Here is a 288358-nt window from a genome sequence, read left to right on the forward strand (position 1 = left end):
TATAGAGCATCACCCTCATAGGATGGATGTGATACCAAAGCAGCAGCCCCAATCTGGGCTGAGGACTCAGATCTTTAATGGGGTTTCTCCCAACCTCCATTAGAGGGAAATCAACTCCTGACCAAGTTTACTCCCTCAAAGCCTAGCTCATGAGAAAGTGTGTGTTGGGCAAGAGAGAACGCTTGAGTCTCACTGGCTTCTCTCCTTCTAAGACCCAGACGGAGAGGAGGGAGACCTCACTATTGTTGGCTTAACTATACTTCACTTAGAAAAACAAGTTCAATAAATAAGAGGATTTGTCAAATTAGGTCTTGTTGAACAGTAATAGTAAGGTATCTATTTATTCATAATTTTTAGTCAAAGCATCTGAACTCTGACCATATATTATTTATATATTTAGTTATTTATGTATTTTTTACATGATACAAATCACTTGTAGGGACATATCCCAGATGTGGGATGGAAATTATTTCACCTTTTTAGCTCAATACAAATGTTAGAGAATCATATCAGAAAATGGAAAAATATCCTCTGCTTAGCTGAATGTTGATTCTCTTTCTCTCTCATAGTATCTTGTTTTTTTCTTTCTTTGTAATTATGACAGTTGGTCATGTACATAAAAATCACACAAATATGAAGGCATACAAATGTCCGTGTGGAAAATATTCTCTTCCAACCTTCACCTGGGTTTATGAATTTATGAATGTTAACATTAACGAGTGAAAATTAGGTTGTGATTGTTCCAGGGCTTATCAGCCAGTTGGTCTGGGAGGCTACATTTGTGGCTTGAGAGGCCAGCACAGTGTTTGTTTGCTTAGGTGAGGAAGATTCGCTTTGAGCTAACACCCATGGCTAATCTTCCTCTTTTTTGGCTTGAGGAAGATTAGCCCTGAGCTAACATCTGTGCCAATCTTCCTCTATTTTTTGTATGTGGGTTGCCGCCATGGCATGCCTTGATGAGTGGTGTAGGTCTGCATCCAGGATCCAAACCTGTGAACAGCTGAAGCTGAGTGCGCAAACTTAACCATTATGCCATGGGACTGGCCCCCAGCACGTGTTTTGAAGTTTGAATTTGAAAGCTTTTGGATGAGACACGTATGCTATCTTCCTGATGCCTGAAGGCCCTGATCCTTGATAAGTGATAAGACTTGTAGACATTTGTGAGCATCTATTTGTCATATTATTGAAATTAAAATTTGACTACCTACAGCATGTGAGTTAAATATGCTGTCTCTTTTTAACTTAATGTAAGTCCATTAAAGTATTTATTATATTATGTCATGGGCACTTATTTAAAGAACTTCATCCACTGTTAGCATGAAATTAGTAATGTGTTTATAAATTTTCAGAAATATAAAAAGCTACAATTTATTTTAAAATATTGAGAGCTCATAAAAATGTTAATCAAACAGATGAAACAATACATCTGTGATGCAAAGATGGATAGAGAATATTGATGAAAGAATATTTGGAAATGAAAAGTAAAATACCAGGTTTAGATATTATAACCAGTGTAGAACACAATATTGTAAGAAATATATACAGATGGTACCTGACTTAAGATGGTTCAACTTACAATTTTTCAACTTTATGATGGTGTGAAAGTGATATTCGTACTTTGAATTTTGAATTTTGATCTTTTCCCAGGCTAGCGATATATGGTACCATTCTCTCTGGTGATGGTGGGCAGCAGCAAACTACAGCTCCCAGTCATCCTTGTAATCATGAGGGTAAACAACCAATATACTTACAACCATTCTGTACCCATATGACCATTCTGTTTTTCACTTTCAGTACAGTATTCAACAAATTACATGAGATGTTCAACACTTCATTATAAAATAGGCTTTGTGTTAGATGATTTTGCCCAACTGTAGGCTAATGTAAGTGTTCTGACCACATTTAAGGTAGGCTAGCTAATCTATGATGTTTGATACGTTATGTGTATTAAATGCATTTTCAACTTAGGATATTTTCAACTTATGATGCCTTTACCAGCATGTGATCCCATGTTGAGGAAGATCTGTATTTAGGCTGAATGTTTTTGTTTTTAAATTTATTGGAGACTATAGGAAGACATATTGAAAACATATAATAATACATTATTAATAACTATTTGTATATTGGTATATTAACAAACTATTAAGATACTACTGTATTAATAACTATTAAGATAAATGACACCAATCACACTCATTTATTTGTTTTTGGGTTTCCTTATTTGGTGCCTGTCTATCCCAATGTAGTACAAATTCCACGAGGGCAAGGTTATCAACTTTGTTACTAGGTCACACTCCATACTTAAATACCACTTGTCATATAGAAGGTATTCAATGAATATTGGTTACAAGAATGGCCAGGTCACGGGTTCAGTTGACTGATCTGTGGTCCTTTTGATCGTTTATTAATCATACTGAAATACTGCACAAACAATGCCTTACAGACACTGGTGGTAATTCTACTGACACAGAGGTGTTAGATGGCAGATAGTGCCATTATGCATAGACTTAAGGTCCATTAAGCTGACACACAAAATCTAAACTTGACATGTGAAAAAGTGATTTAAGATTTTTAAGTCCCAACTTGGCATATGAAAAAATAATTTTTGCATATAAAATTTTTGGGGTAAACTATAAAATCCACTTGGGACAGACTGAATTTGAGGTGTTTGTGGGGCATTCATATAGCAAAAACTATTAATTTATTTGTTTACCTTAATTTTGCTCCTCATTTGCTAAAACTTTTACTCAAACTATAGAGAAGAAGAAAAAAAAGCTTGAAAATACCTTTTGAGCATCTGTACAAAATACAGGTTGCTTAGCGCCAGTTGTTAATCCCCAATCTAAAACCTATCTCCTGGTTCTCTTCTGCAGATAATACATAATGCAACAGATTATTATTTATTTTTTTTGGAAGCAAATTGTTTTCCAGACATAACATCACCAATAACATAGGATTAAGTATTCACCCCTCTTTAGAGTATTCACCCTTGAGAGGAAATTAATTTAGTCTTCATTTGGTAGCCTGGAAGATGGTGAGCTGTTTTTAAATAAGTAGGATCAAATTCGTCAGTTTTGCTACAATACTGGAAAATCCAACTCTTGTGGGATAGGTGTTAGTCTGAAAGTAGACTACTCTGGAGATGAGAGGTCAAGTGGAACTAAGTGAACAGCCAGCCTCCATCCAAGCAAGAGCCCATACAATCCTAGACCCACAAAACAGGAAGAGTGCTGCTGTCTTTGTGGTTAAGATAAAGAAGCACTTTAGATATGTATTAACTCATATATATCAGTCCTCCTAATTGTTATGAGATTATCATGACATTTTACAGATGAGGAAACGACACAAAGAGATGAAATAATGTGCCCAAGGTCACATGGTAGTAAACGATCGAACTGGAATTTTAACCCAAGAAATCCTAGCCCAGTGTCTACGATCTTAACCACTACACTATACTGCTTCTTAAATACGTGAGGAAGGTAGAAAGTTTAAATCATTTTAAAGTTTTTGGATTAACCCTGACATCAAAGTCGGGAAATGAAATAGCATCAGTGGAAACTCTTCATCTGCCCTTATTTTCTAGGGTAGTTTCAATTTAGTGAAATTTTATATTCAATAGACATTAATTCACTAAATAAAATGATGTGGTTTGCTCCTCTGAAGGACAATTTAGTGTTGTGGTCAAGATTTCTTTGCCTCTCCCAGCTATGTGCCTTTGGGTAAATCTACTTAGCTGCCATTTGACTCAATTTGCTTACTTATTAAACAGGTGGGTAATAGTATTATCTTACAGTTTTAAGGATTAAATAAGGCAAGTAAAGCATTTAAAACAGTGCTTACTGTATAAGCAATAGTCATACCTTTCTAAGACTGTTTTGGTCAATAAATCAGAAAATTAAAATCTCAAATGTTTGGAAAATCTGGTGACAGGTGGGCTTATTCTTGAGCAGTTCTCATTTAACCCTTCTTTCCAAAGTTCCTTCTATCACTTATATTATGAAGTGTTTGGAAAAGATGAAGCATTAATTTTCTCTCTCAACAAATACTTGAGCGCACAGTAGGTGCTGGCGATATAAAGGTGAGGAAGGCAGACGTGCTTTCTTACGGAGCTTACTCTCTGGAAGACAAGAAAAACATTGAACAAATAATTAAGAGCGTTACCTATGCCTGGAAAAGGAAGTTTAAATGTTCGGACAAGAGAAAACACGGATGTAAAGACAGAAAAGGCACAAAACGTGGTGCAGAGTGGAAGGATACGTATTAGGGTTGTAAACGATAAATTCCTGCGCCCAAGTCTCTCGTTAGTAATGAAGTACGGCATGAGGAGTTGAGATTCATCCTAAGGCCTCCTAAGTGTGAGTCGGAAAGTAACCTCGGCCTCCCTGGAGAAGCTGATTGTTTACCGGCCACGTGGTTACACCTAAAGTAAGTTTCAACCTCCGTTCTGCTTAGCCACGCCCCTTTCATCTTGACCTCTTGACTTGCACTGCGTCAGCAGAGGGAATTATCGCGAGAACTCGACATCGTCTCCTATTTGACGTTTTCAGCGGTGTTAGTCGCTTTTGTTCTCGCGATATTTCTGGGCAAACGGGAGCCCGGGCGACCCGGGCTTCTGTGAAACATGGCGGTCGGCTGGGACCGTAGCACAAGGTAAAATATTGAAACCCCGCCGGGTGCTGTTCCCTTGGTTGTTCCAGGGCTGTTCAGGGCATGAACGTGGTTAAGGGGACTGAGTGCCTGTCCTGGCGTTGGTTCCCCGTGTTCATCGCTCTCCTTTGGAGAGCGGGCCGGCCCGGGAGCCGCTCCGCTTCCCCCGGGGGCGTTACTGGCAGGACCCTGGGCAGCGCTGCGCCCGGGAGCCCCGGTCTCCGCGGGCCGTGCGCTGTCTTGCAACTTGAAGGAGTTTCGGTGCTGCCCCGACGGCTGCTGACCCGGACCCGTTGCTTCTCACAGTGGCCGATGGCTCCTCCCGTCCGCAGGCGAGGGGGGTCCCGCGTGCAGAGCAGCCGGATCGTGTCCCCATCCTCCCGGGCGTCTGGCTCCCCACCCCTCTTCATACAAACACCAAATTCTTGGCAGCAAGTTGCTCTCTCTTTTTAAGAAAGACTGAGGTCTTGGCCTCGCCGGGAAGGAGAGTTTCGCACGCCGCCTGGGAAGCTGAGAAAGGGGCAGGGCTGGGCGAGATGCTTAGGAGACAGCTCCGAGTGTCGCGACTTTTCCTAATCCCTCGAGGGTTAAGAAACCCTCAGAAGGTAACGTGTCGACTCGTGGTAGCACATAGCCTTGGGTAAAGGTAGTGTGTAGAGTGGATAGGTCAGTGCTTGAGAAGACACGTTGAAGTAACTTTTGTATTTGGGATTTAGTGCCCCCGAGACTTAACGCAGGGTTACGTAATGTCTGTTAAAATGTTGCAAGACTGGCTTTCAGAAGCAATTAAACATACACTAAAAACAGGATTTATTCATTTGTTTGAAGTGGTACTTAAGTATTTCAAGTAATTGCCTAGCCTGATAGATTGAACTCTAGTACACAGTACAGCCATTATACAGAAATGAGTCAGGGTTGTTCACTGAACAATTCGGGACGTATGCTTGTCTGCTTAATTTGGTTATCGATATCTTTAAGTTATTTAAATCGTGCGATTACTCCACTTCTGTTAGAGGAAAAGCATGCGAAAAAGAAATTCCATACTTATGGGAGGGGAGCGGGGGAGGAATTTCTTTTTGATAATAAACTTTAGTACACAACTGAGTGTTGTAATGGCTTGTGGGTGCAAATCATAAAAATATATCATGCTTAAAAGATCTCTCAAAAGAATTCAGGCCTAGTCTGGAACAACAACAACAACAACAAAAGAATTAGAAAAAAGCATAAATTATTGATTTTCTTTGGGGGTTAGTGATTTAATTGGAAAAAATAGTGACACTTATTTTTAACAGAAGTTACTTTTAGGCAGTCTATGCCTGCTACAAATTCTATTTCATAGTTTTCCAATATTTATTTTGGTTCTGCCCCTTGGTGTCATGATGGGCACATTAACCTCTTTGTGTCTTAGTTTCCTTATCTGCAAAATTGGAATAAGAATAATACCTAACTCATAAGGTGGTTGGTGAGATTAAATGATTTAAAACATGCAGAGTACTTGGAACCATGCCTGGCATACAGTTAGCATTCGGTAAGTGTTAGCTCTTCTTATTTTATCATTTTTGTTTTCTAACTTCTGTTGTTACAAAATGTTGACCTGTTACGCAGTCAAAATATAGACTGAAAAAGACACTTTTTAAAGTAATTTCTTTCTGGCTCCAGATTGATTAAACACTCTTTGTTCTGTATGGTTAATAAGTCCTTAGTCTCTATCTTCCAAGTGCTTGCTTGCTTAAACGTTTTATCGTGTCTTAATTACTAAGGTACAAATTCCTCCTTTCTACTACTCCCTGTAGTGTTATCACAGTCTACGTCAGTTCTACTGCTCTAGATGCCTTGTTATCCCATTCTCCTTGCTTTGGGGGATGTTCATTCTCTTGTAAATATATTTCATTTGTCCAGGACCTTTTCCTCACATGTTCCTTATACTTGTTACTTCAATTTTGTACGCTTTTTTTTTGAAGAAGAAGAAGATTAGCCCTGAGCTAACATCTGCTGCCAATCCTCCTCTTTTTGCTGAGGAAGACTGGCCCTGAGCTAACATCGGTGCCCATTTTCCTCTATTTTATATGTGGGATGCCTACCACAGCATGGCTTGCCAAGCAGTGCCATGTCCACACCCGGGATCCCACCTGGCAAACCCCAGGCCACCAAAGCGGAACGTGCGCACTTAACCACTGTGCCACCGGGCCGGCCCCAGTAGTTACTATAGTCAAGCCATTCTTTGAGGAGGATTGTGTTTGTCCTTGCTTCACATTGCTACTAGGCGCTTCCAAATTGTTGTGTTGCCATCGCTCTGCAGTCTTTTCTCTTAACTTTTATTCTATCAATTTATATCATCCTCGGTCTATTCATGATATTATTAACTAACCTCCAATACTCTCCCACTATCCTCAAGGACCTTAACATAAATCTCAAATATCCTGCAAGTCTTTGCATTTCTTTTCAGAATTAGAAACAGACATTTATCAAATGAATCATTTTTCTCTTGATTAAAAACTATGACATAACCATTAATACCCCCCTCCTTTTATTTATTTATTTATTTATTTTTAAGATTTTATTTTTTCCTTTTGTTGTATAGTTGTATATTCTTCGTTGTGGGTCCTTCTAGTTGTGGTATGTGGGACGCTGCCTCAGCGTGGTTTGATGAGCAGTGTCATGTCTGTGCCCAGGATTCGAACCAACGAAACACTGGGCTGCCTGCAGCAGAGCGCACGAACCCAACCACTCGGCCACGGGGCCAGCCCCACCTCCTTTTACTTTTTATTTTTATTTTTTTAAAGATTTTATTTTTCCTTTTTCTCCTCAAAACCCTCTGGTACCTAGTTGTATATTTTTAGTTGTGGGTCCTTCTAGTTGTGGCATGTGGGACGCCGCATCAACATGGCCTGATGAGCGGTGCCATATTGGCGCCTGGGATCCGAACTGGTGAAACCCTGGGCCGCTGCAGTGGAGCGCACGAACTTAACCACTCAGCCATGGGGCAGGCCCCCCTCTTTTAAAATAAAATTATAAGAAAGGATTCTGAGAAGTTGAGGATCTTTCCAAATTTGTCACACAGCTGGTAAGTGCCTAGATAGTAACCCAAGTACTTCTGATCACAAAATTCACATTTATACTCTTATTTGGCTTCCAGCTAAACCTTTTTTATCACTCAGAAGGTTATTAGATTTATTTGAATTATGTTAGGATAAACAATTTTAAAAACATTTAACTGTTGTAAAAAGTAAGTTTTAAAGAAAAAAGGATTAGTGCTTCTTTTGGATATATAGTGTTTGTAAAGTGAAACTAAGTTATCTTTCATAAAATTTTTTTTATTGTATCCTAATGCAGTATAGTTAAGTAATGTAAAATTACAGCTAAGTTGTAGTTTGCTTTTCATTTCTGAAGTTCAGTGATGGCCTGGATAATATTTGTCCTGTCTCCTTTCTCATCCTTATTCATGGCTTGTATTGCTTTCATAGGGCTGCCATAACAAATCACCAGAAACTGGATGGCTTAAAAAAAGAGAGATTTCTTCTCTCACATTTCTAAAGTCTAGTAGACTGAAATCAAGGTGTTGGCAGGGCCATGCTCCCTCTGATAGCTCTAGGAAAGAATCCTTCCATGCCTCTTCTAACATCTGGGCAGTCCTTAGCGCTCCTTGGTCTATGTGGGAGCATCTTGACTTTGCATCATTTTGATCTCTGCCTCTGTCTTGACATGGCGTTCTCCCCTGTGTCTGTGTGTCTTCACATGGCCCTCTTATAAGGACACCAGTCATTGGATTTTGTGCCACCTTAATCCAGTATGATCTCATCCTAACAAATTGTATCTTCAAAGACCAAATATTTCCAAATAAGGCTCATTCACAGATACCAGGGGTTAGGACTTTAATATGTCCTTTTGGGGAACATAGGTCAATCCACAACATGGCCACATGTATTAACCAATTGAATATTTCTCATATTGCCAAATATATATTAAAAATACAAGTTAGCTCATAAAATGTGGGTAGCAGGAGATAAATTATGTCTCCATTTTTGTTTGGAGAAGTAATTAAACTTAATTGAGCAGAGTGTAAAAAGGATCATGAATTCTATATTTTAGTTTTGGCAAAGCATCTGATAGTCTCATTATATTCAAGTGGACACAGTGATGAAATATCGGCTGTATGACATGACTTAGATTGGGTGTGATAATGTGTGTCTGTGTTCCAGCATGAAAGATTATTTCTTACGTCTTATGCAGTTTTTGGAAGCTTTGTCTTAGTCTCAGCTGTTATCAAGTGACTTCCTGGAGTTTTTTGTCTTGTTTTTTAATATACACAGCAATTTAGGAGAGAAATCAAAGAAAACAGATATGGTACTGGAGATTGTCAAAGTATGAAGAGCAATACCAACCCAGTGGGCAAAGGAATCTGATGCAGTGGCTCCCAAATTTTTAGCTTTTGTGGACAAGTACAAAAAATATATAGAAAAAACGGGGAAAGGGACAGTATTTAGGGACTGATGTCGAATTTCAGTTTTTAATTTTCCTAAAGAAGGACATTCAAAAACAACACAAACAAAAATCCTCTGTTCTCTACTTTTATTATTTCATAAAAGAAAGGACATTTTGACACACAAAAAAGGGGAGAAATAATCTCAGAATAAAGGACACGTTTTTAAATTGAATAAATTTAGCTTTTAAAAAAATTCCTATATTGTCCTTGTTTTTTAATTTAGGTACAGACTAGAAAATTTTGTAATGGAATGGCAGTGACTTCTGGAAACTGCTGATCTAGGGTATTTCTAAATGCATTTTTGAAAATCACTGACCACGTTGCTTGGAGAGCCAAGTAGAGTGGGAATGGGAGCAATGGAACTGGGTAACTGAGAGGAGACCAAGGAAAAGGCAGAGCAGATTCTGTCCTCCTCAGGAAGTTAAAGTGCAGGAAGGATGATTGACTCTTCTCAGAGAGGGAAAGTAGTGTTTTGGATTTTAGTGGTGGAACACCTTTATTTTGTTTATGTTTTTGTTTTGTTGAGGAAGATCAGCCCTGAGCTAACCACCACCAATCCTCCTCTTTTTGCTGAGGAAGACCGGCCCTGCGCTAACATCCATACCCATCTTCCTCTACTTTTTTATAGGTGGGATGCCTACCACAGCATGGCTTTTTGCCAAGTGGTGTCATGTCTGCACCCGGGATCCAAACCTGTGAACCCCCAGCCGCCGAGAAGCAGAACGTGCGAACTTAACTGCTGTGCCATCAGGCCAGCCCCAAGTGGAACACCTTTAAAAGTTAAGAAAGGGAGCCGACCCAGTGGCGCAGCGGTTAAATTCACACGTTCTGCTTCGGCGGCCCAGGTTCGCCAGTTCAGATACCGGGTGTGGACATGGCACCGCTTGTCAAGCCATGCTGTGGCAGGTGTCCTACATGTAAAGTAGGGGAAGATGGGCACGGATGTGAGCTCAGGGCTAATCTTCCTCAAAAATAAAAAAAGTTAAGAGGAGCCAAAACATGGCTTTGCTTGTGTGTGGCTTTGCGTAGAATTAAGCTGGAAGTCATAGGAGTAGAAGATCTGTTACACTTGCATGGTAAAATGGTTATCATTGTGAATGAATGCCACAGGATGAGTGTCATAGGGTTGTGAGTTCCAAAGGATGCTGATGGGATGGGGAAGAAGAGAAGCATACTGAATGATCCAGGTGCTGAAGGCATTAAGGAAATTGTAAATATATCCAGATGTTAGGAGAAGATGATAAATACTGAGGTGAGAGTCAGTGTACACTGTGGTTTGGAGCATGGACTCTGGAGCCAAGCTGCCTGGGGTCGAATCCAGGTTCTACTGCCTGCTGTGTGACCCTGCGAAAATTACTTGACTGTTATGTGCCTCAGTTTCCTTATGTATAAATGAGAATAAAAATATTATCTACTTCATAGAGTCGTTTAGAGGATTAAATGAATTAATATATAAAGTGCTTCAAATAATACTTACCATATAATATGAAAGCTATAATTCTATGTACTATATGTGTTTATTATTATTATTATTATTATTAGAAGATAGACTTGAAAAGGGAAGATGATTGAAAAATCATGATAAAACATGCTACTTCTTTACCTGTGTGTCTCAGAAATGAAGTAAAGACTCGAAGAGAATTACCACCAGGAGAACGTCAGGCTTCATAAACAGAGCAGGTAAAAGGATTGCTTTTAGAAAAGCTAGAAGTTGTGGACAACTTGTTTGTATCAGAACAGTGGCAGGTAGTGGAGATAGGGTTTCTTGGATGTAGGTTAGTGCTGAGCTAACAAGAATTGGACAGGAGGAGTAGCAGAGTGGCAAGGTGCCTCATTCTAGAATAATAATTGTGGAAAATAGGGAAAGAAGAAGCTAAAGGCTGGGAGGTAGCCAAATGGGATATACTAGCTACACTTTTAAGGGAGGAATGCTGAATAGGTTGTATGAATTGTTATAGGGTTTGTAAAAGTAACTAGCTGCTTGCCATATCCTTATACTTACATATAATTTAAAAGAAAGCATTTATAGGGGCTGGCCCCATGGCCAAGTGGTTGAGTTCGTGTGCTCCGCTGCAGGCGGCCCAGTGTTTCGTTGGTTCGAATCCTGGGTGCGGACATGGTACTGCTCATCAAACCATGCTGAGGCAGCATCCCACATGCCACAACTAGAAGGACCCACACGAAGAATATACAACTATGTATCGGGGAACTTTGGGGAGAAAAAGGAAAAAATAAAATCTTTAAAAAAAAAAAGAAAGCATTTATAAAGCTTATAAAAATATAGAAAGTTTAGGAAGTAAAATTCACAATGTTATTTATTTGCTCAACAATGCTATACCTACTATGTGCCAACCACCGTTCTATGTGCTAGTGAACAAAACAGAAAAATTCTTGTCCTGGTGGATCTTATATTTTTATATATTTACCTATCTAAGTATGACAGTTTGTTTTGGTTGGAAAGCTGTGCTACCATGGGTGTTTCTGGGGAAATTTCCTTCCTTTCTTCCTTGTTTGGGAAAACTTCCTTCCTTCCTCCCTTCCTCCCTCTTTCTATCCTTCCCTTTCTTTTTTCCTTTCTTCCATAAGTATTTATCAAATACCTGCTGTGCCAGGCATTGGAGATAAAAAGATCAAGTTAGACGTGGTTCTTGCCCTAACATTAACAGTGGAGAAGATAGAAATTAAACAAGGAATTAGAAATAGTGTGATAAAGGCACGGTGTTCTAGGAGCACATATTGTAACTAATATGTTTGAGATCATAGGGTTTTTTTTCCCCTCAAAAGAGAGATGTCTAGACTGAGACTTGAAGAGTAAGTAGGACTTGGCCAAGTGTAGAGGTGGGAGGGGGGAGCAACCATATTTCTGGCTGAGAGAACAGTGTATTTAAGGAATAGGAAGTGATTTAGTTTGGCTGGAACTTAAGACTTTGGGGGATTGGGTTTGAAGAGAAATAAGCAGGACCTGTTTTTTGACAACTTTGTAAACTGTGTTGGGATAGATTCCAAACTCTTTAAATGTAAGGGGAACCTATACAAAGATTTTGAAAGAAAATTTATATGATCAGTTTTATGTACTATTAAAAAGATTATCGGTTGTAGTGTGAGGAGTGAATTGCAAGATTGAAGATTGGAGTTTGTCGAAGCAATGCAAATAGATTGTGGCAGCGGGACTAGGGGCCAAATAAGGAACTTCCCAGTGGGCCTGGAAAAGAGAAGACAGATCTAAGAGAAATGTAGGAAGAGCTCAAGTCTAAGAATGGAACCTTTGTTCCTGGTTTGTGCTTTTGAGTGCGTAGTGTCATCATTAGCTGAGGTAGGGACACAGGAGGAGAAGCAGGTTTCGTAGGGTGAGGCATTCATTTTTGGACTTGTTGAATCTGAATTGTGTTTGGAATGTCCCAATGAAAATGCGTAGAAGGCAAGAAGATAGACATGTCTGCAGAGAGCTTTGGACTAGGAGTAAAGATTTGGGAGGAATAAACATGTAGATGGAAATGGAAGGGATGGGAGATCACTTGGGGAAAGTGTGGAGGTTGGGAGGAGGGCCTAGTGAGGATCTGAGAAGTCTGCCAAGCAAGCCAAAGAAAGTCTTAGAGCTAGACTGAAAATCAGGAGTTTAGTATTACTTAAGCCGAGGTAAAGGACTGTTTCAAGAAGAAAAAGAAGTGATAAACTGTAGTTTCTCAGAGGCAAAATTAGTTAAGGACTAAAAAGTGTCCATTGGCTTTAGTACTAAGGAAGTTGCTAATGACCTTGCTGAGAGCAAATTGAGTTAAGAGGTGAGCCTGTGGTGAGGACGTGGTTACAGTGGAGGGATGAGGACAGCTCATTCTTTTAAGTTTGGCTATAGGTATGCAGCTAGAGATCTATAGTTGGACTGGAGCTTAAGTGGAGAGTTTCCTTTTAAAGAGAAGAGGCTTGAACATATTTGATATTTAACTCCAATAGGAAAGAATGAATAGAAATTGAAAGATTGAAGAAAGATCAATCTTGATGCAGTTACTACTAAGTAGGTAAAGAAAATAAATTTGATTACACTCTGAGTTGAACAAACTTAGGGAGCATGGCTTTTGCCTAACAAAAAGTTAGAAGCTTAATTTACAAATGAGAATACCAGTTTTATAACTGTCATGGGGATCAGAAGCTATCATGTGTTTTGTCTATATGTTCTTTTTTCCTTAGGGAAACCATACACGTGAGAAGCATAATTAGAATCTGAAGCCCACTTTGTGAGCACGGTGTCAGCAAGGCGAGATAGTTGGATGTTTTTAATGGCAAATGAAATTAGCCTGTTAATACATCCAACTTCACTTTAGGGCAGTGGCTCTTTCGCCGACTAATTAGTGGTGCCCTGGTTAGGGCCTGCTCTCTTGGACAGCGTTCATGTTTGCTGCCAGTTTTTACTTCTCTGACTCCTTTTTCTCCATGAATGCCCTTTCTATGGCCTATTCTTTCTGTATTAATCCTACCCGTTGGATCTCAGACAAGTCTTTCTGCCTTCTTCTGGAGACATTCTTTCTCTTTGAGTAACTTCTGCAGCCATTTGATTTATTCTGCTGTTAGGTGTTGATTTTGTTAATACAACTTTGATTTCTGGCAATGCTTTATAGTATCACCTAGAGTATTACTTATCTAAATCAGTCATAAAAAGTGTATAAATATTTGAGGATTCAGTTATTTTTATGGCTTTATAACATTTCATGTGTACTTGGCATGCGATCAAGAAAAGAACAGCAAGCAGTCAATTTTTAAATAATATTTTTATTGTAAAAATAGATAATTTGAAATGTCCAAAATTTTTTAGAGAAGACAGTTAAAATCCTAACTGTGATCTCCTTGTAATATTTTTGTGTATAGACTTTCAGTTTATCTCTTGTATATCTTTCCCCATCTTTCATAAAACTGGACCCATATGGCCTTGCAGTCTTTTCTTAATGTATCGTAAGTATTTTCTTATGTCATTAACTGTTTTCTTCTGTAAGGTTTTCAGTTCTTATATAGATTCCTAGCTTTTAATTTGTCTTTATTTGTATATTGGATACCAGGAATTTGTTTCTGTCTTCAATATTTAAAAATAACAGTTTGAGAAATATCCTCACAATCAAATTTTTGTGTGCAACCCAGATTATTGCCTTAGGATACATTCCTAAAAAAGGAATTGACTTAGTCAGAAGGGGAGTGGTGAATGTTTATGTTCTTGTTAGCAGTGTGTGAGCATGCCCGTTTTACTTCATTGTCTTCCTTCAGTAGGAATATATTATTTTTAGATATTTGTTAATTTAATAGGAGAAAAATTTTCATATTTTAATTTGTATATTTAAATATTAAGAATATGATTGAATTGCTTTTCACTCTTTTTTTTTTCAGTAGTACTTTCAGGGTGGGTGTGGAGAAAGGAGAGGTGTGGATAAGCGTTAACCTTTTTTTCTCAAGGAGGAATGAGAATGTTAAGCTGTTCCAAGGACATTTGTCAGTTATCTAAAAACAAAAGAAACCTTTTAATCTTTTTAGAGGATTCATTTATTATTTATTCCTTAGCATGACTATATGAAAGAAGAAGAAGGTTTTCCTGAAGATGAGGCGACTGAATCGGAAAAAAACCTTGAATTTGGTGAAAGAGTTGGATGCCTTTCCGAAGGTTCCTGACAGCTATGTAGAGACTTCAGCCAGTGGGGGTACAGGTGAGTTCAAATTAAAACTCCTTCACTAAGTACAGCTTCTGAGTGCTATAGTCAACAACGTACAGAAATGTAGCCATGAGGAAAAACTCATCAATGAATTGTGCAGTAACTTCGTAACTGGTCTGTCCTCCTGTCACACTGTTTCCTCTAATTGTATTCTTATATGTATTCTCTTTGGCATCTAACCCAGTGCAGTCTGTGCATTTAGCAGTGTTTATTACAACATTACTGTGCAAATTAATCCAATTTTAATGCTTTGGTGCTCTTGAGTTTTGTATAATTATATTAACAAGATTATATATAAATAGAATTAAACTTGGAAGAAGTTATTTAATGATGTTGAAACTGCCTCAGTCTTATTTTAATTAAGAATAAATCAATTTGGGCCTGGCCTGGTGGCATATCCGTTAAGTTCACACGTTCTGCTTCTTGGCGGCCCAGGGTTCACTGGTTCAGATCCCGGGTCCAGACAGGGCACAGCTTGTCAAGCCATGCTGTGGTAGGCATCCCACGTATAAAGTAGAGGAAGATGGGCATGATGTTAGCTCAGGGCCAGCCTTCCTCAGCAAAAAGAGGAGGATTGGAAGAAGTTACCTCAGGGCTAATCTTCCTCAAAAAAAAAAGAATATATCAATTTAGACATTATAATAAAAATTCTTAGGTTTCACATTATTGAAGAGAGGCAGCATGGGGTAATAGTTTAGAGGTGAGACTTTGGAAGCAGACCGTCTGGATTTAAATCCCAGCTCTGCCCCTTCCTCACTATTTGACCTTGAGAAGTACTCGCTTCATCTGTGCTTTAATTTCTTTTTCCATGAAATGAGAATGCTATCAATCAGTATTTGCCTAATAGGATTGCTGTAGCAATTAAATAAGTTAATATTTGTGAGATGCTTAGAACAGTACCTGGTACAGATAGAAGTATTTGTTAAATAAAAAAAATAGTGAAATATATAGGAAAAATAGGCAACTATAACAATATTTACTATTTCTTTCCCCATGAAGAGCTAATAAAATAATATATTTGTCACGTAAGATTGACATTTCACTTGCTAGAGTATGTAATAGGTTGCTTATTATTTATAATCATTTGTGATTGTTTTATTAATGAAAATAGTGCAAGTTCTTGTTGCACAATCCATTTTAAGTGTGTTTTGTCATAGTATATAATAGTTCTTTCCTTTTTGTCAGATCTTTCACTTGCTTTCATAAAATGAAGTGATGTATTTAGGTGATTCCAAAGGAGATGAGCATTTTATTAGGGGTTTGGAGATGTTATTTGAGTTTCTGGCACATAGATTGTTTGTGCTTTTCAGGATCTAAGAAATTAGGCTAGTCTTGTTCTTTTCAAATTGGGTTACAGGCATGGATACATTTTTAATTATGAGGATACTACTTTCAAATTTGTATTGTAAAACTTGTGCTTACTTTCATCATTTATCATATCTGTGACACTACTATATATGAGAAAGTAGAAGTTTTGTGTTTTGTAAAATTTTGGCAAATTTGTTTAGTGAGAGATGCTCTTAATATTGAAGAAATAAACTGCTTTCTCAATAGTTCAGCTGTTTGTGCCCATTAAATCTTCATTTTCAAGATGTTTTAGAAAAAATCTATAATGAACATTTTAAGAAAAATCTTTTGAGTATTCATTCACATGGCAATCATATTAGGGCATTCTTTGCTAATCTTAATCTCATTGAAAATAGTTTCTTGTTTACTTTTTAAAAATTGTTTTAATTCTGTTTTTGTTGTATTTCTCAGTTTCTCTAATAGCATTTACCACTATGGCTTTATTAACCATAATGGAATTTTCAGTATATCAAGATACGTGGATGAAGTATGAATATGAAGTGGACAAGGATTTTTCTAGGTAACTGTCTTTTTCTCTTTGAAATACATTTAGATTCAAATTATTTAAAAGATAATATATCTTTAACAAAAAAGTCTAACCTTTTATACTTGGTTTATTTTAGTTTTGAAGAGATAGTCCAGAAAAATTCTCATTAATTGCACTTATTAAGTGAAACATATTAGAATCATTTGAATACTGGGTAAATTCTAAAAGAGAGGTTTTCTGATTTAATATGCACTTGTTTACAAAGGTTAGGAGAACACAGTATATTTTCCTTAGATGTTGAAATGATGGAAATTATTTAGTGTTTTGAAACTGTTTACACTTTAGATTTTGAAATATCTTGCTGATCTGTGTGAGCTGGAAAATAAATTGTTTAAAGATACATTTTATACATTTATAACTTGACTTTTATGAATTGTATCTAAACTAAATTTTAATGTAAATAGCATCACTTTTAAACCTTTGAAAATATAGTGCCATAATTAAGAGACATAATATACTTTATTTTATTTGTATTATTTGGATTTTTTAATTGATGAAAGATAACAGGTTTGTGATGTTAAGATTGGCACTAGATAAGGGGGAGACATTCACTTCTCAATTCCAGTTGCAGCTTTGCCATCTACTAGCTGTGAGACTTTGGGGAAACTGCTAAATCTAACTCTGCGGATGCTTCGGTTTCCTTTTCTGTAAAATGGACGTAATAATTACAGTACCTTCTTCATAAGGTTAATGAGAATTAAGTCAGTCAACATTTGTAAATTGTTGTGTAATCTTGGGCAGGTCACACAACTGACTTCTTTTGGGCCTCAGTTTCTCCAGCTATAACATGAATATTATTCTTGATACCATTAGTTTTCAAAGAATTTATTGTTTCTTATTTGGTTTGTTTTTAGCACAGTGAAGTACTTTTTATGTTTTCCAAATGAAGTCTTCTGTTGTTCACCTCATAAGTGTAGTGGGGATGCCCAGAAGCTTGTCTGCTTGGCCTCCTCCTCTGCTTCCTCCAGTGTCTCCTGAGCCCAAACCCCAGGGTTATTTGGAGCACACTTTGAACTCTAGACAACTTCAGGACCCTATGAAGCTCTAATAATTTGTATTCTGAAACTAGATGAAAATTGTGAGAGTAAAAAGATTTTGATAGGAAGCACACGACAGGACTGATATTAATTGTACTCATTCTGTTATTCATGGTGCTTAATTAATTCTGATATTTGAAAATTAATTTGATTTGGACTAATCATTTGAAAATAAAGTATTGATTTAGGCTTTTAGAAAGGCTGTGGAAAACTATAAGTATCAGAGGATGTTTTTGGCACTTTGATTGCATTTCTCCTGAGTCACACAGACCTGGTCTCCAATATGCCACTTCAGTGGTTCTGTGATCCTAAGTCAGGCGTTTCCACACCCCTGAACACCACTGGCTTGTCTGTAGAACTGCGAAGCTGTCCACTTTATGGGTCTGTGGTAAAGAATAAAGAAGATAGTGTTTGTACAGCACCAGGCATAATGCCTGATGTCTGCTATTTATTTGATAAACAGAGTAGAAAGACTTGTAATTCCTGACTCTTGATTTTGAAAGTTTTACATTCTTAAAGGAATATTCTATATAAAGTTTATGTAAATAGGGTAAGACGTTTTTCTGAGTTGCTTGGAGTTGTTAATTTAGAGTTGACATTATTAAATTGAAAGATACTGTGTTAAGAACCTGTGAAATCAGAAAGGGTTTTGGAATAATTGCAAAATAGAACTTTTACTTTTAAAGTACCTTTGTTTTGGCCATAAGAAATGCTATTCAAATTCTAGTCGACATATTTTATTCTGTTTAAAATCAATTTTACATGGATCAGTTGATTTATATTCCTCATGTTGTGTTGATTAATTGGCAGGTACTGTTTCATTTTTGTCTTTTAGCAAATTGAGAATCAATATAGATATTACTGTTGCCATGAAGTGTCAATGTAAGTACACCTTTAACCTGATGAATCCATATATAGTTTATGTTTAAACAATTGCTAGTAAAACCATTGGATATGTTTTAACTTTATTTTTCCTTTATGATATCTTAAGATGCTATTGTAGTGTTATTTAATAATGTATGTTGTTTTTCTCCTCAGCTTATATTCTTTAAATTTCTTTTCCATAAAGAGAAGAGATTTAACTTTCACACTAGTACAGTTAAAATAAAAGAAAGCTGGAGGAAGTTGTTGTGAATCAGAGTTCTAGTTGAGGTATATCCTTTAGTGTGTTTTTGTTTGGAGTACCAGTTTTTACCTCCCAGGCTCCGCAGACACGCCCGGTTTCGCCGATTCGGTTTACCACCCTTTGCTTTCACTCTTGCTCATTAACATACAGATCCAAGTCTTTGAAGTTAATAGTGATGTTACCCTTTTCTGGTTTCTTCACTGGTTTCTCTTGATTATACTGGTAGAAGTGGAAAAAGGTTAAATGCCAGATAGATAATGTTTGAATTAATACTGCTCTCAAAATTGAGGACCCTTTTGCAAGAAAGAGATGTTTTAAATTACTGCTTGAAAAGTAGAGAATTCACTAGTTCAGAGAAAATTTTTTAAAGTGTGAAATAATTTTATCCAATTAAGGAGGTTAATTTCTGGGAGGTTTCATTTCAGAAGGAATAGTCTCTTCCTTTTCCATTTATTTTTCCTTATGTTGATGGTTTTAAGAGAAAAGAAATACTTTGTATCTAAATTATGAGTTAGTGTTAATACTGAATATATCATATTTTGCTTTATTTTACATGTTTGAATACCATTAAAATTTTAGTTTTTTCAAAATAAACTTTTCCTATTTGTTGATTTTTGAAAAGTTGTCAGCTTTGCCTTAAGATTTCTTTTAATCTCTAAAAATAATTCTTGTAATTAATATTTTCTTTAGCTGCTATTTAGTACTTGTGATTAGGTTCTTGCCAATTTTTTCAAAGCTCTTCAGTTCAGTAAAGTTTATGCTTTCACCATGAGATTCTTCGTCATCCTTTTTACTGAGCAAGAAGTAAAAAGACGGGCTGGCCTGGTGGCGCAGCAGTTAAGTGCGCACGTTCCACTTTGGGGGCCCAGAGTTTGCCAGTTGGGATCCCGGGTGCGGACATGGCACTCCTTGACAAGACATGCTGTGGTAGGCGTCCCACATATAGAGTAGAGGAAGATGAGCACGGATGTTAGCTCAGGGCCAATCTTCCTCAGCAAAAAGAGGAGGATTGGCAGCAGGTGTTAGCTCAGGGCTAATCTTCCTCAAGGAAAAAAAAAGTAAAAAGAGCATTATTAATTTTTCAAAAAATCTCCACCAAAACTCCAAATTCTACTCTTTTAACTTTTGAACAAATAAGCAGTATAGGAAAGTGATCCTACATATTTATGAGTTTTCTGTTTGTCATCTTAATTTATATCAGATATAGTTTAGCTCTGAACATAGAATGTAAAACTTCTAATTTTTCTTTTCAGATGTTGGAGCAGATGTATTGGATTTAGCAGAAACAATGGTTGCATCTGCAGATGGTCTAGTTTATGAACCAGTAAGTTTGATTCATGTTATTTTTTAAATAGTATGCTTTAAGGAGTTGTTCCCTTGAAGACAGTTTTGATATTTGCTTTTAGTTTTGTCAGAGCTAGATTTTTAATGTATTTTCTTAATTCAAAAGTAATCCATGTTCTTTAAAAAAATTTAGAGGAGGGAAGTTATATCTAATACCAACGCCTAGAGCTAACCATTTTTAGCATTTTGGATAAGCCTCTAAAACCTGTTTTATAACCTTATTCTTATTTTGTATCTTTTGTTAATACTTCCTAATAGTTTCCTTTTCTTTTTTCTTGTAGTTGCTGTAGTGATGATTTGGAAGTTCTGTGTCCTATTTATATTCTGCTTTTATCAAATTTTAGTCTTTAAAAATGTTTGAGCTGTATTTCTCTTATCATAATCAAGAATGAAGCAGTAGCTAAGAGGAGAAATTTCATATGCATTTACTTCTTTCTCCCTCACACCTCGATTTCCCAAAGCTAGGGAAATACATTCTCTTATTGTCTTCATAGCACAAGTTGTGTATAACTGATTTATGCAAAAACATCTTCACATTACAGGGGCAGGCATCACATCACAGGAGCATGTGATAACAAGTCATGATCAGAACTAGCTCTAGAGAAGCTATAGAGAATAAAGCATGGAAATCTCAGCTGCTTTGAGTTGCTCCTTGCTCTGTTGGCATAGTGGTACTCATGTTTACCCGTGCATTCTTGAGTTCTTTTGTTTACCATTGACAGTTGTGAACCCTTCTGTAAGCACAATTGCAGAGTGAAGACTAAAGGTGATGGAGGAGGATTAGAAGTAACTGAATGTGTGGAGGAAAAAAAGGAAGCCCTTAGGTCAGTTTTGATTCCCAAATTACTTTTAGCTTACAGAAACAAAATATATTTATACCTTTTGATGCACACTGTTTGAATAGAAATTTCTAAAGAAAAATTAACTTTGTTATTGCCACTCTGAAAGTCTGTAATTCCTAACTCCTGTATCCCTGCTCAAAAAAATTGATTTCACAGTAGTTTTTTATGAGGTTAAGAACCTTGCAAGTTCAGGTACCATGTTACTGCATATTAAACTATTATCTGGAAATTTAGATCTAGATTATTGTTATTAAACACTTTAACTTAATTTGCATTACATTCATACTATTTTAATAATAATTATTCAGCTTTAACTTTGTTTTAGTGCTTTTATTTTCTACTATTCTTAGTTTCTTTATATTTGTTTATCATTTTGTGAAGGGACTTTTTGAGACTTCTTTATCCGCAAGAATATGTGGGTTGTGCTTTATAGACTCTAGCATGACTGACTGTATCATTCTGCTTTTCATTCATTTAAGGTTCGCTAAAGATAGGATTCTTGCTTTATGGTATTTTGCACTCAAAACTTTAAGTACATTCCTTCAGTTGTCTCCTGGCACAATTATTTTTTTCTTCATAGGTAACATATTTATCTACTTCAATTTTTTTTTTCTTTTCCTTTTGAAATTCAAATATTTATCCTATATATCCAAGTGTGGGTCCCCGTTAGTTTTTTTGGTTCTTGATGGTCTGAATGATGTGAGTTCTTAAGTCTTTTTGGCTTGCTTATTTGCTATAATGATGTTCAGAACAATGCTTTTACCTCTACTTTTTAAAATTCTCATAATATGATGTTGAATTTTGTGCAGTAGTTCTCAATATCTTTATCAATTCTTACGTTAGATGCATATTTTTGGACTTTGCCTGAGTTCAAGGAGATTACCTTGATCTAGCAGGATCAATCTTCTTTTCAATGCCTTCATTATGTTTTAAAATTCAGTAATTATATTTTCCACCTCTAATATATTGCAGATCACTTCATTTTTTTTTTTTTTTCTGTCTTCAGGATGTTAAATCTCATTGAGAAATAATTAGAAAAACTTAACACTTTCTTTTTGTTTTTAGCAATGGTATCATAAATAGAGGAAAATTTGCCCTAGACCTCAGATTGACTTCTTCTTTCAAATTAATGAATCTTTTTCTGTATCAATTTGTTTATGTATTTTCTCTTTCATCTTTAGGATGGGGAAATAAGTGGCACATTAAGTGATTGGGAATTGAAATAGACTATTGAAGTGTATCAGTTCCTATTCTCTCTCCCCTCGGCCCTTTTTCTCTTCATACCTAGATGAAAGGAGAAGGGTATTTAGTTTAGATATACTGAATTTCTTCTAAGTCAAATTAGAGCTTCAGATGTTTTTGAGAAGAAAGGAGGAAGTCATGATTGGGTCCAGGATGGCAGAGTGGCTCACTGGGGCACCACAAATCTCCTTGTCTGTGTTTGGTGACAGGCTAAATTTAGCTAGAGTGACTCCTCCTTTCTTTAACTGATGTGACTGTCCTCATTAGCAGTCAACTGTGGCAGTATTCTTGCTTAATTTAGAAGACTATCTGAGCCACAGATAAGCTGGCAGTAACACTACTGTGGAATGCCCTCACTGTGTGGTCTCTGGCACTTGATTGAACTCCTGAAAGTCTTCCTGGGATGGAGCCTGCCTCTTCCTCAAGTCTTCTTATCTTTTGTCACCTGTTTCTCTGTTACTCCGAATTGGGGATTTTACTTGCTGCCTACGTGTGTTGGGCTCTTTTCTTGAATTAGTTTCCCTTATGTGCTGTCTGGCATAAGTTCTTGAAAATTTCCAGCGTGTGGATGCTAATTTAAAATGGTTTAAAATGATGATATAGGGGCCGGCCCCGTGGCATAGTGGTTGAGTTCAGTGCACTATGCTACAGTGGCCCAGTTTTGCAGGTTTGGATCCCAGGTGCGGACCTACACACCACTCATCAGCCAAGCTTTGGTGGCAGCCCACATACGAAATAGAGGAAGCTGGGCACAGGGGTTAGCTCAGAGCTAATCTTCCTCAAGGGAAAAAAAGAGGAAGATTGACAACAGATGTTAGCTCAGGGCGAATCTTCCTCCACAACAACAAAATAAAATAATATGATGATGTAGATTGTGCCCTCATTTTTATGTTTCTTTGAACATTGTGAGAATTTGGTTATGAGGAGACTTAATCATCTTGAACTTATCCTCTAAAATTTATTTATGTTGTTTCTATAGTATTCTGTCTATATTCTGAATGTCTGTCAGTCCCACTCTTTTTTCTTCACATTTATTGAGTCCCTGATATATATATTTTTCTTTCTGGAAAGCTTGCCTCTCTAGCTAGATTTTAAGCTCCTAAGAACCGTTAACTTTATTCTTTCTTCTTTATAGTTCACAAAATATAAAGCATAATGCCTTGTAGCTTTAGACACCAATGAATATGTTAGAATTACATAGTTGTGACAAGATCGTTGATTATGTCATTGTAAACAGTTTCTGCCATCTCTTCTAATCATTTGTGGAATAGGAAGGTTTTGTTTAAATTTAACTGTCATATAATATTAAAAGTCATGTCTTAGCCAGAAAGTTAGGAACTTAAAAATATTTAATTGTATACTTTTTATCAGTAATTTTGTTTAACAGTGTTTCTAGTAATATTCATTCCCTTGCCCTAATTTATATTAAATATTTAAATAAGAATTATTATTACTGTAAAATTATTTAAGAAATAACTTTTGCTTGTTTATAATTTTCATTCTTACTGTTTGAATATGCACTCTGACTATTAAAAACTTAACCCTAATAACTTTACTTCTTTCCAAACCATGGTCACACAATATGCTATGATAGTTACTATTTTGCTATTTACTATTACGTTTTATTACTATTTCTTTACTTAAAGAAGTAATTATTTTAAAAAATGTGAGAAAGTGGTGAATCTGACAGAGCTGGGTTTATATACTGACCTTTATTATGTGGGATTTTGAAAAAAGTTTTTAACTTTTGGAGCTCCTTCCTTATATGCAAAAAGGAGAGGATGACAACAGACTGACCAGGTTGTTAGGAAGGTTAAGTGAGGTAAAGAACTAAGTAGTATAGTGCCTAGCTCAAGGTAGCCTGCTCAAGGTGGTTCCGTACCACCTGTGCTAAGCACTATACCAAGCAGTTTGGGGAAGTCAAAGGAAGAATCGTGTAGTCCCTACTGTCAATAGTTTTATTCACGGCTAGCTGGGGAGCAGGTGCATGCAGCCTCATCTGTTTGCCGTGGTGTGTTTTACAGATGTTAGCATTTTCCTTGTGGGCTATGGTGTGAAAAAGGTTGGGAAACATGCTATAGACAAGTTCAGTGGGAGGAGTAATCAAAGTAATTTCATTGTAATCAGAAAGATGAGGCAGTTTATCCTGGAACATATGGTGTATAGAATTCAGATAGACATGGGGGTCGCAGTTACAGGAGAGGGAGGTTCTAGGTTGCTATAATCAAATTACCAAAGGCACAGAGGTAGAACTTTTGATAGACTGAGGGACTCTTCCACTGTGAATAAAGAACAAGGATTTGTAAGAAGAGAGGAGTAGGTTAGGGCCTGATTATGGACGGATAATTAATAATGCTGATAAATTTGAAAGTAGAATTAATATGCTTTTGTTATGAGTTGCCTTAATAAGAATCAAAAGTGGACTTTTTGTTGCAAAATTAAATTATGGATATTGTCACAAACCCTGAGAAACTTGCATATTTTCCTCTGATTCTACAAGTAACCAAGTCTGACCTTGAATTGATGAAGATGGTCCCTAGATGAAATTTCTAGATTTATTCTTTATTGATTATTGCATTTGGGAATTACAGTGCCATTGTTTAGTTCATTTCAAAAATTGTTGATTTCATCATAGTGTTTTCCCGACAAGAATATGGGCTTTGGATGCTTGAATATTACACTTAAGGTGTTTTTTTTTTTATCTTTTTAAAATATTTGTAAGTTTTATGCTGGCATCATTTAAATGATTTTAAGTCCTAAAATACTGTTTTGTCATATGATAGATTGCCAACTTGTATCCATTTATCTAAATGTAGATAACTGTAACAGGAAATTATTTTCAGTTAGAAGAATTTCTTTATACTATTTTTGAGTAAAAATATCATATTTAAATTTTTTAGTTTGACTTACAGAAGATTAAATGTAAATCATGAATACTTGTTTTTAACAACACTATAAATTTGTTTCTTGCTCAAAGAAAAATTTTAAAAATTATAATGTAAAAGCCAGGGGAAATTGGCAGTGCTAGTAATTATGTTTTCCTTTATTTCAGGTAATATTTGATCTTTCACCACAGCAAAAAGAGTGGCAGAGGTAATAAGTAAACAAAGTATTATGGTCCTTAGAAATCTAGAACACATTTTGTCTATTGTGAATTCATAGATTAACATGTTTGTCTAGGCATTTCTTTGGATGGAGTCTTAGCAGAATAGAGTATATAATATAATCTTTACAATTTCAAAAATTTTGTCAGGTCTTAGGAAGTTATGTGTAATCTTTTCTCTAGTGCACTTTGAATTGTAAATACATTTTAGTTTTCATTTAAAATTTTATTAACTATTTAAAGATTTTAAAAAGAATATATGATCATTGTTTAAAATTCAGTTTGAGTAGAAAGATATAAAGTGAAGGTAAAAGCCTCCTCATCGTTTCGTAAACCTAGTGCTGCTGACTGGCGGTAATACCCAGAGGTAAATTTCTCATGTGGCCTTCTAAAAACTTCCTGTTCGTGTGTAATTTTCTGTATTGTTATACAAATGGGATCATTCCATACATTTGTTCTATAACTTGCTTTTTTCCACCTAACCTGATATTTTGGACATCTCATTTCAGTACATACAGTAGTCCATTTTATGGATGAACTGTGGTTTATTTAATTGGATCCTTATCAATGAGCATTTAGATTGCTTCTAAGATTCTAATATTAAAAACAATGCTCATTCAAAATTCTTGAACCTAATTCCTTATGTACTTATGTGAATGTACTCATAGAGAAAGAAAGTTTCTAGAAATGGAATTTCTCCTTCAAAGGATATTTAATTAACATTTTGATAAGTTCTCATCACAAGGAAAAAAGTGTGTAACTATGCGAGGTGATGTTTGTTAACTAAACTTATTGTGGTAATCATTTCATAATATATACGTATATCAAATCATATGTTGTACAACCGAAACTTATACAATGTTACATGTCAGTTATATCTCAGTAAAACTGGAAAAAAATTTGATAGATAATGCCAAATATCTTCCCCAAATAGTTTTACTTATACTCCCAAACTATATGAGAGTACTTGTTTCTATGCAACCTCACCAACAGTGGCTATAACCAGACTTTTCTTACTTTTGCCAATTTGATGGGTGAAGAATGGTATTGAACTGTTTTAATTAGCATTTTTTTGTGAATCAATTAAAGATCTTTGTGGATTTTTTTTTCTCATTTGTATTTCTTTTTTTGTTAAACTCTTGTTCATGCCCCATGCCTATTTTGCTTGGTTGTTGGGTTTTTTTCTTAATAACTTTAAATAAATCCTTTTTATAATAAGGAAATTAGTCCTGTGTTATAAGTGGTTCCACCACCCCCACTTCCATGTATTCCCTTTTTTTGTTTTTGGTTTCCAGGCTGTCTTGTGCTTAGAAAGGCTTTACTTAAGATTATTACAGGGGCCCACCCTGAGGCTGAGTGGTTAAGATTGCTTGCTCCACTTAGGTGGCCTGGGGTTTCACCAGTTCAGATCCTGTGTATGGACATGGCACCACTCGTCAGGCCACTCTGAGGCAGCATCCCACATAACACAACCAGAAGGATCTACAACTAGAATATACAACTATTTACTGGGGGCCTTGGGGAGAAGAAGAAGAAAAAAAAGTAAAGATTATTACAAAAAAAATTTTTTTTTTTTTGAGGAAGATTAGCCCTGAGCTAACGTCTGCTGCCAATCCTCCTCTTTTTACTAAGGAAGACTGGCCCTGAGCTAACATCCGAACCCATCTTCCTCTCCTTTATATGTGGGATGCCTGCCACAGCATGGTCTTCTGAGCGGTGTTATGTCCACACCCAGGATCTGAACCGGCGAACTCCAGGCCGCTGAAGCAGAAATGTGTGTGCTTAACCACTGGGTTGCCCCCCCAAAAAATTTTTTTCGACACATCTCTTTTTTTTCTCTTTCTAGTTCCTAAGTACATTTCAGACTTTTCTCTTTTAATTTCCAGTTTCTCCATTTGGGGAGATTTTAAAATTAAAGTTGAAATCAAATATAGTTGAACAAAAGAATGAATATTAGGTGTCTCTGGGCTTCTAGTGCTTTTAGTAGAAAGCTATCCAGAGATGAAATATGTTACTTAAATCCAGAAATATTAAAGTGATGTCTCCTTTCATCTGGAATCTTATTCGTTGTTCAAGACTAGTAATAAGTGGGAGCAGAGATTGCATTTTTGCTACTAAATGACGATGTTTTCCATCATAGTAGAGTTTCTGTGTAACTTCATATATGGAATATAAACCTGGATATTTGAGGCAGAAGTTACACACACACACACACACACACACACACAATTTGGTCTCATTAACATCTTTTCCCACTGCCCCACACTAAAAGTTGAACTCTGGAAATAGAAGACACAAAAATATGAAGCTTTGAATTTCTGCTGGCATTAGATCCAAAGATTTTAACTATTTAGACATATAAATCTGAAGATGAAATCTGGCTTCATAAACTTCCTAGATTATCATGTTCTGCTTCTGAAGAAATATTCTTGAATGGACTAGAGATACCCATAGCTTAACATCCTGAAGAATATGCATACCAAAATGCTCTTTACCTTTAGAGTTCGCTAAAAGTTTTCTCTCAATTGGTGTTCTGCTTTTTTAAAATATTTAGGACCCCAATTAATCTCTCTCCTATAGTAGTAAATCTCAAACCCTGGACATAGCCTTTCTGATTTCTGCTTTTTGTTTCTAGATTTAAGATTTATTCTGAACTAAATTTACAGTATAAAAATGACTTTTTATTTTAAATAGGACTGTTTTACCAGTGTTCTTGGTGGATGGTGTTTAAGTGTTTTATCTCTCACTTGCACTTCTAGAAAATGTTTATTTTATCATTATGGTGGGATGTGAAATATTAACATTTACATTTGCTTCCTTTTTTAAGTACCCATATTTGTTTATAATTTTTTCTAAATATATATATATATTTTAAAAGACTTTATTTTTTAAGAGTAGTCTTAGGTTCACAACAAAATTGACAGAGAAGTACAGAATTCCCCAATACCCCCTGCCCCCAGACATGCTCAGCCCCCGCCATTATCCACCTCTAGCACCAGTATGTTGCATTTCTTACAATCAGTGAACCTGCGTGGCCACATCATTATCATGCCAAGTCCATAGTTTACGTTAGGGTTCACTGTTGGTGTTGTACATTCTATTAGTTTTAACAAATGTGTAATGACATTTGTCCACCATTATATTATCTATAGAATAATTTCGCTGCCCTAAAAATCCTCTGTTTTGTCTGTTCATCCCTCCTTCCCCTCTATGTATAATTTTTGTACTTGTTGAGTTTAAACTTTAATGCAGATGACTTTGGATGTTATTTAAAGATATAGGATTAAAGGAGGTAAAATAGAATTATATCTAAAGATATAAAGTTATTGCTGAAAATGGTAGGAGATAACATGGTAGAAGTGCTGGAGAGAAGAAAAGCTTTTTTTCTTGGTTTTGTTTTTCAGAAAAAATAATTTCATAAGTTATCATGAACATAAGAATTTTGTAAAAAATATCTTCTACAGCTGATTGGTTCTTTGTAGCTAGGTATATTTAAAAAGAAAATCTAAGCGTGGGTTCTCAAATGTATACTTTGGTCTTTATAATCCTATGTCTTAGGATTCTTTTTAGAAATTATAGGTAGAGTATGTTTTGTTTAGAATGGTCTTGCAGTAGAATAAGGTTAGGTTTCTTTGGAAAAGGAGACATCAGGTGATATTAAATGGCATCGTGGCTTAATTTGTAGTGAGATTTGGATGCTTGTGGTGTGGGTTTATACCCCAGTAATCTCCCACGTTAAGTCTACCACGTCTGTTGTGTGGCCCCTTATTTGTCTTATTCTTTGTATCTGTAACGCTTTATTCAACGGCCGACAAAGAGTAAGAATTTTGTAATTGCTTCATGTATACATGAAAGATAAAATTAGATACTCTCGTGAGCAGAAGCTCCTTCTTGGTGACCCTGACTGCATGTCCGTTATTGATGGAATCAGACAGGCTTATGGAGCCCAGCTCTTAGACCTCTAGCCACCCTGCCTCACGTTCCCTGCTTTCAAGGAAATGACCAAAAAAAAACTTGGTACTTTATTTTAGAATAAAGTCCTGTAATGTTATGTATGGCTTAGCTAAGTCAGCTATCCATTGTTCTTTTTAAAGTGTTGACTTTCTTTGTATACCTTACTGTATTTCTAAACTATTGTTTGTTTGTGTTGTGTTTAGGATGCTGCAGGTGATTCAGAGCAGACTGCAAGAAGAACATTCACTTCAAGATGTGATATTTAAAAGTGCATTTAAAAGTGCATCAACAGCCCTTCCGCCAAGGTGAGATGTGTTTTTTAGAGGTACAGGTATTTATTATGAATTTACTTTGACATAATTTTAGTATTGATTTAGTTGTCTGAATCTCATATTTCTTAGAGAAATGTAATCATTATGTGTGATGAGGATGTCATTTTACTCTTAAATTTGTAGCCTGTGATATTGCTCAGAATTATCACAAATAATATTATTTCATTTTCATTTAATTTTTCTCTTTTATATGTGTATGGCATACCTCCATATAAAATCGTATTAGGTTTTAAGAACAAATAAATTGCATTTACTGTAATAAGGATGTGTAGAGTTTGGTTAGGGATTTTGTGCTTTTATTTCACTTTTTTCTCTTTCATAGATTAGAATAGCAGATATTTGGAAATGTTCTAATCATGAAAATGATCGTTTAAGTTTAAAGCCATGCAGAGGTTTTCCATTTGCTCAGGAAGAGAGGTCTTTGTCTGTTTGAGCTTGGACGGCATGCCCTTCCCGTACTTCACTCCTACTCCTGCCCTCTCCTGCCCCACCAAGTGCCAGGAGCAGTTCATGAAAGTGTATCTGTGTTGGATTAATTACTTACTTTTTATCTTTCTTCTCTCATTGGACTTAGTCCTCTGGTTAGATTTGAAGAACTGTGGAATTTTGGATTTGTGTGAATATAATATATATATATATAATAATTATGTAATTTTTTTCCATTTTACAGATGTATGATTTTTTAATAAATATATAGACTTCAAAAAACTACTGTTCTACTTTTGACATTTAGAACATTACCTGAAAATTCATCTTTAGGGGTTTTCTTTTTCCGCTCTATGAAATTTTCTCACCACACAATGGTGCTGTATTGAATGCACTGTAAGCAGTTCTAACATATCTTGTCGTAACAGGGAAGATGATTCATCGCAGCCCCCTGACGCGTGCAGAATCCGTGGTCATCTATATGTCAATAAAGTAGCAGGGAATTTTCACATAACTGTGGGCAAGTATGTTCTTTTTCACTTACTGAAAATACTTTAGACAAGTTGGCAGCTTGGTTAAAAGTAAATTCTTTGCTAATCAAATAATGTATAACTAAGGACTAAAGGACTTCTTAAAATGTTGTGTTTTTATGTCTTGAGACTGTTGCTTGGAGCTTCCATCTTAGGATAGAGAAGACTACTAACTTTAAAAACTACTTCAAAACAAAAGTGAAACAGTCATGTCATATTTTGTACATATTGAAGTAAAAGAGCTGTAGGTAAATATGAATGAAAACATCCTCCTTGCCAAGTTTTAGTAACCATAAAGCTCTTCCCTAGACATTTCATTAATTTGTTCATTTTGTTGGATGGCATTATGTTTTGGTTCTGTTTTTCCTTTTGGTGATCCTTATCAAAATGTAATCCCTGACTAATTTGAGACAATTATTTTGATGTGGTTGTAAATTAGTAGTGTTTGGGATAAAGTTAAATTAGGCAAAAGTTAAGGAAAAATATCAGACCACCTTCCTTCATGAGCTGCACCCAGCACAGAAACTGTCGTACAATAAGTACTTGGTAAATTTCTGAATGAATCAGTAAAGCTTCCCTCTTCCCTCACTCCCTACCCCGCTCCCTCCCTTCCATCTAGAGTTGCAGGGCTGAACAATTCTTCATTGTGAAAGACATTTTTTGAGTACTTGTTATGTGCAAATTACCATGCTAGATACTAAGGATGAAACAGTGAAAACGAAAGGGTTTTTGCCCTTACAGTGTTGACATTCTATGAGAGAATCCAAACTTTAAACAGAGAATTACACTAATAATTACTTAATTGTAGTTGTAGTGAAGCTATGAAGGAGAAGTATGGCTGATAAGAAACTATATAACAAGGTGCCTGACCTACTCTGCAAGTCAGTGAAGGCTTTACTGAGGAAACCTTTGAACACTAGTGGATGATTAGTGGAATTTTATATATAAAGGAGAGAAGGCATCCAGGCTGAGGGAAAGGGCATAAAGCAGGAAAGAGTGTGGCTGGAGTTCTTTTTTTCATAATTAGAGAGAGAGCATTAGACTTCTATGCAAAATTATTTCACTGTTTACAGTGGTGAGATCAAACATTTGCTTTGTCTTTGTTGTCCTACTCTTCTTAACATTCGTGTTTTGTTAATGTGTTACTGTTGCCAGGACCCATTCTCTCCTTCCCCAACCTGTAGCTGGGAACCTTAGGCTTTCTTGGTATCATGCAGACAACAAATAATAGTTGGCTCAAAGAAATTTAGAAGATTTTATTGCGTCTTTGGCTCCAAACAATATCCTACTCCAAAACTAACCAAAAGAGGGAAACTTTGACAATTATTGTACAAGCGTCTGTATTGTCGCCTTTGTTCCCAGTTTCACTTCTCTGCCCATACCTCTTTCTCCATAAATAAGAAAGGCCAAATGAAATGCATTTGGTTTGTATGTTGTCCTTACCATCTCTGGGATATCCTAGAAAGCCACTCCTAATTTTTTGGTCTTAGTTTTGTCAAGTTTAATAGTGATCTTTTTGAAGATCTCCTTTTACTTCTCAGGCACAAATATCATTCTCAACTGTAATACAAAGGAGAAATAAAAAGAGCATGATTTATGACATAATAATATGTATTTCAGTATGCAGATATTTAAGCATGAATACATTAGATAAGGTAACGAAGTAAGCAGATGCTTGCCACTTGTATGTAGAATCATTAGGTATACACCAGCTGCAAATGCAGACTGAAACAGATGTGTTGGCCACTCAGATATCATGAATAGTATTTCTGTTGATGAGATGACATTCTGAAATAGTGAACAACTGTTTGTAATACTGTAAACAAAACAAAGTGTAATGTTCCCTCTGTGTCCTGGGAAATTTAGTTGTGTTGAAACTACAACAAAGTACTACAAAGATTAGTACCATATGGCCTAGATGTGTAGTAGGCTATACCATCTAGGTTTGTGTAAGTACTATAGGGGAGGAAGAAATTTTCCTCTACTCTTCTGGGTTCTTTTGGCTGGTCTAAGAATTAAATTGACATGAGACAGTTTAACAGGAAAAAAACGGAAGTCTAATAACATGTATACATGGGAGAAACCCAGGAAAATTAAGTAACTCACCAAAATGGTCAAAGCCCTTACCTTAAATACCATCCTCTGCTAAAGGCAAAAAATGTTGGGGAGAGGAAAGTCAGAGACTTCAAAGAAAAGGAAGGCAATTCACAGGTAAGTGAAAAGGAGCAAATGTTTGGAAAACCAGAGTTTGTTTGGCCAAATAGAAGAACGCAGAAGGGAGTCCAACAAACAGGCTTTTCTAGATTCCTCCCTATCTACCACCTAGTCCATGTTATGCTAAGGTGATAGCTTGCTTTCTGAGACAGGTTTTTTTAATCTGAATTCTTTTAGGCAGTTAACAGGGAGGTAACAAGAAAAACTTTGAGTCTTTTGTTTCTTAAAAATAATCAGCCTGAAATAATCCTCATGTTAAAGAGACACATTTTGGGGTGGAAAATTTTGTTCCCCTTCAGTACACTCTGACGTTTGCACAAAGAAGAAATCGCCAAGTGACGCATTTCTTGGAACATATCCAATGTATCTGCTTTGTTAAGCGATGCATGACTGTATCGTTTTTCCTATACATACATACCTATGATATCTTTAATCTATAAATTAGGCACACTAAAAAATTAACTAATAATAAAATAGAGCAATTATAACAACATACTGTAATAAAAGTTACTGTAGATCTTAGCAACCTCAGCATACAATTTATTTTCTTTCCTTACTAAGTCAAGAACTTCATCTTTTCACTTAAAGGAGAATTGCCAGCTTCACTACTCTTGTGCTTTGGGGCCATTATTAAGTAAAATAAGGGTTACTTCAACACAAGCGTTGTGATACCTCGGCAGTCTGATAACTGAGGTGGCTACTAAGTGGCTGACAGGCAAGTAACATATACATTGTGGATAAGCTGGACAAAGTAATTATTCACATCCTAGGCGTGACAGAGCAAGATTTCATCACCATACTCAGAATGGTGCACAATCTAAAACTTATGAATTGTTTACTGTGGAATTTTCCATTTAATGTTTTTGGACCATGATTGACCACAGGTAACTGAAACTGTGGAAAGCAAAACCCCGGATAAGGGGAGACTACTGTATATTTAAATATTATTACTTTAATCTTTTTTTCCTTCTTTCAGGGCAATTCCACATCCTCGAGGTCATGCACATTTGGCAGCACTTGTCAACCATGATTGTAAGCAGTTTCTGAAAATTTATTCCCTAAAGATATCCTTCAAAAAAGTGTTGTGTGTTTTTATTTTTAGCGCAGGTGCAAGGTAGTGCTTTGAAAGTGGGCTATTTCAAAAACAGATATCCAAAGGAGAAAAGAAATGATTGAATTTATTGCCTCTAATCCATTTTTCTCTTTTCTTTGAGCTACCTGTATTTCTATTTAGTCAATAGCTCAGAAGTTGCTGAGGTTAGGGAGGAGAGCCTTGGTGTCCTTTATATCAATTTGTACACCTTTCTGCTAGTTTTTATCAATAATGAAGGAAATATATTTGAAATTTATTTCAATATGTAAATCTAATATTGACATGTACATATAAAGTATTTGTTAGTTTTGTATAACAATTGTCGTAAAACTTAGTTTTTAAAGTCTGTTTTAGAGAACAAAACCAAGTAATAAATTCTATAAAAAAATCTGGTCACATTTAGGAATGGTGTGTATTAAAAATATATCATCAGTTTCCTTATTTGGCTACATGGACATCATCCCAGTTGTTATCACAACACAATCCTGTTATGATTTGGACCAGGAAAGACTTATTATTTTGGTTATCAGGATTAGATGTGATATTATTTCTTAGAAGTTAATTTATGTATAATTATAAAATGTTAGATATTACTTTTTATCAGAATTTACTTATCTTTATACATTTAATTCCCACATATTTATATGCATTTTTCTCAAAATAATGTTTTAAATATTATACTATTATATCTGCAGATTTTAGGTACTTTGAGAATAGATAAGAATGTGAACCAATCTGTAACGTAGTTTTGAATAATTTAATTTCTCTACTTAATTTAACTGGTTTTATTTTTTGCCTCTTAGCTTACAACTTTTCTCACAGAATAGATCATTTGTCTTTTGGAGAGCTTGTTCCAGGAATTATTAATCCTTTAGATGGAACTGAAAAAATTGCTGTAGATCGTAAGTGTTTAATAATTACTGTTGGAATTTGGATGTAGACAATTGTTCCTATAACTTTAATATTAATGCATTTTTAATAATGCTCTTTCTCACACCCTTGTAACAGACAAACGTATAAATCTTTAAGTGGTGTAAGTGGTTGCTAATCTTTAGGTAGAGTTGTATGTGGAGAGAATTTGTCCTAATGGTAGATAAAACTTAAATGTTAAAAAACGAGCCATAGAGCAGGATAAGAAATTAGAGGTAAAAGTAAGCAGAAGTAGAATTTAAAAGCTCTCTAAATATATGAAAGGTTAATGTGTTTATAGGGCATAACTACTTTTCCATATTCACCAAAGAAAGAATTAAGAATGAAAGTTTTAACATTATAAGAATTCTTCTTTGTATAGTTCTTTGTACAGTTCAAAGTTCTAAAATGTGTATTTACCATTTTAGAAACCTCTCTGGAGAACTTAACAAACATTAGAAACCTAGAGTTATTCTAGAAAGGTTTGGTTATTAACAGTCAGAAGCAGTACATGATAGCACAGGTACCTTTTATCACAGTTTGTTTTAACCATTTCATTTAAAATCTCAGTTTATCCAAATATGGATAGATGATTTTCTTACTTTTGTAGCAAGTACAGGCAGTCCCTGACTTAAGACGGTTTCACTTATGATTTTTTGACTTCACAATGATGCGAAAGTGGTGCTCATTCAGTAGAAACTGTACTTTGAATTTTGATCTTTTCCTGAGCTGGTGACTTGCAGTACGGTACTCTCTCGTGATGCTGGGCAGTGGCAGCAGCTGCAGCTCCCAGTCAGCCACGCGGTCACGAGGGTAAATGACTGACACCCTTACAACCATTTTGTACCCATACTACCATTGTTTTTCACTTTCAGTACATTATTTAACAAACTTCATGAGCTATTCAGCACTTTATTATAAAATAGGCTTGTGTTAGAGGATTTTGCCCAATTGTAGGTGATATAAATGTTCTGGGCACATTTAAGGTAGGCTGGGCTAAGCTGTGATGTTTGGTAGGTTAGGTGTATTAAATGCATTTTTGAATTATGATATTTTCAACTTATCATGGGTTTTTCATGACATAACCCCATCAAAAATTGAGGAAGATCTGTAATCCTTCTTCCTGGAGGTTTTTGAGTGCCTTTCCTCTACTTAAATAATCATATTGTACGATACACCCTGCCTGTAGGACCTTCTAAGGATCTCTAAAGCATCCTGTGCTACTAGGAAGTCTAGCCTTTGTAAAACTTTAATTAAGGGTTTTATTTTTTTATTAATTCAAATAGGTTTATTAATATTCTTTTCAGTATTTTACTCTTTTAGCATAGTGTTGTAATCAGATGCATTAAAGATGTTTTACTTGGAATACTGACTTACATTCATGAATATTTTATGTTTGTTTGAGGATGTTTCACTTAGGGAACCATGAGTGTACTAAATTTGGAAATGTGTGAGTAGAAACATTCTGAGAATTATAAGCTTTATTCAGTATAATCTCATCTTTAATCTAAGTATATGTTCATTTTACACCAAAATGCATTAAATATTACTTGAGATGCTCGTTTGAAAACATATTGGTTAATACTTTGTGTCAGGATGCTAAAATGAGCTATAAATTTGTACAGAAGCAATTTTAAATATAAACAGATTAATCTTTCAAAAGGTTCCCTTTAAGGCTACTTGTTCCTAAATTCGAAAGACTAAGATGTATTTAGAGTTATGTTATAAAATGCCGCCATGGGGCTGACCTGGTGGTGCAGCGGTTAAGTGCACAGGTTCTGCTTCAGTGGCCCGGGATTCACCAGTTTGGATCCCGGGTGCGGACATGGCACCACTTGGCACGCCATGCTGTGGTAGGCGTCCCACATATAAAGTAGAGGAAGATGGGCATGGATGTTAGCTCAGGGCCAGTCTTCCTCAGCAAAAAGAGGAGGATTGGCAGCAGTTAGCTCAGGGCTAATCTTCCTCAAAAAAAAAAAAAAAAAGTCACCAAATGAATGTCAATAGGTTTTTCAAAGCTTTAAAGCAGATATACTCTTCTCCTTCCTAATACACGTTCTATTAGGCCTTTTTTTCCAAAAAGAGGAAAATCACCATTATGAATCTGTTGTGTTCGGGTAACCACCCACTCCTTGATGTTCTCCAGAAGTTTTTTTTTTTTTGTGGTGAGGAAGATTAGCCCTGAGCTAACATCTGTGCCAGTCTTCCTCTATTTTGTGTGTGGGATGCCTCCAAAGCATGGCTGACAAGCCTAGCCGGTCTGCACCCGGAATCTGAACCCATGAACCTGGGTCACCAAAGTGAGATACATGGAACTTTAACCACTTGGCCATGGGGCTGAACCCTTTCTTTTTCTTTTTGGGTGAGGAAGATGGGCCCTGAGTTAACATCTGTGCCAGTCTTTCTGTATTTTGTATGTGGGATGCTGCCACAGCATGGCTTGACAAGTGGTGTGTGGTAGGTCCACACCTGGGATCTGAACCTGTGAACCCTGGGCCACTGAAGTGAAGCGTGTGAATTTAATCGCTAGGCCACTGGGCCAGCCCTTTCCAGAAGTTTTGAGGGGATTACTTAGCAGTTACATATTTAATGCTATGCAGATTTGGACAGACCTACAACCTTTGGAACAATTTGTGGCTTGCACCAAAATTTCATTCAGTAGCATTTTCCTGGGCCTGGCCATTGAGTTACTTAATGAACTTACAGCCTTTTCTTGAATTAACATTAAATAAATAAGTCTTCAGTAGTTCTCTGGCCACATTTAGAAGGTTTCCCATTTTTCCTGTTATGTTTCTTTGACCCTTGTTAGTTATTATTACATTGACACCTCAGTCGTCATATGTGGTGAGATTGCCTTTGTCCTTCGTTTTTTCCCCCAAGTGTAATTATCCCGCCCGTGTGTACAGCATTGGTTATTGTTTCACCACTCTCACTTTCATCTTTTTTTCGTAAGTACTTAATACTTGAATACTTTTTTCTCCTAGCACTTTCAGCTCTCTCTCTCTGTTTATGACAGGGAGAGTTGATTTGTAAAACACCTAAAAACTAAGCACGAATCAAGCAGTTCACCTTACATCAAAGAGCAACTCAAAGGAAAACGCTGAAGCCCGTTCTCAACCAACAAGCCGTCTGTTGGTGGTGGACAAAGTTAACACCCTTTTGCTCTAATACTATCTGTGATAATAGTTAGGATATTTAGTTGGAGTTAGTAGAAGAACTAGTCAAAAACTGTTCATGTTTTTGACAGTTATAGTTGTGCAAGTCGTAGGTGGAATAAGAAGTTGTGAAGCTGAAACAGGCTTTGCTTTATTTTGTTAGAAAGTCGTTTAATGTTGGTGTTTGAAGAGACCATGGCTCTTAGCTCTCTCCCTCCTGTTTGCAGTTTTACCTCTCCTTCCCCTGTTCTGAATTCCACTGAAATAAGAGAGAAACTGGATTGATGGAAATAAAAATTCACTCATGCTGAACAAAAGAAGCTAGATACACACAAGCGCATACTGTCTACTTCCATAAATGGAAATTCTAGGCTAGGCAGAACTAGTCTATGACAACAGGAGGTAGATAGGTGGTTGGCCTAGGGCCAGAGATAGCGGGGATTGACTGCAAAGGGGTGCGAAGGAACTTTTTGAGGTGATGAAAATGTTTTATATTTTGATTGTTGTGATCAAATGGGTGATTACATTTGTCAAAATGTGTCAAACCATACGTTTAAAGTTGATGCATTTTATTTGTTTACACAGTTTTCACAACCAGTTATTACCATGTGGTGTGAAGTCTTTCCAGGTCAAATGTAATGAGGCCCTATTATCTAGTTGAAACTATAGATAGATATATCTAATTCTCAATTTTCTAGAATATAGTTACTTCTAGAGAATTAACGTGTTTTGTATTATGTGAACTGTTACTTGTTTAAAATTAATTAATAATTGGTAATATAATGATATTTATGACTTGTGTTAAATCTAGAAAAGCCTAATGACTATATACATATGATCCTTTTGATGACACAGTAACCCCAGGCCATTCCCGAGTAGTTTCTTTAGTTATCTTCCTGCTTGGGTATCAATTCCTTATATTTATCCAAAGGCTGGCTAATTCAATTTTGGTTTATTTATATATCTTAAGATATTAGTAGAAACTGAAATTTGTCTTGTGGTGGTTATACTACTATAACTGTATTCTTATTAATATCTGTAGTATGTAGAAATGCTACTTTTCTTTTTCATATTTGATAAAAGGATGATAGTGATTAAGTGATTATAAAGGATATCTAAGTCACTAGTTCATCTTTTTAAACATCTTCTAATAGATGTCTGTGTGTGCGACTATTTTATGCTTACTAAGAACTTGTTTTACCAAGTATGAGTATATTGTTTTCATTGATTCTTATAAAATTATTATTTTTTAGATGTTATCAAAAGTACCATTAAATTTCAGGTTAATTGTACTTACTGGAAGGAGGATCTACTTGGCAGTAGTTTAATTGTTACTGGATTGAGGAAAAAAATACATTTTGTTTTTATTCTAGACAACCAGATGTTCCAATATTTTATTACAGTTGTGCCAACAAAACTACACACGTATAAAATTTCAGCAGACACCCATCAGTTTTCTGTGACAGAAAGGGTAAGTTGAGTCCAACTGGCAAAATGATTGTTTTCAGTGTTTTCTAGTCCTGCTACAGAAGAAGAATGGAGTTTCGCTTGGTGCCCTCCCCCATTTAGAATTTGTGGAAGTTTTGAAATGTATTAATGTTTTATTTTAAGACAGTAAAGTATCAGAAATGGGTATTAGTATGTTTTAGAGCAAGAAAAGTATATTTTTGAAATATTTTTTAAAATTTTAAAAAGTGTGTATTTAACATTTTAACATAGAGAATGTATCCTATTCAATTAAGACAAAATTATTAAACTATGATACTATTAATTACTTTATTTTTAGTATCTTAATTTTGTAGCATTTCCTCATATATTGGTATAAGCAGTTCTTATGTGCCAGCAGACTCTCTGATTTCTGTGTTATTTATTTTTTATTTAATGTACCCTGGGACATGCATGATTATTGTGGCTCAGCTAGCAGGTTTAGAGGGTTTGCTTTCCTAAGTTAGCGCTTCGTATTCATCTAATTGAGAGAACAAATGTTCTGCTCCATCAGAATGGAGTGGCCTTAGAAATAAATACTGACAATGAGGAGCAGAGTTTTAGAATTGGAAAGTTTGACAGATTTCTCATCTACTCTGGGGTCATATTTTCTTATTATTGCATTGAAGAATAGTGAATATTCAAATACTAGTATCCAGAAGAATTCCAAGGAAAAACTTAAGTGCTTTTAAAAACTTGCTTTCTTTCATATGGAGTTTTCTTTTGATAGTCTTATAACTTATGATTACTATGTCCTCAATAATTGTAGGATTTTTGTTATTCTTAGGAGATTAAATACTGAAGTTTTAGGAATGAAGTGTCATGTTTTTATAACTTTGCAAATGGTTCAGGGGAAAGATCGAGTATGTGTAACTGTGTGTGTATATAAACAGAGAGAGAGAAACTAGGTAATGTGTATACAAGGATATATTGTGCTTTTCAGCATTTCATATCTTAGAGTTACCATTTCTCACTAAGTTTGGCAACACCTGATCATCAGACAGTCTACAGAGTGGCAAGGCTTCGGAGAAAAGAGGAACACATACATTGCTATGGGAATGCAAAATGGCATATTCTCTGTGGAAGGGAGTTTGGCAATCTCTGCAAAAATGACATATGTATTTACCCTTTGGCCCGGCAACCCTCCTGCTATAAATTGAATCCAAAGATACAGTGGAAAAAATACAAAAATGAGGTGCATAGGAAGCTATTCTCTGTGGTGGTATTTGTTATAGTAGAAGATTAGAAGCAACCCAAATGGCACATCCACACGATGAGGAACATGCAACTTAAAAAAAAAAAAAGAGAGAGATACCTATATAGTGATATGAAATTGTCTCTAGGATGTATTTTAAATAACAAAATTAAGTCAAAAAGACAAAAAAGAATCCAAGAGCATTTCACCTTTGCAGGGTGTATTTGTGCTAGTAGAGTGACTAAAATAGTTGTGTTTCACTTAAAAAAAAAATGGAGTGTAACTAGAGTTGGTAAAATGGAGTATGAGGGGGATGGAGAGGTGGAAAGCTGACCGTCGTTGGTCCTGGAACCCGAAGTGAGTCCTTACTAGTCTTTTCTTACATAGGCACTCTTATCCCTGAAACAGCTTCCACCCATATGGATGGTGACAATGTGTTTATAATTTTGGCATGATATCAAACATACCAGAGCTGTAAAATGAAGTTGCCTTATTGGAAACTTGATCAGTGGGTTACAAGGCTCTTGGTACTAAGAAGGAAAGAGGTTTGGTAATGCCCCACATAAAATTGTTTTAATTTCCCTCGTATTTTTATTCTGAAAGCTTACAGTTTAGATGTCTTAGCAAAAATAGATAGAGCCTGGCACAAAAATCCTAACAAAGCCCTGTGGTAGCTTTGTTACATTTGTGTTTTGAGCTATAATAGAAATTTACTAGAAAGTTTACAAACTTTATTTTTGAAGTGTTAAACAGGATGGAATGAAATAGAATATTTTCTGACTCAGTGTGCACATTGGTAGGTTTATAATTTTAGCTACATTCCTTTCAGAAAAAGATTTTTTTTAAAAAATGAACCGGTAGCTCAAATATTGATATCTTTCAAATTAATGCATTGTGTTTTCTTCCTGTGTTGTATCTCATATAGTTTAAAATGGACAGAAAGTGAAATGATTTGTTTTTAAATCTGACCATTTAAATGACAAGATGCAATTATATTTTATAAATTCTTAGCAAAGAAATATTATAAAAATGATGTCAAAATATGAACTTAAGTTTTTATTGATTTGGTCAACGAAGAATGTGCCGTACGGTTGTAAGCTCTTGAGCTCAATAGAAAACTTGTATGTGAAGGGAACTTTTTAAGAAAATAGGAAAGAATGATTCTGCTCTTTTAATTGCTTCAAAAGCTAACCATTCAAAGAATACAGAATGATTTGATTTGCTCTGAAGAGCTTAGTCTAATAGGACAATTGATAAAGAGATTTGAATGTCCCTCTCGTGCGTCAGGGCTGTAGGGCGGGCTTCATATTGACTGAGTGCAAGTAACCAGATGGCGTGAATCCTGTTTCTCTCCCCTATCTCGCCCCTTCCTTTTGCCTTCCTTCTAGGAACGTGTCATTAACCATGCTGCAGGCAGCCATGGAGTCTCTGGGATATTTATGAAATATGATCTCAGTTCTCTTATGGTGACAGTCACTGAGGAGCATATGCCATTCTGGCAGTTTTTTGTAAGACTCTGTGGAATTGTTGGAGGAATCTTCTCAACAACAGGTTAAGATTCATTCCTTTTTTGTCTAATTTCTAAAAGTTTTCCTGACCCTGAAATTCAGATGCTTTTATTTAAAAGAGGCAAGAAATATACACATTCTCATGTTTTGATATTTAAAGAACTTTTACCTTGAGATTTAATTCCAGGGCCAGCCATGGTGGCATAGTGGTTAAGTTCAGCATGCACCTGTTCGGCGGCCCAGGTTCAATTCCCCAGGCACGGACCTGCTGTCTGTCAGTGGCCAGGCTGTTCAGGCGGCTCACATACAAAAAGGAAGATTGGCAACAGATGTTAGCTCAGGGTGAAAAGATTTAATTCCAAACCTCCACAATTGGATTGATTAAGCATTAAACATAATTAAGTTCCTGCCTTCAGTGATTTAAGGGAAATTACTTAGTGAACTAGAAAGATGCTAGAATTGAATCCAAATTCTGCCATTTACATGGTGGTAACCTTGATTAGCTTGTCTGCCTTTTCTGAAATTGTTTTCTCGTCTATAAAAATGGGAATAATTGGGGCCAGCCCAGTGGCGCAGCAGTTAAGTTTGAGTATTCCACTTCGTTAGCCCGGGGTTTGCCGGTTCGGATCCTGGGTGCAGACATGGCACTGCTTGGCAAGCCATGCTGTGGTAGGCGTCCCACGTATAAAATAGAGGAAGCTGGGCACGGATGTTAGCTCAGGGCCACGCTTCCTCAGCAAAAAGAGGAGGATTGGCAGCAGATGTTAGCTCAGAACTGATCTTCATAAAAAAAAAAAAGAAAAAAATGGGAATAATATCTAACTTGTAAGTGTGTTATAGGATTAGATGAGAAAATGCCTAGAAATAGTAGACACTTCAATGTAAATTTTCTTTTTCATTTGAATGTAAATTTTCTTTTTCGTTTAAGGTAATTTAACTGTGTATAGTATGATAAATCATATCTTATGGTACTTTGAACTATGCAGTACATGAAACCAAATTTTTCAGTCAATGTTGTTTTTATGATTTTTGGTCTTTTTTGCCCTGGGATCATGGGATTCTCTCAAAGATAACTTGCAGAATTGTAATCATGAAAATTTGAGAGTTAAGTACAGTAGGTAAAGAAAGGAAACAGTTTCTTCTTTATCCCCAACCCTTATTCAGTATTACATGGAGCTGGGTAGTTTATATACTTAGAATTATATATATGTTTTTATATATATATATAAATGTATATATGTTATATATATATATATGTTTTTGGTGAGGAAGATTTTCCCTGAGCTAACATCTGCTGCCAATCCTCCTCTTTTTTGCTTGAGGAAGATTAGCCCTGAGCTAACATCTGTGCCAGTCCTCTTCTGTTTTTTTTTGTATATGGGACACCTCCACAGCAAGACTGGTGAGTTGAGTAGGATCATGTGAGCCCAGGCAGAGCACATGGAACTTTAACCACTTGGCCACGGGGCTGAGCCCTAGAATTATATTCTTCAAATGAATGAATAACTTCTCTTATGAAAGTCTTCATCACTGCTTCATTTAAACTTCATTTAAATTTGTGGTGCTGATATTATTTATTTTTCAAAATTTTCTGGGTGTGAGATGTATTAAGTCTCTTTTGCTTTGTCAAGTAATAAATTATGTGGCTTTGTAATTTTGAAAAGAAATCCATTTGTTTTAAAATTCAGTGTCTTGTTATTTTGAGCTGTGGAAGTGAATAAAGCAAGCTGCCTTGTTTCCTTCCTTAATCTATTCCATTATAATTAGTTGAGTTTTTAATTCTTACATAACAATTTAGGAAATAGTTTCATTAAAAACATAAACATAAACTTATTTTTTATTACAGGCATGTTACATGGAATTGGAAAATTTATTGTTGAAATAATTTACTGTCGTTTCAGAGTTGCATCCTACAAACCCGTCAGTTCTGTAAGTGGTATAGTATAAATGGTGCTGATCTCTAAGTCATGTTATCTTTGTTAAATCTAAATAGTAGCTTTGGTGCCCAGAAAGAAATTGCCCAAAGTAATGCATTATGTTTAGAGGAAATAGTGTAAGGAATAAAATTAATGCTTTGGTCTTTTTTTTCTCCCTTAGGTCCCCTTTGAGGATGGCCACACAGACAACCACTTACCTCTTTTAGAAAATAATACACATTAGCACCTCCCAAGGGAAGGAGAAAAACTTTTTGCCTGAGACATAAAACCTTTTTTAATAAATAAAATATGTGCAATATATTCAAAGAAAAGAAAATATGAACGAGAAGCAGGAATCACACCTAGGAAAATACAGAAAAGAAACCCAAACTGAAATCTATATATGTTGTGTCTGTTACAAATGTCCTAGAAGAAATTATGCAGCTGATCAGTGAATAAGCCCAACTGGAGGACTGCTTTGAAGATGACACCTGAGGTTTTCACAGCAAATGGGCAGTATCAAAATGAGACCTTGCTTTTTGGTGACAAACATCTTGCCTGAAGAGAAGAAGTCAAACCACATCTAAAGAAAAAGTCAGTGATACAAAGTGCAAATGTTTGCGTCCTTTTGTTTTTAAAAGATATGATGTCAGAATAAAATATGTAAAACATATGGAAAACTAGTCTAGACTTTAAAAAGTTGTGATCAGGTCACATTGTTAATAAAGGAAAACAGGGATGGGTCCCTATGTTATAGCCATATTAATGTTAAGCCATTATGATAAGACCATTTATCCAATAATTTGGTCTTATGAAGGTAACTGCTTTTCTTTAAACTCTGGCTATTGACTTTTCTAACTGTTCAGGGCAGGGTCGTGGAAGACTAAGGTGAATTCCCACAGGGGCAGGTACAAAGGTGCTATACTGTGTAATAGGTATCATTCACAAATTGTATAGTGGGCTCTTATACAGGGAGAAGAAAGCACATTTTTTAAAAAGATACTAAGTTTCCTAATCTAATCCTTATTGGTATACTTTGGGAGTGGGGTGTGGGGTGAGTAATAAAAAGATCCACTACTGATGATGAAAATCATCAGTTTGTAAACTATTAAGAGGAAAAATAGAATATTTTATATGTGTTGTGGTGAGTGGGCAACAGGGTAACTTTAAGTAAAATGGAAGCGTGAGGCAAATATTTAAGTGAAACAAGATAATGTCAGATCTGAGGGATTCTTATACTAATCAATGTCCGTTAAACTGTAAAACTGGATTATGAAAGCAGTATCTGCATTCAGAGTGTGCTGAGTGTGATTGATTCTGTATTAGATTGTGTTGTTCTAACTTTCTTACTATCTAAGGGTTGATTTTAAATTTCCAGACTATAAAAGATTAAAAGTAATGAGAGAGAGATATCGCTCCGGTGCCATTAAAATCTATATTTGGAATAAGTATGCCAACATCAGTTTTCCTTTTGTAATGCTTAATGATAATGGAAGAATCATCAACCAGTCCCCATGGTTTAAATCGTTAGGGAAATGGGGAAACAAAATTCCAGGTAAGTAACATGGCCAAGACTAAAAGACTGGATTTAAAACGGTAGTTTTTAGAGAATAGAATGTCACAAGTTACAGTGTTTCAAATGGATTTTTTTAAAGGTTAAAAATTTTTCTTGAAGATGGTTGGGACAGGGACCAGCCCCATGGCTGAGTGGTTGTGTTCTTGTGCTCTGCTGCGGTGGCCTGGGGTTTTGCCGGTTCGGATCCTGGGCGTGGACATGGCACTGCTCATCAAGTCATGCTGCGGTGGCATCCCACATGCCACAACTAGAAGGACCCACAACTAAAAATATACAACTGTACCAGGGAGCTTTGGGGAGAAAAAGGAAAAATAAAAATCTTTAAAAAAAACCAAAAACAGTTGGGACACATAATGTAATGGAGAGAAAGAGACAAACTGATAAAACTACTTTGCAGTAAAGCTTATGTTGAATGGTGTTTTGCAAAAAATAACAGAAGCATCGTTTAAAATATACAGTTTATCAGTAAGAGCCATTAAGTTAACTGATTAATATAGGTAACATGCTGTGGAACATTTTTTAATCTAGAAAATTCCAATTAATGAACTAGTGTTCTCTGTGTTTTTGATTTCTTCAGATGTTATTTCCAATGAACTTAGACTAGGAACTAATAGAATATCTCTCAAAAGGAATTTTTTTTAATTTAGGTCATAATAGTTCATAACATTGTGAAATTTCAGTTGTACATTATTGTTTTTCAGTCCCCAGATAAATGTGCCCCTTTACCCCTTATACCCACCCCCAAACCTCCTTCCGTTTTGGTAAGCACTAATCTGTTTTTTTTGTCCATGTGTTAATTTATCTTCCACATATGAGTGAAATCATACAGTGATTCTTTTTCTCTGTCTGGCTTATTTTGCTTAACATAATACCCTCAAGATCCATCCATGTTGTGAATGGGATGATTTTGTCTTTTTTATGGCTGAGCAGTATTCCATTGTGTGTATATATATATATATATATATACACACACACACACACACACACACACACCACATCTTCTTTATCCAATCATCAGTCACTGGGCACTTGGGTTGCTTCCATGTCTTGGCTATTGTGAATAATATTACAATGAACATAGGGGTGCATAATTCTCTTTGAATTGTTGATTTCAAGTTCTTTGGATACACACCCAGTAGTGGGATAGCTGGGTCATGTGGTATTTCTATTTTTAATTTTTTGAGAAATCTCCATACTGTTTTCCATAGTGGCTGCACCAGGTTGCATTCCCACCAGCAGGGTATGAAGCTTCCCTTTTTTCAATATCCTCTCCAATATTTATTTTTTTGTCTTGGTGATTATATCCATTCTAATGGGTGCAGTGTAGTTTTGATTTGCATTTCCCTGATGATTAGTGATGTTGGACATCTTTTCATGTGTCTATTGGCCATCTGTATATCTTTGGAAAAATGTCTGTTCAGATCCTCTGCCCACTTTTTGATTGGGTTGTTTGCTTTTGTCTTGTTGGGTTGTGTGAGTTCTTTGGAGATTGACCCCTTGTTACCTATATGATTTGCAGATATTTTCTCCCAGTTGGTGGGTTGTCTTTTTGTTTTGTTCCTGGTTTCCTTTGCCTTGCAGAAGCTCTTTAGTCTAATGAAGTCCCATTTGTTTATTTTTTCTTCAAAAGGAATTTTAATTAGACTTTTAGTTATTTTAGACTAACTGAATGTTGGTTCTGTGAATCTGCTTGTCAGTTCAATCAAATTTCAGGGGTTTTTGTCTTTTGGGATTTTTTTTGGTGAGGAAGATTAGCCCTGAGCTAACATCTGTGCCAATCTTCTTCTATTTTCTATGTGAGACACTGCCACAGCATGACTTGAGCAGTATGTGGGTCCTTGCCCAGGATCCAAAGCCGCAAACCCCAGGTCTCCAAAGTGGTGCATACAAACCCAACTACTGCACAGCTGGGATGGCCCCCAGAGTTTTTTTTTAATGGGAGGAAAACCAATATTGATTTAGAATTACTTCCTTTCAGTTAACATTATAACAGTTAAATATCTTTAGAAAGGATGTTAAAAATTATTTTGGTACTCATATATCATTTTTAATTGATTTCATATTTTCCAAATAATCATTAAAATTTTAATGGAATTAATCTGTCCCATTAAAACTGACTATAAAAGGAATTTCTTTAAAACAAAGTCCTACTCTGCTCCATTTTAAAAATTAAGAAAAGTTTCCACCTGAAACTCCTCAAATAGTCAGGGTCAGATTTTTGACAAAGTATTGATTCTGACCAGCATTTGGATGATGGATGATGAAGTACACCTGCTTTAGGATTTGTTTGTTTTTGACCTCACCAAGTGTTTCTTTTCCATTGCAGAGAATGCTACTGACCTACCTATTATGTAGCTTTGGCTTGTGCCTGGGGGTGCCTCCAGTAGGATACCCAACTTATTACTCAATCCTCCTTTGCATTTTGTTAGGGTATTCGTAATATCTATATGTATATATTCTAGCTAAACTATTTTAAAAGTTGAATCTCAAATTATGTGAGATGGGTTTTTTAAAACTGTACACATTGGCCTATAAAAAGGGATGAAATATTTAGGTGAATAATTGCTGCAATATTTGTACAGTTCAGACTCTTGGGAAAAGCTTAACTCAGTATTCATCAGACTTACAAAATGACTCCTAGTTCTCAACTTAGGTGATTAATATCACTTTTCTCATATATATTTTATGATAGAAAACACTGAATTTTTATAAGGATTGATTTACTAATGCAAACAAAGTTTACAATGTTTAAACAACTTTGTAATTCATAAAGAAATGACTAAGATCTAATTTTTAATGGTATAAGTAGAGAGATGCATTCTGTCATGGCTTGGGTTAGTAATTGAAGTAAAAAGTAAATTTATATACAACTCCTTCAAAATTTAAAACTTTGAACTCGAACTTGAGTTCAAGATGCATATTTTTTAATGTTTAAAAATGAGCTCAACCTGAGTCTTAGGACCCTTAAGATCCCACCATGCTCTTTCACCTAGCACTGAAGTTCCCCTTCTGTTTGGAGCTCTAGCAAACCTTCAGCAAGACAAGGTGGGTCCCTCTGTCAGCACCCTCTGAATAGAGAGATTGCCATTTGTTCACTGCCTTATAGTGTGATGCCTGGATTCATATCCACGGATTTCCTTCGTGTGGTTTTTCCCCTCTTTTGAAGTATTTCTTTAGTGATGAAATCACTTTGTGTTATTTTAAGAGGAAACAAACTGCCTTGGATTTTTTGGTTTCCCTTTAGTTTTTAAATTTTATTTTAAGAGAAAAGACAACACAAAAGACTCATTTAATGTCTCAATCCTCAACATTTGGACTCTAAGTAAAATGACAAATTATGAAACAATTCTTTGTCCTTTTACCCTCAGGTACCCCCAAATAAGCCTCAGTTCCTCATATTTAAGCTTTTTTTTTCCTCATAGGAAGACCAGCAATATCACTTGGTTACATTTGCTTTTGCTCCAGATGGAGCTAAATTACTGTATGAAATTGGATTGATTTTATATTTTTCATATTAAAAAAATGAATGAGTGGTGAAAATTGAGCAGTTGACTCAAGTCTATAAACCTAGAAACAGAATTGAATATAAGATTGTAATCAGTGAAAGATTTAAATAGTTTTGCTTTAACAACTCCAAGTTGTATTGGGTATTTATCAAAAGGAATTAGGTTAACAACTCTTGCAAATATCGTAACTCATTGATACTATTTGGTGTAATAATTTTAAGGTAAAACAGAATGAGAAGGTGTGGGGAAAGTATATGTTAGTGCAAGCTGTAGACTAAAGCAGACCTCCAGCAACAACTCATGTAACTATGAGAAATGCTGTCTAAATTTTACTGTTTTCAAGCCATTATGCAAATCAATTTGGTGATTTTTTTTTTTTTTGTACTATACTCACCTTTAATTTCTTTAAGGTATTTTTCTAGAATTCATGCAACTTGGCCAACCTCACATCTCCCCACCCACTTACGGTTCAGGGTTGGAATCAGTATTTTAAATAGAGTAAGGAAACACCTAAAGTGTTTCTGTATTAGAAGAGCTGTTTCTAGCTACTAAAACTCAATTTCAACTTTGCCATAACCGTATCTACATTTCACAGGCACTAGCGTCTCTCAAGCCAGTTACATCCTAAAACTAGCAATTATTAGTTTTATTTTGTTAAAGTAAAAAAACGTATTTTCAAAAGTAATCTAGGCAGTGGGCATTTTTCCATACTTCTATGTGGGCATATGGGACAACCATTACTTTTTACTATAGGCAGTCGCTTATGTTCCCAGAACATAGATTTTCAGTTCTGGAAAAATAGCCATGTGGAAATTTGCATGTGATTCCTGTGAAGGTTGAAAATTATTGATGTTTTTGGAAACTTTAGGCTGGCATACTTTAATTGCTGTGTTCATTGTGAGATAACACACTGTCTGGATGTTAGTCCCTTCTCAGATCAATCTACCTTGAGATTCTAAATCAGTTATGAAAATGAGATGTTAACTGGAGATAATGATGTTAGGTTAGTATAAAACTGTGAGAAATGTTTTTCGGAGTTGTGTGCTCATCTGCCTCTATTTTTTCTAGTATTAATTGCCTCAGTTGGTGACTGTCTTCAACTCTGCAGGATTTGTTACTGTAGCAGGTATCTTGTGGATGCAGAATATAGGAATTACCAAAACTTCTTTTTAAACAGATACCTTCTCTTTGTACTTACTGTCCCCTGCCCCACAAAAGTAGAAAGTTCTTTCTCATTGCGTTGTATATATTAGGCACTCAAATAATTGTCAGTTGATGTTGATTAAAATAATTAGAGATTGTCTTTCATACAGATATCTACTTTTACGGCTTAATCATCACAGGAGAATTTTATTCATGTCATTTCTCTAATGCCACAGATATTGCCACAGAACACGGTTCAGCATGTAAACGTAACCCAATTAATGGTGTCAGAAAAAGTGAAGTATTTATGTACGTATGTGTTATTTTATATTTATCTGGTAGTTTCTTTGGAAGATTCTGTCCTTTTTTGTGAGGGGAAGGAGATCTGCAGTCGTCAGCAGTTAGGCAAAGATGCAACGCTAGGAGAGAGGAAAACATTTTTAAGCAAATTTTTGTTTAATCAAAAGTCAAAGTGTGAATACTTGGTCAGTGGAATTTATTGAATTGGTGAAACATACAATAATCAAAAGATAGTAAATTCTCAGAACTATTATATTTTATCTAATCATTGAATTATATCTTGATTTCATTTTTGTCATATCTATAGTTTGTATTAACGTAACTGGGAAGTATCTTATAGACATCTCAAACTAAAGATCACCAGGGGCTTCGTTTCAGAGCTGGGTGGTCTGCCCTGGAAAGTAGTTCCCAGAACTTCGATGAGACTGGGAAAGAGTTCCCCCAAAATGCTCTTTATGGATTTCAGAAAAATCTCAAGTAATCCTGGGCTAGAAGCTGCCCCCAAGGCCTTGTACACTGAAGGTGCCTCTCTGAGTATTACCGATTATTCCAGAAAATGAGCATAAATGCAACTGCTATTGTTAACAGTTTATGCTTGTGTAATTTTCTAGTAGTTGTGATTACTTTTAGTTACTTAGGCCCCAGATATTTGAATAATAATCCATGTTTTTAACATGAAACGCTGTAATCCAACATGCACTGATCTTTCAAATATGAGGAAAGTTGGGATAACAGTTATTATTAATATAGGAATTTGGGAATAAATACAGTTTTTACTGATTAATTCATTTGCATTATACATAAATTTCTTTAAACAAAACAGCACCTATTCCCTAAACTTAGAGTCACTTAATGAAGTCTGTCCTCTCCTGCTGTACATTTTACAGTTAACATTGAACAATTGGAATGATCAAGATACTAGCAAATCCTGGTGTTCACAGAAGAGTAATCTTCCCCACTTTTACAAAAAGACTAAAACTAGCATTTCAAATTTTATTTGAAATTTTGCTTTCTTCAATGGCAAAGATGGTGGGGGACTGGGACTTTATGATTCCAGTCTAGGACCTTCCTCTCCCATTAGTCACTCTAATTGAAGCCTGAGCCAAATAAGCTTAAATATAAGGGATTTGGTGACTTTAATGAATAAGAAGGAAACTCTTGAGAAGACTATCAGGAAAATTGGTGATTCAAAAGATTTAGAAATAATAATTATCAAATTATAAGAATTAATTTTCACTTAAAAGCAGAATAAACTGAGTCCCAATGCAAATATACTTGAGCCCTCATTCTATAAATAATTATTTACACCTCTTGGTTCTTTTTAGGTTTCAGAGGTGAGTATAGTTAAGGAAAATGTTAAATGTGAACCACTTTTCTTATTATCCCCCCTGCCCCCCAACCCCCACCCCCCTGGCCAACCCAGACTCCATGGGATAACACAAAGAGGAAGCAGAGACTTCAGTGGAGAACTATTTCTCTTAGAGAATTTCTGAGGATGTGGAGACCATTCTTCTTCTACTTATCTTGATTTGAAACCTTTACACTGGGCATCCCAGAATGGTTCCAAGGTTTTTCTTTCTTTTCTTTTTTTTTTTTTGAAGATTAGCCCTGAGCTAACATCTGCCAATCCTCCTCTTTTTGTTGAGGAAGACTAGCCCTGAGCTCACATCCCTGCCCATCTTCCTCCACTTTATATGTGGGATGCCTCTGACAACATGGCTTGACAAGCAGTGCATAGGTCCGCACCTGGGATCAGAACCGGCGAACCCCAGGCCACTGAAGCAGAAGGTGCGAACTTAACGACTGCAACACCGGGTTGGCCCCCTCAAGGTTTTTGAATTGCCCTTCTTTAGCATATTTCAGCTTTTACCATGGGTTCTTCCATGTTTACTGAGTCGAAATTAGTCCTCAAGGAGAAAAAGCTAAATATGAGAAGATGGGTATACTTTGGTGTTTTATATTCAAGGGTATAGAATAGAGCGTTAGGAAACAATCTGGAAATATGTTTTTCCTAAAATATGTATGATTATAGGCTAGGATATGACTTTCCTTCTCTCATTGAAATAAAAGGACTATAGTTAGGAAATAGGGATGAACACATGACAGCACATTTGACAGGTAATGAACTTGGGTGTATTCTTTGCTACTTCCGAATCTTGAGAACCGCAGTTTGCTGTTTTAGAGGTATCTGAGAGGTTCCAGATAAAAGGAGATTGCCAAATGTTCTTAGGCCTTGAGTGTGCTGGATGCCCTAAAGTAGGAGAGGAATTTATAACAGAAGCTCACGATGAAGAACCAGACGTTCCGAGCGATCTGAGATCTCGCAATGAGAAGGCGCCAGGCGATGAGGAAGAAGACAGTATTGAAGAGGTAGTAAATATTTCGGAGCCTGGGGAACAGACATATACAACCAAAGTTAAAATAGTACCAAATACCCATCTATGTTATCTGAAGCACAAACGTCTTTTTCTGGCTGTGACCAGCAAATAATTAAGATCTCATGGGGTATATGCCAAGACCTGATGGCCTTTTGATTTTTATCTTTTATTTCCACAACATGCCTTCTGAATAACCAGAAAGAATATTCATAATATTCCCCTAACTAGTTTCTCATACCTCTCTCTGCTTTAACCTATCTTACTAACATGACTAACATAATCTTTCTTAAATATACTTTGACCATATTACCATATCACAAATCTTCACTGGTTCTTGTTCACTAGAGGGTAAGTTCTAAAGTTCTTAGTCTGCTATTCAAGGTTCCTCTGTTTGCAATTTATTTTTCCATCCTTATCATCTCTGCAGTGAGAATCTTTTGCTTCTACCAGAATTGTGCCAGACTGCTATAATTCTTTGTCCCTTAGCGATCGATGACTGAAAGAAATTTAAGGCAGTTGAAGGACTTGAAGAGAGGTTAAATGATTTGCCCACATTAAATACTACGATAGATTTCCTGCCTGTTGGGTATTCTTTATATCCCATTATGACAGAATATGGTAGAAGAAACAGAGAACGTTGGGTTCAAATCTGGCCCCAGTACTTACCATGTATTACTATGGACAAGTTACTTACCTCCTTTGAGCCTGAATAGCTCTTAGATAAAAATGGGATAACAAAAATAATACCTACCTCATAGAGATGTGGTGAAGTCTAAATAAATTAGTGTAGTATGGGGCATAGTATACAGGGAAGGACCTGTAATGTAGCGAATGCTAGAAAAATGTTAATTCCTCCTCTCCCCCACTCAAATGTCATGTCTCGTATAAAATCAGATAGACATGGTAAGTGCTCAGTAAATATTAAGTAACTGATTATGCTTACCTTCTTAAGTGTTGCTTTGCTTCTGGGATCCCAGCCATATCCTCTTTCAATAAGTACTTCTTAACTCCTAAAACATAATTCTCAATGTATTCCAACCAGTTCAACTGGCGCACATCAAAGTTGAATATCTGAAAAGCAAGAAGAGATTATGGATTGCCAGAATTGCATTGCTGGACACTTTGTCCATTCAGTGAATTTTCTTTTACATAAATGAGGACGTTCAGTTTGGAAGACTTATGTTGGACCTCTCCAAAGGAGATTATTTGAATTGTCATTTCAGAGGCACTGACAATATGGATAAACATTTTCATAGGAATATTTAAACATGGGACAAGCACAAACATTTGACCTTTAGGAAGTCTTGTGAGGGAAATTTGAAGGAACTGGTATTATTCTGGTGAAATGAAGTCTTTACTTCGTTTCAAGTGAATGAGGATTATTTCTTAAAGTGATGAAATAATAAATTAGGAACCAAAACAAATTATGCATCTTTTCCTTTCCATTCTTAAATTTTGATGGGGTCCCCTTGGCCTACCATCCCTTCCTACAATATATCCACTTCATTATGCAGATTAAGGTAAGCTTTGGGAAGCAAAGCCTTAAGGAATAGCTAAGCAGAAATTTTATTCCATATTTGCATTAGAGATGTTATCCATTATGTCTTTCAGTGAGCCTTTAAATGAAGCCCTTCAAAAACATTTCTTTTAGAGTTAAGCAGTAAGAAAAGCTTTGCTTCTCTTGGAACGCTAGTACATTTTCTCCTCTTGGACAAAGAATGCCACGAAACTATATATTTCTTGTCAATTTCTCTCCAAAAAGCTCAAGAACAAATTACCTGCTTAACTGCAGTGACTTAGTAGGATCTTGTAGACTACTTATGGATATTCTGTCTTTCATTCTTATCCTTGACTTCCTATTTTAATACATATTTTCCCTGGTTTGATGTTTTATTGTATTTCTATTTTGTTCTTTTATTATATGTGTTTATTGCAAGTTATCTCAAATCTTTGTGAAGTAATTTGGAGCATTAACCCACAGGGCAGATGAGATTAATGAGTTCCAGAGAGCTTCAGAGACTTGTCCAAAAGCTGAATTGCTTTCCAAAAGTAATTCTGTATCACTTTGTTCAGATATGTTTATTTTCCACAGTATCACTAAACATTACTTATTCATCTATATAAACAGAGGCTTTCATTTTTATACGATTTCACATTTTTAAGTCAGATGTCAATGAGGCCCTGGTTTGGAATCATTGTTTCATATGGCGAATCAAGCTGAATTCTGGGCCACACCAGAGTTTAGCAATCACATCCAAGTATTCAGGACTATTACCTTTACTAAGATATTTTGAAAGTATGTGTTAAATTCACTGCATCTTTGATTTTTTTCTCACAAAATTTTTGGTTATTTTATGTTAAAATAGTAAAATGTTGAAAATGAAACTCTGAACTCATTACCTTCTGAATTATTTAGATGGGTAAATTCCACGGAGAAAATGCAATAAAGATAAGGCTACAAAAAATGTGAAGCTAATTTTTAAACTAATTTTACAATAGCTTGAAGGGTTTTTTTTTGTTTGTTTGTTTTAATAAGCTGGTTTGATCATGATCCATGCATTTCAAACACAAACGCTTAGAAGAATTTTGTCTATACAAGGTATAGAAACATTTCTGAAAATAGCTCTATTTCATGTCAATTTTAGAGGTACTCAGCAAAGATTTTAGTTAAAATATCCCTCCAAATCTCACCTGGTGTATTTGACATAACATCTGTGGGATCTGACTTTGCAAGTAACCCTTAGGTTTCATGACATGAACTAATTCTGGGGCTTGGATGTGAGTCATACTCTATATGGCTGGTATGTAGGAGAAAACCCCTAGCTGGCAGGTGAGGCTAGCCACAACGTTTACTTCTCAATATGACTTGGTTTCTTCCACATGCTGTCAAGTGCAAAATAAATCAAGAAATGCTTTTCTCTTTCTTTTAAAAAAATTTTCAGTGAAAAATGTCAATCAAGAGAGTGAAAATTCTAAAGTTTAACTGAAAATTAAGGATCTGCTCAGGGAACACATGACTCTTTGAGAAAAAAAGAAGATGTACAAAGTATAAAAGATCTCTATATTTGTGAATTTCAGAACATGCAAAGATTTCAGGACCTAATGTTTGTGACTTCCAAGAAGATAGTGTAAAGAAATAAATGGCACTGACGCTAAGCAATTAAAGTGAAGGCCTGTCTTGAGAAATAAAAGTCTGGATTGTTGAAGAAAGACCATTATAGGGAGGAAGATTGACAACGCTAGAGAGAGGGCGATACTGATGGAGGGAGGTCTTAGGACAGAACGCAGAAGCGTACGAGTTAGCTTTAAAAAGATAAGGAAGGAACTGTAGCTTTGGAGAAGCAGATTGATTTTGATTTGACAAGAACAGTGGACGGGAGAGTTTATAAGCAATAAAATTATTATTTTTCATTGAGGTCATATGCTATGGAGGGTAGCCGGAAGATAGAGGTACCGAGGGTTTGTTGAAAAGATAATAGCTACTGGGGATGAGCAGAGGGTTGAAGCAGAGCGTATGAAATGTGACTGCCGAATAGCAGTGAATATCTGTCCAAAGTCCAAGCACTTAGATTTCTTACCAACATTAAACTTTCTCCTGCAATTGTGTAGATAGCATGGACTGATTTTCTTAGCCCAAAAAAAGAAAAGAAAAAACATCTGTGTACATAACTAACACTTCCTTAGTTCATCAGCTTTCCAGGTCAAATCATTCTAAATTCCAAGAAGGGAAGATTTTCCTGTTGGTGAAATCGGTGTTGTACTTACTCTCTGGTCTTCAGGACTCAGCTCAGACATCAGCATTTCCGTATTGTATGTGCTCCATTCCCAACTCCGGTTGATGAAATACTCCAGCATGGAAATGGTTCTTAAAAGCCGATTCATGAGCTTTGTCATCCTGAGGTAAAGATCAGATAGGAGCAAATATCAGCACACCACCCATGGCTGCTTCCCTGTTACTCCATAGGGATCTATGGCAAATTACTTTTGAGAAAGTATAAAAATTACCCCTCTCCTCTTTCCCCCAATTGCTCATTACAACTCTTGTTCTTTTATTTCCTTCCACGTTAACTCTCGTCGAAGAAGGAAAGGAGATCACTCTAAAGGAACTTATTCTATCAGGCGTATTTAATCCCACCAGGCTCCTCCTCTTCCTCTTTTCTACCATATCTTTCTTGAGTAGCAAAAATTTTAAAAAACGAGCCAGATATCCACCCTTCATGACATACTTTCATTCTCTGAATTCTGAGGTAGACAATTAGAAAACTTATTTTTCTTCTTTATTGTGTGTTCTTAGATTAAAAAAAAAAGATTTATCCGAGGTTTTAGTATTTAACTTCTGAGCACAAGTGGCAACTGTATTAGCATCTGGTGAACTGAAAGCAGCTGTCAACTGTAAGGCAGATTTAAGAGGCAAAGAATTTATTTGTTGATAACCTACTGTGTTAGGCACAGAGCTGACACTTTAAAAAGATATCTCCGTTAATTCTAACATCCCTGTTAGGTAGGTATTTATCTACATTTTTACGAATGGGTAAAGTGAGCCTAAGATAGGTTAAGTCACCACAATAACATCATGTGTCAAAGCCAAGCCATTCCAACCCAGTTTTGACTGACCTCACAAAGCCTCTGCTTTTGTAATCTTACCAGCCTGTGTCCCTTTACTTAAGATGGACCACGTCTTCCAAACCCCTGGTCAGGACGTGGACCAGCTCTGCTGAGTGACCCTCCCAACTTTACAACAACTTACAAAGAACTTTCGTATGTAAACTAATTTGATCCTCACAATATGAGTCTGTGAGGTAGTCAAGATCTATCTTGTTTATCTTCATCTTGCAGAAGGATTAGTAGGTTCAAGATCACATAGCTAATGTTCTAACTAGGTCTTCTGGCTCTAAATCACCTTTGACCTATAGAACGTTTGATTTTTATCTTAGGCCAGTCTTGGTACCTGGTAGAAGTGGTTACTGTAGTTGACTCAGTAACGACTTATGACGCCATTTGGGAATTGGTCTTATTTTTGGTCAAATCCTAATGTCCGTATATCTAATGACTTCTGGAGTTCTTCTCTCATTGTATCATGGAAAACTCTTAGGCAGGAGGTAGAATCATTTTTCCCTGAGACAAACATCATGATAGGGTTCCATTTAGCAATTATTATCTAACATCTTTGCTATAAACTGAATATTTGTATCCCTCCCAATTCATTTGTGGAAATCTATTCCCCGCAATGTGACAGTATTTGGAGGGGGAGACTTTGGGAGGTGATTAGCACCCTTGTAAAAGAGACCCCAGCAATCTCCCTCAGCCTCCCCAGCACGTGAGCACATAGAGAGAAGATGGCGGCGTCGGAAGCAGGAAGCGGGCCCTCAGCAGATGCTGAGTCTACCAGCGCTTTGACCTTGGTTTTCCCAGTCTCCAGAACTGAGAAATAGATTTCTGTTGATTATAAGCCATTCAGACTATAATAGCCCATTATAAGAGCCCAATGGACTAAGACAATCTTTATCTATTCTACAACTCGGATGTAACTGATGGGATTTCAGTGTTTATTTTAAATTTTAAAAATAATCATTGTACCATGATATCATTGTATGTGCAGAACTATACCAGCATAATAGAATTTTTTCAGAATGCATTTATTACTCTCAGGTAGAGAAGGTCTGCTTACTACATAAAATGCAAAAGCCATAAGGGAAAAGAGTGGTTCATTTTCTCACATAAAAATGTAAAAGTTCTTTAGTAATAATAATGATTACTATAGTCTATACTCTCTTGTGTGGAACCCTACAAAATAGTTTTGATTACTATTCCCTTTTTACAGGTGAGGAAGTCAGGATTTAGAGAGGTTAAGGAATTTAAGGCTCATATGGCTAAACTGGTGAAGCCAGGATTTTAATCTGTAAGTCTGACCTCAAACTCCATGCTCTTATGACCTACACTATAGGTGGCTTCCCTTTTCTTACATAAAGCTTCATAATCAAAGCTACAAGATAAGAAGCTGACTGGGAGAAAATATATTAAGTATATATTTACACACACACAAGTTTCCATAAATTAATAAGAACAACTCAATAGAAAAATAGGCGAGGGGCCGGCCTGGTGGCTCAGCGATTAAGTTCGCATGTTCTGTTTGTCAGCGGCCCGGGGTGCAGACACGGCACCACTTGGCAAGCCGTGCTGTGGTAGGTGTCCCACATATAAAGTAGAGGAAGACGGGCACGGATGTTAGCTCAGGGCCAGTCTTCCTCAGCAAAAAGAGGAGGATTGGCAGTAGTTAGCTCAGGGCTAATCTTCCTTAAAAAAAAAAACAAGAAAAAAGAAAGAAAAATAGGCGAGAAGCAGAAGCAGAAAACTTACAGAGGAGAAAATGTGAATGTCACTGAACACGTGACAGCCCAGCCCCTCCAGCACTCAGGGGAGCGCCAAACAAAGGAACAGAGACACCACTCTTTGTCATTAGTCTGACAATTCAAAAGACTGATTTTTGCAAAGTATGGATGAGGGTAGAAAAGAACAGATTTGTGCTTTCACGTGCTGATGTGGAAGTGCAAACTGAAGGACCCTTCCTTTAGTGCAACCCTGTAGTAGTTTCAAATCCAGATAACTGCCAGTCTAGCAACCATGCTCCTCAGCATCCACCCCAGACCCAGCGGCACATTCTGCAAAAATGCATGTGCACTGATAACCGTTGCCCTGTTGTTTGTCATAGGGGAAAAAAAAGACAACGGTAGGCAGAATGACTTAGATTTTCATGGAACATTAGTGAAAAAAGTTGCAAAATATGTAGGATTGATTTATATACATACACACTTACCTCAAAGCAAAACTACATATGTCCCTATTTGGTTGTAAATGCATAGAAGATTACACACAAACACACTGGGGTAGGGAAGGGTCTGGAAGGATTCTAGCATTTTCTGCCATAAAGATTATTCTTAAAATTCCTATCACAAACAAACCTACCCATTTCCCACAAATATTACAACTCAATTTCTCACAAACAAAATTCATGATGATTTTGATGGGGTCCCTTCCTCCTGTGTTCTTTTTTTCTATTTACTGAACTTTGCTTTTTATCCAGGTCTTCTTCCAACTGTGATATATTCTAAAGGCTTCAGCATTTCTGCCTACAATGTTTGCTTTTTCTTCTTTTCCTGTCTCTATTTAATAAGCCTATGCAAACATCTTTCCCGGAGACACAGAGTCCCCTTTTCATCTTGCTCAAGAAGAAACTGACAGTTACTGAGTTATGAGCTTTAAATATGGTCTCAGAAAATCTGGATAAACTCTACATTGCCCAAGTTTCAGACATTTGCCGTGCCAATAAGGATGGAAATTAAACGCGCTGAGAAAGACTTCCTCTTACAAAGGGGCTAGCCAGAAGGCAATACAATGGTGCTTCTGATTCTTGATCGCAGGAATTGCCTTTGGGAATGATGATAATGATGGCTCTTCAGACACATGTAATATTATTCAAGTAAGACAGAGAGGAAGGGATACGTTCTATGTCTCACGGCTAGGTGGTGACACAACTGCCTCAGCATCAGCACACTTTTCTCTCTACCTAGTTCCCTGTAATTTCTTTACTCTTCTCTAGGTGGCAGTCAATCTAGCTCAGGTTTCTCCAAATCTGTCCTCGGTCACTTCCTTTGAGCCTTTAAATCCTTCCCCTAGCTTCTATTTCCTCACTTGTAAAATTGAAATGATGAGAATATCCTCCTTGGGTTGTTGTGAGAACAAAAATGAGATCATCACCCATCATCCCATGTGTGGATCAGGGAGGCTGTTCCCATTCTTGTACATTTTAAGATTAACAATTTAGAAAACTCCAGACAAAGAGTCTCAGTTGCTTTTCTTTTTGGGTGAATGATTACTTGCTGAATTTATCAAGTAAGTTCCTTAACACTTAACTGCTGTTATTATGATGGAGGATTTTTAAGGTAGCTGTCCTTTGGGGCTTCATCACTACCTATACCTATTGTCCCCAAATTTATGAATATATGTGTTAGATTCAGTTGTCACCTCTGATCCCCAGCTGAAGGGAAGACTAAGGACTCTGGGGCCTTAATCTTCCCTGCAGTGACACTCTTAAAGCTATGACCCAACCTCTCACCTGGGCTTCCTTCCTGTGAGCCACAGATAGATGTCATAGATCATGGCAGGGGCTCGGTGACTGACTGCATTCCAGTAATGGACTGTGATGGTGTTGGCTGTGAAGTCAGCATGTGGCCTCCTAAAAGCTTTCTCAAATGGGATTTTTTCGAAGGTTGACAAGACTTGGCATCCTGGGGAAAAAACCAACAGAATAAGTGCTAAGTCTAGGAGCATATAAACTCATTGTGGTGGATGGCATTTACAATGGGTCAAAATAATAAAGACTAAAGATCTGCAGTGTAGCATCAAGAATCAATTTCTGAGAACAATATTAAGACTTTTATGCTGGGCAAGTGGTCACCTGCAAAATCAAACAATGTGAGTGGGTTAAGAATTGGATCTTTTTCTTGAAACATTTACTCTAAGACAACTTCTTGGGGAAATAGTTTTAGTCCATACAGTGAGGTATTGTTCAGAAAAACTTAAATCCATCATTCAATTCCAAGGTTATCTAGTCTATTCTGAAACCCTCAAGTCAGAACCTAGGGGCCTTATTTCCTTGGCTGGATCATTACTTGCACAACCGTCAGGAAATTTCTTAACATTTCACCGAAACCTTAATAAAGTTTTTACCTAATAAAATTAAGTAAAAGAGAGAATATAAAGGCAGGATTTCTTTGCACTGGTTGACTTTAAATATCACAGTCTTCTACTTTTTTGGTATTCCTACTTCTCTGGGAATATGTCAGACTCGATTGTCCACTCTTGTCTCTAGAGTTTTTTCATAATCATCTTTTTCTTTTTATATTGTTACTTAGATAAAGCCTAGTTAAAAACTTTTTTTAAAGAATGTCTTTATATTTTTTTAAATTTTTTTTAACGATTGGCACCTGAGCTAACAACTGTTGCCAATCTTGGTTTTTTTTTCTGCTTTTTCTCCCCAAATCCCCCCAGTACATAGTTGTATATTCTAGTTGTGGGTCCTTCTAGTTGTGGCATGTGGGACGCCATCTCAGCATGGCCTGATGAGTGGTGCCTTGTCTGAGCCCAGGATCCGAACCGGCGAGACCGTGGGCCCTGGAAACAGAGCAAGAACTTGAACACTCGGCCATGGGACCAGCCCCTAGTTAAAAACTTCTAATGTACATTTGTAAATTCAACAATTCTTTTCAAAAGATATTCATTTGAATTCAATTTTGATTTTATTTATGTAGAATTTTCAAAGAAAATGCCTAAGTCCATTATTTGATTATGATGAAGACATCAGTGATTATGGCGATATGATTTCTGTCCTCCTTAAAAGACACTACCTGGAAATCTATATGAAAAATATACACCCTGTACAGAAAAGATTTCAAGAAACATCTGATCCATGAATCTGAACTCTTTTCTTCCCAAAGGGATTCATATTCACTTTTAAGAATCACTAGTGGAGTGGTTATTGCACATTCAAGAGAGGCAAGAGATCTGTTTTCTACTTCTGTTTCAGGCGCCAGCTCCCCACATGAATTCGAATAGATGGCACTCTCTCTGGGCCTCCTACATGAAATAAAGTGAGCGCTGTTTATTTTAGATTATTTTTAAGATCACTTTTAACTATGACATTCTGTAATTTGATAAAACAGATCATAAGCGTTTTCAGCACGGAAGACTATTTTGAGTCTCAGAAATGGAATTTACATGTAGCACCTTTTTATTTAAGAACTTAAGATATCCTGTTTGCTTCTATTAATGCCTCCTTTTCTGGGTGAAATCTTAATTCTGTTACTGAGGTAGAGGAGATTTATTTTTATTTCCAGATGTTTTTAGAACTATGTAGAGACATGCTCTAATAACTGGATATATGATCTAAAGAACTTTGACAGTAGTAGATCATTTCATTTCATTTTTACTGAAGTAAAAACTCTGCAAATAGAATAGCACAGTAGAGTGCTCTGAATTGAAAATCAGATTCTAACAAATCAAGTACATTTAATTTTTTTCTACACCTAGTACCTAAACAACAGCTAGATGATCTAAAAGTTTCAGATATTCACAAGAAAATCAACTCCTAAATTGACAAAGGAATACAGAATCGGTTAGCTAACTTTCTATGATAGGCAGGATTAACTACTTCAATTCAACAAGATACTTTCAAGGTCACACTTATGGCTAATTGCATAAATTAATGAAGAGTATCACTGACTCGATAACGAAAGTTAGTATTTTTGGGCTTTTCTAAATCTACTTGGTCATTGATCATTTCGCATTCTCAGTGATGTGGCAAGGGGGCAAGAGATGTGTGCATGGGAGCAGGTGCCTCAGTGAGAAGAGTGTTGTATCACTGACATTGCTTATAATTGCTGGCTTTTACTTGGCTTTATTTATTTTTAAATCTCTATAGCCAATGGACTCCTTATTGCTTACAATCATGCAAATGTTCCCACTGGCCCCTTTCTTTGGTATATCATAGTACCTTCTAGTTAACTCTTACGCATTTACAATTTGCAATTATTTTATCTCTTTGCTTATTTTTCTTGTCTTTTCCCCACTAGACTCTAAGCTCCATGACCCACTTTGTCTATTCTCTCCCCTGTGGCAGATACTAATAGTGTCTGGGCAGGCGCTAGCAGTTATGTAGTTGCATTGCCATAGTCACTTACCCACTTTGTCTGTTCTCTCCCCTGTGGCAGATACTAATAGTGTATGGGCAGGCGCTAGCAGTTATGTAGTTGCATTGCCATAGTCACTTACCCATTTTGCCCCAGTTACACGGATTGAAGTTACCAGATGTACAGTGGTAGATTAACGTTGACTTAGGTCTGGAAAATGAAATAAAAGTTAGATAAATACAACAAAATGAAGAACTAATGAAGGAAAGATAAGGGAAAATAACATTTAGACAAGGTTGCTTCAATAATTCCCATGACTAAGGCAACGTATGAAACACTTCCGTCTCTTGTTCCTTTTTTGGGTTAATAAACAAAAGGGAAGAAGTCTAGGAAAAGTGTGTGTGTGTGAAAGAGATGCCAACTAGGGTGACATATGTATAGAGCAAATGGAGGTACCATGACGATGAGAAAGCAGATTGTATTTCTAACTTCTGGACATGTTTATTGGGCAAAAATATAGACTATGTTTTCTCCTAAATCCAGTTAAGCCCTGCTGAATTGGAAATACCTGAATGCCTGACTTCAAATGAGAAAATTTTAATTCTGTTTACCATTTACTAGTAGAGGCAAATATAAAAATAACCTATTTTTTTTTTTGGACTAGGAAACACCCACACACATGGATCTGAACTTTGGCATTTATCAGGAACTGGGCAGTTCAATAAATTATAAAATATGTTCTTATTTCATCTATTTCTCTCTCCTTTGCCTTAAAAAAGGAATCCGTATTTCAGATTACTGAATAGAAAGAAAAGCTTTTTGGTTATCAAGAATTTTATGGTTAAATGAATTAGAGAATCTATTACTTTATGATCGACATAGAAGTAAGCAGTATTTATAAAATAACTCAATGCATATATGATGGCATATTTGGAACTATGTAAAATATTGAAACAGATGCCCTCTCACATTTAGGGTATTCCACAATAAAATGAATACTGTATTTTGAAAATAAGCCTAACATATTCACCCTCCTCCTCCTCAAATCCTTGAAAGCCAGCTTAAGCATCCACACCTGTGAACTGCCGTGTACCACCCTACAGCCAAGGTGAGGTTGATGACTGTATCAACCGGAATTAAATCTGCCACAGCCAGCGGAGAGGCTCTTATGGCCCGAAGAAACCCTTTCCCAGCCTGCACAGGAAAAAGAACATAAAATATTGAACCAGGTCTTAAGTAACAGCTGAGGCTAATGTATCTATCAGACAGATAATACTAATGCTGTTAGTAACAATAGCTAACGTTAATTCACTACATAGTAGGTTATTGTGCTGAGGCTGACTTCTCTCAGCCTATCCAACCTCCCAGCTCAGTTCATCTCAAGTGCCGTTATTTCCATGAACCACTAGTGGTCCTCAGGTTTCTTTAGGGAGTGAAATTCACCAAATTTGTGAGAGGTTAATATATTTACTTAATTAACAAACACTAAGCATAGGTTTTCACATCTTAAAATCAATTCATAAGACATTTTAAGAATTAAGGTTTCCCAAATTTCCCATTAATATTAATTTACCATTTCTTAAACAATATTTGTTTTCTGCCAGTGCTTACTAACTTAAAAGCAACAGTAGACACTAAAAGCTTAAGAAATATTTATTTTAAAACATTAAGAAAATTCCACCATTTAACAAAAATTTTCTGTTACTTGGGAAAAGGCCACCATTATTTACTTGTTTTCAGTATCTTCGTTTACCTCAAAGAGCACTCATGTTATTCAGATGCAAGAATTGGGAGTTATTCACATTAATACATGTCATGTCAATAATTAGATGTCAGTTAATAAATAAAAAGTCATGTTTATAGACTTTATGAGATAACTGATTATTTATACCCTGCATGTTTCCATCATTGATTTGCAGTGGTTAGCACTTTCTTATGTTTCTAATTTCCACTTTCTTGTAACTGATTCCCCTTCCTTTGGACACAAGAAACCACTCTTGAAAATTTTAGAAAATTTGAATAAATGTACAGCTTTGTAAACAATGTAATGAAACTCACTCTGGGATCATGTTAAAATAATTTCGTTCTAAGTTACCAAACATTTACCCCAACTAAGGCTTAAAGAAGAAAGAGTTGAAGGCAGGTAAGGAACCGAAAGAGAGTAGCTCCTAGGGGAGAAAAAAGGGAAATCAGAAAGAAGTTCACTGTCACTGTCTTTGACAAGTCATTGCATTTCCTGTCTTATATTTGTGTCTTGGTTCCTGTTGTACCTAGCTCTGAGAAGAACAGAGGCAGAGTTGGAAGCACAAGATTTCAAATAAGACTAAACTCAGTTAGAGAATTGAATTCCTATTCATTGCTCTAAAGAGTAGAGTTGTGGTCCTGGTGAGAGGGTTATTGTTGAAAAGTGTTTCTATAGCCATAAATTTTTGTATTTGAAAGATTTGCTCCTATTGGTAGTTCTCATATCTATTGAGAACTGGTTATTGATGTAATTTATGTATGTATATAATTTCTATCCAAACACATGTAAGCTCTTGTATGTGTTTTATAATCGAGAATTTAATAATCTTTGCAAATATGATTTTGATTGCATCCCCAATTCGCGAAACTAATGCAAGCTATTAATAAACAGCAAAAAGCAGGAAACACCCCCATCTTGTGGTAACTAAAGGGAAATACACACGTGGTCCTTGATGCTCAAAGACTTTCCAAAAAACGCCCTCCTAAAAAGTGATGCAATCACAGTACCTCTGTTTCCCTGATAATAAAACCCACAAGTAATAAATGCTAATTTCATCCTGCCTCTATTTTTCAACCCGCAAAATTGAGATAGGTTGCTTCAATTGTAGTTAGTATAGTAACATTTATGGTTTTGGATCAATGGAGCTAAGCCAACACTAAGTATCTTGTTATCATCCCTCCACTACATTTCAAGGAGTTATTTCCAATCACTATACGTACCGCAACAATCATCCCATTAGGTCCATTTAGGTTATCAACCCAACCCTAAAAAAAAAAAAAAAGATCTCTATTGGTTACACGTCAGAAAATTATCATACCTTTGGAATATCTGCATGTAATCTTAATAAATTTCAAACAAGAGCACTGAAACTCCAGCCCATAGAACTGTCTAATCCAGGATTTCTAAGATCAAAAATAAAGATCAGGGGCTGGCCCCGTGGCCGAGTGGTTAAGCTCGCGCGCTCCGCTGCAGGCGTCCCAGTGTTTCGTTGGTTCGAATCCTGGGCGCGGACATGGCACTGCTCATCAAACCACGCTGAGGCAGCGTCCCACATACCACAACTAGAAGAACCCACAACGAGAAATATACAACTATGTACTGGGGGGGCTTTGGGGAGAAGAAGGAAAAAATAAAATCTTTAAAAAAAAAAATAAAGATCAATGGCAAGGCATTGGCTATTTTCTACACTTTATTTGTGTAAGAATTAAAATTCTGCCAGCATTTTTTTCATAGCAGGAGGCATGGATGGTTTCAAGTTGTTTTATGATATCTTCAGGGCTAAATTGGACCTTGTGTTAATATCGTAATTTGCTAACCAATTCATTGACCATCACTTTCCTCAACTTAGGGCCTGATTTTAACTCCCAGAGGAACATTTCAAACATGATTTGCAGGAATTAACCATTTCCTGAAAATTTTAAGAGTCATAGCATCCATATTATATATATATATATGTATTTATTTCTATACAATTACACACATATTTATATATATTAGCTTACTTAGTGATGTTAGAGGACAGGTTATGTTTAGGAGCAGTTAGAGAGAAAAGTCTTTTCGAGTTTGTCTCCTAAGCCCTGAGCAAGTCAGTTGACCTTATTATGTCTGTTTCTTTATCTGTAAAAGTCAAAATGTGCGTGTAAAATGGGAGAGGAGAGAGAATAGACGAGACAATGAAGGCAGTAATATTTTTTGAGCCTTTTACTAAGGATCAGGCCACTGCACTAAGCCTTCCTCATACATTATCTCATTTGATCAACTCTCCAACGTGGGCAGTATTAGCCCAGTTTTACAGATGAGACAACTCAAAAGCCTGCATTGTCAGTAAGTAGTAGGGCTTGACTTTACCTGGTCCTAATGCTTCACAGAATTGCTTCAAAGAAGATGGAGTAATTCAAAGTACTTTCAAAAGGATACAGCAGTATACAGAGGTAAAAAGTATTACTCCTAAACCAAGAATCTTCTGTGAGCTTTGTGATTCCTATTTACTCTGGCAGTTGAAATACTACCAATATGGTCATCAAGAGCATCCTGGTCTAGTTAAACTATAATGGGAAAGCCAAGAACTGAAACTATCTCCCCTGGAAATTTTGAGGCTGGAGTTAATGAGAAGGCAATTCCAGACATCCACCCAACTGTAGGACAGTCAGCGTAACTCCCAGGGGAGCCTCGTACTGGATAAATCCTGAACTCAACGTGGAATTTTGCCCTAATACAATGAGTTTGTGTTTAATTTGCTCAGTTATACATCTTGAGAAGAAAAAAGAAAAAAAGAAAAGAAGAAAAGGACATCAGAAAGGAATTGGGCTAGAAAGATGCCGGTTGGGAAGCAAAGCATGGGATGCAGGTGAGTGGGCTTACTGGGAAAGGCTCCTGCCAGGTTGCTCCCACAATGGAGGGCCTTATGATGGCGATATTTAGGTTCCCGCTCTCCTGCTGTACCACCATCTCTCCCAGGGCCTTGGTGTAGGTGTAAGTATTGGGCCAATCCCTCATCAGCTTGGGTGCAATCTCATCAACAATGGCGTCGTCCCACCACCTGAAGGGAGTCAGAGTAAAAAAAGAATTCTAGCAACTCACGTTAAACAACAGCAACACACATTAGACAATCGACCGAAAAGAAACTGTGACACACAGACAAGCAAACAAAACTTCCACTTTCCAGCTTGAGTTCTGGAATTCAGAACACTCACAGGACACCAAGGCTGACTATGTACCTGTTCAAATCATGCGTGATGGATGAGCTCTTTGTTGTCCACTGCTAAGCCCAATCCTACCAGTTGAACCTCCCGCCTAGATAGATAAATTCAAGAGCGATACAACCTACTACTTTATTACATATAATCTCTAATTATCTTCAATCACTTTCTCTCCAACAAGTTCATAAGTATATTCTTTGAACATATTTGTGAGTGCCAATCGTGTGCCCAGAAGCACGCTAGGTGCTGTGTTTGTGGAGCGCAGAGGCTCTCTGGTTCAAAGAGCTTCAGTGGCATCACCTCCATTCAGTGTTCTCCAATTAAAACTTAGGGGATCAGTCTCGCAACCTTTAGCTTTTAATTTTTAAAGTTTCATTCAATGCTTCACCAAACAAAAGCAACTACATTTTGCAGATTTATAATCTGTTTTAGCAATTCTGTGAAATGTATTTTGAAGGTCTGTTTAGAGTCTATGCTAATAAGTTGGTAATTATTTCTAGAGAATTCCAATGAATTCTGAAGTGCTCTAATAACTATTAATAGTCTGCCAAGTGGAATGATATTACTCTGAAGCAGCTTTCCTAGAGAGATTATTGAATACCTCTACTGAAAAGAAGACATGTATCATGAATAACTGAGTTACCATGGCATCAGCCTAACCCTTTTTTTAAAGATGTCAGAACCATTTTGATAATCCCAAAATCTATTTGCACTTCTCTGGGAGCAGTAACAGTATTTGTCAGTTCAATATTTAATGTTTCCCTTAGCTGGTAGATCTATTTGGTTAAACTTTTGATATAATACAGTTTTTAAAAATTAGCCTACCTGAATATGTTCGTGTGATTTGTATAATCAATGTGTTTGGTACCTTTATGCTTATTTTTGGGGGCCAGGTACAGTCCTTCTATTTAGGTTGTAGAAAAATCTTAGCGGTTACCGTTTTTCTCCCGTTGACACACTGTTGATCGTTTAAGATGTGCTTATTGCCAAGACTTATTCGGAAACACAACTCTCACTCTTAATAACTCTTATTTGATACTGGAATGAAACAGGAGCACTGTCTATAACGTTTTGGTTTTCCTTGCTTGCTGTTACTAGTTCTGAGTATTTTCTAGATACTCAAGTATCTCTTGATTTAAACTGAATAGGGAAAGGCTGAGAAGTTTCGAGAACTAAAAACAACTCCAAACACTTAGAAAAATGGAAGACACTCCAATTATATGGCCAGCGGAGGGTTGGGAGAGTGTGTGGGAATGTGCAGGCAACCTCTCCATCTTTATAATGATGTTACCTTTACCTCATCTTATTTGTGGCTCAACAGAGGATTAACTGACCTAACACCATTTTCTTTCACCTGCAAAAACAGAAAGGTTATCCAAACCAGGTTAGAAGAAACACAGCCTAATTTCAATAAGGCTGGAAAGAAGAACATTCTAAGAAAAAATCAGAACCCAGCAATGCACTAGGATTGTATGTCACATGGCTGGGATCAGTTGCCGTCATGGATGTTGGTGTGCACGGAAAGGGTGACACTTGGAGGCTTTACCAAGTTTTATGAGTTAGCTGTCTTGGAAAATATTGGTTTCATAGGTATCGGAGAACACAAATGTGAAAGCACTTGTACTGTAGTTGACCTGCCTCCACTATTCCTAGCTCTACCTGTATTCTACTGTATCATCTTCTCATTTCCTCCATTTTTACTCATGAAAAATGGCAATAGTTACCTCTCTTCTAAATTCTCAAGTTTTCATAAAGACAAACAAGAATAATCACAACTGCAATGAAAGCTATTTGATGAAACGAAATGAGCCAATGAACCTAAAGCATTCTTATTTTCATAAAACAACCAAAGAGCATATATCTACATAGGTAATAGTTTTAAAATATCTTTTATAATACAGCCAAACAGACCATTGCCCATCTCATCCACCCACTTCCTGGGTCCAGAGAAGAGCTTAGTGTAACAAGTATGCACATCCATTGGTTATGCGGTGCCATTTTTGGGACCTATAATCAGTTCATGCTCCTCTTTACCAAAGTTTGATTTGCTGCTTTTGTTTGTGTGTTTGTTTGTTTTAAAGGTTGGCACCTGAGCTAACAACTGTTGGCAATCTTTTTTTTTTTTTCTGCTTTTTCTCCCCAAATCCCCCCAGTATATATTTGTATATTTCAGTTGAGGGTCCTTCTAGTTGAGGCATGTGGGACGCCGCCTCAGCGTGGCCTGATGAATGGTGCCATGTTGGCGCGCAGGATCCAAACCAGTGAAACCCCAGGCTGCTGAAGCGGAGGGCATGAACTTAACCACTCGGCCACGGGGCCAGCCCCTCAATTGGTTTTTAAAACAGTAAACAACTCAGCGTGGAAAGAAGACACCACACAAAGTCAAAACACATTTCTGAAATTAACCAAATGCCCTTCAGTGTACACAATTTCCTCTAAATATTACTATCAACTTTTGGTTTGAAAGTTATTGAATCAACCTCATATTATTATTAGTAATTTCATAATTTATGTGTTCACTAAATGAAATGGCAAGAGGAATGTGCATTTTTCCTCCTAGTTTTCTTATTCAATAATCAGGGCAAACCCAGTGGTATATCAGGAAAAGCTCTCTGGGGAGTAAGCACTGGACACATTGCTCCCGGTAACGTTTACTCTCTGTCTCTTGCCTGGATTATGCTCCTCCCTTGACTATTGCAATTATCATGCTGTATGTACTTGCTCACGTGCCTGTTGCCCCACTTTACAGTGAGTCCAGGAGGGTAGGGATGATGCTTTTTATCTCTGTATCCAATCACCTTTCTGTGCCCAGGAACCAGCTACCTTATTCAGTACGTAAATGGGTGACCTCCCATATGACAGTCTTGCTGGGCTGATTTGTGTTCTGTGTAAGGTTTTGGGAAGCTGAGATGGACAATGATAGGAGAGAACAGGTGAACTCAGAAGGAGGTGAGGTTGTAGGGAGACTGCGGGAAGGGAAGGAGAGAGATGTCTTTGTAGAGAATGAAGCAAAATTGGAAGTTGGAGGGTCCAGTGGCAGTGGTGAAAAGTGTTGAGAAGCTGAAGGGCTAAATGTTGACCTACTTCAATTTGTCAGAGTGGGCTTCGGAGTAAATTTAACCGGCTCCAAAGTAAATTTAAACTGACTGGGGACAGGGGAATATCTGAGCCTAGTGCTGGTGGTGAATTGGCCTCTGTATTTCCCTCCAGACTTTACTGAGCACCTCAACTGGCCTCCAATGGCTTGACAACATGAAAATTATTCCGTTTGTTTAAGAAACAATCTACCATTGTATTTAAAGTACACAGAATTTTCAATTTTTGGTCGGCTGCTTAGATGCCATCTTAAGGTTATACAATCCTGAGAATAAAAGCACAGATGCTAAAATTAGCTTTTTCCTTTCCCCTAGAATAGATCCGCTTTCTTAGTGTTCACAGTGTGTTCTCTAGCACCGAGGTAAAACCACTTGCCTAAGTCTGACCTCCTTTCATATTTCCCAAAGGGCTGTTCTGGGACTTGTCAGCTGCAGGCAGCCTTCATTGTCCCTGCTTCTCACCCTCCACCCGCAGCGCACCTGCCACAGCTGATTGCAATCAGCGTTTGATCAAGAAACACCTTTTCTTTTTCACATGACAGATTAGCTGCATCTTCTGGTGGCCAGGGAGCTTCAACAGTGTGATTTTTAGTAGGTACAAATCTATCGGGAACTTTTTAGTCAATTAAAGCATCTAGGAATTGAAAGACAACAGAAGGTGAGGGGAGTGGGGAAAGGAGGGCGCATTGGTTACTGGAATATGAATGAATCCATCTCTAATGAAAACTGTTAGATGAGTAAGCACTTTATGGCACTACTTCCCAAACTTGCCTGCTCATAAGGAAGACTGAATGGGGCCTCTGATAAAAATCCAGATTCCTGAGTACCATTTTAGAACCCCTAAATCAACCTTCAGGGGTGATAATCTGATAATCTGTATTTTAACACGTCCTGGTGATTCTTATGGTCAGGCAAACTGGGGAATCACTCATTTAAAAGAACTCTACTCCACTCCACAAATTTATGTCATTAAGACGTGACTAAATTGGGATTAGCTTTCAAAAAGGCATTGCCCCTTGGAATAAAAATTTCAGTAGAATGGAACTTTAAAAGAATGAAATCCCTGGTACTAGAAATGTAAGCTGTGACAATTATGCATATTCTAAACCGATCGCTGATGAACTAAGTGCGAGCCCATATGCAAATCGGTAGCCACGTCCTATTGGTTTTTCTCTTCCAAAATCTATGAGTGTTTTTCATTTCTGTTGCCACTCCCCAGTTCTAGTCCTCCACACCACTCTCTCTCAGGTAATGGTGCTCCCTGCCTTTGGTGACTCCCGGTGTTAATCTACCCGCCTTTGCCCTCCATGACCATATTCATGTACCTAAAGCCCATTTTCATCAAGGTCTTTCCTTGATTCAAATAAAATGAAACAAAAACCAAAAACCACACACACACACAGAGACATGGACACATACACACGTACGCCCCCTTCTTCAATGGATGCCCATTGCCTGTAGAATTAAATACGGTCCTCTGCATGGTGTTCAAAATCTCCAGTATGGCCCCAGCCTACCTCTCCAGCTTGCTCTCTAACAGCTTGCCTACACATAACATATGTGCTGCCAAAAGGGGCTTACAGCTATACCCCAAATGTGCCCCCAGTTTTCCCACTCCAGTTGCCCTGCCTGGTATGTGCCCCCCTCTCACCTCTCCACACTGTGCCTATTCCTCCAAGTCTGTCTCCTATGCCTATCTTTCTTTTTTTTTTTCCATTCTTCTCCCCAAAGCCCCCCAGTACGCAGTCATATATTCTAGTTGTGAATGCCTCTGGTTGTGCTATGTGGGACGCCACCTCAGCGGTGCCATGTCTGCACCCAGGATCCGAACCAGTGAAATCCTGGGCTGCCCAAGTGGAATGGAGCATGAGAACTTAATCACTCGGCCATGGGGCCAGCCCTCCATGCCTCTCTTTCTAGAGTCTTTCTACCTCCCCCAACTCCATCAATCTTAGTGTGTCACAGTTCCTCCAGCACACCCCGCATATAATTCTACCCTGTTCTATTCACGTTCGATTGTGAGCTCCTGGAAAGCCCAGTCTACAGCTTAGGAAAGTGCCTTTTAATCTCTGACACTGCCAATTTTGTGGGTGTACCAGAAAGACGGTAGTCATGTAGCTAGAATCACGTGGACATGGGGCAAAGCTGTCTCTGTGACTTACTAGCTGAGAGACTTCGGAAGGGTCCTTAGCCTTTCTGACCTTTTGTTCCTTTATCAGGACAGTAGTGATAAAAGTATCAACCTTACAATATTATGTTAAGGAACTAAATGTCTGTAAAAGTGTCTTTGCTCACAATAATTGCTCAATGATGATTCACAGTTATCCTTCCATTCTTAATGTGTATTTACTAGATTGATTTGAGTATATTAAACAAAACAGTAAATATTGATGGATCCATTTTTCTAGTTCCTAACTCTAGTTATTTCAAGTTTTTATACAGGTGCAAAAGCCCTTTTCTTCTACACTCGCTCTGCTAAGAGGAGTTACCTTTGCCTGAAAAATAGGGAAAGAACCAACCCCAAAGCCCTATCATTCCTGGTCAGTTATATGCATTTTTCAAAATAAGCATTCCACTTAAGCTGTTATTCTGGAAAACTGGAATTTCACTGGCAATCCCTGACCCATTTATGCACATGAGTTTCCAAGGGTAAATATCACCTACTGTGTAGAAGCTGCATATAAGATAAAAGCCTTTGTTGCAGCATGTTGAGCATCACTTGGCTTACAGGGGAAATCAGAGCGGTGGTCTTATAGTTGCTGCACTCAGCATCTCCTTTCTTGGGGACTGGGATGCATAGTGACGGTTTCCAGTCGGTCGGCCATTGTTTTGTTTTCCATATTTGTTGACAAATTCTTGTTAGGATTTTGACAGATTCAGCCTCTGTGGCTTGAAAACATTCTCTCGATATTCCGTATACCCCTGGTACTTATTTCTTCCCAGTATTTTCGGGGTAGCTTTTGCTTCACTTTCTAAAATTGCAGGTTCTTCCTCATAGGAGCATTCCTCAAAGGAATCTGTCATCCTTTTGTCTCCTCTGTGGAGATCTTCAGAGTACTGTTTCCACCTTCCCTTGCTTTTTCTTGATGAGATCGTGTGTGTCCCTGTTGGTTGTTCGGCACTCCTAATCTAGGTTGAAACTTCTCTTTGATTTCTTGAATCTTCTAGAAGAGACCTCTTGTTCCTCCTTTTTTGTTGTTTTCTTCTATCTCTTTGCATTGGCCATCCTAGTTCTCTTTATCTCTGCATGATAGTCACTGAAAAATTCCATTCAGAATTCTAACCCTGCTTTTGTGACCTCGTGCTTGTGCTTCTCAATTGTCTTTAACAATCTGTAGTGTTTCTTATGTCATTCGTCTCTATTTTTCTTTTCTTTTACTTTGGGCATTGTCTTTTCGGCTTCTTCCTTAATGTTTATGGTTTTAGTCTAGAGTTCTTCTGGTTCTCCCTCAATTAAATTTAACAATGTAAATCTGCTTTTTATGTGGCCTTTAAATTCATTGGGGAATGTTGTTTATATTATATTTTGGCACTATGGTTTTTTTTAGCGCTCTTGTTAGCTTTACTCTGATGTTTGATATGAACAGTTCGTGGTCAGTTCCATAGTCTGCACCTGGTCTTGTTTTGGTAGCGAGAATACAGCGTCTCCATCTCCTGCTTTCACTTACATAGTCTATTTGATGTCTACATTGGCCATCTGATGAGGTCCATGTACACAGTCATCTGTTTGGCTGCTTAAAGCATGTATTTGCAATAGACAGATTGTCAGTTTCACAGAAATCCATGAGCTGATCTCCTGCTGCGTTTCTGATCCCTAGTCCAAATTTTCCAACGTTTAATTCTGCTTTATTTCTACTTTTGCATCCCAGTCGCCTATAATTACAAGCCTATCTTGTTTGGTGTATGATCAATTTCTTCTTGGATACTTGCATAAAAACTTTCAACTTCATCTTCTTCAGCCTCTGTAGTTGGAGCATAGACTTGAATGACGGTTATGTTAACAGGTTTTCCCAGGAGTCTAGCTGATACTATTCAGTCAGAGCTTGCACAAGAGCCCCTCACTGCCTGTGCTATATCGTGCTTCACTATTGGAGCCACTGGGTTTCTTCTGAGTTTGTCATTTCCAGATTAGAACACTTTGTAGTTGTCTGACTGAAAGTGTCCCATTCTAGTCCATTTTAGTTCACTAACACCAAGCACGGTGATATTTAAACATTCCATTTCTTGCTTTACAATTTCCAGGTTACCTTGGCTCATGCTTCTCATGTTCCATGTTCCAATCGGATGTCTGGTACAACCTCAGACTTTCCTCTCAACTTCGTGCACTTCAGCTGCTGGATGTCCTTCAACTTTAGTCTACTTGCGTCATTAGCAACAGCGCTATTTGTACCTGTTCTTTGCTCTTCCCCAGGAGCTGTTTGAGTGCCTTCCGACCTGGGGGTGTCATCTTCCAGCACTCTTCATTTTGGACTGTCTCATCATAACGTTCTCAAGGTAAAAGAAAAGAAAGAAAAAAAGGGAAAGCATAACAGTGGTTTACCATTGCCTTCTGCTGCACAGTGCGTGGGTCCAAACCACATGTGTGTGAATCCGTGGTGTCACAATCACCAGATACCAATGAAATGTAGGTGCTCCTGTGAGCCCTAGAGAAAATTAAGCCTGAACTATGACTGGAGGCAAAAATGGTAAAACTAAGGCTGCCCTACTTTGGGCATATCACAAGAAGGCAGGATTCTTTGAAAAAGCGAGTAATGCTGGGAAAAATAGAAGGCAGCAGGAGAAGAGGAAGACCAAATATGAGATGGAATGACTTCATAAAGGAAATCACAGGCATGAGTCTGCAGAAGCTGCGTGGGGCTGTCGAGGACAGGCCATTGTGAACACTCATTGAAAGGGTCACTAGGAGTTGAAGCCAACTTGACAGCACGTAACAACGAATGTACAAGCTAAATATAAAAGCAGAGATGAGTAAGAATGGTGACACAATTACATGATAAAATGTCTGTGGTAGTTGGGACAAATGGCAGAAGACAACTGCAGGTATAAGAGCTAAAAAAATTGGTTGTTTAACACTGTTTAATGGCCATGCTTGTCATAGTAATGAAAAGCATTAACTAAGTTATTATTAAACTGTGTTTATGCTACCATGCTAAAATTTTTGTACGAACGCAATCAAATTTCATCTTTAGGGAATGGTTCAGGACCAAGGTAATTCTGGAGGTTTTCAGATATGGCTGAAAGAAGGGAGCTGAGGCCTGGCAGCCTTGGGCCATGAGATAGTCTGAAAATGGGGTGAGCTGAAGAGGGCGGGACACGGATAGGGGCTGAGCTTTAGGTTCACAGACCTGCTTCCTTTATTAACAACACTGAGCAGTGCCACTGGGGCCAACGCCACTGGGAAAATTCTGGGAAAAAACTGAAAATCCTCTTTTATTTCCTCAAACTGGAAGTCTCGTTAAACTGATTTTCTGGGGGAAAAAAGGATCATTTTACTTTTTCATGGGTGGCTTTCTTTTCTTTATTATTATTATTTTATTTTATTTTTAGCTTTACTGAGGTATAATTGACAAATACAATTGTAAGATATTCAAAGTACAGATAGTGATAATTTGGTATATGTATACATTCTGAAAGGATTCCCCTTACCTAGTTAATAACACATCTACATGTGTGATTTTCTTGAGATCACAAACCCAGAGCACAGCTTCAAAATCATCTTGTTCTCTAATTCCTGGTTCCTTTTTAAAAAATGAGGACCACTGGAACACTAAGAACAATGACAACTGGTAGGCCCCTTGGGTTTACTGTTAATAAAAATTTTCAAGGGAAATAAAAACTTTGGAAATAGAAAAATCTTGGAAAGTAATTTTATTTTAATCAAAGGCCAATGACCAAATAGAAAAGAAATCAGAGAAAAACTATCTTGCTAAACCAAGCAACTAAACTTGGATTTAGGTGAATTAATATTTACTCAGAATAACTTTAATGCTACTTGTCATTATAAAACCATAAAATTCCATCTGTTACTGGAGTTGTTGAAACAGTCATGAACAATCGTGTGGTTGGTAAAGGGTTGCTGGGCTTCATTCAATGAATTATTCTAAACTTAATACATAGATGTTTTCCCCAGATTTATCGAGAAATGATTCACATACATCACTGTATAAGTTTAAGGCATACAGCATGATGGTTTGATATGTAAATATATTGTGAAATGATTACCACAACAGGTTCAGCTAACATCCATCTTCTCATATAGATATACTAAAAAGAAAAAAAGGAAGAAAAAATTCTACTTGTAACGAGAACTCCTAGGATCTACTCTCTTAACAACTTTCCTATATACCACGCAGCAGCGTTAACTGCAGTCATCATGGTGTACATTACATCCCTAGTACTTAGTTATCTTATAACTAGCAGTTTGTATCTTCTGACCACCTTCCTCCAACTCCCCCTTCCCCTACTCTCTGCCTCTGGTAACCACAAATCTGATCTCCTTTTTCTAAAACTTTGTTTTTGTTTGCTTGTTTTTTAGATTCTACATTTAAGTGAGATCCTACAGCATTTGTCTTTTTCTCTCTGACTTATTTCACTCAGCATAATGCCTTCAGGGTTTATCCATGTTGTTGCATATGGTAGGATTGCCTTGTTTTTATGGTTGAATAATACCCCATTGTATATATATATCCCACCCCTTCTTTATCCATTCATCTGTCAATGGTCACTTAGGTTGTTTTCATATCTTGGCTATTGTATATAATGCTGCTATGAACAGGGGGTGTAGATATCTTTTTGAGTTAGTGTTTTCATTTCCTTTGGATATATTCCCAGAAGTGGGATTACTGGATCATATGGTATTCTATTTTTTAATTTTTTGAGGATCTTCCATACTGTTTTCCATAGTGGTTGTACCAATTTATAATCCCACCAATAGTACACAAGGGTCTCTTTTCTCCACATCAGTACCAGCATTTGTTATCTCTTGTCTTTTTGATGATGGCCATTCTAACAGGAGTGAGGTGATATCTCATTGTGTTTTTAATTTACATTTCTCTAATGACTAGTGATGTTGAGTATCTTTTTATGAACCTGTTGGCCTTTATATATTTTCTTTGGAGAAATGTCTACTCAGGTCCTTTGGTCATTTTTCAATCGGGTTGGTTTTTTGCTATTGAGTTGTATGAGTTCTTTATATATTTTGGATATTAACCTTTTACCAGATATATGATTTGCAAATATTTTTTCCCTTTCCATAGGTTGTCTTTTCACTTCGTTGATGGTTTCTTTTGCTGTGCAGAAGCTTTTCAGTGTGATACAGTCCCATTTGTTTACCTTTTTTTTGTTGCTTGTGCTTTAGTTGTCACATCAGCACATAGATTTCATTCGAAGTTTAAGAAGAAAAAATGGGCAATCAGAAACAGGAGTAAGATGTGGGCACATAGATATTTTATGCGTATAACTTCACATCTCCAAATATCAGTTTGTGATGGAGTTCTATCATCTATTCTTGCTTTTGTCTAAACAAACAACAACAAAAATTCCAGCCTGAATAGTATAAACAATGATCATCTAGTTCCATCAAAAACTTTTCATTCATTCAGCAAATATTTGAGTGCCTACTACGTGCTGGCCTGGAGAGCAAAGAGGAGCAAGAGACATTCTCTTCTTTGAGAAGCTTATTTTCTAATGGGGGATATAGAGAAACAATCAGGTAGTTAGAGTGACTCATGTTAAGAGCAATGATAAAGATGAGCACAGGGTGCTATGGGAGCACTGGGGAAGGCCCCCTAAGCCTGAGGGCTTCCAGGAGAAAGCTTTAACCTCTCAATAGGAATTAACCTGGGGAAGCAGAGCTGGAAGTAGTCTCAAAGCGAAACATCATAAGCAAAGGCAGAGAGGTATGAGAGAGGGGAGTAGGTACTTCAGCATGACTGTAGCACCAATGTGAGCAGGGCTGAGAGAGGTGAGGCTGGACAGGTGGCCCTGAATATAACATTTGAACTAATAAATTGTGGTTACAACTTTTTCTCTGTTTTAAAAAACACCTTAGTTCTCTAATGGCATTCAAAGTGTATCCTGAGACAAAATATAATTTCATTCCTAGTTCTGCTTGGCTACATATATATTTTTTAAATTGTTCTCCCTGGAGAGCAGGAAATGACAGACAGACATAAGCTTTGTGCAAATGTCAATTCCAGTTTGATCACAAATCATGGAGCAATTACCTGCCTTCGCCAGTTGACACAGAGTGGAGAACTTTGGGAAGTGCTGAATACCTGAGGATAAATCAACTCCTCCTCTGGGAGGTGAGTTTATTCTTCTGTGAAATCTCGGGGTTTTAAGTGGCTGGACACGGTTTAGGGGGAGGAAGTGGAGTCCCCAGAGAGGCCTCTCACTGTGGCTGAACTGAATCTTCATTTCCGACCTCTTTTCTCTGGTGATCTCTCAGAGACTCCCTTGCTGCCTCAAACTGTGCTCTAATCTGTCAGGTGTTAGAGAGGTCAACAGCAGGGGAAGTCTCTGGAATCTCAGCGGTGGGGTCTGGAATGAAAAGGGGTCACCCCTCTCCTGGGAGTAGCTAATATGTAGGCACCACGTTTACCAAGAGACAACATTGTATCAGGGCAGCTGACAAACAAATCAATTCCATCCCGGAAACGCTCCAAGGCTTTCAATGTCGACTTTCCCACACCCACTCTGGGCATCAGAGTGTCTTTTCTCCAGCTATCCTGACAAATTCTGGACTCTGAAAGGTTCCTTTGCACTGATTAAGCAAATCATCGTTTATTAGCAACTTTAAGTAACCTCCAGGTCCTTTAGATGACTTTCACTTGTCTTTGTCCTGGATATTTTTAAATGACACATAAAAGTATCTATTCTCAGAGCTGTACGAGATAAAAATGTTTGCCCTGAAGGGAATGAGCTCCCGATTTAGCTAAGGTTTCATTTTAAAGAGTATATTTTAAATAGAAATACAGTATCATATGAAATGAAAATCTGACAAATTCACTGTGAAATATTCTATTTTCCCTGCTGTAATACTTTCTACACAGAGTTTAAAAAAACAACAACGTAAACTTGGTAAATGGAGCAGAAGAACAAAGAAGCACAAAAGAGAAGCATACTTATTCCAAGACTGGGGCCATGTCCTAACAAGAAAGTGGTTCCTGTGAGTTGGCAAGAAGAGAAAAATGCTAGACACTATTTCTCCTGCACAATAGAACAGTCAGGAAAGTGTATCTTGGCCAAATACGCCCAGAGACTGATTCCTTCTGCCAGACGTGGGAGAAATTCCTCTTTTCTGTTAGTTCTTCTTTACTAATCTTTTGATTAACTACTATTAAACCCTCCCTAACACTGCAATAATTGCTTTACATAACTCAATTCATCATGGCAACTATAAGATGGACACTATTATGAACCCCATTTTACAAATGAAGGGACTGAAGCTCGGAGAGGCCAAGGAAATTGCTCAAGGTCAAACCACTAATACATTGCAGAAGCTGAAGTCAAACCTTGTCAAAACCTTTCTTCTGAACTTCCTTTATCTAGTGACAATGCTCAGTTCATTAAGAAGTGAGAAACTGGGGCCGGCCTGTGGCTGAGTGGTTAAGTTCTCGCGTTCCCCTTCAGCAGCCCAGGGTTTCGCTGGTTCGGATCCTGGATGTGGACATGGCACCGCTCATCAGGCCATGTTGAGGCGGTGTCCCACATAGCACAATCAGGGGCACTCACAACTAGAATATACAACTATGTACCAGGGGGCTTTGGGGAGAAGAAGAAGAAGAAAAAAAGAAGAAAGATTGGCAACAGATCTTAGTGCAGGTGCCAATCTTTAAAAAAAAAAAAGAAGTGAGAAACTACCTCTATGTAAAGTATTCCCAGGTACCTCATGCAGTCCTTAACTGTTTAACAAAACATTTCTGTGGGACTTTTCTATCCCTGTGCTACCCCATTACCAAGCACTGTATTCCCCACCCTGGGATGGAAGGAACAGCAGGGACAAGGTAGCTAAAGCTAGTACCTTTGCAAAGCATTTTGTTTCAAGGGGTCCCACCTTGTTACCGCATTAATGAATGGCTACAAAGAATCAAAGAGAACAACAATCTGCGCACCCTTGACCCACTCCTTTGACCCAACTTACTCCATGGAGTCGATGATTTTTTTTGGTTCCACAGAGCACGGATAGATGACTTCATCGATGTGCTTCAGGTTACAATTCGAAAAGGCAGTAGAGATATGTATGAAGGCTTCGAGCTGTGGCATCTGACTGGCCATAAACAAGAGCTGCTGGGTGGCAGTGACGTTCAGTTGCACGGCATGTCTAGAGAAGATGAAGCAGAAGGAGTTACAATGAGGCAACTCAGCATCCTGCCTTGCTGTGATTGCACCTACTCCAGCAACTGGTATAGCCATCTGATTTTTGTGGCCACATAAAGGACCAGGAAGAAAAGTATGAGTGGTGACTACACAGTTATGTGATACTTGGAATGTGTTGTATGTTGCTGATGTATTCTGTGCACATAAATCTTATTCACTGAAGCATTTGTGCATTAGAGGTCGGTTGTGAAAACAACTGGAAAGAAAAATATCACAATCCTCTGAATTTGTAAAGAGGATTAAGCCGTCATTAAAAGAATAAAAATACATAAATTAAGCATCTAATTCAAGAAGTTGGAAAATTTAAATAAACTGGAGGAGAGCAACAGCGTATATAGAACAAGAAATATAAGCTTCTATTGCAAACATCCAGGTCAGGCATGAAAATTGACATCAAAATCTTAAATTTTAGCTAATAGAATACAAAGCCATATAAACACTATGTGATGACAATGCAATAGTTCATTCCAGAAATACATGGTATATATAATATCAGGAAACCTATTAATCTAATTTAATTCAAAAAGAGAAAAACTATATATCTCTATATCTGTTGAAAAGTTTTAAAACGACATTCAATATCCATTTCCAATTTAATTTCTAAAAAATCACTAAAAGAAGAATAAAATGATTAAAAATATATATATTTCAATGTTCTAGTCTGTATCATGCTTCATAGCCAGCCCTGATGATCTAGTGGTTAAGATTCAGCGCTCTTACTGCAGCATCCCAGGTTTTTTTCTCATCAGGGACCCACACCTCCTGTCTGTTGGTTGTCATACCGTGGCAGCTGTGTGTGGCTGTGATGCTGATAGCTATGCCACCAGTATTTCAAATACTAGCAGGGTCACCCATGGTGGACAGGTTTCAGCAGAGCTTCCAAACTGAGACAGACTAGGAAGAAGGACCTGGCCACCCACTTCGAAAAAGCTTGGCCATGAAAACCCTATGAATGGCAGTGGAGCACTGCCTGACACAGCACTGGAAGGCGAGAGGATGGAGCAGAAAGATGGGGCTGGGTTCCCCTCCACTGTCCACAGGGTCGCTAGGAGTCACAGTGGACTCCTCGGCACTAACAGCAACAATTACGCTTAATGGTGAAAAGGTGAGCACTGTTTTTAAAGTTAGGGACAAGAAGGATGCCTGCCACTACTACCAGTTAGCGTTGCTCTGAAGTGCCATCCTCGTAATTAGAGAGGAAAATAAAATAACTGTCAGATCAAAGGCAGTTACAAAAATCACTATCAGATGACGTAACTGTATATCTGGAAAACAAACAGAAGCAGCTGAAAAAAATCTGGAATGGACAAGAAGATAATTCAGTAAGGTGCCCATTTATAAAAGTCACGTAAAAAAATCACCAGCTTTCCTACATACAAACAAAACTTAGAGAATGCAATGGAAGAAAGGCACACATTAAAAAAATTTTTAAAATATATCAAATCAATTATAAATGAATATGCTCTATATAAAGAACATGATAAAACTTTATTAAGGGTCATAACAGAAAAATTGAATAAATAGACAGATGTTGTTCTTGGACAGGAAGAACCAATGTTTTAAATATGTTTTTCTAAAAGAATCTACATATTCAAGGTAATCCAAAACTCCCAAAATGTTTAAAAACTTGGCAAATTATTCTAAGTTTAATCAAGAGGTATAAGTAAGTGAGAATAGCCAGGAAAATTCTATAAAAAGAGAAGGATGTGTGTATTCTTGCCTAATAAAATAAAAATTACAGTAATTAAAATACTGTGGTACTAGAAGAGAAAGCCTAATTAATGGAACAAAATAAAGAGTTCAAAAATGAGAATTTAATATATTATGAGTTTCCTTTCAAATAAAGAGCGAAACTAAATCATTTAATAAAGGTTGTTTAAGAAGTAACCATCTGTTAGAAATTTTTTTAAAAGTTACTCTACAGTAACACTTATGTTACTCTTTTTTCTGTAGAATTTTCCTGACTATTTCTCTTTATAGCTAAATAAATTTTAAATGGGTCAGAGACTTAACAAAATAATAAAATACTAGAAGAATAAATACACAATAAAATAAATAAAAATACTAGAAGAAATTATAAATGACCACATAAAAAATTAAAACAGAGTTGAGGACAAATGATAAATTGTTAAAATATTTTGAACCTTATGAAAGACAAAGAGTTAATAAGGTAAATCTTCCAAGAAGTTTTAAAATTGATGAGAAAGAAATGTTTCAAGAGAAAAATAGACAAGGAGCATCAACAGGCATTTCACAAAAGAATAAAATGCCAATCAGCATTTAAGCGTCTTCAACCTCTCTGATTATCAGAGAAATAAAAATCAAAACATGCAATGCCATTTGCATTATCTTATTGACAATGTCAAAAAGAATTGAAGAAGTGTTACATAGTATTGCGGGTGTCAGAAATGAGCATTCATGTGCAAAGGGATGGTATAAATTGACACCGCCTTTTGGGAAAGCAAGTTAGGATTACATGCAAAAATGTCAGTTGTTCATAACATGGGCACTTCTGGTATATATCTAACAATTCTACTTCTGGGAATTTACCCAACAGGGAAAGCACCCAAAGGTATATATAAAAAAAAGTATGCACAGAGATGTTCATTGCAGAGTTGTTTATAATAGTGAAAAATTAGTACAATCAAAAAAATGTCCTTCAATACGGAACTGGTTGAGTATATTATATACATGCACAATGGAATGTCATGCAGTCCATACAAATTATAATAGAGTATTTATTGACAATGAAAGATATCCAAAAAGGTAATTGAGCAGGTTGAAAAACTCATTCTCGATACGATGCCATTTTTCTGTAAAATCGAACATGAATCTATTTCATTATGCATGCATAAAGAAATGTTGGCATGGACGTTCTCCACGGCATTAAATGGTTATCTCTGGATGGTAAGATTTTGAAGATGTTTTACTCTTTTGTATTTTGTTTTCATTGAGAATATATCTTTTTTTTTTTAACAGATGCCATAAAGAAACTTACACACACACGGGTGCACACACACATATACACACAAGCCACGAGAGGGAAATGGGATTGTACCTCAGATGGTCATCAAAGCGTACGGTGGCGGCACAGTGGAAGATAATGTTGGTACAGGAGAGAAGTTCCTGCATGTCCTCCTTGCTGATGGCAAAGTCGTTCTGGTTGAGATCTGCAGAAATAGCTCTGATCTTCTCAGGCAAGTTTGGACAAACTTCTCTGACTTTTTCAAACAGCTAAAATATAAGTATAAATCAATATACAAATGATTTAATGGTCTAATATACAAAGACCATTATCACCATCACATTGTTCTTGTTTTTACTGACTTGTTTCATTATAATCCTCAAAAACTGATTTGGGTTGTAAGAATATCACTCAAAGAAGGCATCTACTCAAGAGCCATTTGCTTTATTTCATGCAATTCAAAGTCAGCTTAGTATAACTCCTGCTCCTTTTAATCTGATAAACATTTGAAAAGGTCAGTTCCAATAACCAAGAAGGAGTGTATTTTGAACTTTTCCTGCGGGGTGGAGGAGTGACAGTAAGTCATTCACATCCTGCCCCATCCGCTTGTCCCTTATAAGGCAGCCTCGTGTCTATACATGGTGCTTGTTTCCATTTCGGGCTGGGAAATATTGTTTTCAGTGCAAAATTGCCAGCCTTTACAAGGAGGTCTCGTAAACACAATATCAAAACAACTTGTTTAACTGTCCCAGATTAACAAGACAGCTCAGCAGCACAAATACAATTGGAAAATAACAAATTAAGCAAATTTATAATAAGTAAAACAAATAAAAATTTTATATAATCTCATTCCAATATAAATGGCAGTCACTGTGTAGTAAGAGAACTACATGCGCTCATGTACTTTTTATGGGGTTTTAATTGATTTTTTAATATTCTAATTTATAAAGGAAAAAAGGAAGGAGCAGTGGCAGTTTTAGCTTTTATTACCATTACGCAGATGGATCAGAGTCTCTACTTTTCCTTCTACACAGAAGTTCTTATAGATTATTGGTATTTTCCATTTTATCAGAAAATACGATTTTAATAAAATGATCTTGGTTCCAACCTATTTTGATAAAACGGAATTTTGCTATAGTATTGGTGTGGTATGTTAACAGTAAGGAAAAGGAAAGTAAGGCTAAATGTTTAGAAAGGTTAAGAGCAGAGAAAATTCCTCTGCGGTTTTAATCATCATACAGTGGCAGAGACAGCTCTCTTCTCCCCTTTAAGCCCAAGAGAGTATTTTCATTGTTTCCTTGATCCTTAATAGCAGGCTTCTTCTCTCCATTAGAAAGTTACCCCAGGCTTTTTCATTGGGCAGTAAGTTGATCTCAGATAGTCAGAGAAATCATGTCTCATTTGTAACAGGCAAGACCATGTTCAGAGGCCATCCTAGGAATTTAGTGAAGATGACTATGGAAGACAATCAAATCCACATATTTTCCTGGGAAGTTAATATACTTCTGTTTCTGAGGTACCATTTTTCTGCACTGTAGGGTCAGTGGGGTATTACTATAATTCTGAAATAATTTGGAAGTTAAGTCAATCCTCAACACTTTTTTTTTGAGGAAGATTAGCCCTGAGCTAACTGCTGCCAATCCTCTTTTGGCTGGGGAAGACTGGCCCTGAGTTAACATCTGTGCCCATCTTCCTCTACTTTATATGTGGGACAGCTACCACAGCATGGCTTGTCAAGCGGTGCCATGTCTGCACCCGGGATCCAAACCGGTGAACCCTGGGCGGAATGTGCACAATTAACCGCTGTGCCAGCGGGCTGGCCCCAATCCTCAATACTTTTTTGAGACCTGGGATTGATAAGGTTGATAAAGTGTCTGAGGGACACTCAACAAAGGTCATTCTGGCTCTTCTGGAAAGATATTTAACAGCTCTTCTAATCTTGATGGGTCATAGCATGAAAAATATGTGCTTTCACAGTCAAGTGTTTTCCCTCTTGTAGTTCATGTTAATTGCACAAAAAACACATGTTGGATATTTTGGGATATGGTTATCTAAAATTTGCACAATTTCCCTCTTTTTTAATAATTGAATTTATAGAAGGCTCCTTTTTGAGTCTGCATGATTGATTCTACTCTCAGGAAATTTATTTAGAATTCTTTGACTTTGGCCTGTGATAATTTCTGGCTACTTGAGAGCAAGAAGTGGAGGATGACTTCAATGTCCACCCTCCTAGCGGTGGCTCTCTTCACATATGATGTAAGCTGCCATACACAGATTTTCTTTCACTTTTGGTTTTTATGACTTTAAGAGGCAGAGAATACTGTTATATCATATTGTACATTCAGACAACCTGAGCAATGTTGAATAGCACCAAGATACCAATTTAGAGCCTTACTATTTTAGGAGAAAATTACTATTTAAGAAGTAATGTCCCAATCTATATTCTACTTATTGATTTATATTTTCAAATGAGAGAGTGCATCTGAATGAACATAGGGCAATTTAAAAAATTCTGAGTTTTCTGATCCACATGGTATTGATTACGGTCAGCCAAAATAAACTCAATGAATAGGCTGTATCAATTCAAACTACAGTGCTAAATAAGAGTCCTGTTTTACTGTATTACCCATTCCTAATTATATGACTTTCCATGTTTGAGTCTCACCATACTGCTATAGCTTCTAACAAAATAACATTCTTTAAATGTTGCTACATCTTTTCTATTCCATTCTATAAATTTTTCACATTCATTCTATTTATAGAATGCTAGAGACTGCAGCCAACTGACATGCAACAGGCCAGTGCTTTTTAAAGTGTTGTCCTCCAAGCAAACTGCATTGGAATCTCTAGTGTGTATATTAAAAATGTATATTCCTGGAGCCCATCCCATTCTACTAAATAAGAAATTACTGAGGCATACCCAGGAGTCTGCATTTCACATCAAGTTCCCTAGTTGATTTTAACTGATCCCAAAATGAGAACTTCTCCAGTTAGAGTGTTAACACGAATAATTGCTGATAAACAGCTGTATACAACTCATTTCCCTTTATAACTGCCCAGGGCAGTTACAGACCATGAGTGGTTTTCCAACTGTGTAGGCATAGGAAATATCTGGAAATCAGTTAAAAATGATTTCCTTACTCCACATTTAGAGATTTTGACTCGGTAGGTTTGGTATGTAACCCAGGAAGCAGTATTTCTTAACCAGCCCACAGATAGGTCTGTTGGTCTATGTACCATACTTGAAGAAACACTGACTCTGGAAATTCTCCAGTTTTAAAATCAGAGCTTAAATTTCTTCTTGATTCTTGTTTATCTTTGTGCTCGACAGGACCCAGTTCATTGAACAGATTTAAATTTTGCTTGTTGAATTGAAATTAATTACCGTAAGAATAGTAACAGAACTGTAAATGGGAGCTTGATTCCCCAAATTGTTTGGTTACCAGTTCTTTTGCATTGGTGGGATGAAAGACAGCAGATATCTACTACCAAAATAAGACACAAAGTGTTCCCTTGGGTTCTCAGTATTAACTATGAGTGGGAGCTGGAAAGCCTAAGAGCAGACTCTTCTATTCCATAATAATAACAAGACTGAAGGACAGATGAAATGATGCAAATAGTCTCAACAGACATCAGCTCTTCTGAAAGTTTCTTTTGCTAATATGAGACATTAATTAAAGGTAAGAAAAACTAGATGGAATACAAATGAGTGAAGAAAAATATAATTTCAGAAATTTCACTGAAGGTCCACCAGTAAAGAACTTCATGTAATTATTTTAGATTCTAAGCGTTCATCATATTCCTTCTCACATACTCTTTATTTAATGGCATAGGACTGAGAAGGTAGAATTGAATAACTACAACCAAATTGAAAACTCAAGCCGAGGGACTGCTGCTTTTCCATTTTATGAAGCGGTATTCTTGACAGGAGCATGACACATTTCTGTGGTCACTGAAAGATAACAGCTGGGAGGTGATCTAAGCATTTCAAACTAATAACAAAGCTGTACATTTCTCTTGGAAAGTTTAGGCGCGTTCCACTGATTTGACATTACATTGGCAAATATTTCTCTCTCTTAATTTGTCTTTAAACATGAGAGACGACTCTATTTATGGCAATAGTTACTTATAGCCCAGAAGGCCAGAGAGATACTTTGCAAATCCTGAGTAAGAAAATTCAGCAGAATGAGAAAACCAGAAAGAGAAATTTTTTGGAGTCAACAAACTCCTTGGGTATGACTTCTGCAGCCAGATGTCAAGACCTCATTTTTATTAGAAGCAGGAACTGTGTGAGAGATGTGGGCATGACATTTATATTATGCTTTTGAAACAACGTAGAGTTCTTGAACTTGAAATTCTGCAATCAACTTGTTATCCACATGACCTCACTTTGGAGGTATCCACAGGAGGTTTGGTCAGTAACTGGGGACCATTGAAGGTAATTGTGTCTTTAATAATCACGAGAGTCTTTGATCTCTATTCAATTTACTGAGTCTGTCTCTTCAAATATTACTATATTATTTAGTTCCAATAACCCACTAAAATTTGCTTAATATTTTTATTTTGCGAAAAAAAAGGTAAAGTCCCTTAAACTAAAGGGCAATCTCTGTGGAATATCTGGTGTCCTGAAGAGCCTGTAACATTCATCAGAGAAATTTTAGAGTGCTCAGCAAAAGCAAATCAATGAATTCTGTAAGTTAGGTCTCTAACAAGAATGGCTTACTGAGAAAGGATATAATCTAAGTTGAGAACAATTCAGCATAAACAAGTAACGTAAATTAAGGCAAAAAACTATCATACCCAATGTAAAGAATCACAAAAATTTACAAAATGTTAGGATTTTGCTAGTTCACCAATACCTCCTATAAGATATAAAAGATTAACCTAGCAGTTTTTATTGCCTGAGTGAAGACTATTTCTATAGGACCAGAAGGCAGTATGGTGTAGTAGTGTGGTTATCAAATGTTGGCATAACGCAGGGTTGCCTGGGAAGATGTTTAAAAAACAAAAAACAAAATCCTCAGATGTTCTAACTCAGGAAAACTCTGGAGATTCTGACTCAACAGTTCTGAGTCGAAGCTTAGGCACCTGTACTTTGTACAAGCTCTCCAGTGAGTCTGATACACACTGAAGGTGAGAACAATCGGTGTATTGGAAAGAGCTCAGGCTCTTTGGAGTCAAGGAAGGACTGCGTCTGAATCCTAGTTCTGCCATTTATTAGTTGTGTGACTAGGGCAATTCACCTCTTGCGGCCTCAGTGTTTTCATTTGCATATTTATCTGAAATGCCAATCCCTGGACTGTCTCATTCTGTGATCTCAGAAAGCTAATGATTCAGCATATTTTCTGCTATTCTTAAAAACAATTATGCATTTAAAAATGTTTAGTTCACTTTGCATAAGAATGTATAATAAATGCTAAATGTGACACAATGTTCAGGTCCTCATTTTGTTATACTTTCTTTCCCCAAGGTCATTTTCAGAGTTTTTTGGGAATAAGTATCTGGGCAAGAAAGGAGCTAGATGACTAGGAAGATGGAGACCAATCTTAAGATTATTTCTACTCTCTAGCAACTCTGCTGGAGCGGCATGTTTGCATTATCCATGGTAAAGGATGAGGAAAGCGATGACACTAATCCAGAAGTGGCCATGGTTTTACCTTCCTAATGATGTCGTCATCATTGAGAGATATACTAACTGGAGAGCAGTGCAAGATAATCAGGGCTTAGAGGAAGCAATTTCTCGGGGGAGGCAATGCAACGCAATAGGGAAACCGCGGGCTTTAGAGATAAGGCAACTGCATTTAAATTCTGCTTTGTCACTTGCTGGGCATTTCCTTGGATAGGGGACAACTTTCTTGGGCTAATTTTTCATCTGTGAGGTAGCAATAAAGCATGCCACAGAGTTTTGTGAGATTAAATAAGGTAATGAAAGTCAGATGCCTAGAATAGTGCCTGCCACTTAACAGGTTCTTCATACTAGGAACCCCCCCTTTCCGCATTGCCAACAAGACTCCATTTTTAAAAGGTGCTGATCAGACAGCTATGTGTGCATGTGTGTGTAATGGTGTCTGTTGGGTCATCCCAAGGTTTCTGATTATACTGTGTGATCCAGATACCTATGAAAACTGAATGTATTCTAGAGTCCTTTTGAATCCTGTGGCTGGTTGACTTTTGAAGTAAAATAAGTATGGGCAACTTGAAGCTAAGAAAGACTTGTGATTGGAAGAAGTTTTAAAAGAAGGAAAGAAGTTGGACATGTGAAATCATGCCAGTGATTGAACTAACTAGAGAATGGTATGATAAAAGAAAATAAGAGATTGAGAAAGTAAATTGCTTCTGTTTCTGGGATGGTTACTATAGCCCTGGGACTAAATCAATTTCCTTAATTTGTTTTTCTTAAAAGAAAGGAAATGGCCCATAGGGGAAAGGCTTAACATGCTTCAACTAATCTGAATTGAGTAACTGTCAAACTAAAGACCTGTCACACTCTTTTAAAAGTGTGCGTTTGTTAATCATGGAAATTTAACTTCCTGGCAAGCTTACATTCCCTTTAGTTGTCCCAAGTTTATAGAAGCCTCTTGCTTTTGGTGGGATAATTAATTTCTTAGAAAAAATAAAAAATAGTGATGGAACAAAACCAGCATTGGGAATTTAAAATACAAACTTCTGTTTCCAATTGCTTTTTCCTTTTATAGAGATTTAACAGAATCATTAACATCAATCAGAAAATCATTTTTGGAAGTTGGGAACAAGAAGTTTTTACACAGGGTAGCCCAGACCAAGCATGAAAATGCTTTTTTTCCTTATGAAATAGTCTTTGAAAATTAACAAGCAACTTTTACATAAAATGAAATTAATGATTTTTGTTGGATGCTTGTTAACACTCCACAATGTCAGATTGTTGGCCTTTTCTTTGCAGGTCTTATTTGGGTCACAGCTAATTTTTTTAGTTTGAAGTTAATTTGTTTGAATGCACTATTTTTCCTCTTGGGGATTTAATTTATCTAATCTAGAGACTACCAAATGGTGATAGTCTTGTGAAAGGATTCAATAAACTATTTTGTAAAATCTTATCATCTTCTATTGTCTTAAACCTAATAAATTCTGTGAACTGAGGGCCCAGTGTGTGACCCTGCATGATTCATTATCCAAAACTCTCCAGGGTATTTCAAAGTTAATTTAACACCAGGGCAAATTAGGGCTTATTGGAGTAATTCACATTTTTCCTGAGGAGTTGACTTGAAATATCCAGTGCAATCTGCCAAACTCTGCCTTTGTTTATAAATCCACTTCCTGGAGACATCATACAGGATAGTCCCTCCCTAGAAACCTTGCATTTTGCCTGCTCTTCTCAGGTGATGCATTCCAAACCCAGCACAGTCTCATTGTAACCCTTCCTTTATCTGATTACGGTAACTGAATAGGAAAAGCCCAACAATTTTTGGTATTCTTTCAATGAAACATTTTTAAAATTCTGACCTCACCATCACTGAATTAACTACTTTACTCTTAGTATAATTTCAACTACCTGGAGTTTTATTTTTCAGGTGTGGATGTTGCCTTCCTAAGGTTTTCTTAAAGACTTATTCAAAGCAGATTGTGACAATTTCAGATGCTAAATGGATATAAATAGACACAATTGTTGTACAAAGAAACACATCTCTAAGGCACTAAAGAACCTCAAAATGCTCTCAACATTTTTTTGAACTTCACAACTGAGTGATTTATTTGCAATTATCTGTTATAGTGGGGAAGAGTCATGTCTTTTGTTAAGCAAAGCCATATTCAAGATAGCAAAATAAATAAAATACCAATTTCTCTATCTAAAATTGTTTTTGCTACAACGGAAAGCTGGTTGGTTCATAATTCAATGAGTGCATTTTTCATACCTAAGAGACTAAGCAGCCAGATTGGGACCCCTGGGGACCCACAGTTGTATAGCATGGGTCTCTGGTAAGCATATTCACATTTCAACACATGAAATCTGGCTTATTTTCCTTAGAAGCTTCTCAGATTTTGTGAAAGACACTAAGAGATTTTTAAAAAAACAATGTCAAATACTAGAAATCATGTTACTAATAAAAAATAAGTCAAACTATTTGATTTTGATAAACAGTTTCAAAATTAAAAATCAACTAAACTTGTATCTAATGATATAATATTAGAAATTCATGACTGCTTTGCTGCATTATTTATTTACTGTTTTAAAAAGTGGGTGTTTTTCCCCCACTATAAAAGTAAAACACATTCATTGTAATTGCATTTGGAAAATTTTGGAAAAAGATGATTTTTCGTATTTTTCACTGTGAAAGAGGGTGCTTTTTTCCTCATGATAAAAGTAAACATGCTCAATATAATTGTAATTTGAAGATAAAATTAATTCAAGATCCCATGAGCATTTAGGGTCATTACTTGAGGTTATGATTTTATGTCTTTTTTTTTTGTTTTTGCACTGAATGTATTACAAGCGTTTTCTCATGTCATTTAATATTTTATAAAATATGCGTTTTAATGCCCGCATAGCCGCCTAACACATGTATGTATCATTTTTATTGAATCATTCTTCTACTGTGGAATATTCAGATTCCAGTTTTGCTACTATAAATAATACTACAGTGAATGTATTTGTACATTTTTTGTGTGTGTCTCTGGTTGTTTCTCAGAGTGCCACTTTAATTATCTTTATGGGAAAGTCCTCAAGAATTTGCCATTAATTCAGACAACTTTCCTTCCATGGATATGTTCCTTTAAGTGCTCTGAAAATACTTAAGAAATTAGTCATATGTGAGGAAACTGATCCTCTCCTCTGATTCTTGAGCCCCAGTTCTATGTGGCCAGTGGATTAACAATATCCTTCTTTCCAAAGCATCTCCTACTTAATTGTCTCCCTCTGAAAGCACGGAAACAGGAAGTGAGAGGTGGCGGCTGTCCGAGCCATGAAAGGAAAGGAAAGAAGCAGATGCATGGATTTTGATAGCTAGAACAGATGCTCTCTTGACCATGTTTCCTAGGGACGTAGCAGGAATCAAAGACAAACCAGCAACATTTTTTACTTATCATGTTTTAAAGAAAAACTTCCAAGCTTCACGTACTTGATATGATTGATCTACCTTTAAGAAGCACTGTATTTTTTAAGGTGGGTTAGAATTCATGCATTACTATGTGTGACTGGAGAGAAATATTGCTTAAAAGCGATAGCAGACCTACTTAGGAATAAGGTATGACTGTATTTAAATCACTCTGTCAATGTCAAAATAAAGTTAAATGGCAGAATTTAGACTGGTTCTTGATTTATAGGAGGTATTTAATAACTATTTGCAGAATCTGAGGCTCATCAGGGAAACTCTAACCCAGACAGGAAAGCTCTGAGTAAAAGCCAAGGGTGAGAGTGGCCATACAATAGAAGTAAACCTTGGCCTGGACCCAGACAAGACCACTGAAAAACTGGAATGTATTAAACTTGTTCATTCAACAGATTGGTTGATTACCCACTAACTGTCAAGCACTGTGCCCAACGTAGTGGACACAGTGGTACCACATGAGAGTAATGACAACAAAAAGGTCTTAGATTTAAAAGTTAAAGGGAAAAAATTTGGATGATAAATGTGCTAATGGTTTTGGCAAACCCAATACATTTGAGCAAATGAGGTATTATTTGCCAAACCTAAGACTTTTTTACTCTCACTGAATCTGAAATTAAGAAAGCATAAAAGCAGACAGAATTAACAGGAAATCAGAATTTTATGAGTGTATTCCTTTAAGTATAACCCTACATTGGAGAGTTGGTTGTGGTGACCCACATGTTTGGAATAACCAGCTTGTACCTTTACCCTCCAAATTCTAACCAAATAGAGGAAAATTAGACTTCATATGGAATATTTTCATTTTTTAAATAAATGTTGCAAAAATATTAGACTACATCATTCTCCTTTTAGTCAGAAACCCTGGCTCTGTTCATTTTGCATGGTTCCATCTGACCATGTAAGTAAAAAATTTATGGAAATATAATTAATGCCTTAGCTTCAGAACCAGAAATAGAAACTTAAGAAGAAATTTCCACATTTCAATTTCTTGAGTATTTTGATACTATAGTAATTGTTACCCTTTAAAACACTTACTTATATCTTCAACAGTTTTGCTATGACAGCAAAGTCTCTTTGAGGAAGAGGACAGACTTTTTTTTTGAGGAAGATTAGCCCTGAGCTAACATCTGCCACCAATCCTCCTCTTTTTTTTGCTGAGGAAGTCTGGCCCTGAGCTAACATCTGTGCCCATCTTTCTCTACTTTATATGTGGGATGTCTGCCACAGCATGGCTTGACAAGCAGTGCATAGGTCCATATCTGGGATCCAAACCAGCAAACCCCGGGCCGCCGAAGAAGAATGTGCAAGCTTAACCACTGTACCACCGGGCAGACCCCAAGAACAGACTTTTAATGACAAAAGGAAAATACTTTTTTTTTCTAAGGTTGAATTTAGGAGTTTATGTGAAGGAAGGCTTAGCAAAGGGGAGGGTAGATAAGACTGATTGCTCACAGAAAGCTAACTTTGCAAGCTGGACTTGATACAATTAGGGCTATCTTGAACATTTGGCAAAAAGATTTTAAAATTGCTATTGGAAGACATCTGCTGGACTAGAAATGGAGAGTCCTAAGCTTCAGAAATTTGGCAAATGGCTTCTGGTTGGGTTTTTTTTTTTTTTTTTGGTTTTAATCACCATCAAGCTCCAGTTTAGTTATCTCTGCATTGAAGATGACCAGTTGATGGTATGTTTTGGATTAGTCCAAGTAAAAACTGATTATTTTGTGTTTTACACTAACAAAACCAATAGAGAAATTCTACTTTGCCTTTTTAACCCATATGTCTTCTTGGATCTCCTTGAACCTTAATTAAATTATGATTGATTACACCCCTAATTCAAGATCCTCTCCAATATTATTGAGAATTCCCAATGCCTAATTTTTCATGGCACCTCTGCTCTTGCTTTTTCTCTAGCTCAGGTATGCATTAAGATTATTTTATAAAAACACATTTTGTCTGACATGTTTAGGTGTTCTGTGTCAGAAGGCATTTTTCTGATCCTCTGTTCCAGAAGTTGGTAAACTTCATCTGTAAAGGGCCAAATAGTATGGCTTCTGTTGCAATTACTCAGCTAATAAACTTATTGCTGACCCAACCACTATCTTTCCCATTTTCATCAGCGTCACTTAAGTACTGCTTTACTATTATTATTTAAGTGGTAGGAAGTCATCTAGATGTCAGAAAACAAAAAAGACCTTCAATGGAGTGCCATCCCCTAAAAAATAAAGCTCAAAATCCCATATTTGAATAATAATATTAAAAGCTAATATTTGCTCAGTCCTTATCATGGTCCATGCACTATTCTAAGTGCCCTTCTGTATTAACTCGTTAACATCTCACAACAGAGCAAAAGACAATGACCATTAGTATCCCTATTTGGAAACTGAGGCTCCGTCATATAAGGGCACACTACTTGAGGACAGTGGGGAGATGACACCAGCTCAGGTCGTCTGATTCCTGAAACCACGGTCTTCTCAGTATGCTTACCTCCTAATACCCATTCTTCTGTCTCTTGATAAGTATCTGGAATATTCAGATGTTCTTTCTTCTCCACTAGCCCCTGTGCCTCAGGAGAGGATGGATGCTGTCATCCTAGCTCCCAGGAAAGGCTTCTTGCTCTAGGTGCACGCTTACTCTCTGGCCAGTGATTGGCTTAGATCTGAAGTTTCTGAACAAATCAGTACACAGCATACCTCAGGCCACAGGGGTTGGTTCAGAAATGGACAGGTAACCTCATGCAGGCTAATGAGACGTATGGGGAAATTTGTTGAGAGTTTCGAGAAAAGAGGTTTCACCAATCTTGAGAGAGAGCTTCAGGGAGAGCCAGCTTCTCTTCACTCAAAGATCACCATATATGTATGTGAAACTTGAAACTGTAACAACGATCTTATTCATAACTGGGATAAGACTAGAACAAAATGGCAGAGCTCATAGAGTCACAGACCAATGCAGCCAGAGCTCTAGTGGAGTCATAATTACTCATCACTCTGTAGCATAGTCCTAGATTTTTTCCATGGTATAACCAATATATCATCTTTGTTTTTCAAGCCAGTTTCAATTGAGTTTTCTTTCAACTGAAAGTAGCCTAACTGATATAATTATTTGTAGTCTTTCAAGATCTGGCTTCAGCATATCTTTAGAATCCTTAATATCACTTGTTTGGGACCAAATAAGTCACCTAGAGTTTCCCAAACACACCACACCATTCGTGCATTTGCAAGTGTGGTTCTTTCTGCTTCGATTGCCCTTTGCTCTCCTCTCCCTGGAGAACTCATGCTGCATTGCAATCATGGTTTACATGACTGTCTCTACCACTGACTTGGCTGTATTGTTTTTTGTCTCTATGTTCTCTGTGCTTAGCATACACTTGATACATAGTAAGCACTTCAGTAAGTGTTTGTAGAATTAATAAAAATGATGGGTAGCTTGGAAATCTGAATCACAATATGTTCCTTTCATGCAAGATAATTATCTGGATCAACGCTGTCTAATAAAACTCTTTGTGATACTAGAAATGTGCTCTACCTGCTCTGTCCAATAAAGTAGCCATTAGCCACATGTGACTTTTGAGTACTTGAAATGTGGCTAGTGTGACTGAGGAACTGAATTTTAAATTTCATTACTAAAATTAATTTGATTTTGAATATCTACATGTGACTAATGGCTACTATATTGAACGGCACAGACCTAGAAACCAAATGAAAAAAAATCCAAAGATGGGAATGTGTCATCTAAATGATTCTCGATACCAGACTAAATGGAAACATTTGGAGACAGTCTTATTTTGATTCTAACCATTTTTTATCCGTAAGCAAAAAATTTAATATAATCTAGAGGTTTCTTTTACCATTCAAAAGTAGCCCATTCACATAATTTAAAAATATAATCTCAGTTTGTCTTTATTTTGAATATGAGCAAAATGTACTAGCCTACACAATTTGTGTTATGGGAGCTTTTCAGTCTCAGGATCCCAGAAATGAAATAAAGTAGATCATCTTTTCCATGAAAAATCTTTTTACAGGTATCAAATTCCATAGAGTGCCAAGAAAGTAGGTATTTGCATAACCAAAGGCTTATTTTTAATAGTCAGGTGATAGAATCTGTCCTTGTCATCCGCAAAATGGCCATGTAGACGTGACTACCACAGATGAGTTTTTCAGCTGTATAATACACAACAGATTTCTTTCCTTCCACAATTCTTTTAGGGAAAAATTTACGGAGGAAAAAAAATCTGTACAAATAAACTCTAATTCTCATAACAGTAAAAAACTGATGCCCTAGGGGATAGTGGGTAAAACCAGACCTTATGATATCAGACCTGGATTTGAATCCAGAAAGGCTTGAGAGAGAGAGCAAGAGAGAGGAATAGATGGATGGATAGATAGAGAGCTAGACAGACAGACAGGCATTTCTGGGTGAGTAAGGTATCATTGCCCCATTTTACAGATAAGGAAACTAAGGCTCCATAAAGTATGTATCCTGCCCACGGTCACACAGCTAACAATTGGTATTGCTGAGATTCAGTCCTAGGCCAGTCTGCCTCTGAAGCCCATGCTCTTAAGCATCATCTGATAATAACAGTTCCCAGCTGGTGTTGATGGTGCTGGTCAGGAGACCACACTTTGAGGAGCACTGTTTCTAAAAGTCAACAGCTGACAGTAAATAACCCAATAGTGGAAGCAGGAGTAGGGATTTGAAAGGCAGTTTCATAGATAAGTTATATATAGTACTACAAAGATTTCCAGAACAAAAGTAATGTTGCTGTGTTATCAAGTACAGAGCATCGAAAAGAAGAGTAGGTAAAGATTGTGCTGACCACAAATGGTCTGCCACATATTAATCTAGAAATCCATAAGCTGGCTACAAAGCTAAAGAGGCTTGTCTGCTCTGTGATGAAAACAAAGTCCATCAGGGAAATATAACTGAGCACAGCTGTCTGAAGAGAGATCTGAGAGTTTCTTCTAGATTCCGGTTTTCTGCCTCATCAGCCTTTTTGTCTCAGTCTTAAGAACCATTAGTTTCGATGCAGGCAGTGTAGGATGCGAGCAAGCGTGCTGGCAGTGGAGCCAGACTGTGGGGGTTAAAGTCTGACTCTCTCATTTGGGTGACCTTTGGTAAATTAACACTTCAGGTCTCAGTTTTCCCATTCATAAAATGAGGCCATTAATAGTTCTTACTTCACAGGGTTGTGGCAAAAGTAAATGAAGTAAGGTGTGAAAAACCCTTTCAATAGTATCTGCCATGTACTAAGAATCCAGGAACAGTCAGCTATTATTATCTGTCCCACTGCTGAGTTGGGCCATGAGATATAGGAGAGACTTCTGACTATCTTGATGATGGTTTGTATCAAAATCTCATCCTGGTGCCTGAAGATAAATGGGATCGTCAGAGTTACTGGGCATCTGTAATATGTTGTGCTATCAGATATACGTCTCCATTAGATGCGAGCATTCCTGCACACTAGAAAGGAGACTTTGTAAAAACAAACAAACAAACAAACTTTATTTAAATTTTCCTCTTGCCAACTCTCAGTGACCCTGTACATTGCAAAGGGGACTATGAACCAGACACACTTTTTTTTCATTTGATGCCTCTGGCAGTCCTGGTAGATAGTTGCTGTTGTTTCTCTTCTAAACATTGCAAACTGGAGCTTGAGTGGTAAAGCGACAACAAATTCATGTCAGAATTTGAGCCCAGATATGTTTGAGAGAAAAGCCTATACTAGCTTCAAATTTACAAATTAAAACAAGAGAGGATATGCATATATTTTCTTGGAGAAGTGAGAGGGTTTGATACTCAAATGCTCATTCACACATATAATGTTTCATTTTTCAATGTTTTCCCCTTAGAAGAACTTAAGAGATAACAGAAATAAAATGGCATAATAGCAATATCATTATCATAGATAAAATATATAAACAGCTAAACCTTGTAGAGTTTAGACAACTGAAAGTATTACTGCATGGCTACTCAGTAATCATCCTCTCTGTGTATCATAATATAATATATGATAGAACATCCAAAAATTTGGGGGAAACTACCTTAAATTTAGAAGAAAATTAGGGAAGAGTTCCAATGAACTTATGATAGATTTCAAGCCTGGACCATCCACTCTGGGAGTTTCCACATTTTGATTCTTACTCGGTAATTTCCGGAACATAGATTATCTTCTCGCCTGCCCTGGACAGAGCCCAAGCATCTTTCCCCTCTGAGGGGAACACATCACAGACTTCCATGAACAATTGGTTGCTATCTTGCTTTGTCCCCTATCTTCTATCTGCCCAGATACCCTGCCCCCATCCCCACCCCCTGACCCCCGCACCCCCTGCTGTTTGGGGTTATAAGAGAACATTCCATGTATCATCTTGCCCTCAGGCTCTTCCCATAAGGCATACCTTACTATTTATGATCTGGGAAACCCTCTGCTGCAGTGTGTGGCCAGCCTTGGGCCTCACAAGGATGTAAATGACTTTCAGGTCGGGGCTGGTGCGACACAGCTTCTCTATCAACACTTTGCCTAGGAAGCCTGTGGCCCCAGTAATGAGAATGGACTTGCCACCATAGAAAGCTGCGATCATGGACATGATTCTTCCCTTTGTCCTTTAGAGCTCCAGACAGAGGTGCCTGAAAAGGAAGAGAAATAACAAGAGATTACATTCTCAGAAGTTCTAAATGCTGTCATTTAAAATGTTCCTGGTGCTTCCAGGAGTTCAGAATGCAGAAAAAGCCCAGACAGAGCGATCGCATTGTGGTTTGTTGGCTAAATGATTCATTTCAACCAATATGTGTGGAGCTCACTCTACATGCCAGACTTTATGCCAGGAACCATGGGCAAGAAATGAGTAAGACATGGTTCCTGCTCTCAAAGAATTCCTTGTTGTCTAATGGAGGAGACAGACACATAAAGAGATCATTAAATATAATATAGTAAGTGCTAAAACAAAGGGACCGCAGAGGAAGGGCGCCTAGCAGGATCTGGAAATTTCAGGAAGTCCCCTACAGGGGTGACACGTGAAGTGAAACTTGAAGGCAGAGAAGGGTCTTCCAGTCCAAAGAAAGTGCATACTTTCATATGGTGGAAATAAAAGGAATTCAGTGTGACAAGGATGTAAATGATAAGGCTAGGAGTGGCCCCACAATCTATGAAACCAGAGCTTAGAACAGCTATTCGATTTTTAAAAATTATAACGTAAATTAGTATTTCCATTGCAGTTTTATTTAAAGAAAACCCTGGAGCAAATAACTTTTGGTTTCTCTTGAACAGACTGGCCCTGGCCTGCCCAGCCATCTCTAAATAAATATGTTTTTCTCTTCCTTGAGCTGAAAACAGGTTGAGTGCCATCTTTTCCTTCATATGCTGCTCGTTGGGTTGAAACGTTGCAAAAGATAAAGGGCAGAGAAGGTTGAACGAGGGAGGCGACGAATCATAGGCTTTGTTAAATCTTAAAATAGCACGGGTCCAATCTAGATCTCAGTTAGTCCATTCAAGGCCCTGTTTCCAGGAGTGCAGGGAAACAGTTAGCAAATCTGGTAGTGGGGAGCCAGATGCAAGACTTCAATGCTGTGACTCCGAACATAAAGCACCACCTGCTGTAGAAATGCCACAGGAAGCATTTTGTCTTTAAGCCCAGGTTAAAGTGTGCTGACTGGAGGCAGTGGCAGAGGGCTTTGACGGAAACAGCGCTGGCAGTGTGGGAGCAGTCTCTCCTCTCTGCCGGTCTGTCCACTGACTTTGCCGACTGCAGCAAGTCCTCAGCTGTCTGCTTGGGCAGGATTTGGGTGGATCCTGCAGAACTCAACTCCAGGGACTGGCCCTGACATCAGGGCTTATAAAAAAGAAGATAGAAACAAGTAAAAGAGTCAACACCCTGTCTGTTCAACTCCAGTCAAGATCCCTCAGCCTGGAACTCCTTAAGGAACAATGACTTTCTCAGTCATCATTTATAAATGTATAAATTATAAATTTGGGTCATCATTTCTACTTTGAGGATCTTGAGGCTGTGTTCTTGGGTAGAACTCTTTGCCTTTGAAGCATTCATTGATTCATGAATTTACTCAATAAATAATTTTGAACATTTGCCATGCCAGACTCTATGCTAAGTTTTTTTTTTTTCCTTGGTGAGGAAGATGGGCCCTGAGCTAAGATCCATTGCCAATCTTCCTCCTTTTGCTTGAGGAAGATTGTCCCTGAGCTAACATTTGTGCAAATCTTCCTCTACTTTAAATGTGGGATGCTGCCACAGCATGGCTGGATGAGCATGGTGTAGTTTGGGGCTGGGATCCAAACCTGCAAACCCCAGGCTGCTGAAGCAGACGTTGAACTTAACCACTATACCACCAGGCCAGCCCCTCTATGCTAAGTTTTGAAGATAAGCAGATAAATTAGGCAAACAGATCCTTGCTGTCACTCTAGCAGAGGAGACCAGTGATACAAAGATAAGTAAATACATAAACAAGATAATTGCAGACAGTTATGAAGGTAAATAAGACAGGGATCAGTGGTAGAAATCACACCCAATCGTCAATGCTATTCACTTTAGGAAATCTGGATTTCAAATCCTATTAGCTATATTCATTGAGTTACTATTTAAATCCCTTTTATTGAGGGTTAATGTGAGAAATATTATTTTGAAGAACACATTTGGACCTTGTGCTGAACAGCAATTAATCATAATTTTTGTCACGTTACATAATGTTACTCATATTACAATCTATTCAATGATTTTCTCAAGAATTTAGCACTCGGAAAAAGTACTGTATATCTTGCCTTGCCTGCCTTGGAGCTCAGAAAAGCGGTGTCACCAAGTTTCGAAGGCAGCATAGACCTTGGCTTAGCACAGAGATTCTAACAAGACCGTGAAATCAAATCCTGGTTCTACCACTTAGTAGCTGTGTGACCTCAGGCAAATTATCAATTTCTCTATGCTGCAGTTTGCTCATCAGTAAAATGGGGATAACAAAAGTATCTACTTAATAATGCTGGGGTGAGAATTATATGAGTGAATACACATAAAACTCTTAGAGATATACATTACCTATAGTGTATACTCCATAAATATCGGCTATTAGTACAGTCACTGGTTCTATGTTTTTCCTCTTAATGGTTTCTGGCTTTTCCTTTTAACATTTATTTCAGATGTTCTGTCTTATGCATTTTATATACCCTCTTTTGGAAATAGGAGGAGATACTTTATAACTCAATCATCAAGCTGAGTAAAGTGTTTCCACCAACTGTAACACTACTTGATGAGAAATCGTGTCCATTCCTTTATATATAAAGATGTTTAGGCACCATACTCCTTTAAGATAATATTAGCATAAGTGAACATAGTTTTTCACAGGAAAACATGGGAGGGAAACTGAGTTTGGATAGGGTAACTTCCTAACCTCGTTTATTCTGAAGATGTCAGATGCTTGTTTTGTATTATCATGCTTTGTGGAGTCATATTTTCTAGAAATGCAAATGTACAGTTAAGATATTTTCGGGCCAGACACAGTTTTGCAACACGTGGTGAAAACTTTGAGAGAGAAGTTAACACATCTCTAAGCAGCCTATTGCTTGTGGGACAAAGGAAGGCTTGATGTGTCCCCAAAGAATGGAATTTGCCTTCTCTGTCCAGAGTCCAAATACTTCTCAAACACAGCAAAACCCACAGCAGTGTTCACCAAGTGCTCTGGCAGGAAAAACAAAACATAAACCGGTATCTCCTGGCGCTCCTCACCCAACCGTCAAAAGCAGGTGGCAGAGGACTTGTGGCCACGACTCTAAGCCAGGCAAGTGATTCTGCAAAACGTCAAAGAGAATGCTCATCCTCTGATCAAAGCTGCATCAAGGTGTTTGTTCTACCTCTTGCTCCAGCTCTCAAGATATGGCTTGGTTCCTGGCCCCAGAAACTCCCATACAAACTTCGGCTCCCTGAAACCCAATTTCATATGGTACAGCTTTGCAAGGTCCAGGAATTGTTAACCCTTAATGCAACTCATTAAAATAATTAACTTAATTATTTTAAAAATGAAAATAATTTTACACTCAGTAACGGAGGCTATGCAAATCTAGAAGGAGGAAAATGTTTGGAATAGCTGCCCAGGGCATGGCTTGCCTTTCATGTCTTTTCGAATGACTAATGCAGACAGCAAAGGACAATTTCCTGTCCCTCATGCTCATGACTCGGTTTGTGAGAAACCTAAGTCACTTTGACAATCTGTGAATCATCCTGTATGATGCAGGCTATCTGATGCTTGAACGAAAAAAAGAAAAGAATTGACGAATATATTTTTACTGAATGTCCGCTGTATGCCGGTCCACCAGGCCCCGGAAACAGTAGTGCACAGGCCTTATGAAATTCTTCCTTTCTATTCCGGAGCATTTTTCCTCCTTAAGATCATCAGTTTTCTATGGTCATGAGTGGAAATAGATAGTTTTTACTCTTTTTTTTTGGTAGTAAAATGAAGCTGCTCTCATTTCTAGAGAATAGGTGTTAAAATATTAAATCATAATAGTTGTGCCAAGTTATACATGTTTTGCAGTATATGGGAACTTTAATTATGCTTGGGGTGGTTCTTCTGGAAAATAAAACGTTAAGATTCAAACAATTACGGGAGACAAGTCTATCCAAATTTCTTGGTAGTCCTTTAGAGAAAAATATTTTTAAAAACGAAACCTGGGGCTTTGCCTCTCAGAAATCTTACTCTTGCCCAGGGTTCTTGGTCTTGGCATTATTAACACTTTGGGACGGAGAAATCTTTGTTGTGGGGGCTGTGCAGTGCAATGTGGGGTGTTAGCAGCATCGCTGGCCTCTACTCACTAGATGGTAGTAACATCCCTCTTTCCCTCAGCCAGGTGTGACAACCCAGAATGTCTCTAGACTTTGCTAAATGTGCTCTGGGGGGAAAATTGCTCTCCCTTCAAAGAAGCATTGTTCTAGCACCTTCTTTAATTCACATTTTGTATTATTCAGCGCATCTTACTAAAAAGTCGAGATTCAAGCCTTAAATGTCTGCTTGCGAAGCTAAATACAAATATGATCCACTGCCATGCCCTATTTTACCTATATTGATTTGTTCAGTTCATAACTAACTACATTTACCCAAGCAAATTACACATGTGGTGAATCCTGACCGTGTTCAAAGTGGAGATAAAGGAAGAGTTCTCCAGAGAAAGATTTCCTACTTTTATTTAGCCAAATTCTCTTCAGTCTCTGTGCTTTAAATTAGACTGTGAATCTCACCTTCCACAAAGCTTGAGCCTCTCAGTTTCATCCATCTAAACCTATCCTGGGCTAACTTAAGAATGGCAGTCCGACAAGCCTGAGATCAGCGGAGAAAAAACCATTTAGCATTGGTTGCTGAATATTCAATTCTCTGGATAATCAAGTTAATCTCATCCCTGGGTAATTCTCTTGCCTTTTTTTAAAGATTCACAGTGTGCTGTGTGTTGAGGGATATCTCATGGACACAGATGGAGTTTTGGTTGGCAACGGGCACAGTAAATATGGGCTGGTTTATTGAAAAAAAGTCAAAGCTATTTTGTAAAATTGAGTAAAAGAAAGTTGTTCTACTTCATCAAAATTAAACACTGCAATTCTTTCAATAATATGTCGAATTAAGGAAGTGCATTTACAAAATGTATTTTGGAGATGCAAAAAAAGAACACAAATTGGTAAAAGCATCGTGATCTCCATTACAAATCCCTGTGGAAAAGATTAGAGAGGAATGAAAGAAATGGCAATAGTAGTATAATAGTGTGATGGAGTTAAAGGTAAAGAGTTTTGTTTCATGTCTGTAATTTCTTTCTATGATTTTAAAAGGTAATTTAATAATAAATACTCAAAAAAAGAAGTTCTTAGAAAGTAATAGCAGCCAGTATTTTTACAGTCTCTTCTTTTGCTGTGGGCACTAGAAGTACAAGGAAATTTGCAAACTTCCTTAGTTTAAGATGTGTCTAAATTATTTTAAAAAGTGTGGTTCACCTGACATTACCCACTGTGATGGACTGAACTGTGTCCCCTCTAAATTCATGTTGAAGCCCCACCCCCTAATGTGATGGTGTTCACAGATAAGGCCTTTGGGAGGTATTTCAGCTTAAATAAGGTCACAAGGATGAGGCCCTAATCCAATAGGACTGGCATCCTAATAAGAAGAGGAATCGACACCAAAGAACAGTCTCTCCCTGAACAGGCACCAAGGAAAAGCCATGTGAAGATAGAGCGAAACAGCGGTTGTCTACAAGCCAAGAAAGCTCTCACCAGAAACCAAACTTGCTGGACTCTTGATCATGGACTTATAGCCTCTAGAACTGTAAGAAATAAATGTCTATTGTTTAAGCAACCCAGTCTGTGGTATTTTGTTATGGCAGCTTGAGCAGACTAATACACACACAAAAACACATGAATAGATAGGCTGGCCCAGGGGCATAGTGGTTAAATCCACATGCTCATTTTCAGCGGTCCAAGGTTTGCAGGTGTGGATCCTGGGCATAGACCTGTGCACCACTCCTCAGGCCATGTGGTGGCTGTTTCCCATACACAAAGTGGAGGAAGATTGGCACAGATGTTAGCTCAGGGCCAGTCTTCCTCACCAAAAATAATAAATAAATAAAAACACATGAATAGAGACATGCACAATTTTGGATAAGTGAGTAAAATAGCTCTAGATAATAATTCAGATCAACCTTTTTAATTCTGGAGTAAATAGTTAAAAGGAAGCAAATGTGTCTGTCTCATTTTCCCATCTTTGCGCATAGAGGGAAGATATTGGTTCTTGGTTTTCACACATTTGTGAAAATATGGACACATCTTTTATGATAAGCTACAGAGACCTCATTAATCCAAATTAAATCAATCCATTAATTTAATTTAACAATCTGTATGTAAGTCACATATCTGTTTGTCAAGTACCTAGTGAAAAAAACGTTTTCTTCAGTGAGTTCTGTCTTTTTATTGCTTTGGTTTCCTGAGTATAACCCAAATTATACAATTCCACAATGAACTGAGACACCTTTCACTGTGATCTTCTTATATAAAGTTCTTTTGAGAGAACTGTTAAATTCCCGACAGAAGAATATTAACCCCCAAGGGTAGTGTGGGCAGCTTTTGGGGGCACAGCCCTCACTAATTCAATTAGCAATGCTCCACAGACAAGGAAAATCAGTTTGGAAATAATCCCAATGGGGGAGGGGTAGTCCCAGCTGGCTTTAAGAACACAAAACTTAGCAATCACCTTAACACATTCTTTCTAGCTTGCTTCTACTTAGCTCATTTGTAAGTCTTCAAAAAAAACCCTCCAGGAGCCAGCCCCATGGTCTAGTGGTTAAGTTTGGCATGTTCTGCTTCAGTGGCCCAGACTTGGTTCCCAGGCACAGACCTACACCACTCGTTGGTGGCCATGCTGTGGCAGCTACCCACATACAAAATAGAGGAAGATTGGCACAGGTGTTAGCTCAGAGAAAATCTTCCTCAGCAGAAGACCAAAAAAACCCCTCCAAATTTAACAGAAATGAAAAAGGAAAAAGATATGACCTAAATGCATCATTTCATCACCATTGATGACAAGAGAGATTGTTACTCCAAGTGTCATCTGACCAGAATGGAATGATGTTTCTCTTGTTCCAGATGTTACACACTATATTATAAATGCAGCTTTGATCTTGAACCCCAATACCTTGTGCTTATTTATTAATAAACATTGAGAACACTTCTCATCACTCTAATTAGGTAGTAAAACACTTGATGCAAATGCTGTATTTTATATGGTATTATTCCTCACATGCTAACTAGCACAGTACTCTGCAAAGAAAAGTGGCTCAATAAATATTGTTGAATCAATGAATGCATGAGTCAGGACTGAAGGACTGAGTCATTTAATCAATGAATAAAAAGTCAAGAGGTGATTCACAAACCCTAGTGGGCATCTGAATCATTTGGAAAGCTTGTTAAAATTGCTCTTGGGGCCAGCCCAGTGGCACACTGGTTAAGTCTGCATGCTCTGCTTTGGTGGCCTGGAGTTTATGGGTTCAGATCCTGGGTGTGGACCTACACACTGCTCATCAAGCCATGCTGTGGCAGCATCCCACATAGAAAATAGAGGAAGATTGGCTCAGGTGTTAGCTCAGGGACAATCTTCCTCAAGCAAAAAGAGGAAGATTGGCAACAGATGTTAGCTCAGGGCCAATCTTCCTCACCAAAAATAAATAAATTAAAAAAAAAATACTCTTTCATCTACAAATCCCATCCAAAAAAAAAAAAAATGCTCTTTACTAGACACCATTTTCCGAGATTCTGATTTAGAAAGTCTAAGGTAGGGCCCAGGTAGCTGTATTTTAATGAACATCCCAATTGGTTCATCTGTAAGTGGTAAGAAGAATGCTGGTGTAGGGGATTTGAGTGTGTCTGAGCCCAGATCATATTTTGTACCTTAGCTTGTATCTTTACTGTAAGCCTGTGTTGTCCCTAAGATTTGTTTTTTTCTTAAACTGATACAAAAAATAATCTGTTGACTTGAGAATTCTCATTCTTAATAGAATGGAATGTGGGTAACACAGTCAGGCAGCAGCAGAGTCTGGCTTCAACCCAGCCAGAGCCTGACTCTGAGGTTCAAGGGCCTCCAGCTTGCACGAAGTAATTTTATTTTATTTACTTTTTTTTTCTGAGGAAGCTTAGCCCTGAACTAACTGCCAATCTTCCTCTTTTTGCTGAGGAAGACTGGCCCTGAGGCTAACATCTGTGCCTGTCTTCTTTTACTTTATATGTGGGATGCCTACCACAGCATGGTATGCCAAGCGGTGCCATGTCCACACCCAGGATCTGAACCGGCAAACCCGGGCCGCCGAGGATCGGAATGTGTGCACTTAATGCTGCGCCTTGGCGCCAGCCCCACACGAGTAATTTTAACCTGGAGACTTTCTACATATTTACTACAAGCATCAGAGTTCACGGGTGTCACCATAACAACACACATATTAGACGAAGTAGAATGAGGACACATCTTTTCATATAAATCACTAAAGCTTTTAAAAATTATTTTTTCTCTATGTTCCTGCTTCTCAACTCTAAAAGTTGAAACAAATGGCTACTTAGAGGATTTTTTAAAATATATGGTGCAAAATCTATGCACAGATAGTAGAATAGCATGCCAATGATTGATAAATTGCATTGCCCTGGCATGAGAAGGTTATATATCAAAGCGTCCTAACTTTTTTTGATAACATACAATCATTTCCTCTGCCGCTCCTGTGGGTTAAAAGACTCATTCAGACTCATTCAAGGAGAGTTTAGAAATAAAGTTGGAGATTTCTGTTTCCCCATCCATACAACTGTATCTCAACCTTTTATTTGACCAAGGAAATTACGTGGAAACAAAATAGCTTGAACGTGTGAAGATCTTTAAACAACAAGGCCTGATGAAAAGGAGATAGATTTAATATCATGAAGTCAGTCTACCAAAAAGACAGTTGACTCATAGAACACTGAAAAATTGCTACAAAATCATAGCATGAATTATTGTTTGCACCGGAAGATTACAGTGGTTTATATATAAAAACACATAGTTCTTTTGCAGACATGTGGGTTACCAGAATTTGTTACTATCAATGATTAGACACATATTTATTAACTATATCCGTCCAAAGAAAATGCACAGTGTTACGCATTTCGTGTAGCAAGATTCCTCAGTCATGGCCACATACCAACTAAGTATTCTTGAACCAGGTGGGAAATTATATTTTTTAAAGCAGTTAATATGGAGGTTAGGTAATTATACATAAATCAATATGATATAGTAAATTGGAAATCCCTATTTCGTAATGGAAGTTACTGATCATAATCGGTGGCAATAACTTGACAGTCTCTCAGGAAATGTCTGAATATGTGTAAATGCACTCTTTGGAAATACGCAGCAAGGCCTTTATGAAGGATTAAGTTCGGAATTAAGGCTAGTCCTTCCTGTCACAGGACCTTACTCCAAGTCAGAAGAATAAGCCACAAACAGCGCTTTAATTTTTCCCTGATAATGTACAATGAATACTATTAAAAATCATCAAAGATTTTAGGCATTTGTCCTTAAAAGCAAGTACTTATAGATCTGAAAAAATTACCTCATGTCCCTATTAAGCTGTGGGTAGCAGCTATACAACATGAGAAGAAAAATACAGGTTTTGTCAACGAAGTACAAGCCATCAGGAAGACACAGTCCATCAAAGCTGCATTTGGGACCCCTTCCTAGGCCTAATGGTTTAACATTGCTTTAAAAAAGAAAAAAAGGCACACTGTTTCTCCTCCAGTTACTATCTTATTTAAATGGATATTAATTTCACTTTAAACTCTCTTTTATAATGCTAATTAATGCGTACTATCCCGTCAAATCACCTACGTTTCACATGCTTTTTAGGATTTACTGGAATTTTTTTCTTTTTTTTAGGATTTACTGGAATTGTAAAATGCACTCTTGGTTCATTTTATTGTGGACGGGGATAGAATGTTTTCACATTATTAAGGCTGCTGTTTCACAGTCTAACTGCTGCTATCTACTTCTAAATTGGAACCAGTTTCAGAATTTATAAGCCAATGCAATTTTTAATAACCCGTTTTGTATCTACAGCAAACATCTATGTTTACTTATCAGTCAAAAATGAATTTTGATTTCTATGTACTCCACCCCAAGCTATAATAAAGATGTGGGGCCGGGGGAAGATATAAGAGTTCCTGAGTCTGGATTCTTGCCTGTCTCCTGAGGGCCTGCCTCCAATCAGGAAGAGAATCCAAGTACCATGATGGTAAAAGACAAAATCTGGCATAGATATAATGCTATATAGAATATAATATAAAATGAAATATATTATATATATAACAACATAAAGTATTAAGGTGACTACAGGACGGAGTTTTTACTTCTTTTGGGGGTGAACAGTAATTCATGTGTGTACTGTGAAACTGGTTTTTGAATAAGGAGTATATAAGGAGATGCAGAAATTCAGAAAGTATCTGGGGTAGTGAGGAGGGTAAAGCAAAGAGATGGGAGAAAGTCCGATGCGTATTCTAAGTGCACACTAGTATGGCTGTAGAAGATAGTTCCTAAAAAGAAGTCAAGGGATCCCAGGCTAGAAGAATAGATGACAAGAGACTGTGGAAACTTCAATGCCTAGATAAAGAGATGGGTCTTTATAGGGACTGATGACTTTTGAGCAAGGGAATGATAATCATCAGGAGGGGCTGAGAAGGGAGAGGAAAACACTCATTTGGAGTCCATTTCAACGGCCCAGGCCAGAGGTAAGAAGCAGCCAAACGAGAGGGGCAAGGCAGTAGCGGTTCTCACACTTTAGTACATACAGATCCATCTGCGGTGTTTATTTACTAAAACTGCAGGTTCAAAGCCTCCTCCCCATGCCTCCTCCCACGCCGATTCAGTAGCTCTGGATGGGGTTGTCCACTGATTATACGTGAAAAACATTAACATAATGAGAGGAGGACTAAATAAGGCAGACGTGGCTTTGAATTTTAGCTCTGCTATTTACCAGCCCTGATCTTAGGCAAGTGACTTGGCCTTCATCAGATGCTATTTCCTCATTTGTAAAATGGCAATCATATTATTGGGAGGATTTAATAAAAAAGGGTAGATGGAACCTGGCACATTTTACAGTTCAGTCAATGAGGCTGGTCAATGAGAGATAAGTGGTAGAAACATTGGGAGGACAATTTGTTTTTTCTCTTACTCAGTTTCCACGTTCTCTCTTGCACATTTGTGTACCTGAGTTTTCTGCTGTACCTGAGTTTTCTGGAGTTCTTCAAAGGCAGAGACTGTGGCCATCGTTATGTCCTCCAGATATTATAACTGAATGAATAAGCTGTCGCATCTTGTGTCTAGCTGCATTTGTGTTCATCATCGATTTTATCCTACCTTGAGCTCTTTGAGAATAGAGACAGTACATTCGCTTTTTATCCCGCATGCCTGATAAACCCGAGGTGCCCAATGTTATTAAGTGAATGAACACATGAACAAACAGATGGATAAGTGGATGTGTGGAGGATGAAGTGCACTCTAGTAATGGCTGGATGATAAGCCAGGTCTCTTGTCTCTGAAACCCCGTCTCCAGGGGCTCTGCCATATAAAATGCAAGAAGCTCTGCCTGTTGCATTGAGATGTACAGTCCCCCAGAGGCTGTGGGATCCAACTTGCTTGGAACATATTTCTGTGAAATCGTTTGAATAAGTTTAGCATTTAAAGTTCAAATTCGGTACCACTACACATGGATGCTAATAAGATGAGCTACTTCAAGATATCTTTCTTTCCTGTTCATAGAAGAGGGCTTTAAAATTTCATCTCATGTGTTCATTGGCGCTTTCTTTCCAGAATTCACTGTGTTGGGAGGAGAAAGTGACCAAAATAGTCATTCTTGATTCTATTCTTGAGTCATTCTTGATTCAAATCATGAATGTGATCAATCAGAAGAAATTCTGTGATCAATCATTTGATTAATTTTTAGCTCACTCAGACTTTAGGAGCTCTGGTGAAAAAAAAAAGAACATACAGGAATATCTAAATTACAAACCAAATTGCAGGCAAGTTGATACTTTCTTCAAAATAGCTTCTTGACCTAAGTTGGGAAATTCATTCATTCATTCATTCATTCATTCAACTGCTGATTAAGTGTATACCATGTTCCAGGGGTGGTGCTAGATGCTGGGGATACAAAGATGAACAAGATCTCTACCTATTCAGGACAAGGTGCTGTGTCTCATTCTTTGAGAGTTCTTATTATAAAATTTTAACAATTGTGAGTGGCTGTAAGCTCATTGGTATCCTCAGAATATATCCTAAACTGAGGGTGAATTCAGAGACCTATAAGAACCCTAGAGTTTCTTTTGGGCTTGGACAGTTCTTAGAAGTGAAATGAATGGGATGGGCAATTTCAGACTCGCCTGAGGAATTCGCAGGTGTTTCACCTACAACTGAGATACCCTGCCAACTCTGACATAATTCCACAGAAAAGGACCATGTTATACCAGCATAATCTCGCTTTCCCACGTCCACCCAGTTCTAATTCAAACTCCAGTGCTGATATCAAGAAAAACACACCAGGGGGCCGGCCCCGTGGCTGAGTGGTTAAGTTCTCGTGGTCCACTTCGCTGGCCCAGGGTTTCACCGGTTGGATCCTGGGCGCAGACCTAGCACCGCTCGTCAAGCCATGCTGAGGCGGCAGAACCAGAAGGACCTACAGCTAGAGTATACAACTATGTACTGGGGGGCTTTGGGAAGAAGGAAAAAAAAGAAGATTGGCGAGAGATTTTAGCTCAGGTACCAATCTTTAAAAAAAAAAAAAAGAAAAACACATCAGATAGTAGTTTCAAACACTTACGGAGAATGTACTTCTATTTATTGAGCGCCTGCTGCATGATAGGACTGTGATGAACGCTTTTCAGGGGTACAGCTGAGACACTGAATATACAAATGGTGTAACGGCCAGAGCATATAGAAAAATAGCACTTTGACCCACAGCCGGCAGTAGCCTGTCCAGGAACCCAACCCCTTACCTACAATCAACAACCCAGGAAGCCAGCCAGCTATCAATCAGATTTGCAGGCAATCAAATTGCTCTTTCTAGTGGCAATCTGGGAAGCTTAACAATAAATTCTATAACAGCCCAAACAGCCAGGACTTGATTAACAACTGACAGCCTCCCTAATTTTTGTCCCCACTTCCAACCTAGTACCAACCAGAGAAAGCCAAATATGTACCCCTAATCAATCACACAGGAAGCCTCCCTTCTAGTTAGCCCGCCTACAGCTTCCCTCTGCCAACAGCCTCCCGTGAGGGCACACTCGAAAGCTTCACCTTTTCCACGAGAGGACTTTCCCGCTCCTCTGTCTGCTCTGAGTCTCTGCCCGAGCACAAGTGATGGGGCTGACGCCCTTGCTCCAGCGAGCTCAGAATAGTCTTTGCTTGTTCTCATTTGGTTGGCCTTCACTGATTTCCACACACTCCTTTACAAGAAGGGAATTTATAGAGATTAACTTTTAAATGGGGCCACACAAGGAGCAGAGCAAGGTTTTGAAGTCGATCTCACTAATTCCAAAGTTGCTCCATTAATCAACACCCAAACGCAGAAAAGATAAAAGAGGCTTTTCTTCCACTGTGCTTTGCTAAACCTAATTTGTACTTTTGGAGTACTTTTATTTTTCCTTCAAAGGAAGTGACTCCAAGAGTAATGATATTAGTCCACAGGTCTGCTGGGTTAGCAGAAAATTTCAAGTCAGATGCACTATTAAGAGTTTAAGGGGATACCTGGGATATATGGTAACTCTCATTCCATATTTCTTGACCACAAATTGAATATATGAACAGGTCTAGAGCCCAGTAGTTGGCGAGACTTGAGTTTCTCATGGGGGAATAGTTTTCTGATTCATTGTCATAGATCCACGGGACCACGGTGCTGCCCACTTCTGCTGCATCCCAACGACTGAATTAGGGCATGTTACTTACTGAACGTGGGCCTCTCTGTAACTTTAAAAGCATTTAAAAACAACATGCTAGCTCCAGCATGCATAATTTTGGCATGTGTGTACTCACTAGTTTAGAGTACTTGGGTGAACTCAATAGATTAATGGGTTCAGAGGTCAAGAAGGAGCATTGATCAAGAATAATAAAATTTTAAAGAAAAAAAGCTTTTTGTTATAGTTACTACATTTTATTTGTCATCTCAGGTTATCCAGTTCTAAATGGAGTGAAGGGAAAGTCCTCCAACTCACAGAGACTTTCCTCTCCAGTCCACTGAAACCCTGAAGTTTTGTGTCAAAACTTGTGTGAACAGGGGCTGACCCGTGGCTGAGTGGTTAAAGTTCTGTGTGCTCTGCTCTGCTTTGGCAGCCGCAGTTTGCAAGTCTGGGTCTCAGGCATGGGCCTCCTCTACTCAGCCATGCTGTGGAGGCATCTCACATACGAAACAGAGGAAGATTAGCACAGATGTTAGCTCAGGGCAAATCTTCCTCACCAAAAAAAAAAAAAAAAAAAACCCCAAACAATAACAACCTGTGTGAATCCTTTTGTGTACCATGAAATGCTATGCATTGAAAAGGACGTAAAAAATATGCAGAGGCAAGGTCCAGGCTTAGCATTCAGACTGAGCACCCCGAGAACCCATGGTGCCCCCCTATTTGCCATCTTTCACTGTCACTGAGTATATTGACTGAAGTGATTTCCTGTTAAAGATTCTGGAGCAGAAGGGGAGTTTCCTCGGCACTCAGATGCACACTGTGGGGTACTCTGCTACACTCATCAACAACTCTCTCAAGAATCAACCACTCCCTGGATCAGCTGAGGTGTCTCCTCAGGAAGGAAAGGCAGGAGAGACAGGAAGCAACATGAGCCCCATGACTGGAATATGCGACAAGAAACAGGAGACTGTTTGCTTTTTATTTCAAATGTTGACACAGGAAGCAAAGGGTGGATTTTATATTTCATACTTTTTTTTTTTCTGAAAAGTAGCTTGGAATACAACATCAAAGGAAACAGTGGGAACCTTGTGAGGTTGCAGGGAAGTCTGCAAAAAACACCTCAGTAGGCAAAAACAAGAAAGAAATAAAGGGGTTAAGCTGGAAAGATAAGAGGAGGGAGGGAGAGAACAAACTCCTTTTTAAATTTTTTTTGGTGAGGAAGATTGGCTCTGAGCTAACATCTGTTGCCCATTTTCCTCTTTTTGTTTGAGGAAGATTGTCACTGAGCTAACATCTATGCCCATCTTCCTCTATTTTATGTGGGACACCATCGCACTGTGGCTTGACAAGTGGTGCTGAGTCCACACCCAAGATCCGAACCTGTAAACCCCAGGCTGCCAATTCAGAGCATGTAAACCTAACCACTACAAGATTGGGCCAGCCAACCTCTTTTTTTCTGAAGAGAAGGAAACTGAGTAGTATACACACACAAAAATAGGAACCACAATTTGCAGAATATCTAGGTAAAATAAACCTAAAATTTACAGAAATGCCTCCATTTTCTTGAGGAAATTTTGTTAGATTTCTGTCAAATATTAAAGAAAAGTCACAGTGATACTAACGGGGAAAAAAAGATGGAGAAGTGCCTTTTAGCATGTTTGCATACATACATCAATATCCCTACCTTATGTATGTACACACATATGCATATACATTATATGTGTACCATATATGTAGCTTAACCTTTCTTGCGTACAAATTCAGAATATTTTCAAAACTAGCCTTTAAAGATAGAATACAATTTGTAGCACTTTAAAAAAAGTAACGCTTTTCATCTGTGAATAATTACATAGTTCAGTTACTTTTTTCAATTATATCATCTCCTTCCCCCGTCAAAAAATTGTATCCGGAATTGGTGTCAGCCTGGATGTTCTTGGAAGCATTTTTAACAGATATAGTGTCTTCTTGATAAAAGTTCACAAAGAGAAAAAGATAATGCCAATAAAATGTAAAGTGATAATATTGCCCAGAGAAAACTGCAATTCAAAGTTAGGAGAAAGGCAGAAATCTTCCTATGGAGGTTCAGGAAAGTATGGGCATGTTTAGTTATGAGAACCACGCCTTCTCCCCTCCATGACAGGAGAGAGAGAGAGACCGAGAGAGAGAAGGAGAGAAGGGATTCCAGAGGGCAGAGGGCTTTAGGGCAATGGTGGGAGCTTGCTGAGGAAGAAGGAATACAAAGAAAAAAAACCTGTGCTGTGGATGATGAGGCAGCAATGTGAAGTGAAACTGAAAAAAAAAATCCCATTTTATGCTGACATCTCTCTGTTACCCCATGCCCTTAGGAAGGGTCTGCTGCACATTTATGTTAGTGGTCCTCTTGGCAAAGGGAGCAGCGTCTGCCATCAGAGGTGATACGGAAAGATCAGGCAGGACAGGTGGAGATCGAATTAGCAGGGGGGTGAAGAATCCAGCAGAAGCAGGAGTTCAGAATGAGAGGCCATCAGGAGAATACAAGCCCGCCAGGAATCCTTGGAAATTTGGGTGCAAATTGTGATTTCCCAGAATGCACGGAATGAAAGGCTAACCTATGTCATTTACTTATTAAAGGGAAGGTGGGTTCCGGCCTGACACCTGGGACAAGAATACCTGAAATGGTACTTTGCACAAGCAGGGGTACAAGCGAATCTTGTGAGGTGTCCTGTCAGAAGCTGGAGTCAGAGGAATATGAACGTTTGTCTTTTTGATAGAGAAAGGACTATTTTGGGAGTTCTTGGGATGATGGAAGAGATGAAGGCTAGAATATTGGAGTAGAAGACACCATCTCGAATATGGGATAAAAGAAATATTGGAGGGGCTGGCACAGTGGTGCAGTGGTTAAGTTCGCATGCTCTGCTTTGGCAGCCTGGGGTTCACAGATTTGGATCCTGGGAGTAGATGTATACACCGCTCATCAAGCCATGCTGTGGTGGCATCCCACATACAAAATAGAGGAAGATTGGCACAGATTTTAGCCCAGGGCTAATCTTCCTCCGGCAAAAAGAGGAAGATTGGCAGAAGATGTTAGCTCAGGGCCACTCTACCTCACCAAAAAAAAGAAGTAATATTGGAAGAGTAAGGTGATTGGATAGGGGTTGTTTGAGCTAAAAGAGGGAGCAAATAATACCTAAATTATTTTTTTGTTTAAAAACACAAAAAACTGCCTATCTTTCATAGCAATAATAAATGAAATATTAAAAATATAACAGTAAAACTACTTTGTGTCATTAAAAAACAAGTCAGTGGTGATATATAATAATTATCTATTTAGAAGAATTTTCAGAACCTGAGCTCATAAGTATAAAAGATTTACCAAGTTTTAAATTATAAGTATGTATTGTTGAAGGATGATATTTCTCTGTCTTTGCTCTTTGAAAAGTTATGATATCTTTGGTTATGATGGCTTTGGTAGACATTTGTGTTTTGGTCTTCCAGCATCTCTTTCTCCTTCTTCTGGTTAAAACTTCGTTTGGGGGCAGCATCTCTCTCCCCACTGTGAGTAGTTTTTGTGGGGCTGTTGTTCAAGATGCTCTGCCCCACTTAGCCTAGGGGCAGGATTTTTATTTTTATTTATTTTTTATTTTTTAAATTTTATTTATTTATATATTTTTTTGAGGAAGATTAGGCCTGAGCTAACATCTGCTGCCAATCCTCCTCTTTTTGCTGAGGAAGACTCGCCCTGAGCTAACATCCGTGCCCATCTTCCTCTACTTTATACATGGGACGTCTACCACAGCATGGCTTGCCAAGCAGTGCCATGTCTGCACCCGGGATCCAAACCGGCGAACCCTGGGCTGCCAAAACGGAATGTGTGCACTGAACTGCTGTGCCACCGGGCTGGCCCCAGGGGTAGGATTTTTTTTTTTTAAGGTTATAAAAGTTAACATCCTTGTGAAATTACAGTTGTACATCATTATTAGTCATGTTGTAGGTACACCACTTCACCCCTAGTGCCTTCCCCCCCTCCCCCCTTTCCCCTGGCAACCACCAAACCACCGATCAGTTCTCTTTGTCCATATGTTAACTACCACCTATGAGTGGAGTCATACAGAGTTCGTCTTTCTCTGTCTGGCTTATTTCACTCAACATAATACTCTCAAGGTCTATCTATGTTGTTGTGAATGGGATGACTTTGTCCTTTTTTATGGCTGAGTGGTATTCCATTGTATATATATACCACATCTTCTTTATCCAATCATCAGTTGCTGGGCACTTAGGTTGGTTCCATGACTTGGCTATTGTGAATAATGCTGCGATGAACATAGGGGTTCATGGAACTTTTGGAATTGCTGATTTCAGGTTTTTAGGATAGATACCCAGTAGTGGGATGGCTGGGTCATAAGGTATTTCTATTCTTAACTTTTTGAGGAATCTCCATACTGTTTTCCATAGTGGCTGCACCAGTTTGCATTCCCACCAACATCCACAGCCTCTCCAACATTTGTCACTCTTGGTTTTGGATATTTTTGCCATTCTAACAGGTATAAGGTGATATCTTAGTGCAGTTTTGATTTGCATTTCCCTGATGATTAGTGATGAAGAGCATCTTTTCATGTGTCTATTGGCCATCCATATATCTTCTTTGGAGAAATGTCTGTTCAGGTCCCCTGCCCATTTTGTAATTGGGTTATTTGATTTTTTATTGTTGAGTTGTATGAGTTCTTTTTATGTTATGGAGATTAACTCTTTGTCGGATAAATAACTTGTGAATATTTTTTCCCAATTAGTAGGCTGTTTTTTTGTTTCAATCCTGTTTTCCCTTGCCTTGAATAAGCTCTTTAGCCTGATGAAGTCCCATTTGTTTATTCTTTCTATTGTTTCCCTCATGTGAGGAGTTATGGTGTCCGAAAAGATTCTTTTGAAGCTGATGTCAAAGAGTGTGCTGCCGATATTCTCTTCTAGAAGACTTATTGTTTCAGGCCTAATCTTTAGGTCTTTGATCCATTTTGAGTTTATTTTAGTAAATGGTGAAAAACAATGGTTGATTTTCATTCTTTTACATGTGGCTGTCCAGTTTTCCCAGCACCATTTGTTGAAGAGACTTTCTTTCCTCCATTGTAGGCCCTCAGCTCCTTTGTCAAAGATTAGCTGTCCATAGATGTGTGGTTTTATTTCTGGGCTTTCAATTCTGTTCCATTGATCTGTGCATCTGTTTTTGTACCAGTACCATGCTCTTTTGATTACTGTTTTGAAGTCAGGGATTGTGATGCCTCCAGCTTTGTTCTTCTTTCTCAGGATTGCTTTAGCAATTCGGGGTCTTTTGTTGCCCCATATGAATTTTTGGATTCTTTGTTCAATTTCTGTAAAGAATGACATTGGAATTCTGATTGGGATAGCATTGAATCTGTAGATTGATTTAGGTAGTATGGACATTTTAACTATGTTTATTCTTCCAATCCATGCACATGGAATGTCTTTCCCTCTCTTTATGTCGTCATCGATTTCCTTCAAGAAGGTCTTGTAGTTTTCGTTGTATAGATCTTTCACTTCCTTGGTTAAATTTATCCCAAGGTATTTTATTCTTTTTGTTGCAATCATGAATGGGATTGAGTTCTTGAGATCTTTTTCTGTTAGTTCATTATTAGCATATAGAAATGCTACTGATTTATGTATGTTGATTTTATACCCTGCAACTTTGCTGTAGTTGTTGATTGTTTCTAATAGTTTTTCTATGGATTCTTTGGGGTTTTCTATATACAAGATCATGTCGTCTGCAAACAGTGAGAGTTTTACTTCTTCATTGCCTATTTGGATTCCTTTTATTTCTTTTTCCTGCCGAATAGCTCTGGCCAAAACCTCCAGTATTATGTTGAATAAGAGTGGTGAAAGTGGGCACCCTTGTCTTGTTCCTGTTCCGAGAGGGATGGGTTTCAGTTTTTGTCCGTTGAGTATGATGTTGGCTGTGGGTTTGTCATATATGGCCTTTATTATGTTGAGGTACTTTCCTTCTATACCTATTTTATTGAGGGTTTTTATCATAAATGGATGCTGGATCTTGTCGAATGCTTTCTCTGCATCTATTGAGATGATCATGTGGTTTTTGTTTTTCATTTTGTTAATGTAGTGAATCACGTTGATTGACTTGTGGATGTTGAACCACCCCTGTGTCCCTGGTATAAATCCCACTTGATCATGGTGTATAATCTTTTTGATATATTGCTGTATTTGGTTTGCCAAAATTTTGTTGAGGATTTTTGCATCTATGTTCATCAGTGATATTGGCCTGTAGTTTTCCTTCTTTGTGTTGTCCTTGTCAGGTTTGGGGATCAGGGTGATGTTGGCTTCATAGAATGTATTAGAGAGTGCTTCATCTTCTATTTTCTGGAACAGTTTGAGAAGGATAGGTATTAAATCTTCTTTGAATGTTTGGTAGAATTCTCCAGAGAAGCCGTCTGGTCCTGGACTCTTATTTTTGAGGAGGTTTTTGATTACTGTTTCTATTTCTTTACTTGTGCTTGGTCTATTCAGATTCCCTATTTCTTCCTGATTCAATTTGGGTAGGTTGTATGAGTCTAGGAATTTATCCATTTCTTCTAGGTTGTTCAATTTGTTGGCATATAGTTTTTCATAGTATTCTCTTATGATCCTTTGTATTTCTTCAGTACCTTTTGTGATTTCTCCTCTCTCATTTCTAATTTTATTTATTTGAGACTTCTCTCTTTTTTTTTAGTGAGTCTGGCTAACGGTTTGTCAATTTTGTTAATTTTTTCCAAGAACCAACTCTTTGTTTCATTGATCCTTTCTACTGTCTTTTTTGTTTCAATATCATTTATTTCTGCTCTAATTTTTATTATTTCCCTCCTTCTACTGACTTTGGGCTTCGTTTGTTCTTCTTTTTCTAATTCCGTTAGGTGTCGTTTGAGGTTGTTTATGTAAGATTTTTCTTGCTTATTGAGGTGAGCTTGTATTGCAATGAATTTCCCTCTTAAGACTGTCTTTGCTGCATCCCAAATAAATTGGTATAGTGTGTTTTCATTTTCATTTGTCTCCATATAATATTTGATTTCTTCTTTAATTTCTTCAATAATCCATTATTTGTTCAGTAGCATGTTGTTTAGTCTCCACATTTTTGGCCCTTTCCCAGCTTTATTCTTGTAGTTGATTTCTAGTTTCATAGCATTGTGATCAGAAAAGATGCTTGATATTATTTCAGTCCTCTTGAACTTATTGATGCTTGCTTTATTTCCCAAGACATGGTCTATCCTTGAGAATGTTCCATGCACGCTTGAGAAGAATGTGTAACCTGCTGTTTTTGGATGAAGTGTCCTATATATATCTATTAGGTCCATCTGATCTAATTTTTCATTTAATTCTATAATTTCCTTGTTGATTTTCTGTCTGGATGATCTGTCCATTGGTGTTAATGGGGTGTGGAGGTCCCCTACTATTATTGTATTGCTGTTGATGTCTCCTTTTAGTTTTGTTAATAGTTTCTTTACGAATTTTGGTGCTCCTGTGTTAGGTGCGTATATATTTATAAGTGTTATGTCATCTTGGTGGAGCGTCCCTTTTATCATTATATACTGCCCCTCCTTATCTGTTTTGCTTTGAAGTCTACTTTGCCTGATATAAGTATGGCAACACCTGCTTTCTTTTGTTCATTATTAGCTTGTAGTATTGTCTTCCATCCCTTCACTTTGAATCTGTGTTTGTCTTTGGGGCTGAGATGTGTTTCCTGGAGGCAGCATATTGTTGGATCTTGTTCTTTGATCCACCCTGCCACTCTGTGCCTTTTGATTGGAGAGTTCGATCCATTCACGTTTAGTGTGATTATTGAAACATGGGGGCCTACTGTTGCCATTTTATCACTTGTTTTCTGGTTCTTTTGCATTTCGTCCTGATGGAGAGCTGTTACTTTGTGTTATTGTCCTTCTGCTTATCTCCTTTGTTCTGGATTTTGTAACCCCTTTCCTTTTTTTGATTTTTCAGAAATGAGTTTCTTCATGAGCAATTCTTGAAGAGGTGGTTTTGTGGTGATGAACTCCCTTAACTTTGTTTATCTGGGAAAGTTTTTATTTCTCCATCATATTTGAAGGATATTTTCACTGGATAGAGTATTCTTAGCTGCAGGTTTTTGTCCTTCAGAGTTTTGAATATTTCATTCCAATCTCTTCTAGTCTGTAAGGTCTCTCCTGAGAAATCTGCTGATAGCCTTATGGGGTTTCCTTTGTAAGTTATTTTCTTCTGCCTGGCTGCCCTTAGTATTTTCTCTTTGTTGTTGACTTTTGCTAGTTTCACTACTATATGCCTTGGGGTTGGTCTTCTTGCGTTAATAAAGTTTGGAGATCTATTGCCTTCTGTCACATGAAGTTCCATCTCTCTTCCCAAGTTTGGAAAGTTCTCAGCTATTATTTCTTTGAACAGACCTTCTGCCCCCTTCTCCTTCTCTTCTCCCTCTGGTATACCTATAATCCTTATGTTGCATCTCCTAATTGAGTCGGATAATTCTCAGAGAGTTTCTTCATTTCTTTTTAGTCTTAGTTCTCTCTCCTCCTCTGCCTGCAGCATTTCTATATTCCTATCCTCAAATTGCTAATTCTGTCCTCCATATTATCGACCCTACTGTTCAGAGAGTCCAGATTTTTCTTAATCTCCTCCATTGTGTTCTTCATCTCCAGTATTTCTAATTGGTTCTTCTTTATAGTGTCAAGCTCTTTTGTGACATAGCTCCTGAACTCATTGAGTTGTCTATCTGAATTCTCTTTTAACTCGTTGAGTTTTTTCATGATGGCAGTTTTGAAATCATCATCATTTAGGTTATAGATTTCATTGTCTTTGGGATTGTTTTCTGGGTGCTTATCATTTTCCTTCTGTTCTGGAGATTTAATATATTTTTTCATACTGCTTGATGGCATGGATTTGTGCCTCCGCATAGAGATAGAGTTTAGTTGCTGCTTCCATTTGTTGCAGCTGGCGTGGGGGGAGAGGCAGCTGTTTAGACTGCACCAACCAGGAACCCTGTCAGCTGTTACTGACTGGGCCTGGACCCCTCCTCATAGTCACAGTGGTCCTGTGGGGTCCCTCATTGGTTGCGGGGGCAATCGCAAGGGGGCCTCAGGCTGTTGGTGCCTACTGTTGCAGCCCACTTAGACACGCTCCCTCCTTGTGGTCTGCAGCGGTATTGTGGGCTTTCCCATCAGCCAGGAGCAGGATCACCTATAATCGCCGATTTGTCCCTAACAGAGCCCACCAGATCACACTTGTCTACTATAGGTCCCAGCAGAGCTATGGGTATCTTCTGCAGTCTGTCGTTAGCTCACCTAGCTGTGCTGCTTTTGCCCCAGGGCCTTCCCGCCTTGCAATTCCCAGTCGGGACCTCTCCACTAGTGCTATGCAGAGGCTTTCGCTGAGGTTGCTGTAGGAATCTGGAGTTCCCCCCGGGCTACGTAGCTGTTTCACCGGAGCTCTACTCTGCCCCACTCCACTCTCAAGGGGTCTCTGGGAGCCCCTTGCCTCGTCTGGGACACTGTCAGAGTCTGTGGGCCTGGCGGTGGCTTGTAAGCTGCTGCCTTGTGGGGAATTCTGCTCTAGGGAGCTTCCTGGTGTTCCGAATGCTGGGCGGAGCCTCCCTGCCAATGGCGAGCAGAGGCCCTCCCCAGGGATAGGATTTTTAACTTTGAGTAGAGAGACACAAAGTTTAAAAAAATATATGGAGTTGATTCATCTGGTGGTGGCATGTTTATTAGATAATTTAGTCAATTAATACTTATCTTCTTGATACAAAAAGCAAGTCCTTCATACCTCTTAGGAGCTGGAAAGGGCTTTTTGCTCTTTCCAAGGCTGGTTTTTCAGTCATTCCTTTGTGTGGTCAACTCACTGAATTCCAATAAATCCTCTATTAGTTTATGTTGCTAAGCTAGGCAGAATTCTAAGATGACTCCCAATGACCCCTGCCCTGTAGAATGCCCTCTTGAGAATGGGAAGGACATGTAATTTGATTCTAACTAATAGAAAACAGCTAAGGTGATGGCTTTCACTCTCAGGATTGTGTTACCTCATATGGCAAAAGTGAAGGGATTTTACAGACGTAAGTAAGGCCCTTAATCAATTGAAAAGGGAGATTATCCCTGGCTGACCTGATCGAATTGGTGATCCCTTTAAGAGAGGGACTATCTTCCTGAAGAGAGAGATTCTTCTATACTGACTTTGAAGAAGTAATATTCTAGGAGTCCTAAAACTGCGTGGAAACTGTGAGATAGTAATTACATGTTTTTTAAAGCTGCTAAATTGTGGGTAATTTGTTACACAACAGTAGAAAACTAATACTGTTGCCTTAGTTGGTTTCTGTTACTTTTAACCAAAGAACTCTGATAAAATGCTGGATCTCCTTCAAAACTCCTTGGCTGAAATCTGTGAAGTGTATTTTAATCAGTAAAGAGCAAAAATGGTTGTATTTCTCCAGGGGTTAAATGTCACAAAACATTTTGGTTTCTACATACCTGCAGTTTAGCATGAGTAAAACAGTCTTCTCCCTTTGACCAGCTAAACCAGCTGCTCTCAAACTTTTTTTTGTCTCAAAATCTCTATACTCTTAAACATTATTGAGTATCTGAAAGAACTTTTGTGTGGTTATGTCCTCCAATATTTAGCATGTTGGAAAATAAAACTGAGACACTTTAAAATATTTATCACTAAAAAATAAACCCCCTATTAAATGTTAACAGAAATAGCGTTTTTTGAACAGTGACTATATTTTTCAAAATAAACAAAAGTATATTGAAAAGATCGGCGCTGTTCTACATTTTTGCAAACCTCTTTAATATCTGCCTTATTTGAAGCAAGTAGATTTTCATAGCTGTTCTGTATTTAGTATCTTGCTATTGTTTTTGGTTGAACGTATGAAGACAATCTGGCTTCACACAGATATGTGGCTGGAAAAGAGAGGAGCACATACTTTACAAGCTTTTCCAGATCATTGCGGATATTCTTTGATATTCTACCAAAAACTTGGCAAATTGTAGTTTCTTAAAGTTTATTACCATGTGGAATCTAAATCACATCAATGAACTTTTCACATTCTTTTACATCAAGATCCATTGGTCTATTTCACTATTTAAATGGATCTTTCACTCATGCATAATTTTACAACATCATGCATTGGTCATTTGGAAAATAATGATTCACGAGTTATGCAGATCTTCCAAATGGTGACACATTTCATTGTATAATATCAAAAAATCATAATTGTTAATATCATCACCAATCTCATCAGAAAAAAACTTTAAGTATTGGGAAGCTGTCAAGCTTATTATAGTGACTGGTACAAATTTTCCAAAACTCTAATTTTCATTTGAAAGCTCCAAGTTTGTCACTGGCAAAATACTGCCAGCTGTCTTCCTAAGCGACAGGTTCACTTCGTTTCTTTTGAGGAAATATCTGCCAAATACCCAAATCTGAAGAACCATAGTTTGTCTATCTGTCGTTCTTTCCAATAAAAATGATATTCCATGAAAAAATCAGTTAGTTCAACTCACAAGTCAAGCGCACAAGTACTTTTCTTTGAGACAACCATCCTACTTTGGTATGCAGAAGAAGTTCTTAATATGTACGTTTCAGTACACCACACAAAACATTAAAGACATGTAAACAAAGACTGAAATAGAATTATTTTTACTTACTTCTTCAAGGACAATTTTAAATGCAACTGGCAATTTTGTTTTAAGCTTTGAGGGCTTGATGATCAAGAATAACATGACTCCCAGTACAGTTTGGGGTCCCTTCCTTGTTTTGTGCTAAGTTTCATCCACCAACATTTTTGTACCATTAGTGAAAATGTCAACATGGTAAAAAAAGTCAAATAACATCTTAACATTTTTATGGAAATAGTTTGGTCCTGTGGATCCCTGAAAGAGTCTTGGAGACCCCAGGCCACACTTTGAGAGTTGCTGATGTAAATTATTATTTGAAAGCACTATTACAACCATTTTTGCACTTAGTTCAAGGAGGGTTTAATAATACTTTCAGTTTGGGTTTAGAACTCTTTTCAAGCTGAAAGGAATTGCTGGTACTGTGCATGAGCACAGAAGTCCTTATCTTCAACTTATTTACAAATACACTAAAACAAGGCAAGGAAAAGAGTTTCTTCATATTTATTTTGGGCTGGTAGTTAGCAAGGCTTAGAAGTATATTCTATCATGACAAATCTAACTAGCTTTAACTTAGTTAAAGCTAAAGATGACAACATATCTGCAGTTTAATGTGGTCAATGTTCTGTTGCTCTGGTTTTCCTGTCTCAAAAATTTGGACATTTTTGACTTGTTGTTGCCCAAAGTTGCTAAAGGAACCAACATCCTTCCTTTTCTTAGCTATGTCCTGGTTCCCTTTCTTTGGTTCAGGGTGTAATTTGGTACTTTGGGAGGTTAAGGATATTTCTTTCTGAACATTAAAGCTTTAGTAACGAAAGTTCATCTGTTCTACTAGCCATGTCTCTCAGCCAGCTGATTGACTGAACAAAAGACAATTTCCTATTTTTTAACTCAACCTAGAATTCACTGAAATTGCTAGAAAAGCAACATGGTATTGACTAGCAGTACTTTCTTTCCTGACAAAATTATAACTCTCCTCTCATTTGCTTCCATCACCCAGATTTTTTTCCGGAGCTGATCTCACGATGCTACACACAGTTGAAGCTGAGTAATGTTGGTGGAACTGACTGACACGTGGGCCAGGGCACACTCTGAAAAGGTAATGCGTGGTGAAAGGTTCTGGCATGGCTTCCAGGTTTATTCTAAGAGGAAAAAAGCCCAGCCATTAGTAGATGCATATTTGCTATGGATTTATTTTCTTACCATAGCTGGACTCCTCAGTGGACCTCCTGTTTGACCACACACTTCAGGACTTATTACAGGAAGTGGCTCAGTAATAGCCAATTTTCAAGTGAATGAATTGTGGAAAAATACTGAGAGATGTATAAAGGTACATTTCCACAACAGACAAGGCTGCTAAAATTGCATTCCCAGCATGTACTACAGTGAAAATATGACGAGATTTTCTCATTTGCACTTGAAAAATTCTAACCACTGCTTATTCTATCTTCCTGACTCAGAATCTTTATCTTCACTTGAGTCTATTCATCCTACTCAGCTTCCCTATGAATGTCTTTCCTACTGCCTAAATCATTGATAGAGAGAAGTCCCCAAAAGAGAAGAGAGAAATGCAAATGCGGTCCAGAGCCAAGTTCATCAATTAATCTTTGACAGGAGAGATGTAGACTAATTTGGTGTAAATACAGAAAATGCATGCAGGTGTCTTCCCTATGGGGATAGATGGACAGAGTTCCTATCTCAAGGTTTCAATTTTCTTTTTTTTCCTAAAGATTGGCACCTGAGCTAACTGTTACCCATCGTTTTATTTTCCTTCTACTTCTCCCCAAAGGTCCCCAGTACATAGTTGTATATTCTAGTTGTGAGTGCCTCTGGCTGTGCTATGTGGGATGCCACTGCAGCATGGCTTGATGGGCAGTGCCATGTCTGCACCCAGGATCCAAACCTGGTGAAACCCTGGGCTGCCGAAGTGGAGTGCACGAACTTAACTACTTGGCCATGGGGCCGGCCCCATTTTCTTTTGAAACAAGAATGAAAGTCACATACTGAAAATGACACTGGAAATTGTGAGTTAGAGGACTTGAGGAAGATGGTGAACGAGGGAAGGAGCTGTTGTGAGAATTTCAAGAAGGAGATGACCAGGCAGGCAGAAGCATTGCTGAGCAAGATTGAAGGTCTAGCCAAAATTGGAGACAATTAGTGGCAGCAATCTGCACATGCATGCAATTTTCCACAACTATGCTTGGTGATGCACGAATAGATGCAGAGATGCTAGACATTAGAATTTTTCCAGGATTTGGATTCTGGAGGTAAAATATGGAAGACAGCAAGAGACTCGAGTGTATGGTTTAAGAAAATGGTTTAGGAGAATGATTAAAAATTATGTCGTGTAGGCCAATTAGGGATAGAAAGGAAATCTGGGGGAGAGGCACTGATAGATTGGGAGGAAATGGAAGTGGGTCAAGGGACTGAAACACTCTATGACGTCAAAGAATTAGTGATGATAACACTGAAGGCTCAAACTTTTCAATAACATATTCTTTCAGAGAGTGAGATATTGGAATCTAGGATTCCAGAGTTGAAGCAGTTCTGAGTGACAAGGTCCATGACGTGGTCATAGGAACAGTTGTCAATGAGGAGTTGATCTGAAGACCATTGGAAGTGAACAGGCTAAGGAAAATCAGTGGGGATGGGTGTATTTGTTAGGTCATTGACATTGATGTAGCAGAATTTGGAATGAAGAGGAAGATGGTGACTCAGATGCCAAAACTGTGAAAGAGCAAGGAGGAATAACCAAGATGCTGATGGATGGCAGTGATACTGGGTAGAAGAATCATCAGATGGCATGGCCTACAAAAAAGATGGCTGGAGGTATAATGTGTAGGTCATAAGAGAATGCTAAACACTCTCCTGACCATGGGAAAGAAACAACAAACTATTTGAGATAACTCCGAATGGGATACTCAAATTTCAGTTAAAGTAAGAAGGTAAAAGATGTAGAGGGCTTCCACAAACATGCTGGAAAGATTAGGAGGGAGGGGGGCAGTAGGAAGGAAAAACCACGAGAAGGGAAGAAGGCACAAAGGAATGTGGAGATGAGAGTGTGTGGGAGAACAGATGACTGGAGAGGCTTGCAATTTGGATATTAACCAAGGGTGGAAAGGAAGAGAGCAGCTTGAAGCTGGTTTAGGGTCAGTGCAGATCCCTGGAGTGCTGGAAACTGGATCACATGCGCAGGCTGAGACCCTTGCTCGAGTTTTCAAGGAGAAAGTTGGTGAGACAATGTCTTTGAAGAAATCTTAGCCTAGACTTGCAAACAATTAGTTCAATTCTGGAACCTTCGCTTTGTACTGAAAACAGTGTTTGTCTCTTCCCAGGGATAAATGGCAAAATCGGAATTCTTGGATTCAGATTCCCAACCTTCTTGAGATATGCTCTTCTTCAGTATCAAGGCTGGAAATCATGTATTGTACCCATCTCTTCTCTGAACTTTAAAAATCGATGTTCCCATAGTTTCGTTTTGTGCATCCAGTGTCCCCGTGGCTCTCATGAACTGTGTCCTGTTGCTACACGTGTACAATCTCTATTTGAGTGAGAGATGCTTGATGGGGATGGTGGTTTCTTTTTTGTCTCTGTATCCCCAGTAATTTGATCTGTGCAGGGCACATGATAGGCACACAATGTGTATTTGTTGGTGAATGAAGCATACAAATAAATCTCCTTGTACCTGCACCCATCCTTTTCAATAGAGGGAAACGCTGCCTCTCTGTATCTAGGGCTCATCCCTCTACTTGCGTTTGGATTCCATCTCCTCCAATCTTCTTTAAGAGCTATGAGATAATGATCACTTCCTTCTCTTGCATATTAATCTGCTCCACCCAAAACTATCCTTCCTTTCAGATTTAGAATATCTCATAAGTTACTCTTTCCTGCTTAGACTTCACCCGCAAGCTTGAGACCATGGTGCACAATTGCCTACTTGACATTTCCACTTGGATATCACAAGGGCACCTTCATCTTAGGATCTTTCCTCTAATGACTGGTTCTTATTCCAGTTTTTCCTGTATTCTTGGACAAAATTCCTGTCCATCCTGTTGTACAAGCCTGAAAGCCAAGAGTCACCTTTGACCCCTCCTTCTCTCTCACCTCTGTATCTACCCAATATGGAGTCTTGATAGCTGTCCCCTGAATTTGCCTAATTGCCTGCCTTTCCACATCTACCACCACCACATGACACAAGCCACCACAACATCTTGCCTGGGCTGTTGTGTTTACTAACAAGTTTTCCTGCATCCACTTTTGCCCACACCAATTCCCAGTTCCAATCTCTTTGCCACATTGCAGCCAGTTCCAGTTTGGAAATAAAAATCTCATACCCTTAGATATCCCTAAACACCTCATGCCTTCCCATTGCTTTTAGGGTAAAGGCTGAAATCTCCAAGGTGACCTTCAAGGCCTGACATGGTTTGGCCTCAGGCTGCCTCTCCAGCCATTGGACGACATGGTCTCCTGTTCTCACTTTGCTCAGACACATTGCCTTCTTTCAGTTAATCAAACATTTCAAGCTCCACCCACCACAGGACTTGGCACATGCCTAAGAGGCATCCCTAATTTAACATGCCTCAAAACAAGCTCCTGAACCAGCTCTCCCAACCTGCTCCTCTCATACTCTTCCCCATCTCAGTCAATAAAAACTTTATTCTTTGTGTTGCTCCCTGCAAAAATGTTGAGGCTGACTTTGAGACTCTTTTTCTCACACTCTATATCCAATCCTCAGCAAATCCCATCAGCTACATGCAATGTATATTCAGGATCTGACCATTTCTCACCGCCTTTGCTTGTGCCAAACTGGTCCAAATCATTATCATAATGGCCTCCTTGCTGCCCTCACCCTTGCTCCACTAAGTCTATCAAGGGATCCTTCTCAAAGGCTGTCAGGTCTGTCATTTCGAGGCTTAAACTCTCCAATGGCTGTCTTTCTCACTCACATAAAAGGAGCTGAATGATTTGGCCACATTACCTCTCTGCTGGCATCTACTCCAATGTCCCCTGCCATCCCCACACAGAGTCCCCTCTGTTCTAGAACATGCCCAGCGATGTTCTACTCCAGGCCTCAGCTCTCACCCTTCTGCCTTCCCAGAGAGGTCTCCCCTACCCATAGCTGAGTGACTTCCTGCCTCCCCTTCAGGTCTCAGCTCAAAGGTAGCTTCTTAGGGAGACCTTCCCCAGCTGTCCCCTATAAAACATCCACCTCACCTCCACACCCTGGATTCACTATTCAGCTTACCCTTTATTTTTCATCACAGCACTTATAACCACCTGACATCATGTATATTTATTTTGTCATTTGTTTATGGGCTATTTCCTTCCCCTACTAAAATGTAAGCCCCACGCGGGCAGGGAATTTGCGCTGTTCACTGCCCTATCGTCAGCACCAAGAACAGTACCTGAAACGTAGAATGACTGCATGATGAATGTTATTCCCTTTACTGGAATGTTCTCCAGCCCAGCTTTGCCTTATCAACTCCCAGTCATCCTTCAGATGTCAATTTAACTGTCACTTCTACTGGGAAGGCTTCCCTGACCTTCCATATTTGGTCTAATCTGTAATGTAAGCTCTTTCCATGTATCTTTCTCTGCTGGCATTTATCATGGTTGTAATTTTACACTTGTCTGCAGGATGTATTGATTCAAACTGCACGAGAGCAGGAACACTATCTGCTTTTGCTCGACACTGTATCCTCAGGATTTAGGGCAGAGTCCAGCACTTGGTAGGCACTAAATAAAGACTTCTTGTGTCAAAATTGACTTTAGTGGAGCCATTTTAAAATGGAGTTGGAGCTGCCTTTCCAGAGAAACTGCTTTGCTGTCTTGAACCTTTGAACTGGGCCAAAATGGCGATTATTTTGCAAGCAATTGTTTGAGAAGTCAGCTGGAGAATGGACATTCTGATCACGAAGATGGAGGATTACGGACTTTCTGAAGATAGAATCAATGGTCAATCAATGTTTAGCCAAGACTAACTCTTTGCCTCCAACTCCAACTAAAATGCTTTGTAATATGACCTCCCTTCTTTGCTTTAAAAGCCCCTACTTTTACTCCTTAGTGGGACCCTATTTGGGTTTCTACCTGAATCTGCGCTCCCTGAATTGCCATTCTTTGATCCCAAACACTTTGCCTCTTAAACTGGGTTCTGTTTTTGCAGGTTGACACTTGAATGAATCAAGGAACAAATGGATATGGTCTTTTTATTTTTTATTTATTTATTTATTTATTTTTTATTAATGTTATGATAGATTACAACCTTGTGAGATTTCAGTTGTACATTTTTGTTAGTCATGTTGTGGGTACACCACTTCCCCCTCCGTACCCTCCCCCCACCCCCCCTTTTCCCTGGTAACCACCGATCAGATCTCCTTCTCAATATACTAATTTCCACCTATGAGTGGAGTCATATAGAGTTCGTCTTTCTCTGACTGACTTATTTCGCTTAACATAATGCCCTCGAGGTCCATCCACGTTGTTGTGAATGGGCCAATTTCGTCTTTTTTTTTTGGCTGAGTAGTATTCCATTGTGTATATATACCACATCTTCTTTATCCAATCATCAGTTTCTGGGCATGTAGGCTGGTTCCACGTCTTGGCTATTGTAAATAATGCTGCGATGAACATAGGGGTGCAACGGACTCTTGAGATATCTGATATCAGGTTCTTAGGATAGATACCCAGTAATGGGATGGCTGGGTCATAGGGTATTTCTATTTTTAACTTTTTGAGAAATCTCCATACTGTTTTCCATAGTGGCTGTACCAGTTTGCATTCCCACCAACAGTGTATGAGGGTTCCTCTTTCTCCACAACCTCTCCAACATTTGTCGTTCTTGGTTTTGGATGTTTTTGCCAATCTAACGGGGGTAAGGTGATATCTTAGTGTAGTTTTGATTTGCATTTCCCTGATGATTAGCGATGATAAACATCTTTTCATGTGTCTATTGGCCATATTCATATCTTCTTTTGAGAAATGTCTGTTCATGTCCTCTGCCCATTTTTTGATCGGGTTGTTTGTTTTTTTGTTGTTAAGCAGTGTGAGTTCTTTGTATATTATGGAGATTAACCCTTTGTCGGATAAGTGGCTTGTAAATATTTTTTCCCAATTAGTGAGCTGTTTTTTTGTTTCAATTCTGTTTTCCCTTGCCTTGAAGAAGCTCTTTAGTCTGATGAAGTCCCATTTGTTTATTCTTTCTATTGTTTCCCTCAACTGAGGAGTTACAGTGTCCGAAAAGATTCTTTTGAAACTGATGTCAAAGAGTGTACTGCCTATATTCTCTTCCAAAAGACTTATTGTCTCAGGCCTAATCTTTAGGTCTTTGATCCATTTTGAGTTTATTTTGGTGTGTGGTGAAAAAGAATGGTCAATTTTCAATCTTTTGCATGTGGCTGTCCAGTTTTCCCAGCACCATTTGTTGAAGAGACTTTCTTTTCTCCATTGTAGGCCCTCTGCTCCTTTGTCGAAGATTAGCTGTCCATAGATGTGTGGTTTTATCTCTGGGCTTTCAATTCTGTTCCATTGATCTGTGGACCTGTTTTTGTACCAGTACCATGCTGTTTTGATCACTGTAGTTTTGTAGTATGTTTTGAAATCGGGAATTGTGATTCTGCTGGCTTTGTTTTTCTTGCTCAGGATTGCTTTAGCAATTCGCGGTCTTTTGTTCCCCCATATGAATTTTAGGATTGTTTGTTCAATTTCTGTGAAGAATGTTCTTGGGATTCTGATTGGGATAGCATTGAATCTGTATATTGCTTTAGGTAGTATGGACATTTTAACTATGTTTATTCTTCCAATCCATGTGCAAGGAATGTTTTTCCATCTCTTTATGTCATCGCCTATTTCTTTCAAGAAAGTCTTGTAGTTTTCATTGTATAGATCCTTCACTTCCTTGGTTAAGTTTATCCCAGGATATGGTCTTTTTAAAAAGTTGCTGACACCTTTTCTTCACCAACCAATTTCAAATTGCTTTATTTTTCATTGATTTTCTTTAAACTGAGAGATGGAACAGTCAGCAGATACATCATGAATTTAAGGTGGGATTGCTACAATCTGACACCCACCTGGACCCCTCGTGGAGCCTGTTTAAAAATCAGATTCCCAAGCCTCACTCCTGAGTTTTTCTTACAGATCTATTAAAATATTGAAGACACCTTTCAGGAACCTCACACCTTATTTTATTTTGTTTCTCCATCAGAAGAATTAAAAACAGACTACAGCTCCAAAATACATCAATTTCATGCAACAGTAAACCACAAACAGAAGCTCAGCCTGTCTTACTCAGTGGGGAAGACAGGCTTTAAGGATATATTCTATCATGGGTGGCAAGGCTTGAAAAACAACCATTGTTGACCCAACTGAAAAGAATGTCAAAACTGAGTAGCTACAGAAAGAACATTGCTGAGTTTCTGCAAATGACGAAGAAAAAAAAAAACCTTAATAGTCTCTGTGTTTTTCTTCTGCCCAAGATAAAGCCATCCTTTTATGAATTTCACCCTAAAATGCTGCAGATGCCAGTCAGGGGTATCCACACTTCGGGGAAGGTTATGATTTTCTGCCAGAATATGATAGGAAAAAAACTGGAATGAATCACTACAAAATAAAAAATCAATTTTATAGCATGTTTCTCAAATGAAGTTTTTGATAGTGCAATACTTAAAAATAGTAATTTATTTAAAATTTAAACCTTTAAAGTAAGTATACTCCTACGGGAGGGGGTGCTATTTTTGAGAAGAAAAAAACACAGACATCACTCCAACATTTTAAAATTAAACATCCTGACTATTTTTTGTTTCATTTGGAAACAAAACCTCCAATATCAAACATAGGACTATTAGATTATTTTGCTGGGGAGAAGGTAAATTGTTAGCAAAGGTAAGAAGGTTTGAAAAAACTCACTCTTTAAAAGAAAATAAAATGGAAACCAATTTTATTGACCTTAGCAAAGTATAGCAGTGCCATATACACAGTTTGTGGCTGTTATTCCGTCCTAGTTAAGTCTAGAACAAGGCAGATGTTAGTTGCTCTGAGAAACTAAACGCAACATAAAAATTCTTAGGAAAAAGAAATTTTTCCTGCAGTCAAGAGAATGCTGCCTTTTCAGATGTTTCCTTGGTTGACACTAAAATTTCTTATTTCATACTGTTCTTGAAAAATTGATTGCTTAATAAAGCAATCTGCCTGGATGAAACTGCCTGGAGACAATCAGTTGTAATATTAGTGTGAAAAGGCAAAATGGCAAAAAAGGACGACTTGCAGAAAGTCTTGAGGCAAATGCTATGAATGCAGAGTATCTGTTCAATAGAGAAGCAAAGTATGAAAGAAAGAGGACCTACTTCTTAGCCATAATTTAAAATTGCCCATTCATTGTTCATTAACTCTGAGAAAGATGAAAGGGAGAATTTTAATTGTCAGAAGCTAAATAGATAATAAGAAACCACCATAGTAGGGATAATGGGTAAACCATTATCCATTTATATTGACAATGCTTTGTTTCAGAGACCTTCATTATAACATTTCTATTTTCCTTTTTTTTTTGAGGAAGATTAGCCCAGAGCTAACTGCTGCCAATCCTCCTCTTTTTGTGCTGAGGAAGACTGGCCCTGAGCTAACATCCGTGCCCATCTTCCTCTACTTTATATGTGGGTCACCTGTCACAGCATGGCTCACCAAGCAGTGCCATGTCCGCAACCGGGATCCAAACCGGCAACCCTGGGCCAACAAAATGGAACATGCGAACTTAACCGCTGTGCCACCAGGCCAGCCCCTCTCTTTTTTTTAGTATAAACTTTTTCCTCAAATTTTTCTAGTAATTTCTTTTTAATATTGTCAATCAAAATGCCTTGCGCAAAATATTTTCCTAGCTCTTAGCAACCAAGGAGCCAAATCTGTTGACAAATCCAGAAATCAGCAATATAACAATCACAGCACGTAGGCTGCCCTGAAGAAATGGAGGCACTCCACACTCTAAGAGACCCCTCATTCTTCACCAAGATAGAAAAAATAATCTCCTTATAAAGGGAGAAAGTGAAATTTACTTTGAGTTATTTTCTAATTTGTTTACGTATTTATTTTTATTATGAGATTTTTTCAGGAAGATTGGCCCTGAGCTAACATCTGTGCCCATCTTCCTCTATTCTATATGTGGGACACCTGCCAAAGCAGGGCTTGATAAGCCGTGTGTAGGTCCACGCCTGGGATCTGAACCAATGAACCTGGGGCTGCCGAAGCGGAGTGCACGAAACTAACCGCTATGCCACCAGGCCGGCCCCTCTAATTTATTTTTAAAAGAGCTAAGTAAAATAAATTTTCAAAAAATATTAATTATGTTTTATGTTCTTTTAAGTATACCACCTCATCATGCTTTTGTATGGTGCTCCGTCAGGGTACCTCTACTATCTTCTCAAATGGCACCATTTTGCTCCTAAAGAATTTAGTAGTGTTCTACATCATTATTCAAAATATCTGTTTAGAGGAATTTAGAGGCTCCACACACTGGTTCCAACTCAGGATGCGACTAGGACTAAAATGATTTTAAGGTGGAACGAAAAAAGTGTGAAAATTAGATATATCTCCAGAATCCCTGATAAGATGGGCAGAAACTATATGCCTCTTCGACAATACTAAATCAAAATGGGTTTGGATGGACTCAAATTTCATTTTGGAAGAAACTCACCATCGTATGAATAGGTTTGTGTTTCCAAAATAATCTGGAAAAGAGACTTACAGTTCAAACCTTTTTTCCAGAGCAAAATTTGCATACGAACTTTTGCTAATCAATTCCTTGCAGTTACTTTAGTAACAAAGACCAAAGTCCCAATACTTTGTGAACCTTCACTAGTAGAAGGGCAAAGAGCAACTGTTCAAATCTGAAGACAATTATCGGATTCTATGCTATTAAATTAATAAATGAAGCAAGTACAGAGGCTTGGCTACAGATTTTGGGAAGGTGATTTCTAATTCTTTTTTCTCCCACTTCCTTTACTCTGAGTCAACTTAACTCATTGAGGAAACTACATAATAAAACCAGAATGATATCTAACTTCTGTTAAAATAATTAAACAAGGAGGCTATTAGATTGAGGTGGCTTTAATGCCTTAGTAGGCTATATAAGCAAACCAAAAGCTAAGCCTGAAATACCTCAAAGTTAAGAAATCAAAACTTAAGGAAAACCAATCACAAACAGCCAACTCGGCTTTCCCAAAGAATGCATCTGCTTACGCTATGGCCACTCAAATAATTTCCTTGCTTTGTTTCCATGTCTTCTCTATAAAAGTCTTTCCTCTAGCTCCTGTCTGTGGAGGGCTTCTAACCACTTCCGGTGGGAACTGCCTGATTTGAATAGATTTTTGCTCAGATAAACTCCTAAAATTTTTAGTATGCCTCAGTTTATCTTTTAACAATTCTCAGTGCAAATATCATCCAACAGAAGAAATAAAAAGGATCACTAACATTTATTTAGCACTTACCATGTTGAAGACAATCTGTCAAATGCCATGCAATTATTTTCTCATATAATCCTTCCAATAACTCCATGAGGTGACCAATGAGGACTCTCAGCCCAGGGAGCTTAAATAACTTGTGCAAATCCAGTATCAGAAGAAGGAAGAACAGGAATGTGAACCTAGGAACTCTGTCTCGAGAGCCTGCCTGTTTCCTTCTGTATGAAACTAGCAAGACACTCTTGGTTAAGTATTCTCTAGGATAAAGAGCATGCACCTCACCTCCACATGTTATTCGGTTTGGAAAGCAGGGAAGCTGCAATCACCTTAGGAGATGAAACAAGCTGAGACCTTGAGAAGTCTGAAAGTGTGCTAATGCAAACTCTGTTGAGTAAAGCCCTGGCAGCCCACTCTCTCTCTGGGGAGTATACGATTGGCTTCATTAACTTTGTTTTTCTTGAGGATGATTAGCCCTGAGCTAACATCTGCTGCCAATCCTCCTCTTTTTGCTGAGGAAGCCTGGCCCTGAGCTAATATCCGTGCCCATCTTCCTCTACTTTATATGTGTGACGCCTACCACAGCACGGCTTGTCAAGCGGTGCCATGTCCGCACCCGGGATCTAAACTGGCGAACCCGGGCCACCAAAGCTGAATGTGTGAACTTAACCGCAGCACCACCGGGCCGGCCCCTTGGCTTCCTTAACTTTTGCTACTCATCTTGCAATTTCCACATCAGCATTTGTCCTATGGTCTTATTGCATAGCCAGAAAGGCCAGAGACCTATATGAGTTCTGATTCTTCCTTGAGAGACACCCCACTGAAACTATTATTGTAGTGCATTCCAAAAGCCCCTTCATCCAGTTTTCCCACTGGAAAAAAATCATGCTAATTGTTTGGGCTTTTTTTAAGATTGGCCCTGAGCTAACATCTGTTGCCAATCTGCCTGTTTTTGTCGCTCCCCTAAGCCCCAGTACATAGTTGTATACGCTAGCTGTAAGTCCTTCTATGTGGGATGCTGCCACAGCACAGCTTGATGAGCAGCGTGTAGGTCTGCGCCCAGGATCCAAGCTGGCCAACCCTGGGCCACCGAGGCAGAAATCGCAAACTTAAACACTATGCCACCGGGCCGGCTCCCCATGCTACTTGTTTAGAGCATAATGTCACTGGAGCTGTCCTATAACTATAAACGTTGATCAACAATAATAACAATAGCAACAATAGTTAAGACTTTTTGTCCCAAGCCTCCTGCTGAGGGCTTCACATGTATTACCCCATTTAATCCTACAACAATCCTAGGAGGCAGGCATGATTATTACACACAAGAAAACTGAGGCTCAAAGAGGTTAAAGAACTTGCCCGAAAGTTTATCTACAAAGTTAACTAATTACCTGTTAATTGCCATTATTATTCTATCCCTTTGCATCAAAAAAGAACATGAGGCAATTAAGGACTCACTTGGTGACCCTTCCGTCTATCCGGTCATATGTCTTTCATACGATTGAACTAATTCTACCTTGCAATTTAAATGTACTATTAATATCTTTTAAGGACACTGCTTAAGTCTAAAAAATCACTCCTTTGATGTGTATATGGTTTGGAGAGGCCAAGTGGTGGAAAAAAGGAGATGAAATCTTTATGGAGTGAAGGCACTACATCAATTCCCCCATACTCAACAGACTAGAGCAATCAGCTTCTGAGCACTTTGGAATTGATGATTTAATGAAAACACACACACACAAATTTATTGTCAGGCACGAGCTGCAACGAATAACCTCTGCTCTGAGTATGAAAATTAAATTTTGTTTTTTAATTGATTTTTCCAGGCAAGTTCAATAAAATGATCAAATGCAATTGAAATATCATATTCTTCCCTGGAGCTCTCAAGTTCCCTTCTACTGCAATCTATGTTTGAATCCTGTATGAAAACCCTTAGATGATAAATCGGCACCAGATGTGCCAAGGCGACCCTTGGTATTGCACATACTCAGGGCAGAACGGAATTTCAGAGACTAGCAACAACCCTTTCCACCCTACCTTCCGAACCCATTTCCTGCCTCCACAAAAAGTTCAGTATTTTATGTCATGCAGTCACAGTGAAAAGCAATTCTTTTTCCTTCAAACATTTAAATAACTTGCAACAATTATTTGCCTTGTATTTCACAGCACAAAGTGAACCAAGCACTCATTTTTTTTTTTTTTTTGAGGAAGTTTACCCCTGAGCTAACTGCCGCTAATCCTCCTCTTTTTGCTGAGGAAGACTGGCCCTAAGCTAACATCTGTGCCCATCTTCCTCTACTTTATATGTGGGACGTCTACCACAGCATGGCGTGCCAAGCAGTGCCATGTCCACACCCAGGATCTGAACCGGCCAACCCCAGGCCACTGAAGAGGAATGTGCAAACTTAACTGCTGCACCACTGGGCTGGCCCAGCACTCATTTTTAACCAGTGTACAACACTACAGATTTATCGATTCTACCTCACAGGAAATTAGTCATTGATTTCTTAGGATAAATGAGTTCTGATGAGCTGTGGTGGAGAGCAAAGAAAAGTGAAAATGAGATAAAAAGACCAGTCTCTCACCCCAAGACTTGCTTAGCTTGTCACTCCTAGTAGCGTTAGCAACATCTGGGACTTCATTCATTGCTTGTTTTTGTCTTACCTTTTCGTCTTATTTCTATGGCTTCAGGTTTCTCTAGGGCTGGAAGGTATGAATAAGAACTCAGCAGGAAACAAAGTAGAAGAGTTTGAATCAGGTCTAAAGAGCAATGGAACAGGACCCCACAGAATCCCACAACCAGCAGCCTTTCATGAGAGGAGCTCCAGAACCTCGGGAAGAAAGGTTTATCTCACTGTTATATCCAGCCTGAGATCCGGCTCACCCCAAGCTGACAATAGAAGGCTGCGTGGGTTGGGCTTCCATGGACAACTGCAATCACCTGTGGATTGTGACATATGGGCAATGCCTTCTGGTCCTAAAATTTTGCTATTGCAGCCCTTGGCATGCCAGAGTTTGAGAAACATCACTTGGTTATCTTGTTGGTGATCAGAAACTGAATTTCATCTTATAATCCATTCAATATTTCATTTATCCAACAACCAAAATTATTGAAGGCCTGCTATGTATTAAGCGCTGCACTATGTGGTGGAAATAAAGGGTTCTGAATGTGAAGAACGCACCAAATACAGTCTTCCACAAATATATCCTTCCACTTCGTCTTTCCCCATCTCCCAGTTCCATGTGTTTGCTTGAGGAAAGGAAAGGACAGAGATTTTATACAAGCAGGAATGCACAGTGGTTAAAAGCACCATCTCAAAAGTCACCTTGCTTTGGTTCCAATCACATCGCTGACATATTTTAATAAGTAACTTTGGATAAGCTTTGTAACTGCTATGTGGTTCCGCTTTTCTGGCTGTAATCGTGGGCTGAGGATAATAACAGTACTCCCCTGAGAAGACTGTAGTGAGGATTTAAGAGGCTAATTTAAATGAGTAAAACAGGACAGTGCCTGGCAAATAGTCTGCGTAATATAAATAATACAAATATTCTCATCATCCTCTGAAACTGATCAGGTTTCCCAGATTTCATTTGGAACAAGTTGTCAGTGTGCACACAGCTCTGCTAAAAGATTTTGTTCTGATGTCACTTATTTATAATAGCATTATCAATAATAATGGAGCTTACTTTCCAGAGCTTTAAAAGAACTGGTACAGTACCTCTATGACTCTAAATGGGGTCTTATTAGTGAGCAAATGCAAATTTAGACAGATTATGGTGACAAAGACTCCTTTCTTGACCAAACTTTAGTCAGGCTCCTATGAGCCCTCTCTTCTCTTCCAGGCCTCAACCTTGACCTGCTGAACCCAGTTTTAGCAAAAAAAAAAAAAAAAAAAAAATCCTACTAAGCCAGTTTATTGAGTATCCTCCTCAATCTTCATACCAATCAAGCTCTTCTTCCTCCATTCTTGATACATAATCAAGTTCCGCCCACCTTGCCTTAATACCTAAATAAGTTCCTCTTAGTAATTTGCCATCCTCTCCCTCATCCTGTCCACCAGGTATTAATCCCCACCTTTCCCTGTTTGTGTTCAGAGTACAGTTCAATCTCTGTCCCCTATTGCAACAGTCTTGACTCCTATGGCAATAGTCTGAGACTTTATTGCAATGCTCTTAATCCCTATTGCAATAGTCTTCAATAAACTCTTCCTTGCCATTTTTTTTTTTTAAAGATTTTATTTTTTCCTTTTTCTCCCCAAAGCCCCCCAGTACATAGTTGTGTATTCTTCGTTGTGGGTTCTTCTAGTTGTGGCATGTGGGACGCTGCCTCAGCGTGGTCTGATGAGCAGTGCCATGTCTGCGCCCAGGATTCGAACCAAAGAAACACTGGGCCGCCTGCAGCGGAGCGCGCGAACTTAACCACTCGGCCACGGGGCCAGCCCCTCTTCCTTGCCATTTTTGACAAATGTCAGGATACTTTCTCTTTATCAGTGGAAACAATAAAACATCACTATGCTTGAAATATGATTGAGTCTCTACATAGAGCAATGGGAAAAAGTTCAAATGGATTGGAAGAGTTAGTGATACTTGGAGGCAGATTTTCTGACAACAGTAGGTTGATGAAGGTGAAGGGAGGCAGATCGTAAAACAACCATAGAAAACTTAAAGCACTTCCCTGGACATCATCTGTCATTGTTTTTCCAGTTTAAAATCAAAGTTACTACTTGGTTGACTCGAAAGCAAACTCATTCTCTAACATTGGTCGTAATAACAATACATCAGTTTTGGGAAGATAGCATCATGCTTGACTGCAGGATTAAACAGAGGAAAAAACCGGCCATGAAGTAGACCATTTACCAAGAAACAGAGTGTCTAAGAAAATTTGACGAATTGGAAAGATAAAAAGTAAATCAAATAGATGGGATATTTAAAGTGGTTAAATTTCAGCTCAGCTTGAATATATTTTGAAGAGCAGAAGAAATGAATAAGTAGATATAACATTTGCATTTTTCTAACTAAAAACAGTTGCTTAGTTTTCAAAATATATCAGTCAGTCTCCAGAAATCCTAATTAGGAGATGGGAAAGAGGTTGAATAGAGGAAATATTGACCAATGGAGGAAAAAATGTGCACTTACAATAGTCATCATAAATTATTTTTTGCTTTCTTAAACAGGGAAATTGCCATTTTCCTGAAGGAAGTACCTGTAAATAGTAAAGAGTCCTTGATTTTAAGTTCAAATGGTAGATTTCTCCATTAGATGAATAGAGAAATACAGCAATTCATTTATGAGGACAAACTCCATCTCCCTTCAGGATTAGTGCAAAGTAAAAATCTTTCCTATGTGCACAAACGAATTTACCCATAGGATTCCTAGTGCTTTCAACATGTGGGAAGAAACCAGTCTAAGCTTTCCACTTTACTCCCAGAAAGGGTTTTGACGCTGCTCTTGTTCTAACTCTGTGTCTGACATCCATTATCAAGGAAAATCTAATATAGAAAGGATACACATGGAGAAAGTGAGGCAAGCTTTCAAAGAAAAACTGCCAAATTTAGAGTCCATTAAAAACTAACCTTGAGGGGCCAGCCGGGTGGCCGAGTGGTTAAGTTTGCATGCTCCGCTTTGGTGGCCCAGGGTTTCAACAGTTCAGATCCAGGGCACAGACATGGCACTGCTCATCGGGCCATGCTGGGGTGGTGTCCCACATGCCACAACTAAAAGGACCCACAACTAAAGATATGCAACCATGTACCAGGGGGCTTTGGGGAGAAAAAGGAAAAAATAAAATCTTAAAAGAAAACCCAAAAGAACAAAAAAAAAACTAACCTTGATTGCTTCCAAGTCTTGGCTATTGTGAAGAGTGCCCATCAAGGGACGAATGGATAGAGAAGATGTGGTATATATACACAGTGGAATATTACTCAGCCGTAAGAAATGATGAAATCCGGCCATTTGTGACAACATGGATGACCTTGAGGGTATTATGCTGAGTGAAATAAGTCAGAGGGAGAAAGTCAAATGCCGTATGATCTCACCCATAAATAGAAGATAAAAACAACAAACAAACACATAGTAGCGGAGACTGGATTGGTAGTTACCATAGGAGAAGGGGGGATGGGGGAGGGCAAAAGGGGTGATTAGGCTCACATGCGAGGTGATGGACTATAATTAGTTTTTGGGTGGTGAACATGATGTAATCTACACAGAATTCAAAATATATTAAGATGTACATCTGAAAGCTACATAATGTTATAATCCAACGTTACTGCAATAAAAATAATTAACAAATAAACAAATAAATAACTAACCTTGAACGTCAAAGAAAAGCCCTGGGCTCTAGCCTCACTCTATTTCTAACTAGCACAGTAGCCTCACTGAGCTTAGCGTGCTCATTTGTAATGTGCAGGGTGGATGACCTCTAAGGACTTCTCTGGCTGTAAAACTCTCTTAATTTGTTATGAGTAATCAGTACCATAATTAAAGATTTGGTCCTACACATTTCAGACTTCCAGGTTTCTAAATCTGGCTTGCGTATTTCTCTTTCTAATTCAATTTTTCAATCCCCCAAAAGGAATCATAAGAAACAGTAAAGCTTTTAGGAAAAAGGGAACCAAATGATGCTATTACATCCCTCCCTGAGGTCTTTCTTTTGAAAATGAAAGAGCTGATATCTGCCCTACAGAGATAAGCATTTGCAGAAATATTTGTATTTATGCAAATAACCCAATTTCAGTTTTTAAGGATTAAAGTGGTCTAATTTTAATTGTTCATTCTCTTTTTCTTTCTCATCTACTCAGTTGCAAGATATATGTTATCAATTATTATCAAGATTTTCTCATATCCATGGTGTGAGTTAATTTGCATATTACGTGGTACCATTCTAGGTGCTGAGGTATGCAGTGAACTATATAAAGTCTCTGTTCTCATGGAGTATCCTTTCTATCAGAATTGTCCTGTTTAATTATATTAGTAGTTCATAATTGTAGGAAACTGTGAAGAAGAAAATAAATACCACCTATGTTAGAATGTTTGATGTTGTCCCATGTGCCTTAGGCAGTTTTTTTCCAAGAAAGATTGTAGGAATTTACAATCCCAACTGTCATATAGTTTTTACTTTATGTAACAAATACTTCTTTAGACTTTATTATGGGACAGATACTGTTCTAAGTGATTTATAGTGTTAATTCATTTAATTTTCATATAAACCCTATGAGGTCAGTAATAATAGTACCTATCTTGGGTATAGAATTCTAAGGTCGCAGGTGTTTATTTTCAGCATTTTAAACATACCATTCAGGCTGGCCCCGTGGCCGAGTGGTTAAGTTCTCAGGCTCCGCTGCGGTGGCCCAGGGTTTCACTGGTTCGGATCCTGGGCGTGGACATGGCACTACTCATCAAGCCACATTGAGGTGGCATCCTACATGCCACAACTAGAAGGACCTGCAACTAAGATATACAACTATGTACCAGGGGGGATTTGGGGAGATAAAGCATAAAAAAAAAGGTTGGCCACAGCTGTTAGCTCAGGTGCCAATCTTAAAAAAAATAAATAAATAAAAAATAAAGATACCATTCCATTGTCTTCTGACTTTCATTGTTTCTGAGAAGTCAGTCATTATTCTTACTGCGGTTTTCCTGAATGTAACTTTTTCCCCCTCCCAGCTGCTTTTAAGATTTTTTTCTTTATCTTTGTCTTACAGCAATTTTCTAGGTGCCTTTTTTTTTTTTTTTTGGTATTGATCCTTCTCAGGGATCTGGAAACAGGTGAAGGCTGGACACAAATTTGGGGGTCCTCTGCCTATGGAATAGAAAGTAAATGAATAACTTTGCCAAGTGACAGTGCAAGAAGGCAAAATATAAAATATAAAAGATAAAACCTGTTAAAGTTGGAAAACAAGCCAGAGAAAGAGCAACTAGGGAAGTAAAATAGAAACCAATAGTAGAGGTCACAATGATGAAGAGGAGGTATCAAGGATAGTAGAGATCAGTGGTAAATGGGATAGGCACGTCAGCAAGAATAAAGACTGGAAATGAGTCACCAGATTTAGAAATTATTTTTTATTTTTCAAGAGAATGCATGTGGGTGCTGGCCCCGTGGCCAAGTGGTTAAGTTTGCATGCTCCACTTTGGTGGCCCAGGGTTTTGCTGGTTCGGATCCTGGGTGTGGACTTAGCATTGCTTCTTGAGTCATGCTGAGGCAGCATCCCACATAGCACAACTACAGGGACCTACAGCTAGGATAGACAACTATGTACTGGGGGGCTTTAGGGAGAAGAAGGAAAAAAAAGAAAAGACTGACAACAGGTGTTAGCTCAGGTGCCAATCTTTAGGGGAAAAAAAAGAGACAATGCATGTGTTTCATTTTTAGGGCAGAGGAGAAGTAGAAGCCAGATTTTTAACTATCTACCTTATACTGTTTTAGGTTCAGATTCATATACTTTTATTGGTAGCATCTTGATGAGTATGTATTTATTCTCAGTAAATAGAATAAAATATTCGTAAACATACTTTGGGATTTTTTAACTACTATATTTTGAAACAATGGTTAACCAAATATCACTAATACAAACAAAGGATATGTCAATCACATATTTTTAGTTAAAGTATATTTTCTATTCAGATCAAGTGAAGTCTTATTGATGGGTCCCCTAGGTTTCTGTTAGAGCCAGGGGCATCTTCCCAAGAAACAGAAGGATGGTTCTGGGGAGGACTGTATTGGCAGGTAAATTATATCTTTAACATTCTCCCTCCTTTCCTGGTGCCCACCTTGTTTTCATTATTATACCTCTAAGTTTTCCCCCAATATCACTAAGGATTTTTATTCTTTCTCCACTTTCTAAGACATGTGAAGGCTGGTCCCATGCCCTATAAGTTTCTATTTCCCCTAATAAAATTTTGTCCTTGTTCATCATTGCATTGCTTATAATAGAGGAAAAAAACTGAAAACAAGTTTTTGACAATAGGAGAGTAAAGAAATTAAGTTTAGCCATGAAATGAAATATTATGAGGTCATTAAAAAAATGGCTGGGCATAATTAATAATATGGAAAAATGTCAATATATTAAGTGAAAAAATATGTCTGATCTGTATTCTGGTTCATAAAATAAGAATATACTTGTGGAAATAATAGAATGGAATATTTGAAATAGGAATTACCTAAAATAACATATGGCCAGAAACACCATGTTAAATAGTTTGGAGCAGAGCATCCTACATTATTCCAAAATATATAACCATTTAAGCAATGTGCTGTATAATGGGCTAACCAATGGCTCTGTATGAGTCACTTTTCATTTCTGTGTCCTTTGAGTGAATTATAGAGAATGCCACATACCAACATAAAGTTTGAATTTCCCATGAGGAGATTAAAAAAAAAAAAATCTTGCTAGCACCTTTCTTTCACTAGTAAAGTTTAGCAGCTTTTCTAACAAAGACAAAATGAAAACCCCTTGAATCAGTGTTTTCATCAATACATGGGCTGTAGTCTTAGCTGATTAATGTGGTTTCATTATATACCAGTAAAATGAAACCTTCTGGACCATCTATTTTTATACTTTGTTTTAGAATTTTTGATTGACATTTAAACAGAAAACTAAAGATTTATTTGTTTCATTTAAAAAGAAAAAACTAACACAAAATATTTCTTCATTAAAAAGACTATAATTAAATTAATTTGACAATAAGGTAGCTAAGACAGCCAAAGCATGTCAAGTAGAAAATTCAAGCTCTTCAAAATATTTCTTGTGAAAAACTACTTATTTAAGAAAGAGTCTGTGGGCCAGCCTGGTGGAGTAGTGGCTAAATTAGTGCTTTCTGCTTCAGTGGCTTAGAGTTCATGTGTTCAGATCGTTGATGTGCACCTACACACTGCTCCCCAAGCCACGCTGTGGCAGCATCCCACACACAATCTGTCCCAGATTAGCACAGATCTTAGATCAGGGCCAATCTTCCTCACCAAAAAAATAAAAGAATCTGAAACATCGATTTTTCTTAGTATATAGAGTATTCATGTCTCCATTAAGAAGCTGTTAAAGTTTGTTTTCCTCCAATTCATACAGTGCTTTATAAATATATTCCAACGGCCCTTTCATATCCCTGTGAGTCAAGGAGAAGAATTTTCTTCATTTAATTTGTATAAAATCTAGAAAAAGAAAGTGACTCAATTATTTCAGGAGATTGAAGAATTCACTAAGAAAATGAAAAGAGAATGCAGCTCACACTCTTTTCTCCTTTATATAAAGTTATAGTTTTGAGTGGTTATATACATATAGGCACGAAACTGATCTCATAAGTTGCTATATTATAACTATGACTACTAACAAAGGATTAAACATAGCCTTTTTTATTAGTGTCAAAATCCTGATGATACAGTCATCTATAAATACACATACATGCATGCATACATAATCTACTAAATTCACACACACACTACATATTATATTAGCACTATGTTACAGATGGAGAAAGCGGAGGTTTCAAATACTTGTCTGGAATATAGAGCAAGTCTTAGTTGAAAAACAGATATACACCGAGTCTTAAAATGGCTCTTTTCCTTCATGTTACTGGAGTGTGCAGAAAAACAACTTGTAAACACAAGGTAGGTCTTTGCTGTCCGAAAGACTATGTGATGAATGGCAGAATTCTTGACTGGCTGGAAGGTATTTATTGTCTGGCTGAATTTAACAAAACAAAGTACAATAATAAAGTTCTCTCTTTGGAATTTAAAAGAAAAGCAACTGTACAAGTTCACGGGTGAAAGCCTGGTTTAATATTAGTATATAGACTCATTCATTCATTCATTAAATGACTTGTCAGCTCCGATTATGTGCCAGGACACTTATGGTAGTTGACGGTCAAGCCAGAGCTTATCATCAGGCAGCTTACTAGTGGGAAAAATGATTAAGAAATTGTAGTTAACTTCACTGTAATATCACTGAAGACTTGATGTCCCCCAAAGTTATGCAATTTTAAGTTGCATTTATTGAAGGATAATATAAAGAATAATAGTGTATTTAATTCTATTCTAATCTGCACTATTGCGCCCGTTAACCAAGATTTGGATGTTCTACTCTAAAAGATATATGATAAACTGGAACACATTTAATGGAGCTGATCATAGAGGTTAAAAAACCTAAAGCTATGTCATATGAATAATAGTTGAAAAAACCCAAGGGCTAGTTTAGAGAACAAATAACTTAGGAAGGACATGATAGCTGTCAAGCATTGAAAGAGCTGACATGTAAAAAGGGAATTAAATTCATTCTTTCTTGCTTTAAGAAACTGAACTATAGTAAATGGGTGAGAGCTATAGATGGATAGTCAGTTTAATATAAGAAATCATATTTTATCATCAGAGCTGCTAAAGATAGAGTGGGTTGTCTCAGGAGTTACCAGATGTATCCAAGCAGAGGCTGAAAACCACTTTGCTGGTCCAGTGCTGAAGACAGACAATTATCCAATAGATGGCCGAGCTAGGTGACCTTATCATTCCTTCCAGACATGAAAGTCTATTACCTACGACGCAAGTTAGAGCAATATCAGGATAACACTGAATTTCTTTATCTTTTCAAAGTGCTTGAGTCTATCAAAAGATTTACTTGCTAGATTATCTCAATCAACACTGATGTTCAGAGAAAGATCTTAAGTTTACTTTATTCATATTGTAATATAATTTATATTGTCTTGTTGCGCTCATTGCTCCATTACTCACTGTATTAGGTCCTAGGGCTGCTGTAACAAAGTACTACAATCTGGATGGCTTAGAACAACAGAAATTTATTGTCTCACAATCCTGGAGGCCAGAAGTACAAAATCAACATGTAGGCAAGGCCAACATGTCCCCTGAAGATGCTAGGGGAGCATCTGTTCCAGATCTCTCTCCTAGCTTCTATAGTCCCCCGGCCCGTGACAGCAAAGCTCCAATCTTCACATGGTGTTCTCCCTGCGCGTATGTCTCTGTGCCCAGATTTCTCTCTTTTTATAAGGACACCAGTCATATTAGATTATGAGCCCACTCTTCTTCAGTATGACCTCATCTTAACTAATTACATCTGCAATAACCCTATTTCCAAGTATGATCACATGCTAAGGCACTGCAGTTAGGACTTCAATATATGAATTTGAGGGGGAGCGCACAATTCAACTCATAGCACTCACACAGTAATGACTTTTTAATCTAATTTTCTAAAGCTATGATGAGGGAAGTTACACAGGAGTTGACTATCTAATGATTCACCATTACAGCTAGGTAAATTAAAGGGGTCACGTGCTTATGATGGTACAGCTACCGCAGTAGGAGTGCAAAACCTGGATTCTGTTCTTGGGTCAGCCACTTCTTAGCCACGTAATTTCTCTGAATATAGTTTTCTCAACTTGTAGATGAACTCATCTCACTATCATATATTTTCACGACAGAGTCACTATCAGTCAAGTACAGTGGTGTGCATGCACTTTTTAAATGTAAACCGCTTTGTAAAACTTAGAAAGAGGCTGGGAGGAGCTTATGTAACATTTTGCCTGGGTTATTTAAGAATATCCAGAGAAAGAATGTGACTCAACAGAACCCAGACTAAAGATTAGCCCCATGAAGACCACTTTGCTCCGTGAAAACCTATATATGGTTAAAAAACCCATATATATGTATATATATACAGGCAAACAATACAGACATGAAAGTAGTAAATGACTTTCCCTGCCTATGTGAATGATACACTTTTACAAGAGTAAAATCAAAAAAGTCAAATTTGGGTTGGCCAGCACAGTATTCTGCCAACTTGGTATCAAAATGAATATTTAATAAAAAGCCTAAGTAGTTGTGGAAGAGTCAGCCATCCTTATTGCCATAGCTGATGTATCCAGATTCTACCATTTTTTATTTATATAACTAATAAGGCCAAACCATTGCCAAGTGCACTAATGGCCACCCTTGGCATAAACTCTTCCTGACCATATGCACCATTGGTGTGAGGTGGCACAAGGAGCTTGGGTTTGGAAATCAGTTCTGGAGGAGACACTTAAAAGTGCCCAACTTTGGGGGGCCTGCCTTGTGGCAGAGTGGTTGAAGTTCTGTGCACTCCACTTTGGTGGCTCAGGGTTCACAAGTTCGGATCCCAAGTATAGATCTACTCCACGCATCAGCCGTGCTGTGGAGGCATCCCACATACAAAGTGGAGGAAGATTGGCACAGATGTTAGCTCAGGGCTAATCTTCCTCAAGCGAAAAGAGAGGAGGATTGGCAACGGATCTTAGCTCAGGGCACATCTTCCTCACACAAAAAAAGTGCCCAACTTTGGACAACTCTGTGAATTTCTGTTTCCTTGATTATAGTATCTATCACACAGAAACATTTATAAACGACTAGCCCACCATAAAAATTGTTATTATGCTGATGAAATGAATCAAGAGAAGTACATGAAACAAGAAGAAATTAAACGGCTTGCCTAGGTCACAAAATTAGTGTAGGTGAATGAGCATATGGGGGGCAGGGCGGAGATCGAAATCAGCTCATCTGACTTTGAGCTCATTGTTCTTTCTCTTACACTTTAGAGTGTGTGAGTGTGTGTGTGTATCCTTTTCTTTGTAGCAGAAAAAATCTTAATATATTTTCTTAACTAGTGGCAAGAAGGCAGGCCTACACTGTTGATTTCTACCTGGGCTGCCTAGCAACCCTGAATTCCAGTCTTCAACCGGCAGGACGGGAAGTTCAGAGGCAGTGATGACTTCCTCCCAGGGTCTGAGGGGGTAAACTCACCTCTCCTGCTGCTGACCCAAACTGGCTTTTGTGAACTATTAAAAAGTGCTTGTCCTAAAGGAAAGCATCGCTTTCTGAACTGTACAAGTCCAATTCTAAATGAATTGGAGCCCGGGCTAGTCGAATCTTAAAATAAATACATCAACGATTGACCTAATCCATCTCATCTATGGGAAAAAAGGAAAAGGTAGTGAGAGAAGACTATAGGAAGACACTCGTAAAGTCAAAAGCACTTCCAAAGACAAAAATATTTGTTAAAAACACTGAAACTAGAGGAAAATATTTTGTTATTCATTAAACTATATGATCTCTAATGTTCCTCCCCCCCCCACTCCCCCGAGGAAGATTGGCCCTGAGCTAACATCCATGCCCATCTTCCTCTACTTTATATGTCGGATGCCTGCCTCAGCATGGCTTGATAAGCGATGTGTAGGTCTGTGCCCGGGATCCAAACTGGTGAACCCTGGGCCACCAAAGTGGAGCGCATGAACCAGGCAGGCCCCTCTAGTGTTCCTTTTAAATTAGGAACATTATATGATCTTTGGACTCTTCCAATGAGATTTTTATTGGATCTTCTTTCTCCTGTGCAATGCTTTGACTTTAGTTCAGGTCTGAATTACCTCCTGCCTCAGTTTCTGCAACAGCCTCCTAGCTTATCTTCTGGCTAGCCTTATTCTCCCACACAGACTTTTCTGTGTCTCTTCAGGCTAATTCACCTAAGCAGATTGCTTTGCCCACATTAGTTTTTATTTTGTCACACCAAGGTTGCATTTTTCCATTAAACCATTCTCCCGTGATTGTTCATTTTCCTCCCACTACTTGGAAATTAAATCTCACTCATGAGTCCAATTCCACATTTCAGATAAACACTGCAGTGCACACAATCATTTGCTTTTCAGAATGTGTACTGCAGCTTCTGAAAGTCTCTCTCACTTTAGTATTCATTTATTCTCTAATTGGCTTCTATTTTATAACTTTGTCTCCAGAGCTACACTGGTCAAGAAAGGTTCTTTTTTCTTTCTTCTCTCTAGCACTTAGCTCGAGACCAGAGTTCTCAATAAATACTTCCTAATACCTGAATATTAGACAACTACATTTGTTCTTACAAAATTGCTCATAGGAAACCTTTTAGCAAAATCTGACAGTAGAAATGTCAGAAGAGTAATCGAGATAACAATTGTGATCCTTGCAAAGCCACAGACCACATCCTGTCAAGAAAGGCTACCCAGGAGCCGGCCCCATAGCCGAGTGGTTAAGTTCGCCCGCTCTGCTTTGGTGACCCAGGGTTTCACCAGTTCGAATCCTAGGCGCGGATATGGCACTGCTCATCAGGCCATGCTGCGGCAGCATCCCACATGCCACCACTAGAAGGATCCACAACTAAAAAATACACAACTATGTACTGGAGGGCTTTGGGAGAAAAAAGGAAAAAAGTAAAATCTTTAAAAAATAAAAGGAAAGGATACCCAAAACCAGCAGAGGAAACATTCTTTGACTCTTGGCCTCTGATAATGTCTATTTCTCCTATTTCAATGGATGGAGTAGCCAGGGCTCCATTCCCCCCATCACTGAAGTTTGGGCAAAGGCCCGCCCTGTCTAGCCTGTACTGTTCAGTGATGAGTAGATGAGTGAGAGAAGGTGGCAGAAACTGAAGCATTCCGTGGAGTCACCAGAAGTGCCCACGGTCTTTAAACTTCAACTCAGAGGAAGAAGTGCAGGAAGAGGATTTCAGTTGCCTTCAGAATGTGGGGTTTTTTCCCCACGTATGGGTTATGATCCTCCTTGAAGCTCCTGTTCGGGCAGGAAATGCTAAGCTTCTAGCCCATCTTGAGCAAATACATTTAATGCCAAAATACAAACTTACTTGAAATAGCTTTTAAGTTATGTGACTAAGCAGAGTTATACGAATAATGTGCCGTGTTCAAGTTCCTGAATTCATGCGGTGGTGTGAAATTTATCTTCTTTTAAGAGCAGAAAGAATTTTATCTGCAAAGAAAATGCCAGCTGTAAACTGACCCATTTCCTTTTAGTTAGGTGGCCTTCTTCAAGAAAATATCTATCCATCCATCTATCTATCTATTCTTCTATCTATCTATCATCTATCTACCTATCTACCTACGCACCTACGTATCCATCTATCTAACTACCAATCTATCTATCTATTCATCCATTTGTCTATCTATCAATCTATCTACCTATCTATCTATTCATCCATCTATCTACGTATCTATGTATCTATGTATGTATGTATCTATCTATCTCTTTATCCATTCATCCATCAAACCTGTCTCAGCCCAATATTAGTCATAATGTAAACAAAACTTCACCTAGGCCTGCCCTTCAAACCAGGAAAAAGAGAAAGAAGCAGAGAGACACCCAAACAAACCAAACTAGCAAGTGGATCAAACCCATAGTGAAAGCATCTATGTAATTAAGGAGTTGCCAGTGCAGAGTCCCCTCATCCTGGGTAAATGGGATGAGAGCCCAGTGTGGCCTGGTGACCCTGTAGGAGACACAAGCTTTGCTGCCTCAAAGCAAAGCTTCTGGCTATTGCTCAGGAGAATTCTACACAGTAGTTGTACTCCTGTATGAATCACCACACCCCCACAGGAACAGCCGGGATCTTGTATCTGAGAGAATGAGTAACTGGTGAAGTATTAGCATGTGTCTACACTTAATTTCTGTCAAACTTGGGCTTCCAAGCAGGGAGAGGAAGTGGGAAGTGAGAAGTTACGTGATACGGGGGAATTCTAACATCTTTCTCCAGCTGTCAAAGTCAGGTGTTGTGGCTAAATATACCCCACTCTCCTGAGCCAAATATGTTCCCCAAATTCGTTGGCCTGGCCCACTAGGCAATCTAAAAATCAGATGAAACAACTTTCCTGCCTTCTCTGTTATTTTCCTCCTACACTAACTTTTTACCGTGACCAAACAAGCTTTGTTTCTTTAAACTTCTTTTCTTTCTTGTGACTCCTTGATTCCTCTTTTATGCCTGTCCAGGATATCTCACTTGGCATTCTTTAGCACCTCCCAGATGGCCCTCATGTCCAGGGAAGGTTGAGAACCACTGGCCTATCCAAACCCCAAATTAAATCCTACTTCATCCATGAGACCTGCCCGGCTTCTCTGGAATGCAGACGTGTCTCTCCTCCACCAGTCCCACTGAAGTTGCCACTGACGCCAGTCCTTTGGAACATAATCATGGACTGCCTTATGTCATTTCATGTTATGACTCTCTTTTATTCCTATTGAGCACTCTCACTGTTCCTTCCCTTCCTTAAATGTCTGTGTGTCTTAATCCCCCAATTAGAGGTGGAAACAATGACTGTTGAATCCCACTGCGCCTTTCATTTACTTAGGGGTCAATGAATACATTTGATTACCTGACGGGGTCAAAGGCACCGAAGCAAAGCCAAACCATTATTTTATCCATGGCAGCCAAAGACAAACTCTGTGGGAAAGCTGTGTGCCCTGCCCTTCTGTGGGTGCTGCTATCAGGGTCTGAGGCCTTGTGTCAGATTGAATACAAGCCAATATTTGGGAAATTCAGCACAGTTTCTCAAGCAGTCTTAATTCTGATGAAGCAAGAACTTGTGTTAGGTAAACCTGAGTGTCACTTTTGGAACAGTTTCTTTTTTCCTCTGAATATCAAACCTTGCAGGAATATCACAATTATCTGGAAAAGTTCACATAAGCTATAAATGTCACTACGATCCAAGACTGAAAACATGAGGAAAGATAGGCACTTGGTCCAATTCTGTGCAAGGGTGAGGATTGCTGGATCCTCTGTTGATTTTCACCCAGTTCTTGGGAAACAAGTCAGTCACACAGGTGGGGCAGGACCATTCTCATGTGCTCTCCTCGAACACACTTCTTAATGGTGCCAACCATCAGAGAGTAAGATTAAGGAAAGCATTCAAGAAACTGCATCTTCATTATGCTTCTATTTCTGGGAGATGCTATCATTAAGACACAGTCCCCAGGCTCTGATCAAAGCAGAGGGAATTGATTTTCTTTTGAAAAAAGAAGCTTTTCCTAATGAGAATCTGGTAGCCGCAAGTCAGAAAAATAATTTTTTTTTAAAAGACAAGTGAACATAAGAATCTGTAAGTTCTGAACCCCTAACTCTCTGCTTTCACCCTCCTTTAGCACTCAACTGTGTGACACAGCTGCTATTTCCTAGAGCCTGAGACTTCTGAGCATTTCATGGGTCTCTGAGACCCTTCCTGGCCTTGGGGTGCCTGTGTTCTCCCCTCTATGTGAAACCCTTTGAGTCTGGCTAGCACTGTTATTTCATTCAGATTTAAAGGATCACGTGGGTTTTTTCCTTCACTCCGTTGGTCTCCGTCTCTTCAGAGCCTGACCTGTGGCTTTGGTCCCGCTTGGCGGTTCTTTCACTACATACTCACCAAAACGCAAGAGGTTAAAATATGGCATAGATCTTAGTACCTACATTTCATTTATCTTTTTTCTCATTTAGTCATTCAACAAACACTATGAAGTAGAAATTTCATGCCTTCGGATCGGCGGAATAGGTAGGGTAGGAGAGCAAAGACTTGTATAAAACATTGGTATGCTGAAAATTTACTGGAGTTGCTTTTTGCAGAGACTAGAGAAGATAACATTTTATTCCTATTTGAAAGATCTCTTTCACGACCCCTGAAAATCTCTGTAATGATTCAGGTCTAGCAGAGGACCAACAAGCAAAATCCCCTGAACATAGTAAAATGCATAAACTTTTGCCACTGTACTCAATCACAGGTACCTGGGTGGTTTTCACAGACTGACAGGAACGAATACTTACAAATGATATGTTTCACTATATAACAATAATTCAATGGAGAACCTCAAAATTCTCCATGAAAGCAACAATATAACAAATATTTGTAATTATTATATTATAAAGAAATCATCAATATGATTCTGTCAAGAAAAAACATCTTGTAAAAGCCTGTGGCAGCTATCTAGGTACATAACCTCAGCTTAGGACCTTTGTACAGGCTGCTCGCTCTGTGGAGAACACATGTCACACAGCTAGTTCTTGCTTTATCCTTCAGGTGTCACATTAAATGTCACATCCCCAGAGAAGCCCTCTTGAACACCCTATGTATAGTAAATGAGTCTTTCTTTTTCCTTCTCTCAGATGCATGTTAATTTCCTTCACGAAACTTATGAGATTTTTAACTGTTTCATTTTGCATGTACTTCTGTCTGTCATCCCGTTAGAATATGAGCCCCACGAGGACAGGGGCCCAGTCTTCATTGTCTCTCCAGTGCCAGCCTTGTCCTGGCTTAGAGGAGATACATGGGAAAAAAACAAGGCAAAAAGCTAATGATCTGCATTTCTAGGGAGAACAAATTCATTTCTTCTTAATACACAGATATGTTTTTCATTTGCTGTTATGCCTAAGAAACAAGTTGCTGTGAACTGACAGTGCTGTTCGTCAAGTTATTACTTACAAAATCATGCTGGGTCTTACCACTTTGGATCTTATCAAAAGATTACATTTTAGGGGTCAGCCTGGTGGTGCAGCGGTTAAGTTCACACGTTCTGCTTCTGCGGCCCGGGGTTCACCAGTTTGGATCCCAGATGTGGACATGGCACCGCTTGGGAAGCCATGCTGTGGCAGGTGTCCCACATATAAAATAGAGAAAGAGGGGCACAGACGTTAGCTCTTAACCAGTCTTCCTCAGCGAAAAGAGGAGGATTGGTGGTAGATAGGTCCGCACTCAGGATCTGAACTGGCGAACCCCAGACTGCCAAAATGGAACATGCGAACTTCACTGCTACGTCATTGGGCCGGCCCCTCAAGTTCTTTTTTTGATGAGTCTACTTCTCAATCTCTATTTATGCCCCTAACTGCAGCCTACATATAGATGAGGAAGCAGAAATCTCATTTGAGTTAAGAGGCCAGATGTTTTGGTATGATGTCTAAATCAGGTTTTAGAATAAAATTCTCCTTATCCCAAAAGAAGACAACAAATATGAGGAAGACCTCATCTTCCCTTTTATTCCTTGTTCAGAAAGTATCTGTATTCGAATACGAATATATGTCCACAAGTGTATCAAAAGGGCAATACATGTCAATGAGAACTGTGATTGAAACAGCTATGTCTTTTGAAGCCCTAAAGGGAAACTGGGTGTGCTGGGTCAGGTGGAGATGATGGTGGTGATTGTGAACAGTAAAAGCAATGAGAAAAAAAAATTAAATGTATCAAGATGTAAAATAGGAAGAGAGAAAGCTCTCCAGGCGAAAGTGGAAGTGTAAGATAGGAAGATGTGTGGTGTATGGTGTCGCAGGGGCAGCAGAACAGTGGCTGGGGTCAAAGCATCTGCAAGAGGCAGAAGAGAGAGAACATCCTAGATTCAGGGGGAGACTAATCCAGAGCTGAGCTCTCCTCCAAAACTGCCCTCACTAAGATCAACGATCCTTCTATTGAAATCATTCAGATCACCGCTACCCAATTCTGAGTCACAGTTGGTGATGCTGACCACTCTTCCGCCTTGAAACTCTGTTGTCGTTGTTTCCATGACACTACTTGACTTCTTCCTATCCGCCTGATGTTTGCTTCTTGATCTCCTTGCCAGGTGATTTTTCACTGCTGGCCACCAGACATGATTAGGAGAGGCACCATTCACACTGTACACTTCATGAATTTGTAAATTTATTATGACAGTTTTCTGGATGACGGCAATGAAGCTGTTCTCTAATTCACCCAAAGGCACCACAGGACCTAGAAGACATCTGGCCCTTAGGAAGCAATCCTTCCTTTAAGTGTCACCCTATGCTTTTCATTGTTTTCATTGGTAATGTAGCTACTGATGACCTCATTCATTGTATGGCCTTAACCACCACCTGAAGGGATGTAACCTAAATGGTTATATTATCCATAGCCCAGATCTCTCTCCTGAGGTCTAGACTGATATCTAATTGGGTTTTACACAGTTCTATTCAGATGTCTCAGATACCCCAAACACAACACATTAGAAAAATGAATTGATCCCCAATCCTGATTAATGCTACCACTATCTACCTGATAACTCAAGCCAGAATGTGCGAATTATCTCCGTCTGACTCGCTCCTCACATAAGATCAATCGATAGAGCGTGAAGATTCTCCTTCAGTTAACCTCTTCTGCGTACGTCCTTGCTACATTCTTATTCCAGCTGCCCGGGACGGGACCTCTCAATGGCCCCTCTACTAGCCGGCCATATTTCTTGTCAATGGGTCTATCTGTCTCCACATAGCTTCCAGTGGAATCTTTCTAAAATGCGTATATCATCACGCCACTCTCCTGCTGAAAGCTCTTCAAGTTTTATGTCTTATTAATATGATTCATGATAAAGTTTGAATTTGCAGTTGTGACATAGAACAAGGTATCCGGGAGCTAGTCCTTCCATACTTTTCCGTTTTCAACTTTTACCACTTACCCTAATATATGCTTACACACTAGCCATACATTTGAGTTTCTTAACAGGCCCAGCTCAATCCCTCAGATTGGGTCAATGGTCCTTCTTAGAACAACAGAGGTATTTACCAGAGGAAAATGCAACAGTTTCCAAATCTATCTTTCCCTGTAGACCTTAAGGGCCTTGAGAAATTTTATCTTTTTATCTCTAGCACTTGCCACTCAGAATAAATGTTTGGCAAGTAGATGGAGGAATGCATAGGTCAAAGAGAAAAGAAAGGGAGGAAATTAATGAACTTTAAATGCTTGGGGATGATCAGGAAAGGTGGGGAGCACAAGGAGGTGGGGTAGGAAAGACAACAGTGGCTGTGATGCGGAAGGTATGGTTAGATTTAAAAATCACTCTGCGTTTTGTACCCTTGTGGGTGGAAGTGTAGAAATGATTGAATCACTGTTTCACAGAAACACCTAACACTTTTATGCTTTGTTTTTTTTTAATCAACAAAAGGGGAAAAAACTACTTCAAAGCATTAATAATATAAAGCCTTTTTCCTTTATGACAACATTATGGATATTAGTGATAAACCTTAAAGAAAAGGTGCTATATTTAAATGTAAAAAAATAATGGGAGAGAATACAAATTGCCTTTACACAAAGCTATTTCAAAATAGTAAGCATAAAAAGAAACTCTTGAAGTATATTTTTCTTTTCTCTTCTATTCTTTTTTTCTTTTAAAAAAGTTCATTATTTTTAAAGTACACAGCTGTTCACAGCTATAAATAAAGAAGCAGCAATGCTACGTCTATTTGAAGTACATTCAATGTCACCATTAAGGTATATCAATCATTGCTATATGACAGACAAGGGAGATGAGCTTGTTTTTTGTTTGTTTTTTTTTGAGGAAGACTGGCCCTGAGCTGAACATCTGTGCCAATCTTCCTCTACTTTTTATATGGGACACTACCACTACGGTTTAATGAGTGGTGCATAGGTCTGTGCCTGGGATCCAAACTGGCGAACTCTGGATGGCCGAAGCATAGCATTCGAATTTAACTACTGCGCCACTGGGTTGGTCCCAGGGAGATGATTTTTTGCTCATAAAAATTGTCTTGAATTAAGTCTGAGATTTCCTTTCGTCTTGAGTTTACATATCTGGAGTATATCTGTTCGTTTGGTTGCCATGATCAACAGAGCCTGTGATGAAATACAAGATTTCTTAAATGAATACCCATAGAGTTTTAGAAGTCAACTCTTTATATCATTAGTTTGGGGTATGATTAAATCATAAGACTGAAAACTGCATTTCATAATTTCAAACATAGACATTTTAAAATGCAAATAATTTTTTAAAAACTTGTAGTTTTAAAAGTTTATTGAGTCCATGTTTTTGTTTCATTTGTATCTTCCTCTATAGTATCAGACATTCAGGAGGTGCTTGGCAAATGCTTAGGCAAATTATTTAACCCTTCTAAGCCTCAGTTTACTCATTGATGAAATGAAATTAATACCCATATCATAAAGTTGTTGGAGAATTAAATGAGATAGTGCTTTGTACTGTGCTTGCTACATGGTAACCATTCAATCACAGGTTGCTATTATTATTTGCATATCTGATCCCTGTAAGGCTGGTGTGGGGGACTGGAACTGACCACCCCAAGATATGTCTCTTTGACATGAGGATTATTTGGGGCTGGTTACTTTTAAAAATTGCAGACAGGAAAGAAACTCTGAAATTAGAACTTACTTACCCTTTGTTAAGAGACATTTACATTTGTAAGGAAAATCTCCATCTGTAAAGATGTCTCCCTCTCTGTACCAGGAAGAAGGGGAATGACCTTATCTCTAGAAACTCTTATCAATGCAGAAGGCAAGGACCTAAATCTGCATAATAACCTTACTCTTGTTTACTGTATTTTTCTGGTAATCTCCCATAACTGACTCTCCCCACCCCCAACATCCTCCTTTGTCTTTAGCTGAAGATGATATTTAAGGTGCTGGCTTCAGCCATTTTGGTGAGTTGCTCAGTTTGCCTGAGCCTCTCCCATGCATACATGTTATAAAGCTTTTTTTTTAACTTTCTTCTGTTATTCTGTGTCATGTGAATTTAATTCGTTGTCCAGCCAGAAGGACCCAGAGTGAGTAGAGGAAATGTCTTCCTCCCCTACATTGGTTAAGGGGCCTTTCATCCTGAATATATTCATAGAAATGCAAGACTGTGCCTTTTATATTTCAATTTCAAAATGAGGTAACAGTTGAGTAAGAAAACAAGAAATATGTTCAGAGACAAATTGGACCTCTAAATGAACATGGCCAGCCAAAACTGGGAAACTGGCTCTAGCAAGGACTAAGCAGCTTATGAAACAAAATCTTTCCCTTTGGAATGACTTTTATCCACCACACAGCATAACGTTAGTATTGAATAATATAGTTCACATTATAGGTCCAATGCAAATATTTCTTCAAGTGAATTTTCTTCCCAGCAAAGATTTTAATCAGTTCTCCCATAGACCTATGACCCCAAATAGATCAAGAACCACTGACTTAGGCTGTTGCAGTCACAGCACCCACTCTGTTCTTCTTGCAAGCAGATTTAAAAACAAACAGTTTAAAAGAGACCCTTTAGAAAAGCTTTTCTCCAAATCTTCTCTGTTTACACAGATGTTTTCAAGTGTATTCTGAATCATTTCTATTTCTCTTTGAGCATATTCTTTTGTTCTCTTCTCAGTGGAAATACAAAAGAGTTGGTCACAGTCATTTAGAATTGGTCTCAACTTTGCTGCTTTGCTCTTCAAGCATTAAATAGTTGTTTATAGGAATTTTGTCTGCTATAACCAATATTTCACAATATACATATTATTTTCCTCTTACATGATGATATGGGAGAATAAGGTGAGTGTTCCAGAATAACATGCAGGTGGAGGAGACTTCATAAACAATCAAAAGAAGATTCACTATCATCTAGTTTAGGGAAAAAAATCGAAAGTGGTTGTAGATGGTAGACAGTACAATTTCCTTAGAACCCTATGAGTTAAAATAGTTTAATTACACCCACAACAGATGATATTTGCTAATCTGAAGAAATCACAAAAAAAGATATGCTGATTCTCAGGTTAAAAAGTAAGAGGACTGGGTCAGAAAACTTATTGAATTCTCTAATATCAAAGAATGATTTGAGGAAGTATCTCATGAGCAGAAGTAAATAACAAGAATTTATAGATTGTTTTTCCCCCAACAGTGATCAAAAAGTAGAAACACAAAAACCTGATATTCTGGAAGCCAGAGGGGCGTATGCTGTTGTGGCATCGGGATTCTACTTAGACTTCACCATACATTGTATGAACCATTTCAAGAATGTTCATTGTATTTTGCTCTAATTCCATGTTAACTAAACAATGTTTTTCTTACAAATCTGAGGACACAGTGTAATAAAGAGTCTGACTCCATCTTTTGATGTTTGACTACAGACATCTTTTAAGCTTCATCCCTCCCCCTTCCCCTTCTGCCCCACATCTGGGCAAGCTGATAAGAAAGCCCAGGTGCTTTGTCACCAGCAGTTCCAGTTCAAATTATGCAGCATTCTATCCTCTAACCACCATAAAAACTCAAAGACGGTCTGCTTTCTTCCTTTCATAGCTCTTTCAAGTCATTTTCAGATCAACTTGAGAGACCTGTCCTGCTGTTCCCAGAAGCCTTCATTACGGGAATAAAAAACCCTTTAATACTTTCTTGGTGTGTGTGGCATGATCAGTTTGGAAATCCAAACCAAATTTTGGATGGTGATTCATCCCAATTCTATGGACTGGCCAAAACACCAGGTCACCATGATACTAGGAGGAAGGTCCCTTGCACTGAAGACACAATAATTTTAGTACCTCAGAAGAAATCTGCATCCAGTAGAAACTTTGTAAACTGGGATTCTCCCTTATGTATCAATTTCTTGTGAGTTCATATATAGACGGTCCTCGATTTATGGTGGTTTGATAACAATTTTTCCACTTTATAATGGTGTGAAAGTGATATGCATTCAGTAGAAACTGTACTTTGAATTTCAAATTTTGATCTTTTCCCAGGTTAGCAATAGGCAGTATGATACCCTCATGATGCTGGGCAGCAGCAGTGACCTCTGGCTCCCAGTCAGCCATGTGATCACAAGGGTAAACCACTGATACCCTTACAACCATTCTGTCCCCATGCATCCATTCTGCTTTTCACTTTCAGTACAGTATTCAATAAATTACAGGAGATATTCAACACTTTGTTATAAAATAGACTTTGTGTTAGATGATTTTGCCCAACTGTAGGCTAACATAAGTGTTCTGAGCACATGTAAGGTAGGCTAGGCTAAGCTATGATGAACGGTAGGGTAGGTGTATTAAATGCATTTTTGACTAACATTATTTTCAACTTACATTGAGTTTATTGGGATGTAACTCCATGTAAGTCAAGGAATACCTGTGCTGGGAATCCATTCCATCAAACCTAATCAGTGCTAACAGGATGCCAAGGCTGAATTTCAGAACCAGAGAAGTTGAAGACTAGTCTTTGGAATTTGATGACCCCTCCAATGGACGACTACAACACAGCTTCTCTTTTACTTCCATTTATCATAGGCAAACATAACTTTCTTCCTCTAAGAAATAATACACACTTCATTTGGAGAAACAGTTCTACATAAGAGGAAGCAAACTCCAATGCCTGCGGGGGGCAGTAGTTAACTTAAATGGAGCAGGCAAGAGAAAATAGACGTGTTAAGCTTTTGTATTACAACCCAGAACAACCTGGCTCTATTGCACTGTCTGTTAAAACACTTTGCTTTGCTTTAAAAGGCAACATATAGCCAGCTTTTGACTCCCTGATGTAAATGCTAAGATTGAAAAGTTGCATAACTAGAAATATCAAAATTTTAACCCCTTTGTTATAAAATTAAAGAAAAAATCTTGTGCTAGATATCCACAATGTAGACATTGACATGCAGGTATGTATATAAATGGGCAAAGAGTGCCACAGAAGAAACCAAGGGCTTTGTTTCAACTCTCCCCTGTTTTACATTTTGGCTTTCATTTTTATTTCACGTTGACCAGACCCTTATGCTTCACTGTTAGAAAAGCTGATGCTCAACTATTGGGCCTTACTCCTTTAGTAAATTTAGGTACTTTCAAACTTTTTAATACCAAAGTTGTCTTTGGTATTTCATGCACAAGTGCAATATTTTATGAAACCTGTGAACTATTTGATAGACATGTAACAAATATTATTTGCCGAACTAGAAATCTGCAAATATATAGATGATTTTTAAAGAACTCTGAGGTTGTGGAGTTATCCAGAAATGAGTTAAAATACTGGCCGCACCAATACTAACTGTGGGGAAAGTTGGTTAACCTCGTCTGTGCCATGGAGAATTTTGTGAGGATTAAACGAGATTGCATACATAAAGCATCTATCACAGTGCCCTCCATTCAGGAAGTGCTTAATAAATGTTAATCTCTTTCCTTTCCTAGTTAGTCTCCTTGGGTCCTTTGGGTTTTGGTACTCTGACCCTTTATAGGGGCTTCATGAACCTGATCGTTCACATTTAATCAGAATATTCAAATTTGCATAATCATAAAGGACAGTTTTAATTGGTTTAATTTGTGCAACAACGAAACAATGGCAGGAATCACCACAATGTGTTAACTCACTCAGTTTTGAATTTGATGCAATGGGAAAAGTGAGAGAATTAATGGTGGTTATTTCTAACACATGGCTACTCCCTTGGGCCATTGCTATTCTTTTCCTCTTTCTTTCTTTCTTTTTTTTTTTTTTGAGGAAGATTAGCCCTGAGCTAACATCTGCTGCCACTCTTCCTCTTTTTGCTGAGATTTTTGCTAACTTCCGTGCCCATCTTCCTCTATTTATATGTGGGACGCCTGCCACAGTGTGGCTTGATGAGCGGTGTGTAGGTCCATGCCCAGGATCTGAACCGGAGAACCCTGGGCTGCAGAAGTGGAGGGCAGGAACTTAACCGCTAGGCCACTGGGCAGACTCCTCCTCTATCTGACAAGCCACAGGAAACTACCTGCTTAGATGCCATAGCTGGAGTTCGAATCAACCAACACCAATAGCCAGGCAACTGACTTTTGGATAAATAAGAGTCCACTATTTGCTTTAAAGGAGTGGTCTCTATCTGGGAGTCTGTTAGCCAGCCTCAGAAAGCATTATTACAAACGGATTTTGCAGAAGTAAACTCTGATGCTAGGAGTGGATGAGATTCTAAAAGGAATCAAGCTTTCTGCTTCTCCCTCCCAAACAATCTTTTCCAGTTAATCTCCTTGAAAGCCTAAAATAAAGCCACTTATAAACACCTGGTAAAGGCAAAAACCTGTTAATACAATGTGGGGGCTGAACACGTAAATGTATGAAAGGTCGTTTCGGTTACAGTTCCCATAGCAATTCTAACTTGGCCACTTACTACCTCAACAGGAGCAACCCAGTATCCACAAGAGAGAACGCTCTAGGCCTTTCTGTCATTGAAAAGTTTTGGCTATGTTGCATTATTTTTGGTGTGTTACACACATCAGTATTTCCAAAGCATCACTCTTAGTTTCTACCAGTGAAAGGTCTTCAATTTGGCCTCATTGATTCAGCGCTGACGGCTGCAGCTCAATGTAATCTTGTAATCGTCTATGTTAGCCAATAGCATTATAAATGCATCCTCACACTTTATGAAGAAACATTTGTGATAAATCCTCCTTGGTGAACTGGAAGGCTGTTTTTACACTATGGTATAAGTCAGAAAATTTAGGAGTGTTCACCACAGAGCAAATGAACTCAAAGTGGGAAACATTGGAACGCTCATACACTGCTGGTAGGAATGCAAACTGGTGCAGCCACTATGGAAAACAGTACGGAGATTCCTCAAAAAACTAAAAATAGAACTGCCATATGACCCAGCTATCCCACTACTGGGTATCTACCCAAACAATTTGAAATCAACAATCCAAAGTAACATATGCACCCTTATGTTCATTGCAGCACTATTCACAATAGCCAAGACATGGAAGCAACCCAAGTGCCTGCCCGTTGACTGGTGATTGGATAAAGAAGATGTGGTACACACAGTGGAATACTACTCAGCCAGAAAAAAAGACAAATTAGTCCCATTTGCAATAACATGGAAGGACCTGGAGAGAATTCTGCTAAGCAAAATAAGCCAGTCTGAGAAAGACAAACACCAGATGATTTCACTCATATGTGGAATATAAACAAATATATGGACAAAGAAAACAGTTCAGTGGTTACCAGGGGAAGGGAGGTGGGGAGTGGGCACAGGGTGTGAAGGGGAGCACTTATGTGGTAACAGTCAAGAAATAATGTGTGGGGCCGGCTCCTTGGCCGAGTGGTTAAGTTCGCGTGCTCCGCTGTGGCGGCCCAGGGTTCGGATCCTGGGCGCAGACATGGCACTGCTCGTCAGGCCACGTTGAGGCGGCGTCCCATATTCCACACCTAGAAGGACCTGAAACTAAGATATACAACTGTGTACGGGGGGGTTTGGGGGAGATAAAGCAGGAAAAAAAAAAAAGAAAAGAAAAAAAATTGGCAACAGTTGTTAGCCCAGGTGCCAATCTTTAAAAAAAAAAGAAAGAAGGAATGTGCAACTGAAATCTCACATTGATGTAAACTATTATGAACTCAATAAAATTTTTTTTTAAAAAGTGGGAAAAATATTAAAATTAAGGGTGGAAAGCCAGGAAGTGATGGACCTAAAGCTGAGGGTGAGGTTTTATGGAAATTACTAAATAAAACAACAACAATGTAAACATTGGATAAATTTTGTTTTAAAAGCAGAGGTATAAATGATTTTTATAATGCACATAGCAGGAGAACTAGAAGGACAATAAATACAGTTTCATGGTCAGACAAGAATTAGTGATCTCTGAGCCTGTCTTTTTTGTATTCAAAGCCCAGTATAACAACTCAACATTATGCCAGGATCACAATGGGAGATCCATACAGTCTCTATACAGATCTGTAGTTGTACAGTCAAAGTGAAGTGAGTGATCCTGGAATATCTTGAACAAGGACCAACAAACTACAACCTGTGGGCCAAATACAGCCTGAGGTCTGTTTTTGTAAATAAAGCTTTATTGGAACACAACCAAGCTGATACCTTTGCATATTGTCTATGGCTACTTCCATGCTACAGTGGCAGGCAGATGGAGTAGTTGTGACAGAGACCATTGGGTTGGCAAAGCCTAAAATCTCTACACTCTGGACAATTAAAGAAAATTCAGTCAAAAAGCTTAAATAAAAGCAGACATATAAATCTACTGCCTGGAATATACAACTCTCTATTTTGGTTGAGGAGAAGTGGGCAATAAAAGAAACCAAAAACATGCACTAGAAACGACCGCTTATTTTATTTTGCCTTCAGGCCATAAATTTACCAAATCCCAACCAAAATTCGAATAAATCATTCCCTTAAAAGTTTTCAGAACAGTTGATATGATTGTCTGCTTTTCATAATCTAACCCACTAAAGGACAGGCTTGATACATTTTAAAATCTATGTCTTGGGACTGACCTGGTGGCATGGTGGTTAAGTTCACATGCTCCGCTCAGGTGGCCCAGGGTTTGGAGGTTCGGATCCTGGGCAAGGACCTAGCACTGCTCGTCAAGCCAGCTGTGGTGGCATCCCACATAAAAAAAAAAAAAAATAGAGGAAGATTGGCACAGATGTTAGCTCAGGGCCAATCTTCCTCACACACACACACTAAAATCTATGTCTTGATGGTTTTAAAGATTTAAAATTCAAATGTCCTGTACTTGAAATCCAAATATTAAAAAGCACATTTATGCTTTTTAATTTAAGGGCATTTTTATTGAAAGTCAAATAGAAATAAAATATTTATGAAAAGTAATTATACAATACCCCAGGCAAAATGTTTATCATTTAAGAACCAAGCTCTAGAGAAATGAGGAAGAATGGACAAAATATTTATATTAAATATAGCATGAAAGAATGCCAGAAGGAACTTAGAAACACGTAAAATTGATCTTGTGAAAAAAATGGGTAAGAAATAGTTTTATTAGCTGTAGGAAATGTGAGAATATTTATGGAAATTTCAGCAAGGGAAATTTAGGCAAACTACTACATACAAACAGAGTCATAAGAATAATTAAGCTATATAAAACTCTGACAAGAAGGCTGGAAATTTATGTTCAGGTAATATCCTGAATTATGCAAGCAATTATAGCAAATGGCAAAAAAAATTGCATATTTCTTCAGAAAATAATGTCAAGCCTGAATTATAAAACGGTCAATTTAGCTTCACACCTAAAAAAAATACTCATGACTCATTCAGAAATCAATTTTCAACTGCTTAGAAGATCATAAGATACAAAATAATAATCAACATGGCTTTGTCTTTCTGAAAAACACATTTAGCCAGACTGATCTTCTTTCTTTCTATGACACAGTGACAGGAATAGTAGATGGAATCAACTGAGGTCTTTCACTCAGCTGCTTACGACATGCATCTTGTAAGAAAGATAAACACGGCGTAGAAAAACACGCAGAATCCGGAGCCGCAATATGGGAGCCATTAGCTACAAGCGGCTATTAAGTGCTTGAAATGTGTCTAGTCTGAATTGAGATGTCCTGTTAAGTGTAAATATAGACCAGATTTTGAAGACTTAGTACAAAAAAACCCATAGAATATCTCATTAATAATTATATATTGATTACATATTGAAATGATAATATTTTGTATATACTGGGTTAAATAAATTAATTTCACCAATTTTAAAATATTTTAATATAACTATTAGCAAATTTAAAATTACACATGGCTTGCATTTGTGGCTCACCCAATATTTCTATTAGAGAGCATTGTCTGTAATATAGACTGATGCTAAACCCAGTAGATTGTGGGAGAATCTCTTATTCTTCCTGAACATCAGTTTCTCCTATGTGATGGGGGTGGGAAGGTTGGGAGGTTGATGGGTGGGATGGGGGCAGGACAGTTCTCTGTTGGGAGGTTGGGTGGGTGTGTCACCTGCCCTGCAGTGTGTTTAGCATTTCTAGGTCCTACCCACTAATGCTTCTTCATCTCTACTTGTGACAGCCAAAAACATCCTTCTCATAATTCCAAATGCCCCTAGGATGAGGTGGGGTGATAGCCCATGTGGAAAACCAATAGGCTGGGAGATTGCTCATAAGGTCCTTTCCAGCGCTGAATTTTTATGATTATACAACGTGATTTTTTAAATAAACTCTTTTTCGTCTTGGTTTTATGAAAATTACTTTTGTTAAAATATTAATCCAGTGTCTAATGACAGTCTCCTTGAGGGCTGAAATAGAAAACTATTCCTAGGGTTCATCCTGTATAATGTTCTAAGTTTGTATGAAGTTTATTCACCTAGCATTCTAGCACTTAGCACCTGCTTCTTTTTATCTCATTTCTTTGTATACGTGTCTTGTGCTCCAAGGAGGATCATAAGCTCTAATGGCAGGAACAGTTTCTTATACAAACTTTCTCTCCCATAATAAATGAATAATAGATACCAATGAAGTGAAGGGATCCAGTGGTCAGGGGAACTTTCTGGATTAAGTTGGAATCTAGTGTTATTTAATATTTTCAGCACTGACTATGGTGGTGGAATGTATCATTCATTTGAAACTTAATCATACACTGCCTTATGCAGTATAAAAATTTTTAGGTTTAAATTTGATTATCCAGATTGAACAGAATTCTTTGAGGGCAGAGAATTATGTCTTACTATGGCAATAGCAATATTTAAAAATAACATCATGATATGTACATTTTCTAACGTAGGAGTTGAAAGAATCCTACAAAGCAGACATAATTATCATCTCCATTTTACTTAAGAGGAAACTGGGGTTTAAGGAGATTGATGACCTCATGACACAAGTCATGAATTTGAACCTGGAACTTGAATTTAGGTCATCTGATGCTAGCCTAATGGTCTTCCTGTCTCTCTACAGGACTGTAGTGTCTTCCTTTGCATGTGTCCTAGTTTGTGTTCCCGTTAAAGTTGACCCTGAGAAAAGGATTTGAGTGGAAGTCTGGGGAAGCGCAGGGAATACCTGAAGGGGAGAGGGGCTGTGATACAGGGAAAGGAAAGCCTCCAGTAAGGGGTGATATTAAACCAGCTACTACTATATGCAAATGGTCCTTAATTTCTCAAGGAAACACTGGAGATGGTGTCAAACCCATGTGTTGTGGGCTGAATTGTGTCCCTTCAAAATGCTTGTGTTCAAGCTCCAACCCCTAGAACCTCAGAATGTGAATGTATTTGGAGATAGGGCCTTTAACGGGGTGATTAAGTTAAAATGAGGGTATTAGGGTGGGCCCTCATCCAATCTGACTCATGTCCTTATAAGAAGAGGAAATTTGGACACACAACAAGACCCCAGGGATCTGCACACATAGAGGAAAGACCATGTGAGGACACAACCAGAAGGCGACATCTGCGAACCATGGAGAGAGACCTCAAAGAGACTATACCTGCCAACACCTTGGTCTTGGACTTTTAGCCCCCAGAACTGTGAGAAAATAAATGTTTGTCATTTAAGTCACCCAGTCTGTGGTATTTCGTTACAGCAGCAATAGCAAATGAATGCACCATGACTCAGAATTTTCCCTCCTAAGTAGTGAGGGAGTCTGAGTAGCTATATTTGAGTTTCACCTTCTGTACTCGTGGCTCTTGTATGGTCTCCTTGTCAAGCTGAAGCCCCTGGCTGGGCCGCTGACCTGCAAACCACCTGGACTGTTCCCACCTGCTTCCTGTTTTTGCCACCAACCTTGTTCTGCTATGTCCAGTATTGCTCACAGCCATGCCTGGACAGCAACGTGTCCATTTCCACCTGAGTAAGACATTGGGCTATTGTCCTTCCCAATTAGGACTCAGGTAGATGGATGTTTTGGAAATAGCATCAAAATTCAAAAGAGTTGAAAGAGCTGGAAGGAAGCGTACAGAATGGATTTTAATAGCAAATACACAGAATTTAAAACATCCCAGAGCGACAAGAGCCATCAATTATAGCCAAAGATTTAGAATTCAAACTGAATCCTAATGCAGAGTTTAACACAATGACACAATATTAGTGTCATTATTGTAAGTAAAGACCACAGAGCTATTAGAGAACAAATGAGATATGGGTGTGAATGCATATTTTAATGCGCTGCACCCATAGTGCTTGATGGCATTATTATGCATCTACAGAAGTAAAGGGTAGCATGCTGGAAAAAATTAATTTTTCTAATATACATCTGGATATCAATTATATCTAGTTTGGAACCCTATGAAATGATGTATGAAATGGAAACGTTGAAAAGAGGCAAAAAGTGAATAATAAAGGTGGTTTAAAATTTGTTTTAAAAAACTTTGAGGAAAAGCTCATGAAATTTGGAGAATGAAGATGAGCAACAATACTGAAGTTTCTGAAGTGGTATCCACACAGTCAGATCGCTGTTATCTATTCCTACCAGGAATTTAAAAGAGAAGAAATGGATTTTAAAAGTAGAAGGAGAGATTTAACTGAGCCTCACAGACTTTGAGATCAGAGTGAAATACCAGAAAATGCCCTCCCTAAAAGAAAGATGATAGACCAACGTTTACAAGGGGTCCTGAGAATCAGTCATATAATTTATCACAGTGAACAAATAACTCAGAAGTACAGTTCTTGGACTCTGAGCGGTATTTAAGAATTCAGCGACTATTTACCTTGCCTACAACTTCTTTATTTAAAGCCTGACCCAATCTCTCCCAGAACTGTAGATTCAAATTGACATCTATGTCCTGGACAGACAATTACCCCGGTGGAGTCATGTAAGGTTCTTTTATAGAGGAGAGAGATGAGCCTTCCAGAGACTTTTCTATCTTTGTGTTAATTTTTCTTTATTGATGTGAAATCCACACAACAGAAAATAAACCATTTTAATGAGTACAACTCAGTGACATTTAAAGCATTCACAATGGCGCACAACCATCATCGTTATCAAGTTCCAAATTTGTGTTGATGTACGCAGTGAAGACAGTCTTTAGTACATATTTTTTGAGATTTCCTAATAAAATAAGGATGTAGTACAGAATCTGGAAATCTGAAGGGTTCCAGTGAACTTTCACTTGGAATTAAAATAGCCACTTAACACAGAAATGATACATGTTTGCACCTGACAAACGCATGATAATAAAATAAGTCAGAGTGCTATTGAACACCAAGGTAAATGCTAATTAGAGAGTATCCTGGGGAAAAACCCTACCTCTTCATTTCAGCTTCTGGAGAAACATGAAAATGCACTACATTCCAAAAGACACATTTCAAATAAAATTTTATTACTGTTAACTGTAGAAAATTCAATCTTTAGTTGGTAATTTTGTGCATGAGCTTCAGGAAAACTAATATGAAAGTCTGTCCCTGTATGTTCACCAATGGTTACATGATATAGTTAAAATATGGTAAGCATAATGGCAAGATAAACACTGGTCATTGAGTCAAGTAAAAATCATGCAATTACATTTTTATGGATAAGTATGTAAGAATTAATGAGCCTTAAATGTTCATTAAAGGTAATAAAACTAGACACAACAGGCTTCGATTGCTTAAAAATGTATATGCTTGGGAAAGATAGCAAAAGGATCTATTTTCCCACTCCCACAGCAGAAAGGTGGGGAGGAGACACAGCACAAGCTGATGTTCTTTCTGCACACAGAAGGATTAATAAATAAGAGAATCAAATGCTGTCTCAAGAAATCCAGAGATTTCCAGCACTTTCTATTTTGTGAGTGGTTTTTACAGATAGATGAATGGATGGATGGATGGATGGATGGATGAATAGATAGATAGATAGATAGATAGATAGATAGATAGATAACTCATTGAATAATACAAGTTGTCTTAGGAAAATACATGTGGTTTGAAGAGAGGAAAGATTCCCCAGACCGAGTATCTCTCTCTAGAAGACCTCCTTGGGGCCTGAAAATACTATCAGAAGGCAATGAAGTCTCTGGTTACACTGTACAGTATACCTGTGCTCTGGAAAGGGTCACCGGTCAGATGGTTACAACATCTCTCCAACTAGTTTAAGAGACTAATTTAGGAGGGCCAGGAGTGAATGGTTAAATTTAGATGGAGGAATTCCATCAAGGTCAAGAAGGCAGGGTGAAGGACATCATTGGGGGAGAGCAGTTTGGGAGGCCTGACCCTGAACAGCACGAGGACATCGGCGATCCATCTTGAAAGGAGTGAAGAACTCAGGCATTCTGAACAGGCTTGAAGGTCTTTATAATCTAGTTTACAGTTGGTGATACTGGACTGTCACAGAGAAGCCTTATTAATATAATCTTTAGTTATTATTGCTCTGCAAAACATTTAGGGTGTAATAAATAATGTTTCCTGTATTGGGAAGTGATATCTTTTCTTTTTTTTGGTCAAGGAAAGCAGTATCTACAGCTTCACATAAGCATTTGCATATTATTTCACCAACAGTGAATTTGCCTTTAGATCAGCTACACTTATCACACCTTCTGCTGGTACTACTGAGCCTTTGAAGGAAGTTTTTGTTGTTTGGTTCTTCTGAAGCTGGATGATTTCAGCTTTTCTTGACTGACCTTATAAACTACTTAACTGTCCCAAAATTCCTCTGAAAGAGAATTTTCCATTGCAAATATGAGGTAAATACTAATACCTTTAATGTTAATACTCCTTAGCCCACCAACTTTGAAAGGCATGATTTTTTCCATCAGCCACTTTTCTCTTCTTGGCAGTGGTCATAGCAGAGTTTTAAATTTCACATGGAAAATAGCCCATCTTATTCCCATCAACAACGCTCCCTGCTGCGAATCCCCGTATCTGACTGATGCAACTAGAATTTACAACAGACCAGTTGATTCAGATGATAGATCACTGAAGCAGAGGAGACAGATGGGGCCAGGCTGGGCTTGGTTCTCGCAGGGCCTCAGCTTTTCTATTCAAAACAGGACAATGTGTCTGAAATTAGATCACACAATTTGGACTGCCATGGATTGCCTATCAAGGATCTGAGTAGACAGGTGTCACTGTTGTGATGAAGAGTGAGCAAGAGTCTGATAGGCCTGGATGTGAATCCAGCTCTGAAAAGAACTTGTCACTTCTATTCTGTCTTCTGTTAAATGGCGATCACGTCTGGCTTGAAGTTTTGTTGTAAGAATTAAAGAGAACATACAGTAGTCCCTTATCCATGGGGGACACATTCCAAGCCCCCCAGTGGATGCCTGAAACTGTGGATAGGACTGAACTCTATATATACTATGTTTTTTCCTATACATACATCCATATGATACAGTTTACTTTATAAATTAGGCACAGTCAGAGATTAACAACAATAAATTCTCTTTGGCATATCCAAATTGCCCATAGCACTACCCTTGCCCTTTGGGGCCATTATTAAGTCAAATAACGCTTACTTGAACACAAGCACTGCGATACCATGACGGTCGATCTGATAACTGAGGCAGCTACTAAGTGCCTAATGGGCAGGTAGTGTATACAGCGTGCATACGCTGGACAAAGGGAGGATTCACATCCCTGCAGGATGAACTGGCATTGAGCAAGATTCTATCATGCTACTCAGAACTTGAGCAATTTAAAACTTGTGAATTGTTTCTTTCTGGAACTTTCCATGTAGTATTTTCAGATCAAAGTTGAGCAGGGGTAACTGAAACCATGGAAAGTGAAACTGAAGATAAGGGGGGACTACTGTATGTAAAGGTCCTGGCACAGGGTAACTATGTGCACAGGGTAACAGGTCCAGGCAGCAGATGGCTCTATGAGAGTATGTAAAGTCTGAATGACCTAGCCTAGCTCCACTTCTCCACACACAAGAGATGCATAATAAATGCTGGTTTCCTTCTTCTTCCCTTTTCCCATTATACATCTCAGCAACTTCCTGAATTTTGGCATCAGGACTTAGATGCGATGTAGTTAAGATATTGTCACGGGCTGAATTGTGTCTCCCCACTCCCCAAATTCATGTAACTCTAACCCCCAGTACTTCAGAATATAACTGTATTTGGAGATAAGTCTCTAAAGAGGTGATTAAAATGAGGTCTTTAGAGTGGGTCCTAACCCAATCTGACTGGTGTCCTTATAAGAGAAGGAAATTTAGACACCAGGGACATGTGTCCGCACAGGGGAAAGACCATGTATGGATGCTGCGAGAAGGCAGCCATCAGCAAGCCAAGGGGAGAGGTCTCAGAGGAAGCCAAACTGCAGATGCCTAGATCATGGACTTCCAGCCTCCAGAACTGCGGGAAAATAAATTTCTGTTGTTTAAACCACCCAGTCTGCAGTGTTTTGTTATGGCAGCCCCAGCAAACTGAGACAGAGGCAAATACAGCTTTGAATATGTGTAGCTGGTGATATGTATAGACCAAAGAAAGAAAGAAAAAGAAAAATTCCCAGTATTATGGGCTGAATGAATTGTGTCCTCCCAAATCAATGTTGAATTCCTAATCCGCGATACCTCAGAATATGACCATATTTGGAGACAGGGTCTTTATAAAGGTAAATTAAGATAAAACCAGGTCCTATTCTTCAATTAAAAAAAAAGGTAGAATAAACGGCTTTGGTCATAGATTAAAAGTGAATGTTTTAGATAACATGGTGTCACTGAATCTCCAGATGTATCTTTCTTTTCTTTTGACATTTGAAATTTAAAATGGTTATAAGGAAATCTTATTAAACGACTTTTAGCCAGACAAAAAAATAAATAAAATCAGGTGGTTATGGCAGATCCTAATCTGATATGACTGGGATCCTTATAAAAACAGGGAATTTAGATACGAACTCATATTGAGGGAAGACCATGTGAAGATACAGAGAAAATGGCCATCTAAAAGCCAAAGAGAAAGACCTGGAACAGATCCTTCCCCCACAGCACTCAGAAGGAACCAATCCTGCCCACATCCTAATCTTGGACATCTCGTCTCCAGAACTGTGAGAAAATACATTTCTGTTCTTTAAGGCACCCGGTCTGTGGTACCTTGTTATCACAGCCCTCGCAAATTTATCCAGTGAAATAACGTCTGCAAATTCAATAAGCGTGTAAATCAAACCATACATTGTCAGCAAAGGGAGGTAACTCTTCCATAAGTTGTCTAACACAGGGTTTCTCCAGTTTTTAAATCTTGTAGTCCAAGAAGCAATTTCAAAGAACCTGGGCCTCACCATGTTAGAACAATAAAGCTGTCTTTCCTTTTTATTCTAAGAAAAACATTTATTTTACAGACATACTTTTTAAAAGAATTATCATTTAATGTAAGTTTTAAGAACATAAAAGACTGGCCGTATTGAAAATCCATTTTATTGAGAATTCTTTTTTATTGTTAATTTTATTATTATAATTGTTATAACAGACCTGTATCCATTTAGACCACCATTTCTGAGGACCATTAATTTTACAGTGACCACCAGATGAAAATCATTAGCTTAGCCTCTACATAGCAGATCCTGAGCAATGTGTCTCATAGGAGATGCTATTGAATGCATTTGAAATTTTAGAGGCAAAATGTAGGTTATATACTGTTTTAGTATTGCCATGTGGTTCCCTAATATGAGCAGCATAGATAAGTTCAGTTTTCCTTATTTCTTTTTGCATGGTTCTTGTTCATAAAGGTACTATGTCTTCTGGACAGAAATATAGCTGTTGAATTTTTTAGGCTTATGTTATAGTTGCTATTTAATTATAAAGTTGATGATTACATGTAATCTTGGGGAAATCTTGGGACTTATATATAAAATGGGGATAATAATACCTTCTAGAGCTCAGAGCAAATGTCCATTTGAGATTCTGTCCAGCTCTGAGATCCGTGAATGTGTGAATTTGATGACAGTTCAGCTACTGTGTCATAGTAACGTCATTTCAATTCTTTTTTCAACCTAGCCCCCATTTTAACCCGTTCACAATACCATGTTACTAATCTAACTGTAGCGGAAAACTCTGCTTTCTACATTAGCCACAAAAAAAAAAAAAACTGGCTAAATCCCAATTTTTGTCTGAACAAATGCCACTGAGATGGTTCAGAGATTCATTGGCCTAATTCTTAGTGGCTTCATTCTTCTTTCTATGTCTTCCACAGAAGCATTTGTACCATGATATGTTCTACTATAAGCACAAATAGAAGCAGAAAAAAGCCTCCCTTAAAAGTCTCTAATCAAGATCACAGCCACAGCCAGTTTTCTGTTATTTTCTCAGTAGATTCTTTGGAATTTACACAGCAGGTCTCCACCTGTATTGCTCCTCAATATCCAACATAGCCCAAAAAGATTGGAAGAAGACTGATGAGATTTGCGTCCAGTATCTGAAAGTCTGGATGTCCTCTGAAGGCATTCAAATAATATCTCTAAATAATTTGGCTCCATTCATGGTTGCACCAACCGCAAACTTCCTCAGGCTCTTACCCGGAGTTATTTTCAATTGACTGCACTTCAGAAAGCTCTTTGGTTTTAGATGAGCTTGGCCGTTGCTTCATTTTGTGAGGTAAGAGCTGGGTGTCAGTCTGTCTTGCTTAATCAAGTTGATGAAGGATAGGAGGTCAGCTTGGATACCTGAAATTCACTGGCAGTTTGTCAAGAAATACTAATTTAACCTATAATTTCTGCCTTCTCCACAACCAAACCTATCAATTTTTCTCTGAAATAGTATTCAGTCGACTTATGTAAAGTTTCCTTTTAGCCACTTTCTTTGACACTGCCGTGGATAAAAGCCCAAGTGGACACACAGTGGCTAAGGCAGAATCAGAACAGCCTAAATGATTATACACTGGATTTAAGATCCGGGGCAAGGGTAACACATCTATATTTAGTATCTATTATATTCATAGCATCATTTCCTCAGCCTTTGTCATAAGCGATGATGTATTTTACATTTTTGTTCAAATATCTAAACAATTGTTAATATAAGGGTGATAGTTTTAACTATAGTTCCTATTTTATTTTTCTCTAGAGGTCTCTCGCTTCTCTAAATTTCATTTTCTTTAAATAAATATGAGGGTCTTTTTTTTTTTTTCTCTAAAAGAGCTCTTTGTTTTCTAGGTGGAAGAAAGTAATGAAAACTAAATAAGAATGTCCAAAATGTTGTCTCTGCTGCTGGCAAATTACCTGTCCGCTTTGGCTGTTCTCATCCAAAGTCAGCTGGAATTTCAATTACTGATATATCTCAAAGCTTAGTGGCAAGCCAGTGGCCCTGATGACATGATACACACCCCAGTTCATGAACTGACTAAGAAAAACAAATGTACACCTTGCTTTAATAGCAAAGATTACCCTTTGCAATTATTAAAAACAAATAGCTTTTATCTATGAGGAATTCAATTTTCTCTTTAAACAAAGCTGCTAAGCATTTTCTCAAAATTTTCCAATGAGGCAAGAGCAATCTAGGGAGCTTAAAATTAAAAAATTTGATAATGAAGATCATCAAAAGTGACCTTCTATATTCAGTGCTTTTGAAAACTGAAGTAACATGTACATAGTTTTATAAAACTAAAAGCGTGTAATATTTAAATTTTCCAATTTAAAGTTTCATAAACTGAGGTCACTTAGTTTTTATCTTTGATTAAATTTGGGGGATCTTGTTTGATTTTTCAATTTTTACTCTAGCATTTTTATAAGATGAGCACTAAATTAGTATTATTTGTAGTCTGAATTGCTTTCATTCATTTCTTTCTGAGCCTGCTCTTTAGAAACAAGCTTTTGCAGCATCTAGACAAGCACTAAATCAATCTGCCTTAGGAGGCCTAGTCCACCAGCAAACAGACCACTCTCCACCCCCAGAAATGAGCTGACCAGGAAGATCATCAGGGTAACCTGACACTTATTAACAGTAAAAGGTCCCTCATGTCCCCTCACAGTATCATAAATCTCAGGAATTTCTCTCAACACAGGCAAGGGTTCATCTGATTGTACCCTCTCTTTTTATGGAAGAGACGCAAAGTTCAGCAACTCCCAGTTGGCCTCTGCTTTCAAGCTGGGAGAAACTGTAAAGAAAAGCTTCCCTGGACATCTGTGTTTACTCTTGACTGCCTTTATTGAGAACTCAACTTCTAGTACTTTCTGGAATCTTGAGTACAGAAACTATTTGTATTTCATCTACAAAGATACGCACATTTATTTTGACTACACTTTTTATTTTTGATGCACCATTTCTGCAAGAATTTCATATCAGTAACTGATAATGACGATTTTTTTTTCACAATTCCCATCACTACCTTTAAAGTTCTTGTTTCCAACACAAGGTTTCGCAGTTAGTGCTCTGATACCATCTGTAGTTGTTGGTCAAGGCAGCGAATTATGTTCACATACTCATCCAAATCAAACATCCTTATTGAGTAAGGTAAAAGGTCAACATAGAAGAAGAAAGTGACCAAATAAAGCGTCAAATTAAGTGTGACAATAATTCATTTGATTGTAGTATTTGTATGACAAATTCTGGACAGATTACTTAATTAGAACAGGTAGTGTAGACTACCTCTGGGAGAAGTTCATGGGAAAGTGATCTGGGATGACAAGGTAGCAACAGAAGAATAGAAGGATATAAAAATAAAAGTGTATGTGGGAAGTTCATGTGTTGGTGAAATGGGATGTTTGAGCATATGCAATCTGAGAGGAACTAGAAAAGAAGGAAAAAATGACAATAAACGGAACTGAGGTTCTGGAGAAGCTCAGAGGGAATAAAATACTTAGAAAAGATTGAGCGGTCCACCCTGAACACAGGAAGGTCATTTCATCCTCTAAAAAGGAAGAAAAGAGGTAAGCGTGGGTGGAGAGTCAGATAAATTTGTAGGTTGGAGCAGAATCTGAGATAGATCTTTGATTCCTTCCCCCGTCTTTGAGGAGTATGGGGCAAGGTCATAATTTGTCAATTAAAGAGCTGCAAGAAAAGGAAGGTGCTCCTGAAAGAGGTAAATATTTGTAACCACTGCTCTAGATGAGAAAGAAAATAGACTAGAAACCAGCAAAGAAGCCGAAAGCAGCAGTATCCAGCGGAGGTTGAAGATGGATTTGTACTATCCTTATTTCATGCAAATACTTACCTGGTTTGCTCCAGCAACACCTGACCGCCTGTGGTTGGGGCAGGGAATATGGATTGTTGGCAAGATCCAAATTTGAGGGTATGCACAATGGATTTAGGGGGAAACAAAAGGAAAAGGTAGAGGGTAGAGGAAATTGCCAAAGGAGTAGTTAAAGTAATGTACTTGGATGCACAGAGAAGGAAGTAAGACGAGGGACTACGAGAAAGTGTGTGTGGTGTGTGTGTGTGTGTGTGGGCAGAAAGGAGTCAAATGACTGGAAGTCCTGCTGCATTGGAACAGTCGCTTTGGTGGGAGAAAGAAAATGAGAGAGCCAGAAGTAAAGAATGTCACTGCCCAAGCGTGAACTGCTAGATTTAGAGATTTCAGATCTAGCAGTCTGGAGCAATGTCAGAGCCCAAGGACTGGCCTTGGATGTAGGTTTCTGAAAAAAGGGTGCTTCAGTGCTTGAAATGAAAGCTGATAAGACGTGAAGTCAAGGCACTAGAGTGTTGTCTGCTCATCCATATGGATGTCAAACTGAAGGAGACCCTCAGAAGTTGGAAGGCAATGGACATATGTGAGTTACACAATTGACCGACTTCAGAGAACGATATGGAGGTGAAGGGTAACAGCAACAAAGACTGACAGAAGTTGCAGAAGTTTCAGGCGAGGAGAGGTTTTCTTTTGGTGAGAAAGCAGAGATCTGCATTTGGAACATGGAAAGTAGGACCACACTTGACCCACCTCACAGGATTGTTCCGAGGCTCATATGAAATAATGGATATAAAAGTCTTCCAAGGAGTGTCAAATATCATTTAAATGGAAAGTATTGTTGCTATTATTAACATACAAAATTACGTATAGACGTAGATAGTAGAGCCTAGACACACACACAGAGGAAATTATCAGTATTACATGCTATCAATACTACTTACTGTTAACATCTGCAGTTCTTGTAATATCTTACACTTTATCTTAACAGTTCTTAAAGCATTTCATGCTCACATTTCAGTATTTTCTCACAACAATACTGGGAAGTAAATAGTGTAGACGTTATTTTCCATATATGTAGAAACTGAGGAACAGAGACATCGAGTGATTAGGTTGAGGGCAATACCAGTGGCAGAGCCAAGACTTCAATTTTGATAAAAGAAATCGAAGTCTTCTAGCTCCCATAGGTAATGAGGGAAAAAAAGCTTTTCTCCAGGTGTTCATTTGCTTGCTGCTTTTCCTATATAACAACATCTATGACGCTGGTACAGCTGATAACTCTCTGCTCTGTATTTTCTTCTTAACCTTTGCTTATTAGAATATTAGACCTTGAGGAGCTCAAACGTACTGAATTCGCAAGGGGACTCCATCCTCAACAGCCAATTTTCCCTCCAAGACTTCAAATATTTACCTGTGGATACAATTATTTTCCAAACTGTCTCTAGGTAGGAAAGACAAACTTATGTTATCTTATGTTAATGCTTGCCTAATGACTATATTTTAAACTCCGTAGGCCTCAGTTTCCCCATCTGTAAAATGTGTGATCCCCAGGATTGATACAATAGAGTTTTGTTAAGTGCCTGGCACGGTACTTTGCACTTGTTAAACATTCAGTCAATAAATAGTAAGGGTGATTTTAATCAGCCATGATTTATTATTCTGTATTTCATCATTAAAACATTTCCTTCCTCTATGTGAACTGTTTCATTGTGTTGACACCAACAAGAGGAAACAGACCGTTGCATCCTTGAGTCTGAAGCCTCAGCCTAACTGAGGAGAGGTTCACAAACTAATTGCTTAAAAAGTGAAGCAGATAGGGGAGGTTCTCTTTAAATGAGACACAAAAATCTCAATACAAAGAGCAAAGCAAATGTTTGTTTAATTCACCAACAATAACAGTAAGAATTCTCTTCTTCAAAACACACCAAAAAGAAGGTAAAAAGACAAGTCACAAACCAGGACATAAGTCATTTCAATCCAACCATGTGAATCATATATGGGCTAATATATGGGTGACCCTGGGCAACAGTCTGCAAACAGTTTTGTAAGGAACTGCAGCTAGTAGTGCTTTTACTCAGGAAGGGCATGTTTTTGGTTTTCTCTTCTTTTTGCTACTTCTCGAACATCTCTCTCCATCCCAGTTCATGCACAATTGGATCCTCATCATACAAACACATTAATGCTTGTCAAAAGTCATGCAGTCAGAGCATAGCACGGCTCCAGAGCCTCTGCCTCCATCCCACTCCCCAGTTCATGGCTTAGGGCTGGCTGAAGCTCCTGCACCCTCCTCTCAGTTCTCCCTTCTTCAAGGCCTCTACCCAGGACTACACTTAGTTGTCCCCTCTCCTTTCACCCTCCCTACAGGGCCAGCCTGGTGTCTGGAATGCCAGGGGGTCTCAGATGGTAGACGGCCAGCACTGTATCAATATTACACTGTGAAGTCGATGTAAATTAGGCCTGTGGATGGCAAGGCCCAGGTGGGGGTGGGAGAGGTTGTAGAGAAGAAAATAAGAGGAAGAGGAAGCTTCAACCCTGGAACTTTGATGTTAAATTTCCCTTTGGAGTAGAAACCAATGGCTGTCTAGATGAACATACCGGAAATAAGCAAAATGGTGGTGGGAGCCAGCACTGAAAGTGAACACAACCATACCCTTACAGACTAACAGCCTGATCAAGGCCTTACGTCTGCCTGACATAAAGATGGGAAAGAGGTCTAAATAGACATACTATGCAATGCAATGCCTAATTGTTTTTGCCAAATTAAGCTTGGTACAGTAGATTTTGAACAAGTCAAATAGCCATAATAATAAGGGAAACACTTTTATGGCACCTTATTATGTGTCATATGTGTCCTTAGCATGTGACACATATGAACTCATTTATTTCTCAGTACAACCCCTTAGAAAATGTCTATTACTGGGTTGAACCATGTGAAATTGCCAGTACTCAACTGTTTTGACCTACAAATGGCAATTGTGCATGCCTCAGCCTACATTTTGTCTGCATTTTACAAATGAAGAAAACTAGATGCAGAACCCTTAAGTAATTCGGTAGAAAATGTCAAGCCTGAGCCCGGCAATTAGGCTCCTGTTTCCATGGTCATTATTAACTAGCAAAATCTAATGCCTCTCTACCACACTGAGTTAAAATGACAGAAATGATTTCTTCCAACCTAAGCATCCTCTCCACAAATCTAGGCTGTATCATTCCCAGTCTCCCCACACCAACATCTTCTGGACTTGCCTATTTCTTTTGAAATGATATCACTACCTCACCCAGTCACTCAGCTGGAAATCTCAGAATCAAATTTGATTTCTTTTTTATTTCTCGACCACCAGAATCCAAATAATATTTACTAAGTCTATCTTGGCAGGAGCTGTAGAATCCTTGGATGTGAGAGCTGGAAGGGACTTTAGAGATAATCTAGTTATTCTTCTAATGCAGACATGGTCACTGAGCGAGCAGGCAGCAGGCTCAGCACAGGAGTCTGTACCCCCGAGTTCTGGTCTGCTCTTCTCTCTCTACCTCAGTTCCCACACTGGAGTAATGCTCTAGATAATACCTCTTGGCTTCTCCAGAGCTTTGGGACCAATTGTAACTCTCTCACCGAACATTTACTCTGGACAGATCAGTCTTCGAAATGGTTTATCTGCATTGACTCATGAATCAGCACACAACTCTATGGTATTTACTATATGAACCCATTTCACAAATAGGAAACTGAAGCACAGAGAAACTAAAGTGATCTACCTCAGGTCACACAGCTCATAGACTAGCTCCAGAAGCCATGCCCTAGACCACCCAGCCAAATACCCTTCGTCCCATCCTATCCTTCACTGGGCAAGGCTCAGACTTAACTCCCCTGGGAAGTAGTTTCCAATCCTCCCCTCACTCTGGGCTGAGTTGAAAGTCTGATCTGCCAAACTCTCTGAGTCCTCCCTCAATATCACATTGTATGTGATTGACACCTTGTTTGTTTCTCCACTGGATTGCAAACACCTTAAGGGCAATAACTGTGTTTTACTATTCTTCATAGTCACAGGATTTGACACAATACCTGACACTACTCTCTACATAAATATTTGTTGAATGAATGTAGGAAGAATGAACGTCCACTTGACTACTCTTCCTACCTTCAATTTCTCCTTCTTCCAGTTATCTTCCACCTTGAAGTGAGTTGGGGAGACTAGTGAGATGTTAAGTGTGTAAGCGCAATGGAGACAGGTAAGCCCTTCATTTATCTTCCTTAAAAACCAAAAATAAGCCTTTTGATTGTTGTTCCCTAAATGTTTGGTCATGAACTTATCACACTGTTAACACAGTAATTTTTTTTCTCCATAGTCATTATATCTCAGACCCAAATTTGTTTAAATTTTTTACTTTGACTTTTGAGTGTGAAACAAACTATTTTATTTTACCTAACCCATTAGGCAAGAAATCAGTTCCTATAAGCAGGTCAAATAAGTACCTTGACCTTAACATTGAGGGTCCTAGAGTATTCATAGTCATAATAGCCAGACACAAAAGAATGCATACTATATGATTTTCTTTATATAAACTCCCAAAACTGGCAACGTTAATCTACATTTGAATCTAGCTAATCTATGACTTAGAAGATAGTATAGTGGTTACTTTTGGGGGCAAAATTTAGTGACTGAATGGGAGCATGAAGGGGGCTTACAGAGTGCCCATAATGTTTTGTTTTTTTGATCTGGAAACTGGAATCTGAGAGACACTTGAGCATGTTCAACTTCATGCATTTACAATATATTCAGTTTTCCACATATAAGTTATTCATAAAAAATAATAAAAATCACATGGAAAAGAAGCTCTTGGTGAAGGCAATAGTTATTACTTATGTTCATTATTAATTCATACCTAAAATGCATATGGGATTTTTTTTTTGAGTAACACAGAAAGTACTTTGTAGATATAGTTTGCTCATCATATTCCACTGTGGTAGGGAGAAGTCAAGCATCAGTTTCCTGGGTGTTAGGGGTTGAATTGTGCCCCCTCCCAAAAAACCCCTCATATATTTAAGTCCTAAACCACAGTATCTGAGAATTAGATAATCTGACTTTATTTTGGAAAGAGGGTTGCGATAGATGTAACTAATGAAGCTAAGATGAGGTCATTCTGGAGTAGGGTGGGCCCCTAATCCAATATGACTGGTCCCCTTATAAAAGAGGAAATTTGGACACAGACATAGACATGCATAGAGGGAAGAGGATGTAGAGACACAGGGAGGAGATGGCCATCTACAGGCAAAAAGACAGGCCTGGGACAGAGCCTTCCCTCACAGCCCTCAGAAGGAGACAACCCTGCTGACACCTTGATTTAGGATTTCTAGTCTCCAGATTTGTGAGACAACAAATTTCGGTTATTTAAACCCCTCAGTTTGTGGTAGTTTGTTACAGCAGCACAAGCAAACTTATACACTGGGCAAACCAAAAGGTTAAGTAACTTGCCCATGAACACCCAGCCAGACAGCAGGAGGGAGGTGACATTAAAGTTTCTTCTGTCCTGGGGACACTCACCCGCCTATACCTACCCCAACAAGCACCTCACACACTTGGCAAGACTGCTCTAGAATGGGGAGCTGTGGAAGGTGTTATGCAGGGGAATGACATGATCCTTTTTCTGTTTAGGAACAATATAGTGCTCTGAATCATGTGACACACTGAAGATGGAACATGAAAACGTAAACATCGCAAACAGTTGTATGGTCCCTGTGAGGAATCCTCAGAAGGAAGCTTTCCTGACCTGGCAGTGGCCCAGGGCCTGAGTACTTCAAAGAGGTAAACTAGTCCACTTAATTGTTCCTAAAGCAGTGGTTCCAATCTTGTTTTGGTCATGATCTCTTTGAGAATCAGTTGCAAGCTATAAATCTACTGATCAACAAACGTCCGTACTCATCCAGATTTAAGAGCACAGGTAAGGATTTTTAAGGCAGAGGATTGGTTTTTGATCTTTCTCCTAGAGATAAAGATGGATGGCTAAGGAAAATGTGGTTTCTCAGAGGAAGTCAGCAATTAACTACTGGCCCTCTGCCAAGACTCAAAGGTATCATTCTGGAAACTTTGTAACTTCTCCACATTGGTTGTTTTTCTCTTCCCCTATCTCTTTTTCCACAATGATCAGTGGTTAATTACTTAAACCACAAAGAGATTCTGTGTCTCTCTTTATGGGCAGACAGGAAAGGGGAAGCCTGAGGATGGAACCCCCTCCACAGCCAGGTTTGGGCAAAGAGAGAGTAACTGAGAGGAGGGGAGCGTAGGTTAATTAATCCTCAGGGCTTGTGGTGAATAAAGGAGAACATTGTTTCCTTGGGAAGAATTTTCTTTATCTTCCCTGTGGACTTTTTAATATTTTATTTTCATTTTAACTCCATTTCCCATCATACCCTTATTGGTGCTAACTACTCAGGGCTATGGGAAGCTAAATTATTGACTAGGGCTGGTTAGAATGGAGAAGTACGGGAAATAAGAATATATGAGTATTTTATATTTTTACATTGAGGATCTTTGCTGAAAAATTTCACAAACTCCGAAGTTGTAACTGTTTAAACATCACTCAAAGAGTAGGGGCCACTAAAGCTTAAAGTCAGGTACTGTTCATCATTGTATTTGCAGAGCTAAACATCCGGTCTGGCACATGGTAGACAATGAATAAACTGTATGAATGGATGAATGAATGAAATGATAATGGGATTTGCAGTTATGTAATTTGGATACTAGTCTATACTCATCTGTTAAATAAATGTGTGTAAGGTCATTTTACGTCTTTGGGACTGGCTTTTCTTTTCTATCAAATGAGGGAATTGGATCAAATACACACAAGGTATTGGAACATTCTACAATTTAGAATGTGAATATATTTACTTAAGGCAAAGCTATTTGCAGTCACCACTATGTATAGTAGATAAGATGGTGTGATATGTGCCAACATATAGTGTGTCTAGGAGTTCTGGAAAGTCTAATTTGAGAAAGTTTCACTCTGTCCTAAAAGAAATTGAGACCTAAATTTACCTAAAGTGCAATCCTGTGATCAGCAATGCACTCGGTGGCACTTGCATAACCATCACTTCAGGCAGGACTGGACCAAAATAGCAGGAGGAAAAGAAGGAAGAGGCAATGTTACAATTCTACAAAGGAGAGAGTTTTGACAAGTACAAGTGTGAAGAAGGAAATTGCTCATTTGGATGAGAGACATTAACCCTTTCGAACCATCAAAAATTCCTGCAGCTTTGAGAATAGTTTTAGAAGTGGACCTTAATGCTCTCAAAGCCTTTTGGTAAGAGCAGAAGTGTCCATCTTTCAGATCATATGCTTATTTTCAGGGCAGATGTGTTCTCAAGGGCTCGTGTAAAGGAAACACAACTGAAATAAGATTCCATTCAGAGTGAGAAAACAGTTACAGTGCAATAGAAATAAAAATACACAGACTGACATAAAGTTGGTTTCATTAATATTTATCAGGGGATCTTATTTACATCTATGTTTCATGTGAATTCAAGTAGTCAATTTCTCTTAAGTTTTAGACAAATGGCTTTATTTTTACTAAATGAATACTGCCCATCTTTAAGGTGCTTTCATTACTGGACAAAACAATGCCGCTACTACCCACCCACCTTTTAATATTAAATGTCCTTTCTTGATAATAAGAAGCCAAAATCTTTAATACATGTACACAAACTGAATTGTTACACACATTTTCTTTTGTTCATTTTATCAAATTCTTCTGGGCAGATTCCTCCGGTTTCTTGACAATATTGTACATTTGCTTGAAGTGCCTAAGTGGCTTCAAATATGCTGGGACCAGACACATAATTTAATGGTCTTCCTAATTTCTGAATATCCTTCCCTCAAGGAGACCTGGGGTTTGTGCTGACTTTTGTGGAATGTGTCCCCTCACTGACCTGTGATAAATAAAGCACTGTGTTTCTAAAATGGGGAGCATTTTCACAATGACTTTTTCTCATTTCTTGGCTCAGGAAATATTCTTATTGCCTCCAAAGCCATGTGGGACACATATTGTCAACTGCACCTTGAAAATGCTTTCGCCGGAATGCAGAGGTTAAGAACACAAAATTATCTGGGAATTTAAAATAAATCATGACTGAAACAACAAACAAATACTATTCTTAGTGCCCAGTAATTAGAGTAAGACCAATTTTTTTCCTGTCTACTTAATCACATTGTTGGCTACACAAAGAAATATATAATATTCTTTGCTTGATACAGGTGTGGAATAAGGTGGAAAAATGCCTATGGAATGAAGAGCTCACCTGAAACCAATTTTTTTTTTTAAATGGTAGGTCTCTGAGTTAGCCATGGAAAATCTCCTGCTCTCTGCGGCTGGCAAGGAGCCCCATATTTCATACTGTTTGATTCCTATAGAATACCCTGATCCAGAAAGTTTCTGTGAGACTCGTAACAGACCTAACACTAAGCCTTCAGTATCCTGTCTTCTGGTTCTAAATCCCATGGACATACCTGGCCCAGTTGTTCCCACATTTTGTACCTGAGCTGGACTGGTTATGTGCGAGCACCTGTGGATTCTCGCACCAAAAATCCTGATTCAACAGGTGTGGGGCGGGGACAAAGAAATGTGTATTTGTCACCCCCGAAGTAAGACTGTCACCCTTAAACCATCACTCTTCACAAAAAGTTTGCATTAATGAAAAATAGATTGGCCTCTCATTACTGAAATGAAAACCGGAGGTGGCCCTTCACAGGAGATCTACGCTCAGAGGTAGCCGATTTCAACAACTCAGAAATAATGGATTTAATTACCCCCCTACCTCTTGGGACTCTGGTTATGTTCATCTGAGTGCCCATCCTTTACACACGAGTTCAAATGTCTGAATAACTCTCAAAAGCTAATATTTTCAAGACTGTCGTCTGCTCCTCATATCAGCATGTAACATTAGCTACAGTAGCCATCAAGAGTAAACAGCCTTGTCATGACTCCAACGCCAATACGTTTGAGGAGCTTCTAGGGAGTCAATTTACCTATTTCTATATATACCCCTGCTATAGACTGAATGTTTGAGCACCCCACCAAATTCATATGTTGAAATCTAGTCCCCAACACGATGGTGTTTGGAAGTGGGGCCTCTGCGAGGTGATTAGGTCACGAGGGTGGACCTAACCCTCATGAATGGGATTAGTGCCCTTATAAAAGAGACTCAAAAGAACTCCTTTGCTCCTTCCACCATGTGAGGTTACAATGAAAAGACAGACATCATGAACCAGGAAGTGGGCTCTCTTGGCCTCCAAAACTGTGAGAAATAAATTTCCATTGTTTATAAGCCACCTAGTCTATGGTACTTTGTTATAGCAGCCTGAACCAACTCAGACTACACCTTAATATGTAAAACAAAGGAAAAACAAATCTATGAAAATTACCTATGACTGGTGAGTTTAATAGCCTGGAGCAGGGGTCCACAAATTTTTTCCGTAAAGGGCCAGATGGTACATATATTAGGCTTTGCTGCTCACAACGACTTGGTGGAACACGAAAGCAGCCATAGACAATATGATGAATAAAGGCATGGCATTGACTGATTTCCAATTAAATTTTATTTATGGACACAGAAATTTGTATTTCATATAATTTTCATGTGCCGTATAACATTATTGTTTTGATTTTTTTCAACCTTTAAAACTATTAAAACCATTCTTAGTTCAAGGGATATACGAAAACAGGCAGGGGTCAGATTTGGCCCTCAGGACATAGTTCGCTGACCCCTGGGCTAGGGCACCCAGCAAATGAAGCCACAGCCAGAGTCCCTAGCTGTGTGAAACTGTTTCTTCTGCTCTGTTCTGTTGCATTGTCTTTCACCATAGATTGCATTCCTGCATCCAATATACCACCACGCAAATGCATTGGAGATCAGGAAAGATGTAAGAAATTCACTGCAAAACCATTGCTCCTACACACACCCTATGCATTCCCATTGTGTTGCCCTGCAAGAGATAAATTACAGACATTAAATAAGGCCCAGACCTACCATGGAACACGAGAGGCCTTGTGAAGTCTTCCCCACTGTTTATGTTTTAAGTTCCTCACCTGTAAATCTAGACTTGACAGATTTACAGACCACCTCGAGGAGGTCCTGCATAGCTTTGCCATGAAAAAGGAAATTAATAAAAAAAAATTTGTACTTAATTAGACCACAGATCTTACTTGTGAATATCTCTTTATCTCTTGTCCATATAGCAGATTGGTTTCATCATCAACTTAAAGCCTATTAAGTTGAGTCAATTCCAGTCTCCTGCTTTCTTCCAAATAACTAATATGAAAGACAAGAGAGAAGCTTCTGGTTAATAGAGAGCTGTGGACGTTAAAAGGTTTAATCTATTAATATAGGGCAGCATTTCCCAAAGCGTGTTACGCTCAATGCTGACTGTATTAGACGTCCTGCCAAAAAAGCATTTCAAAGTCAAATAAGTTTAGGAAAGGTGACATAAAATATCCCTTCTTTCTTGATGATTCTTAATACATGTTAGTATATTAAAGGCTCTGAGAATTCCTGCAGTAAAACTGCTTAACTAGGTTAAATCAAGTGCTTCCCAAACTTATATGATCAGGGAAGCTTTGTCTTTCTTTACTTAACTGTTACTAATATTCCAAGAAACTAATGACCCACAAACAACTACATTTTCGAAAACACTGATATAGACAAGGGGGAAGAATGGAAAGGTTTTAAGCAGGGGAGGGAGCTGTTTCAGAAGAATCGCTTTAGTAAGGATCAGATCTTTCTCTCCTAGTTTTTGTCATTTTAGGACATGATCCCATATTCCATTCATGTGCTCAAGCCAGAAAAACAGGAGCCACGTTTGTTGTGATGGTAAACTTTTAAAAAACTATAAAATGCATGCATGGTTTAAAAATAATCCCACAGTACAAATTACAGCATGAAATGTAAATGTCTCCCCCCATCTCTCTCTCACCTCTATCCCAACAGCCTGGTGTATTTTCCAGAAGTACTAAGCAGAGTTGTCCGTTTTCATGTCATTTTTCAGTTCTTCTTGCGGCAACTCTAAGTCATATTGTTTTGAATTATAAACATTCAGCAGTAGCTATTGAAGGAATTCATTCTCATACTTCTTTCTGCCTCATCCAGCTCATATCCAATCATTCACTACATTCTATCAATTCCACTTTCAAAATATATCTCAAGTCTGTCAACTTCCCTCCATCTTCCCTGTCAGTGCTGTCGCCTGCATTCTCTTCTAACTGGTCTTCCTACTTCCCATCCTCTATCGCTCTAGTCCTTTCTCCTTATTGTAGTCATAAAGATCTCCTTAAAAGATCATTAGACGGTCCCTGGCTTCAAGGTCTTCAATGGATTCCCACTAAAATAAAATTCAGAATCTTTATCAAGATCTGTGAGGTGTTGCACGGTCAGGCTCCTGCCTACCTCCCCACATGCATGGCCAGACTCTCAGCAACTCCCTCACCAAGCACACATGCCTTCATTCCGTCCCTTGAACACTTAGCCTTTTCCTCTCCTTGGAGCCTTCCCATTTGCTATTTCCTCTGCCCAGATGCTTTTCCCTCCATTTTTTTTTTTTTTTTTTGGTCAAACTAACCCCTATTCTTTCAAACATCAATTTAAATCTTTCTTTGTCAAAAAGACCTTCCCAGAGCACCAAATCTGAGTCACAGCATGGTTTTTCCTTTCATAGCATGCTGTTCTTCTTCATACTACTTCCAACCATTTGTTATGATATGTTTATTTTTTAAATGTAAGTTCCAAAAGGATAGGAAGCACATCTGCTTTATTCAACACTAAATCTGGTAAAATTGAGACTGTGTCTGTTCACAGAATGGGCTTAATAATTATTTATTACATGAATGAAGCTAGCCAGCGGAAAGTTCTCTTAAAGTTTTATCTCCTGCCTTTTCCTTACATGAAACTTTGGCTCCATCCAGATTTTCATTTTTTGCACACTTCTCACCCAGAAAATTCATTCATTCATCTCTCTTCCAAGTGGAACTTTAAAGGACATCTCATGGAACTCTCTGCTTAAGCTTCACTAACGATTTCAGTTTATTTTATTCTCTTCTTGGGAACTCATTGTACTTATTTTTTGTACCATTCATTTGGTGCCTTAATCTTATATTGCCTTGTAACAACTCATCTGCTATTGTTAATTAACACTTTATGTTTACATATTTTGTCCTGACAATTATGTCACAATCTATCACGTACAGGACCTGGTACTTTACATCCTAAGGTACATTCACAGAGTGCTTGCATGAAAGAAGGAATCTCTATCTCCCCCCTTTAGTGTCCCCATTGTAAGACTCTGATATGGGAGTTTGACTCATTTCCTTTCACTCCATTTTCTTCCTCAAACCTTCTGAGTGTGTTCCATCATGCCAAGAATGGAAGCTGGGATAAAGATAAATTCTGGAGATAGAGAGAAGCAGTTAATGGAGAAGTGTGGGGATAGAGGCCTTACTCCAAGTTTCTCAGCTCCTCCCCCAGTGCTAGAGAAGGTGAAGACAACTTGGTAAAGAACTAAATGACTTTCTATGCTAAGCATCTCCTACAACATTTAAAACAGTGACTTGCTCAAGATTTTGAAAATATGGATTTTAGTATTTTTAACAAAGCAAAGAGGAATGTCTCCTTAAAAAGTTGCAGTCAGGACTCATTTTCTTATTGTTCAAGTTTTGGATGAATTAGACCCAAATATCAATGTTATTCAGGAATTGTCTTTGGGATCCAAGAATTTATTCTATACTTTTTGCTGCTATTTCCATTCTTGTCCAAATAATGACATTTAAGAAATATTTAAAATATTGAATACCTTAGCTACTTCTTTTCCCCACTAAAATATAAGAGTTATAAAGTTTCTGCAACACTTTTAATGTACTTAACCGACCTTCCTCAATCTACTTCTGAAAAGTGGAGTAGGAAAGTTAAGCCTGTAACAATAGTATCTTGTTAAAATAGAACTGTTCAAAGTAAGTAGACATTTTTATAATTATTATTTCTTTTTACGCAGTGTGGCTTCACAACCACTTTTTAAAATGAATAGAGTAGAAGATACTATTTGTTGTCTTTATTTTCTCAATGAGGAAACTGGGTATAGAGGGGCTTAATGACATAAGTATGTTGAAGAATTCACCTGAAATGTAGGAGTGCCATCAGACAACACCACTTTTCAATAAGTTCTAGAACAGGGTTCTTAACCTGAGGTCAGGACTGGCTACAGAATTCTGGAGTTCCTTGTTTGAAAATTATTAAGACAGCTGATGGTGACAGGGGAACATTAAACCAAGTGTCGGAGGGCCCTGTGGGGCAGCGCAGTTCTCTTTTCCATGAAGCTGGCTCTGCCTGGAATCTCTGGACATCTAACAATTATGTGGCTGCATATCAAGGAGGCTGTGAACGCCTGAAATTGCAGGGAGAATTCTGTGTTAACGTGAGTATGTTTGTTTTTCATATGCCATAGTTTTTACCAAATTCTTAAAATGGTCTGTTAACAAAATAAAGCATTAAGAATGCCTCTTCAAGAGTAATAAATGTTCTCACAGAGGCGACAATGTCAGAATACATTGGAAGGGACAAGCAGGCTGGTGGTCACTGTGCATGATCCTCCAGGAGATGATGTTTGTGAATGAGTGAGTTTTCAGCAGTCCATGAGAATTAATACAAAAACAAAGAATTCTTCAGCCTGCCCAGATGTTGCCATAAAGAAATACACTCAAGAATGCATCTTCAGAAGATAGCAAAGCAACTAGTGAGATGTTCAAGATGATCATATTCTTTATAAACCTCAGAGTGATACCCAACTATGAGCTATTCTATTTATTTTCACTCCTAAAGGAAGCTTCTCCCTCTTCTTATGTAATTAGATGCCACATTCCCTCCTTTAACTAAAGGAGAAACCTATCACTGTAAGATTTACCAACTCATGGTGATTTATATCTATCTTATAGATAATTATAATCCAACGTTAGAAATTGGAGTAAGGTAGGAATTTGCTAATAAAGTAGGGGCAGAAGATGTCCTCAGAAATAGGAAAGAGTACGTTAAAGACCACATCCTGAGAAATACTGCGGATGAAATGTTGCCACACTTGAGTCTGGCTGGTAAAACCCTGTGGCCATCTCCCAGAAGTCTCACACACAAATATCCCTAGATGTGGATTTTGCTGAAAAACCTGCTCCGGCAGTTTGAGCGGCTGCACTCATATTTGATTTAGCCCCTTTGCCCTTTGAGACTAAAGATGCTCCTCAGCCAAATCTCCAACTCATATAAATGGGGATAGAGAGAGATGGGTAATGGAAACCGCAGGGTAATTCTCAAATTTTCATTGGCACAGAGCGTCTAACTTCTCTAGATGCAGCTTGAAACAAGTAGAAAAGCACCGTTCATTTGAGTTTCCTATTCACTCTGCTGTCCCCACTCTGTCCTTGCTCATGTCACAATGGGGCACGCTGAGTGATTCAACCAGCCGCCAAAGCTCTTGCAGATTCGAGAACTTCGGTTGCTCACACCATCCCTTGAAGAATAAGTGTCCATAATTCTACCCACGCCGAAAGGTGAAAGAACAGGAGGCTAGCAGGTGGGACGCTTTCCTATGGTTTCTAGGATTAAGTTGGTCATGAATTCTTTTAAATGAATGGAAGTGCCCCGCGGGTAATCTTACTTGCCTGGGGCGCAGCCGTCCCGCACGCCATCTACTCCAATAAGTCTTCTGAACCCAGCTCCCCTGCTCTCTCCACGACGCCCAGGCCACAGGAAGAGGTCGAAAACTTCCATCAGGGACAGACCCCGCCCTGGCCGGCCCAGTCCATTTCATCCTCGGGCTGGGTACCTCGACGAGGCCCCAGTGGGAGGGTCGGGACGTGCGTAGCCCCCGGCGGGGCTGGGGGCGCACGAGGACGCGCGCCGGGGCCGGGAAGGGCGCCCGGCGCTCCCCGGTGCAGGTTGGGCAGCCCAGGCGGGCTCCGCTCCACACGTGGCCCCGGAGTCCGCGCGCTCTCTCCAGCAATAGCCCCAGGGGTCAAGGAGGCCTGGGCGACACCCGCTCAGGGGGCTCTTGCCCTCGGTCCTGGAGCGGCTCCCCCACGTTAACCCTGTCCAGCCCTTCCCCGCGCGCCGCCGTTCCCACCCCCTGCGCGCCCCACCTTGGCGGGCAAGGCCGGCGCCCAAGGTGCCCAGCCCCCAAGCTGAGAATCGGGTGCGGCTGGGGGTATCTTCAGGGGGCAGCGCCTCGGAAACGCTCCCCTCCGCGAGGCCCCGCAGGGATCCGCCCCGCCCTCGCCAACCCCGCCGAGCCCTGCCTCCCTCCCGGGCCACCCCCAAGCCAGTCTTTGCCTCCGGAGGCGTGGGCTCCGCGAGCGGCCGGGCTGCGGACCCTGGAATACCTGCTCCTCCGGCACCGGGTGGAGTTCAACTAGTGGTCTTCTCAATCCGGATCCTTCCCCGAGGCTGCGGGAAGCGCTCCAGCCACAAGGAAACTGCTCTAGTCTTTCGGCTCCCAAACGTGACACTCTATATATCCGGCTGGCTCGGAGACTGGGTGTGGGGCGGGAGGAAGCCACCCTCCCTCCGACCTTCCCCGTTGCCGCCGCGGTCTCGGCGTGGAGCGTGAAGCCGGCGGCAACCTCTGCCCGCAGCGGGAGGAGGGCGAGGGGCCGGCTAGGGCCCTACATGCCCAGGGGCGAGAGCATCGTAGGGAGGGCGGCCGTGCGCGCGGGCCCGCCCCGCAGCTTCCATTCATTGAGCGCCGAGCGGATCCACTCGCTGTTACTCCGGCTTTTTTTTTTTTTTCTTTCATTTTTTAATCGGTGGGTGAGGGGAAATGGAGTTGGAAAGGCGCCCCTCTCTGGTCTGGAAAAGAAGGAGCGCTCCCGCACCTTGAGAGAGAAAGGGGAGAAGGGAGGGAGGGAAGAAGAGACAGAGAGAGAGAGAGAGAGTCATAGGTTCTGGCGTGAACTCTTGGAGGACACACGTTTCCCCACCCACCCTAGAAGAAAAGGCAGCCAAAAATCCGAGTTTACTCAGCGCATCCGTACTGCACACCCCGTGGGAGGGATGCTCTGGTACGTGCTCCAGACTCTGCGGAGGCGCCCTGCAATGATCAAGCAGGGCAGCGTCCTTTTAGAAATCTAGGAGGGGCTGGAGGCGCGGTTTGCTCATACCCGTGGTTTGGAGGGCAGAATTCAGGCTCTGCGTTGGGTGCAGGTGGGAGTGGGTGGATAGGAGACTAGAAAGAATCAGAGATGCTGGCTGCAGAAACAGCAGAGGGCCAGCTTTGCTCAGCGGCGCTTCCCAAGATTAAAAAAAAAAAAAAAACACAAGACTTTTTGTTTCTTAGCCTGGTAGATTTTGGGGGGATTAGGTTTGGTCATTGTTAAATTGTAAACGGTAAAACTGGATCCGTCTTTAGGGAAGAATTGTAGAGGGCCGGACAAGGCACGGGAGTGGAGCCGTTAGGGTCCTCAGGAAGGAAGTACTGAAAACAGGCCAACGCCCAACCTAATTCTTTGGACAAGGTGGAAGGTAAATTCTCAAGGAAATATGCTGTGTTAAGAAAAGCCAAAAAGGAATATTGCCTTATAAGCTGTCTTCATTCTCCTAATAAATACAAATAATTAAAATGTAATTCATGAAGGTTGGAATGCATGAAAGGAGTGATTTCTTGCATTAAAAAAAATTCACACCCATCTTGAATTCTTTTCTACTAAGTCTCTTCAGTTAATGTGTTTAGCAAAGAATAGCCTAGACACTGTGACGGATTTCCTCTGACGACTGTCTGAAAGCAAGAGAGAGGGGAAAAGTTAAGACAAAAAAATAGATGCTTTGTTACCCCTCCCCACACTGAAGAATAAATCTGAATGTGTTCTCAAAATGTGTATGACAGTACTTGAAATGATGCTGTCCAATGCTGGTGAGAATGTGTTGAGATCACTCAGCACACAGCAGATAGAAGGGAAATGGTTACAACTCATTTTCCAAGGCATAAAATGTTTAGTCACTCAAAATTTTTTTTATTGTCCTGATCGTTTTTGGTAAAGGATTCCCATTTTTTAGAATGTATCCAAAGGTAATAATCCACAAAAAGGGAAATACCATATGGCCAAAGTTACAGGTTTTTTACGGTATGATTTATAAACTAAAGAATTAAAACAACATAATTCCAGTGGAATGTTGATAGATAAAATGCGACATTATTATAGATTACAAAATCTTAATTTGATCAGCACTATTTAAAATGATGTTTATGCAGGGATAATATATTCATTTGCTAGGGCTGCCCTAACAAAGTACACAGACGGGGTGGCTCAAATAACAGAAATTTATTATCTCAGTTCTGGAGGCTGGAAGTCCAAGATCAAAGTGTTGGCAAAGTTGGTTCCTTCTTCGGACTGTGAGGGAGCATCTGTTTCACACCTCCCACCTAGCTTCTGGTGGTTTGCTGGTGATCTGTGGCTTTTCCTGGCTTGTAGAAGAATCACCTTGATCTTTGCTTTCACCATCACATGGTGTTCTCCCTGTGTGCGTCTGTGTCCAAATTTCCCCCTTTTAGGAGGACACCAGTCACATTAGATTAGAGTTCACCTTAAGGAACTCACCTGAACTTAATCTATTACATCTGCAACAACTGGATTTCCAAATAAGGTCACATTCGAGGGACTAAGGTTAGGACTTCAATATATGAATTTATTGGGGGTGGGGAGGAGCAGGGTGGTAGGAGAGAAGGCAGAATTCAACCCATAACAGATAACAACAAAAATGTCAATGAAGTGGGGTTGAATGGTGGCTCCCAAAAGAATATGTCCCTGGAACCAATGAATGTCCCTCATTTGGATAAAAGAGTATCTGCTGAAGTAATGAAGTTAAAGATCTTGAAAGGAGATCATCCCAGATCATCCAGGTGCTCTCTGAATGCAATGGCAAGTTCCTTTATGAGAGAAAGGCAGAGGGAGATTTGAGACATGTGTGTGTTGGAAAAGGTGATATGGAGGCAAGGCAGAGATTGGAGCGATGTGACAAAAAAGCCAAGGAAGACAAGGAATGACAGCCACCAGAAGCTGGAAGAGAGAGGAAGTTTTTTCCCCTAGTGCCTCCAGAAGGAGCATAGCCTGCACCTTGATTTCAGACTTCCAGCATCCAGAACTGTGAGAGAATAAATTCCTGTTGTTTTGGGCCCCTAGCCATTTATTATAGCAGCCCTGGGAAACTAATATAGGCAATTTGTTTGGGATGGAATTCTATGTATTTTCTTTTTCTTGAAAGAGAGATATACAGTTCAAGACCATTTCAAGTGGGTATTTTAATAGAGTTCTGTTCAAATTCTCATTCACTTTTGAAGGGATGGTCAGAGAACCTGCTAAAAATTTCATCATCTTGCAAGCTAAACTCTCCAAAAGGCCCCACTGCAGCTAAAATTGCAAAGGGTTCTGATCCTGTGAAAAAGGTCCTGTTCTGGGTCTTCACATATGGTAGACATACAACTCCTGTTAACTGGAATTCAGCTCCACACTGGTTTGATTAGAGAGGGTCTCCAGGGTTTCATCTCAGAACCATTGTTGTTTAAGGTCACTGTTGAGAAACAGATTATTCTAATAACTCATCTCCGCTTTCAAAGTCTTCTCTTTCTCACCATTGCTCAATGACTTACCATTTTATTCAACTGCATAAAATAAATGTTTCTTTGTAAATCTGCCTGGAAGTTTTTATTTAATGTGCAAAATACTTACAAAAAGTGCCAGACCTAGAATAATATGTCAGATCATTCTAATGACACCCTACAATTGGAGACTGTGAATAAACCCCATGTTCCAAAAGAAAGCTATCATCCCTCAGTGCTATCTGTTTAAAAAAATACTTTTTCTGTTGACTGAGGTTTGATTTTGATCTCCAGTAGAATTATAAAAAGATAGTGTTCTAGAGTTAGAAAGCTAATCCTTTGAGCCCACTATCTCACCTTATAGGGGTGAAGACTGGACTTTATGTTTTATCTAAGGTCACTTTTTTAGTTTTCTGTTGCTGATAACGTATTACCGTAAGTTCAGTATTTTGAAGCAATATCCATTTATTATCACAAAGTTCTGTAGGTCAGTTGCCAGCACGTAGCATAACTGAGTTCTTTGCTCAGGGCCTTGCAAGGCTGAAATCACAATGGCAGCCTGGGCTCTGATCTCCTCTATGGCTGGGGTCCTCTTCTGAGCTCCTCACTCATTGTTGGCAGGATTTAGTTCCTTGCAGCTATAGGACTCAGGGCCTCATTTTCTTACTGGCTATTGGCCAAGGTTTGCTTCCAGCTCTTAGAGGCCATCCTCCAGTCCTAACCATGTAAACTCTCACAGCATAGTAAAGCCAGAAGAAGGAAATATCTCTTTCTCTCTTTAAATTTCTGACCGTTATTAGGGGCTGCAGTCCAATTAAATAGGACACCTCGGATAATCTCCCTTTTGGTTAACTCAAGATCAACTGATTATTTGGGGCCTTCACTTTCATCATATAGCATAATCACAGGAGTGAAACCCGTCCTAAGCACAGTCCCACTTCTTCAAGGGAAGGGGTTATACAGGGCATTTAACTAGAGCATGCTGATCCTGGGGACCATCTTAGAATCTGCCTACGTCTCAGTCGCTTACTTAGATGGTAGATGGTAGCATCAGCAGTAGAAGTGGAGTGTTTTCCACTGTATCGAGGAATTTCTTTTGCATAAGAAAAATTCTTTTGTCTTATCTGTCATCTGGTCATTTTGTGAAACAACTAGATATGGGTTTTTACAAAATTTTTTTCTTGTCTCTTCCCCTTTGGAGATGTATAGATCTTTAAAAGTTAATAGCTTCTTTATTGACAATTGTAAAAATGTAACATGTAAAAACTAAACTCATATTTCCTTATTCCAGGTGTAGTGTACTCTGAGCTGATGGTTTCTTAAACCTTGGCTCATAAACACCAAGAGTCTTTTGAGAATACTATTGAGAATTCTTTTAAAAATGCTATTATGAGAATACAATAAGGTTACAGCTGAATTAACTGAAAGCATATCCTTTCTATTGACTATTATGTAGACATTAAAAAGAATAAATTAAAGCTATACCAGTTGAATTGCACTAATTTCCAAGAGGTTTAGTTTGTGAAGAAAGTGATATTCTGAAAAATATGCATAATATGATCTTGTTCCTATTAAACCAATGCCAAATAATTTTGAGTATGTATGCATATATATGGATATAGGGTCTATGGAGAAAAACATGGAAGTAAACATACTAGGTTATTAACACGTTACCTTGGTTGGTGAAAAATGGGCACTGGATGCATGTGGGGAAGTGAGGGAAGTACCAGGCTAAGATGGACAAACAAAAAGAAAGATTGAAACATAAATAAAGGTCTCATATGACTGTGTTTATGCCTTTACTTAAATTATATTAAAACATTTTTAATTAAACAAGAAGACTGTGAATTGCCACTCCATCCTAGCAAGTAAAAAGGTGAACAAACTGAAAAATCAACAATTCTTTTTAGATTCTTCAGACAAGTGAGGTCAAAGAGCAACCCCCTCCCCGTCCCCCCCATGCCCGGATTTAGGGAGACAAAGTGGATATACAACAGCACAACTAACAGGAGCAGAAACACATGAGCAGAAACCTCCACAGTTACCACTGCCAGAGTAAACCTGAACTGGAGTTGATGAATTGCTGGAGGCTCAGTGTGCACATGCCTCAGAGTTAAAAACTCCACAGGGGCCCAGTCTTGGGAGGGGGCACACTTTTGTGAGTTTTACCTCCAGGATCTCTACCTGGTTATCAGAGAGAATATCAGAGAAAAACTCCCTGGTGCTTCCAGCAGGGGGAGGAGAAAAGGAATCATTTGAAAGAAACCAGAGCATTCTGCTCTTAACAAGGCTTGCTCTGAGGAGAAACTATTTTAACAGAGCCTGTTGGGGTTTTATCAGAGCCTAACATAATTGTAGGAAGGGAAATATGGAACTCCAGTCCCCTCCAGCTATCCTGTTCCACCTAAGGAGGGAAACAACTGAGAACCACTTGGGAAGTTCACAGTCTAGGGGCACAGGCTTGCTAAAACACTGAGACTAAATCACAGGTCTGTAGAATGCTTCCCTTCTCCACACATCTTACTACTACATTACTGAAGGACTACTTCCCACAGTTCCTTTTACCCAGTACATCATGTCCACCTTTCAACAAAAAGTTACAAAGTACACTAAGGCAAAATCCACAATTTCACGTGACTGAACAAGCATCAGAACCAGAGTCAAATATGGCAGGAATGTTGGAATTATCAGTCCAGGAATTAAAAAAACCCAACAAACTATGATTAAAATGCTAAGGATTTTAACGGAAAAAGTAGACAACATGTAAGAACAGGTGGATCATATAAGAAGAGAGATGGACATTCTAGGAAAGAATCCAAAAGAAATGCTAGAGATCAAAACACTGTAGCAGAAATGAAGAATGCCTTTGATGGGCTCATTAGTAGACTGGACACAGCTGAGGAAAGAAACTCTGAGCTTGAGGATAGGACAATAGAAACTTCCAAAGCTTAAAGCAAAGAGAAAAAAAGACAGAATAAAACAGAACAGAATATCCAAAGACTGTGGGACAACTCCAAAAGATGTAACATATGTGTAATGGGAATATCAGAAGAAGAAAAACAGAAAGAAACAGAAGCAATATTTGAAACAATAATGATTGAGAATTTCCCCAAATTAGTGTTAGATACTGAATCCAGAAAGTCCAGAGAACACAGAGCAGGACAAATGCTTCCCCAAAAAGCACACAAAACTATATCTAGGCCTTTTATATTCAAACTTCAGAAAATCAAAGATCAGAAAAAATCCTGAAAGAAGTCAGAAGGAGAAAAAAAACCCACCTTACATATAGAGGAACAAAATTAAGAATTATATGTAACTTCTCTTTAGAAAACATACAAGCAAGAGGAGAGTGAAGTGAAACACCTAAAGCATTGAGAGAAAAAAAAAAAACACCACAAATCTAGAATTCTGTACCATATGAAATTATCCTTCAAGAGTGAAAAAGAAATAAAGACTTCTCACACAAATAAAAATTGAGGAAACTTGTTGGCTGTAAAACCGCCTTACAAGAATTGTTAAAAGAAATTCTTCAGAGAGAAAGACAATGATATAGGTCAGAAATTCTCATCTACATAAAGAAAGAATATCAATGAATGAATAAATGAGGGTAAAACTTTCACTTTTCTTATTCTTCATTAGTATAACAGATAACAGTATATTTGATTAAATATGCTTGTGTATATATATATGCTCATGTGTAAGTAAAATGAAAAGCAGCAATGATACAAGAGACTAAAGAGAGGAATTGGGAATATTTTGTTATTAGAAGGCACTTAACTACACGTGACATGGTATAGTGTTATTTGAAAGTGGACTTGGATTAGTTGTAAATGTATATTGCAAAATCCAGGGCAATCACTTTAAAAAGTAAAAAAGGAAGTATAATTGATATGTTAAGAAAGGAGAGAAAGTATAATCATATAAAAAGCTCAATTAAAACCACAGAAGGCAGGAAAAGTGCAGAAGATAAAAATAGGAACAAAGAATAGGGTAACAAATAGGAAATAGTAACAAATATGGTTGGTATTTATCCAGCTATTTCAACAATCACCTTAAATGTCAGTGATCTAAATATACCAATTAAAAGATTGGCAGAGTGGATCAAAAACCAAGGACCTAATTATATGTTGTCTACAGGGAATCTACTTTAAATATAAAGACTCACAGAGATTGAAAGCAAAGGGATGGAGACATATATACCATGATAACACTAAACAAAAGAAAGCAGGAGTAGCTATATATTATTTTAGGCAGAATAGGCTTCAGAGCAAGGAGAGTTATTAGGGATAAAGACAGGCATCAGTTAATGATAACGGTTCAGTCCTTTAAGTAGATATAATGATCTTACAACAGTGGGTCAAAATAGACAAGGCAAAACCTGATAGTACTGCAAGGAGAAATAGATCAATTCACTCTTATAGTTGGAAACGTTAACACCCCTCTATCAGAAATGGACAAATCCGGCAGGCAGAAAATCAGTAAGGACATACAGTCATGCATCGCTTAATGACGGGGATATGTTCTCAGAAATGGGTCATTAGGTGATTTTGTCTTTGTGCGAACACCGTAAAATGTACTGCAAGGGAACAAAATTTGCCATCCCATAGTGTGTCTCTTTAACGTGAAAATTATTTTAGGTCTATTATTTTTAAGAAACAAGACTAGGAAAGTTTTTCTTGTTACATCCCCCTTAACTTCCTAAAAGAATTCAGATTAAAAAAACCTGTCTCAAGAAAAGAGCTATCTCTTTGGCATAACATAAACTGGGTGTACACAGGGAGGACTCTAGAAAACTTTGTTTGTTGGGTTCCCCTCTGGGTTCTTCTGTTTCTGTGTGGCCAAACAAATGCTTGTTTTCCAAATGTTTGCTCCTTTTCACTTACCTGTGATTTACCTTCCTTCACTTTGAAGTCCTTGACTTTCCCTATTCCCAACATCTTTTGTCTTTAGCTGAGGATGGTATCTAAGGTAAGGGGCTCAGCTATTTTGGTAAGTTACTTGGTAGATTTTCCTGGGTTTTTCTCACGTATACATGTTATTAAACTTTTGTTTGTTTTTCTCCTGTTACTCTGTCTCAAGTCAATTTAATTCTCAGACCAGTCAGAAGAACCTAGAAGGGTAGATGAAAATTTCTTCCTCCCCTACAGTAATTACATAAATCTAGATGGTATTGCCAATTACATATCTAGGCTATATGGTACTAATCTTATGGGACCACTGTCATGTATGCCACCCATCACTGACTGAAACATTTTTATGTGCTGCATAACTATAGTTGAACTCAATAGCACTATCAGTCAACTGATACTATAGGCTACTTCATCCAACAGCACCAGAATACACATTCTTCTCAAGCTAACATGGAACATTCACCAAGAGAAACTACATTCTGGCCCAGTAAACACACCTTCACAAATTTAAAAGTATAGAAACCACACAATGTCTGATCTCATACTATAGTGGAATTAAAATAAAAATCAATAACAAAGAAAACTGAGAGATCCCAAAATACTTGGAGATTAAACAATACCCTTCTAAATAACACATAGGTCAAAGAAGAAATCTCAAGAAATATTAAAAATTATTTTTAATTAAGTGAAAATGAAAATGTAACTTAGAATTTGTGGGGTGCAGTGAAAGCAATGCTCTCGGGGAAATTTATAGCATTGGCTATGTATTTTTACAATATTGGAAAGATCTAAAATCAATAATCTAAGCAACATCTTAGGAAACTAGAAGAAGAATAGCAAATTAAATCCAAATTAAGTAGAAGAAAGGAATAATAAAAATTAGAGCATAAATCAATGAAATTGAAAAAGGAAATCAATAGAGAAAATAAAATTTTTGAAAAGATCAATAAAATTAATAAATCTTTGGCTAGGCTAACTAAGAAAAAGAGAGAAGGCAAATTACTAATATTAGAAATGAAAGAAGGGACATCACTACATGTCCCATGGACATAAAAAGGGTAATAAAGGGATATTATGAACAACCCTATGCTCATAAATTTGATAACCCAGATGAAATGGAGCAATTCCTTGAAGACACAATCAGCCAAAACTCATACAAGATGAAATAAACAATCTGAACAAGCCTATATCTATTAAATAAATTGAATCAATAATTAATGACCTTCCAAAACAGAAATCACCAGGCCCAGATGGATTCACAGGTGATTTCTACCAAATAGTTAAGGAAGAAATTATGCAAGTTCTCTGAAACCTCATCCAGAAAATAAAAGTAGAGGGAATATTTCCTTACTCATTCTTTGAAGCCAGCATTACCCTAATAGCAAAACCAGACAAAGACATCACAAACAACAACAACTACAGACCAATATCTCTCATCAACATAGATGCAAAAATCCTCAACAAAATATTATTAAAATTTAATTAAAATGTATAAAAAGAACTATACACCATAACCAAGTGGGATTTATCCCAGGTATGGAAAGCTGTTTCAAAATATGAAAATCAATTAATGTAGTCCCTTGCACCAACAAGCTAAAGAAGAAAAATCATGTGATCATATCAATAGATGCAGAAAAATCATTTGACAAAATCCAACACCCATCTGTGATGCAAACTCTCAGCAAACCAGGGATATAAGAGGATTTCCTCAACTTCATAGAAGAACATCAGCAAAAACTCTCCAGTTAACATCATACTTAATTGTGGGAACCTGGAAGCTTTCCCTCCAAAACTGGGAATGAGGCAAGGATGTCCCTTCTTGCCAAAGCTTTTTAACATCATACTGGAAGTGATAGCTAACGTGATAAGAGAAGAAAAGGAAATGAAAAGTGTATAGATTGAGAAGGAAGAAATAAAACCATCTTTGTTTTCAGACAACATGATCATCTTGGTAAAAACTCCTCAAGAATCAACAAAAAACCTCCTGGAACTAATAGGTGACTATAGCAAGGTGCAGGATACAAGGTTAACATACAAAAGCCAATCACTTTCCTATATACTAGCAATGAGCAACGGGAATTTGAGATTAAAAACACATTACCATTTAAATTAGCACATGAAATAGTTATAAATTTAACAAAATATGTACAATATCTATGTGAGGAAAACTACAAAACTCTGATTAAAGATATCAAAGAAGACCAAATAAATAGAGATTCCATGCTCATGATTAGGAAGACTCAATATTGTTAAGATATCAGTTCTTCCAAACTTGATTTGTATATTCAACACAATCTCAATCAAAATCCCAGTAAGTTATTTTGTGGATATCGACAAACCAATTCCAAAGAATATATGATGAGGCAAAAGACTCAGAGTAATCTACTCAATATTGGAGAAGAACAAAGTTGGAGGACTGATGCTATCCAACTTCAAGACTTACTGTGAAGCAACAGGTATCAAGACAGTGTGGTATTGGTGAAAGAACAGACAGATCAATGGAACAGAATAGAGAGGCCAGAAATAGATTCATGTAAACATAGTCAATTGATCTTCTGATAAAGGAACAAAGGCAATACAATGAAGCAAAGATGGTCATTTCAACAAATGGCCCTGGAACAACTTCACATCTAAGTGAAAAAAAAAATCTAGATACAGATCTTATACCCTTCACAAAAGTTAACTCAAAATGTTTCATAGACTTAAATGTAAAATGCATAACTATAAAACTCCTAGATGATAAGTAGAAGAAAACCTAGTTGACCTTAGGTTTGGCAATGACTTTTGGATACAATACCAAAGGCATGACCTATAAAAGAAATAATTGATGAGCTTGATTTCATTAAAATTAAAACTTCTGCTCTGTGAAAGAAAATGTCAAGAGAATGAGAAGACAAGCCACAGACTGGGAGAAATATTTGTGAAAGACACATCTGATAAAAGAATGTTATCCAAAATATTCAAAGGACTGTTAAAACTTAACAATAAGAAAATGAACAGCCCAATCAAAATATGTGCAAAAGACCTGAACAGACACCTTACCAAAGAAGATATATAGATGGCAAGTAAGCATATAGAAAGGTATTCAACATCATATGTCATTAGGGAGTTGCAAAACAAAACAATGAAATACCACGAAACACCTGTTACAATGGCCAAAATCCAAAATACTGACAATACTAAATGCTGACAAGAATACAGAGCAAAAGGAGTCTCATTCATTGCTCGTGAGAATGCAAAATGGTGCAGCCACTTTGGAAGACAATTAAGCAGTTTCTTACAAAACTAAACATACTCTTATCATACAATCCAGCAATCATGCTCCTTGGTATTTACCCAAATGAATTGAAAACTTATGTGTACACAAAAATCTGCACATGATGTTTACATCATTCATAATTGCCAAAACCTGGAAGCAACCAAGACATCCTTCAGTAGGCGAGTGGATAAATAAAGTGTGGTACATTCAGCTGGACAATGGACTATTACCTAACGGTGAAAAGCAATGAGTTATTAAGCCATGAAAAGACATGGAGGAAACCAAAATAAATATTACCAAGTGAGAGAAGCCAATCTGAAAAGATTACATACTGTATGATTCCAACTATGTGACATTCTGGAAAAGGCAAAACTGTGGAGACAACAAAATGAATAGTGGTTCCCAGACACTGGGGGCAATAGGCAAGGCATAGAGGATCTTTAGGGCAGCACATCTATTCTGTATGATACTATAATGGTGGATACATGTCATTATACATTTACCAAAACCCATAGAATGTAGATCATCAAGAGTAAATCCTAACGTAAATGATGGACTTTGGGTGAAAATGATGTATCAATGTAAGTTCATTCATTATTAAAAACTTACCACACTGGTGAGTGATGTTAAAATTGTGGGAGGTTGTGCATGTGTGGGGGCAGAGAGTATAATGGGAACTGTCTCTATTTTCTATTCAATTTTTCTGTGAACATAAAACTTATCTAAAAACTCAAGTTTATTAATTAAAGAAAAGAATGCTGTTGGACAGGCAGCAGATATGAAGAAGATATTTTGCTGTCAAAGTGTGAAATGAAATCAAAGTTGGTGGTGGAAAGCCATGAGCTCTAGGGATGAACAAAAAAGTATTAACTGCAGACTCCTGTAGCAAGAAGATTGGAGATCATCTCTTATTTTATCCTCCCCAAATAAAGAAATTGCTTTAGATTCTAGAAGAAGGTCCTTGTAGTAGAACTGGAATCTGATGGTTAGGGGACTACCGAAGGAATCTCCCTTACAGGTCATGGGACGAAAGAGTGTGAGAGTTACTACACCCCGAAGAACAAGTAATTGTGTACATGATGCTTTGTCTTTCTGTGCAGCCTTAAATCAATGGTGTTTCCATGTGACCACATTATGCACAAATATAGCTCCTACCAGTAGGATGAGTCTCTCCAAATGGTGAATCAAGAATCTGTGCTTCTTTACTTTGCTCCCATGGTTTGTCTAGATCTGCCTCAAGGCTTATGGCCAGCATTGTAACTAGGAGTCACAACTTAGCAAAGGAAAAAAAAGTAATGAGAAGAGAGGGGTTATGAAGAGGGAACCGTAAATGCAGCTCCACCTCTAATATTGAGAGGCCTATTGCAAAGGTCAAATGAAGTTTGATAAGTATTGACTAACTACTATAGTTTAGATATTTCAATCACAAATAAAGCTAAAAAACTGTTAATACAATGTGTCCTAACCTCCTACCTTGAGAAATATACCTTCAAATGACAAAATAATAAAATATGTGCGAAGCCACCACTTTTATATCACTGAGAGTTGCCAAAGTATTAAGATGACTAAATGTAATTATTGCTCATATTTGAATGTCCATTTGATGGGTCAGTTGTTAGAGTGAGTAATAAAATAAAGATGTACATAATGCACAAATTATCCCTTAGTTAGTCCCAGAAATGAATTTTTCTTGCCTGCATTTAAAGAAATCACTAATTATATTGCTAGAACCAAGATAATAGCCTACTTTATATTCTAATTTGGATTAGAATTTAAAAGATCAAAGAATAAAGTGAAATAATATTTAAAGGGAAAAAGTTTGCATTTATTTCTTTTAACATGGAATAAATTAAACACAAAGTTTGAAAAAAGTGAAAGTATTTTAAATATTTTTCTAAAACATTTAAACTATCTATTAAATCAAAAGCCAAACTACAAATTATATTATTGAATATCAATATTTTAAATAAAAGTTTTTTAAATAAGGTAACAATTATTTTATTGTTTTGAAAAATCTAGTGTCTTTTTAAAAACTTTTATACAAATAAGTTATTCTCAATTCTAGTGTTCAAAGTTCTTCTAGTTGCCAATGTCCCTCTCTGATGCTAGCAATGGCACAACTTGAAAGTTTCACGGCATTCAGATGCAGTCACATTGTGTTTTGAGGATAAATGGCAAGAGAGACAGCATTTTCTGGGACCTGAATGATATTAATCGTGAGAGTGGATGTTTGGGGTTGTGCCAGAATTGCCCCCAATGACAAAAAAAACCCTTGCAGTTTTCAGTGTGTGTGTGTTAGTGTGTGTAACCCTTTGGAAAGCAGATCCTAGGAAAGGGGACCCTCTTGCTTGGGTCCAAGACCACTCTTAGACTCTTATAAGTGAAAATGCAATGGGGAGGTACTAGGCATTGAGACATAACATTTTCACCCATTATACTGAGAACTTGAGAAGTGGTAGAAGGGACAGATGGACAGGTAAGGAGGAAGGATGTTTAGCTTGCTTCAAACCGGGCTCAAAGAAGAGCCTTGGTCAGACAGGATCTAGACATAAATTTCAGGCCCAGATCATTGTGCAACAGCTGATAAGATCAAGAGAATGGGTATAATATTAATACAAGTTTTGCTTTTTTTTTTTTTTTTTTTTTTGCTGTAGTCACAGGCAGTATAGTTTTCCTTCATGCCCCATGATGGTTTAATGTAGATTTTGGTGGAAGAAGTCCATTGGACTCATTTGTGTAGATGTACAATGACTTGGGTGACTGTGATTCATACTATAGGATTAATTCTGCTTAACAAGTGACCCACTAAGCACTCTCATTCCCTGGGGATGGGGCACAGCCGGGATTCAGGAAGCCCACTCTAAACAACCTCCTATAATTTGTTGGCATTTGAAAATAGGCACCAGGAGGAAGGGTGAAAGAGGCTGGGGCCCGACTGACACATGCTGCTCAAGGTTGCAACAGGTTACAATGAACATATTCTGATCTGGGCCTGAATTTTCCAGGCCTAGAATTCCAATAGACGAGTGAGTACCAGTATAAATCATAACCTTTGTCTTCCACAACTTAGGTTAGGACCAGACCTGCTATTAAGTGCCACCTACACAATCTTCTACAGTCTTTCTTAATACCTTTCCTAAGCTGTTCGCTTAATAATTACTGTTTCACATTCTTCTGAATTTCAAGTACTCAAAGGCATGTTATATTTCAATAATTTTCTTCATCTCCATCCTTCTTTCATATGACCGAGATCATCTAACTGTAGTGTTTGGCACACGTAAGTCAAAGGAAATCCTACCTCTCGCTACAACCCCCCAAATAAATATTATCAAATTTTGCTTTACTCTCGAAGAAAAAATGGCTATATAAAGTGAAAAAGTTACTTGGATGTTGTAGAATATTGAATATGAGTCATTTTTAGGTAAAAATTCTGCCAATTTTATCTTTAAATTTTCAATTAATCAGTCAGTTGCCAGTATATGCAGGTGCTAGATACTGTGCAAGGTGATGCCCAGTTTCCCTCCTTGAGAACCGCCCCTGAAACAGAAGGGGGATTCTCCATCAACATTCATTCCTTCGTTCATTCACAAATATTCATGGACCGTTTGCTACGTATCAGGCCCTGTCTCACTTTTGAAACTGAGACAGAAGAATCAAAATCTCTGCCCTCTTATAGATTATAATAGAGAGTAGAAGACAGAGATTAGATGAATCACTCCAAAGTAAACATCTGGTAACAAATTGTGGTGCATGCTATGAAGGAATAGAACAGAACTCCATGGGAGAGAATAACCGGGGAAACCTGGTTTGGATGTGGATGTTTAAACAACTCCGTCAATGTCATTTAGGTTGATACTTAACAGATGAGAAAGAGTGATGGGGAAAGTTCTAGGCAAGAGAACAAATATAAAGATGCAAAGGGGAGGCATACTGAGCACCTGGGTTTGTGGTTTGAGATGAATTTGGAGAATAGTTAGGCACCAGACGATCCAAGGCCCTGTAGGTCCTGGGAGGATATTTGGACTTGATGGGAAGTCCCACAGTAGTGCCTTAGAAGGGTTTTAGGCAGGATTTTAAGACCCTGCTCTTGTGATCAAAACTGACGCATCCAAGGATGACCATCTGACCTTAGCTAGACCAATCAGGTTTTCCCTTCCAGGAATTTGGGATTTTTGACCCAAAAAAACATAGACTCTGAAAGTTTCTGGAAGCTCAGTAACTCTAGACAGCATTCTAGAAAATCCATGAACTTCTGCTCCTGAGTCTCCAGAGCTTCCTAAGTCCCTATCCTTCCCGAGGCCTTTTTACTCTTTCTTAGATTCCAATAAATATCTCAGTATTTCCACAAAGTTATTTATTATTATTTTGCTGAACTTAGACAGATTTCATTTACCTTTATTTCAACAAAAAAGCTTAACTAACATAATTTGTCAGTTGATAATTTTCTGCAGTGGCTATCATATTTTGTTAGTGCTTTTAGATGGCTAGACCAAAGAACAAATGTAGAAGAAAGATAAGTTGAGATGATAATACTTTTGACGATAGTTCCAGTCACCATTTTTGCTTTGTTGAACAAAGAAGCTTTGAAGCTTCTTTCCGAGCATACTGGGTAAAAGAGAAGCTCTTCTCAGTTGATGCACTTAGATCCTTCAAAAACAGGGGTACCTCTCAATTGAATCTGGAAAGTTAAAGAAAAAGCTTAAAAAATAGATATCTTTTCCTTTTACTCTTTTTGTTGCTTCAGTAAAATTTCTGGTTGTAACAGAATGTTGCATTGTCAAAAGCCCTGAGTGTTTTTAAACAAGAAGGCACATGTCCCAAAGGACTCTCTATTAAACCTGCATCAATAGGCTCCAAATTGGTAAGAATTGTCATCTTCAAACATAGCACTAAATCTTTGCTCTTGACCAGTTCTGTGCCCTCATTCTTGGAATATTTTGAGAGTCTAGTTGGAAGGAAAGAGATCACAAATCAAGCGTTCACCAGGCTAAAGCAGAGTGAACAGTCCCTAGGAGGCTGCTGAAGACAAGGGCCTAAAATTAAAAAATAACTTTGAAATTCAAAACAAAAAACTGGATTTTCTCAGTTATTCCATCATCACTGTGAATTCATCATTAATGAAAATGTGCACAAAAAAGTTCTTAAAGTTTAACAGGTTTTCTAGATGCAATATTACAAGAGCAGTGAATATTTCTGGTTTCTCTCTTTCTGTTTCTCTCCTGCTTGCTTGCTTTTGTTTCTTACACTTGCCCTCGTTCTCCCTTTTCTCCCCTGTAAAAATGGGGATGGTAATGCTAATTTTATAAGCTTGCAATAAAAATTCAATGAGAAAAATGAATGTAACAATGAACGGCATAGCACATAAACGACAGTATCTCTTTTTTTTTAATTGAGGTATAATTGACATATAATATTATATTAGTTTCAAGTGTGCAACATAATGATTCAATATTTCAATATTTGTATGTATTGTGAAATGATCACTAAAGTAAGTCTAGTTAACATCTGTCACCATACATTTTTACAAAAAAAAATTGTTTCTGTGATGAGGACTCAAGATCCACTCTCTTAGCAACTTTCAAATTTGCAAAATAATATTATTAACTATGGTCTTTATGCTGTACTTTATATCCCCAGGACTGACTTATTTTATAACTGGAAGTTTGTACCTTTTGACTCCCTTCTCCTGGTTTGTCCACCCCCTACCCTATACCTCTGGCAACTACCAATCTGTTCTCCATATCTCTGAGCTTGATTTTTGGTTTTTTGTTTTTTTTAAGATTCCACATATAAGTGAGATCATATAGTATTTGTTTTTCTCTGTCTGACTTACTTCACTGCATAATGTCCTCAAGATCCATCCATGTTGTCACAAATGGCAAGATTTCATTCTTTTTTATGGATAAATAGCATCCTACATACATGGGAATACTCTCTCTATATACCACATCTTTATCCGTGCATCCATCAGGGGACACTTAGGTTGTTCCCATATTTCCATGTCTTGGCTATTATAAATAACACTGCAGTGAACATGGGGTGCTATATCTTTTCGAATTAGTGTTTTTGTATTCTTCAGATAAATACCCAGAAGTGGAATTGCCGGATCATATGGTAGTTCTATTTTTAATTTTTTGAAGAAACTTTGTACTGTTTTCCACAATGATTGCGCCAGTTTAGCTTCATAGTAGCTTCTCAATGGAAATTTCCCTTCCTGGCCAATTAAATTTCTCCCTGGTCAATTAAAAATCATATCAAACAAATGACTTCTATATTGATTACAATAATTAATTCAGAATCAGAAATGACATAGCTTATAGAAAAAAATGAAAGCAGATGCTTACTATTAAACAAAATTAGCTAGTGGAAATAAAAGACATAAACACAGTGATTAATTCTGTTAGTGGTTGTTTCTTCGCTTTGAAATATATTCTTTTATTGTTGATTGGTGTCCTTATTAGGGACTACATCAGACCAGAACGATACCTTTCTCTCTACAAGTAACCTCAAGAACCAAAGATCCAGTGCAGGCATAACTTATCGTTTCCTCAAGTTCACCAAACCCAGAATGTATATATTGGCAGTGTTGAGTACAGTCGTTAAATAAACCAAACTGAGAAAGCTTAACCACAAGCTCAGTTGAGCAGTTTGCTACCTTTGGTATACATCTGGCAATCGGTTAGCTGTGATGTGTGTCAGAAGCTACACAGTGTCTAAAACTCCTCTGAAGGGAGAAATGGACTATTAGAAGTCCATTAAAAAAAAGCAAATAGTTTATTTTATTTTTTAACAGCCATTTACATGATGATTATCATGTTCCTGGCTCTAAGCACATCACAAATTTAATTCATTTAATCCTCATAACAGCACTGTGCAGAAGGTACTATGATTATCCCCATTTTGCAAATTAGGAAAATGAGGGACAGAGAAGTAATTTGTCCAAGTCACTGTTGCATGAATTTTGTTGGTACTCCTTATACTCCCCATTGTCAGTTCTCACAGTTTGACTCCTATTCTGGCTCATGACTCAGTTTTGCTCCTGGAAATTGGCTAACCTACTTGACTTTGGGCTTCTGGTTCCTGACAAGAACTTGCCCTCATACTTTCATCTTTTGGCTTCCCCAGTGACATGGTACTTACATTGCCTATAGTCTTTTAGGTTGCATGGAAGAGATCAGCCCATGTTATATGAAATGCTGGGGGCTTATGAGAATTGCCAAGAAGTGAGGAAGGACCGAAACCCATCTTAGCCGCTCTGTATTTAGGCTGAGTCCCAGGGCTTTTGTAACAATCATGTGATGATACTCCTACTTAACCTCTTACCTGAACTCCAAAATTCCCATGCCCACACTAAGCTCATCATCGTCTTCTGGCAGACATAATTCTTCCTCCTGTATAGCCTATCTTGGTCAATAATGTCACTATCCTTCTAGTAGAGAACAGAGAGAAAATTTTAGGTTATTTTCAATATTCACTCAGCTCTCCCCCCATCTTCTAAACATTCATCAATTCAGCCCCTTTCTCTCTATTTTCACTATCTTCTCCTAAGTTTATGTCACTATAATTTCCAGCCTGTGATTGCAATAGCCTCTTAAATGTCTGAGTCTTGACTCTTCCCTGGGTTATTTTTCCTCAAACAAAAATGTTATTTCATTAATCTTCTAATGAAAATTGTTAGTGCATCTCCAGAATTTTAGCTATTTTAGGTTTGTACATATAGTTCTTCAAGATCTGTCCTCAAGCTGCTTCTCTGACCTCTTCTTCTGCTGTTCTCCATCCTGCACGCTTTGTCCAGCCTCATGGAGCCATCTTCTCACTTACTGTGAAAAGTCCACTCCATGTCATGCCCTGAGCCCTCACAGATGCTTCTTTCCCTTCCTGGAATGTCTGCCCTAACTTTGGGTCCCCTTCAACTTGCACTCATCTCAAGTGCAAAATCTAAGGGGGTGCCAATAAATGCAGTAGTCAAGACAACATATTAATGCAATATTTAAAAAAAATAATTTAAAAAATGCCCAATGAACAAAATATTAAAACTTTAAGTAAAGAAAGAATCTGATCCTGCATTTCTATGATCCTGCCTCACTTACCTCACCTATCGGTGGTGGCTGTTCCAATAACACTTTATACAAACAGGCAGTCGGCCTACAGGCTGTAGTCTGACAATTTAACTTTTTAGTATTACATTAAAATGTGATCTGTATTGATTACTTAGTATTTTGGCCCCCCTTGGTTTGGTGCTGAGGCAAGTGTCTTGCTATTTCACCTTAGCCTGGCCCTGCTGTAGACTCCACTTTCCTTCAAGATTCAGCTCAACCATCGCTTTGCTTGGGCAAGCTGTCCCCTCCCAATTCGATGTGTGGGCCCACCTTCCCTGTTTCCTGAGCAAACCTCGATTATAGCACTTTCTACGCTGTACGTAATTATTAGCTTACTTGTGTCTGCCACTCAACTAAATGTTATGTTCTTTAAGCACATAGACAGCCATGTTGAATTACCTCCCAATTTAACAATAATAACAATTTTTTTATTGAACACTTTATGTGTATCATATACTGTACTAAGCACTTTAAAATTTCACCTCTAATCCTCATAACCTGTAGGATAAGATTCTTTCCCTCATTCTATAATTTTGGAAATGGAAACACAGTGATTAACTAATATGCGGCTAATAATTGATGGAGCCAACTTCCAAACTGAAGTCTATCTGCCCCCCAGATATCATGTATTTCTCAATGAACAATTTTGCTCAGTGTTATCTACTCAGAGGGGCAACTAAGCTGCAGCCAGCTCAAAGGTTCTACAGATGAGGTGGGCATGAAGGCACATCTCAAGGTCTGTGTCCCTCATATTTTAACCCCAGAAAATTTTTGTGCCATGATGAAGCTGATTGTCTGAGAGTAAGATGGCATGACTTTCAGGTGAGGGCTGTAGTCTTCACTCCAAGCTGGTAAATCCTTAGAGAAGGTTGTCAGACAATGGATGGCGCTTTGAAGATGCGGGAGCGACAGTGTGTGAGCAGGGCAACACAGGTTTACCCAGGGAGCAATATACTCAGCAGCTTTCAGTGTGGTTATTGTTTTCATTGCTTTTGGAAATTCTTTTTAACTATAAAAGTCAAATATGCTCACTTAAAAATTTAGAAAATACAATACATTTTAACAAAGGAAAAATAAAGATTGATCCTATCACCCTGAGACAAATTCTGTGAATATTTGCCATATGCCCATCTCGATACCTCTTGGTTGCTTACCTTAGTGTTGCTGCCAGGTGCTGGCTCTGCCCTCGCCCCATCATGAGGACTGCTTGCTCCTGCTTCTTAGCTGAGCTGCTTCTCCTCAGATGTCTGCTTGCACGACAGCCCTTTTCTGTCCTGGGCGCACTGCTGGACTCTGTTTCTGCAAGCTTCTATTAAATAGGATGCAACAATGATTTTGATGCTCAGTTACATTTTACTTTTCTTACTTTTCTGTGTGAATATTGTGGTAGAAAATAGGTACAATAGAGAATGTAACATGTTAAAGTTTCATATAGTTCTTAGTACTTTGGCCCCCCCTTGATTTTGTACTTTCCACCATGTTGAAAGGCACTCAGTGACCCACCGGGAGTACCCGGACTGCTCAGATGTTGTGCTTTAAACAATCCCTCCTTCTCCCCCTCTCTTTTGCTTCTAAGGTAGGACCTGTTCTCAGCCTGTACTTAGCCTGGGTGAGTGCAGATCTCCATCTCGCACTCTCTCTGTCTTCCTTCCATGTGCTGTCCACAGGTTCTGTCCTTCCTCCACCCGTCAGTTTTCTGTCTCTTACCTCTTCTTTCTCCTTATTGGTAATTTTCCATCCCTCTCCTACGGCATCAGCTCTATATATCTCTGCCCAGCTAATTATTTCCAGTTCCTCTCCCTTTTCCTTGTTCTGTACTCGATCAGCTTTTTGTTTATTCCTCATCCTCCAATTCCTTTGTAGGCCTCCAATTGGCCTAATTGAATCTAAGATCACTTATGGCTTTAGAATACTATCTGCATAGGACGTATCTTCCTTTTCAAAGCAAAACAAATAGACTTTTGCCACTTCCAAGCATAACGAAGACTGTCCCTCAAGCACGTTTAAAATTCATCCTAGACAACTCTAACCTCCTTGCATAATCATCTTTTGGTGGAGATGAGTTTTTCATATACTACTTGTACTTTTTGTTATTGGTAAGGTTGGTTTGGTTTCCTACAGCCCATGCTTTCATGCCATCTGAATTGTGGATGTAAATTAGAGGAAATGTCTACCTTCTAAAAATATCATAGCTTTTGGATGAATAATAATAGCTAACCCTTAAATAACACCTACAATGTGCTACATGGTTGTAAGTGCTTTGCTCATTAATTCACACAACAACCCTAGGAAGTAGCCACTATTATTATCCTACTTAATTAATTGGAATAAGAAATTAATTGGAGTAAGTTATATTTAGGAAAAAATTTCAAAATTGATGGCAGTGGAGAATGGCAATAGTATCTTAACCTGAAATAGTATGTGTGTGTGTGTGTGTGTGTGTGTCTGTGTAAATATGAGCAAAACTGCATTTCTACATCCATAGTTTTGACATACTTGCTCCTTTGGGAAAATGACGGGTCAACTTTTCTTATTCCACAAACAGGAGATGAAAGAGATAATCTAACAGAGTGATTAATTTAAAAAATCAATTTATTTAAAAATCAAGCTCTTAAGTACCTTCTTCCACTGAGGTTTGAACATGACTACATTTCTGAATTGAGATTTCACTGTAACAAATAAGGAAAATGGTTAATAAATAGCCTGGCCCTCTCTTGTGATGAGATCGTTGGCATGAGATCAAGGGACACCTGGGTTCCAGACTTCAGTATCTTGAGGATGGCTGAGTCAGGATGGTCTTTAATGGTCTTTATTTCACTTTCTTGTTCTACTATTTTATGTTCTGTGATTTTTTTTTTCCCTCTCTAGAGAGTCGATCTTTTTTCCCTGACTGATAAAAAAGAAGATGAGGAAACACTTCAGTACTAAGAATTCCCTTTATTCAAGATAAATCAGGAGTTATTCATGTCAACAAGCTTAGGAGATTATTTAGTCAGTTCCTTGACATCAAGCCTTTCAGCCTATTTTAAAGTGATATAAACGTAGGGATTCAATCCTTGCTTGTTGAATGAACGGATTGAAATCAAAGTCAGCTGGGTTAATGTCAATAGCCTGATTTGGCACCACCATCTATGAAGGACTTAAAATTACAAGGTTTTACCTTTTCAAATTGCTTTCTCAGCCTTTATTTTTAAGTTATCAAGGGAGTTCTATTATGGGCAGCCTTCTTTCTGGGAAAACTGACACACTCAAGTAAGTGATTTGTTAAGGCCAAGAAATAAATGAGTAGCGTTAGGTTTGCAAAAAAAGGAGAGAGTGACGTGAGATTACACTTCATTCTAAAAGGAATTGGAGAGAGAAAAATAACTCTGCATCCTACAAAACGTAGGTGTTTTGTTCTTTTCTAGGTTGCTTTGAATTGAAACAGGAAGCCTGTAGTAACAAGGGTCATGGCTTGGCAGTTATGTGCAAGGCCGTGATATGAAATAAAGCATGGGTATTTTCAGTCAGACTATTTCTAAAGAAGCCGTGATGTGTTTGAGGACTGTCATTAACCCTGACTCGATACTTAGATCCGTGTGTTTCCCAGCCCCGGTCCTATTTTGAGACCAGGATACTCAGTTTAAGAATCTGCATGCCACTCTTTTTAGGATCTGTCCTGTCTGCAGCAAACTGCTCAGGAAAAGAGGGTTGGTGAGCTCCCAGGAGTTGCAGGCCTCAGACTAGGCTCAGGGGACAGGTAGAGCTCCTGGCCTTCCCTCTTTCTACTCCTGAGATTTCTTAGGAGTAACGACTCAAATGGCGATGGAGAATTATTCAAGGGCCGGGGCTGATCACTGGATCACTCTTCCACCTGCCAGCGTTGGTCTCATTCCCTCATTATATAACGTCTATACATGATTAAAAGTGAATGAGGCCTATCCTGCCTTCAAAGAACGTGTAGTCTAGTGGGAGTGGCAGACCTCTGTATTATGACTAGAATACAGTATCATATATAAAATTCTAGAGGACATTCTGCTAGTGCAGAGGTGGAGGACGCATCACCCAGTGAAGTGTGTGGGGTTCAGAAGAGTTTTTGGTACGGGGAGGATTTTTGGTAATGAATAGGAAGTGTTTCCCAGATGAAATGAGGCTTTGGTGCAGCGTGGAGGGAAAACTGCCCATGCAGACAGAAAAATTGCGTGTGTGTTTCAGAAACTAGATGAGTCTGTGGAGCGTGTGTGAGGAACCATAAACCATCCCCTGTTGCTGTAGTATAAATGTGGGAAGCGGGTCCGGAGGGATATGAAGCAGAGACCTGCTCACATAACGGCTCTCTGATGCTGTGCTAAGGGAGTTAGAGCTTATTCCACAAGGGATCTGGAAGCTTTGAAGGGTTTGGGGCAGGAAATAACATGAGTAGGTTTCCTTTTTGGTAAGCCACAGCAGTAGCTGTATATTGGATAAATTTGGAGGAGGAAGCCTGAAAGCAAGAAACCAGTTGGGGATCTGGCATAATCTAGAGATAGCAGAAATAATCACTGAGATTCAGTTTCATGACACTCATAAGAAAACATTGCCATAAGGCAGTGTAGGGCATGGGCTTTGGAGCCAGACGGTCTGGGTTTGAATTCTGGCCCACCACTATAGGACCCAGAGCAAGTGATGAATCTCCAGGTCTCATTTTCTTCATGTGTAAGATAGGGATGAAAATAAAGATCTCTTGTCATTTACTGTAAAAATTAAATAGGATAATCAATGCAAATTGCATAGCACAGTGCCTAGTATTATATAGCACTCTATAAATGTTAGCTATGATCATCACGTCATGAAGAGAAAAATGAAAAATAGTTGACATGGTGAGAAATACCAATGACATTTCCAGACAATCTAATGACTTCTGCCAACCTAGAAGCATAACATTATCTTTATTCCAGCAAGAATGCAGGAAAAAATTCCAACAGAATGAAAAAAGTAAAGGGGATTTAGTTGCTTTTTGCAAAAGAGAAATCCTAGCCTTATTGACGTGCATCCTGATTTCTAAGATGCAACACTGTCCAGTTAGCGTGGCCTTGTGTTAAGTTAGATATAGAAAAATATTCAAAGAACAGGATCAATATTCCTGCAGTGTGTTCACTGATGATGAGAAACATTTGATATCATCAGTAACTGCAGATTCTATCAACACCTGAAAGGCTTCACTGCCCAGAGATGTTTAATGAAATCTGACTGGCTTTGTCAGATCCCACAGTCTCTTTACTTGTCTGTCTGATGACATTGGAGAGAAGTACAGATGTGAGGTAGTTCATTTCATTCAATTTAATTTTTACATATTTAATATTTTTATTTTTCAATCTTTTGATGTATTTACATTTTGTAATTTTATTTATTTTTCTGTATTTAAAAACCAAAGTATTTCCAAATGGTTCAAAATATTAAACGTATTATTGAGAGTTTAAAATAACATTAAAAGAAAATAATCACCCATATTTCCACAAAGCCCTAATTTAACGCTCTTTTAAGACTGCCCTGGGCTCAAGCCTGCCAAACTCCTGAACGCGGAGGTCTTCTCTTCCTGTGTCCCCCTCCACTTTCTCTATTCTCACGTCCCCTTGCCCCAATCTAGTCTGTGCTAACCTTGAAAATGTGACCTGGACAATCATAGATTCCTTAGTACAGCCAATCTTTTAGTTGTGCTAAAGATGACTAAAATTATAGGTCAAGTTTTATCAGGAAGCACTTCATTATTATTATTATGAAGATAACAGTTCTCTCTAACTCTGCAGTTCCTTTGCAGTCTATTTTTAACTCATGCAATTAACAGAAAGGAAATAGAAAATTATTGGAAGGAAAAAATAATCATTTTTTACAGACTTATAGACTACTGAGACAGTCTAAATCCACAAAAGAAAGTAGAAAATAATTAGTCAGGAAGCCAGGCTGGAACACATCTTTTGCTGGGAATTTTCAGATGTTAGGACAAACATAATAGGAAACAGTCCTTTAAAGACTAAAGTGTTAACTACAAAACTATAAAACTCCTACAGAAGAGAGTCTAGGTGACTTTTCGTTTGGCCATGACTTTTTAGAAAAAAAATTGGTAAATTGGACTTCATTAAAATGAAAAACTTCTCCTCTGCAAAAGGCACCGTTAAGAGAATGAAAAGATAAGCCACAGATTGGGAAAACATTTTTGCAAAGGACATACCTGATAACAGACTGTTATGAAAAATATGCAAAGAACTTTTAAAACTCAACAATAACAAAAAAAAGCCCAATTAAAAAAATGGGCCAAAGACCTGAATCTCACCAAAGAAGACAGACACACGGCAGATAGCATATGAAAAGAACATCAACATCGTACGTTATCAGGGAAACACACAAAAAAACAACGAAACACCGTTATGCACCTATTAGAACGGCCAAAATCCCAAACACTGACAACACCAAATACTGGAGAGGATATGGAACAACAGGAACTCTCATTCATTGCTGATGGGAATGCAAAAATGGTGTGGCTGCTTTGGAAAACAGTTTGGCAGTTTCTTGCAAAACTAAACATGCTCTTACCATGCAATATAGCAATCATGCTCCTTGGTATTTACCCAAATGAACTGAAAACCTACATCCACACAAAAACCTGCGCATGGATGTTTATAGCAGCTTCATTCATAATTGCCAAAACTTGGAAGCAGTCAAGATGTCCCTCAATAGGGAAATGGATAAACACACTGTAGTACATTCATAAATGGAATATTATTCAGTGCTGAAAAGAAACGAGTTATCAGGCCACAAAAAGACATGGAGGAATCTTAGTTCCACGTTGCTAAGTGAAAGAAGCCAATCAGAAAAGACTGTATTCTATATGATTTCAACGATATGACATTCCGGAAAAGGCAAAACTATGGAGATAATTAACAGTTTAGTGGTTGCCAGAGGTGAGTGGGGAGGAAGGGAGGAATGGTTAAAGCACAGAGGATACTCGGGCAGTGAGACGAGTGTTCTCTAGGATACTGTAATGGTGGGTATATGCCATTACACATTTGTCAAAACCCACAGAATGTACGACAGTAGGAGTGAAACCTAACGTAAACTATGGACTTTAGTTAACGTATTACTATTGGCTCGTCAATTGTAACAAGTGTACTACACTAATACACGACATTAAAAACAGAGAAAGTTGGAGGGAGGTGAGGAGTATATGGGAGCTCTGTATGTTCTGCTCAATTTTTCTAGAAACTAAAATTGATCAAAAAATAAAGTTTATTAATTTAATAAATCGGGTATTTTTCTTTAAAGACATATCTGGGAATTGCCCATATTTCCACGTGAACTTTATGCATTGACACAGCTCAATAAGGACTTTTGGTGTCTAGGTATTTTACAACGACATCCTTAAGGAGTCTGAGGAATTTGGGAGAGAGGAAAGTTGAGTAAAATTGGTAGGCATCACTTGGATTCATAGGCCCAGGTATGGAACTGGATAGACTCCCATCTTTAGCAATTTCCAGGTAAATGTGTCACGTGGATAGAAAGCCAGATAATTCGGTGTTTTAGCTCAGGGTTTATGGTGAGTCAGAACCACCAGGCCTTTCTATTCCATCATTTCTGTCTCTGGCTGAAAGATAGATTTGTAAATATACATGTACTCTACTTCCCCTCACTGAAGAAACGTAAATTAAGGGGAGCCAGGCAGAATAGAAGAGAATTTTAGACATCAGATTGAATTAATGCTGGGCAAGAAAGGGCCATGTACATCTTAGGACTAGAGGAAACCATACATTGTTTTTTTGTTCATTATCATGTCTTTTAACTTTAAAACAACGAACATGCACAAGAAGTTATATGCTGTGATACGGAGCATAATGGAGATATTTAGAAATCCTGTAAAGATGCAGAGCATGAGCTTTGAAATTTAGACCCTGGTTCTAATCTCCACTCTACCTGTAGCTACCGACCTTAGGCAAATAGCTTCACATTCTTTAAGCTTCAGTTTCTTTGCCTGGAGAAAGTCCATAACAATATTTACCTAAGAGAGTCATTGTAAGGAGCAAATGTTATGTTTCTTTTTCCCCCAGCTTTACTGAGGTATAATTGATAAATAAAGTTGTAATATGCTTAAAATTTATAACATGATGATTTAATATATGTGCACATCGTGAAAGGATACCCATCATTCAGTTAACACATCTATCACCTCATATATTTACATTTTTTGAGTGTGTGAGCACATTTAAGTTCTACTCTCTTAGCAAATTTCAATTATACAATACAGTATTATAAACTATAGTCACCATGTTATACATTAGAGCCTTAGAACTTATTCATCTTATAACTGGAAGTTTGTACTATTTCATCAGCCTTCCCCTCTTTCCCTCACCCCCTACCCCCTGGCAACCACCATTCTCCTCTGTTTCTGAGATCAGCTTCTAAAAAATTCCATATGGATGTGATACCACACAGCACTTGTCTTTCTGTATCTGGCTTATTTCACTTAGCAAAATGCCCTCCAGTTTCACTCATGTTGTTCCAAAAGGCAAGATTTCCTCATTTTTAAGGTAGAATAGTATTTCATTTTATGCACATAACACATCTTCTTTATTCCTTTGTCAACTGACAAATTGGTTGTTTGTATATCTTGGTTATTGTGAATTATGCTGCAATGAACATGGGAGTGCAGATATGTCTTCAGAACAGTGACTTTATTTCCTTAGAATATAACCAGAAGTGGGATTGCTGGATCATATGGTAGTTCTATTTTTAACTTCTTGAGGAACTTCCATACTGTTTTACATAATGACGGTATCAATTTACATTCCCACCAACAGTGCACAAGGGTTCCCTTTTCTCCACATCCTCACCAGCAATTGTTATCTCTTGTCTTTTTGATGATAGCCATTCTAATAGGTGTGTGGTGATATCTCATTGTGGTTTTGATTTGCATTTCCCTGATAATTAGTAGTGTTGAGCACCTTTTCATGTACCTTTTGGTCATTTGTATGTCTTTTTTGGAAAAATGCCTATTCAGGTCCTTTGCCCATTTTTTAATTCAATGAGTTTTTTTGCTGTTGAATTGTATGAGTTCCTTGTGTATTTTGGATATTAACCTCTTGTAGGATATATGATTTGCAAATATTTTCTCCCATTCCATTAGGTTTCCCTTTTCATTTTGTTGACTGTTTCCTTTGCTGTGCAGAAGCTTTTCAGTTTGATGTAGTCCCATTTGTTTATTTTTGCTTTTGTTACCTTTGATTTTGGTGTCCAATCCAAAAAAGAACATTTTCAAGACTGGTGCCAAGGAGCTCACTTCCTATGTTTTCTTATAGGAGTTTTATGGTTTCAGGTCTTACATTGAAGTCTTGATGAATTGACCCCTTTATCATTATATAATGACCCGTTTGCTTTCTGAGCTAGGTGTTTTGGGGGCCCATCCCTTGGGTAAGAGCCTTAAAAGTTGACGCACTAGATGTGTGGTCCAAACCCTCCCCTCTTCAGGTAGAAGCTAGGAGTTGGGGAATCTCTCCCCATTGTACGGTACTGTGTGGGGGTTGCCGTGTGTGGTGAGAGTGTGTCTCAGCCTTTCCTATTCATTTTGTTGTGGGTATTTTCTCAGTCACCTGATGTGTATGAGTAATTTAGCTTATTTCTGCATTTCTTTCAGTGGAAATTGCTTCATGGGTAGCTGTAATTTGTTGCATCCATGGAGGAGGAAAATTCAGGAGCCTGCTATGTCACCATCTTGGTCTAGAGTCCCTGGAGTAAATGTGATATTTCTAAAATGTTTCCTTTAGTGTCTGTCATATAATAAGTACGTAATATATAGTATTAAATAATGTACACTTTATTCTCAGTCTATCACTAGTATCTCGAATGTACATAAAATCACTTTTGAATGCCGTATTTCTACACTTAGAGGCTGTACAGAAGAGGAGGGAAACGTGCACCAACTTTCAGGCAAAACATGTAAATGTAACTTCAGATAATTCTGCATCCACTGGTCTTCCCACCTGTGGAGAAAGTATAGAAACACACTTTCTTTCAAAAATCCAAAGAGAAAGTGAAGTTTCTGTACCACTTTACTGACTAGTGGTTCAACATTTTAGAATCTCAAGATAAGGGGGGATGGTTACTACAGTTGTTCCAACTTAGTTATGCTGTTTGATGATGTGTGAATATCCCCTGATGTGTCAGAACAGGGGACAAAATCTAGTTTGAGGAAAAGTAGCTCACAAAATATTGTCCATAATTGAGTATAACTTTATCCCTAGTTTTATAAATATTACTGTGGACTCAATTCTCCCAGGACCAGCTTGAATTCTGTCACACAGTATGATATCTTTTGATTTTCCAGCTTTAAGCTGGGCAGCATATCGGGAAGGTTATGGGTTGTCCAATGATGGAAGGCATCTTATATAGAATTTTAGGTCTTTGAACACAGAGAGACTAAGAAAAAGAGAAAGTCCAATTAATGGTCAAAATTTAAGTCAAATAGAACGATAATTCTTGTGTACAAGGATTACTCATATAATTATTCAACTTGGTTGTGACCTAACTTCACTAGAAACACAGATAAATTTAAAAAATATGAAAGCTGAGATTTTTCCTCCCTTTGCTTTTTTTATATTGCGACAAAATACACATAACATAAACTTTACCATTTTAGCAGTTTCTAAGTGTACAGTTCAGTGGTATCAAGGGCTTTCACGTTGTTGTGCAATCATCACCACTATCCATCTCCAGGACTTTTACCTCCTCTCAAACTGCAACTCTGTGCCCATTACATAACAGCCCCTTATTACCCCGTTACCCTCAGGCCCTGGTAACCACTATTATATTTCCTATCTCTATGCATTTGTTTATATTAGTACCTCATATGAGTGGCACCATACATTATTTGTCCTTTTTTTTTTGGTCTGGATTATTTCACTGAACATAATGTTTTCAACATTTGTTCATGTTGTACCATGCATCAGATTTTTTTTTTCATTTCAATAGACTTTACTGTTTAGGGTAGTTTTAAGTTCACAGAAAAATTTAGTCGAAAGTACTGAGTTCTCATATTCCCCTGCCTGTCCTCCCCTTGACAGCCTCCTCCACTATCAACATCCTGCACAAGAGTGGTACATTTGTTACCATTGGTGATCCTACGTTGACACATCATTATCACTCATTATCATTATCATCATTACATTAGATTTCACTCTTGATGTTGCTCATTCTATGGGTTTTGTCAAATGTATGATGACGGGTATCCATCATCATAACGTCATACAGAATAGTTTCACTGCCCTAGAAATCCTCTATACCTTACTTATTCGTCCTTCCTTTCCCCCTAATCTCTGACAACCACTGAACTTTTTAATGTCTCCATAGTTTTGCCTTTTGCAGAATGTCATACAGTTGGAATCATATAGCATGCAGCCTTTTCGGATTGGCTTCTTTCACTTAGTAGTACACAGTTAAGGTTCCTCTATGCCTGTTTGTGGCTTGATAGCTCACTTCTTTTTAGCGTTGAATAATATTCCATTGTCTGGACATTCCACAGCTTATCCATTTACCTAATGAAGGACATCTTGATTGCTTCCAAGTTTTGGCAACTATGAATAAAGCTTCTATAAACATTCATATGCAGGTTTTTATGTGGATGTAGGTTTTCAATTCATTTGGGTAAATGCTAAGGAGCCTGACTGCTGGATTTTATAGTAAGGGTATGTTCAGTGTTGTAAGAAACTGCCAAACTATTTTCCAAAGTGACTGTACCATTTTGTATTCCCACCAGCAATGAATGACAGTTCCGGTTGCTCCACATCTTCTCCAGAATTTGGTGTTGTCGCTGTTTGGGATTTTGGCCATTCTAATAGGTATATAGTGGTATGTCATTTAATTTGCAATTCCCTAATGACATACGACATTAAGCACCTTTTCGTATGCTTATTTGCCATCTGTATTTTTCTTTGGTGAGGTCTCTGTTCAGATAGTTTACCTATTTTGTAATTGGGTTGTTTGTTTTCTTATTGTTGAGTTTTAGGAGTTCTTTGTATAATTTGGATACCAATCCTTTATAAGACAGATTTTTGGTAAAAGTTTTCTTCCAATCAGTGGCTTGCCTTCTCATTCTCTTTTATCAGAATTTCATTTCTTTTTCAGGCTGAATAATATTACAGAGCATGCATATATCATATGTTGTTTATTCACTCATTTGTTGATGGACATTTGGATTATTTTCACCTTGATGATTGTGAATAATGATGTATGGACATTGGCATACAAATATCTGTTCAAATCCCTGCTTTTAATTTTTTGAGTGTATACCCAGAAGTAGAATTGTTGGACATCTCTTTGCTTTTAAAAATTCTTCAATCGTGGGGCTGGCCCCGTGGCCGAGTGGTTAAGTTCGCGCGCTCCGCTGCAGGCGGCCCAGTGTTTCGTTGGTTCGAATCCTGGGCGCGGACATGGCACTGCTCATCAAGCCACGCTGAGGCAGCGTCCCACATGCCACAACTAGAAGAACCCACAACGAAGAATACACAACTATGTACCGGGGGGCTTTGGGGAGAAAAAGGAAAAATAAAATCTTTAAAAAAAAAAAAAAAATTCTTCAATCGTGCAGCTAAGCAATTATTCTCAGTTATTACTTCTGTCAATAAAGTAGTCGTAGCATTTGTGATAAAGCACTGTTAAAACAATCTTTGCTCTTTGTAGAGCTTTACCATTTCTTGTTATTAAGTGAAGAATGAATAAGCAGTCTGCCAGCTTCAAAAAACTAACTATGATCCTTGACTGCAAATGGCTTTGCCTGAAGGGAAAGTGAAGTGAACAGAAGCAAATGGAAATTTATAAAATAGTTTTTAAAATGAAAGAGACACCCCGTCGTTCCCAAATGAAAGGATAAGTCCTGATTTCAAACAGAAAGCTGATAGAAGTAGATCAGATTAAAAAGACCTGATAAAGGGCCACACAGAATCCAAATGAATTCACATTCCTTGCTTCCTCATAATCTACACATGTCCAAAGCAGTAGCAATACGATATAACTGTATTTTCAATGCAAGAAATAAACCAGCTTTTCATTTTATACCCAAAGTACTAAGAGGTATGTAGAAGAGTATACAGAGATTTACAACCTTAATGTATGAAAAGAAAATTCTTTTAGATACTTAGCCTTTAACTAGGGTAACCTGTCACCAGGTGGGCATAGAGATTAGATGAAGTGTGTCTATGATTTGGATATGAAGTATGTGTTTTGTATCTAGGATCCAGAAAAAAAGTTATTATACTTCCACTTACTATCTTATAAAAATAAAAATATAAGTATGCTTAAGCAACGTACCTAAACCTTATATTCAAGATATTTTTTTCAGATGTTGACTATTATCTTAGTCTAACTACGGTGGAAAGTTTACCTTCAGTATGTACTTGAGTGTCTTATGGCTTTATTGCTAAGTTCTTTTCAACTCTTAAAGAGTATGCATTTCTTATAATATGTAATCTACTCCATATTATAGAAAAAGAGGAAAATATGAAGCAGTTAAGGTGAGTATAGATCTGGCACTAAAAACTAACAAAGGTGGCCCTCAATGGAATATCTTACTTATGAGTATGATGAAGAAGTCTAGAGATACTCAGCAAATGAAAGTAAAGAGAAAGAATAGTCCAGCAGAATCAAGTGGACTTTATATTAGGACTGATTTGCTGTGAGAGAAACTATTACTCTTACTATGATACGTCTCTTTAGTAGGTCAGCTCACAAAAGCAAACAATCCTTTCAGTAGTTGCTAAAAAAAAAGGCATATGATTAAATTCAATATTCATTCTTTGTTTAAAAAGTTAATTTCCTTAATTTAAAAAAGAATATTTTGTACAGACCAATAGTCAAAATAATACTTGAGTGAAATACTACATTCTTATTAAAACCAAGGAAAAAATAAATATGAAAACTACTTACGTTAGAATTCTGCTTAATTTAAGCAAAAAGAGAATTTGTCGGAAAATTCACAGGGACATACAGATTTGTTGATGGGCTGGAAGAGCAGGCTTGCCAACAACAGTATTCGAGGAACTCACGAAGTCAGGAAGCAGGATACATGGCCAGGGTTATGTCTGGTCAGAAATAGTCCTGGGGCAGCCCACCCACCAGGGCTGCTTTGTTGCAATGATTGTTACCTCCAACAGAGTGCATGTTGTCAGATCAGTGGCTCAAGATGCAAAGTCCCAGAAGAGGATCCCTTGGCTAACTCTAAGTCAAGGGCTTCTCCCACCAACACTGCAATACTGCATAAAATGGGAGTGTTCTGCAAATAAATAGGAAGAGGAAGGGGGAATGAAATGTTGGACATCCTTAAATGACACATGTTTACTACCTTACTATCATTGCTATTATTTATTATCATTGTTTGCGGATTAATTTATTTTAGGCCTAGAACATCCGTGGGAATCAACTGAAGCTAACAGCGAAAGATAAGAGCTTTGCGAGGAATTTGGGTTAAAAATATTCACACAAACTATATTTTCCTATATGATATCAATCACCAGTTAGAGAATACAATGAAAGGAAATATTACGTTTACAGTAGCAAAAATATGAAATTTCTAGAAACCATCATGGAATCATAGTTATTGTCGTGTCATATTCCATTCCAGGGGATTTATGGATGCTTTGAAGCTTCCCAGTGCATGTGCTAGGGAAGTCTTTCTTAAACTTTTTACCCTTGAGGAATTCTTGCACTAATGTTCAGGTTTCAGGAATTCCTGCATAAAAATTTTATTTACAGTTCATGGTACTTTAATGTGATCAGTAAGTTGTAGATTTCATTAGCCAATTATCACTGTTGATGTTCTATTGAGTAAAGAATGATATTTTTCTCATGATCTGTTTCTTTTGGTCAACTTATTAGCTTACTCTTTTTGTGTGACTTTCCCCTCCCCACAAAGGATGTCAACTTTTTTTTTTATTGATGTCATAATAGTTTATAACACTGTGAAATTTAAGTTGTGCATTATTATTTGTCAGTCACCATATATAGGTGCCGCTTTATCCCTTATGCCCACACTCCCTGCAATGCCCTGCCCCTCTGGTAACAACTGATCTGTTCTCTTTGGCTGTGTATTTGTTTATTTTCCACATATGAGTGAAATCATACAGTATTTGTCTTTCTCTGTCTGGCTTACTTCACTTAACATAACACCCTCAAGTTCTATCCATGTTGTTGCAAATGGGATGATTTCCTCTTTTTTATGGCTGGATAGTATTCCATTGCATGTATATATACACCACATCTTCTTTATCCGTTCATCAGTCAATGGGCACTTGGGTTACTTCTGCATCTTGGCTATTGTGAATAATGTTGCGATGAACATAGGGGTGCATGAGTCTCTTTGAATTGTTAATTTCGGGATGTCAACTTCAATGCAACTCGTTAGAACAGATGGTGAAAAATTCAATTATTTTTAGTTGATTTTTTTACCAATCCAAGTAGGTCTAAAAGTCTTATAACAAATTTCTACTATGCAAGATGCCAATGAGGTATGATGTGTGGTGTACGTAGTAGATGGTATATGTAAAAGTATCGTTTTGTATTTAAAACTAAAAATGGCATTTTAGCCAAACATTCTTGAAAACTAGATAACTAAGCTTTGCTTACTTTCTCAAATTAATCTTTCTTTGACTTTTACAAATTTTAAAATCCATAGGGCAAACATAATAAATTTCTGGTAAATTACTACCTTAAACTGAAATGGAATTTCAATTTTCTAAAGGTAGTTTTGGTAGATTTCATTTAAATAAAGGTTATTAATTGATTTTTTAAGGTTTTTTATTCTATTTTTCCTTTTTCTCCCCAAAGCCGCCCCCCCCCCCACCCCGTACATAGTTGTGTATTTTTAGTTGTGGATCCTTCTAGTTGTGGCATGTGGGGTGCCGCCTCAGCATGGCCTGATGAGTGGTGCCATGTCCCCGCCCAGGGATTCAAACTGGCGAAACCCTGGGCTGCCAAAGCAGAGTGTGCAAACTTAACCACTGGGCCACGGGGCCAGCCCCTAACTGATTTTAGCTAATGCTATTTACAGCATGAAAATTTACTGACAATGTTCAACCGTAAAACTACTAAAGCCATAAACTGAAGCTATGTGAATGAAAATATAACCCAAGACACAATTTTATGCAATACTTTGAAAAACAGTTTCTTACAAAGTAACATGATCAGGCTCTTAGACCTAGCTGCTTCGAAATTATTATCCAAGCATTGTTGATCCTTTTTGAGAGAATATTTATGCATAAAGATGCTATTTTTGACACAAAAAGTGAAGAATGGAATTCGCCTCTTTGTTGTGAAACTTATTCTTGCTTTTTGCCAAACATTTACTCAATTCTGCATTGAACCTGAGATAAGCACACACACATTTTATTTTTAACTGAAATGAGATGTCTGTTCTTGCTCTTAATGCTTGTTTAAACAACAAAAGACTTGATCATACATGTTAAGACATTAAAAACTGCAGCAGACTGTTCATTGCTTTCCTAGGACTTGAGTGATACTCCTCTTACACAGAAATCCAGAACTTGTCCAGGGGTAGATTGCTGAATCTCATTTTAAGTGTAGCTCACAGTTTTTCCTTATTCTGTCAGTCACATTTTTAGGCTGAGCAGAAGATTCAGAGAGAGGAGAGTGAAAATATCGTTCAGTTCTGACCCGCAGTTCTTCTGACTGGTTTCCAGCAGTGCATGAAACTTGGTGATAGCCTTTCTCACTCACAAAGCCAAGTAGCAGTGGAAACACTTAGAGATTTCATTTTTCAACTTGATTTTCCCAAAGATTGACTTTCCTTCTACTTCCAAGAAACATGTCATGGGAAGTCAAAACGTTTTCTCCAAGCTTTGCAGAGACTAGCTCTACTGGTTTATATGATAAAAATGTCTGCCCAGGAGGCTAGTTTCTGCAACCATTCTTCATCTTCAAGGCGTGAAGCAAAATCTAGACTGCTAGCTTCTTGAAATTGCTTCTGAAATTTGTCTTCCAATTCAAACGACTCGTTAAGAACTCTTCATCAGTAAGCCACCAGGTTTCTGTGAGTGGCGGGAGATTTATGGGTTCTTAGTCTAGATTTTCACATCACTCTTTTCTTGAGCAAAGTGATCTTTGCTTAATAAAGCCAACCATTTAGCATCATCCAGATAATTTTTTATTTCATTTCCAAGAAACTTTGACACCAGAATCCCTCTGTGAACAAAGAAATGTATTGTAACAAACTCAAAATTTTCGTATTTTTTACAAGAGAGGTAAAGCCTTTCATGGATATAATTAATTGAAGGAGCAACTTCCATGTGAATGCTAGGACATATCTAGAAAGTTTTTTTTCTAGATATGATGCAAAACATTAAATACATCTTGGATTTGCTTGTTTTGGGTAGCTCTTGGCCCAGGCATAATTTCTTGAATTTCAGTAGTTTGCACAATTTTTACAAATGCTATATACCATGGTTTTATGGGGTAAGTCTGTTGATCTATCAAATTTGATTGTGAAGCTGTTGTTCCTCAGTTTGTTACAGAAAACCTCCTGATGTTCACGTGACAAGTGATTAATATGTTGACATCATACTATTTGAGAGTAGAACCTTTTCAATCTTGACCAAACATTTTACTCACTAATTTTATATGCCGGCATTATTCTTAGCTACCGTGTGAGTTTTCCTTCTGGTGGCAGCAAGTTCTGCTAGGAAATAACTTGATCCCTGAGCCTTTCACTGATTTGTCTTTTTCCCACCAGCTTTACTGAGGCATGATTGACAAATAAAAATTGTATATATTTAGGGTGCAAAAGGTGATATTTTCATATATGCATACATTTTGAAATGATTACCACAATCAAGTAACTAACATATTCATCATTTCACATAAATTATCTTTTTTAGACTGAGATATATTCTCTTAGCAAATTTCAAGTATACAGTGTATTAGCATTAACTATAGTCACCATGCTGTACATCAGGTCTCAGAACTTATTCATCTTCTAACTGAAAGTTCGAACACTTTCATTATTATCTCCCCTTTTCCCTCACCTCTTAGCCTCTGGTAACCACCATTCTACTCTGCTACTATAAGCTTGGTTTCCTTTTTTTTCCAGATTCCACAAATAAGTGAGATTGTGAGATATTTGTCTTTTTCTGTCTGGCTTGTTTTGCTCCGCATAGTGTCCTCTGGATTTATACATGTTGTTGCAAATGGTAGAATTTCCTCTTTTTAAGAAGTTGAATAATATTCCATTATATATATATATATGTATATACATATATCACATTTTCTTTACCCATTCATCTGCTGATGGACACTTAGGTCATTTTTATATCTTGGTTATTGTAAATAATGCCGTGAAGGTGGTGGTGCAGATGTCTCTTCGAGAGAGTGATTTCATTTCCTTCGGATATATACCCAGAAGTGGGATTGCTGGATCATATGGTAGTCCAATTTTTAAATTCTTGAGTAACCCCTGTACTGTTTCCCACCAAGAGTGCACAAGGGTTCTGTTTTTTCTACATCCTTGTCAAAACTTATCTTTTGACTTTGGTAAAAGTCACCCTAAGAGGTGTGAAGTGATAGCTTATTGTGGTTTGGATTTGCATTTCCCTCATGATTAGTGATGTTGAGCATCTTTTCATATAACTGTTGGCCATTTGTATGACTTTTTTTTTGCTGAGGAAGATTCTCTCCGAGCTAACATCTGTGCCAATCTTCCTCTATTCTGTATGTGGGTTGCCACCACAGCACGGCTGCTGATGAGTGGTGTAGGTCTGTGCCTGGGAACTGAACCTGGGCTACCAAAGCAGAGCATGCCAAACTTAACCACTAGGCCATGGGGCTGGCCCCTGTATAACTTATTTTTTTTTTAGCAAAAGGTTTCCGTTGTTTGTCTGGAGATTCCAATGGTCGTTTAAAATAATCAGCATCTTTCTATGTCTAATGATTATGATATGTAGATAAGAGCCTTTTCAATTTTTAAAAGTCAACCTTATTAGGTATAATTTACATACTATAAAATCCTGTGATTTTTAATGTTAAACTCTGTGGGTGTTAACAAATGTATACAACTGTGTAATGATAACTACAACTCATCATTATATACGGAGCATTTCTATTACCCTAAAAGTTTTCTCATGCCTTTTTGTAGTAATCCTCTTCCCTCATTCTAAGTTCCTGGCAATCACTGATCTGTTTTCTGTTACTCCAGATTTGCCTTTTCAAAATTTTATATAAGTGGAATCATAGAGTATATAGTCTTTTATGTCTGGTTTCTTTCTGTTAGCAGAATGCTTTTGAGATTCTTCCATGTTGTTGTGTGTATAGTAGTACATTGCTTTTTATTGGAGAGTGGTGTTTCATTTTATGAATATATCACACTTTGCTTATCCATTTACTAGTTGACTGACATTTGGGTTGCTTCCAGTTTTTGTCCTTTACATTTCCATAAATTTTGTGGACAGGTGCATTTTTTTTCCTCTGGGTAGATACTTAGGTGTGAATTTCTGTGTTTTATTGGAATTGTATGTACATACTTTAAGAAGCTTCTAAACTGTTTTCCAAAATGTTTTTATCATTTTGCATTTCCATCAACAGTGTGAGTGGGTTTAGTTGCTCCACAACCTTGTCAACAGGTGGTGTGATCAATCTATTTAATTTTTGACATTTTAGTGAGTAAGTAGTAATATCTCATTGTGGTTTTAATCTGAATTTCCTTAAAGATGACGATGATTAGTCTCTCATGAGCTTATTTGCTATCTCTATATGTCTTTGGTGAAGCATCTGTTCAAATCTTTTCCCTATTAAGAGAATTAGGTTGTTTGTCTATTTATTATTGACTGGTGAATGTTCTTTATATTTTCTGGATACTAGTCCCTTTTCAGATAAATGCATTATAATAGTTTCTCCCAATTTCTATCTCTTCATTTCTCATAATGTGAAAAAACATTATTTTTTGAAGGGTATAAGTTGTAATTTAAATGAAGTACAACTTATCAATTTTTTCTTTTAGGACTTATTTTGTGTATGTGCATATGTGTGGTTTATTTATGAAATCTATGCCAAGATTGGTGATTTTGACCATTCCAAGTTCACAAAGATTTTTTTCTCTGTGTTTTCTTCTAGAGGTTTTATACTTCTAGATCTTACTTATAGTTGTGTGATCTAATTCATGGTAACTTTTGCATGTGGTGCACGGTTAGTGTTGAGATTCATCTGATTGTATGTGTATATGCAATTATTATTAATGATTTGCTGAAAAGGTTATCTTTTGCCTCTTTGAATTCCTTGGTACTTTTGTTGAAAATCAGTTTATTATATATGTGTGGTTTTATGTCTGTACTCTATGTTTCGTTGCATGATTTATATCTATATGTCAGGATTTCACTGTGTTATTTATCGTAGTTTTGTAGGAAATATTGAAGTTAATGTAAGTCTTCTACTTTTGTTGGACAATTTCTACAAAAAAGTTCTTGAGAATTTTGATTGGAATTCTGTTAAATCTATAGACTAATTTAGGGAGAACTGATCTTTTTACAAGTACTGAATCTTCTAATCCATGAATATAGAACATTTCTACATTATTTAGGACTTATTTAATTTCTCTCAGCAGTGCTTTATAATCTTCGATGTACAAGTCTTACACATATTTTGTTTAATTTATCTCCATTTATTTTATATTGTTTGATGCTGTTGCTAATGGTATTGACTTTCAAATTTCAATTTCCAAATGTTGATGGTTACTATATAGAAATACAATTGATTTATGCCTATCAATCTTCTATTCATTGCCTTTAGTAAACTCAGTTATTAATTCTAGTAGCATTTTGTACATGGGTGATCTTGTCATCTGTGAATGAAGACAAGAGATCAAAAGCCAGAGAAAAAAGAAATAAACAGAAGACGTTACAGAACAAGCAAAATTTTAAATAAACCCGATAAACATCACCAGAATACTTTGAAGAAACTTGAAGAAATCTCACAAGATTAATTGGAAAAGAACAAGAATATAAACATCTTTATAGAAAAGCTAATAAATATGGAAGGTAATAAGAACATCCAGCTTCCATATAAGCAGTATTCAAGAAAAAGCAAAACAAACAAATGGAAGAGAAAAAGATTTACATAGTTGACTATGCTCCACTTTAGGTACAGCTACTTAATTTACCCTTTTATGTTGTCTAAATGCTCTTTTGCAGAAGAAACTCTAGCTGCTATTTAAGTATAGCTTTGGAGTTACAGTCACTGGGTTCAAATTGTTGCTCAATTTGTTACTAGCTCTGTGACTTTAGAAACATTATTTATCCTCTCTGGGTCACTCAGTTATCTCATTTATAAAGTGCAGATAAAACAGTAACTATTATATCGGCTTGCTCTGAGGCTCAAATAAGATACTTTGCATAAATTCTTAGTATTGTGTCTGGCACAAAACAAGCATTCAATAAATCTTATCTATTAGTATTAAATATCTTTTCTTGATTTCCTGTGTTTCAGTTAAGAATGTTTCTGAAACAGGCAATAAATAACTCTTACTCAAATGACTCAAGTAATAAGAAAAAATTGCTTGGGTCTTGAAGAGACAAAAGAATGAATTTACCCAGGGTTAAAACGACATGTTCAGGACTTAATTTCTCTCTCTCCCTCAACTTCTCGAATCAGCTTGTTTGGTGTTAGCTCCATTCTTAGGCAAGAGCTCCCCTTGCGGTAGTAAAATGGCTACCAGCAGCTTCCAGACCTTCATTTTTCACACACATGAAAATAGAGTAAAAGGTTTTTTCTAAGGCAAACGTTGCACACAAATAAAGGCTTCATTATGCGTTGATCAATTTAGGTCACAGGTCCATCCCTGAGCCATTCACTATGGCTGAAACATTACCCTTAGAGATGAGGGTGGGGTCACTTTCTTTCAAAGCATTTTGGCTGCATGAGGGCAGGGTGGGTACTGTTACTAGGACAAGGGGAAGTGGATGCCAGGCAGCAAACCCAGCAAATATCTATGACAAACCCTGTCTCATTCATCATGTCTTTCCTAAACAAAGATCACAGCTTCTCTATACCATGTGAAGAACTACTCTTTATCTAGTTTCTTGGGTAATTGCTCTGCTTCCTTTGCGTAAAGTATGCTTTTTATCTGCCTTTTGCTCATGTGTTTTCTCTCTCTTACTCTCTCTGGTGTTTTTTGGCAAACGTTTTATGTATTAGCCCATGCTGGTTTCTTTTTAATTATTACTCATCTTCAAATGGAAGCCAGCCACTTGCTAAAAATAAATAAAAAATTAAAATAATAAATAATGTGGTTAGAATTAGTTGAGGATAACAGCAAAGTTTTTTTATGTCACAAGCTCTGTTGCAGTCTGGCTATAACTGTTACTCCTCCCTCTGTCACCCCACTTCACCTCCAGAGGTCTCCCCTGGCTAGAACAGTATATTATGAATCGTTTCTTTCCCTCCCCTTCCTTCCCTTCCTTTTCCTTCTCTTCCCTTCTCTTCTCTTCTGTCTCACACATACAGACATAACCTCCCACATCTATCCTCCCCCCACCCTTCATGGCGGACACATGGTGGGTCGCTATGATATGTCCTCCTACTTCACCTTCCCCACATTTGGAGATGTCATCCTGGCTCTCTGTAAGGACATCACTCCTTTCTCATGGACTCCTTATACCCATAGAGCTCAATGTGCTAATCAAAGGCATTTTTAGGGTGTTGGTGACACGAAGTTTGGGGGAAATTAGTTATCCTGGTCAAGATACCAGGAGGCAAGTGTTGGCTCTCTGGGCCCTCTTCTCTCATCTTAGTCTAGACTTCAAGTATTTGGCAGATATGCCTCTTAGTTTGTGGCTTGTGGTTGTGTACTTTTCCACGTTTCATTGAAGATAGATTATTTTCTATTTTTTTGTGTTGTTCTTGGTGGAGTTTGAGGGAGTGGGGAAGAGTAAAAATTCCACTACTCCCTCTTCTTTAACCAAAAGTCTTCTTCAGAATGATTTCAGTCTATTTGATATTTTCACTTGGATGTCTTTCAGATACATAAAAATTAACATATTAAAAAATGAAAACATATGCCTTCTTTCCTTGCATCATAATTCTTTTCTTTCTTCAGTTTTTCCCTCTGCAAGAAGAGGCACCATCGTGTCCAGTTGCCTTGAGTCTGAAACTCTGGAGATTTTCTAGACATTTCCCTCTCTTTCACCCAAAATATCTAATGGCTGCCAGATCTTGTACATTTTATCTCTTTTATACCTCTCTAATTCATTTCCCTTTCTCAGTGTCCACTGTGACTTTCTGAGTTCTTGACACCATTGATTCTTTTCTATTCTACCTCAACAGCCTTCAGTTGGGTCTCCTTGTCTTCATTCTTATTCTCCTCTTATCCAAATAGAAATATTAAATCCAGTGGGGAATCGGGTGGCTTAACCAATAACCATTTAAGATGATCTCGACCAGTTCCAACGCCTCCCTTCAAGCACATACATAAAGTCAAGACATGTGATTTCAGCCACTCCTTTTCGGGATGTGCCCACTTTGTAATTGCTTCTCTTTTTCAAGGCTGACCCTGATGTTGTATGAACCATTTTCCTGCTGTGTTATAGTACTAGAGAATAGAAGTATGAGGTGACGGAGGTATACAGTATAAATTGTCTCTTCCAGATCTGTTCTTAAACAACTCTCCCATAAATCCTCAACCAGTCTCTGGTACTGGGTTAATCTTTATAAAGTGATAGAGGCTACATTTGTTCCCGAGAAGAATGATCTCTTTAACAATGTTTTTAAAAATAGAGCACAAACAGCCCCCATTTTTCCAATGAATTTATCTGTGTTTTAGCAATGATGGCAGGGGGCTGGGGTCCTGGTCCAACTTTTGATGAGTTCAGCTAGCACAGCTAAAGGAATGTATGAACAGAGACAAACAGTTTCAGTCTGTCCTTCAGCAGCTCTGTGAAAATTATTAGTAGAGGACATCTAGTGGTGCTTTGTAGAAATTCACTTATGCTAATAAATAGTACACTTGAATATTAATAGCAGTCACTATGCCAGGATCTTGTAGTCAAATACAACACAGGCATGACAAGACAACAAAGTACAAACCACACCTGACGTTAAGTCTAACTGTGTTGGTCAGTATAGGCCCACTGCTGTAACATACAGTTTCTTGATTCTTAGTGGTTTAACGTAATAGAAGCTTGTTTTGCACCTCAAAACAGTGCAGAAGCTCAGTTGATGACCTCCTACGTAATGACACAAAAAGTGACTTGATCACATGGAAAAACACACTTTTTGCTCAGATCGGAAGATTCAACAACATAAGGATATCATTTCTCAAAGCAAAATAAAACAAATAAATCAAAACACAACATTGTATGTTGAAATGGGCATGGTTGTATAAAGTTCTCAAGATTTATCAAACTGTGCATTTCAGATCTATGCATTTCATTATGTATAAATAATACCTCAATTTAAAAAAAAGTTTAAAAAAAAGATACCTGGTAGAAAGTTAGCAAAGAAGAACAATAAAAGGGGGAGGGGATACTATATATTAAAATTCATAAAATCTGAATAAACAGAAGAGAGTGGTACTACAATTAAAAATTAAACAATTTTTTAAAAGAGAATGGTATGGACATGTGAATAGATAGACTAATGAAATAGAATAGAAAACCCAGAAATATACCCAAGTGCATACAGAAATTTAATAGAAGATAACATAGCTATGAGAAGTTCAATCAACTATTCAGTGAATGTTTTGGGGATAGCTGTAAATATCTATATTCTCGTTTGGAGGAAGGAAGGTAGGAAGGGAAAAGTTAATTCATGCTTGAGAAAAATATCCTTGGGTATTGTGTTAGTCAAGGTTCACAGAGAAACAAAACCGATGGGATATATATATGTGTACTTGTGTTTGTTTATTTATTTAGTTATATATGTATGTATTCATTTATTTATTATAAGGAACAACCCCCACAATTATCAAGGCTAACAAGTCCCAAGATTTGCAGGGTGAGTTGGCAAAGCGGAGACCTGGGAGAGCTTATGGGGTAATTTCAGTCCTAGTCCGAAGGGCTGAGAACCAGGAGAGCTGATGGTGTAATTCTAGTCTGAAGGCCAGCAAGCTCGAGACCCAGGAAGAGCTGATGCTTCAGTTCAAGTGCGAAGGCAGGGGAAACGTCAAAGTTCCAGTTCAAAGGCAGTCAGGCAGGAGGAATTCTCTTTTACTCAGGGGATGGTGAGCCTTTTCCTTCTATTCAGGCCTTCGATTGATTGAATGAGGCCCACTCACACTGGGAATGGCAATCTGCTTTACTCAATCTACCAATTTAAATGTTAATCTTATGCAAAACACTCTTAAAGACACATCAAGAATAAAGAATGACCCAATATCTGGGCACTTCATGACACACTTAAGTTGACGTATAAAATTAACCATCACAGGAATCATAGAAGATTTATATTCTCTGACTGCTTATACTCTTTCCTGAAATCTTGATGTCACAAAGCATCATGATGTCTTCTTTGAAATGGACCACAGAAGAAATACGTACTGAAGGATCCTTTAGCTGTATTACCAATATGTGCACAGAATTTCTCCTTCCTGGCAGTCCTCTACTTCTTACTGAATATGGGTATGTCTCAAATATACAACAAAATATTTGTTTAATAGATAAGCATGAAGACATTCTTGCTCTTTTAATATGGTGGAAAGACATCAGATCATGCCACCTCTGGTTGCCCACTAAATTAAAATGGTCGTTTATCATTGATTTTTGTGTATAAGGATGACTGTTACTGTGTCTCTAGAATACCCCATTAGAATACTCCTGACAGATCGGGGCACACACTCCTCATTCTCCTCTTTTATTCTTTAGTGGGTTTGAATTTGACCTTGCTTTGGATGATCATTGATGGTATATTCCTCTGCTATTTAACTCTCATGTGTTTCAGTGGGTGCAATTTAAATCACTCAAAGGCATCTGAAGGAGTGGAAGAGTAAAAATATTGCTGAGAGGTCGGTCTGGTGGCTCAGCGGTTAAGTTTGCATGTTCTACTTTGGCAGCCCGGGCTTTGCCTGTTCGGATCCCAGGTGAGGACCTATGCACCACTTGGCAAGCCATGCTGTGGCAGGCGTCCCACATACAAAGTAGAGGAAGATGGGCACGGATGCTAGCTCATGGCTAGTCTTCCTCAGTAAAAAGAGGAGGATTGGCAGCAGACGTTAGCTCAGGGCTAATCTTCCTCAAAAATAATATATATATTGTTGAGTATAACATGGCACTCACGTTTGCATCCTGCATGGCCCAGAATTATGCAGGTTATCTCATAATTTGAAAAGATCTTAATGGGGCAGAATTTGGAGAGAAGCCTTTCTGAGTGTCCCAACCAGTGTCGCTTTTAATCATCAGGGCACCTTTCTGCAGAGTATCTTAGTCCTGGGGAAGGGAAGCACTGAGCTGCCAACAGAGACCACCTTTGCAGGGTTGAGCTGATTGGTATCAATAGCTCCCAACATTTTCTTATTTTGCATCTATTTTTTCCTTTGGAGAAATTCAAAACTATATTTTTTGGTGTCTCAATTGAATCAAGCTAAGAGAAAGTCTCTCTGGCTTTGGGGGAACAAAAATCAATAACTAACCTTAAATGCTGAATTAAGGCACATTCCATTTTCTATGTTATAATGGAAACATTTTGCCAAATAAAATTATCAAAAAATAACTTGGAAGTGACAAACGGCCTTGCAACGTTAAGTCTCAATTACCATGACTGGGACATGTGCCTCTTATTCCAGAAAAGTCCTTCTTTGTTCCTCTGTTCTTCCTTCAGTGTGAATCACATGTACGTGTATGTGTAACTGGAAGAGTTCACCACTGTCTTTATTCACTTGAAACTGTTTTCTCTGCCTCCTCCCCTGCCCACCCCCCCCACCCCTATGGAAGATTAAAGAAAACATTATCTGAGGCCTTGTAAGAACAGTGAAACCAAAGTCTCTCTTGGGCTCAGGAAGCAGCTGTTGAAAGATAAGGTGGTTCCTCTCTTTTCCTGATAAGCCCCCAGGTGGAAGAGAACAGAACTAACGCTGCCTTGGAAGATAATGGACCTTGACATTTCCAGGGAAGATCATTAAGTAGTTATTAGGCAATAAAGGAGAACATTTCCTTCTTCAGTATAGGTTTACACTGTTCTATCACTGGAAATTGCTATCTCTGCTAGATAGGAGTGTTTGCATTTGACGCAATAGGTTCAGTAGTTAAAGGACTAGGAGTGTCTGCATTTCACGCCTCTCTTGATGTATACTGTAATGATCCAAGGCTCCGGAATACAATAGTGCCCAGCACGCGGTAGGTGTTACGTTTTTTGATACATGAATGAAGACTTAATTTTGAGACTGATTCATACATGATACAAATTACAATTATCCTACATGTATACATTCATGCTTAAATGTGCCCATGCGCCCATGTAGGTGTTTCAGTAAATGAAACAAAGTTAACTTCACACTGTGAATTCTGTTCTCCTTGCCCTTTTCTCTTTTGGAGCTTTAGTTTGCCTCAGCAAAGTGAATTAGAATCTTCCCCGCTGCACCTCCTCTCCCGCCAGGAGGAATTCATGGGTGAGACATGCTGTGACTGAAGAGAATTTCCCATCTGCTCAAGTTGAGGTTGACATAAGGATGCTGCTATTAAAGCCTATTTACAGATGCCCTAAAAGCCTCGGTCAGAGTGGTGGCCAAACAGATGGGTTATGGGAGAGATCTTTTTTGGTGGGCAAAGGTATACCATTGACCTTGTTTGGAATTACCAGCATATAGTGATAATAAAAAGCAGACCAACATTTGCTTGGTTTTGTGACTGTTTTAAAATGATCTACAGACTAGGCACTTCTTTATGGCCAGCACCCTGGCTAGACCACCACTGCTTTGCAAGTTCTTGTTTCTAAGCTTTGTGACATGTGCCTATGATTCAAGTGCGCTGCAGCCTCTCAGAGGAGCTCCAATCTATCTCCATCCCACTGTCCTCTCAAGATGGGGATTCTGATACAGATTCTTCAAGGAACACAAAATGGGTCCACTGAAATAGAGGTGAAGATTATAGTGGCAGGAATAACGGTTAAAATAGAAGTGGATTCAAACAAGGCTTTCAATCATCTTTCACTGCTCTGCTCTCAGACACTTAGCATCTTTTCAGGAAAACATCCTTTGGATCTCTGTATTGCCTAGCCACTGGAAAGCCAAGCAGACCTTGGGTGCCACCAGTGCTTAACTCTGCACTGAAGTTATAAGCCCAGGACAGTGCGGTAGGTGTGATGGGTAATTTTATGTGTCAAATTGGCCAGGCTAGGGTGCCCAGATATTTGGTCAAACATTATTCTGATGTTTCTGTAAGGAGGTTTTTGGATGAGATTAACATTTATTTTATTTTTTCATTTTTTGCTGCAAGATAAAATTTTAATAGATTTTAAGTGGAAATATTTCTATTCAAAGCAACTTTCAAACACAGAAGAAATATTATAAACAATCATTTCAGGACAATTTTTAGAAGGTTCCAGTATTGAGTTATAATGCAAAGATGTAATAGAATGTATTGAGTTGTTTTAGTTTTCTCTTTAGATTCGTAACACAACCACAGACAGGAAACATGCAGACACCTTCTTGGAGAAGTGTGTTACTGAGTCAATAATGAACATTGTGAGCGACCTCTTTAATTCTCCTTTTTCAGACAACAGTACCAGCCTCCAGATAACTTAAACAAATGAATACAAAAGCGTTCCGCTGCACAGGATTTTCTTTACCTTATTTGAGTAAGAAAAAAGTTTAATCTGGTCAGGAAGTCATTTCCTGAACTTCTGAAGATTACTTTTCTCTTGGTAAACAATAGTTATTTACTATTAACCCTGTCTGAGTTTACCAACTTTATTTTAAATAAAGAGGCCCCATCTTCAAACAGACTTATTCTTCCTCTCACTCTAAGCATAATAGGAAGTTTTGTGGGTTTTTTGTTTGTTTGTTTGTTTTGAGGAAGATTAGCCCTGAGTTAACATCTGCCTTCAATCCTCCTCTTTTTTGCTGAGGAAGACTGGCCCTGAGCTAACATGCGTGCCCATCTTCCTCTACTTTTTTATATGTGGGACACCTGCCACAGTGTGGCTTCACAAGCAGTGTGTAGGTCTGCACTCGGGATCTGAACCAACGAACCCAGGGCCGCCGAAGCAGAATGTGTGAACTTAACCACTGTGCCACCGGGCTGGCCTCCATAATAGGAACTTTTATATCTGTATATTGACTATTTGCAAAGTGTTAAAATAAATGGTATGATTATCTAGATGGGTAGGCATTTTGACTTAGTAATTCCACTTTAGTCATTTATCCTAAAAGAATCAACAGGGGTTTATATATGAAGATTTTTATTTTTTAAAAAGAGGTTAACATTTAAATCTGTGTAAAGCAGATTATCCTGCATAACGTGGGTGGGCTTCTTCAATCAGGTAAAGGTCTAAATAGAACAAAAGACTGACATCCCTTGAGCAGGAAGGAATTCTGCCAGCAGGTGACCTTTAGCTTTTGGCCTTTGGACTTGAACCACAGCATCAGCTTCTCCTGAGTCTTCAGCCTGATGGCCTACCCTCAAGATTTTGGACTTCCCAGCCTCCTTAAGCACATGGGTCAATTTCTTAAAATAAATCTCTCTCTGTGTATATGCACATCCTGTTGGTTCTGTTTCTTGGGAAACCTTGACTAATATCCTAGACTATGAGACTACATAGAGATTTGGAAGAAAGCACCAACTGGTAATCCAAGGTGTGATTCTTCCTGGAGGATCTTCTATGTACGTGTTCTTCAGGGAGGTGGCTGAGGGGCTGGCAATTGTGGGGAAGAGATGGTCGGGAATTCAGAATCCCAGTTCTGAACATCTCTCTTTATAGATGACATTGCTAACCGTAGCCTATTCTTTTAGCTGTCTCTGGGGCAATAATACACTTTAAAATAATGTTATCTTTTGGTTTAAATAGTACAATCTCAAACTCCTAGTCCAACAATATGCTCCCTAACAATGTTAATTAGTAGATTACTTTCTTCTTCAATCAATAATAACAGTCAAGGAAATCATTTATGTAAACTGCGGTTACCTAGAACGAATGTGGAACCACCAAAAGCTAGAGAAATAACGTCCTGTACAAGGTGCTGCTGTTTTGAGACTGTTTTGCAGAGGATGTGGAGGTAATTATGTATTTTTCTTATAACAGATACACTATAAGGTATAGAATATTTTACATAAGACTATATAAACATTAAGTTATTCATCAATCAGAATAACAATTCTTGGAAGAAGAAATTATCTTTTCTAACACCAAGGAGACACAGAGTTCCATCGGCTACCACAGAATGACGGAATGACGTCATTCAGACATAATGTCAACTGGAGCTTTAATTGTAAGCTTCACCACCACAACTATCATATAAGATGTCAGGGAAAGGGAAGGAAAATAATCAATCAGCACGAAATATGCATAATTGCTATAGTCCCTGACTCTGTATCTGGTTACTAGGCCAAGGCTTATCATCATAATTTTTTCCTCCATTAACCTGTCCACATTTTCCTTACTCTCTGCTAGATTTCAGTTGGATGCACGTGGTGTCGCAAAACTTCATTCGTGAAATATCTGAGATCTTAGTCCAGTCTCTATTGAGTTGCTGAAATTTCCTATTGAGAAAACGACTTGTATGTGGGTAGTTTATTTAGAAACTTATTTATTTTTAGGAAGCAGTAGTGAAAAATAAGGGGAGTAAAACTTAGAAGGGATGAAGCAATATAGGGTGGAGTGTGCATTATCAACTCGGCTATGGTACGAATGACTGGTGCTTAGTCCTACAGGTCCATCTGAGGAGACTTTAGAAATGCATCTAGAATGGGCTTTCCAAGGTACAAAAGTGTAAGGGTGTATTCTTTGGTGCTTGTCTCCAGTTGGTCAAAGGATAGTCACATGAGTATTAAATTTCATGAGTTGATGTGCATGAGCACTGAGTGGGTACCGACAGGTGGCTCATGCCTGTGTCAAAGAAACCCCAGGACAAGAAGCAAAAGTACACAGCAGAGGCATGAAGTGAGGCACTGTCAGTTTGCACCTGCACAAAGCTAGTCCATGACTTGGGAAGTAATCACAACAGCAGTGACTGGAGTAAGAGGTGGGACTGAGTGGAAAAAAAAGTGGGACATATCTGAAGTGACGTATAAGGTAATGCAAGTACCACGTATAGAAGTAGTAAAGTAGCGGCTAACAGTGTTGAGGGTGGAGTCCAGGAAACAATCAGACAGGTGTTTGACTAAATACGATTTTGAAGGACGATTATCAGGCTTGGAAGGCATTTTAGAGGAATCAGCATGTGCAAAGGCCCACGGGAGTGAAACTGTGCAGTATGTGATAATATAAACTGAAGTGCCAATTTTCTCAACATCCTATATCTGTTTTTTTCATTTAATGATCTTTTAATTATATCTTCAGATATTTGAAAAATAAGCATACCCTCAGACTATATGACATTGAGCAAGCCTATAAATACTGCTTAGCTTCCATTTCCTCATTTATACAAAAAGCACATGGGGTTATGTAACCTCTAAGGTCTTTTTTGGCTCTCAATTCTGTGCCTCTGTGCATCATTTTGGACATTGACAGTTTTTCATATCGGCAAGTGAAATAATCAGCTGTTGTAAATCAGTTCGTGTACATGTGTAAACAATTTGTTTTTGGCTTACCCGCTCATAACTGACCCCCTGTTTGTAGAAAACTCCCCATTTGTAATGTGTAAGTAGTATCGATATCTCATGCAGCATCATAAATATAACCTGTATTAAAATTTTTGTTTTTAAATTTCCTCCTTTTAAAATATAGTTTGCTTGGTCAGATAGAAGGTACACTGATAAGAATTATTTGATGGGGCTGGCCAGCTGGAATAGTAGTTAAGTTTGTGTTCTCCACTTCAGTAACCCAGAGTTCGTGGGTTTGGACCCCAGGCACAGACCTACACACCACTCATGAAGCTATGCTGAGGTGGCAGTGTCTCACACACAAAATAGGGGAAGATTGGCACAGATGTTAGCTCAGGGACAATCTTCCTCAAGCAAAAAGAGGAAAATTGGCAACAGATGTTAGCTCAGGGCCAATCTTCTTCATCAATCAATCAATCAAAGAATCATTTGAACTAGGGATGTTTGATACTTTTTTCAAGATTTTATTACTCTCTGCTGGCTAGTTCTCCTGTCATTGAAAGAACAATAGGAGAAATAAGCTGGCTTACTCATAGGAACTGAATAGTCTGCACATTAAAAAATAAAATTTTATGTTTATGAGCTTTTTTGTAGGACAATAATTAACAGAAATTATTTTGGATAAGGGTAAGGAGTGTAAAAAATGTATATATACATAAACTAACATTTCTATGACACAGCAGGGGCAATAGGTAAAAGACATGACTTGCCCTGAATTCTGTAAAACTTTGTAATCTGCTTCAGTCTTTCTCAGATCCATTATATTTATAGTATAAAACAATTTTATTGTATTTGGAAATACTTTTAAATCATTTCTAAGTTTTTCATCTAATAGATACAACTATTTACTCATGATGATCTGCACATTGGCAAAGCATCATAATTCATGCCAAAATATTTTATAAATTCATCTTTAAGGCTTTGAAAACTCATAGCCTCTGAAAAGAAATCTATAGGGTAAGACAGTATTCACTGGATACACTTGCACCTAAAGCAAAGGCAGTCTATTGTTCTCTTCTGGGTATCACAGCCCAAATATCAGTGGTTTTATTAAGTGGCATAGCAAAATCTTTTAAAATATTATTTTACCAGCAACAAATGAATGGAATTTGAAATTAAAAACACATTACCATTTACATTAGCATCCTCCAAAATGAAATACTCAGGTATGAATCTGACAAAATATGGACAAGACCTATATGAGAAAAACTACAAAACTGTGATGAAAGATATCAAAGAAGAACAAAATAAATGAGTGGTATTCCATGTTAATGATTAGGAAGACTCAATATTGTCAAGATGTCAGTTTTTCCAAAGTTGACCTATAGATTCAGTGCAATCTCAATCAAAGTCCCACCAACATATTTTGTAGATATTGAGAAACTGATTCCAAAGAGCTATGGAGAAGCAAAAGACCCAGAATAGTCCACACAATATTGGAGAAGAACAAAATTGGAGAACAGACACTACCCAACTTCAAGACTTACTCTGAAGCTACAATAATTAAGACAGTATGGAACTGATGAAAGAATAGACATATAGATCAATGAAGCAGAATAGAGAGCCCAGAAATAGGCCCACATAAACACAGTCAACTGATCTTTGACAAAAGAGCAAAAGCAATACAATGGAGGAAAGGTAATCTGTTCAACAAATGATGCTGAAAGGACTGGACATCTACAGGTGAAAAGATAAATCTATTCCAGACAAACAAAAGCTGAGGGAGTTAGTTACCACTAGACCTGCCTAACAAGAAATGCTAAAGGGAGACCTTCAAGTTGAAACAAAAGGATACTAAGTAACATTAAAACATAAGAAAGTATAAAACTTACTGGTAAAGCTAAATATATAGTCAAATTCAGAATACTCTCACATCATAATGATGGTTTATAAATCACTTTTAACTCTTGTATAAAGTTAAAAGACAAAAGTATTAAAATAGCTATAGCTAAAATAACTTGTTAATGGATGCACAATATAAAAAATGTAAAGTGCATCATCTATAACATAAGATGTGGAGGAGGAGGAAGAAATAAAAATGTAGAGCTTTTGTATGGGATTGAAGCTAAGTTGCTATCAGCTTAAAATAGACTATTGCAACTATAAGATGTTTTATGTAAACCTAATGATAACCACAAAGAAGAAACTTCTAGTAGATATAAAAAAAGATAAAGAAAAAGAAACCAAAGCATACTACTATAAAAAAAATCAACAAATCACAAACGCAGACAGCAAGAGAGGAAGAAAGGAACAAAGGAACTAAAAAATAGTCAGAACACAGCTAACAAAATGGCAGTAGTAAATTTTTATCAATAATTACATTAAATGTCGATGGATTAAATGATCTAATCAAAAGACATAGAGTGGCTAAATGGATTTAAAAAACCACAAGATTTAACTATATCTTGCCTACCAGAGACTCACTTTAGCTTTAGGAACATACATAGGCTAAAAGTGAAGGGGTGGAGAAAGATATTCCATGGAATGGTAAGCAGCAGAGAGCAGGGGTGGCTATGCTTATATCAGACAAAAAGACTTTCAGTAAAAAATCATCACAAGAGACAAAGAAGGTCACTATATAATAATAAAGAGTTCAATTAATCAAGAAGACATAACAATTGTAAATACACACACACCAAACATTGGAATGTCTAAATATGTAAAGCAAATATTAACAGTACTGAAGGGAGAAATAGACAGATATACAATAATAATACGGGACTTCAGTGCCCCACTTTCATCAATGGATAGATCATTCAGACAGAAAATCAATAAGGAAACATCAGAGTTGAATAACGCTATGGACCAAATGGACCTAACAGACATATATAGAACATTACATCCAATAGTAGCAGAATATACATTCTTCTCAAGTACATACAGAATATTCTCCAGTGGAGATTATTTGTTTGACCACAAAACAAGTCTTAATAAATTTAAGATTAAAATCATGTGAAGTAGCTTCTGACAACAATGGTATGAAGCTAGAGATCAATTAGAAGAGGAAAACAGGAAAATTTACAAATATGTGGAAATTAAACAATATATGCCTGAACAACAAACGGGTCAAAAAAGAAATTAAAGGGAAATCAAGAAGACAAATGAAAACGGAAACACAACACACCAAAATTTATGGGATGCAGCAAAAGCAGTTCTTGGATGGAATTTTATGGTGATAAATGCCTACATCAAGAAAAAAGATAGATCTCAATAAGCAACCTAATTTTACATCGCCTTAACCCAACTTTATACTAGAAAGAGGAGAAAAAAACCTGAGCCCAATGTTAGCATTAGGAAGGAAATAAAGATTAGAAAAGAAATAAATAAAACAGAGACTAGAAAGATGATGGAAAAAATCAACAAAACTAGCAGTTGGTTTCTTGAAAAGATAACAATATTGACAAACACTTAGCTAGACTAAGAAAAAAAAAGAAAATTCAAAATTGTAAATGAAAGAGGAAACATTACAAATGATACGACAGAAATACAAAGGATCATAAGAGACTACTATAAACATTTATATGTCAACTATTTGGGCAACCTAGAAGAAACAAGTAAGTTCCTAGAAACATACAACCTACCAAGACTGAATTAGGAAAAAATAGGAAATCAGAACAGACCAATAATGAATATGGAGACTGAAGCAGTAATAAAAAACCTCCTAACAGGAAAAGCCCAGGATCAAATTGCTTCATGGGTGAATTCTAACAAACATTTAAAGAAGGATTAACACTAATTCTTCTCAAACTTTTCTACAAATTGAAGAGGAAGGAATACTCCAAACACATTTTACAAGGCCAGGATTACCCTGATGCCAAAGCCAGATAATGACACTACAAGAGAAGAAAATTACAGACCAGATCCCCGATGAACATGGGTAAAAATATCCTCAAAAAAAATCTAGTGAACCCAATTCAAAAGCTTATTAAAAGGATCATACACCACTATCAAATGGGGTTTGTCCCTGGGATGCAAGGTTGGCTGAGCATATGCAAGTCAAACAATGTGATAAACCACATTAACAGAATTTAACAGAAAAAGGGCAAAAACCTTATGACCTTCTCAATAGGTGCAGAAAAAGCATTTGACAAAGTTCAAAATCTTTTCATGATAAAAACTCTCAAAAATTAGGTACAGAATAATGTACTTTTACATAATAAAACCTATATGTGACAAACCCACAGCTAACATCTCACTCATTGGTGAAAAGCTGAAAATTTTCCTCTAAGATCAATAACAAGACAAGGGTGCTGACTCTCACTACTTCTATTCAACACAGTACTGGAAATCCTAGCCAGAGCAGTCAGGCAAAGAAAGAAATAAAAGGCATCCAACTGGGAAAGGAAGAGTAAAATTGTTTCTGTTTGTAGATGACATGATCTTTTATATAGAAAATCCTAAAGACTCCACCAAAAACTGTTAGAACTAATAAACAAGTTCAGTAAAGTTGCAGGATACAAAATCAATATACAAAAATCAGTTGCATTTCTACAAACTAATAATGAACTATTCAAAAAAAATTAAGAAAATGATCCCATTTACAATAGCATCAAAAAGAATAAAATACTGGGAATAAATTTAACTAAGGAGGTGAAAGAGCTGTACATTGAAAATTATAAGTATTGATGAAAGAAATTGAAGAAGATACAAATAAATGGAAAGATATCCCATGTTCATGGATTGGAAGACTTAATATGGTTAAAATGTCCCATAATACCCAAAGTGGTCTACAGATTCACTGCAATCCTTGTCAAAATTCCAATGAAACTTTTCACAGAAATAGAAAGAAAACTCCTAGGGAGGCCAGCACTGTGGCGGAGTGGTTAAGTTCATGTGCTCCACTTCGGCGGCCCAGGGTTTTGCCAGTTCGGATCCTGGGCACGGACATGGCACTGCTCATCAAGCCATGCTGAGGTGGCATCCCACATACCACAACTAGAAGCACCCACAACTAAAAATACACAGCTATGTACTGGGGGTCTTTGGGGAGAAAAAGGAAAAATAAAACAAATCTTTAAAGAAAAAAAAGAAAAGAAAAACTCCTAAAATTCGTATGGAACCACAAAAGACCCTGATAGTCAAAGCAATCTTGAGAAAGAACACAAAGCTGGAGGCATCACACTTCCTGATCAAACTATATTATAAAGCTATAGTAACCAAAACAATATGATACTGGCATAATAACAGAAACATAAACCAATGGGACAGAACAGAGAGCCCAGAAATAAACCCACACATATGTGGCCAACTAATCTTTGACAAGGACACCAAGAATACATAATGGGAAAAGAATAATCTCTTCAATAAATAGTGTTGAGAAAACTGGATATCCAAATGCAAAAAATGAAATTGGATTCATTTCATACCACATACAAAAATTAACTCAAAATGGATCAAAAACTTAAACATAAGACCTGAATCAACAAAACTCCTGGAAAAAGAATGCAGGGAAAAACCTGCTTGACATTGGTCTTGGAAATGATTTTTTGTCTATGACACCAAAAGCACAGGCAAGAAAAGCAAAAATAAATAAGCGGGACTACATCAAACTAAAAAGCTCTGCATAACAAAGTAAACATAGAATGAAAAGGCAACTATGGAAGGGGAGAAAATTATTTGCTGAAAATTATTAGAAAATATCTAATAGGGTATTACCATAAAAAATATATCAAAACATATATCCTACAACTCAATGGTAAAAACTCAAAAAACCTGATTAAATAATGGGCAAAGTACCTTTAGTGTAAGTGCCTGATATTAAGCTTTTAATTACTGAGACATCCGTTTCAAAAGATCCATTTTGAATAAACATATGCCAGCTGGATGACACAGCTACTAGCAAAACAGCCAGATAAGAAACTACACTGCCCTCACCCATGATATTTCCTCTTTCAGAAATCCTTGAGTAACCTAGACAAGTGACTGCTTGAGTGACCCCACTTCTCCCTTCCTGCCCCCTCACTGCCTCGCCTATGCTTTAAATCAGCCAACAAAGAGTGAACTATGAAACCCTAGATACCCTATCCTTGGTCTCTAATAAAGACAGAGCCCCAGGTCCCTGCTCTGTCTCTCTTTGCCCATGACCTCACTGTGCAGCCCTTCGGCAGACCGTGTATCCTCCTGTGAGAATAAAATCACAGGACTTGTGAGTAATAAACCTTCTTCCTCAAAGTTCCCTGATGGTTTCTTGTGTGTGGTGGCACGATGGTGTGTTGTGTAGTCATAACAAGAACCACAAGACCTGGTCCAGGCCTTAATAGGGGTTCTGATGAGGGAAATGTCCATAGAATTCACTCCATGTGATGTGACAAAACAGGACCTGAATAGACTTTTTCCAAAGAAGACATACAAATTGCCAAGAGTTACAGGAAAAGATGCTGTAACCAGCGTCACTAATCATCAGAAATTCAAATTAAAACCAAAATGAGATATCACCTCACACCTGTTAGAATGGCTATTGTCAGAAAGACAAGAGACAAGTTTTGGTGAGGGTGTGGAGAAAAGGGAACCCTTGCACATTGTTGGTGGGAATGTGAATTTGTATAGCTGCTATGGAAAACAATATGGAAGTTCCTCAAAAAACTAAAAATAGAACTACCATACGATCTGGCATTCCCGCTTCTGAGTATATAAGTGTATATCCAAAGGAAATGAAATTAATATCTTGAAGAGATATCTACACACTTATGTTCATTGCAACATTATTCACAATAGCCAAGATATGGAAACAACGTGTCTGTAGACAAATGCATGGATTAGAAAAATGTGATATATATACATATATATGAAATGTAATATTATTTAGCCATAAAAAATAAGAAAATCCTGCCATTTGCAACGACATAGATGAACTTGGAATTCATATGCTAAGTGAAATAAGCCAGACACAGAAAGACAAATATAACTTGATTTCACTTACATGCGGAATCTAACAAAGTAGGGCTTGTAGAACTAGAGAGCAGAACAGTGGTTGCCAGAGGCTGGGGGTGAGAGAAATGGGGAGATGGTGGTCAAAGTGTTCAAACTCTCAGTTATAAGAGGAACAAGTTCTGGGATTTGATATACAGCGTGGCAATTGTTGTTTATAATGTTGTATTATATACTTGAAATTTGCTAAGAGAGTAGATCTTCAGTGTTCTTACCACACAAAAAAAGGTGACTGTGTAAGCAGATGGACACGTTAGTTAACTTTATTATGGCAATCATTTCACAATGTATACTAAATCATTGTGTTGTTCACCTTAAAAAAAAATCACATTGTACAACCTAAATTTTTACCAAAAAAATAAAAGAATTTAGACACAGACCTAATACCCTTCACAGGATGACTCCAAAGGAATCATAGGAGTAAGTATAAAGCATGAAATTATAAAACTCCTGGATGATAACATAAGAGGAAATCTAGATGACCTTGGGTATGGTGATGACATTTTAGATACAACACCAAAGGCACAATCCAGGAAAGAAATAATTAATAAGCTGGACTTTATTAAAATTCAAAACTTCTTTTCTGCAGAAAATAGCATCAAGGGAATGAGAAAGCAAGTCACAGACTGGGAGGAAATATTTGCAAAAGACATATCTGAAAGAGAACTGTTATCCAAAATATATAAATAACTGGTAAAACTCAAACAGTAACAACTTGATTAAAAAAAATGGGCAAAAGATCTGAACAGACGCCTGACCAAAAAAGATACGCAGATGGCAAGTATACGAGAAAATGTTCAATATCATATGTCATTAGGTAATTGCACAGCAAAACGATGGCATACTACTAAGTACTTATTAGGATGGCCAAAACTTGACTATACTCAACTTTCATAGAAATTATGGCTTTATTTTCTCAATCATGGTTCATATGCCTTCATATTTAATTAAATTGTGAAATAATAAGTTTAACAGGCACAAACAGGTTTGGAAACAAACACAACTGCAGCTTGGTACAGCTATATATAAACAGCAGGTGAGTGCGGGAATGGAGAGACCCACTGAGTGTTTGGTGAGACTCTGTTATCAGTCAACATGTGTTGTATTGGGAATGGAGACCTCTGATTAATCTGGCGAATTGGTTAAGGGGAAGTTTGAGATTGAGTTTCTACCATGTTGTGTTGGAAAAAATACCTTTTTGTGAAGAAGATAGAAGTCTTTGGAAACTTAGACTCTTGCGCTTCTAATTTTAAATTTTATGGAAGTTTACTATAGGTTGAAAAATATTAAGTCAATGAGGATAAGGAAAAAATAAAGCTAATAGTGTTTGGTGGCGCAATGTGTATCACTATGCAGAAGTAAATGACATTGTGCATTTGTAAGTCTTCTGAAAAGATTGCTTGAAATTATATTATGAGGAAGATTCCTTTCACTAGCGTTATTTTCACAGGTTTTGTTTTGTTTCGTTCTTCCTCCAGAAAGTGAAAAAATGTCTCTAAATTTTTCTCTAAAATGCATTATCCAGCCATCGGGCAGTGTGACCGTGATTCACAGTCCAGTGGGAGTTAATACTGTATTTACAGCGACATGAGTTGCAAATACATCAGCCATTTTCCCATTGGCTGAGCGCTGAGGGCTGAGGGCTGAGGGAATTGCTGTAGAAGGGGACCTAGAACACACATGCAACCCTAAAAATAGATGGCTGAGTAAGTTCCTACTTCAGAGACATGAACATTTAGTGTTATCAACTTCAGAAAATAGTTTCTCCCAGAATGCTCGCCTGTGTGGGTTCTCTGCAGCTGCTTTATAGACTTTGTCACCCGACCCTCCCAACACACATATGTAGTAGGCGCCTGGATCTCTACTTTGCATTCAAGGAAATTGATGCTCAGAAAAATTAAGACAATAGCAAAAGGTCTAATAGCTAATGAGCCTCTGACGTCAAGCCCAAGGTTTTTTTCCTAAACAATCTTCTCCCTTCCTGGGTTAAAGTGTCCATGAGTACAGGTCAGTAAGATAGAAATATGCTGAAACTAACAAGGCATTGCCCTTTCAATTTTGAATGAAATTCCCTTTATGAAGGTCCTGTATGTGATGATTTATGCAAGTCTTCAGAGCTAGAAATAGCACCAACAAGGCTAATCATCCTCTCACAAATGATTTCTCATATCCATGTATTAGCTTAGAGAACAAAGCTTCTCAAAGCTTGTCATGCAAATAGAAAATTTCTATCTAAATAATTGTAATAATGAGCTCAGTTAATTTCCTAGTTATTATGTTGAGACTAGATTATTCAAAGTTTTTACTCATTTATAAGACTGTTAATTGTCACTAGTATTACTTATTTTGTTTATGAAATGAAATAAAGGCACGAATGCCTGAAAACAGAAGTGTTGACTGGATAATCTCTGGAGATTATTTTGAGGCTGCAGTTACGCATAATGTTTCTTTCCTTATTAAAGAAATAAAACAAAGAACCTGGTAACTTCAGAGGGAATGTACAGAGTTTATTTGACTTCAACAAAGAGAAGGAAAACAAAACAAAACAAAATTAGGTTTTCAAAGGACTGGTTTGCCTCAAGTGTATTTGCTGTTTCTAAAATGTAGCTCAGACTTGGCATATATAAATTAGTAGACCATGGCTCCCAAGAGATTTTGAGTTGTATATGAAAGGTAATGGAATGAAGAACAATACAGGGCCGCTTAGCTTGTGATAGAGTTGCCAATTCAGAGAATAGAATAATAATAACATTTTCCTTGACTGTTCTGCAGAAGCCCAATGTAAGTCGACAAGCTCTCAGGTGATCACTCACCTGGAAACTAGAGATGCCCATTCTCCAAACCTGCCTTTCCTCCACACCTTTGCTCGTGGCCATTTCCCCACGCACACACTGCGTTTCTTATTCCCAGCTTCACGAGTTGAATCCTTCAGAGACAACTCATTCTCAACCGCTTCCCTGAAGCCTCTCATGTACTCTTACTCAGAAATTCTCTCTCCATGCCCTGAGCTTCTAGGGAATATGTGATCTTGTAAAATCACATGATCTATATCAGTCACTGACTGAAGATTTAGTTATTTACGTACATAACTCCCCTATTTGTAAACTCTTGGAGGAAAGGAAATTTGACTTATATTTCATTGTATTTCTCATCATAATTTACAAAAAGATGTTCAAAGAGGGGAAGTGAATACCCATCTTATGAATAAATGAAATGTATGGAATGCTTTTTGCCTCCAATATTTTTCCAACTTGTTACTGATGCCTGAAATTCTATCATTAGTGATATATTTCATTGACTTAAGCCCTGTAGATTTTTCTATAAAGGCAAATAGTACAACATTAGTCATTTGTCATTTATTATTTAGTGCAAATATATATATGAATATACATACATATATATATATATATATATACACACACATATATATCTGGGACATTATGAGAAGATGAGGCTTTTGGGTAGTGGGAAGGGAAAGGCTGCTAAAATGGAGGAAGAGATAGAAAAAGGGGGAGCAGAAGCCTTTAAGACAAGCCAGGGGCACATCTATGTCTATGCTTTCTTTACGCCCCGCTAGGTATGGATAGTCTCATTGAGGAACTCTTCTAAGAAAACATTTTTTTATAGGTTTTTGTCCTCAAACCTAATTCCAACATGAAATTGCTCAAATCTAAGGTCTTCCTGGAACTTGGTAAGTATTGGCAAGTTTGATTCCTTCAAACCTTTTCAAACTGGCCGGACTGTTTGTTCGGAAGCAGCTAGACCTCGGATTTGTCTTCACCACATTAAAACATTTGTCATCCTTCCGTCAATCTGTGGCAGGACACAGTTGTTATGGCTGTCTTGCCAATTAAGCCTATTTGGGGCTTTCTAATTGAAGCTTCAAATAGTGACATCTGTTCTTCATCATCCTTAATCTGTGGTCATTTTCCTGAAAGGCCAAAGATGGCCAATTCATCCTTAGACTGGAAATCAATACGCCTCTAACCTCATGTGGCCCAGAATTTATGAATAACATCCATGGCTTCATTCAGAAATGTTCCACCTTGCTTTGATTCTTGGAAAAATAGAGATCATTCTATACTCTGCTTTCCAGATGGTTCTGTCTTTAGCCGGCATTCAGCAAGGAGCCAGAAGCCTGTTTATTAGAATAGTCCTGGGGAAATGTTCTCACTAGTGCACGGTCAGGCATCATGTCTTTCTCATCAGATGCCACTGCAAAAGGCTCTGTGCTCAAATGGAGATTCTGACAGGGTGAGCAATGACAAGCACTTTCTGGGTTGCACAGCCCTGAAAGATTTTCCGTTAAAGAGACGTTTTGGTGATAAGTTAATCTAACTTTTCTGATGGTGGTTTATATTCAGTTTAGACACATGGGATGTTGCTGCCCACTACGTAGATCCTACAAGCAGCGTTATATTATCTTTACTGCATATTCATTCATCTATCCATTCTACTCTTCATCCATCAATTCATCTTATTTTTTGATGCACTTCAAAGTGAATAGCAGACAACACTATACATCTCTCTAAATACTTCAGCATGCTTATTTTTAACTAAGTTCAAAATTTGTTTCTTCTCTCGTGACGTAATTTATAAACAACAAAACTCGCAAATTTTAAGTGAACTTTTCCTGTTTTGAAAATAAATATGTTTATGTAACTCAAACATTTATCAAGATATAGAATATTACTCTTACCCCAGGAACTTGTCATGTCTCCTACAAGTTAATTTCTATCTCTGTTCCATGGACAGAATTGTTCCCTATCCACTGTTCTGATTTTTTTCCACAATAGATTAGTTTTGACTGTTCTAGGATTTCATAAGAATGGAATCATACAATATGCATTCTTGTGTAAGCTTTCTCTTATTCACTACCATGTTTTTGAGATTCATCTGTGTTGTATATATCAATAGTTCATTTCTTTTCTATTTTTGAATAGCATTCTATTGTATAAGTAAATCACATTTTATTAATTTATTCTTCTATTGATGGACATCTGAACTATTCTCAATTTCTGGCTAGCATGAATAGAGCAACTATGAACCTTCTTAGACAAGTCTTTTTATAGATTAGTCTTTCATATCTCTGATAATACATAAAAGTAGAATCGTGGGGCCACAGGTAGCTGTCTCTTTAGTTCTATAATAAACTTCCAGATCTCTTTTTTTCCCAAAGTAATTATACAACAATGTAAGAATGTAAGAAAATTACACTTGTTCCACATCTTCATCAACACTTGATATTTTTAGCTTTTCTGGTAGCTCTATCTCGTTGCGACTTTAATTTACATTTCTTCCTTGGTTACTAATGTCAAGTGCTTTTTGAATGTGCTTATTGTTCATTCATGTACATTATTTTGTAAAGTATTCAAATTTTTTGTCCATTTTTATTTTGGGCTATTTGACCTTTTATTATAAAGCTGTATTGTTTCTTTATATGTTCTCAACACCAGCCTTGTGAGTACTTTTTCTAGGCTAGCCTACTCATTTTTGTAATGGCATCTTTTGTTTCACACAAGTTTTACATTTTGGTAAAATCTAAATTCTCCGTCTTACATTATTGGTTACTGCTTTCTGTGTTCTTTCTCAGAAAGTACATTGCTTACACCAAAGTAATGAATGTCTTCTCCTATGTTTTCCTTTTAAACTCTAATTTTTGGATGTAGTACAAGAAAGCAGTCAAGATTTTTCTCCTCAACACAAATATTTGGTTGTTCTAGCACTATTTGTTAAAAAACCATTCTTTTTCCCATTGGATTGCTTTGACACCTTTGTGGAAAAATCTAACGTTGACATAAGTGTTGGTTTATTTTGAGCATTCTACCATTGATCTGTTTCTCTATAGTTTGGCAATACCATACTGTTTTTATTATTGCACTTTGGTAGTAAATCTTGAAATCAGATAATGGAAGTCCTGCAACTTTGTTCTTGTTTTTTCAGGCTTGCTTTGAATATTCTAGGTCTTTGTAGTTCCATACATGTTTTAGGTCAGCTTCTAAGGTTCTCCAAAAAACCTTGTTGGAAATAATGGCTGGGATTGTGTTGAATCTATAGACTAATTTGAAGAGAATTAATATCTTTGTAATATTGAATATTCTAACCTATGAACATGGCCTGTCTCTCCATTTATTTGGGTCTTCTTTATACTCTCAGCAATATTATTCTTTTTAGTGATAACATTCTGCACATCATTTGTTAAATTTATTTGTAAATGCTTTATGTTACTTGATAAGTGCTATGTTAATTTCATTTCCAATTATTTTTTATTGATATATAAAAATAAAATTAATATTAATATTTTAACCTTGTATTCTATGACCTTTCTAAATTCACTAATTAGTTGTAGAAATTTTTGGTAGATTCCTTAGGACTTTCTGTATACTCAATGATGTCATCTGAAAATAGCATCAGTTTTGCTTCTTGCTTCCCAATCTCTATGCCTGCTATCTCTTTTTCTTCTCTTACTACAATTTTAGAGTCACAGTGCAATAAACGTTCAATGAGTAGTGATGAGAGTGGACATCCTGATCTTAGGGGGGAAAAGTTAATTTTACTATTATGTATAATGTTAGTTGTACAGTTTTTATAGTTACCCCGTAATTAGATTGAGGAGTTTCATTTTGTTACTTATTTGCTGAGAGTTTTTATCATGAGTAGTTGCTGAATTCATTAAGTAATTTTTTTTGCAAATACTGAAATGATAATATGTTTTTTATTTCTTTATTTTGTTAATATGGTGAATTCCACTGATTGATTATCAAGATTCAACCAATCTTGCATTCCTTGGATAAACTCCACTAGGACATGATGTATTATGTCTTTTATATATTGCTGGATTTGCTCAAGAAACATTTCGTTAAAGAATTGTATGTCTATGTTAATGAGGTATATTGGCCTGTAAATCCCACTCGCCCCTCCCTTTTTGGCAATATCTTTTTGAGTTGTACTAAGATTTAGCTAGCAGATTTATCCCTTCAGCAGATGTCCTCTCAAGTATCAATGGTCAGAACTGGATCCTATGCCTATACCTATACCAACTACTGACAATGGGATGGTTTCCTAAGCTTGATTTAGACGATGAAGGATGTGCTCCTGAGAGTGGGGCTGCTACTAAAGCTGTGTGGAAGGGCATGGCTATCCAATCAAAATCAGGTTTTTTTGGAGGGGGAAAAGAAATAGTTCTGACAACTATTGCAACTATATACCACAAAAAGATGTTATTATATTATCCCCTTTGACAGAGGGAACAAAAAGAAGTTTAAGAGGTTGAGTTGCTTGCCAAAGGTATATAGCCAGCCAGTAGAAGATCCAGAATTATAGCATAAGGAAAACAATATCACTCTAGATGTCAGGAATCCTGTTATAACCTAGTTGTATCATGAAATAACTATTGGATCTGTAGCTATTCACCAAAACTCTCTGGTTCTGTTTCCCGTTTCAAAATGAAACTTTAAAGTAAGTTCTATGAATCAGAAATTTCACAGTCAAAGACAGATTTCCACACCATGTTCCCCAAATTTTTATTGAATTGATTAATGAACTATTTGTGACCTGAAATATCAGAAACTGACTGGCAATACCAATTGTATTGAAACATTAAGCTACTAGAATATTGGTTTTGTGTAACAAACTTGGAGCAGGAAGAACTGTGGTCTGGAGATGAGTTAACATGACATTCCATCTTCATTTTTCTTTTTTAAAGATCTTATGATTTATATAGTTTTAAATTTCTGACTACTTTGAGTATAAAGGAATAAAGCATCAAGATTTAAAATTATGAAGAAGACATTAAGGTAATGAAAAGAACATAAGCATATCTGATTTTGAATCTTGGTTCTGTCTCTTCCTGGAGAACTCAGACCGCATCACTTAACCTCTTGACTCAGATTCTTTAACAGAAGAGGAGAAAGAGAGTCTGGTGAAGGTAAAAACTTATCTCTCAAGGTTGTATGAAACTTATAAGATAATATATGTAAAATTAATAGCAAACTATCTGTACCCAGGAGGTGCTCAATGCTTGTTTGTCTGTCTCCCAATTTTGCTTGTGAATGATGTTTATAAATGTGCCTCACAGTGAAGTGGATATTTCTGAGCTGGTCTGGACAACTTAGAAGCTTTGGTTACTAAATATTTTGGTAAAAACTGAGAGACTCCTTCTCTGCGTGCCTAAAATTAATCCAGAGGTAGAGAAGGGGGTTAAGGGAGGGAGCTGCAGCATTGGAATTGCATCTCCATGGTTTTGTGTAATGTGCCTCACTCCCACTCCCTCCTGATCCCAATCCTGAGATAAATAACTTAAAGAAAAATTCTCAATTGATTTTGATGTCAGCCTTTTATTGTTAGGAGAACTTTCAGCTGCAAGTAACAGAAAACCCAACTACCAATGGCTTAAGTAAAAAGAGTTTATTTTCTCACATAACAAGAAATATGTCACAGCTTGTGTTGGTTCAGCAGCTCAAAGGTATCAGAGCTGACATTTCTGAAGTTCTCTTGACCTTATCTTCATTTTCACAGTACTCCAGGCATCAAGCTCACGTTCAAGTTGTAAAGTTGCATTCCCAAGTATGTGTGTCCCCTTTTCTAGGGAAGTAAGAGTTTCCCATATGTCCCCCAGCAGACTTCTGCTTTCGTCCCTTTGGCCAGAAGGATGTGACATGACCATCTGTAGCTGGAAGGGAGACTGGATAAGTCAGTTTACGTCCTCCAGCTTCTATGGAAGGGAGAAGGTTAGTTCATAGTGGATGTGGGCTAACCAACCAGCTGTAAATGCTCTCGTCTCCCTTATCAGGTACTTGAGAACTTCTTCTTTAATAGGGTTTTTCATCTTCTGCACAGTTAGAAATTTATTCCTGGGTGGAATTACATAGCTGTGGGAGAAAAATAAATTCTACCTGAAAGGTTAAGTTTCCATGGAATAGTTAGAGCTAACCTTAACCCTACATGTAGTAACTGATTTTAGGAATCTGGGAAAGCTGATTAGTACCCTCCCTAATTCTTCTTCATCCACTTATTCATACTTGAATTTTCTGTTTCATCCTTAATAAGACTTTTATTCTAATTAAATTTATTTTAATTAGAGCATCTTCAAGGTGGCCCTGTGGTGTAGTGGTTAAGTTCACATGCTCTGCTTCAGTGGCCCCAGGTTTGAATGTTCAGATCCCAGGCATGGACTTAGCACCACTTGTCAAGCCACACTGTAGTGGCATCCCACATAAAGTAGAGGAAGATCGGCAAGAGATGTTAGCTCAAGACCAATCTTCCTCACAAAATATATATACGTATATAAATATATATATATGTAGAGAGAGAGAGAGAGAGCATCTTGGATGTGATAGTTGAAGATGTTAACCAGAATTTTGCAATTTCCCTTCAAGTAAGGAGCTCCCAGTAGATTTTAAAAAGGATTCAGAAAAGCATTAAGGCACCAAAGGGGATGAAATGTGGGAACTAAAGACAAATTTCATCCCTTTGCCAATTTTGTCCAGAACTAATTCTTATGTGTAATTCATCGTAATGGTTTGTACATTATCTATTCCTAGCCAGTAGCTGAATTGGATTCTTTGCTTCCTTTTTCAAGCGAGTAGATACCAACCAATACATGTCCCTAGCTTATTACCTGTTACTCTCCCCTAGAAACCAAAGTGACTTTCCTTACTAGTCTCAAAATATGCTGTGCATTTTACGGCTTCTACATGATCACTCAGAGTATGTCCCACCCAGGACGCCCTCGTTGTCCACTGAAATCTTGCTCATTGGTCAGTGGCACTTTCAAATACTTCCTTGTCTGTTCGTCCCCCTTAGAGTATCTCAGCTGGAGTTTCCTTTTGTGGCACTACTCATATGCTACCTGCTATGGCAGCTATTGTATCACAGCCCTATTAAATCATAACAACCTTTACTCAGAGAGTGACAATCGGCCATCTCTGCAGTACCTACCATGACAACTTTCACATTACAAGCACTTCATTTTTATTCTATTTGTTTAATTTTTACTCTATTTGTAGAATAAAAGGAATAATACTGTGCCTTGAAAAATCACTAGCCTGAACAAATTGAAAATCTCCTAAATCCCCTTCAGCTCCATCATCAAATGGTATGTGTATAATTTTTTAATGAACACCTCGCTTATGATATTTTGTGTTTGAGTTGTTGCTGTTGTTGTATTTTAGAGATATCATTGAAAGTAATAAATGAAGAAGGACAGTTTTCTCTAGAATAGACTGAAAATAAGAATTCTGAACTTTTGGCACTAAAATACATGATGGCCAGTAATTTATTTAGATACCTTTCTCGGAGAGCTAAGTTGGTCATCTTGGTTACTTGTTCTAAGCGATGTTTCTTGGTGTTATTGTAGCAACTCTTCCATCTGGTGATAGCCAGTAGTTGAACTGGACTCTTTTTCTTTGCCAAGAGAGTAAATGACTTAATAAAACTGAAATATTTCTATGTAATATTAATAACATGTCATTTTTCTTCCTGGTAGGTCATTTGCTCCAGGCAAGAAGACTCATAGGTAATGTTTCCTGTCCTTCATGGAAAATTAACTCAAAACAGATCCACACTAAATGGAAGAGCCACTCTGTGGAAAGATGAGATGTGACTATTGGTCACAGAACAATTGGTGGTTCAATGGTTCTGAGGGTAGCACAAAGACATGTTATTCCTGAGTTCTGCTGATGTCTAAAGATGTTGCCAATACACTAAATGGAAACCAGCCAGATCAAATCGTTATGAACAAAATATCACAGAGAGAAAATTAACTTTTAAAAAATTTAATACAAATAAATGGTAATTCCCAATTTTCTTACCCTTAGGAGCACTTCCATCTTGACACTTTAAAATTTTCAGGTCACTTAGGCTTTGCATTTTTTTAAACAGATTTCTTTCTATTATGTCTTGATGCAGTTATTTGTCACCCATAGAACCTAGGAAGTCCATGATCTTCAGAAGCAGAAACAATCCTAGGCTAGGAATAAAATAATTTCTAAAGATTCTACCAAAGTCCAAAATTGTTCTTGAATTAAAGGGATGCTAGACATAACTGAAGCAAAGGAGAATTTCCACCAGTAATTTCAGAGGTGTAGGGCTGCTAATTTTCCCCTTCTGCCATTGTCAGTGCTCCTGAGACTGTGTGTGAGCCCCCAAGTAGAACCCTGGAAAAAGCCAAGTTAAGGGGGAGACATTTTAGACCACTCCAAGAATTCAAAATGAAACGGAACGCTGCCTGCCTCACCTCCACCCCACAAATGAAGATCTTTCAATTACAAAATTTCCATCCCATGTCTTTTCCAAATCCTAACCTACAAACGTTGTCCTCCGTCTCTTCCTCTTGTTCAGACTTGGATTCCTTTCAGACCTGTGGTGCCGTCTTTATTTCACGAAATCAGGATTCCTTACCTTCTGAAGACTGAATGACTGATTTGGAGAATGATCCTTCTTTTGCCAGAGTGTCAATAAATTTTCCAAGACTGTGTTCCTGAAATAGCTGAAATCATTTTAAGGCCAAACTCCATAGACATTACATTTTATTATCCTAGAAAGAACCACAAGACGTTAGTCACTGCTAGTTGCATTCCTATGCTATGAAAGACTTTTATTACTTCTGTTTCTATATTTATGAGTGCCCCAGTTTTCCTAACATTATTTAGAACAACAAGCCACCATGCTTCTATACTATCACCCATTCTGTGCCACAGAGACTCTGCTAAGCTGAGTGGACACTTTAGAAGTTCCTGGTTCTGAGTCCTCTGAGGCTTTGTGTGTCCTTTAGCTCTGGTTTGTGGTCAGTGGCCAGGACAAAGTGTTTTAGTTCTTCAATCTCAGAGGCTTTTGAGTCTGGGAATCCATCAGCAAGTACCCTGGGCTCAGTCTTCGGTAAGTGTTCATCCCTGTGAACGATCTCCTTCCGCTTCATCATGGTGTTCTTGGAAGGCCCTCAACAAAAAGGTCAATCCTACAGTGAAAAGAAAATATACCACCTTACTCATCTCAAATGAAGACACGGTAATAGCATAGGCACTTTCATATTCTGCTTTGTCACACTTGCATTTATACTGTGACCATTTTTAATATCCTTAAATATCTTTAAAACGGGTTGAATAGTGTTTAATTTTCAAAATATGACTACAGCTTATTTAAATTTTGACATTTAGATTTATTATTATAGTTTTTAAATTTCATTTTAACATTAACATTTAATATTAAACATAGAATTACATTAAACATCTTATTCTTAATTATTTTTATCGTTGTTGTTTTATTTTTGGCCTTATCTTGGATTTGAATATCAAAGTGCTAACAGAGGTTGTTTAACTTTCTCTTTATCTTATCTCATATTCATCCTGAGGCTGTTTGGGAGTAGAAGTGAAAATAAAATAGAGGAAGAAGCTTCTCGTTTTCTAAGCAACTTTTTGTTGGTTCTGTAGAGCAAAGTAGGAGAAAGGCTGCTAGGTGCTGATCGGGCTGGCTCCCTTGGAGCTGGCAAAGGAAAGAGTCCCTGCGGCAGTAGGAGAGGCCTGAGCATCCATGGCTTCATGGAGACAGTTGAGAGGACAGTGGACGCTCCTCATTTTGAACTCAGAGATGGAGACTGTCTTGAATCTGCTCTGTCTTGAAGTGGTTTAAACCCTTGGATCATACGGTTGGATGTAACAGTGACATGTAAAGCGAAAGTCAGTTTAGACAATGGGTCTTTCCTTGGGCAGTGGCTTTCCACCCTATTGGTCTGTGAGGCCACCCCACTCCTCTTCTCAGTACTTCAGTGTTAATGTTGATTAGATGGTTATTACTTGGTCCTACATATGTCTTTTCCTTTATGTGCCGTCACACCCTGTAACTACACCTCTGGCATCCTGGGTCACTTCCCCTGGCCCACCTCCGATTTCAGCCATAATTGTGATGAGAGTTCAACAAGCCTTAGAGTCACCTTGCACTGACAACATCCCACGTCAAAAGTGCACCATGTGTCTTTTCAATTTCTGCTCCAGGGCTTTCTCCAACTCTGCAGGAGCCTATAAGATCTTACTTGGCCCATGCACAAACTCAGTTCAGAAATTCAGGGTAGTTAATATTTACCAACAAATATGGGATGAGAGCTGGTGTATAAGGATTACAGCCTCCCATTCTCTGTATCATTAAGTGGCAAGTCTAGGAAATATTTTGCATGCTTTTCTTGATGTTCTTATTACCCACAGTAGAGACTTTGAAAGTATTCCCTTATATTTTCTTCTCCTCTTTCCTTGTTTCACTCTCCTCACTACTTCACTCTGCGTCCTGAGATTGTTTTCTAAATAAAACATCCTCGCCCAAATCCTTGTCTCACCCTCTGCTTTCAGGAAACCCAAACTAAGACAGCTGGCACAGAAGTGGTCCTGAAAAGCCGCTTCTCAGAATTAGATTGCAGAACTGGTTCACTCATCAGTCAGGAGCTGTAAGGATGACATTACTGGTGATAAGTGGAGAGGTGATAGCCTCTAGGATGGTCATAGCTGCTGGCAAGTTGTAGCATTACAATTACTAAGCTGCTCATCTGTGTTGGATTCAGAAGAGGTACAGATAAAAGGAGAAGTGAGGGTGTCTAGCAGAGGTTAACTTGCTGTAAACTGTGGGCCACCTCTGATCCACTGCCTAATTTGGTACATAAAGTTTTATTAAAACACAGTGATGCACATTGATTTATGCATTATTGATGGCTGTTTTTATGCTATGACAGCAGAGTTTGATACTTGCAACAAAGATAATAAGGTTAGCACAGCCTAAAATATTTACCTTCCGGTCCCTTAGAGAAAAAGTGTGCTGACACTTAATGTATAGCATGGGTTAATCTCAGCCAGGCTGGATGGCATGCTCACTGATTGTATGCTTATCTCCAGAGGTGCCCGCAGAGTGTTACTTATCCTTGACCAAAGCTACAAAATGTACTGAGATCAATTATATTTTTCAGCCATGAGTCTGTGAGTTGTTTTGGAACAGGATGTAATTACCTGTCAGCATTGTATAGTAATAATAATTGGATTGACCAATTATGACTTTGCAGCTGGTTTCAGTAGAACCAGGGGGGTTTCAGTGTTTGAGGCTGGGCACATGGCTGGAATGTGCTTACGTAGATAACTCACTGAAAAAGACCCCCTGAGCATAAATTAGTGCTGCTGGTATCAGAAGTAGAATTACTGAAAAGATCCCTGATTCACTGTATGGAGAAGTGGCTAAGACTGTTTGGGGGGAAAAAGAGGAAAGATGATATTATGGACTTAATGCCTGTGTCCCCCCACAGTCTGTATGTAGAAACCTTAATTCCCAATGTGATCATATTTGGAGGCGTAAGCTTTGGGAGGTAATTAGGATTAAATGACGTCATGAGAGTGGAGCCCTCATGATGAGATTAGGGTCCTTAGAAGAAGAAGAGAGACCAGAACGCGAGGTCTCTCTCCACATGTCAATACTGAGGAAAGGCCATGTGAGCCCACAGCGAGAAGGCAGCTATCTACAGCCAGGAAACTGGGCTCTCAGCAGACCCTGAATCTCCCAACACCTTGATTTTGGACTCCCCAGTCTTCAGAGCTGTGAGAAGTAAATTTCTGTTGCTTAAGCCACCCAGTGTGGTATTTTGTTCTAGCAGCCTAAGTAGATGAATACAGATGAAAAGAGAAACGAAAATGAAATTTTCATGCCTGAAATGGTTACTAAGTCATCCTTGGCTTGAAAGGGTAAAGACTTTGTGCTCTGTGATGGGGGAAAACTTATCAAGGGCATTTAGCAATGATAGATATGGAGCCTGGGGAAACAGAAAAATGGACTAAGGGGCCGGCCTGGTGGTTAAGTGCACACGTTCTGCTTGGCGGCCCGGGGTTCACCAGTTCAGATCCCGGGTACGGACATGGCACTGCTTGGCAAGCCACGCTGTGGTAGGCGTCCCACATATAAAATAGAGGAAGATGGGCATGGACGTTAGCTCAGGGCCAGTCTTCCTCAGCAAAAAGAGGAGGATTTGCAGCAGATCTTAGCTCAGGGCTATTCTTCCTCAAAAAACAAAACAAAACGAAAAAAGAAAAATGGACTAAGAGGGATATATAGGTTGACAGCAAAGTGGCAAAGAGTTTTATTAATTACTTCATTGCTGCTAGTCAAGAGACACCTAAGATTAAGTTTTCTGCACTTTGGCCAGCAAGCTCCAACCAAAGGAATTTGAGCAGGTATAATATTTGAAAGGAAAGCTACTCCTGTTTGATCTCTAATAACAAAAAGCATGATACATGTGGGAAATGTTGTAGGACAAGAGAACATGGAAAGTAGAGGATATACAGTTAGGAAACTGAGCAACTTTATTGATGGGTATGAGCAGCTCCTTGGGAGCCATTGTTAAGACTTTTATTTAGAATTAGTTTTCAATGAGTGGATTCTCTGGCTCTGGCTGAATGGAAAATAGGTGTGATTAATTACAAGAACTAAAATTAGCAGCCGTTTTTGCAGAGTCGAAAACCTCACAGGAGGGACAAACATCCAACCTGTTGTATTGGATTCAAGGAGGAGCGTATCATACCTATGAGGAAAAGTGGAGCTGCCCCACCCCATCTGCTGAAACTTGGCCACACAGTGGCAATGACTTACTACCTAGTGAATGAGAGAGTCCTGTGTCTTTACTTTTCAAATCCCATCCCATATAAATGAGAATGGGTGAGGGAGAAGGTACTATCCAGACCACTCTTGCTCCCAGCAATATGAGTCAGCTTATGGACTTACTTGGAGGCAGGGACATTTGATTTAAAATAAATGACTGCTGGAAGGTAAAATAATTGCTGCCACTAAGCTTTGGGGTATTGCAGCAATATGCAGCAATTAGACGACTAATACAATGTCCCCTGGTGGATTGAAATGTGAGGTCTTTGGCAAACTCCAGTAGGAGACAGGGCTTATACCACTAGGAATCTGGAGGAGGGCTATGCTTTCTCTGGCAGAGAATTTATCATCATTTGAGAAGCAGGTCTTGGTGTCATACTGGACCCTGGAAAAGATTGCGTGTCAGGTCACGGGACACCAAGTAAGTTACTATAAACCTGAGCTGCCCATCATGAATTGGATAGTATCAGACTCATGAAGTGACAAGGCTGGGTGAGCACAGCAGCAATGCACTGTGCATAGCTGAGATTGGGCCTAGGCAGGTATGGAAAACACAAATTATTTGAATTGGCATCCCAGACTCCCATGACACCTACCTTTATTGAACAAATGCTTCTTCAATTCACCTTTCTCATGGAAGTTTTCCTAAGGCCAACTGATAGAAGAAGGAGATACTTGGGACTAGTTCATGGGTGGGTTTATAAAAATATTCTCACTGTGCTTTGAATGCTGCAGAACTATAGCCCCACTCAGGCATGTCCTGAAAGACGGTGGTGGGGAACACCACCAAATGGGGAAAATCTTTGAGTGGTGAACTTGGCATCTCCTTTGTGTGGTTAGAGAAGTAGCTTACAGTAAGGATGCAAACAGAATGCTGGCCCAGTGGTGAGTAGCTTGGAAGGACAAGATCCAGGAAAGGAGATTTGGGAAAGTGGCATGAAGATAGACTTTGGGGGGAATAGGCACAAAGAGTGAGAATTTTGTGTTAACATTAATGTGCAAAGAGATCATATGCTGCAGAGAAGGCAATCAACAGTCAGGCAGACTAATACGGTAGATGTCAGCCAGTCTCTATCCTCAGGCACCCCATTGTTTGTGCAGAGGACCCATGAAGGTAGCTATGGTGGCAGTGATTGGGGTTGTGTATGTTTATTTAGCATGGGATGCATTTAATCAAGACTGATTTAGCTATCACCGTGGCTGAATGTCTAATCTGCCTTCAAAGAGGCCAATGCTGGGCTCTTAATACGGTGTAACCAAACTTCTACTTGAAAGCAAGTTGATTATATCAGATCCCTTCTACCCTTAAAAGGGCAGTGATCTATCCTTAACAAAATTGTCTATTCTAGATTAGCATTTGCCTTCTCTACTTATAGCGCCTTGGCCAGCATCACCATGTGAGAGCTTGTAGAATAAATCATCTATAAGCCTGATACCTTATACATGTATATTTCAGGCCAAGTGACCTGTTTTATCATGAAAGAGGTACAACACTGGGTGTCTAGCAACGGACTCTATTCATCTTACCATATACCTCACCATCTTGAAGCAGATGACGTTAGAATGGTGGAATATCCAGTTAAAAGCTAAAATAAGGTGCCAGCTTGAGGCTAACAGTCGTCAAGTATGGGTTGGGGTGCTGTCCTCCAGGATATAGTACGTGTGTTGAATCAACAGGGGATATATGGGACTATATCCTCAATAGGTAGCCTAGATGGGTCAAACATCCAAGGGATGGAAGTAGGATTGGCCCCTATCGCCATCACTTTCAGATACCACTTATGGAATTTGTGTTATCTTCACAACCTTAACTTCTGCTTGATCAGATGCCCTAGTTCCCTAGGGGAAACGGGTTTTACCAGAGGACAGAATAAGAATCCCATTGTTTCTATATGCCATCAGGCCAGCAGGCAAAGAACAAAGTGATTAAAAAGAAGAGAGTGATAGCCTGATTTCTAGAGAGAACTAGGGTTGTTTCTATACAATGCAGGTAGAGAGGAGAAAGTCTGGAACTCAGGGAACTCCTCAGGTGCATCTCCTGCTGTTTCCATGTCCAGTATTAATAATGAATGAGCAATTACAACATTCACTTCCTTAGATGTCTCAGGGATGATGGTCTCCATCACTTCTCCAGGAAATACAGATAAGTTAGAGTGCTGACAAGAGTGAGAAAAATCTAAAATGGGTAGTGGAGGAGGAAGATAATGAATATCATTTATTGCCTTTGTGCCAGTTGCAACAACAAGGACTTCAGTTTTTTACTAATGCCCTTGTATGACCTTTTTGCAGATGTGGTAGCTGGGCCTCCTTTTGAAGCACTCCCTGTCACATATTGGATTTAACGGAGAGCTTGAGGAGATCAGAGGGATGTACTAGTTCAACACCCACAGTATGCAATTAGAAAGTTCAGGAGAGCTGGGTTGGTGGGGCCGCATTTGACCCGTGGAATATAGGAGCTCATGGATAAAGGCATCCTTCTTTTGTCTCCTGGGTGGATAGCTCTGAGATACATTTCATAAATTTCTTTAGACGGTCCCATAAAACTAAGCAACAGTTGCATGAAGCAGTAGCCAACTTTATAACACATTTCAATTGTTTTGTTCTCTTTCCCTGTTCAGACTCCTGTCCCTCACACCTGCTTCTTGTTTCACATTCTCAAGTAAGCCATCCACATGCAAGGCTTTATCTCAAAATCAGCCTTAAGAGAGAAATATGTGTTAGGATTATTTATTCATATACCTTTCTCCCTATTGGACTGTAAATTTCTTGAGGGCAGGAACCACTAGGTACCCATTGAATGTTTATGGAATAAATTGAATCAAGAAAAATTCAACACGCATAAATATTTTCCAAGATGGCCTTGGCATAATCTATTCTCATAACAGGGAAAAGCATAAATATCCAAAGAAATTGAATTTATTTTAAAAGGGAAGATTACTTACTAAAACAAAGTCAGCTGTCTTTACCATTTTCAGCTGTCTTAAGTGTATAAGGCAAAGGACAGTTAGACAGGTAGGTCAATAGAAGCTGGAATATCTGAGGACTGGCTGCCATCCTATGGCCTCATGCGGGAAACAATTAAACATAATAAAAATAATTAACATTAAAAGAAAACTGACAGTTATGAGAGCCAGGTGAGTTTGTCTCACATGAAGGAACGAGCTGCTATAATTAATATAACTGCACATTTACAATGATAGCTGCCATTTATCGTGAATCAAATGTGTGATAGGCATTTTTCTAAGTGTTTTCCATGTATTCTCTCAGTTAATCCTTACAATTTCGTACAGTAGGAACTTATAATTTTTATACATGTGGAAATGGAGATATGGAAATATTAATGACCTTGCCCAAATTCACGCAGAGGAAATATGAGTCAGGACGTGAACTCAGACTCCCCTACTCCAGGACACGTGTTCTCTACCACTGTGGTATAGCTCAAAGATACATGTCGGTGATCTGTTCATTCTTCACACGGGCTCAAGGTCGTATCTAAAAAGCTGAATTAACATCACCTTAAAACTCTGACCCAAGATTCCTGACTTTATATTCCAGGTCAAGAAAAATTATATTTTGTACAGATTAAAAGGTAATAAGAGTTCATCTAAGTACAATATACAGAAAAGCCCCAGTGTACACTCTAGTTTTTATTAGGACATCTCATATTAAAGGCACAGGGGCTGGCTCCGTGGCTGAGTGGTTAAGTTTGTGCACTTCAGCGGCCCAGGGTTTCGCTGGTTTGGATCCTGGGCGCAGACATGGCACCGCTCATCAAGCCACGCTGAGGTGGCATCCCACATAGCACAACCAGAGGCACTCACAACTAATATACAACTATGTACAGGGGAGGGGAGTGCTTTGGGGAAAAGAAGAAGAAGGGAAAAAAAATAGAAGATTGGCAACAGATGTTATCTCAGGTGCCAATCTTAAAAAGGAAAAAAAGGTACAAATGAAGGAGTTAGCAAAAAGGTCTGCAGCTAGATCTGCTCGAGCTCTGAGCTTGTGCTGTTGTTGACTCTACCACATGAGTGTAGTTTAATAGGAAAGATACAGTCTGGGAGCTCAGAGACCTGGCTTTCAATCCCAGTATAGCCATCAATACTTCAAACAAGTTATTTAGCCTCTGTGCTTTAATTTTCTCCCGCTGTCACATGGGTACCTGCTCTCCATTTAACCACAGGGTTCTTACAAGGTTAAAATGAATGTGGTTTGGGAAAGCTGAAAGTCTCATTTAAGTGTTTAGCACTATTAATCATTACTTTCCATCACCGAATTTATTATGCATCTGCTATATGACCGCACAGTATTCACTGTATAAGATCATCTTTCCTATAATCAAAATAGTCCTCAAACCAAAAATGTTATGATGACCCTTGGGGTTAATGCAATATTTTCAGAGATGACACAGTGAAAGAATGCTTAAACCTCTGAGAATGCGTAAATGTTTTCTTTTCTGTTCTTTTAATATTAAAGAAGCCATTAAGTGTTCTGGACAAATGCTCCTTTTGGGTGAGGTTCATAGCCTCATTGGTTCAGTTTCTCTTCTCTTGGAAACTTTGTGATGGTTTGTGTAACCAGAATCCTTAGAACACTTGTTCTTGATGTAGGAACAACGTCAAGTGTAGCTGTTGGTCAAATTCCTGTTTGTCTTCCAACCCAGTTTAGCTGCCACAAGAATGGTCAGGCTTCTCTCAAACCGAAATATAGGCAATTTCCATACAAATGCTACAGAAGGATGCTGTGCCTCTGTGTTCCCTTCATACCAGGGAAGAATCGAGAAAGGAAGAAATCATCTCAGTGGGGAGAGAAATAGAGGCTTATTGGAAACCAAACTGAAGCCAACACATAAGAAGACAGTGAGCTCTAAAGAGCAGGGACTAGATCTTCTTTATTTCTTTATTCCAAGGACTTAGCAAAGCACATTGTCAGGATTTTAGTCAATGATTTTAAAGGAAAGAATAAACATATTTAGCTTAAGAAGATCCATTCCTTTCACTCAATAAAGGAAATAATTCGAAGGTTGAAGTTAGAAAATTAGGATTCAAGTCTGGCTTCTTCCCCTTATAATCTGTGTATTTACTGAACCTCTTAAGCCTAGAACTTTTCATTGGTAAAATTGAAATGAAACTAGCCTCCATATGAGTGACAGAGAAATCTGTCTGAAATGTAAACCTGACCACTCATTATTGCTTTAAAACCTCATAGTCTCCGGGATCAAGACCAGCATCCCTAGTGAATCACAAAAAAACCCTCCATGATCCAGCCTCTGGCTTTCTCTTGGACAAGTACATTCTTAAAGTCGCAAAGTGAAGTGAACAGTCATGAATATGTAAGACAGAATAGTTCTTATAATATCAGGTGAGCGATGGAGCTGCAGACATTAGGAATGCATCCATTGCAATGGAATGATTGAAATAGATGGGAAGGAATACCAAGTGCAAAAGCCCTGAGGAGGGAGGTAGGTTGGCACGTTCCAGGAAGAAAAGCAACTAGCCAGGGGGACAAAACAAGGCTGGAGAACAAGGCCAGGGTCTGATCAAATCACGTACAGCTTTGAATGCTCATAGTAAGGCATCTGGATTTTATGCTGCATGCTGTGGGCTAGGGTTGAAAGGTGAGTGAGAGGAAGAAATCAAGGGTTTGGCTTCACAGTCAAGTGAATGATGGGAACATTTACTATATGGGAAAGGCAGAAGGAAATGGATTTTGTTTATTCTGGAGGCCAAGAGGAGGGAATCACGAGTTTTATTTAGACATCTTAAAGATGCCTATTAGACATCTCTGTGGATAGGTTTAGTAAACACTAAATCTTGGAGTCTGGATTTCGAGAGTGAGATGTAGGCTGGAGAAAGCCTTCCTTTCCCCATCAGTGGTAGGGGTTTCCTTCAAGTGCTTACTATGGAGGATTTCAAAATCTCTCCTGAAGTGGTAGGGTTCCTGGGAAATGCCATGGGGGCACTCAACAAATTGAGAGAAAGTTCAAGGTGATAGAACTCTTTAACAGAGCAGCTCTTGTTTGTTTGTTTGTTCTTTACATTTTTTCTACATAGGGATTCCATATAAGATTTCATTTTAAAAATTGTTTTAAAGTCACATCATAATAATAGCTAGCATGTACATAGTACTTACTATGTGCCAGATAGATATATATAGGTAGATAGATAGATAGATAGATACACACACACACAAATTATATATATATATATATATATATACTAGTATATGTATTAGATATATACACTAATTTAAATATCATCGCAGCAACGTTATATAGTAGATACCATTATTAGCTGTATTTTATAATGGAGAAGCTGAGGCAGAGAGCTTAGGTGACTTATCTAGTCTCAAAGCTAGGAAGAGGTGGAGTCAGGGTTAGGCCGTACTCTCATCACTACCACCCTACCAGGAATAATATTGAAATTTCCTAACAGGGTACACAAAAATTGAATCAACTTTTCTGCCTCATGGCTTATAATAATCCCCCAAGCAGCCCATGCTCCAACTAGCCTTGATTGTGACTATTTCTCCCAGTCATTCATACCCTTGCCTTATACCTTTGTTTATTCTGTCCTTCAAAACCCAGCTAAATATAAACATTTTCACAAAGGCTTGCAAGACTCCTCACTTTCTGAAAGCAGGGCAAATCATGACCTCCTCTGAACTTTCAGAATGCTCTGTTCACAGGCCAGTGATGTCAATCATGATTTTTTGGGTACTAATCCAACCTCTCCCTTTCCCACACTCACACAGAGATTGTGAAAAGCTTAGTGGCCACAATATAACTTCTTTTTTAAACTGAGCTCCATAAGGTCTCTTCACTTCTGGAACTAACAGTCTAGAAATAAACATAGACACAGAAACAACTATCACCCGATAAAACAATTGCTACAAAGAACTGGCATTTCACAGATTCTTGAATCAGATTACTTAGGTTCAAATCCCGGTCCTGTTACTTGCTTCCTAAACTTAGAGAAGTTTTTTAGCCCACCTTTCCTCAGTCTGTGTATTTGTAGTATGAGAGAGTATTACCTATTTTACAATGTTCTTATAAGGATTTAACAAGACATCTAGTGCACATGGAACAGTGACAGGCATACAGTATGTATTTGGTAAAGATTTGTTATTATAACCACATTACCTTTATTATAGAAACATATTCCAATGTGTCCGAGATGATTATATTTTGTATTTCTAGTACTTATAACTATGAATGGCATTACATGTTTTTTTGAATGAATGACTAAAGGATAGACTACACCATTGAATCATTCATCAACACAACAAATACATATTGTACCTAGAATGTTCTATTGCTATGCTAGTTTCTGGTGTTTTATTAGTGAACCACATAGATAAGATTTCTGCCCTCTCAGGAATTATAGTCTCACTGGGATGGAGCATGGGTGACACAAACAAATAAATAGGCAATCCCATTACAAGACAATGATAAAGGATATGATAAGGAAAGTTTAGAGTGCTGTGAGAATAGAGGAAAGATCTCTTCTCACATTTGGGAGGCCTAAATGTTACCTAAATTAATACCAGCAGCTAGACAGGTTAGTGAAGCAGAGGGAAAGAGAATACAAGACTGGATATTTAAGCAGAGCACATACAGAAAGTTTTTCAAGCCAAGGAGAGCAAGGCCTATTGGAGGAACCTCAGTGCTTTTAGGTACATGGCAGCAGAAGGAGGCAGGCTCAGATCATGAATGATCTTGTGGTCATTTTAGTGACTTTGAACTTTATTCTTAGAGCAATGGTTAGGTATTGAAGGTCTTAATGAGAAGAGTAACTTGATCTGAATTGTGTTTTAGTAATCTCATTCTGGCTTCAGTGCACAGAATAAATTGGACAAGGTCAATACTGAATGCAGGGAGGCAAATTTGGAGGCTGTTGTTGAAGCCCAGGAGACTAAGAGAGACTGGATTGAAAAAGTGAGAGCGATGATGGAGAAACAAGGACTGGAGCTAAATCATAAAGGCCTGGGGATACATTGGAAATGAGGGTTGGTGAGGAGGTGGTCAAGTCTACTGTGATGTTTTACTTTCTGAGAGACAAGTGAGTAGATAGTGGTACTGGGCATGAAGATGGCATGAGGATAACACACAGGAGGCTAGAGTTGTGAGAGGATGATGAGCTCAGTTTGGGTTGTGCTCAGTTTCAGTTGCTTATGACATTCAAAAAGCAAAAGCAGCTGGTTGGATTCATCCAGGGCTTGGCTTTTTGCCAGGTAGTGATTAAATGAATAAGCAGCAAGATGACTGAGGATATTGCAAAGATTTAATACAAGTGATGATTTCTGGACTCTAACTAGATAGAGAAAGAAGAGAAAAGAAAAAGTCTGAATAAACAGAGAGAAAGTAGATGAGTGAAAAACACAGAGGTGCTGTCAAACTGTAGGCACAATGACAATAAGTAAGTAGGAAGAGCGGAAGAACAGAAGTTATGGTTAAGTTATTGGAATTGATGATTTCAGGGATAGACTCCTCCAGAGTGATGACAAGGACCAAACTGTATTCATGAGAGTGGGAAAAAGAAATAGGATAAAGGTAAAAGTCTATCGTGATGAGTGAATCAAGAAACTAAGGGATCAGGGTGTTGTGTGTGTCATATAAGTGCATTTCATATCATTCAGGATGGTGGCAGAACTTGAGATGGAGAGAAAGACTTTAAAATAGGAATGAAAGTCTTTGGTCCATATGATAAAGCACCTGGAAAGTTAGTACATGACATCATGGAGGGGCTATTGAAAGCAGGAATAATAGATAGCTGTCTGGGCTTTAGACTTTCAGGGAGTCTCTGCAGGAGCCTAGACATATCCTAAATTTAAAATGTCCTTTTGAAAAGAATATGAATAGGGTGGATAATGAAGCTGCATGATTCAAGTCACTAGTGGGCTAAATTCCCAGAAACAGAGCGAGAGCAGACTCTTCATTATCAGCACCGGCAGGTTGGGTCCACCTGGCAGCCTCAACCACTTCATGCAGTTCGTTTCTTTCCTGGCTTTGAAAAATTGGCACCTAAGGTAGAGTACCGTGAGTGCTAGAAAACAGGAAACTCCAGATAAGAACATATTCTTTCTGAAAGGCTATTTTTAAGGCAAGGATTTTTTATTTTTTAAGAAAAAAATGGTTCAAATCTCCACCCACTCCTCCCCCCAGCCCCGCTCTCAGAATCTAAGTGGAAGGAAATGCAAAAACAAATCAGAAAAAAGAACTGGAAACTCTCCACTCCCTTGATGTGTTCCAGCCCAAACATCACAGGAGATGTAGAGAACTCCACAAGGCACATTTCATAGGATCACAGGAGTTTCAAGCTGGAAAGGACCTGGATCAAATGGACCAGTGCTTTGTTTTAAATGAGGATGCCCTGAAGAGGCCAACAGAATGGAAGGTAGTCAGGTTGGAACGGCTTATTAGGGAAGCCGTTGCATACTTCTCGCAAAATGACCTTTTATCAATTTTATTGAAAAAACGTGATAATTCTAGTAGCTTTTGAAAGGGAATCTTAGATAAATTTCACTATAGAAATGTAACTCTAATCAAAATTTAACAAAAATTGTATTGCTAATCAGACCTTGTTCACTTAACAGTTCGCATAAATTTGTTGTACAATCTTGACTCTGAAACTTTATATATATGATATAAAATATAACTTACAATTTTCTCACAGTAATTATACAATAGTCTAGATTTTTCTTCTTTCACTTAACCACTTCATCCACATATACCTAAAGTGTACCTAATACAATAAATCACAGAGAAGAAGGGGACACTTTCTTGTCACTGACAATGACTATAGGAAGTTGGATAAATCTAAAATGCTCTTTTCTTCACCATCTGATAATGGGGCAAAATTTGCTTAATTGTATCTCCAAGCATATCTCACTTTGGCTTTGTTCTGGTATCCTGAGACATTTCAATTCTTTTAATTAGCAAGACTCTTTATTCAAATGAAATCTTACCAACTATGTAAAATAGATATAAGCCAAAGTTCCACTTGAAATAGTGATGGCCCACGGCCCACCTCTCAGCCCACATCCATTTACGCTCCCCACATGTCCCTTCATCACAGCTCTAAAGGATTTTGTGGAGCTGAGGTTGAAAACCAGCGCTCCAAGGGGATCTATAAAAAGCCTGGGCAAATAAATATTCTTAGGTTAACTAGTTTATGTATTCACACGCACACACACTCTACAGGTATTCACACACATATGCATATACACAAGATGTATATACATAGACACAAACTTTTATGCATAAAGTGAGACCTGGCTACTTAGAAAAGTTTGGCAGTGTAGACATCAATAGAAAATATTATTCTAACGTGTTTGGAAACGTTGATGGAGAATGGATTTCAATAGTTTACAAGGATTTATGGTACATTGCATGGCCAGTTTACACCAATTGATACTGGCTACTTTTGACCAAGAACTGGCTTTTATTTATACTCTGGTTGGAACCTTTGATTCATATGATCAGACACTGACACAACTCACTTAGCTTTAAAAAAACAAAACACTAGCATGAAGAAGGTAGCCTGTTGCAGTCTCCTTCGTGGATTGTGGTTAGTGTAACAGGATCACGAACAAAAGGGTCATGAAACCACACGGTTTAGACAGAGAATATTCAAAGCGGAGCTTCCCTCAAACTGAAAGGATTTATAAAGGCAAATTGAGCATATGGTTAGATAGTGTCCTAAGATGACTTGAGTGAAGACGGGACCCACAGGAAAGACGAAAGGCATTAAAAGATGGCATCTTTGGCCCAACACCTACTGTCTTTATATGTATAGTCTTTATAAGTATAGAGTCTTTATATGTGTAGATTCTTCACATGAATAGTCTCCTTTTAGCCATATTACAGGGTAGATTATCTCCTATTTACAAAAGTGGACACTACAGTTAAGAGATATTGATTTTGTCCAAGATTAAATAATCTGTGTTTGTATTATCATATCACTATCTCCTTGCTCTTCCATAAATGAGCCAAGCATGCTTCTACCTCAAGGTCTTTGCTATTTGCTGTTCCTTCTGCCCACAATTCCATTCCAACAGATATTCTCATATCTCACTTTCTTATCACAGGTCTCTGCTCAATTGCACCTGCTTAGTGGGGCCTTCTCTGATCACCTTTCATAAGACATCACTCCTTGCCATTTTCTATTCACTTACTCTGCCTTATATTTTTCATAGCATTTATTGAAACCTGACATTATATTATATAAGCACTTATTCATTGGTCTATCATTTATCTTTCACAGTAGAATGCAGACTCCATTAGGATAGGGACCTTGTTTGTATAGTTTGCTGCTCTAGCCTTAATACTTGCCACAGCATGTGTCTGGCACATAGTAGATGATTGATAAATATTTGCTGATGAATGAATGTATAATAAATGTGTACCAAGAAATTAAATAATAGGCAGAGGAGTTGGAGACTTCGTCCCAATTTTAGCCCTTTGGGAAGTTAACAAGTTAATTCTTTTATATGTTAATCCTTTATTAATACCCTATGTGAATCACTTGATCTTCCTGGACTAAAATTGTCATTTCTAAGAGCCTTTCTTACAGTTTGGGTGGTATAGTGGACAGCTGTGGGAGATACTAGTGTGTATACTTCTTTTTCCATGGTAATTGCATCAGAATATTCCTTGGGGACTGCCTCTTTCATGTTCTTAGCAAATTGATTTAAGTGGATTCTTCCTACCCTCGGCAATATGGATGGGACTAGGTTGGCTTAAGTCAATTAGTGAAGACTATGATTCCAGCCAATGTAATTGGCTTAGGGGTGGTTACATGTCCTGATACAGGCCAGTGAGATCAAGGAGACATTTTTTTGGTGACTTCTTGGGAAAAACCAACCTTATACTTCTGAAAGGGTTACTAACAGAGATTATCTTTCATTCTTTTGGGGCATGAACAAGTGATTGGGAAGAGATTAGGCAGGAAAATCCTGAGTCGAGGCTAGGGTTTATTCAACTAATATTGAGTCTCTAATATGTGTCATATACTGTTGTAGACACTGAGAATATAGTGGTTTATAAGAGAGACAAGGTCTTTGTTTCATGGAGATTAAATTTTATGGAGGAGACAAAATAAAAATAATTAAATAAACATAATTTCAGCTAATGACGTGGTATGGAGAAAATTAAACTGTATTATATAATGGAGAACAAATGAAGGGCTTTTATCTTGTTATAACAGGTAAGGCCTCTCTGGAGAAGGTTTCGAGGTGTCCATACAAATGCCTCTTTTGTCCAAAGTAAATAAATATTGCTTTGTTTATTTGTTTGTTTGGTGAGGAAGATTGGTGTTGAGCTACCATCTGTTGCCAATCCTCCTCTTTTTGCTTGAGGAAGATTGTCGCTTAGCTAAGATCTATGCCAGTCTTCCTCTATTTTGTATGTGGGATGCTGCCACAGCATGGTATGTAGGTCTGTACCTGGGATCTGAACACACAAACCCCAGGCCACCAAAAGCAGAGCATGTGAACTTAACCACTATGCCAGCGGTAATTTTGCATTTTTATAGTAAATCACACAATTTTGAGTGATTTTTGGACATAATCAAGCAAAATTTAAGTGAAATAGTAAAATAAAAATCATAGTATGTATGCGGTCAATAACATTACCATACTACCATCCTGCAGCTTTTAAAATTGGGTAACTAACTTTTTATCAAGTGCATCAGAAAATGTCTTCTCTCATCTCATTGACTTGTTCTGAGTGAATGTGACCAGCTCCAAACCAACTACCTTAACCAGGGTCGTGGACTTCACTACTTGGCTTACTCCTGCCCATGGGTTTGAGGGTAGGGTCAGTCTACCAAACTGTCACCCCAATTGATTGCAGTCAGGAAGGTTGTTAAACGGTGTTATAGAGGAAGTATCATGAGAATAGCCCAAAATGGAGGATTAAAATAAAATAAATCATGGAACCTACAACCTCTTCTCCCCATCCCATGCTACAAACACATTGAACTTGTGGATAAGCTGGGCTCTAATAAAAAATGAGATATTTTCAGGTGTCAGAACTCAGAGAGAACTCAAGGCAAAGGCACAATCAGGAGCTGATAATGTAGCAGCACAAAAGAGCACAAGTCCCAGACATGAGAGACGGGACAGAAGATTCTGTCTTCAAGGAGGGATGCTGAAACTAAGGTCCTGCATAAAGCTGAAGCCTTTAAGTCCCACCTATTTATGGTAAAAGTATTAAAACACCTCTGCCTACAGACCTGGGAATAGGAGCCAACAGCTAAATGCTTGTCATCCACCTGGAAATGTGCATAGGAAAAAAAGTCACCTCCAGTCATTAGCAATCCAGGCTGGAAAATTGGTCAGAAGAAGTCAAAACCTTGGGAGTCCTTTGAAGAATGAAATTCAAAACCATTCTGAAAGGAACACTTTCACAACCTAGGGGACACAGAAGTTTCACAGGAGGAGAAAAAAACAGTGAAGATGAGTTAACAATCCAAGTTTAAATAACACACAAGGAAATGTTCCACCGTAAGGGATCGTCACCAAAGCCAGGGATCACTTTAAAATGACAGTAAAAAAACAAGCCTGGATTTTCTAGGGAACAGGGCCTGGATATTTATGGCCAGAAACTGAGATGGGAATACTTAGAAGATGGACCAGTCTGGAATGAAGTCAAAGCTCGAGAGGCTTGGAGCAATGGCTGGAGCAGCTGAGTGAGAATTGCTAAACCAGAGTGGCAGAAACAGTTTGGGCCAACATGCAGTGAGAATTTCTCTAAAGCCAGCTAGATTCCGACAGCATCAGAGTTGAGGGGATATGGATTTTCAAAAAAGCAGAGAGAGGGGAAGCTGAGTCTGAGACACCTGCTCTGAGCCAAAATAATTGAAGAGTTTGAGATTGTACCTGTATAGGGAATCATATGACTGACAACAATCTGGAGAGTTCCTCAGATTCGGCTCAGAATAGGACTCAAGCATGAAAATAGGCATGACTTCAGGAGTAAGACTGCCAAAAAGTAAGTTAAGCAATCACAGTGAACACTTGTCAACAGAAACAGGATACAAAACATATAAATGTTAAAAGACTGACAATATTAGAATTGGCAGACACAGGATGCCAAAAAAATAGGGGTGAAAATATTTTACGTATTACAATAAAGTATGCAATTACAACAATGAGTATGCCAAAAATATCAAGACAGATCAGAGAGACTTTAGCAAGCAAATAGAAACTCCAGGAATAAAAACTATTGTGTATATGTTTCAAATGACAATACAAGAACTTTAAAAAAAAATGGCAGAATACACTCTATGTGGTTAAACCCATTAAAGAAGCTACTTTTCTCAGGGGAGGAGAAGTGGCGAAGTAGCTTGGGGAACGCCTAGAGTTCTCCAGTTGTTCTGTCTCCGGTAAATCACCTGAGGAAGGAATAGGAAGCATACTTTTTTCTTTTACTCTTCATGTTCTCCAATGCAGCTTTCCCAGTAATAGAGATGATATTTGGATCCTTAATCTGACTCTTGTACCTAATTTTTTCTTTTTCTTCTTCTCCCCAAAGCCCCCCAGTATATAGTTGTATGTTCTAGCTGTAGGTCCTTCTAGTTCTGCTATGTGGGACGCCACCTCACCACGGCTTGATGAGCAGCGCTAGATGTGCGCCCAGGATCTGAACTGGCGAAACCCCGGGCCTCCGGAGCAGGGTGCGTGAACTTAACCACTTGGCCACGGGGCTGACCCCTTGTACCTATTTTTTAGAGTTATTTTTAGATTTTTTGATATGCCTTGAATTTATTTTTTAATGTGTTATTTTGAAAATTTTTAACCTACAAAACCTGCAAGAATAAGGCAATGGATACCCATATACTTTTCATTTAAATTCAGCAATTAACATTTTTTAACATAGACTTTATCTCTTTCCATAAATATGTCCGTAGTAATATAATTATTACTTGTCAGAACCATTTGAAAGTAAGTTGATGATATCATGAACCATCACTCCTAAATACTTCTGTATATGTATGCTAAGAACAAAGACATTCTCCTATATAATCACAATACTGTTATTGAATTCAAGAAATGCAGCATTGACACAATACTGTTACCTAATACACAGTCCATATTCAAATTTTGCCAGTTGCTCCAGAAGTCTTCTTTATAACAATTGTTTCTCCTGATCCATGTTCCAATCCAGGATTCACGTTGCATTTGTGTCTTTAGTCTCCTTTAATCTGGAACAGTTCCTCAGCCTTTCTTTGGCTTTCATGACACTGACATTATTGAGGAATATAATTCAACCTTTTTAGGGATGCCCATCTTCCTGTGCGGACTTGGGCAGGATGAGGGGGCCACTCCACCCTCTCTCTTTGAAGGTCTTCCCCTTTGCTTGTGGCACTTGCACAGATCTCTTTGTTCCTTTGCTCAGCAGTCATCCTACTAGAAAACATGATGCCAATCTTTGTTTCCTACAGACACCTGCAAACCACTTGAGCAACGTTCTTGGGGGCTGCCTGGCCCTCTATCGCATTGGACAGTTACCACTTCCTGAACTCTGCTCTTCTTAAGAAGGTGATATCACCTCCACTGTCCACAGCCCTTTTTAAGAAGTCTAAAGAGTAAATCAGATACATAAGATTATCAAAGCACCAGCCCTAGGCCAAGAAAGTCTACAATCAGATAACTCAAGTTAACATGGCTCCACCCTGTGTCCACAGGCCCTAATTACAGATACAGAGGGTAGATGAAATTAACACTGGGCAGGCTTCCCAGAAATTGCCAGAGTATGGGGGAAAAAGCTTATGAAACAAGGGAACATAATCATGATGCCTCCATCTGGTGGCCAGACTGAACCTAACTATATCTTTCAAGAGGATCACTCAGGACAAGAAATCACTGAGGGACTGGATCCCCCAAACACCTGTACATACAGAATCCACAGACTGAGCCAGATGAGCAGAGATTCACTAATTCAACTAAATATTTACTGAGCACCTACTATCTGTCAAGAACTGTTACTGGCAAAGGGATGGAGTAGTAAACCAGACAGACGAAGGCTCTGCTTTTTATTCATTGAGAGAGACAGATAACAGACAAAGCACAAATAGATACATAATATGAGACAAAAAGAATTTAGAAAAAGCAGAAGAGAGCAAACTTACCTCAACAGGCAATTATGTAAAACAATGTCTCCCCCAAGAGTAAGAGAAGAGGCAGAAGAAAGGCAAAGAGAATGAGAGAGAAAGTTATACTCCAAAAGAAAAGTTCTGTGGCTCAATATAGCCTGGAAAGGAGGGGGAGGGCAAGGTTCACATGGAATAGAAGAAGGAGATTTTGAACCAAAATGAGACTGAGATAATAATAATAGGATTTTTTAAAAAAAGATATCGGATTACAATTTTATTTGTCAATTACACTTCAATAAAGTTGGAAGAAAAGTCATCATATTGGACTGATGTGAAACATAAGAAACTGCAAAGTTTAAGCAGCCTCATTAGTCATTAGGGTAAGGTCTTAACAAAGCAAAGATGGTAGTGATTATTGAAAACAAAGCCATTCTGTGTTTGTAGACTGATGCATTGAGACTGCTTCATCAGAACTGTATCCTCAAGAATCCAACAGTGTTTGACTGGCACCCCTCATGTGGTTAATTGTGGTATTAAGAAGTGCAAAGAGCAAATCAGATATATAAGATATATAAGATTAATTCAACTTTAGAGATGCTGAACAAATTTCCTGATCTGGTGCAATACCCTAGGCTGTCGCTATGTAAAGAACCCCAATTCTACTCAGTTGCTTAAATGCAATCATTCTGGCTGAGACTGAGCAGAGTAAGAAATGAGAAAATGAGGAAAAGAAATCGTTTTTTGTTTTTAAAATTTTTGTGCTGTAACATAGAAGAGGAAGACAGAGATTTAATTTTTGGCTTTAATTTCTTTCAAGGAATTCATTATTAGAAGGGTGCTCATAGTCAAATTTGAGCACATTTTAATATTGCTGGCACTGTACTACTGGGGATAATTTGTGCAGCCATTTGGGCTCATTACTTAACTTCTACTGAGCTGCCATGGAGAACGTGGCTGGGTATCATTTGCAAGGGGTGAGAGATGAAGGACTTTGGCCTCTGGTGCAGAGTGGCTTTGTGGAGACTTTAATGCATGCCTTGATCTGATTCATTTCAGAGCAGAGTTAGTACTACATATCTCAAGTCTCAGGATGGTCAGTAGAGGAGCAGTCATTGGAGTGGAAAGAAGGGCCACATTGGAAGATGGGAAGCAGTCCTGCTCGATAAACTGTGGAACCTCTCCACTAGGGAGCCAGCCTTAAACAGTGGGCCTGAATGCTTAACCATACTAGGTTATAGAACAAAAATTACAGGACTGGGAGAAACACAGGGATTAAAATAGGAATTTCTGCTCTCATGGAAACTATGGGAGGGATGCTTTTATGTTGTTTTCCACCACACTCTTCCCACTGACTCTTTCCAAAGTTCATTGCTCAGGCATGGCCCAGTGTCTCCCTGGCTCCCTCTTTCCATCTGTGGCCCACAGGCAGCCTGGATTGCCCGTTCCTCCATATGGAAAGCCCTTCGGGGCAGGCTAGGTGAAGGGAGGTTGAAGTTGGCCAGTGGTCTGCCTGAGAAGGGGTAGGTTAATTCACGTCAGAGGAGTTTGAAGCCCATTCTAGCCTTGGGAACAAGCTTTGCCCTGCAATCCAGCTGATACTGACACTTTGACTTCCTTTGGACTCCTGTATTTATTTTCTCAATTGCTTCAGAATCCAGAGGGGAGAGGGGCTAACAAGCCTTTGCAAACAGCACTCATGACCTCTGTCGGGGAGAGAGCGAGCGAGATCACATAGGACAGAGACACAGGCACAGGCTGTGGAGTGGGCTGGAGCACAGAGTGGCCACACAAGCAGAGAGGAGCTGTAACCTGCAGGATTACAGATGTCAGGCCCCATGTCAGGGCTTTATACGGACTGTCTTATTTAACACTCACAGACATCCAGTGCAGCTGATATTATTATCTCCAAGGAGAGTAGACAGGCTTTTGCAGGGGTGAATTGTATGGACAACAGCCTTCCAAGCTAGAGGCATTCAAAGGTTTTTGACTATCACCCACAAGAAATATATTTTTCATTGTGACCTTACACTCTAATGCTGGTATATTTCATTGAAACAAAAGTATCAAAAAAAAAGTTGTTACCATTGCTATCTGCAATGGACTCTGATCTTTTCTATTTTGTTCTATTTTAAAACACCTGGTTGAGGGACCGGCCTAGTGGCACAGCCGTCCAGTTTGCACTTACAGCTTCTCGGCAGCCCGGGGTTCGCCGATTCCGGTTCCAATCCCGGGTGAGGACATGGCACCGCTTGGCATGCCATGCTGTGGTAGGCATCCCGCATATAAAGTAGAGGAAGATGGGCATGGATGTTAGCTCAGGGCCAGGCTTCCTCAGCAAAAAGAGGAGGATTGATGGCAGATGTTAGCTCAGGGCTAATCTTCCTCAAAAAAAAAAAAAAGAAAAAGTGACTTAAGACACAACATAACGAATCACATCGTGTGGTTCTTGTTTGGATACTTATACAAACTACAACAAAGAAAAAGTGTATTTATGACACACATACACATATGCACATACACGAATCTTTCAGCAACCTAGACATAGAATATTACTTTGCCCTGTCAATAATGTAAAAACATACCTGTTATTCTGATCGCTATCACCTTAGTTTTGCCTCTTTTTGCACTTTTTATAAATGGAATGACACAATATGTACTCTTATTTGTATAGTTTCTTTGCTTAACATTGTGTTTGTGGGATTTAGCCGTATAGTTGCCAGGTGGCAGTAAGTTCAGTTGAAACAGTATATTTTAAAAAGGTGCATGAATATAAGGTGTTGCCCTTAATGGGAATGATTTCTTTGGTATTTTAGAAAGCATTCAGCACACTTACAAAAAGATTTATAAAACAGTCTTTGCAAGAATCGATCAGTGGAGCTGCTGTGGATAGAGTTTATACAAGCAAAGAAATGTGAGCTGGATCTTAGAAGAAGGATAAATCCAAAGCAGCAGAAGGAAAGGATTGTCCGGGCAGGAGAATAGTGAACACTTTGAGGAATTCCGGAAAAAATTTATTAAATCAACAAAGCTATGGTTCCAGGGACGGGGGGCAGGGGCCAGATTTGTGGGACTTCCCCAAGCTTTTTTGAGGTACAATTGATATAAAAGAAGTTGTACATATTTAAAGTGGTACAATTTGAGTTTATCTATGTGTGTATATATATATATCTGTGAAACCATCACCACAATCAAGATAATGAAAATGTCTATCATCACCAAAAGTTTTCTCATGTCCCATTGCAATT

At 38.1% G+C, this 288358-nt stretch overlaps 2 protein-coding genes across 5 annotated transcripts; one reads left to right on the plus strand and one right to left on the minus strand.

Moving 5' to 3' along the window:
- The first annotated feature begins 4567 nt into the window (after positions 1 to 4567).
- On the plus strand, positions 4568 to 45571 carry ERGIC2 (ERGIC and golgi 2). Its single transcript, XM_046683030.1, has 14 exons — positions 4568 to 4650; positions 14669 to 14811; positions 16576 to 16684; positions 18584 to 18630; positions 20128 to 20198; positions 25355 to 25395; positions 29563 to 29664; positions 30546 to 30641; positions 33838 to 33893; positions 34758 to 34856; positions 39392 to 39489; positions 42087 to 42249; positions 44053 to 44135; positions 44304 to 45571. Exons 2-14 carry the CDS (start codon positions 14706 to 14708, stop codon positions 44364 to 44366), a joined length of 1134 nt encoding a protein of 377 aa, XP_046538986.1. The 5' UTR covers positions 4568 to 4650; positions 14669 to 14705; the 3' UTR covers positions 44367 to 45571.
- A 1527-nt stretch (positions 45572 to 47098) lies between these two features.
- FAR2 (fatty acyl-CoA reductase 2) lies at positions 47099 to 195377 on the minus strand. 4 transcript variants are annotated; one of them, XM_046647795.1, is made up of 13 exons: positions 137693 to 137859; positions 100570 to 100798; positions 85188 to 85363; positions 81894 to 82073; positions 68317 to 68494; positions 66675 to 66719; positions 64786 to 64904; positions 63853 to 63920; positions 61139 to 61310; positions 56791 to 56920; positions 53969 to 54096; positions 52934 to 53036; positions 47099 to 50766 (listed from the first exon to the last, which is right to left on the minus strand). In XM_046647795.1, exons 2-13 carry the CDS (start codon positions 100756 to 100758, stop codon positions 50749 to 50751), a joined length of 1506 nt encoding a protein of 501 aa, XP_046503751.1. In that variant the 5' UTR covers positions 100759 to 100798; positions 137693 to 137859; the 3' UTR covers positions 47099 to 50748. The 4 variants fall into 4 exon arrangements, with proteins under 4 accessions (XP_046503751.1, XP_046503734.1, XP_046503744.1 ...); XM_046647778.1 differs by lacking the exons at positions 47099 to 50766; positions 137693 to 137859 and adding an exon at positions 195259 to 195377 and having other exon boundaries at positions 52365 to 53036; XM_046647788.1 differs by lacking the exons at positions 47099 to 50766; positions 137693 to 137859 and adding an exon at positions 140327 to 140460 and having other exon boundaries at positions 52365 to 53036.
- Positions 195378 to 288358: the final 92981 nt, after the last annotated feature.

This window comes from Equus quagga, chromosome 1 (genome assembly GCF_021613505.1).
Source record: "Equus quagga isolate Etosha38 chromosome 1, UCLA_HA_Equagga_1.0, whole genome shotgun sequence".
NCBI classification, from domain to species: Eukaryota; Metazoa; Chordata; class Mammalia; order Perissodactyla; family Equidae; genus Equus; species Equus quagga.

Excerpts from the sequence above, each read along its gene's own strand:
- FAR2 (XM_046647778.1), bottom strand. The coding sequence starts at position 100,758 with ATGTCCATGATCGCAGCTTTCTATGGTGGCAAGTCCATTCTCATTACT. Across the intron at positions 64,905-66,674 it reads CTAATGGGATGATTGTTGCG|GCTGGGAAAGGGTTTCTTCG; the intron begins GTACGTATAGTG and ends TTTCCTGTGCAG. Across the intron at positions 53,037-53,968 it reads GCAAAGCAACACTTAAGAAG|GCTCCGAAATATTTACTACC; the intron begins GTAAGCATAATC and ends TCTGTTCCCCAG.
- ERGIC2 (XM_046683030.1), top strand. The coding sequence starts at position 14,706 with ATGAGGCGACTGAATCGGAAAAAAACCTTGAATTTGGTGAAAGAGTTG. Across the intron at positions 30,642-33,837 it reads TTTCACATAACTGTGGGCAA|GGCAATTCCACATCCTCGAG; the intron begins GTATGTTCTTTT and ends TCCTTCTTTCAG. Across the intron at positions 34,857-39,391 it reads TGAAAAAATTGCTGTAGATC|ACAACCAGATGTTCCAATAT; the intron begins GTAAGTGTTTAA and ends TTTTTATTCTAG.